Source organism: Dipodomys merriami, unplaced genomic scaffold (genome assembly GCF_024711535.1).
Source record: "Dipodomys merriami isolate MVZ:Mamm:240054 unplaced genomic scaffold, mDipMer1.0.p SCAF_9, whole genome shotgun sequence".
Taxonomy (NCBI): domain Eukaryota; kingdom Metazoa; phylum Chordata; class Mammalia; order Rodentia; family Heteromyidae; genus Dipodomys; species Dipodomys merriami.
In genome coordinates, this window is record NW_027206512.1 from 18,184,571 (window position 1) to 18,472,928 (window position 288,358).

The 288,358-nt window shown below is 36.9% G+C and overlaps 2 protein-coding genes across 6 annotated transcripts; one reads left to right on the forward strand and one right to left on the reverse strand.

The window, feature by feature from the left end:
- Window positions 1–113,761: 113,761 nt before the first annotated feature.
- Paqr3 (progestin and adipoQ receptor family member 3) lies at window positions 113,762–147,197 on the forward strand. Of its 5 annotated transcripts, none has more exons than XM_070012355.1 (9): window positions 113,762–114,091; window positions 117,061–117,223; window positions 121,686–121,841; window positions 124,878–125,075; window positions 134,042–134,132; window positions 139,040–139,188; window positions 141,635–141,754; window positions 142,706–142,851; window positions 147,111–147,154. In XM_070012355.1, exons 1-6 carry the CDS (start codon window positions 113,907–113,909, stop codon window positions 139,180–139,182), a joined length of 936 nt encoding a protein of 311 aa, XP_069868456.1. In that variant the 5' UTR covers window positions 113,762–113,906; the 3' UTR covers window positions 139,183–139,188; window positions 141,635–141,754; window positions 142,706–142,851; window positions 147,111–147,154. The 5 variants fall into 5 exon arrangements, with proteins under 5 accessions (XP_069868456.1, XP_069868458.1, XP_069868457.1 ...); XM_070012357.1 differs by having other exon boundaries at window positions 142,740–142,851; XM_070012359.1 differs by lacking the exon at window positions 142,706–142,851 and having other exon boundaries at window positions 113,797–114,091; window positions 147,111–147,197.
- Bmp2k (BMP2 inducible kinase) lies at window positions 146,615–237,324 on the reverse strand. Its single transcript, XM_070012353.1, has 16 exons — window positions 237,117–237,324; window positions 204,143–204,261; window positions 202,272–202,377; window positions 196,316–196,458; window positions 192,872–192,993; window positions 190,454–190,535; window positions 187,195–187,327; window positions 182,254–182,357; window positions 181,004–181,083; window positions 175,726–175,877; window positions 173,129–173,328; window positions 172,374–172,472; window positions 171,356–171,537; window positions 169,921–170,078; window positions 162,613–162,723; window positions 146,615–148,573 (listed from the first exon to the last, which is right to left on the reverse strand). Exons 1-16 carry the CDS (start codon window positions 237,307–237,309, stop codon window positions 147,141–147,143), a joined length of 3,417 nt encoding a protein of 1,138 aa, XP_069868454.1. The 5' UTR covers window positions 237,310–237,324; the 3' UTR covers window positions 146,615–147,140.
- Between the last annotated feature and the right edge of the window lie 51,034 nt (window positions 237,325–288,358).

Here is a 288,358-nt window from a genome sequence, read left to right on the forward strand (position 1 = left end):
TGATATTCCTGTATAAACTTCTGGGATGCCTCCTCTCTCTCCCTATCACGCTCATACAGAGTCCTTTGTAAGTTGTCAAACTTCTCATTTATCATGTTTGCCACCAGTGTTTGTAGAGCTATTTGGGAACTCTCCTCTGGATTATTCTTTATCTGTTCTAATCCCTGATTATCAAGATTGGGAATTGAGATACCTGAATTTGCCATTTTTCTTGTGCTTTTCCGGCTTACTCGGCCCATTTGAGATGAAGATTGCACCAGTTTTGTGCTAGAACACTATCTTAAGGCAACCATCAACCAAAGTTTGCGTTTGTACAGTCAATAGTCTACAGATACAATCTAGTTCAACAGATACATCTATTCAACATCAAACAACTATATGTTAAAGGACTTCGAACCGCAGAAAAGAATTTGGAAAACCAGAAATTATTAGGATTAGGGAGAGATGTGGGTAAAAAATAGGAATAGATTGGTGTGGGGAGGCACAGGGAGAGTTAACTATGTCCTAATCACAATGCAGGAAATGGGTTGGGTAGGATGCAAGTAGAGAGAGAGAGAAAAAGAAGAGACGGAAAGGGGAATGAAGAGAGACCAGAAAAAAAATAGAAACATAAAAATTAATGTTATTATAGAGGTTAAAAGACCGTCTATTTAGAGAGGAATGTGAATATGTTCAGAGAAGGGGAGGGACATAGAGGAGATGTGAAAAACTTTAAGGATGGGAAAGGGAGAAGAAAAGATCAGAAGTTCAGTAGAGCTAGACAAAAAAACAAAAAGATAATTAAGAAAGAAAGAAAAAGAGAAAGAAGACAAGAAAAGAAAGGAAAACGCTCATTCACATATTCCTAAAATAAAAATTATAAGATGAGAAAAAAAAATGTTACTGGAAAACAATTATTTTTTCAGAAGAGGCAAAAATTAAAGATTAATAAAAGTTTTAGAAGGGAAAAAATTTATATATATATATATATATATATATATATATATATATAAGGTAACAAAAAACAAAAAACAAGCAAAAAAAAAGAAAAGAAGAAGAAGAAAAAAAAAAGAAAAAAAGTCTTTTGATTTTTTTTTGGGGGGGGGAGGAGTGGGAAGAATCCTGTATCTCCCTTTTGTCTGTAACCAGTCTCTTGTTGGAGTCTCTGGTCAGCTTGAGGTCCTGTGGCTTGATTGGTTGGAAGAGGCAGAAAAATGCTCTGCTTTACCCAAGATTTTGAGATCCCCCTCCCAGGTTAGTTTTCTGGGAGGGTGATCTGCTTTGAGAATCACAAAAGAGGGGGATGTGGTGATGAGGCTAGGTTCTGGGTAGAGTTGAGGCCTTTCAACAAACAGTAGCTTTTCCCTGGGGCTATTTTGTGATAAAGCTCACAGCGCCCAGCCTGGAGCCATTCTCAGGGTTTCTGTTTTTCAATTGATTGTGGTGGCTGCTAGAGGGAGGGGCAGCCTCTGGCTCTGGTTACCCAGTGAGGCAAGGCACTCCAATGGCTGGCGCCTGAGCTGGGTGACTTTTCCCTGGATGGAGCTGAGTCTGGCAGGTCACTTCACCGTTAAGTTCTTGTGACCTGCTAAATGACTCGTTTTATTCCAAGGTCTGAGCTGGAGCTAGCAGCTCCTCCGAGCTTTGTCGGTATCCAAGATGGAGATCACCGGTGCTGGGGGGGGAGGGGTGGCCTTCCCTCCTCTGCTCCCTGAGAAGGAGTGAGGACGTCGGGCTTGTACTCACACCGAGTCTTGGATCCTGGGTCGTCTCTGGTCTGCAAACAGCAGGATGAAGATGTCCGCTCCTTGTCGGTTCTTGTTGGTGTTGAGTAGAATCCACTCGTCCGCTGCGTCTGGCTCCTTCGTCCCGGACTCTCTGTGTCTCAGGTATGACCCCGCGGCGGTGGTCGCCGCCGCGACCCTGCCGCCGCAGTGGCAGCTGATGTGTTTCCTTGGCTTCCCCTCTCTTGACTAACTCTCTGTCCTGTGATGGCACACTTGGTGTGATTCTCTGGCTTAGGACTGTTCACTGGAACTCTAAAACTGCTTTCTATGCGAGAGCTTGTTCAGATTCCAGCTTCTCCTCCGCCATCTTCCCGGAACTCCCCTCAGAACTAGAGTTTTTCCTATTCCTCCCTGTAATGTTTTCAGGGTGTCTGCTTTTACTTTGGGATCTTCAATCCATTGAAGTTGATTCTGGTGCAGGGTCATCTACAAGGATCTAATTTTAGTTTTCTACAGGTGTTTAAACAATTTTACCAACATCATTTACTGTCTTCTTCCATTCTATTTTTTTTGGCTCCCTTATCAAAGATAAAGTGGCTATAGGTCTGTGGGTTCATTTCTGGATCTTCAGTTCTATTCCATTGGTCCTTAGGTCTGTTCTTGTGCCAGTACCAAGTTATTTTGACTACTATGGCTTTGTAGTAGTGTTTAAAGTCTTATATTGATATTACTCCAGCACTGTTCTTTCTACTAAGGATTGTTTTTGCTATTCTGGGTCTTTTAGTGTTCCATATGAATTTTTGGGTTGCTTCTTCTATTTCCTTGAAGAATGAGGTTGGAATATTGATGGGTATCACATTGAATTTGTAGATAGTCTTTGGCAGTATTGCCATTTTCACGATGTTAATCCTCCCAATCCAGGTGCAGGTTCTTGCACTTCTGAGGTTATGCTTTGATTTCCTTTTTCAGTTTTTTACAGTTTTTCACCATAGAGGTCCTTCACTTCTTTAGTTAATTCCTAAGTATTTTATTTTTTAATGGGGCTATTATAAAAGGAGCTACTTTCCTGATTTCAGCTGTGCTCTACTCATTATTGGCGTACAGGAAAGCCACTAATTATTGAGAATATGTGGTGTGTGTGTGTGTGTGTGTGTGTGTGTGTGTGTGTGTGTGTGTGTGTGTGTGTGCATGTGTGTGTGTGTGTGTGTGTGTATAAAATGGAATTCTATGCTTCTATCACAAAGAATGGCACTGCCCCATTTGTTAGGAAATGGAAAGACTTGTGGGAAAAAATCATATTAAGTGAAGTAAGCCAGACCCAAAGAAATACAGGTCCCATGGTTTCCCTCATTTTCAATAATTAGTATACATTTAGGTTAATTTTATCAGATGAGCAGAAAGCTCAAAAGCTATGTACATTTGACAGTATAAGATGGTGCTAAATGATATGGTTTAACCCCTGTTGTCACTGCACTTGATTTTGATACCCTGCATCTTGTATATACATTTGTCTAATTTGGGGAGGAAAGGGGAATAACATTGAATAACACTGAAACAAGGACACAGGATGACTCATTGCAGCAATGATACCCACAAGACAGTATATTGGAAATGAGCTTTACAACTTCAGGGACAGGAGGAGACAAGGAGGTAGGGAGGAAAGGGAGAGTGGGAGAACAAGGGAAGGGGTAACAATGCTCAATAGGAAATGCACTCATTGCCTTACTCATGTAGCTGTAACCCCTCTGGACAGCTTCTTTACAATAACATAAAAGACTGTCAACAAAACTAATTAAAATATTTCTTTCTAGAGCTGGGTGCCAGTGGTTCACACCTGTGATCCTCACTCCTCAGGAGGCTGAGATCTGAGGGCTGAGGTTCAAAGTCTGCCTGGACAGGGAAGTCCGTGAGACTCTTATTTTCAATTATCCACAAGAAAAACAAAAGTGGAGCTATGGTTAAAGTGGTAGACAGCAGGGTCTGGGTGTCGGGAGCCAAAAGTTGAGTCTCTCAACATGATTGGCTTGACTATCTCACTGGAACATCTTGAGGCTGAGTTTACAGAATCTGACCCTCATCCTGCCCTAAGTAAACATCCTGCAACTGCTAATGACCACCCTTTCCCCCTGCCCTAAGCAAACATCCTTCACTGCTATGGCCAATGAAAAAGCTTCCTTAACGGCCAATGAAAAAGCTTCCTTATTCCAAGCATATAAATACCCCTGTGTGAAAAATAAAAATTTGCAGCTTGATCAGAACCCTTGTCTTGCTGTCATTCTTCGTGTCTCTTGTCCTTTCATTCCTTCTAGCTTAGGTTCACTGCCCTCGTGACATCCTGCGGGTCGGGACATCTGGGCAAAGGAGCATCTGGCAACATGTCCGGCCACGAAAGTGGCAAGAAGAATCCCCTGAAGCAGCCCAAGAAGCAGGCCAAGAAGATGGATGAAGAAGACTATCCTTCAAGCAGAAATAGAAAGAGGAATAGAAGAAACTCGAAGAACTGAAAGCAAAGGCTGTGGGGAAGGGACCCTGGCCACAGGTGGAATTAAGAAATCTGGCAAAAAGTAAGCTGTTTCTTGTCCCTGAGATGATGGTGACCCTTGATTCCATTCCCATTCCCATTCAACATCTGGATTTCCTGTTATAACATTTCTGTCACCTATAGGTAGAAGGTAGTTTTGTCACAGACTTTGAACATTAAGAACAACCTTTAAAAATAAAAATCCTAGCTTTAGGCCATACTAAAGCTACCAGCACAATTATGTTTATCACAGCATTGTTCACAATAGCCAAGATATGGAACCAACCCAGATGCCCCTCAGTAGATGAATGGATCAAGAAAATGTGGTATATGTACACAATGGAATTCTATGCCTCCATCAGAAAGAATGACATCGCCCTGTTTGTTAGGAAATGGAAAGACTTGGAAAAAATTATATTAAGTAAAGTAATCCAGACTCAAAGAAACATAAGTCCCATGGTTTCCCTTATCTGCAATAACTAGTATATGTCCAGGACAAGCAGAAGTCAAAAGCTATGTACATATGATCATATAACCTGATGCTAAGCAAAATGAACCCCAGGATAGGGACACAAGAGATTTTATCTTTCTTCTTGTTCTTTTTAATGTACTATGTGACTTTTTTGTTTCTTTGTATGTTCCTCTCCCATAGTATAAACCCTGTTATCACTGTATTTGATTCTGGTGTCCTGCATCTTGTCTATACATTTTTCTAATTTGGGGAGGGGAAGGGAAATAACAAAATGCTGAAATAAGTATACAGGATGACCCATTGTAACAACGAGATGTACAAGACAGTATGTTGAAAATGAACTTTACAACACTGGGGGGGGGGGAGTTGTAGGGAGGGAGGAGTTGGGGAGGTGGGGAAAAATGATGGTAGGTAAAAAACAAAGGAGGGGATAACAATGCTCTATAGGAAATGGACTCATTATCTTGCTCATGTAACTCTAACCCCTCTCTACAGTACCTTTATAATATTTTTTAAAAAATCCTACAGTGGCTCAGTCTCTAGTTTGTCAGCCATTGTGTCAGTCATTCCTACCTTAGCTGTAAATTTCAAGTAACCCCAGCCTAGATTCCTGCCAGAGTCTGCTCTTTGTTCTACTCTTGCATTCTGTATCATCTTGAAATTAAACCAACTCATTTAAAAGGCAAAAAAAAAAAAAAAAAAGAGGTGGTAGAGAGCTAGCCTTGAGCACAAACAGTAAGGGATAGAGCCGTTGCTCTGAGTTCAATTCCCAGTACAGGCACGCAGACACATGAGCACAAACATACACACACACACACACACACACACACACACACACACACACACACACACACACACACACACACACACATACAAAGCCCACCTCTTTCTAGTTCTGTTTTTTGTGTCATGTATTTGCATATTCATAATCTGTAAACTAATTTAGTTATCAGATCAAGAAGAGAATATAGATTTCTTTATTTTAGGCTAGAAACTGCCCTCCCTCTGTGTGCATATGTGTGTGTTTATTTCTCACCACTTTGACTTAGAGAGAGCAATGAATAGTGAATAGTGTTTCAAGGAAAAGTCATGTGCAAACTGCATCAGAGGGACAAGTTGGCATGCTTACTGCAAGGCACAAGCTTGTTTTGCCTCATCTGCAAGATTTTGTTTTTTGTTGTTGTTGTTTTTTGTTTTCATTTTTTTATTGTGAAAATACTGTACAGAGGGGTTAAAATTACATGGGCAAGATAATGAGTGCATTTCTTATCAAGCATTGTAGCCTCCTCCTTTGTTTCCTCTTCCCATCCCCTCCTCCCCCAACCCCCTACCCAACCCTCCTCCCCCCATACCAAAGTTGTAAAATTCGTTTTCGACATAACGACTTGTATGTCTCATTGTTGCAATGGGTCCACCTGTATCCCTATTTAAACGATTTGTTTTTTCCCTTCCCCTCCACAAATTATAACAACATCAAATACAGTGAAAGCAGGGGTTATACCGTGGGGGAGGGACATACAAAGCAACAAAATAATCTTATAAATCACATGAAAGAAAAAGCAATGGAATTTTATGTCTCCATCAGAAAGAATGACATTGCCCCATTTGTTAGGAAATGGAAGGACTTGGAAAAAATTATATTAAGTGAAGTAAGCCAGACCCAAAGAAATATAGGTCCCATGGTTTCCCTTATTTGCAATAACTAGTATATGTCTGAGTCAAGCAGAAAAGGTCAGTTAAGTTGATGTTAGGGAAATGAACCCTAAGATATGTATTCAAATGATTTTGTTTATTTTGTCATTTTCAACCTCAGTGAAGTCTATATTTAATATTTAATGCCAAATAAGCACATGATGACATTCTGGGACCCTGGTTCTACTGTAAGAGTGACACAGTCAGTGACTTAGAAAAGCTCAAGTGAGGGAACTCATGACAGCTGTGATAGAAACAAAAGGTGGGGGAAAGGAAAGATACTTCCTTTTTCTGAGCTGTATATCAGGTGTATAAAACAGTTTTCTGTGGCTTGTTTTTTTTTAAAGTACAAAATAAAAATTAAAAAGTTACCTCACTAAGCTATAGAACTAAAGGGAGAAGTTTCCAGTACCACCTCTATTACTAAATCAAATATAATACAAAACCAGTAGTATGTATCTCAGTGTCAAATGAGTACTATTTACTCTGTGTGTTCAGTTAACTTTGAATCTAGTGTGCGTGTTGGGTTTTGTGTCTTCTAAGGAAAAACATGAGGTCAAAGAGTAACTGTCTCTGTAGAAGCATCTCTATAAAGAAGAGTATGTAAGAAATGCAAATGTCCAAGATTTCCAATTTGGTCATAAATATTGTCATTAAAGTAAAATGAACTGGGCAGACGTCAGTTGTAGTGAAGGTTTCCAGGAACATAATAAAATTTGATGTATGCCCCTACATATCAAAATAAGGTTTAAATAATTTGACAATCTTCTGAATATTCTTTCCTAAATTATCCAAATTATTATATTTCTTACCATATTGGTAACTCAAATTATGAACTGACCTATGCCTTTGTAATGAAAAAAAAGAAATGAAAATGAAAGTTTTCTACCATTACCTACCTCATTTCTACTTGTAACCATATAAAAACAAGAATAATTATACCAAGATTTGATAGCAATTAAATCGCAATATACTTAGAAAGGTCTAAACACGCTATGAATATCCATTAAATAAACTTAGCATGGCAGGAGATACATAGATTTGTGATTAGTTTCTCTGAAATGGTTACAAATTAGACCATTTCATTAAAAACATTATTGTATAATTACAATATTTCTTAATATCTTAGAAGAAATAGAGTTAAAGTTATTCATTATTCATATCCAGGTGCATTCTCTGCTTTTTAAAATAGTGAATTACCTAACCTATTATTAGATACACTTGGTCCTCCAAGGATATATATTATACCTTCATGAGCAGTGTCTCTGGGGCAGAAGCAAGGGCAAGAAGGTGACAAGATAATCAACACTAAAATTTTTTATTTGCAAATGATAATTTCTCCTTTCATAAATATCAGCAAATATGCTTCTCTCTTTCTCTCCCTCTCTCTCAGGATATCAGGCAGATAAGAGATATCAGTAAAGGTCATCCTCAATTTCTGTACAGAAATGATCTGTCTCCGGTATGTAATAAACATTTATCCATGCCTTTATTAGCTATATTGAAGCTGACAGTTCTGTTAAACCATTTTCTTTCATTTTGCTAGGTCATGACGGTTAATGCTGCTAAAAAATCTCATCACTGCTTTTGATCACTGTATTGTCTCTCCTGTATTATCAGAATTTTGTGAAGGTAAGCACTGACCTATTAAAGTTACAGCCCGTTGAATCTCCGGTGTTTTTTTTTTTAACTCTGTCATAATAAAAAGGCAAAGGTTTACAAAGGATTCATTTTCCTTAGAGAATATATTTAGCTGGGCAGTTGACATGTTCAGTTGATTGAATTAGCCACAACAACAACAGGAAAGACACAAAGCATCAAAAATAAATGCAAAGAACACAAAATCCCAAATCATTATTTTGGCCAAATCCTTTTTTTGCCAAATGTTTTAAGGCTTAAGGAGACAACTTCAAATTTTACTCAAATCACCTTGCTTATGTCCAGGGATCAGTTGTCAGTCTGTTACACAAGAACAAAAAATGAGAACCTCAAAGAATTAACTCAATTCAGTACAGGTGGTGAGGGAGTGGCATGTATCTCTCTCTTTCTGTCTTTCCTTAATCTAGACCACTTAACCTTTCTCTCAAATCATTTTTTAAGCATGTTTCCTTTTGTGAAAGGAAAAGAAACAAATCTGCCATACAAACAAAACCTTTGCCTTTAAAAAATATTGATTAACAATCTAAAACTTGTCAAGTAAAGATTACTCATCAACACAGCTCAACTCAACCAAGAAATGCATTGTGGGGACTGGGGATTGTAGGAATACAAATATGTGAAGGATTCATTTCTGCTCTCTAGCAGCTCATAAGCAAATAGGCACAACACAGATACTGATCATTCAGAATACACTAAGGAAAAGAAAGGAAACATCTTCCACCAGGGATATCACGAAGGACTTGTAAGAAAAGATGAGGTTTCTATCGAGCATTGTTACCCCCCTCCTTTGTTTTTCCCCTACCATCCCTTCCCTCCCTACCTCCCCCTCACCCAAAGTTGTAAAGTTTATTTTCAACATACTGTCTTCAAAATGGACTCATTACCTTACTCATGTAATGGTAACCCCTCTGTACAATTTTTTACAATAAAAATATTTTTTTAAAAGAAAAGATGAGGTTTAAACTGAATCTTGTACAAATAGCACAGTTACCTCAAGGCAAGAAGCAAGAATGGAGGAAAAGGAATCACAGAGAAAGACATGTGAAACAATTTTGTATTTGGAAAATCACTGGAATCTCCAAGTATCTGGCACAACAATCTTAAGAATGATGGGACAAGAAAGGGAAGGGAAACGTCATTTGTGGAAACACAAAGCTGGATAAAGTTCAAATCTTTGGAGGCTCTGTAAGGCACTATATTAGTACTTTTCACATCATCAGTATCCAACAGAGCAACAAGTATTATTACATTTAACTGTATTTTTTTGTCTTTTCTTTTTTGGAACTGGAGATCGAACCCAGGATGTTGTACTTGCTAGGACATTTAAACACCATTATCTATTCATTCTTCCCTATTCATTCAAAAACACATTTAAAGTGTCTCTAAAATTCCAGGAACTGTTCTAAAGGCCAGTGGTATCATAGTGAAATTACCAAGTCCTTGAGCTCATGATATCCCAGGAGCATGAGAAGGTAAGAACAAACAATGGATGATCAGCTCTCGTCTGTAAAAATAAACTAAGGCTGAATAAGTGGAACTGAATGTCAACTTTAGGATTGGGAACATACTGCACTGAGCGATCAGCACCAGGAATCCCTGGGAAAGTGTTATTTTCAAAAAGACCTATACAAAATAAGATAATAGTTATTTCAATATGTTGAAGAATTGCTTTTGATAGACCTATTCACATATATAAAGATCCTGTGAGGAAAATAGGGTTGGCAAGTTGAAAGCAAAGCAAAAGAGCTCACTGTGCAAAACTGCAAGTAGGAGACATGGGGTGGAGCACAGAGAGCTATACGCTACTTGTTGCAAGGTTGATCGAAAGTAATACATTTAATAGTGAGATATGCATTCCACAGATAGGTAATACGAGATTAAGAAAGATTGATGAAGTAATGCTACCTACACTTTACCAGCTCTTCTCAATTTCTCTGTAAATTTTGATCACTATCAAATATATTTTACAACCTAGGCTACAAACTAATATGTGGAAAACACCTTGGCTAGGACATGGAGATCAACTGAAAATAAAAAAGCACAGTGGTTTTTCTAAGGTACCAAACACCTAGCCAGTGCCAAGTACATGAGCATCCTATTATTTGTTGGCTGAATGAATAATATAGCTTCAATTATTCATAAGATATAATGAATGAAAACCTCAACTTGGGCATTTCTATCTATGCCAAAACAACCATAAATAACTGCATGATCTTCAAATCACAGCTTGCCTCCAGGTTCACTGGAATATATTGTTAACAGCAAATCAAGGGTCAGTCACTCCTCAAAGTGGACAAAAATTTCTGAGGACCATTTATTGGAGCTGGAAGAAGACGACTTCAAATTTATTTTTTAAAATTACAGGTTTTTGAATTCAAATGTTTTTAATGAATTAAATTGCCGCAGGATAAAATAAGTTGGGATTAGGTGGGTAATAGGTTCATTACTATTTTCATGGAAATAATCTTTTCTGATTTGCAAAAATTATAAAGTCTTCAGATACAAGTAAGATCTTATGTGAAAATGTCTAACTACAACATTTGATTTTTTAAAAATATTTGAAATGGAAGGAGCATCTTGTCAAATCAAGTTAGCTATATATTTTGTTTGCTTTTTTGTTTTGTTTTCTTTTGCTTGTACCTGGCCTTGAACTCAGAGCCCCCAGCTCTTGCTCAGCTTCCTTGTTGACAGCAAGCATTTCTCTTCAGCCATGCCTCAAATCTAACTTTTAGCAAGTTAACTGGAAATAAAATCTCAAGGACTTTTCTACCTTAGCTGTTTTCATACCACAATTTTATAGGTTTCAATGTCAGAACAGCTAGAATTTCAGTTATGAGTTATCAGTCCCAAGCTCTGAATATATTGTTTAAAAGAACTATATTACAGCTCAGAAAATCTGATCGGTAGTCTATAAAATGGAAAATAACTGCTAATATGTACACAATGCCAGGCACTGTTCTAAATACTTCATATGTAAAATATTAATCCATTAAATCTTACTAATAATCCAATGGTGAAAATACTAGCGTTATCTCTATAGACAAAGAAACCGAGGGATAGGGTGTTAAAACAATTTATGGTTGATCCTATGAATCTACAAGTTCCACACCCACAGATTCAATCAACTGTGGATCAACAATATTAGGGGGAAATATTATGCCTTTACTAAACATTTATAGCTTACCTTCCTTGTCATTATTTCCTGAGCAATACACTAAAATAACTACTAACATAAAGTCTTATAATTAACTGAGGGATGACTTCTTTTTTTGTTTTTCGTGGTCGGTCATGGGGCCTGAACTCTGGGCCTGGGCGCTGTCCCTCAGCTCTTTAACTCAAGGCTAGCGTTCTACCACTTCAGCCACAGCCCGACTTCTGGCTTTTTCTGTTTATGGGGTGCTAAGGAATCGAACTCAGGGCCTCCTGCATGCAAGGCAAGTGCTCTACCATGAGCCACCTTCCCAGCCCCAAGGGATGACTTTTAAAGGAGGATGTGTGTAGGTTTGATGCAACACATGACATTATTATTCAGGGACCTGAGTATCTGTGTATTTTGGTATCATCTAAGGGCCTGAACCTAATGGACAACTACTATATGACAAGCATTGCAAGACTGTCTATATTATAAATTATCTAATCTTTATAACAATCTCACTTTGTAAATAAGAAAAGAGAGGCAAAGTAAAATATAACGATGGAGCTGGAACTAAGTCCAGGACAATCAGCTCCAGAGACAATGCCCCTAAGCCTCTGCCTCTCCTTTAGCTATAATATCTATACCAAATAAGCACTGTAAAGCAAGATGACAATCTCCAAGTGAGACTTCAATGAAAACATGAACTCCCTGGCAGATTACAGTGACTTGGCCATGCATATTTTGTACCAGTCATTAAATGAGAATTTTCATATACTTACCAACAAGAGCTTTCCAGGAATAGGTTATGAACATTTTATTTCATAGCTCCCCAATGAAGTTTTCTACTAGAACTCTTAAATCATCTTGAACATAAATTAATTCAATTATTAAATCTGTTTTGTTTTGCTTTTTTCTTATTTTCCTTAGAACATTATGACATTGCACTGAAGCTGTAAATACTACAGGAAATGATCTATGTATTTCTTTCACATTTCATATTTTAAGAACTGATAGTTCAATATTTTGGGTGTTCAAAGAGATGCAGACATTTAGACACATATTCACCTCAGCATTTATGATTATGAAGAATTTCCTGCATGTCCTCCTTCATTTGCTGTTTTCCTGTCCAAAGGAAAAAAAATGTTAATCAGAAAAAAAGAAAATGTTAACCTCAATAGTCTGATTTTTCACCTGATTGACACTCTTTGTTATCACAATAGTGGTCATATTAATAGTCAGGACCCATTTCCTAAAGAGTTTTTGTTTTGCACAGGGGCCTGGCATAAATATACCAATAATAATAATTCATGCTCCAATGTTCTACACACACAACTTGGTCATGAAGGTTGGTCCCAGCAATGATAACTCTTTTCACTATTCTGAGTAGAGATTCAGACAATAGATAGAAACAAATTACCCAGTGACCTCTGACCTTCACACTGAAGGTCACTGAACTCCAAAACAGGAGACAAGACACCCATGGTCATGGGAACCATAAGAGAATATTTCAAATTCTAACCTGGACTCTACCCTGGCTTTTCTTAATAAGCTCCTATTTCTTAAACGATCAATAGATCTGCTCAAAACATATCTCTTCATAATAGGTGAATATTTCAAAATCTGGAAATAAATCCAACAGCTGAAAAGACAAAATAACTGAAAGTCCACTTTCTCATGGTGAAATGGTGTTTTAAGCCAGGCATTTTCTGTGAGAGCTTCCCACAGTTTAGATCAGAATGAATAAAAACAAAGGACCAAACGCTTAACAGCTCTACTAGTATTTCCTGTTCTTTTTTAAAGCATGTCTTGGAGACAACCTACAATAATCAAAACCGCATGGTCATCGGGGCACCCCAACTTCACACTTCACTTTGCTAACATCCAGAGCTTCATATATGCCATCATTTCTCAGTCAAATTCAGTTTTACAGACAAGAACTGAAACTGAATTAGGCAGTGCATTTTTCCCTTTTCTCTCTTAAAAATATCCTAGAACTCTGATTTTTTTTTATATTATGAGATTATGGTAAGCAATATAGAAAAAAATGTTCCTTTGAATTCAGTAATACAGACTAAGACAAATTCCATTCAGAGTATTGTCTATCCCCTAGTATGCCAAAATTAATTGAGCTCACAAATTTAATTTTTTAAATATTAATGCCTTAAAGACTTCAGAGAGATTAATCTTTTCAATGATACCAGGAAAAAAGAAAACACAAATAGGAACTGCCCTTATAGGAAAGAATAATCTGCCTCTCTTTAACATGAGAGCTTTAAATTTTATCTGATTCTGGGCAGAAATTTAGATGAAAGAGTTAGATCAGCTGGAAATAAACAATAGCAGCAGCAGTGATAACAGTAATAACAGTAGTAGTAGTAGTAGTAGTATCTAGCCATAAAGTACAAAACAAACAATAGCCTATGGCAATTCCAATATATGTAGTTGCTATCATTCTGAGGGTACGTTATCCCTATTTGGAGGGAGGGAACAAGTGGTCAATAAGGAGAAAAAAACATTGATCTACTAACAACTTGAATACAACCTTGAAATAAATTGTGTTCAAATCCCCCAAGCCTTCCTCTGTATAATAGTTAAATTACTGACTCCCAGGCAAAACAAAAATTGGACCTTTAGGCACTTATCAGCATGATCCTTTATTTGAAGTCTTACAGGCTGTTCAAGGGAGATTCTGGTAGTTTGGCCAAAGGGAAATAACACATTCAGTAGCTCAATACAGGCCAAACAAAATGGAGCCTCACACTATGAGAATATTAAATTATTATGGCTGCAACAGGGGGCACAATTGTTAGTGGCCTCCTCCCATTTATGGACCTGCTCCTTTCTTCCCTGCAGTGAGTGTTCATTGTCATACCTAATATTGAAACGCTTTGATAATAATAAGATTGTCAAGATAATAGCAGGAAACTTTCAGTAGAAACTCAATTTTCAAAAGCCAGCTGTGTTCAACCCTGATTGATCTTTCTAAGGAGTTATCTTCAAAAAGCAAAATGTTTCCTATTTGAAAACTAGAACAAAGCCCCTACTATATGTAAATACACATGGCCAGAGTCTAAGGGTAGGAGTACAGATGTACATTGGCAATTCAATACTGCAAATAATCAAGAGAATGAATGCTATACAACAGAGATCGAAAGGAAACTGGCTGCATAAAGCAGAATGAGAAAGCATCTTAATCTAACATTCTGTTTGGGTGGGTGTGTTTTCTGCCATCCAAAAGGCTTTAAGTGGATGCATAGAAGAAAACAAGGTCTTAAATCAGAGAATGATTGCCCGTGTGGGCATTATTGATGGCACCTTGTTAGAAAAAGCAGTTTGGGCTTCTTTCTTTCCTTTCATTTTACATGACATTCCACTCAATAGAAGCAGTGAGGTGGGGCATAATGTGGTTTTTTAGGAGTAACACTAGTATTGTTAACATGTTCAGTATCTGTACTTCTTAAGGTTGATTCCAAAAACCTTGCTCTTTTGTCTCAATAAAATAATGGTTTTAGGAGAAGCTCTACCCTTTGCTTTCCTTTCTTTCTCAGTGCTATTGAATATATAGCCATTTTAGAATTTTTTAGAGTGCCAATGGATGGGGGTGGGTTGTAGCAGCTGAAGACTAAAGCTCTGCAGGTGGCTGCTAATATAGTATTGTAACTTGCTGGCATGCGCCCTCTCAGATTGTTTCGAATATAGGTCAAAAGGCTCAACAAATTCAGAAGTCACTGTTAAATTACGCTCTACATACAAGTAAATCCTTATCTATGCCACCCAAAAGGATTTCTTTCCTTTTTCTTTTTTCTTTTTTCTTTTTTTTTTGGTTACAGAGTAATGAGCAGAATTTCATTTACCTTTCATACACAGACTCACATCAAGGTATCTATCAGTATTACTGAACTACAGAACTGTTTCAGGTATTTTCCAGTGTACACCAATGGTGGTCACTTCTTTAAGGAGAAATAACTTGTTTAAAATGTCATTATCCTACAAGAATACACAAGTAAACATTTTTTTATAGCTGGGGAGAAAAGCACTATAAAACTCAGTCCAGAGAGACAAAGACCACTTGTTTCCTCTCATATGTAGAAGCTAGAACTAATTTTTAAATTAGAAACATAAATGCATATGGGGTTATATATAAGTGTGCACCAATGTATTACCCAAAGCATATTTTCAGAGCATAATTTAACTGGTTAATTAATTAATTAATTAACTTACTGACCAACAAAATGAATACCCAGAAACTAACTCTTGTATGGCGTGGGGGGAGGTCAAGGGGAAGAGGGTAGATGAATGAAGTCAGAAGAGAATGCAGTCATAATATGCAATGTACATGCAATGAAACTAGCAAAACTGCCGGGCACCGGTGGCTCACGCCTGTCATCCTAGCTACTCTGGAGGCTGAGATCTGAGGATCGCAGTTCATAGCCAGCCACGGCAGAAAAGGCCGTGAGACTCTTATCTCCAATAAACCACTAGAAAACCGGGGCACATGGTAGAGCTCTCACCTTGAGCTGAAGAGCGCAGAGTTCAAGCCCCACCAACGACAAAAAATTTTAAAAACCTAGAAAAACTGAAGGGAGAGGTTGGCTTGAGAGGGATAGAGAGAAAGAGGAAAGGAGTGACATTGATCAAGATGCACTGTACTGTACAAACTGATTTGTACAATGACAAAAAGATACTAAAAATAGAATTTTTAAAAATCCAAAAGCTTTCTTTGCATCTTGTCCTCATATAATAGGAGTAGGTATGTTTCTTTGGGTCATCTCATTTGGCCACATCTTTTTCTTTTGCCTCTAGCAGTTCTTTTTCCTGTTTACACAAAATTAACGAGCAATTGCCATTTCTTCAAAAGCATTCTCGTTTTCATGTTTATACCTCTGTATGTGCCATATCCTTTAGTTTATTTTATTTTTACTTTTCCCCTAAGCAAGAATTCTTTAGCTCAATGGAAACATTGAGCGAAATTGTTGACAGTTATAAAAAAGTAAGAAACTATAGAACTTCCTGAGAGTGTTCGGTTTTGCAATTGTCGAATCAGAGGAGGAGAATATGTTATATAATCATAAACTGTTTTGTTTTAATTATGATAATATTTTACGATAAAAAGAAACCACATGGAATAACTCTTAAAGAAAAAAGGAGACTGAGCCTGGCTATACATGTCTGTAACCCATGCATCCAGAAAGCCCAAGGCAGGAGAGTCTCAAGCCCACGGTCAAATTAGATTACACTGAAAGACTGTGTTTTCAAGAAGCAAAAAGGAAAACCTGAAGAGGCATGTTAATACTTGTCAGGTCGCTAGAGGAAGTAGGCAGCCAGGAAAAAATGTCAGGCCGTGACAGGAAAAGAGGCTGCTGTGGAAAAGACCACATCCCTACCAAAAACACCATCTGAGTCAACCATTCTTCGAGTGCATGGCCTAAGACCGCTCAAACTGGCAAAACAAGCTACGTGCCACAAGTCCCAGCTCAGTAGAAGTGTTGCTTTTACCCTGCCTATAAATGCTCTGCTACAATTACACTCAGTGAGACCTCCCCCATTCTGACCAGGGAATTGGCCCAGGAGCGTACCCCAATAAACTTTTCTTTCTTCCCCTTTGCCTCTTCCTGCGTGTTCCTTCCTCACCTAAAACCTTACAAATACTCACTTTGAATAATCCAGTCCAAATATCCTTCTATCTTATTAATGACGTTTTAGGTAACCAGATAAGGTGAGGAGATTTGTTTCTAAAGTTATAGATTTTTTTTTATTTGTTTTTCGTTTGCTTGCTTTTTTTTTTTTTTTTGGTCAGGCATGGGGCCTAAACTCTGGGCCTGGGCACTGTCCCTCAGCTTTTCAGCTCAAGGCTAGCACCCTACTACTTGAGCCACAGCACCACTTCTAGCTTTTTTCTGCTTATGTGGTGCTGAGGAATCGAACCCAGGGTCTCATGCATGCAAGGCAAGCACTCTACCACTGAGCCACCTTCCCAGCCTGTTATAGAATTGTTAATGCAAAAACTTAAGTGCATAAACCTGCAGTCTGAACCTTGATTTAACCTGTGTAAGTAGAAGAAATAAATACTATTTTCTTAAAATTAAGTGGAAGAGCACTTCATCATAATCCATGTATTGATAACAGCATTGATTCATTCAACAGTCTTTTTGTGAATATCTACTCTATGCCAAGCATTTCTTTCCCTAGACATTGATGGTATAACAGTAAATAAAACAGGTTAATAAATCATTGGCACAAACTGAATTTCATTTAGTTGATAGAAATAGAAACTAAACACTAAAACAGTGAATAAAGCAAGACAAACTGATATGCACCGTACAAAATATCAAGGAAATGAAATTGGGAGTTTGGTGGGTACGAAAGTTGGTTGCAATAGGCAGCATTATGAATTCCAGGTCTTGTCTCCCTGTCCCTGTTTCAGCCCTAACAGGAGGAGGAGGAATAAATGCATTAGACAATAGAGTTATAAAGATGGAAGTACACAAACAAAATTTCTAATTGACCCCATTTCCGGGCAGAATTGGACTCCTGCCATCCATCTTCTTGTTCTTGCCATGGATTTACCTACTTTTCTAGATGCTGTCAAGTCTTTGATTGTGGAATAATAGCACTTTTAGAAAAACCTAGGTGCTTTTTATGTAAGAATATAACATTCATGGAATTACAGAATAGTAAGGGCTCCTCATGACTCCATTTCTTCCATATCCAAGATAGTCTTTAGTGAATCACATTGTAGCCTAAAAAATAGAATTGCATGACTTACCAGTAAGTGGATATGGATCCAGTATTTATGGAACCTGCACTTAATACAAAAGAAGGCCTTTTTTGAGAAAAGAAAGACTAAATTGTAAACAAAATTTAGATACAAAAATGGACATGTATGTTATGAAAAAATAATGTCCCATCTGGAATGGTCCAAGACAGCTTCTCACTCAATAGCTTCAAATCTGCTACTGCTTCACTACCTACATATTCCAAGCACAAGCACCACACAATACAGTCTCTGTCCTTATTCCTTTGTATCTCAATGAGAGATAAATCATATAGCATCAGACAATAAGTCAAGATAGAATCAGAAGATGCTTCTATACCAACATTTCCTAAGTTTAGAAGTGACTGCAACAATGTACCTACAGCCCACCAAATCCAAACACAATATATTTCCAAATTGACCTCCATGAGCCATGTCTTAAATATTTATCCCATGATCATTCAAATATATCCAACTTAGAAAGGAAGTAAAAAAAATATCACAAGGTTTTCATAACTTACAAATGAGAAACTGAAGCTCAGTTTGACATTTATCAAGGACAGTAAACCTTAGGTTTTTACTCCTTCTAGTGGTTAATTTTACTATAAGAGGATGTTTTCTTAATCAAAACTTCAAATAGGAGGAAGACAAAAATCAAAGAAGACTATCACTAATTGAAAGGTTTTGCTAAACAAAAGCTAAAAGCTAGGATGTACTAGTCAAGGTTAATACATAACCAAAGAAAGTTGTAGAATATTACTCTAGAAAAAAACACTGGGAAAATTTAATCCATCCTCAAATAGAAAAGACAAGAGTGAATTCAACTCACCTGGCATGTTTCTCTACTATAAGCTTCCAATCCTGAACTTCATAGAAAGGACAAACAGGCAAGGAGAAGATACTAGGGAGGTAGACGAGAGTGGCGTACATAGGAGTGTGTTTATTTTCTAAAAAAGAGATCCAAATCTTATTTTCCCTTTAGAAAAATCCTTCAGCTACATAAGAGAAGTGGTACAAAAATAGAGGGAGAAAGAGATAGGGCCAGAAATACAACTGTGAAAGACAGCATTTTTTTTAATATAGTTTTTTTTTTTTTTTTTTGTCGGTCATGGGGCTTGAACTCTGGGCCTGGACGTTGTCCCTCAGCTCTTCAACTCAAGGCGAGCGCTCTACCACTTGAGCTACAGCGCCACTTCCAGCATATTTTTTTAAGGTATAAAGTTATGAGATTGCCTGAGACTACTTAGAAAGAAAATGTTCATGGAGTACAAAAAAGGGATGGGAACAACACCTGCCAATATGTAAAGTTCTGAGAGAAAAGGTAACTTATTTGATGACAATGAGACAAATACCTTGGGTTTTAAATACCTACAGACTTGGAAATCAACTGTTTTAGCATATGTGCTGCCAAAGTAAGCAGCGGACATCACCTGAGAACTGAGCATAGCCCCTTTCTCAAATCTGCCTGAAGGTAGAGCAATAATGATGTGAATAATGCCTTATCGATGCTAGTATTTACACTGAGAGACATCATCCAGAGAGGGTACATGCTTTGTTTTTCTTTCTGTCCTTCTTTCTTTTTTTCTTTTGTTTTTGTTTTTCTCTACCTGTGTTTTTATTAGAAACATGCAAAACTCATACTTGTCAATTATATTTTTCACCTAAGTGAAACTTTTATATACCAAAACATTGATATTAAAACTAATACATGAGTTTATGAATACTGCAGAACAAAAAGTCAAACATCAAGAATCATACTTGGGTTAATGTAAGGGAGTCTAGTGATTCAATAATTCAGGGCAAAAGTCTGGATCAGATGTTACAATTGAGGAAAGAGTCTCAAAGGCCTTAGATCAAGAAGCTGGTGAAATGTAAGAGGAGGATAGGAAGGATAATTAAGAAGAAAAGGTAAGAGGTAGAGTAGGGAGGATAATTAAAAATCAGAAAAGAAAAATCAGAGCTCATTAAAGTATCCATAATAAATGCAATGTTAAGCTATAAAGTATAGAGTAGATGGTCTTTGGTAATATACAAAGATTTTTTTCAAATATTTATGCATTTGCTTTTACATCTATATTCTCTTTTGTCAAGCTGCTTTTGCTTTGTATTCCTAGGAATGATATTCAGCTTCATATTTGATAATATTTAAGAGGAAAAAATCAGGGAATAGAAACTTAAGGAAAAATTAAACACAGCAAGTACTTAATTTCCTTAGCCAAGGAAATACAATGGAATATACTCTACTGTCTCTGGTTGATATGATGATTAGTAATAAGGATTATAAAGAATCTAGAGTGATGACTAGTAGATCCTCAGGAAGTACCTATCATGTTCCTAGATTAGCAAAACTTATTAGTGGAAACAGAAAACCAATAGAGAATTTTAAATTGGCAAATAAAGACTTAATTACAGGAAACTAGGGAGATATGAATAAAATTGAGAGTCAGATAGAACAAGTAAAGGATGTTGACTCAGAGATAAAGCTAAAGGATCTGGTACCCAAATGGGGGTTTGCTCCATCAGGATTCTAAGCACTGCAAAACAAAATCAAGCATTTTTGTTCCCATTTGGGGACTCTCAGGGGGCTTCTGGAGACCCCCCACACTCAAACTGTGTGGGACAAGGTCACATATGCAAATATCGGCGCAAGGTTGCTTCCCTATAGGAGGGTTTACGTCCATGTCTTCCATAAAAATTTGTGCCCTAAGATGTTTAAGTCCAGCTGGCTGTGTGGGTCACCTCAGTTACCTGTAAGCATCTGAAAGGTGAGTCTATACATAGACAGTGTCCAATTGTATGAAAGGGAGTGAGGGTCCTCCTCCAACAGGGGCAGCCTTGCCAAAATGGGGTGTTTCTCTAGAGGAAATGAGGATGGACAGAAGGGAGCACTGAAATACAAAACCCTTGTACTCCCCGCTCAATGCCTCTTTCGCTACTTTTTCTAATTCATCAATGAACTGAAAGTACCAGCCACTTTAGACTTTATGGAAATTACCTTCATAGGAGACCTTCCTGAAGGAACAAGAGTCAGCAAGCCCCGGGCAACCATGCAGAATTATTTAGAGATATGATTCAACCTATTTTATCACAACTCAGTCCTCATAAATATTTCACAAGTGTTCAATTTCAAAAACAAATTTATTTTGCTTACACAAGATAAAGTTTAATTTAGTAACTGTAGATCATCCTGAAAAAGTACTGTCTTTGTTCACTTAATAAGTTACACAAAGAAAAGATGGATAGGGCTGGGGAAGGTGGCTCCGTGGTAGAGTGTTTGCCTAGCATGCATGAGGCCCTGGGTTCAATTCTTCAGTACCACATAAGCCTGGAAGTGGCACTGTGCTCATGTGGTAAGGTGCTAAGGGACAGCGCCCAGGCCCAGAGTTCAGCCCCCATGGTCGGCAAAAAAAAAAAAAAAAGGAAAAGAAAAGATAGATAAAGTACTCCCCATAAAAGAGGACAAATAGGGCGAAACATAGATTTCAGAAAATATGTTTAAGTGTCTATCTTTCCTAAATACTAATATTTTATAAATATTTTCCTAAATACTAACAAAACCTTTGTCATCTTCCATATAATAACTATTTTCTTGGCACCATGTCTAAAAAATAAAAAAAATGAAGAATGTGTTTGCCACAGTACAAGTTTTTTAAGATTCTCCATAGAAATAGCTAAATAACAATTTAGATTATTTTTTAATATTATAGAATAAAATATTTGATTTAAAATGTGTTCTAAGACCTGGTGCCCCATGCCTGTAATACTAGGATCATGATTCGAAGCCAGCCCAGGTAGGAAAGTCCATGAGATCTCCAATTAACCACCAAAAACCCAAAAGTGAAGCTATAGCTCAAGTAGTAGATCACTAGCCTTGAGCAAAAAAGATCAGGGACATCACCCAGGCCATGAGCTCAAGCCCCAGAACCAGTATGCACACACACACACACACACACACACACACACACACACACACACACACACACACACACACACACACACACACTGGTTCTCCAAATAAATGAACAGATAATTAAATGATGCAATCAACATTAATGACTTTCAATGTTGATTTTATAAAATGGCAGCTCAGCATCCATCACTAGTAAAAGATGAAGATTTCTTGGAAAATAAGAATAACAACAAAACATCAGAAACTACATTTGCTTGCAGGTCAGGATATCTAACTCTTAATGTTCAATGTTCTTGTCTCAAAAAGACAAGGCTCCTTACTTTAAAAACTAAGAAATAAAATCAGACATGATGAGCATTTTTATACAGAATAATTTTAGCTTTGAATATAAATATGAGTGTCTCATTTTGGAAAATATATTTTTCTCTCAACTTGTTCAGTTTATAGCAAAGAACAAAACAGGAGTTCTAGTATAGTAATGTGTAAGAAAAGTATGAAGGAATAGATTTAGCAGTGCCAATCACATAGATATAAAATCTTATGGGAAAACTAAAGTAATACTAATACTCGAAGTATGAAGGAATAGATTTAGCAGTGTCAATCACATACATGTAAAATCTTATGGGAATAATAAACTAACTAATGTCTCCCCTTCGGTGAAACAGTTAGGAATCTCTAGTTCCTAATAACCTAATTTCAAATCCACACTGGAAGAACTTCTGGAAGAGAGTTTCCTTTCTCTCTCTGAAGTTTTTCTTGCAGATAACCAAGGGGAGTCTCCAAGAGGTGTGGCATGGGACAGAGAAAGGGATAAAACCCTTTCTTCACACTCATGCTGCTCTGAATGTGGACCATCTGTGCCCCCAGCTGGAGCGCCAGCAATGGTCTGGCACTTGAACCACACCATATTTACAGATCTAAACACAAATGGCTACTGCCTGATTGTTTCATGATTCATTAGTCAGACAAGCTCTTCTCTCCCGCCAGCACAGCTGTTACAGAGTAAACCTTTGTCACTTAATAGGCCTGATTATTACTTTCCATCAAAGGTATTGATCTGTGTCACCTCTACTTAAGGGAATTGGGGAGAAGAAAACGGGGGAATAAAATGTATCAGGAAAACATGAACATGAAAAAGAAGATGGAGGGCAAGAGGGGGACATTAGGCCAGATCACAGACAGAGGCTTCCTCCTCTTCGCTCTCCTGCGTGCTCTGAATAGCTGAATGGCTTTGGTTCAGTGACTGAGTTTCTGGAAAGAGGAGCCATCCCTCACCTGTGCAAGCCCCAAGCCCAAGCCCGCTGCAGTCACACGCTCTGCCCAGGCAGACCATTGTTGCGGGGTGAACTGAACTAAAAATCTGTATCAATTAATAAACCAAGCCAATGTGCGGAGACAGTAACGGCTCTCTCTGGAGGGAATCTTTTTAAGCTCCTTTAATTATCTCCTTTTGTTTAACAAAAAATGCCAAGCTATAACCCTGGGATGTGTGGCTTTTCTTGTGGGGTGTTTCTATCTGTCAGCCAAGGTACCCAGTAAGACCCAGACTGGCCAAGGGGATGGACATCCACTCAGCACCCAGGCTGACACCCTCTGTGTGTGTGTGTGTGTGTGTGTGTGTGTGTGTGTGTGTGTGTGTGTGTGTGTCTGTACAGTATTAAAGATACTGTACAGAGGGGTTACAGTTATATAAACAAGGTAATGAGTCTATTTCCTATTGAGCATTGTTACCCCCTCCTTTGTTTTTCCCCTACCATCCCTTGTCTATTTTCTCTTTCCTCTCTTTTTCTTTTAGGAAAAAAAATAGGATTTCCTCAGAAGGGAAAGACAAAGAAACACCTTCAGAAATTAGACTACCTCAGTGAAAGCCTGGGTGAACATTGTCACCATCACCACCATAACAATTATTTGGGAACTGCAGATTTAAAAAAAAAAAAAAACAAAACAGAACAGGCTGGAGGTCATCAGTGTATCTCACAATTTACCCACTGGCAAAAGAAGCATAGGAAGATCAGAAAGCCTATTCCTGCCACATAGATTCCTGTTTGGTGTATTTAAAAGTTCCTTAGCTTCATGTAAACCAGTCCAGAGCTCTTTCTATCTATCATCTCCAAACCCTATATAATGATTCAGGTAGTCATGGCCCTAGTACTGAAGCTCCCATAGCCTTGTAAATGGTAAGACAGAAAGAAAGAGAGAAAGAGAGAAAGAGAGAAAGAAAGAAAGAAAGAAAGAAAGAAAGAAAGAAAGAAAGAAAGAAAGAAAGAAAGAAAGAAAGAAAGAAAGAAAGAAAAGAGAGAAAGAGAGAAAGAGAAAGAGAGAGAAAGAGAGAAAGAGAGAAGTAAATGAGTAAATAAGTAAAAATAAATATAAGGCCTTTGTTCCCAGCTTGTATAATTTGCTTCAGTATAGTCTTTCTTTTGAAACTATATTTATATAGAAAAACAAGATTCTGTGTCTGGGAAGGTGGCTTGGTGGTAGAGTGCTTGCCTTGCATGCCTGAGGCCCTGAGTTTGATTCCTCAGCACCACATAAGCAGAAAAAAAGCTGGAAGTGGTGCTGTGGCTCAAGTAGTGGAGTGCAAGCCTTAAGATGAAGAGCTGACAGCACCCAGGCCCAGAGTTCAGGCCCCACTACTGGCAAAAAAGAAAAAGAAAGAAAAAGAGAAAAGGAAAAACAAAATGCTACTTCATGTACCATGCATTTCTTGTGTGGTTATCACACAAGAAACTCCAGTGCACTGAAGCATACAAAACAAGACTTGCTCTAATCCTCTGAGATTTCAACATAGGCCAATTCCATTCTCTTTGTACTATAACCTACTCTGTAACTTTTACCAAATCTAGTATATTAATGAGATTTTTATTAATCTTTTTCCCTGGAGCTCCTCCTCCAATGGCAAGTATATAATCATTCTAGTTCACAAAGGTCAGTGGCATGGCTAAGCACATCACTGATTATTTTATGTTGCTGCTCATCACAGGTGATAGGTTGACAACTCAGACATGGATTTTCCATTTATGCAGCTGTCAACAAAACCAAGAAGTAAGACTAACCCCACCAACTCTGTCCATTCAGAATTAAAGGAATGGTCAGAACACACTTTGCCTAAATGTCTATCTCCAAAGATACTGTTAATGAGGATAACGTGGAGAAATTATCTGAATGGGCTATAACCCTTGGAAACTGGATAAGCTCATTTCATACTTATTCTTAGAAGGTCCTTTGCCAAGGAAAGGATACTAATAGCTTCAGATCACTTCAGACTGCATCCAGATTTTAAATAGTTATCTTACAATGAAAAGCTCCATGTCCCGAGTCCATAGTCCTCCAGGTGGTTCAATTCTGACACTTGATCCTCATGTTCAGAATAATCTAGGTTTCCCTGTTACTCTCTCCTCATTCCTATATCACCCTAAATTTTTGTTATTTGAAGCAGAATAGAAATAATGTATATAATGTTTTAGTACCCATCAAAAAAAATGTTAACCACTTATGTTAGTTATGTAGCTGAGGATGTCATTGTTAATCACCACACATTTGCACTATATTCAATCCATCTCACCCCTCTTTCACACTTCCTGCCCTGTGCCCCTACAAAACATCATCCCTAACAGATTCCCTTGTTTCATTCTCATAATTGCAACAGTATTAATGGAAATGGGACACTTATTTCTTTCATCAAAAACGGAATTCAGATTTGGAAGCAAATAAAATCTTACTAATAGCCAAATTTCAGCTTTTGAGCTTTCCAAACCAGAGGACTTTTTTGTAAGTTATGTCTATCAGTTGACAGGATCAATATAATTTTACATAGGCACAATTTGGCAAACAGGAATTTCACATAATATAGCATATAAAAGAAAGCTGTCAGCAAATGGAAACTGATTAAAATAAAGGGTATTTGTTCTTAACAGGAGAAAAATCCGTTTATAAACATAAAAAGGAAACTGATTGGCAAGAACTCATGTAAATATGCCAAAGTATTAAAAATACACTTTGATTTTTTACTCTGTTTATATACCACTTGATAATTTAATTTTGACTCTAAATATGCATTTCTCCAAGCATATCAACAAGAATTGGCCTTACCTAGGAGTCTGCATATGGTAACAAACAACATTTGGACATATCCCCTGTAGAAAAAAAAATCCTTAAAACATTTTTTGTATAGGAATTGGGACTCAGGGTCTCATGGGTGCTAGAATGGCGCTCTTCTAGTTAGGCCATACCTCCAGACCTGTTTCTCCTTCTGTTTTGTGTGTGTGTGTGTGTGTGTGTGTGTGTGTGTGTGTGTGTGTGTGTGTGTGTGTGTGTGTGTGTGTGTGCGTGTGTGTGTACAGGTCTCAGGACTTGAACTCAGGGCCTGGAAGTTACCCTGAGCTTTTTGCTCAAGACTAACTCTCTATCACTTGAGCCATAGCTTCACTTACCACATTTTTGGTGTTTAATTAGAAATAGTCTCATGGAGCTTCCTGCCGGGGCTGGCTTCAAATAATGATCCTCAGATCTCAGCCTGCTGAGTAGCTAGAATTACAGGTGTGAGCTACCAGCACCTGGTTTACCTTTTTTTTTAAAATGGGGTATTACTTCCTACATATCTGTGTAGCTGGGCCAAAAGCTGCCTACTCTGAGCTTCTTCTATGTCCACTCACCACTGCCATGGAAATAGTCTCATGGACTTGTCTCATCCGGCACCATACTATTTCCAATTTCATCCTCCTACATAGATTTGGATGATAGGCACTTAACAATGTGCCCAACTATGGGTTGAGAAGAGGTCTCATGATCTTTTCTACCCAGGCTAACCATGAACTGCAATCCTCCCATTCTTTGCTTCCTAACTATCTAGAATTACAGGTGTAGTAAGATGACAGGCATGAGCCACCAGCAGACAGCAGACTAAAAATCCTTAAAACTTAAAGACATCTGATTGACTGATGGCTTGTTATGTCACCAAATTTCAGTAAGACAGGAAGTATAGGCATGCTATTTCCACTGTAAAGTCGGGATCAAGAGGAGTCAAGAGGTAGCAATAGATAAATATCATCAAACAACATTTTGAAAATTCTAACATGTGGGGATCTACTTTTTGGAATGCAAAATAACTGCTCTTATAACTCCACGATGATGTTGTGATTACACACACACACACACACACACACACACACACACACACATTCACAGACATACTAGTAGTAAGGTGTTATAGAGGACTTGTCTTTTTTAAATGCTTACAAAGAAAATCTACTTCCAGACGTCCAGTGCACAAGGTTCTGGAGGCAGCCAGGCAGAATAAGCTTGAGAATCTGTCTCCAGACTAATTAAAACATACACGGTTTACAATGTGACATAGCAAGGCATGGTGTTCATGCCTATAATAGCCATATGCAGTAGGTTGAAGTAAAAGGATCATGAGTTCCAGGCCAGGCTGGGCTTCATAGCAAGACACTGTCTCCAAAAAAAAGCCTATATAAATAAGCATAACACTTATTCTTGCATAGCTACACTATTTAGCTAAATATACATTGAGCATCTGGGACTTAAACTGAAAAAAACTACACACAGCATATTGTGATACAAACTACAGTTGTATTTCATTACCTACACATTTTAATTTGATGCATACCAACAGTATTCAAATTCGGATAATTGTGCTTTCTTGCTCCTAGAAATGTCAATACCAATGTATGTTATAAAAATACCTTCTTCTTTAGCTATTTTTCTATTCTTTATGGGATAAATGTACACAGAAAAAGAATTTAAATATGTTGTATTCTTGTCGTTGCTTTAAAAAAATCATCCTAAAAACGTTTCTAGTCAATGTGACATTGACTAGATATTGGCATGGGTTTACATTATAAAATTACAAATTTATAAATAAGTGAATAACCAATAATAACCAAAACTATAACTTACTATATAATAGTCATCTATATATTAACCCAGTCATCACAGTGTCCAATAAGTTAAGTTCTATCATTATCCAGTTTTTGCCAATAAGTAAACTAGTCACCAAGACATTACATATAACTGCTAAGTGTAACTACTGGAATTCAAATTCAAGCTTTCTGGTCACAAAGTCCATGCTCTTAAATGACAAGCTATAAATAAAGCTGGGAGAAAGGAAGGGAAAGAGGGAGGAAGAGAGCAAAAGAGGAAGAGAAGGAAAGGGACGGGAGAGAGGAGAGAAAGAGGGAAAGAAGGGAAAAATTATTAAACCAAACAAAGGAGAAGGAAATAAAGGCAAGAATGATGAAAGAAAAGAAAAAAGAGAAAGAAGTTTCACCTTTCTAATGCAATTGACAAATATAAAAATACTCTTGACAAGGAGAAGGAAGTCTTTTATAACAACTAGAATTGATCTCTCACTTTTTTTAAAAGATGAGAAAAGAGGTAGGCTTGATGCCAATTAAACCCCACTAGGAGCTTAGTGGAGGAGAAAGGACCACAGATTCAGCCTGTCTGTGCCAGCTTTTAGGAACTCCCTTCCAGGAATGTATCCATCTGCCCCAACACCTCAAATATATCAAATACTGCTCCTCCCTGCTTAGGCTAAAGAAGATGTAGAGGGATAAGATGCCCAGAAATCTAAAACACAAGCATGGCAGCGCATGGCCACTTGGCCACAGTAAGGGTTCTCAGTTACATGCCAAGGAGTAGAGTTTGTCTTCTTGCCAGCAGCCCCAGCATTCAGCAAACAGACCACACAGCAGAAGCTGCAAGCACAGAAGCAGAAGGGATCTGTCCAGCAGAAGAGAAACCTTCCTCACATCCATGGAAAAACAAAGACAAGAACAGACTAGGACTGATGGTAGCAGCTGAGTGTTTGTGATGAGAAAAAGCCAATAACAACTCTGCAGAAGTGCAGCCCAGATTATCTGGGAACAGAAGTATCCTGGAGCTCACTAGGTGTATGCATGGAGGGGAAGCCTACAAATATAAACAAAGACAGGAGTTAATTTTTGGATTAGGGCAGACCAAGATATGAAGGCTACTAGAAAGTGCAAACACTTAAGGGCGGTTTAAAGGGGCTGGAAGTGTTCTTTGTTACATTGCTCAGCTCTGAGGCAGCCTTTTGGTTGTTTAATGTTGTCAAGGACTTGAACATTTTACATATATTTTAATACAGATGTGTTTTGTTTGTGTTTTTGCATTTTTATTCATTTTAAGTAATTTTACACAGAAGTATCAATTCAACATGTCAGTTCATCAGTGTAATGTATCTTGATCAAAAGTTTTCAAACAAAAGTTTCCAAGGAATTGTGGCATTCAATGTCTAGATAGAATAGTAGGAGTTTTTGGTTTTTGTTTTTTGGCTTTTTGTCAGTCATGGGCCTGAACTCTGGGCCTGGGCGCTGTCCCTCAACTCTTCAGCTCAAGGCTTGTACTCCACTACTTGAATCACAGTACCACTTTCAGCTTTTTTTCTGCTTATGTGGTGCTGAGGAATCAAACCCAGGGCCTCATTCATGCAAGGCAAACACTCTACCACTGAGCCACCTTTCCAACCCCAAGGGTTTTTGTTTTGTTCTGTTTTGTTTTAATGCAGTAGCTCTTCAGAATGTTAAGTATAGTATTAAGAATTAAGCTGAAGTCCAGCACCGGTGGCTCATGCCTGTAATCCTAGCTACTCAGAAGGCTGAGATCTGAGGATCACGGTTCAAAGCCAGCCCAAGCAGGAAAGTCCATGAGACTCATCTCCAATTCAACACCAGAAAATCAGATGTGGCGCTGTGGCTCAAGTGGTAGAGCACTAGCCTTGAGATAAAGAGCTGAGGGAAGGCGCCCAGGCCCAGAGTTCAAAGCCCACAACCAACAAAAGAAAAAAAAAAGGAATTATGCCAGGTGCCCATGCTCATGACTGCAATCTTAGCTTCTAAGGCTGCTGAGATCTGAGGATTATGGTTTGAAGCCAGCTGGGGCAAGAAAGTCCTTGAGACTCTTATCTCTGTTTAACCATTAGCAAACTGGAAGTGGCACTGCGGCTCAGGGACAGCACCCAAGCCCTGAATTCAAACCCCATGAACAACAACAACAAAAAAAAGAATTAAGAATTAATATGGTTACTATTCAGATAGCACTTAGTGGACATCTTTTAGATGTGATAACAAGTGCTTAATGTCCGTTAATATTCACAACAGTCCTCCGGAAGGTAGCATGACCCCATTTTACATAATGGAAAATTGAGATCTAGAGATTATAGAATCAATAAATGGCAGAACCAAGATTCTATCCTATTTCCCACAGACTTGCTTTTCAAAGATGCTACACATTGAGATTGACCCTCAGTATACCATTGACTTTTTCAAGTCTTCCACTTTATTTTTTTTAATATTATTTTATTTTATTTGAGAACATACTGTACAGAGGGGCTACAATTACATGGGCAGGATAATGCATACATTTCAAGTCTTCCACTTTAAACCCTGGAACTAACAAGAGCATGACCAGAGCACAGCAGTGAGAGTAATGCAAAGGACCCTGGGTAAGACTGATGAGAAACTGGGTGAGCAGAAGGTTCTCATTCTTTTTCATTTGTGCTTATCCTCACACCTTCAGAATGCTAGCTCTTAAATCTAAAAATGGTGATGAAGAAGCTTCACTGTTTAGCCTCACTATTAAGTAACTAAATATGAAGCATTTTTAAAAGTGAATGTTTGAAAAACCTACCCACACAATACTCTTGGATTATAACTCAGGTTTATCCAAGGTCAAACACTAAAACAAACATCGGTGCCTTCCTTTCTTCACTGCTTTCTCCCCTTTGCTGTTTGTAGTCATTAAAAAAAACATTTTCCAAATACTGGAAATTATAAGGAGGTCTTGATAAGATGAGCACAAATTGGGTGGAAGCCTAGCTTTAGGTAGAAAAGAATTCCATGATTCTTGAAAGAAGTGCTTGCTTTGTGTTACTTACAAAGAAAAAAAAAAAAGGGAAGGAATATTTCCCTACTTTCTGAGTGCAGGCTGTAGAGATTAGCACATGGCAAGGCAGGTATGCTAAATTCTGTGGCTGTCTATGTAACTAAATAGAAGTAAATATTGCTTATTTTCTATGAGGTATTCAAAAATGCCTAAGCCTATACAATTTCAATTTTTGCCTTCAATTTCAAAATTACATTCTTTTTTTCCTAGATAGATGAAAAGTTTGGAGGGTTAGTAGGCCTTGTGGCTTAATACTCTTTTCAACTGCATTAAAATGTAGCTTCAAATCCTCTGTTCTATACCAATGCAATTAGAATGTTTTCAAATTAAGGATTTCTTTTAAAAAGTTGATTAAAAATGTGGACTTTCCCCCCAAAGACAGTCCTCTCCACAGTCAAGCACACATTGTTATTTTCACAAGACATTGTAGATTTCATCCATAGGCTCTTAAAGGTTTACAGAGCTCAATGTTAAGAACAACCAGAGCTCAGATCTGCTTATACAAGTTAAAATCCTACACTACTATTCTCCATCCGACCCTGATGTGGGGACAGAAACATATCCCCATACCACTTACCACACCCTATGATATTCACACAGAAGAAGGTGTTATGTTCTAACTTATACAAAGGTTCCAAACCAGCCAGTATTAGTGTGCTATGGGTAGGTCACACTCACACTGAGTCCACTGTATGCGTCTCCTTCCCACCATGGGTCAACAACAGTCACCGTAGTAGCTTGAAATCAGAGAGAGACTATTTATGCCACAGAAACTGACAAACAGGCTACCCCCATCAAGAGAACCAACTGCTTGATTTTCCAGAACACTACTGCATACAATCCTGTACTGAGAAGTACTCCCTTCTATGATGTCAGATTTTTAAATGAAAAGCAGAAAGCAGTTTTTAAACCAACATCCCATTTTTTTTTCAGCTTGTCCTAATTGCTTTTTAGGTCAAGGGCACAGGAGTCCTCTTGTTTGGAGCACAGATTTAACAGTTAACAGATGCCAGAAGAGGTATACAGAGAGGACTGCTAGAAAAATTAGTTCTCATTGGATCTCAGATGGTCTAAAGATAGCATCCAGAGCTATAAATCTGTTTTAAAGCATCTGCAGCCTGATTGCAATAATTGCTACAAGAACCATTAAGAAAATGAAACAAATAATAACTACATATAATTTCACATATGGAGATTAGGAATCAGAACTTTAGAAAAGAAAATAATAAAAAGACACACCTTACACACATGTAAGAATAGCCCTGTCCACAGAAGATATAAATTGCTATGGACTGATGTCAGGTGTCTTCTGTGGGCTTTTTTGAAGAACTGCTCTTTACAACTGAACTATCAGGAGCCCCTTAGCAAGGGGGAAAGAGTCAAGTCTAACGATTGATTCCACTTTTGAATTACAGAGGGCGATTGATTTTTCATTAAGGCTCCTGTGCTGCTCTCAAGAGTAGGTACAGAAGAGGGAAAGTAATTCATTGATCAGAGCGGAGGGCCATGTTCATTTATTGGCTTTCTGCCACGTCCCATTATTCCTGCTTCTAAATGTACACTGAAGTCAGTTTATTTTCATCATTGCCTCCTGTCACCAGAAATCTCTCCCAGTAACTATTAGTTTAATCATTCTTTCTTCACAACGGTAATGAGTGATAATATCCCCAGCAATCTTACATTTGTGGATATTATTCATCAGATTACTCTGTTGCCCCTCATCAGGCTCTAGTTAAGGATCTGTCAACACTTTATAGTCTAAAAGACATGAGATGATTTGAATATTCATTAAAAATATATTTGGACTAAAAAAAATAACTATCGGTCTTACACTCTAGTTTTCTTTATTAAAAATAAAACTTCCCAGTGGAGACATATGATTTTTGACTAATCAACAATGATAACTTTAGAGAGTACAAGAAATCCACCCAAATCAGATTCACATATCTACCACGAGCTCCTGGAAAGAAAGCTAGAGATCCATCAAGCTCACTGAAAATAAATATGATATTCCACACAGTATCCTAATTTCATTTGCAGGAACAATCTACATGTTTTGACTCACAATGAAATCCTTGTTTTACATGTTAGTTAACCAAGAACCTGAGAACTGAATGGCTCAGGATCCCCAACAAAGGGAGACATTGCACACCACTACCCATACGTCTCTTCCTTATCACTATCTGTCTCAAAATTTCATGTTGCCCAATGAGAAGTACAAGTCTTTATGTCGAAAACGAACTTTACAACTTTGGTGGGGGTGTGGGGGGAGGATTGGGTGGGGAGCGGGGGGGGGGGGAGGATGGGAAGGGATGGGAAGGGGAAACAAAGGAGGAGGCTACAATGCTTGATAAGAGATGTACTCATTATCTTGCCCATGTAATTGTAACCCCTCTGTACAGTATTTTCACAATAAAAATTTTAAAAATTTACATGTTGCCAATCTAATAATCTATTGTTTCATTTTCTGTGATACTTTTAAATGCATGAAACCAGAAGCCGCTAGCAACTTTGATATAAATCTTTAGAATGCTGATGATGATTTTTCTCTTCCCCTATCTCCAGATGATAAAATGAATCCCACTAAATTCTGCCCCACACTGAGGTACATTCAATAATGCATGCCTATTGACCTCCAAACAGCTTCCAGTCACAAGCCCTCCAGACCATCTCTCAAGGTATCCATGAACATTAACTCTTTTGAAAGGATTGTTAACAACCTTCAATGGGAAGTGGGAAGAATTCTCCCATTTTATAGATGATTTGGCCAAGGCTACACTGAGAATCACTTGCAGAGTTTAGAATTAGACCTTCTGACCTAGGAGGCCTCTTTGCACTACACTACAGCTCCCTCTGGTGACAAAACTAACTTTAAAGATTCTGTACTAGTAAATAGAGCTAACAAATACAATAGAAAAAGAAAAAAAAATCAGAACTTCAATCAAACCTGTAAGAAATCAATTGATAACAATGAAAAATAATCATATGAATAATAATAGACAATTTTATTGAAAAATAAATGTGAAATAAGATCTATCTAAATAAAAAGATACAAATACTTTAAATGTGTCTATTCTTCCTAGGGGAGTATTTTGAGAAAAGGATGATAAAATTATTCCATAATTGCTCTGAAGGAACAGAAATTACAAGTATAAACACAGAAAGTCCTTTTAAAGCTGGACATGGTGGCATACATCTACCACTCCAGGTACTTGAGAAGCAGACACAGTTATGAATGTCGGGCCAGTCCAGCAAAAGAAGATTTTATTTCAAAAGCAAAAAATTTTTAAAGGGGAAGGTCATGGATCACTGATACTCAAAGTCTTGGGTTCAATGTCTTAAGGGCTGAATCTTTAAAAAAAAAAACCTATGTGAAAGCTACAGTATTAAAACTTAAAAAATGTATTTTGCAAAAGAACAACAATGGATCATTCATTATCAAATACCAATATGCAATTTAAAACCTTAATATTTAAACTGAGATCAGTGGCTGAGACCTGTAATCATAGTTATTTGGGAGTCAAATATAAGGAGTAGAATCTGAGTTTGGTTCAGGAAGAAAAACTGGAGGCCTTATCTAAAACATACTCTGAAACAAAAAAGACTGATAGTATGGCTCCAATGGTAAAGCACTTGCCTAGTAGGCTAAACTCTAGTATGGTACCCAAAAATAACTCAGTGGAAGAATCAAATAATTTGTCAATGGAATTAATCAGATGTCCATAAAACACAATATAATATATGCAATAAACAAAATATTGAATAACCAAAGGGAAAAGCATTGTATATTTTTTGAATTGTAGTTATACAATTTAATTTTAAATGCATAGTATACAAAGCATGCAAAATGCATTTCAGATGGATTAAAGACATACATATTTAGGAGTTTCAATGATATGAAACAGAAAGAAAACAAAAATAAATGTTTAGATGGCAGCCAGATCTTATCAGTATAAAACCAGGGACAACTTGGGACCGAAAACATATTTTTCTGTATCAAGATGTAAAATGTCTACTCAAAACATCGCAAATTATAAGTATTGTTCACATAATACAAGAAATTCCAATCTCATTAGCATTTCAAAATATCTTGAGCCAGTAATGGCAATGCACACCAATCCCAGCAATGGAGAAGCTGAGAAAAAAGCCTCCTCAGTTTGAATTTGAGGCCAGTGTGGGCAACATATTAAGACCTGACCTCAAAAAAAATAACTGATAATATCCAAGGTTTTGGTGACATAGATAAGTGATGGAGACTTAAATTGGTAAACCCCTCCAAAAGAAATTACCATTATATTTCTAATCTGTTTAAGATATACTGATATTAATTAGCACAGAAAATGCAATTCTAGAAACTTAACCAACACAAATGACATGTTTCTAAATATGAATGTGTAAGGAAATATTTATATTAACAAAAAACAAGAAATAAGCTAAGTACAAATAAAAAACAGTTCAATTGGGTACAACCTCATGCTAAAATAGCACATGAATATAAAAAACACTAGAGAAAATTAATTATATGGAGAAAATTTTATGCATAAAAATTTTATGCTCCAAATTTTTAACAACTGATATAGCAAAGAGAATGAGGAAACAGGAGTGAAGGAGGAAATCGTTCAAGAGTTAAAGCAATGAAAGAAGGTCCATTCACTAGAAGTGTATGTAGGAAGAGGGTTGGGAGAGGATGACTTCTAGGATCCTGGCCCAGATGTCTAGAGGAATAGGGAAATGCAATTGTCAAATAAGGTAATAGGAAAAGATCAGACTTGGCCTACTTGTCTAAAATGTGAACATAATGTGAAGGTGTGATTTTTTTAAAACCCGTCGTTTCAGTCATCACTCCCACAATAATAGAATTTCAAGCATTGTGGAAATGTTCACCTTCTTTCTGACATCACAGACCATGTACAACATGTTAGTACTAAAATTATGCTCAAGGTCAAACTGTAGCTAAGTAGATGTCAGATGGCAAGAAGGTATCAAACACAAAGCTCAAGGGGGAGTGTATTGAAATTGTTTAGGAATCATGAAAAATGTACAAAAGATAACTAACCCTCTATAATGCATTAAACTCGCAACTAGACAGCAAGAGGGTTAGGACTAAAAGAAACCACATTTCAATACCTTTTGCATCAAAGATTTTGAGTATGAGGAATAGCATGAAAGAAAGAAGTACTTAAATGGCAACTCCTTTGAACAACTACCTAGTGATAATTTTTGAAAGTTTAAAAAAGTACCTTTTCCTCGTTTCCATAGATTAAATAAAACAAATATTTGTATTAATAAGAATTTAAAGATATGCTGGAGTTAATATGTTGAATAGGTCATGTGTTTATAATTAAAACTGGCGTTAGTGTGTGACCGTCTATGATATCCATGTTCATAAAAGTGTAGCAAATTTCTTTAAGCTATGAAAAATTCCAGCTTACTCATACTGCATAACTTTTACACTTATGACTTGGTGATAATATTAATTCTCCTTCCCCAAAAGAACATATTTGTAAGCCAGGTAAGGCTTTTTCTACATACAATATGAGATCTTGTTTTATTATTTTTTTAAATCCTTGAAAAATTAGGTCTTAGGTATTCCTATAATGTTCCCTTTTTCAAGTTTCCCTTCAAAGGGAAGAATAGCAGTAATTTGAAGCATGAACATGAGTATGACGTATAACTTCTCTGAGACCTTTTTCTGCATTTATAATTTGAATAAAACAATAACCTATCTGGGTTATTGTAAAAACTAGAGATATAGGAAAACATCATCATATAAATAAGTTTATTCATTGTTGTTCTCTTTATTATCTCATTCAGCTCTCAAAACAATCATATTCTTTTCTCCATTGAAAAAATTCAGGCTACCGAGGCACAAAACAGTTAAGCTTAGAATCAATCCTGGGCACTCTGATTGCAGAGTTCGAGTCCTCAGTCCTAATTCAGAAAAGCATCCTTTTTGTGAAAGCAGTCAAAAATAGTAGCAGTCACCATTGTTGTTGCAGGAGTTACAATTTTCATTGAAAGTACTGCTTATAAAGGCTTTCTACCAGACCATATTCTCAAAAGCATACTATATATATATATATATATATATATATATATATATATATATATATATATTCAACGGAGATAGACCCAGAATATTATAAATATGTGTGCATTGGTTAAAAACAACTCTTTAAATGGTTAAAAATCTGACAAATATAAATCCAGAGTTATTGCGCCTTACAGCTCAAAGTAAAAAAAGAATGGCTGATGTAAATTTGTCAGTACACTATCAACATAAACCATCAGGGCATCATATATCACCAAACACCCTCTGCTCTGTACATATATCTTGATACAAGCAATACTTTTGACACCAGTCACTTCCCAAGATAAAATACAGTTTGTGAAGGTATAATTTCAACATCACATAAAATGGCATCCTCCCACAAAAGAAGCATTCATTTTCACTCAAAAAAAATATGCTGAGTGTTGACTAATACAGCCACCAAACACAAAACAGATGCAGACATATACTTCCTTCCAAATTGCTATATTTAGTCATATTTTTCAACTTAAATATACATTTCTTACCCAAATTGGAAAGTGAATATTGAGCACTAGCCAAATCATAAAGCTTTGATAATTCTATATTTCCTGTATGCATCCCCCCAATCCCTTGAGATTCAGTAGAAAAGTAAAACATTCTGCTCATTCTGCTTTTAAAAAGCAAATTATTTCAATATATAGTATATCACTCTCTTTCCCATTGTCTTTATCTAAAAGCCCTTTATGGGTAGTAGTATCTACTGTCTGTTATTCAATCTAGGTAGGCTTCCTGTCCAGTGCCTTTAACAACACATCCTATGAATAATACCAAGGATGACATGTTTTCATCTTGTACTGCATAAGACTCAGCATGTAGCATAATTCATATTTCCAAGAACTCCACAGTCATAAAGGCTAGTATGTTACCATACAATTACTAGCAAGAAAATAATACCTGACAATGAGAATTAGAAAGTGGTTTATAAAAATAGGAGATATTTTGTGCATGTTCTTAAATCTTAACATGGTTCCTTTAAGGTTAAAAAAATTTGCATGAGAAATTAAGACTTTGACATAGGCTCACAACATTCCCGCTTTTAATTTTCCTTCAAAATGGAACAGTGACAATATAGCTCTTATCTTAAGGCAACCACAACTTATCAAAATGGATTCGGGCAGGCCTAACTCAACCATAAAGTTTGTCATGAATTTCAGAAAAAAAATAAAAGAACACACACACACACACACACACACACACACACATATCCAAGGCTACAGGATGTAATTTTAGATAAAGGATGTAATTTTAGAATCTTACTTTAGGAGCTAGAACCAACCTAGAAGTCACTGGTTTTTATCATTCTGTTCCTCCCATGTCCTTTAAGATGAAAGTGTAAAAGTCTACTGTGTCCATAGCTCTCTTTTTTTTTAATTTAATTTAATTTTATTTGTGAACATACTGTACAGAGGGGTTACAATTACATGGGCAGGATAATGCGTACATTTCTTACCAAGCATTGCAGCCTCCTCCTTTGTTTTACCCTTCACATCCCTTCCCAGCCTCCCCCCTCCCCCCAATCCCAATCCTTCTCCTTCCCCCCCCCAGCTTCCCTCCCCCCCCCCCACCGACGTTGTAAAGCTCGTTTTGGACATGATAACTTGTACTTCTCATTGTTGCAACAGGTCCACCTGTATCCTTAAACAACTGGTTTTTCCCCATCTCCTCCACAAGTTATACTGACATCAAATATAGTGAAAGCAGGGGTTATACTGTGGGGGAGGGACATACAAAGCAACAAAGAGATAATCTTATAAATGCGTTAGAAACACATGCATGAAAGAAGAAAACATTAAAATACATATCTAAGGGTTCATTTTCCTGACATCACATTATCTGACCTTTTCCGCTTGACTCATACATATACTAGATATTGCAAATAAGGGAAACCATGGGACCTATGTTTCTTTGGGCCTGGCTTACTTCACTTAATATAATTTTTCCAAGTTTTTCCATTTCCTAACAAATGGGGCAATGTCATTCTTTCTGATGGAGGCATAGAATTCCATTGTGTATATATACCACATTTTCTTGATCCATTCATCTACTGAGGGGCATCTGGGTTGGTTCCATATCTTAGCTATGGTAAATAATGCTGCAATAAACATTGTTGTGCTGGTAGCTTTAGTGTGGTCTTGTTTGTAAACATTTGGCTAAATGCCCAAAAGTGGGATTGCTGGGTCATAGGGGAGTTCTATGTGAAGTCTTTTGAGGAACCTCCATACTGCTTTCCAAAGTGGTTGACCATAGCTCTCTTATTACAAGAACATGACAGATACAGCCAGCTCAAATCAATGCTGACCTCATCAGTTGCTATGATTTACAGTAGCACACACAATGATTGTGCATTGGAAATCTCTGACAATTAAGAGAAATGTGGAATCAACAAAAGGAGATATGGTTTTAATCTTCATTTAAAAATGTTTTAAGCAGTCCTTCAAGATTTCTCATGAAACTCCCCATACTGATTCATAGTTTAGTCAGGAAAAGAAAGTGATCAACATTAGGACGTCATTATGAATCCAACCAAATGTCTACTATAGTTGCATAGAGTTCTAGGTGACAGGCCCACCTCCAGGAGGTTCACATAGGCCCAATGTGTCAGAAAGAGATGAGTCATTTGGTAAAGAACAAAAAAATAGTTTATTGAGGGTGCACTGGTCACAACATGGAAAGACACAGGTAAGCAGTTCATCCCACCTTCAAGGTAAACATATTTTTAGGTTTCAATAGAGGAAATATTGGGAAAGGAGGTGAGTTAGTCCCAGGCAAAGTGTAGCTTAGTTCATCTTCATCTCAATTCTCTATCTGGGAAGGGTTCTGGAGAACTTTTATTGCTCTCATCACTTGAGAGCAATCTGGTTCCCACAAGATGATTACTAATACTCCAGAACATTGCCTCATCATTACAGGTAATTGAACTCACGTGATGTTAGTTTATCCTGACAAGATTTGCTGCTCCTTACCTTGGGTGGAGTTTTTCTATCACAACATTAAAATAAAATAAACATGGAAAGAGTTGGACATCCAGTGGGTCATATCTGTAGTCCTAGCTACTTAAAGAAGCAGAGATCTGAGCATCATGGTTTGAAACCAACCCAGGCAGGAAAGTCTATGAGACTCTTATTTCTAATTAACCACCAAAAGGCTGAAGTGGAGCTGTGACTCAAGTGGTGGAGAGCTAGCCTTGAGCAAAAAGCTCAGGACCCAGGCCCTGAATTCAAGACCTACTACTGGCACACACAACAGACATACCAAAAAAAAATGTGGCAAAATTCCTATCAAGTAGGAAAGTTGTGTTGGGAAATGGGGTAGCACTGATGTCTTCATCTTAGAGGTACTGCACAATTGGGATTTTTCCTAATTTTTATAATTGAATTAACTTTGAAACTCTAACACGGACTTGTTAAGAAAGTCTGGCTTTTAAGTCTGGTTTTCATGAAGCAAATCCTAAAGCCCAATTGTTTTACTTCTAGACAATCATAGAAACCAGTTCATATAAACTATTCTTTTTGCAGGCATAGTGAGTATATTTCTAGAGCAATATAACTGAATAGAAAACATCAGAGCAAACAAAGATATTTTTCCTTGCCCTTTCTGTTTGTTTGACTTTGGAGATTTTTAAAATACTTTTTGCATTTTTGTTGTTATTAAGTAGTTGTACACAGGGGTTACAATTCCATAAGTCAGGTTACACATACAATGTTTCTTGGTCAGTGTCACCATTTCCTTCATTCTCCCCCATTTTCCCCTCTCATTGCTACCCTGAAGTTACATCATTGATTTTTCTTACATAATGAACACCTGTTGCTCCCCTTTTGCCCACTTCCCAAACAGGCTTCTAATTCCTAACATTTGTTTTGATTTGTTGTTCAGAGGAGTTATGCCTTTGGATTCTTCCCCTAAATACACACTCCTTTAGTCAGTTGGTTAGGGTATGAATGCATTGAGCCCCTTATATATAAAAGTCTTTTTAAAGTCTCCAGAAATAGGGCATCAGCACACTGGATTCCTTAACTAAAATGCAAGCAAACATACTACTCAAAGCACACAAATCACAAAGTGATACATTAAGTGACCACAAATCTCTGCAAAAACAAAAGGAGTTTTAATAAAATAAGATACTCTTCAATACAGCTAGGAACAATGTAACCTATATTCCCAAGCTTAAAACATGTATGAGCATTTAAACCTAAGAAACAGGTCATACAAATTTACAGATAAATCTGTAACACCATATAAGAGGAGCTAACTACAAACTAAATTGATGCTCAGAGTTAAAATAATATGGCTCATGTCACTTTGAGGCCTTAAATACTTTTGAAAATAGGAAAAAGTACCGAAACAGAATACCATAGTACACATAAAATGTATACTTTCAACAAAATAACATGTTGGCAGAATAATATACAATAGGGTGTGGCTAGTCTGGTCACAAGATAGTTACAAGATTCAAATACAAATTATAAGGTCTGAAAGCAGGGCTCAAGTTGTAAACCTAGCACACCACAGTCCCTGAACTCAAACCTTAGTATCATTATTTTAAAGACATAAAAGGCTGATCTTTGTGATGACCATCCATCAGTCTTCCGGCATATCCTCCTGAAAGGATATAAACTTACCTTTGGAAATTCTAAGTTAAAGCCTTTCATGGATGTGAGATCTGGCCAAAAGTAAATGCTCCCTTCTCCTCCCTGCTGTGGTAGGATTAAGGTTGTATTTGCCCTCTTTAGGGGTTCATTGACCTCAATGAACTTCTCTTGGTGTTTGAGACAGAAGTTTAACCATGAATCAGAAATAGTTTAGTGTTTGCATTCTTGGATAAACTTAATTAGCCTAACACAAGTTCTTGAGGACCATACTGCAATGCTACAAATTCAATCCATAGTTCATCCGTCTATTTTGTGATAGAAATTTATTGATGTTAATACTAAAATACCCAGGGCAATCATTCTGATCTAGTGCATATAGTCAAGAACATCTTGGAAAGAGTCTCAACAGATAACTTGAAAGTGTAGATGAATGGCTACACATCTGAATTAAAGAGAAGAATAGAAAAGAGAGAAAGGAGAGACCAAAACAGTGAGCAGTGCATTTAAGTGATACAGGTAGTCTGGCTAGATAATTCATGCCTAAACCCATAGATTTCTATACCACAGTTTGTGAAGCGCACATTGCTTATGTACAATATGGCTTGGTAGAGAATAGGATTCCTTTAGTGTCAGAAGATCTGTCTCTAAGTAGCGGTTGACTTAAGATGAGTCACTTAACCTTGGCATTGGTTTCCTTTTCAACATAAAAGACTTAGATTAAGTTATCTTTATATTTCCTTCCAAGACTAATATAGTCTGATTCCAACCCTCTTTATGCTGTATAGCAATTATCATCAAATCAATGGAGAGAAAAGAAACTCTATAGATTATCAAATTAATAAAGATAAAATGGAAATGAAGACTTAAAAGCTCCTTAAAATGTATCACATGTTTTTAAAGGTTAGGTATTATTATTCCCATTACTAATACAAAGTATCTGATGTCGATTTCTTAAAATAGAAAGCTATAGGTAAAGTGTTCCAAATGTGTAGACACAAAGCCAATGTATTCAAGCAAGTGTCAAATTTGAAATATACTTATGTTGTTCATATCTCTATTTCAGGTCAGTTTGAGCTTACATAATGGAGTAATATGTTAATTATGCTTACCTGTTCAGTTTGATTATAAGCATCTTCAGAGTAGAGATAGCGTCATGCATTCATGAATTTATACAAGCAGTACCATGTGAGAAAGTATTAATGAAAATTACTTGTAAATTAATATATTAAATTTACATATCTAAATATGAGAAATTATATATTTCTAGGTGGGCACCGGTGGCTCTCGCCTGAATTCCTAGTTACTCAGGAGGCTGAGATCTGAGGATCACGGTTCAAAGCCAGTCCAGGCAGAAAAGTCCATCTTATCTCCAAATAACCACCAGAAAACCTGAAGTGACATTGTGGCTCAAGTGATAGAGTGCTCACCTTGAGCTGAAGAGCTCAGGGACAGCACCCAGGTCCACAGTTCAAGCCCCAGGACTGATAAAGAAAAATAAAAAGAAAGAAATTATTGATTTCTTATACTTTATATTCTTTTTTATTGTAAAAATGCTGTATAGAGAGAGGGGTTACAGTTACAGGAGCAAGGTAATGAGTGCATTTCCTATTGAGCATTGTTGCCTACTCCTTTGTTTTCTCCTACCATCCCTTCCCTCCCACCTCCACAACTACCACCCCACCCACTCACCCCTATTTCCCCAACCCCCGCAGAAGTTGTAAAGTTCATTTTCAACATAGTATTTTATACATCTCATTGTTACAATGGGTCAACCTGTATCCTTATTTAAGTATTTTGTTTTTTTTCCCTTCCCCTCCCCGAATTAGAGAAGTGTATATACAAGATGCAGAGCACTGACATCAAATACAGTGGAAACAGGGGTTATACCATGGGGGAGGAACATACAAAGTAACAACAAAATCACATGATACATTATAAATACATTAGAAACAATAGTAAGAAAGAGAAAAGATATTTGCGTCCCTATCTTAGGGCTCATTTCGCTTAACATCATCTTATATGGTCATAAGTACATCGCTTTTGGCTTTTTCTGCTTGTCCTCCACATGTACTAGTCTTCTTATTCTTTAGAGTTTACAAGGCAGTGTACAGAGCACTGTATATAACACTGTTTTGTGAACTATAAAGAATATGCTTACTGCCTTGTAAACTACAAAGAATAAGAAGAAAAGAAATAGCTAATCAATAAATGTTGGTTACATTTATAGTATAAGAGCCAAAGATCTGAGTCAGAAAGTGGTTCAGAACTAATGTGCCAACTATATAATAATAAATCTACTAAGGAGTCCCATAAGAAGGGCTTAGATAGTTGCAATTAATTTTTATACTTGCTGAAAGGAATATTAACTTACCAGAGACTTCTAGAGTATATAATCCTTGTGCTAATAATAGGAAGAACTATAAAGGGAGAATTCCACAAGAAAAATGAAAATAGGAAAAAAAAAGAAACTACACATTGTACACAATGAATAGCCACAGGATAGCTGTTCTTTACTGACTACTTCCTCAAGGTCTCTATAAAATGCTACCAGTAGAAACATCAAAATGTGATCTATTTATGTGCAGTATACTCCACAATCTCAGTTTTCTCATTGTATCAGTCTTAACAATGATGTAAGCCTGCGAGCAAAAAATTCAAACAGAAAAAGACTGCAACAGATTCAAGAATTTCAAAAATAAAATGAAACTTATTGCTGTTTTTACAGAAACTTGGTCTCCAGGCATTTTCTCACAATTATCTCTGATTATCCAATGAAGTGAAATTTAATCAAGACAATTTGAATTCCTTGCTATAGTATTTGTGCAAGTCTTTATAATGCTTTTACTTGAAAGCAGTCATTTCTTTGTTTTGCCTTATTTATCTCTTTTCGTTGTTAGCCTTGCTACCACCAAAATCTCTTTTCAAGAGTAAAGTGACAAAGCAAAGGCAAACGATTATAAGGAATTACTTTAAATAATTCAGAGTGGTCATGGTGGTACACCCTAGTAATCTTGGCTGTAGGGAGATGAGGCAGGAAGATCCCAAACTTTTGGAGAACCTCATCTACACAAGACCCTGTTACAAAACAAGTAAAAGCATTTAAATGAAATAATATGGTGGTAAAATTCAACACATTTAGCTATTTCACAATAATTCTGGTATTTTTCCATTCTCTTTGTAGGACATTGTTGGGTGCTCAAGCAACTTCCTATCAAAATGTCTGTTACAGTTAGACATAGTAAAAGTTATACTGTCATTAGGAAATACAGGATCTCACAAGGCTTAGTCAGGAACATCTGCATCTGATTGGTTTCCTAAATGAGAGAAAGCAATGTGAATTAGGGGAGTGGTTCAAAATATCAACTGGTACAATAATCACAACACTAATGCAATGGTGATAAATTCATCATCATCCATTTTCAGTAATGGCTTTGCCACTGTTCATCCATTAGGTTTTCAAGCACAAACACTGCAGACAGATACTAAGTCAAAATAAATGTCCAACTACCACAAGAGTGGAAGGGCAACATAAAGAGAACCTGAAAATAAAAAGAGGAATGTAAAATAAGTAGATCATGCCCAAATCTCGGCTTTCCTCTGTGATACATTTTCAGATCACACAATCCCAAATAACATTTCTTTTTCTTTCATTCACTTTTCTGCATATTTTATTTGCTACAAACATACAATTCTTCAACTATAGACTGTAAAACTCAATTTGCCAAAGTCCGCTACTATAAGGAGTACACACAAGCAGGAAGGATTCTTGTTATATGACTTTTTGCTAGTTAGTGGTAAATAAAGGACCTGTCATTTTACAGACCTGTCTGAAGCTTCTGGCTGTATTCACACAGCTCTTTTGAAGCAGCCCTGTTTGTCTCGAAATTGTTCAGAATCTGAGCTTCTACAAGCAGTGAGATCAACAGCTCATCTGGACTCTGTTTTTCTTTTTAAAAAATATTTTTTATTGTGAAAATACCGTACAGAGGGGTTACAATTACATGGGCAAGGTAATGAGTACATTTCTTATCAAGCATTTTTGCCTCCTCCTTTGTTTCCCCTTCCCATCCCTTCCCATTTCCCCACCGTCCCCTCGTCACCCCCCACCCCAAAGATGTAAAGTTCGTTTTTCAACATAGTGTCTTGTACATCTCATTGATGCAATGGGTCCACCTGTATCCCTATTTAAACAGTTTGCTTTTTCCCTTCCCCTCCACAAATTATACCAACATCAAATACAATGAAAACAAGGGTTATACCGTGGGGGAGGGACATACAAAGGAACAAAGAAATCATCTTATAAATATGTTAGAAACAATCGCAAGAAAGAAAAAACATTTGAATCCTTATTTTGGGGTTCATTTCATCTAACATCTATTTATCTGACCGTTTCTGCTTGTCTCGAACATATACTAGTAATTGCAAATAAGGGAAACCAAGGCACATTTGGTCTTGTGTTGCAGGATCAGGCTAGTCAGTAAAAATCTGTGTACTTGGAAATAGAAGAGTAAGTGGGTTGTTTCTTCTCTTTTAACATTTCTTCTTTAGAGAAAAAAGTGCAAGAGATTCACAGAAAATGAAAGAACAGGATTTTATTACTATACACATTTGGAAGTTTTGTTTTAAACTGATAGTAGAAGTAAATCCTTTGTTTTTTTTTTGTTTTGTTTTGTTTTTGGGGGGGGGTCCGGTTGTGGGGCCTGAACTCTGGGCCTGGGCGCTGTTGGCCCTTCAGCTCAAGGCTAGCGCTCTACCACTTGAGCCACAGTGCCACTTCCGGCTTTTTTCTTTTTTGCTTATGTGGTGCTGAGGAATCGAACCCAGGGCCTCAGGCATGCAAGGCAAGCGCTCTACCACTGAGCCACCTTCCCAGCCCCAGTAGGTGTAAATCCTTTTCTCCTACCCTGTTACCCTTCCATATAAGAAAGCTCTCTGGAGCCAGGCATGGTGGAGCTTGTCTGTAATCTCAGCTATTTGGGAGGCAGAGGTAGGAGCATCATGGCCCAAGGCTGGCCCTGGGCAATAAATGAAAAAAAAATTAAAAAACATTTCTTACGTCTACAACAAATTCTTCCTATAATTTGGTATTACTATCTTGCTACTGAGCTATGTATTAATACCCCTATTTCCATCATCATCATCATCATCATCATCATCAATCATCGTCATCATATTTATAGGACACTCCACTGGCAGTGCGATCAAGCCCAATCAATTAGCCCGGGTGCCAGTGGCTTATGCCTGTAATCCTAGCTACTTAGGAGACTGAGATCTGAAGATAACAATTCAAAGCCAGCCAGGGCAGGAAAGTCCATGGGACTCTTATCTCCAATACATCACCACAAAGCCGGAAGTGGCGCCCTGGCTATAGTGGTAGAGCGCTAGCCTTGAGCTGAAGAGCTGAGGGACAGCGCCCAAGCCCAGAGTTCAGGCCCCATGACCAACAAAAAAAAAAAAATCAATTTACAGAACTGATTTAGAGAATGTACTGTTAATATTACGATCGTTATAAACTAGTTTGGGGGACTCTTTTTTTGATGGAGCCTTGTTATGTAGCCCAGGCTGGGATCAAACTCACAACCCTCCAGCCTCCATCTCCTGGGTGTTGGGACTACAAGGTGTACCACCACATCTAGAATAAAGGGATTATTTTTTTTAATGGAAGGCACCCCAAAGGATTTAGTACAGGGTGTTTAGCTTTAAAAGTACTTCAAACTTTTAAGAAAACATTTGCTACTACTATAATGAACATTATAAAATTCATAATATAGTCAGATTTTCTGTGGTTTACTTTAGCCATGGGTCTGACCTAGCTAGGTATTCACCATGTCATTGTGCACTGTAGCATCCCTGTCTACAAGATAAAGGATGGGTCATTTGTGTTATTAAGTGTGTGTGTATACATGAGGTTTCATATATAAAGTGCTTGTTTCCAAACTCCAAAATCAAGAATTTCTCTTCCCTCAGCCTAGAGAATAGAGAAAAACATGGAATATTTTAATAAGCAAATTATCCCAAAATGTCTTTCAACCATGGATTATGATTTTTTTTCTCTTCCTGCTACTACCCTCAAACAAATAAGCTAAATGTATTTCTCTTTCCATGGTGAATAATCAGAAGTAAAAGTGACATATTCTAAATTCCAGAACACAGCTTAAAAAGAAACACTGGAAGCATGAATAATACAAAAATATTAAATATCTTTACTGGTGTCCACATTTTACTATACTCTAGAACTTCAGCTCTATTTTATTCACATCTTTCTTTCTAGGATGGAGAAACAGGATATATTTCCTCAATGGGAAGAAAAACAGATTTTGTTATCTAAAGCTAAAGGAAAAGGTTCTCACCTTCATGAGGTACTGTTTAAAATTAGGATCCACTTTTTGCACTGACTGATCTTCTAAACTGAAAATACAATGCCTCCTCCTACTTTTTCAGTATAATCCTTCTAATGATCAAACCTAAACTATGTCTTTTTCAGAGTCAATAAACACATTCCAGCTACCGTATATTATATAACTGAAAGTAAGTAACTTAAGCCAAGTAACTTAAAGTAAAATCTACATCTGAATTCATCTGAGCACTCTTAACAATAGGTTCAAGAATACAGACTTTAAGATTTAAAAAAAAACATGGAATTCTATGCCTCCATCAGAAAGAATGACATTGCCCCATTTGTTAGGAAATGGAAAGACTTGGAAAAAATTATATTAAGTGAAGTAAGCCAGGCCCAAAGAAACATAGGTCCCATGGTTTCCCTTATTTGCAATAACTAGTATATGTCAGAGTCAAGCAGAAAAGGTCAGATAAGCTGATGTTAGGGAAATGAACCCTAAGATAAGTATTCAAATGTTTTTTTTTCTTTCATGAGGTTGTTTCTAACACATTTATAAGATTATTTCTTCGTTGCTTTGTATCTCCCTTCCCCACAGTATAACCCCTGCTTTCACTGTATTTGATGTTGGTATAATTTGTGGAGGGGAAGGGAAAAACAAATCGTTTAAATAGGGATACTGGTGGACCCATTGCAACAATGAGATGTACAAGTCGTTATGTTGAAAACGAACTTTACAACTTTGGTGGGGGGAGAGAGCAGGGAGGATTGGGTGGGAGGGCAGGGGGAGGATGGGAAGGGATGGGAAGGGGAAACAAAGGAGGAGCCTACAATGCTTGATAAGAAATGTACTCACTATCTTGCCCATGTAATTGTAATCCCTCTGTACAGTATTTTCACAATAAAAAATAATATTAATAAAAAAAACAGTCTCCAAGCATACCCTGGCCTTTTACTAACTGTGTGAACAATCTACTAGTCAGTAGCTTGTCAGTAGCTTAAATATGTTTTCTTATATATAATAATACTATGATAAAAATTAGCATTGTAGAGATTAGATGGAATAATGTACAGAAGTTCTTAACATTTTGCTCTTAGCCTCTAGAATAAATTGTTACTGTCCACTACAGTAGCTTTTGTCCTACATTTATTTGCTAATAGTTGTTAAATGTAGAAATCTATTTAATTCTACTTTTTCTTTCCTCTTTCACTTTTCTCTTTCACTTGTCTACTCTTTTATTTTTCTTGGTGTATTCCCAATATACCCCTAAATCTTAATCTCCTAGGTGAAAGTAGATATAGGAAGATGATGGATGCAGGCAATGAGAAAAGTTGTAGAAAAGTGTTAAGACTTTAGGTTTAGTTTTGCTTAATTCCTCTGTGTGTGTGTGTGTGTGTGTGTGTGTGTGTGTGTGTGTGTGTGTGTGTGTTTTCCAATACTGGGTTCATAATCTCAGGGCCTAAATACTGTCCTCTAGCTCTTTTGCTCAGGGCTAGCACTCTACCACTTGAGTGACAGATTCACTTTCCAGCTTTCTAGTAGTTAATTGGAGATCATAGTCTCGAAACTTTTCCTGCCAAGGCCGGCTTTGGACCAGATCTCAGAGCCTCAGTTCTCAGACACCTGACTCAATTTTAGTCGTTGGCCACAAATGCCTGGCATGCTTAATTCCTTTTGTAACACCAAATACCATCATAGAAACTGGATATAAAAAGCACATAGTTTCTTCTTTAAGTTCCTTATATATGGATATTTTTGTTCTATCACCTAATAAGATCCATTCTATATGCACATACTCTTTAAAACTCATGTGGTAGCTGTGTTAGTAATCTTTTCTTTGTGGAAATAAAATACTGACATAAACAAAAGGAAGGAAGACTTATTTGGGCCCACAATATCAGAGGTTTTGATTGAAAGTTACTGTCTCCACTGCTATAGGCCTGAGACAAAACAGAATACAATAGCAACAGGAGCATAGCTCAAAGCTCCTTACCTCATGACAGGCAGAAGAGAGGCTAGGAGACAAGACATTCCTTCAAAGGCAAGCCCCCATGACTGACATTTACATAACTTCCAAATTATGTTAGAAAATAATGAACTCATCAATAAATCAATCCATTGGTTAGGTTGAAACTATCAAGATCCAATAACTTCCCAAAAGTTTTACCTCTCAACATTGGAGCTTTTTAACAAATGAGACTTTAATGGACATTTCACATTCAAACCTTAATAGTGCCTGAAATGTAAGAAGGAATAAAAAGAAAATTTTACTTGTGGGTTGAGAATGTAACTCAGTGGTAGAGCACTTGCTTAACATATGTGAAGCTTTAGGTTCGATACTTAGTACCACACAAAAAATTTTTCAGTTGTTCATTTATCAAGTATTTATGAGCACCTATTGTATGGCTTCCTGAGACACCTAGAATATAGCACCTTTGGAATTGACTAACAGGAAGAGAATTAAGTCATATACTTTTTAACATTCATTTTTCATATATTCTTCAAACAATGAAGCATCTGAATTTTTCTATATTTACCATTATGATCCTTGTTCTAAAGAAATTAAATAGTGTTCTACAAGTTCACATATGTGATGCACTTAGCTATCACAGGAAGGTCTATGAATTTACAAATTATCCATTGAACTTTAGTACTATAACAGATTTCCCGGACACATTGACTGGCCCTATCTTCCAAGTGAGATGTCACAATCATAAAACCAAAATTGACATATGCAAGTCAGGTGATGTATTCTTTTTCAAAGCTATTAAATTTTTGACTCACACATGGGACTTAGAAAATATCTCAAAGGTGGGACAACTCATCTTTTAATCTCCTCCTAGCCTATCCTTATTCAAATGAAGCAGCAAGGAAAATACAATTGTTTCCTGTATTTATTTTAAGAGATTTCTTGAGAGGTTATTCCACCAGCTTTGAGATATATCTAGTTTCTTGAAGGAAGAGGGTGGCGTGAGGGCAAGGCCCTACAGATATAAAACATGATTCTAAAGTGAGCTAAACTGCTGTAAAAAAAAAAAGGTTTCTATTAATAACTTTTCTGGCTTTGATGGATCACATCAGTGAGACAAATAAAAAGATGCTCTTGTGACTCAAAGGCAGTTAGTTGTTCTTTCTCAACAGGGACAGGCCCATTGTATTTGCCTCCCCAAACCCACTCACCAATGAGAAAGGCCTTTGGGGCCTCCAAAGCTATTGAAAATGGGTCTCGGGACAGAGGTCTGTATATGAATTCCTACAGCTATGGCCAATCCCTTTCCCCAGAAATGCTGGCAAAAGAGCTAAGCCAGGGGACTTTCTATGATGCTAAAGAACAACAATACCAAAAAGCGAAGTGAAGAAAAAAATTGAGCTATGCTCTCTCTATTCACCAATGCCTGGTCTCTAGTCTCCACTTCCAACTCCCAAATCATGAAAAACAAATATTAAACAGGAAGAGGCAAGCAATGAATGAGATCAGCCCACCATTGAATGAGCACATGAAGATGGGCCGGAAGGGTAGGTCGTTTCTTTGAGCTCATCTCACATGCAGCCAGCTGAATATAAATTTCCCTCTATCTCATCAAGCCCTCACTGTTTGGCCTCCTCTGACTGATATTGGCTCATCATACTTAATCTAGGGTGAAATTTCCTCGTCTGAGCTAAATTACTCGCAGCCATCAAGGGAAGCGATATTTATTTTTCGTGGGGCTAATGACCTGTCCCCCAGACCCACCCACTGATGGTTATTTACTGGGGCCCAGATGCTTGAGCTCAAAATGAGTGCTAATGTCAGCAGGTGCCATCCCTCATTCAGCTCAGTGATTGAATTGGAGCGATCCCATTGACATTGACTCTGTGACTTTTAAGGCCATTACCCTCAGCCAGAGATGAACCTCTCATCATGGCGATGACAGTGACAGCTGATTAGCGACAAATTACAAGCAGGAAGGTATAGAGGCTTTATTGGGCTGGGCAAGACCAGTAGTAAGGGTGAGAGGTGTGGGAAGAAAGAGCAGGAGGAAATGTGTTGTTTTAATGATTGTCAAGTATAGCTCCAATGAGTGTTTGTATTGCACCTGTTTCTTACATTTAAATATCATACATCTACCGACACTCATGACTCAATAGAGAAACCTTGACCCAGCAAAGTTATATATATATATATATATATATATATATATATATATATATATATATATATATGCAATATAACATTTTAGAAAATAATATATACAATATTTAGGTTCAAAGACTTTGATTAAATAAATCAAATAAGTATTTTCTCCATTTTATATCTGAAATCACATGGACCAAAAGACTTTCAGAATTTATTTTTAAAATTTTTTAAACTGAGAGATTACATAGGTAGAGTGAAATATGGATTGGTGCTTGACAACCATGAATTTAGAGTTCTAAACGTGATAAGAAATGTACTCATTATCTTGCTCATGTAACTGTAACCCTTCTGTACAGTATTTTCACAATAAAAAACTTATTTTAAAAAATAAATGAAAGCTTATTGTTAAAAGCCGAGTTCATTTTTCCATTTCCTCATTAGACTTTAATTCAAAGCCTTTCCAGAATCTTATAGCTGAAATATAAAAATTACTTTTCTGAGCATTATGTGGAATTATTTCCCAAACATTCTTTTAAATAGAAAGCAGTTTTTTCTTTGCTTTCTTTTAGTGGGTAATGGACTGGCTTGGAATGTCTATGTGTCGAAATGATTCAAAATCTTGATATGTAGAGTGTGAAAATCTGACTGAGAATTATAGGCAATTTGAGATTTTGAAAGACAAACCTAAAGGCTCCAAATGACTCTGACATTGATTTTTGAGGCCTGGATACTTGTTTCTAAGTAGCAGTTGGATAAAAGCCCCATGTTTCCAGCACACAAAAAAAAAACACTACTGAGAACTGGACTGCACAGCAGCAGAGCACTCCCCCAGCATGACAGCTTGGCTGTCTGCCTTGTTCTCAGACATGTGGCAGTTGACCAAATGGTGACAGAGACAATGAATTGTCTGTTGAGAAAACTACCAGCACCCATTCACCAGTGCAATTCAAGGTTGTATGAACAAAATCAAGCGGGGAAATGTTTAGTATGTTCAATGCCTCTTGATCTTTCATCTCTCCTCTTTCAAGTATCTTCTCCACAAGTGTTTTGCATGCCTTGATTTTCACATAATTCTTCTTTTAGATGTATTACCTGACTGGGATCCACTCCCAGCATATACCATCATTGTAGAAAAGGTGTCAAAAAATTGATCTAAAATAAGACAATTCTTACAACATCTCTTTAAGCACGGTTGATGTTTAAACATTGACATGACTGTGAAGAGAGTGTGGTATACTGGAACTACACAGTACCAGCAGCATGAGCTGGGTGTGTATATCTTTTTCCAGTTCTGTGTTCACTGAGGTCACATCAGAAGCCTTGGAAATACTAGCATCATCAAAAATGGCAAGTGCTACATGTCAAGACTTGCTTTATATTTTGGGTTTCTTCTGTGTTCCCAGAGAGCTCAGCATTTACTAGGACACCATTGTATATAATGCTGTCTGCCTGTTTAGAAACATGTGAATATTAGACAAGGCCAGCAATCTAGGTATTTAGGGACAGTATGTGGAGTGAAATATGAGCATACTATTTGCATTTCTATCTTCTTACTGATGAATCCTTATTGTGAGAATCCATAGCAGATGTGCCTATTTTGGGTTGGTAGTAAAAAGGGCAAGAAGCATGCTTTGTAATGAAATATTACTACATACCACCCACGAAAGGATCCATAGATTTAATAATCACTGCCTTATCATAATAAGACAGCTTATTTGCAGCAGTTTTTAATTCATCTGGTATTTGAAAGGAACTTTTTCTATGGGTATGGACATGTTTAGTATATTCTAATGAAAATGTGATTTCATGTATCCAGGTAAGAAAGGAAACCAACTGATCTACTGATTTTTTTTAACTTCATTAGTAAGTTTTTGCACCTGGTAAAACACGGAAAATCTTATAGATTTATTTCAAACAAGTGAATAATACTTTCATTTCTAAAGGCACCAATCTTGTCCACATATATATATACATATATATATATGTATATATATATATATATATATATATATGCTCTTTGTCTTATCCTTTCCAAAGGTGTCAACTACCACCTACATATGAACTGCATAGCCCCCTCCCAGTCATAGCCTGTTTCCCATTGGACAGGTCCATTTTAATACCCGACAGGAAACTCACTCAACATGTCTCAGAAGCTACTCTCAGTCATCACGGTCTCCTGAATTTTTCATTCTCCTCTCCCCTCATCCTTATTTCAGAGAATGACCAGATCCCATTCCTAGACCCAAGTACCCAAGTACCATCCAAGAGATCTTTTGTTTGTTTTATTTTAATTTCTTTCTTTCTTTTTTTAATGCTGCCCTGAAGGCTTGAATTCAGGGCCTGGGTACTGTTCCTGAGCTTTTTGGCTCAAGGATAGTGCTCTACCACAGTGAGCCACAATGCTATTTAGTTGAGATAAGAGTCTCACAGACTTTCCTACCTGGTTGGTTTTGAACCTCAATCCTCAGATCTAAGATTCATGAGTAACCAGGATTACAGGCATGAGCCACAAGCACCCTTCTTCACGCCTTTCTGTCCTTCCCATTTACCTTCCCTAGTCAATAAACAGCAAAATCTTGTAAGTATTATCTGTAACCCACACACTTTCCCACCCAGGAAGCTACTAATATAATTCAAAGCACGGTCACATCCCAACCTTGATCAATCCACAACCTGCCAGTTTCCAGCTTTCATATACTCTGCTTTCCATTCAGCAGCCATGTCTTTAGAACAAAACCCTGGCCAGTCATTCTTCTGCTCAAAATCCTTCAGTGCCTTCCAAAACCCTTAGTATGAGTGAAACCCTGGAGGACACTCTATTTTGGTGAGAAATCCACTTAGGTTTCTCCAACTAGCATATTAATTATGTCCACTATTTTATCTTCTATTCCTTCCAAGCATTATGCACACGATAATAAATACTCACTAATTGCTTAGATGAGCACAATGGACTAAAAGTAACCTACAAGATGGTTGTCTGATCCCATTAAAAAAAAACAAACCTATGCCTTCAACATAGTATGCGCCTCCTCACATTTTGTCCTCCCCACATATCCCTCTTCATGTTTTCTTGATATCTTTAATGTAATTTAAGCTTGCCCTCACATTTACCCATATAAAACATATTCTCCATTGGACTCAGCATAACAGTGTCTAACATACATCTTGAGTCGAGGTTTTTGCTTCCCATACATTGTCCTGGTTCAATTCTGCAGCCAGATATCTCAGCCTTAGCTGTACTGCTGCCTGTGCATGGCTGAGGTTTTTCTCCAGAAGACAAAACGATGTTGTTTTGTGGATAAAGAAAACATCAAACACCATTTGAGAAGAGTCATTCTTTCCTGACTACAGGAGCTTATACTATCTTGAACATTGCCTGCATAAGGGTTTATTGCCTAACCCCTTCCCTTCAATTCTTCTCAATCATATTCCACCCCTAAGGAAGTCAGAGAGATAAACGAAGTTCTGAAGAACCAAATTTGTATCTGATGTTTATGATCAAAGTAGTACGGAGTATGAAGGCAGGAACGTGAGCAAAATTGTATGGGAAACCCCAGTGCAAAAGGAAATAGGCTGAGTTCAAGGGATAGAGGAGGACCAAAACAGGTTGGATCAGAGGCATCTTTCTGAGTCCAGATACAGAATCAGAAAAAAAGATAAAAATCATATTCAAGAGAAGGAGGAGGAAGAATCAAACATTTTCAAAGGAGTATATTAGAGTGGACATTTTTGTCAGCAGGAAGCACTGAAAGTGTGAGTCAGCCCAGCCTAAAGAGACAGATGGGAATTCATGTGCATGGGGAACTGTGTGGTACTAATGACTCCTTATTAGCGATGTGACCCTGATTATCTATCTTTCCAAACTTCAGTTTCTTTACCTAAAAAACTAGAATTAATCCTCACACATACTTAATAGCTCTGTTGTAAGAACCGAAAAAAACATGCATAAGTACTAGATCCATGATCAAATTCAGATTAATTGATACCCATGATTGATATTATTCCTATTAGTATTTAGTTTTATATTCATAAAAAATCCCAGCTCACATCTATATAACATCTGTCTCCATCTTTTAATAGTAGTTTTAGCTACTATTAAAAGTCTAGTGAGTTCAGCCATGGCTTTGGCAAGTCAATAATGAAACCACCTCATCCTCTCTCTTGAGCTTAAGTCTAATAAACAAATACAAAATTCAGACAGGTGGAGATAAAAATAAATATCAGTTATCATGGATAGAGTTGAGCTAGCAATGTGTGAAGTTGACAAATGTGTGAAGGCGCAAAAGGGGCTGACATGACTCTGAATCAGACTCACGTGCCTGGGTACTGGCCTGAGGATAGGCATAGTCACAGCTAAGAAACGAAGTTCATGGCTGAGTAGAAGAGCGGACTTAGGTCTACACTCCCTATGCATGCATGGGAGGGGCCCAGTAGACCAGCTTCTCTATATGTTCCAAATATAGAGAGAGGCATGCAGTGCTTAGCTGACCAAGCTTCTTCCTTGGGACAAGAAGAATAGGGAGAAGCATTTCCTCTAAAATACCTGTAGCTATGGTGCCCCAAAATGCTTGGCTCATATCCCACCACAGAGTATGCATTCTTCACTCCACAAAAGCCCATGCAAGCATGAACTTCATTTAACTAGCTCTGCTTTCTTGAAAGGAATTATTATTGAAGTATTTGATTTTGTAGTTTATGAGAGACCCATGAAAGACAGTGCATTTTCTATAATGGCCCTTGTACACACCCTTATTCCTTCAACTTGTTACTGGCTATCTTCTCACACAATAGCTTAGACTTGAACTGCTCCTCTCTGGTATCTTAGTAAAACTCAGATTCTCAACAATGGTTTGTGGTTTTTTGGATGTAAAGAACAAGTCTTCTGAGAACCGTCCTTACTGAACCAAGTATTCACAAATTGACTGAACTCCTGCCAGCCTCCTCTTGCTACAATTGTATGTACTCTACAGTTTTGTCCAGATTGAAATGTTCCTTCAGAGTCCTCAAGCCCAATATTTTCAAACCAAAGCTTGAGCTAACGGCGCTGTGGGTTTTTTTGTTTGCGTTTTCTTCTCATTAGTATTCTATATGGGGTCATTTTACCAGATTGATGGGCTCAAACTGGTCCATGTTGAACAGTCATTGTAATGCATTTTAAACAAACACAGTACATGAAATCTATCAAAACAAGGCCATGCCGAAAATATAAAATGCTACAAACAAAGGGGGCTCTTGGTTTTACAAATAAACTGACTACCCTTAAATGGTCCTGATAGGCTGAAGCCATTGTCACCTACTAAGAAAGTTCTATGAACCTCAATGTGATTTTTTTCCCAACCCTAGGGCTTGAACTCAGGGTCTGGGTACTGTCCCTGTGTCCCTAAACTTTTTTGTTCACAAGGTTAGTGCTGTACCAATCAATCCATAGCTCCACTTCTGGCTTTGGGGTGGTTAATTATTGATAAGAGTCTCACAGAGTTTCCTGCCTGAGCTGGCTTCAAACCATGATCCTCAGATCTCAGTCTCCTGAGGTGCTAGGATTACAGGCATGAGGCATCAATGCCTGGTTTCATTATGATATCTTAAGTTTGACATAGCAAAATCATGAATGTTAAAGGATTCTCAAGAAAGAAAACATGAGGATACTGAATAGAAACTCACTTGATTTCTCAAATCAAAATGATGCACTTACAGTACTCACTTCTTCAACAAGTCAAATTATTACTTGCATACAACCACTTTTGTGACCTAAAAAGCAAATGATAAAAAATGACAATGATGATGCATTGTCATTTATTGATGCTTCAGATGATGATGCAGTTAATCAGTACCTTAGTCTCTGAGACTAGCCAGGTGAAATTTAAAATAGTGGTATTATGAGATTGAGTCTATGACCCTTAGAGAAGCCCATTCACCATGGTAAGTTAGTGAGACTGAGCATGCTAGCAAGAATTACCCTCCTCGCCATTCCGAATGGTCAATTTGGATGACATTTTTTGGGCATCTCTGCTGATTCCATGACTGTAACTTGTACACCGTCCACAAATCCCCATCTGCAGCTACAGATGGTCCACAATTTTTCCAGTGTTTATAACAGCTCCTGGGGTGGGGGTGGGGAATGAAGATTCCTTAGCCAAGCTGCCCTAGTCAGGTGAGTGCTTAGTTCCATTGACCTACAGTGCAGTCAAACAACAAGTTTACAGAACTATTCTTATTCAGTGCTGCCAAACCTTGTCTCAAAAATTATGCTGCAGATACACACAAACACTACATAGCAGAATATCATCTTTGGTTCATTACACACTATTGATCTTTAAAGATTATTGAATGAGAGAATGGTTTGATTTTAGAATAATTTATGCTTTCAGTTATGACTATAACTACAATCCAGTTGCCACTGGCTAGAGTAACTAACATTTTAACAATTAAAATTCACTTCCTCCATCACTCTAGGCCATAAAAAGTATTCAGTCGCCACGTATAACTAGTGACTACTATATTGAGTTGGTAAGAGATTGCTTCTCTTGCAGGAATTCTCTACAAGAAAAACACCTTTGCTAACAGTGGTTATTCTGTCTACAGTTTTTGTAGACTCTTAGCATTTGTACAAGTATACAGTTCCTTCTTTCCCTATCATATAATCAGATTACAAAACTTTTACAAGTATACCAGTAAGTCCTTTTTAGAAGACAAAAAGCAACTCTACAAACAAATATTTAAAAATCCAAGGACAATTAAGTAATATTATTAATTGTAAGACTCAATTCCTGTACATAATTGAGAAGAGATATAAATATAAGACGAACATTGCTCCATTAATTGTTTTATCTGCCCCACCCCTATTTGCAGTTAACTAGGATGGACTTTTTGATCTACCTTACTTCATGAATATAATACTCAAGGGCTGGGAAGGTGGCTCCGTGATAGAGCGCTTGCCTTGCATGCCTGAGGCCCTGGGTTCGATTCCTCAGCACCACATAAGCAAAAAGAAAAAAGCTGGAAGTGGCGCTGTGGCTCAAGTGGTAGAGCGCTAGCCTTGAGCTGAAGAGCTGAGGGACAGCGCCCAGGCCCAGAGTTCAGGCCCCACGACTGGACACAAAAAAAAAAAAAAAAAAAAAAAAAGATTATAATACTCAGTATAATGGTGAGAAATTCCTACTATAACCTTGAACTAGCTACACAATAGGTATATTGTTTTTTATCATAACCACATCATTTTAATCTTGAGAAAATTAGTGAGTAGAGAATGTTGACTTCAAAATAATTTAACAGAACCATGGTCTGGGCAAGATCTGTCTAACAACAACTATTTAACCCCAGTCATTAAGCTAGATCTCCTGTTGCTAAGTTAAGTGCTTTATGAAAGATCATGTAATTTATCCAAGGACCAGTAAACATACTTGAGTTTTAATCACTTAACCCTTCCATGTGTTCATGACATTAGCAAGAAATATGTGCCATTAGCTACACCAGACATTGGCTTCCCAAAGCTGATACTTTCAATAACTTAAAACTACCAATAATAAAGACAAACTTCTTGTTAATCCAGGAAAATTTTTACTTACTCATCAGACACTGTAAGTGGCAACTTAAAGTACATTCTTAAACACAAACAAAAAAGTTTGACAAACAACGCCTGTAACGTTCATTTATTGTCAATAGTTGTCATCTTACTTTGCAAGCAGAAAAGGTCAAAAGCTATGTACATATGACTATATAAGATGATGCTAAGCGAAAAGAACTCCAAGATAGGGACACAGAGGTTTTATCTTTGTTGCTGTTGTTTTTAATGTACTTATAATGTACTGTGCCTTTTTTTGTTTCTTTTGTATGTTCTTCCCCATGGTATAACCCCTGTTTTCACTGCATTTGATTCCATTGCCCTGCATCTTGTATATACATTTTTCTAATTTGGGGGGAAGGGAAATAACAAAATGCTGAAATAAGGAAGCAGGCTGACCATTGTAACAATGATGTTGAAAATAAACTTTACAGCTTGGGGGGGGGGAAGATTTGAGGAGGTGGGGAAGGAAAGGATAGTAGGGGAAAAACAAAGAAGGGTATAACAATGCTTGGTAGAAAATGTACTCATTACCTTACTCGTGTAACTGTAACCCCTTTGTACAGTGCATTTACAATAAAAAATGAAGTATTGATATTGCAATATTCAAAGGGTGGTCATGGATCAAGGTAAGTACAATGCTGTACTTATAAACTTATTTGTTAAATGGTAACTTTTACACAACTATTTAAAGATAATTTTTAAGATAATAAAAAATAAACCAGGTACCAATGGCCCATACCTTTAATCCTAGCTACTCAGGAGGCTGAGATCTAAGAATCAGTTTGAAGCCAGCTCCAATAGAGAATCATCTCCAATTAACCACAAAAAGCTGCAAGTGGTGCTGTGGCTTAAGTGGAAGAATGCTAGCCTTGAGCACAAAGGCTCAGGGACAATGCCCAGGCCCAGAGTCCAGGCTCAAGGACTGGCAATAATAATAATAATAATAATTTTTATATAGAAAATAATTAAAAAGTAACATATTATTACTACTACAACCTTACATGCAAGATGGACTGGCATGCATGCTAATAAATTAAATCCTCCATCAAGGATTCAATTGCGCAGATTTTCACAAGAAAACCGACTCAAGTTGTTAGTACCATTAACAAAATTACCTTTCTACCAACTGTTGTACTTCCTGTTAATGCGTCAACTGGTTATTATCTTCCATAGTTGAGCTGCACTTCAACAGTTAAAGAGGCATAAAGAGATTGGTAATTTTACAGGGATTTCATAAAAGTAAAAGGAACTGTATGCCTTTGCATGCATATAGAAGATGTAATAAACATTCTCTTGAAAAGACAGGATTATGTTACAAAAGACCATGTGCAGGGTAATAGAATCTTTACAGAGACAATATCTGAACAACTAGCCCACTTCTAGTAATTAGACTTCTAATCATCACATAGAAATCATACTTTTGTTAGTATTCATGTCATTACCCTATTTCAATTCTGTTTGAACACTACTGCACAAGGCATCCCTGTGTATGTTAAGCATGGCACAATTTTTAAAAGAAATATTCATAGAATACTACATATATTTGTACATTTATTTAAATAATATAGTCATTTTTGGGAGGGGGTTCCGGGTGTGGTACCTGAACTCTGGGCCTGGGCACTGTCCCTCAGCTCTTCAGCTCAAGGCTAGCGCTCTACCACTTGAGCCACAGCGCCACTTCTGGCTTTTTTCTTTTTGCTTATGTGGTGCTGAGGAGTCAAGCCAGGGCCTCAGGCATGCAAGGCAAGCACTCTACCACTGAGCCACCTTCCCAGCCCTAGTCATTTATTTTTCAAATAACCAGAATATGATGTTTTTCTGCCAAACAATAGTAAGATTTTTTTTGAAAAGGGACTTTGGAAAAATATATTCAGGGCAGGAAAAGATGGCAGACTAGAAGCATTTACTGACTTGGCTCCATAAATTAAAAGAGTCTGGTAACATAGGAGATTCTGAAAACAGAAAAATAAAAACTGTGACCAGGAAGCAAGAAGGGAGGAAGACAGAAAATCACAGAGAAACAGAGAGAAGCACAAAAAGCAGTAAGGGGTTTCAAGCCCACACTTGGCTTTCCTAGACAATGATCAGAACCTGAAGAATCTACGGAAGGTAAAATAAGTATACATGTACAAGTCATCGCTACATGGCTGTATGCAAGTGTACACCAATGTATCAACCAAAGTATGGTATCTTCAAGGGAGACTTCAAATTGTGTAAATTTTTAGAAAATTGGTACTCACAAACAGTTTTGGGTCTAGTGAAGATCTTCTCCCAATCTGTGGGCTTTCTATTAATCTTGCTAGCTATGTCCTTTGACATGCAGAAGCTCTGCAATTTCATGCAATCCCATTTGTCCAAACTTTCTTTGATGTCGTGAAGGGTTTCATATCTAAAATAAACCTGGAACTCAAAAAATTAAATCCCCCAACAACAAATCTTCAAAGAAACAACTGCCCAATAAATAAGTGGGCTAAAGACTTAAAGAGAAACTTCTCTGAACAGGAAAAAAGGATGGCCAATACACACAATAAGAAATGCTCAACCTCCCTAGCCATAAAAGAAATGCAAATCAAAACAACATTGAGATACCACCTCACCCCCAGTTAGAATGGCTATAATCAAGAACTCTAATAACAACAGATGCTGGAGGGGATGTGGACAGAAGGGAACCTTAATGCATTGTTGGTGAGAGTGTAAATTGTTCAACCATTTTGGAAAGCAGTATGGAGGTTCCTCAAAAGACTCCATATAAATGCCCACTTTGGGGCATTTACCCAAATGATCACAAACAAGGCCACACTAAAACTACCAGCACAACTATGTTTATTGCAGCATTATTTACTATAGCTAAGATATGGAACCAACCCAGATGCTCCTCAGTATATGAATGGATCAAGAAAATGTGGTATATATATACACAATGGAATTCTATGCCTCCATCAGAAAGAATGACATTGCCCCATTCGTTAGGAAATGGAAAGGCTTGGAAAAAATTATATTAAGTGAAGTAAGCCAGGCCCAAAGAAACTTAGGTCCCATGGTTTCCCTTATTTGCAATAACTAGTATATGTCTGAGTCAAGCAGTAAAGGTCAGATAAGTTGATGTTAGAGAAATGAACCCTAAGATATGTATTCAAATGTTTCTTTTTCTTTCAGGTGATTGTTTCCAGCACATTTATAAGATTATTTCTTTGTTGCTTTGTATGTCCCTCCCCCATGGTATAACCCCTGCTTTCACTGTATTTGATGTTGGTATAATTTGTGGAGGGGAAGGGAAAAAATCGTTTAAATAGGGATACAGGTGGATCCATTGCAACAAGGAGATGTACAAATCGTTATGTGGAAAAATGAACTTTACAACTTTGGCGGGGAGGAGGGTTGGGGGTGGCGGGGGGGGGGGGGGGAGATGGGATGGGAAGGGGAAACAAAGGAGGAGGCTACAATGCTTGATAAGAAATGTACTCATTATCTTGCCCATGTAATTGTAACCCCTCTGTACAGTATTTTCACAATTACAAAAAAGAAACTTGAAGAAAAAAAAAGAAAAAAAGAGTATGGGGGCAGTTTAAGGGAAAGTAGGAAAATGAAGAGAGGAAGAGGAGGGAAAATACAAACATAATATTCAATGTGAAACTAAGAAAATTGAGAAAAAAGGTTGAGTTGGGAGGGATGGGGGAGAAGGATGAAAGGGCTGACGTCAATCATGATGCATTGTACTTAAAAACTGATCTGTTGAATGCTAACTCCTTTATAAAACTACTTAAAGATAATAAAAACGGTAAAATAATCTGGGGCTCATGTTTATAATTCTAGCTACTCAGGAATCTGAGATCTGGAGGAATACAGTTCAAAGTTGGCCCATGCAGAAATGTCTGTGAGACTCTGTCTCCAAAATAACCAGTAAAATAGCAGGGCTGGAACTGTGATTCAGATGGCAGAGCCAAGTGAATGAGCATAAAGTCCAAGGTCAGATCCTAGAACTGCCGAAGGAAAAATAAAAGTAAAATGGTGCTCTTTACCACAAACCATCAGTTCTACCTGCAAGATAAATCTACACAACTCTCAGGCCTTAAGCTCAATGGAAGCCTTTGAGGGACAGTGAGTGATTGTCTCTGGATGTAGACTAGCATTGGTGAAGAAAGTCATTCTGTCGTTCATTTATTTTAGAGGACAAGAGCAAAGGCTACTTCTTGATGCCTATTGTTTAGAGCTAAGATATTGGGAGTTTAAGGGCAAGACACATACCTCGATGATTGTTCCTAGCAAAGATATACTTCATAACCAAAGGAGAAATAAAACTAAAACTACAACGTAGTAAACTAAAGGTAAAGTAATTCATGACCCAAACCCAAACAATATAAGGGATGTTTCATAGAATAATTTGCTCAAAAGAGGAAGAGAAATCCAATCTCTAAAGTACAAGGAAAAAATAAATCCCATTAGGCAAGTTAGACTAGCAAATGAGGATTAGGAAAGAAGCAGACATCACTGAAATAACAGAATGACAGGAAATTCTATATACTGCTCAAAATTAATACTGAATAATAATGGTTTTAGTTCTCCAATCAAAATACATAATGGCAGATTGAGTAAAAAGCAATACCCAGCCATTTGTTGAACATAAGAAACATAACTCACTAGGGCTGGGAAGGTGGCTCAGTGGTAGAGCCCCTTGCCTTGCATGCCTGAGGCCCTGGGTTCAATTCCTCAGCACCACATAAGCAAAAAGAAAAAAGCTGGAAGTGGTGTTGTGGCTCAAGTGGTAGAGCACTAGCCTTGAGCTGAAGAGCTGAGGGACAGCGACCAGGCCCAGAGTTCAGGCCCCACAACCGGACCCAAAAAACAATAATAATAAATAAATAATAAAAAAAAGAACCATAACTCACTAAAGCCAAACACTGGTTTAGGGTAAAAGGAAATGGGAAATATTTGCCAAGAAAATGGATGCTTTAGGTAAAAGTAGCTATAATCATAACATAAACTTTTTATACTTTGTCAGTAGACAAAGTAAACCATTTCATATTAATCAAGGGAACAATCCATCAAGAAGAAAGAACAATTATTAACTTATATACACACAATGGTACACCCAATATCATTAAATGCTACTAAGTACAGTACCTAACACAAGTATCAATGAATAACTTCAATACCACAGTCTCATCAATATAGATAGATCACCAAAACAAGCAAAAAAAAAATCAATCAAGAAAATTTAGAAATAACACCATAGACAAATGAACTTAACAAATATCTATACAATATTTTATTATAAATATTCACAGCATAAATTCTTCTTAGCAGCCCAAGGAATATTATTCATAGTTTAAGACATACTTTAAGACATAAAGCAAGTCTTAGCAAACATAATAAATTTGAAACTACTATAAGTATTTCCCCTAAAGTTAGGAGTGAAAGAAGGATGTACTCTCTTACTATTCTTATTTAATATAGAACTGAAATTCCTAGTCAGAGCAATAAGGCACAAGATATAAAGGGATATATACAGGGAAGAAGCAAGTCAAACTATCCTTCTTTGCAGGTGATATGATGTTATACTTTAAAAACACTAAACATTCCACCAAAAATTCCTAGATTTGTTGAACACTTTTGACAACATAAGAGCACATAAAATCAACATACAAAAATCAGTAACTTTCAAAATATTAACAATGAGTATGCTGAGAAAGAAATCAGAAAAATAATTTCACTCACAGTAGTCTAAAAATGCATAAGTATAAACTTATCTATTCAGATGAAAAACTTCTACAATAAAACTATAAACCAGAGAAAAAAGAAATTGAAGATTGTACCAGAATATAGGAAGACTTCTCATGTACATGGATCAGCACAATTAATATTGTAAAATAGCTGTACTACCAAAAGCAGTCTACAGAATTAATGTAATGCCCATTAAAATATCAACGTCATTCTTACAGAAATAGAAAAAAAATCAATGTTAAAATTCATATTGAAGCATAAAACCCAAATAGCAAAATCAGTCCTGAAAAAAAGAGTAATGATATATATGTGTATAAATAAGATATATAATATATGTATATATATCAAGGTAGCATAATAATCCCTGTTTGAAAAAGTGAAGAAAAGGGATTATGAGAATATGGTGAAGGACTGAATTTGTTCAAAATATACTCTATACAATTATGGAATTATCACAAAATACTCTTGTATTTTGGATAACATATATAAATTATAAATTATAATGTACTATAATTATGTATGTATGTATGTATTATTATAATGTTATTATAAATGTATGATTATAAATGTATGGTGATTCCAAAATTTAAAAAAATTTAAAATAAAAAAATATATTCAATGTTGCCCTTAGAGGTAGGTGGCATTTATTAATAATTTTTATGAATCACTGTGAAGGTAGAAAAATGTATTTGTTAACATTGAAATCATTTGTTTTACAAGAAGGAATTTAATACTTTTAATTAAAAAATTTATTTAAGGGGAAGGGGAAAAACAAATCGTTTAAATAGGGATACAGGTGGACCCATTGCAACAATGAGATGTACAAGTCCTTATGTTGAAAAGGAACTTTACAACTTTGGTGGGGGGAAGGGGGAGCGGGGAGGATTGAGTGGGGGGGGCAGGGGGAGGATGGGAAGCGATGGGAAAGGAAAACAAAGGAGGAGGGTACAATGCTTGATAAGAAATGTACTCAATATCTTGCCCATGTAATTGTAACCCCTCTGTACAGTATTTTCACAATTAAAAAATAAATAAATAAATTATTTATTTATTTATTTAAGGACATGACATTTTTGTAACATGTTATTAAAGATGTAACAAGTTATAAAAGATGTAAACTATGGAAGTATTTGTTTAATCATCTATTCATTCAGGAGATAGTTGTTAGATGTCTGTTTTGTGCCTGAGGGCTTAACAGTAATTAAAAGTCAGGATGGCCTTAATTTAACTTACAAATGCAAAACAATAGCAATAAAAATAACAAGAATTTTTGTGAATTGGATACATTTATACAAATTTCATATTTAAAATTAAACATAAAAATAATCATGAAAGAACTACAAAAGGACAGTAAACACAAGATAATAAACAGTCTATAAGTAAAACAAGCTCTGGAAATAAATAGACAAGAAAAATGAAAGAGAAAGCTAATAATAGACCCAAAACTATGTAATATGGATGACATTTCAAGTCTTTAAAGTAGAAAATGACCTAACAATTATTTCTGTACTACTAGATACCTAGGTGAAAATATACACAGAGCTACATCACATATTATGCACAAAATAAACTCAAAAGGACTCTAGCTACAAAGGTAAATAAAAAAATTTTAAGTCCAAAACACATATACTAGAAAATAGTATGTGAAAAAACATACAATGCTTCTCAGTGAGAGAACAGATAAAGAAAATGCAGCATATACATATTGTAGAATATTATTCAGTTTTAAAAAGTAAGAATATTCTTCCATATGAATAACTGGATGAACTTGGAAGATATGACATTAAGTGAATCACTAGAAACACATATTGTATAATCCTCCTTTATATAAGGTATCTAAGGCAGTCAGACATACATGCATACATACATACATACACTTACATAGATAGATACATAGATACATAGAAAGATGCAGGATAATGCATAGAGAGCAAAACAGCTGGTGTCAAATCAAGAGAAAATAAGGAGTTTCTGTTCATTGTGTCTAAAGTTTCAGTAATACAAGATGAATACGTTTTAGAGATCCTCTGTACCACATTGTACCTGGAGTTAACAGTAATATACTTAAGCTTTTGTTAAGGAACTAGACCTCATGTTAACTGTACTTTCTTTACTTTTTGACTGTACTGTGGTTTGGACTCAAGACTTTGCATTTGCTAGACAGGTTCCCAACCACTTGAGCTATGCCTCACCTTTTTTCTTTAGCTATTTTTTTTTCAAATAAAGTCTCAAATTTATGCCTCAGATAGCAATTCTCCTATCCATGCTCACCACCTGCCCTAGCTTTTACTGAATGAGAGAAGATTAGTTGAACTTGTTACCCCAGGATGCCCAAGCCATGATGTTCCCAATCTGACTTCTGATTATAAGTGTGAGCTACTATAGCAGGCCATGTTTTGGTGTAGAAAAGTTTGAATTTAAATTTCAAAGAAAAGAATATGCAAAGAAGTTTTCCTTCTCTCTCCAACATTATCTAACCACATTGCCCAGCCCAGGCTTTCCTCAGACTCGTGATCTTAGCAGTATTATTTTTAATGGTGGAAACTGAATCCTTTAATGGCCATCTAAAGGACAGTAGCTATGTAGGTTTATGAAACATTGTTACAATAGAGTACCCCTCATCATTAAAATGAACCACCTATAGATATGCATATTTACATGGCTTACACATACCAAAAAACTACTCTTCAGGATGCATACAATAATGTTAGCATTATGTCAGGTATTAAGTCTTATTAATAATACCATGGGAATATACACCTGGTAAAGATATGATGAATTGCATTGAAATAATAAGATTAAATTCAGACATTAACATGGAAAACTCCTGTATTTGAAGTATTTTATCTCTTAAAGTAGATGATAGTCATGAGCATATTTTTAAGTTGTATGTGTATAAATATATATATATGTAAAACTTTTCATCATCCATTTTATTTAAAAGAGTAAGATCAGCCTGGGAGTGATTTGAGTTTGTAGGCATATTACACCAGGTAAGCAGGTGACAGAGAATCACTGGATAGATAGATAGATAGATAGATAGATAGATAGATAGATAGATAGATAGATAGATAGATAGATAGATAGATGATAGATAGATAGATAGATAGATATGTATATATATAATATACATCTATATTATAACATGAGAAGGTTCCAGGGTGGCAACAATCAGAATACAGCAGAATACAGCAGACAGAGGAAAAGCCATAATTTGGATACTCTAGACCTCAGATAACAACTGTCTTACCTAAGATTTGGAAAATAAAAATTGCAACCCTTGGTATCCTTCTGCCCTTTTATACTTAAAAAGATATTACAAAGAAAACTCTATATTCAGGACACTAGATAAACTTCATGTGCCTGAATCATATACATCTGTGTCTCACATGATTAAAAAAAGTTTTCTCGAGATAACAACACCAACAAATAGGAAGCTCTTCTTATCCTTCCCACCTGGAAAAGCTCAAATTTCAGACTGCACCCTTTTCATTTGGGGTGACAAAAAAAGTTACGTTTTATTACTGTAATGCATGACTTTCTATTCTTCCAAGCATATAATATTTATTTATTTTAGATTTAACCAGTTGGCAGTGACTTCTGTTCTCAGCATGACTGACTAAAATTAAGAGTCCATGCAGAGTGTGTCTCTCCCACCCAGACTAGCCTCTAGCATTCCTGCTGTTACTTTGAATTCTCATCTATCAAGGAAACTGTCTGAGTTGTTGTTTTCTGCATGTCTAGAGTGTCTACATGCATACATGGTTACAATTATATTTGTCAATGTCTCCATTGATAATGAAAAAGCATTTCATTGAGAATTACATTTTTATGATATTTTTACAGTGATTATTTTTTATATAAATCTATGTTCTTAGTTATCAAAACAAGGGGAAAATTTTGTTATCTATGTAGTTTAAAAAAAAAACTTAAAGAGATGATAGGAGAGATGGGAGTTCACCTGTACTTTCCATTATACCAAACTGTCCTTGTTTGTAGTATGCTCAGGTTTCAGCAAACCAACTGATGAAACATTTCATACTATGTTTGTAACCAAATAGAAGTCTGTGCATTCGATTAGCTAGTTCAGGTAATAAAATCACTAAATATCTGAGTAATGCTGGTAACTGATAAAGAGATGGTACCTGAAAAAGCAGGTTGATCCAGTAGCTGGTATCTCTGCCTATAAACCTGGCTGTTTAGGATACTGGGATCTGGCAGTTCAAAGACAGCCCAGGCAGAAAAGTCTGTAAGACCCCATCTGTCAAATAATCAGCAAAAAGCCAAGACAGAGAGGTGTCTCAAATGGTGAAGTGCTAACCAAGCAAGCAAGCAGGACAAGTACAAGGCTCTTAGTTTGAACTCTGAGCTTAATACTGAAAAAAGAAAAGCAAAAAAACAAAACAACAAAACATAAAAGAACAGATTGACCTCAGGGATTATACTAAGTTATACTTACTTGGGAAAAAGTCACAAGACACTATCTAAAAGGAATATCCTAAAGCAAAGAGAAATACAGATCTGTCTCAAATGTAGAGTATGACAAAGGAAAAAGCAAAACAAAACCTTTTGTTTCCAAGTCTTGGAATTTATTTCAATAAATATCATTTTATATGATCATATGCACAAAGCTACTGATTCTTCTAAGTCCTCTCCTAAGAACAACCTCCTTTGGTTTTGGTGTGTAAATGTCTAGAGTCTTTTTTAATTTATCATGTCCAAGTGTATTTTTTGTCTTTTACTTTTTGTTTACTTGTAGATTTATAGTCACATTCTAGTTACAAATGAGGAAGACCATGCAACCTATGTTTTATGTACCTTTTGTCTTATATGTAAGTTCATCTCTGTTGGTAAGGGTAAGACAGAAAACGTGGGACAAAGAGTGAACAAACAAAGCAGAGATATTCTCTAGACACTGTGTTCAAAATGAGCTATACAACTTGTGGGGTTGGGAGTCAGGAAGGAAACACTGGGAGAAAATGAGGAAAGAGGTGGCACTGTTCAAAAAGAAATGTCCATATTACCTGACTTATGTAACAGTAATCCCTCTGTACATCACCTTTACAATAACAATTTTTAAAAATTGTAGAGTGCTTACCTAGCAAGTACAGGCCCTAAATTTAAGCCCCAATAGTGCCAGAATAAAAACAGAGGTCAGGTTCTATACAGTGTGGAAAATGAAACTGTATATGTATCCTACTCAGAAAACTACAAATTATTTTTTTGCAGAAGTTAATACCTAACATTAAATTTTTCATTATCCATTTTAGAAACATTTTCTAACACAACTTGTCCAATAATCTTATGCAATGGCAGGCATTTGCCAGACTTTTTAGGTTAAATTAAATATTATATGTAATTGAATATTATACTTCTTGTAAAGCGCCCACATCATAAGATACCTATAGCTTGAGGAATTTTTCACATTCTGAATGTACATATGTAAATTATGCCCCAGTCAAACTGAATTCCCAGCACTCAGAAATTGGAGCAAGAGGATCATGAGCCCTCACAGGAGAGCTATGTAAATGAGACCTGAGGGCTGGGGGAAGAGGAGGAAGAAGGATGTGGATGTCTACATAACACTTTTTATAAGGATATTATAGGGACAACACCCCTCCTGATTGTTGCCTTTCTACCTTTTGTTATAAAGAGAATTATGTTACAAAAAGCCAAAGTGATTTAATCAAGTGTAACAGTGAGAACAAAGGAGAATATTCTTAAGAGAGGATCACAAAGGCTCAGTAGCTATGTGGATATGATCACATAAAATGATGCTTATCAAAATGTACTCCAAGAAATGGAAACAAATGGTTTCTTATTGTACTGTATGCAGTTATTTCTTTCTTCCTTCAGTTTATTCCCTTTGTCACTGTTTTTGATTTCTGTACCCTTTGTCTTATATATGTTTATCTGATTTGACGAGGGGAAGAGGCAGCATAGAAATGGCAGGACAAAGGATGAACAAATTCAGCAGTGATACTCACTAGACACTATGTTGGAAATAAGCATAGGGAGTCAGGAGGGGAAAAACACAGAGAAAATGAAAGAGGAGGTGACACTGCTCAAAAAGAAATGTACTCATGACCTGACTTTTGTAACTGTATCCCCTTTTACATCACCTTTACAATAAAATTTAGATTAAAAAAAATCAAAGTTCTTGACAACTTCCTGTCCTTGTGTCACACAGACAAATAATTTCATCTACATCTTCTTTGAAATGCTAGCTTTTGAATCCTGGCAAAACAGTTGAAACATTCACTAAAGGAAAGAGACTTTTAAACCAATAGCTAGAAGAGAAATACTAATATAATTCTGATAACTTCCAGATAATAAAGTAGTTCTTATGAAGAAATGGTGAGCTTCTTAAGAAAAGTTAATGCAAGTGGAGTGTCTATCTATTTCTCTCAGATTAGCTTGTAAGGTGTATTAAGTAGGTAGGTTTTATTAGGGAGCCGATGAAGAGAACACCACGTGCTATTCAGGCAGGAAAAGAAGTTTATTTACCGAACTGCTGCCCCTGCATGGTGGAGAGACATGGCTGAAAAAGAGGCAACCCACCCCTGGGCCAGGACTTATCTAGGGCAGGGACCAGAAGAGGTATGGTCAGGTGGGGGGAAAGGTGTGGCCACACGGGAGCCCGATGTGACCTCAGAGTCTGGGACCCTCCTAAGGTCAGATGGGAGGCACGTGACCAGAAGCAGCCCAGGATGTGACCTAGCAGGAGGGGAAGGTGACTACTTCCAGGTGTTCCAGTTACTTTGGTAACACAGATACTGGGTGGAACTTAGCCAAGAGGTTGGGAGGGGTCTGCACAGGGCCTGCTTGGCCCAGGCAGACCTAACAAGCTGACATTTCCTGAGGTGTCTCTCCATTGACTCTTTTTATCTTAAGGGAGAAGAATCTGTCATATATGGCTGACTTTCAGAATTATTGCCTCACATCTTCCAAAGACTGTATATATAACAAGCATGGTCAAAGAAGTATCATAACACACAAAAGTTTCTCATGTAGAACAATTCAGTATTCTGACAGCAGTGCACCGATCAGAATTTATATAAGACAGAGGGCTTTTTAATGGTTGTATATTATGCCAAAGTATTTCATATAGCTAACTAACCTAAGATAGGGGAAGACTTACAATTATCTAGAAGGGAGAAAATAAACAACTCATATCCCAAACAGTAAGGAAGCAAAAGCTTCACTTCCTTTTAAAGGGCAGCATTAAAAGACAACTATAAAAAGATTTAAGTTGAATCAACTTCTGAATGTGGTAATATAGAAATACCATTCTATTACACTAGAATTATTCAAAAACATAATGAAATTCCAGCAAACATCAGATGCTGCAGGTACATGAAAATAATTTTGTTTTTATAACCAATTTCAGGCAGATAAATACTAGAATCCTTTCCAATTTCTCCCCTATGAAACTGAAGTGTCACCAAGATTTACAGCCCCCTCAAGTACCCTTCCCAAAGGAACATTCATTTACATAAACAGATAATCCTAGATAAAAATTTCCATTAGACAAAGGTGAAATGGATCAATTTTCTCTGCCAAGACAAATCTTAAATCTTGAACAGATAGGGTCATTATTACACCGGCCCCATTTCAGAAATAATGTATTTTTAAAAAATCAGCCGATAGCAGCCATTTCCAGCTTTCCAATTATCTTTAAGAAAAGCTTATTCTGTGGACAATAAAGCACATTACTGCACAATATGATACAGTCCATAAAGATCACAATGTTTTATGAAAGGTTAAAGAAAGCTCAGCACATTTAGGGGAATGTCATAACCCGCAAAGTCTTTCAAGACTTAGCTGAAACCGAGGGCAGACTGTGCAAATGTTCTGTGAGGTGATTCAGTCTCCTTTCAGTATCAAAGCAGTACAAGAGAGAGCATCCGCAGGATGAATCTATTGTGAATTCTAAGAATCCTAAAGATAAGAGGAGAGAGAACATCAAATGGGAAGAAATACCTCTCCTCATTGTGGAAGCAACCAACATTTACTCATATGACTTACAAGCGGGCAGGAAGGAAGTTTTATTTTCTTGGTACCCACTGACCTCGCTTTCTTGTTTTCTCTTCAAGAATTGTGGGGGTTTTGTTGTTGTTGTTGTTGTTGTTGTTGTTGTTTTGCCGGTCATGAACTCTGGGCCTGGGCGCTGTCACTCAGCTCTTTAGCTCAAGGCTGGTGCTCTACCACTTGAGCCACCTTCCCAGCCCCCAAGAAAAATTTTTGATGCAGTCTTATTAATATTAACAAAACTGTGGGCAATTAAGAAAAGGTTTTATCATCCCCACCCCAGTCTTTGTCAAATGCTCTTGTAGTTATAAATGACTAAAGAACAAGGTATGCAGTGGCACTCACTGTTATAATTAAGTGAAGAAAGTAAAAAGTCCTTGACTCCTGACACAAAATTGTTTTAGTATATGGTAGGTACAGGGACTTGGTAATCACCCTCTGTTTTCTTCCATACCAACAAACAATTCATGCAACAGTATCATAGGTGACAGCTCCTTTATCAGATTAAGAGAAAAAGAATTCATTCTGCATGATTCTGCAAATACAGAAAATTATAGTTGGAGGTAAATAAAAGCTTTCAAGAAGGTTAAGATAGTCACTAATTAGGCTACTTTTTCAGGCATAAGGCAAATACGTGTATCTTCTAAACAATAGATAGAGAAAAAAATGACAAGGAAGAATTGCCCCATAAAACTTATTTTTTAAACAAAATTTAGCTTCTTTGAATTAAGTCTTTGAAGTTATATCACTAAAATTGCTTTGGAATTACATTGGTTTTGACATAATCACAATCCAATCAATATTGTGCTATATTTGAATATTTTACTTAGAGGAATAGCAGAAGCTGACTCAGCGGCTTATTCTTCTAATAGGATAGATCCCTTAGAAGTAAGAAATGGATAAAAAAGGAGCAATTACTCTGTCCCATATTTCCAAAAGACAAAAGTTCCTATGAGATGAGCTAATATAAGCAAGAGAGAAAGAGTGCAAATGTTCAGTGATCATTTGAATGGTAGAAACTTACAGGTCAAAATGCCAGATGAGTTGGGTGCCAGAAGTTCACCCTTCTAATCACAAATGCTCCAGAGACTGAGACTCAAAGGATCATGATTCAAGGGCAACCTTAGCAAAAATGTCTGAAACACTCCATCTCCAAAATACAGAAAAAAACTGGGCTACAGGCATGGCTCAAATGGTAGAGAACCAGTCCATCAAGCAAGCTGAACAGAGTTTTGAGGTCCTGAGTTCAAACCCCAGTACTAGCAAAAAAAACAAACAAAATCAACTAGAACACCAGATGAAAGTGAAACTGCACTGCTCACATGTTCTAGGGCTGAGCCAGTTAGACTGGATATCTTTATTGAACATCTGTCATGGCATTGGAGAAAGGAAAGCAAAAGCATCAGCATTTCTCTCTCAAACAATTCATCTCCTGAGCTTTGCTAATGCTATTGTTTCCTTTCTTCCTTTCTCATTTACCCAGAAGAGAAGATGATCAGAAGAAAATTTAGAAAAACAATCCCTCCATGTCCATTTAACTGCAGCACTCCTGTGAACAAAATACTTAGTAGGAACAGAAAATAAGTCTCAGTCAGTCATATAAGGAGATGGAAAAATAATTATTTTACACTTAAAATTAACGCCAGACTATTGTCAGTAAGACACTTAAAGTATGTGGTAGCAAAAGGTGAGACTTCAGGAGGCCAGGCTACGCTATAAGTAAAACAAGGAGATATATATATTTGATGAAAGAAATATAGATAAAGAAGATGAAGCCAGAGAAATGGAAGATGTCTATAAAATCCACAAAACAATGTCTAAATTTTTAATCTCATAACAAACTCACCAAATGTCTTATGTAAGTGAATTTCACATAAAACTCAACAAAAAAAGAAAAATTATAAATTGAAATGAAAATAGTAACACCACCTGTAACAGAAGAGACAAGACATAAACATAGGAGCCAACAAAATCAGCCGAACTCTTCAGGAAGATTCTCTAAAGGGCAGTGAGATTCAAAACAGCAGGCCATCCTCCTGTACCATCAAGGTCAGAGAAGTGTTAGGCATCCATGTAGGACAAGTTTTCTAACCCATGTTTCTGTTTGCAAAGGACCTTTACAAGTCAGTAAGGAAATTGTGAATGAGGAACCTGTGGCATTGCTTTTCTAAGCACACTTTTCTAAGTGTAAGTACACTTTAAATGTCATTTTAACTTTTTATGTGCATGTAAATAGCTATTATTTCGGTTGCTGGAATATTAGTCATAACATCTAATGATGTGGAGATTGTTGCCTTATAAAACTCACAGCTGGGTAGCTACATGGCTCAAGGCAAAAGCCTATTTTAAAATCTATTGCTTTAGGAGGGGAATTGTTTATTAAAACATACATCTATTAAAAATATATGATGCATCATTGGGCATTCTCTGTGTTGTGGTGCCAGCCACAGTTTGTTGTGTTATTTTTTTCCAGTACGGCTATTTTTGAGTTGATACCTGAAAACCTAGCAAGGTCCAAAGCCTCGTAATTTACCAGTCCATCAAAAAATAAATGAATCCCAATAACCAGAAAGTAAATCACAAAGGTGCCTTCACAGCACCCCATAAACCCATGTTTACACGGGCTCCATGGGGGTAGCTGTTTCTGTCAAATATTTCTAAGCTGGTAGGGAAGAGAATGACCAAAAATGAATAAATGTTTGATCTCCTTGTAACAGAAGTTAAATGAATAAATAATAAAGATAAAGTAGGAGGGATTGATACTTGTAAAATATAGAAGTGAGATGAGAGGGAAAAGACAGATTAGCAACTGGGGTTTCAAGAGCTGAATAAATATGTAGAAAAACTATGAACTTCATATAATTAAGCCAGAATTCCCCTTTAGTAGTTCTTACACTGTCATTTAATATATAGAGGAAAGAATGTTTTTTAGCAACTTAACAATAACAAAGAATAACTTGTAGGAAAAAAGGACTTTCAAAGAATGACTCCTTCCATTTAAAAATGTACCTTTAGTCCAACCATGAATTCTCTTCATCTAAAAAATGGCTTTCTTAGCCACATGTGGTAGTACATACCTGTCATTCCAACTACTAGGAGGCTGAAGAGGTAGGAGAGCTACAAGTGTGAGTGTAACCTGAACAGCATAGTGAATCTCTCTCTCATAATAACAACAACAAAATATGATAACTGAGGGTGAAAGAGTAAAGGAAGGTGAATATGATCAAAGGTACTTGCACATGTATACAGATAGAATAATGAAACAATACATGGAGAATTATTAAAAATGAGGGGAGAAGAAGTAACAAAAAGTAATAGAGTTTGATCCAAGTACATTGTATGCATGACTTAAAACTTCTAATGAAACCCCTTTGTACAAATTAATAAATACCAATAAAATAATCAATGGGTTTTCAATCACCTAAAACAAATAATGAAGATTTATATTTGGTCTAGACAAAGGAGTTTCATAAACATATAACACTGAATCCAAGTGTTTTAATTGTGCTTACTTTTCTTTCAGCTACCCAACTTTATAATTTTTTTGCCTAATATTATTTCAATCAGAGTAAAAGGCAGAGATTAAAATGTTCAAAGAAAATGAATATAAGGTCAAAATTTGAGGTTTAAAATAAGGCTTATCACTGATTTTCAACTATTCCAATTCTCTGTTCTTTGTCATCATTGGGGATATGGAAGCAAAGGAGAGGGTCATTGGTGGAAAGGAAAATTAAGTAGTTAAGCAAATAACTTAACCCAAGTCCTAATGGCACAGAACGTTAGTATATCTTCCTGGAATACAACTGTGACTTCTACTTGGCATGAATCTCATGTTTCTGCATTCCTTTCTCTCTAAATTAATTCACTGGCCTAAAGCAGAATACACCTCTCAGCTTTCTGCTTAAGAACTCGTTATTTTTTATTGTCAGTCATGGGGCTTGAACTCTGGGTCTGGGCTCTGTCCTTGAGCTTTTCAACTCAAGGCAAACACTCTCCCACTTGAGCCACAGCACCACTTCCAGTTTTCTGGTGGTTAATTGGAGATAAGAGTCTCATGGACTTTCCTGCCCAGTCTGCCTTTGAACTGCAATCCTCAGATCTCAGCCTCCTGAGTAGCTAGGATTACAGGCCTGAGTCACCTGCACCCTGCAAGAACTGGTTCTTCAACTGCCTGCGTATATTGCCAGTGGCTGACAGCTCAGGCCTTCCTGGAGAGTGTCCTCAGCAGAAGGTAGCTGCCTTGCTCCAAATTAAGCAGTCTCACTCCTCTTCCCACCCCGCCCAGCAGCCCCACATTCAGTGGTTGGTATATATGGGGATACAGAGGCCATATCTCCTTGCCTCAGTTCAAGAGTGATTTTCAAGTTTTAGACCTTTGTATGGGATCAGTTGAAGGAACTGTGGCAACTCCCCTGCAAAATCCTGTTTTCCTAAAGAGGTGTTGTTCCTGAAAGTCTCCAATAAATATCCCATGTGTCAATACCTGGCTTCAAGTTAACTCTTAAGAACCTGAATGGCAGAAGAGGATCCTTTTAACTTATAGAAAAAAAAAAACAACTGAAACCTAGAGAGGAAAGCCTCATTGAGAAACACCACATATATCTATTTTCAGGTTTGCTTGGATTTTGTTTGTTTGTTTGGGTTGTTTTGCTTTGTTTTCTTTTCTGTACATCTCCCCACTCCTTATTGTTTCACTAGTAGCCATCTACCTTTAACAAATGAGGATGCATGTTAATTTATGAAAAAGTGGACCTGGGGAAAGGAGATATGGAATCGATAAGATGACAAACATCTCAATCACATCTCACCCAATATTCATTGGCTTTGATGGTTAATCCAGGATACTTGATAATAGTCCCATCTCAAAACCCTTAATGTCATCACATTTGAAAAGTTCATTTGGTCATGGAAATTATGCTCCATTTCCAAGTATTAAACAGAGGCTTTTTTTTTGGTCAATTTTGTGGGGTTTCCACTCAGGGCCTGGTCACTGTTCCTAAGGCTTATATTCAAGGCTAGGGCTCTACCACTTTGAATCACAGCACCACTTCCAACATAGGCAGTTTGGGGCAGAGTATATAGCTAGTCGTTTTTCCAAGGAAATGTAAAACAAGCATAGGAATTCTCCAGGAGAACTCATTCTAAAGTTAGGGTCAATCTCGCCTCATAAATACTGGTTTGGGATCTCCCCAGCACTGTAGCTGCATAATCAAAGATCATTGTACTAACAGAAACTCATCCATTCAGCTACCTGCATTGCACACTCGTCCTGGACCCTATACATTTAGTGAAACTGAAATCCTTTGCTAGGTTAAGAGGGGTAACCTATTTTTGCAGGCAAAACCCAAACAAATGTTATACTGGAAGTATAAATATTTTCATGCAGAATTCAGAAATCAAGGCAATAAAGTTTGTAGAACTTCAGGGCTTGCAATGCTATTGAGGTGTCTGTTTAAGAATTCCTTCTCAGTGAGAAAACTAGAAACAAATAAATTGGCAAGTTCACCAGCCTCTCATAGCTGACCTTTGTTCCTGAGCCAAGAAAAAGGAAGGAAGATAGAAAAGTTAGAGAAAGAGTAGGAGTGAAATGATTTGGGCACTCATTGTATAACAGCTTTATACAAATGACTTTACTGTGTATTATATCATATCAATCTTACAAATACTGTGCAATGAGTTATACAGATAGGTTGGATTAATTTCTTTAGACAAAAAAAACTGAGGATCAAAGACTTTGGGAAGGCCTACTAAAGTTCAGCAGCAGGCTCTTGATTAACAATAATAAAGGTGAAAAAGAATGAGAATCATGTTTAATTGAAAACATTGCTTAAAACAAAATTAGTCTAAAACCTAGCACCAAATAAACTTATACAAACACCTTTCCTGTGATTATATCTAATATTTAGGAACACATTTACCACCGCACAGATGTCCCAAAGTATAAAAATAACCCAAGTGCAACTCATTAGGAGCACTAAACACCACATGTGTCACTTGACGAGAAACTATTCTACACTTGCTAATAAATAATTTCATTTTTATTTGTTCCCTAGTTAATCGCTTATTTTTAAATATTAGAGGAGAACTTGAGCAAAAAATAGTCTCAAAGCTCCAATCATTCTCTTCCTCTTATTTCACTCAACTCCACTTCTATAGTCTCTAAATTCCATTTGCCTTTGCTCACAGTAAACTATAGCTTGATCTCTGAGGGTCTATTAGCTCAGGAATAGATGCAGAACCAACCTAATTATCAAGCTGAGTGCTGATTGGCAAGGCTCTGATCTTACTAGAGAGCTGCAAACAATGAAAGTCTTCAGGTATCGGAATATTTAAACTCACTTCAGGTAATTTTAAATTTTGCAAGCTTTTAATTCTTTTTTTTGGGGGGGGGGGCTTGAACTCTGGGCCTGGGCGCTGTCCCTCAGCTCTTCAGCTCAAGGCTAGCACTCCACCACTTGAGCCACAACGCCACTTCTGGCTTTTTCTGTTTATATGGTGCTGAGGAATCAAACCCAGGGCCTCATGCATGCGAGACAATCACTCTACCACTGAGCCACCTTCCCAGCCCTTAATTCACTTTCTATTTATAAAAAAAGTAGAAAAAAGAAACACAAGCCCAAATAACTGATCAATGGCCATGGTTAAAATGCTTTCCAGGACTCCCAAGCTGCTCCTTCTTACTGTACAGGCTCTACAAAACAGAATATGTACAAATGTGTGCTCCAAAGTTGGCTTCATCACACACAAACCTAGCATCACTTTGAATTACACTATACAACAGACCCTGATTTTTGTACATGAGATGAATTTTCATTAAAATAAATGAAGTATGCTAGGTGCCAGTGGCTCACATCTATAATCCTAGCTACTCAGGAGGCTGAGATATCAGGATTGTGGTTCAAAGCCAGCTAGGGCAGGAAAGTCCCTGAAACACTTATCTCCAATAAGCCATCAGAAATTGGAAGTGTGGCTCAAGTGGCGGAGTGCTCACCTTGAGCTGAAGAGCTCAGGGACAGCACCCAGGTCCAGAGTTCAAGCCCTATGACTGACTGAAAAAAAGGATATGCAAATAGACATTTACTATTTTACACATGTTCCATAAGTCCCCAAAATAAGCCTCAAAAATAAGTATGCATGAGTGTGGATGTGTACACATCCATGTACACACACATGCACACAAACATGCACACACCTGGCTGCCATGTTTCATTAATTCACATTAGTTCAAGCAAGTTTTCACCCAAACTCTTCAGATTAGGCTTAACTGTCTCATCTCTGTCATTATCTCTGAAGCTCTTACCATTGTTGTCAATCAACTCATTTTTGTTGGCAGAAAAGAATAATATTTAGGTTTCAGATTCCTGAACTAATTTTCCTCAGTTCAGATATCAGCTCAGTCACTAGTTTGGGAATAGTGAGCAAGTTTATTGACCATGCTGTACCTCAGTTTCCTCACCTGAAAAAGACTAGAACACCCTTCTAGGATTGTTGAATAGAATATGTGATATAATGCATGTAAACGATTTGGAAAAGTATCTGGCATGAAGGTAAATACAATATAAGCATTTATCTTGCCATTATCCTCCCTTTTCTATGGTTTTATTTTCTAGAGTTTCAGTTTACCATAGCCACCTGAAATCTAAAATATTAAATGGAGAATTCAAGAAATAAAAAATTCCTAAGTTTTAATTGCACACTGTTCTGAGCAGGGTAAAGTAGTCTTAGCTCATAATTCCCATGACACGAATCATCCCTTTATCATATCTAACTGTATATATTACAGCCTACTAGTCACTAGCCATCTCATTTATAAGATTGATTTTTGTGGTATCACAGAGCCTTGTTCCAGTAACTTCTTTTTTTAAAAAAAATTTATTGAAAACAAGTAACTTCTTTTGCTTAGAGAAACCTACACATAAAAATCATGATACATAGTAAGCACCAACACATAAAATATAAAAGGAAGGTCAGACATTTGTGATAAGGAGGGACATTCTATTTCTATATTTCTGCTACTCAACAAATATTAAAAACCAGAGCTCATAAAAATTAAAAAAATTATATCCCATTTTCCATTTAATATGTTTAATTGGTTCAACAACAATTTATTGAACACCTGGGTAGGTGTTAGATATGTTATTAAGCAAGGAAGATGACAACATATACCTGTACTTTGCCAAAATGGAGTTCAAATTCCACTTTGTAAAATATGTAGAAAAGATTTAGAACAGTAGTCTATCCAAGACTATGAGGACAGGAAAAGTAATACTCTCTACTGTATTCTGGCTTTAGTAAAATGCGTGCTTTTTATTTCTTAATTATTTGAGAATGTTAAATTTTTAAATCATGTAAATATTGTTCAAACCTAATTCCAAAGGGAAAAAGCTGAAACCAGGGCGCCAGAGGCTCATGCCTATAATCCTAGCTAGTCAGGAGGCTAAGATCTGAGGGCCACTGTTTGAAGCCAGGAAAGTCTGTTAGACTCCTCATCTCCAATTAAATCACAGAAAAAAACTGGAAGTGTTGCTATGGCTCAAGTGGTAGAGCACTAGCCCTGAGCAAAAGGAGCTCAGAGACAGTGTCCAGGCTCAGAGTTCAAGCAACAAGAAAAGATAGAGAAGGGGGCGGGCACAAAAGAAGGAAGGAAGGCAGGAAGGCAGGAAGACAGGAAGTAAGGAAGGCAGGCAGGCAGGGAGGGAAGGGAAAGGAAGGGAAGGGAAGGGAAGAGAAGGCAAGGGAAGGCAAGGGAAGGGAAGGGAAGGGAAGGGAAGGGAAGGGAAGGGAAGGGAAGGGAAGGGAAGGGAAGGGAAGGGAAGGGAAGGGAAGGGAAGGGAAGGGAAGGGAAAGAAAATAGAGCTGAAGATTCAAACTAATGCCAAATTAACCATAACTATATACAGTGTGATTCTGATCTAGGAGAAAAGAGAGCTTTCAACACACAACCTAAGCAGAGTGGCAAAGACAAAATCAAAGCAGAAGGGAAAAGAAGGAGGTATATGGATATTTTTAAAAATCAGTTAATGTGTGTGGATTAGTTTGACATATTGGTATACTCCAAGGGACCCTATCTACACAATGAGGCTGAATCTACTTACCAACCCTTCATTGAAGACCTCATTGAAGGTCTTCATCACATACACAAGAGTACTTCAATAAAGACTATGGCAAGTTAGGAAATCTACGTGGGATATCCCTGGGTCATTTGAGCACATCTATAAGTGCAATGAAGCCTTCATGTTAACAAAGGATATAATCAGGGCAGATGAGTTAAAGAAATGTGTCTGGAGAGAGTAGGTTTTCACCAATGCCATTGTAGGTACAACTAAAGCTGAAGTAAAGGAGAAGGACTGGGAAAGTTTCCTTCAGGCATTGAGGATGAAGGCAGAACAGCAGGAAGAAAAGAAACTTCCTGAGATGAGTGGTAACACAACAAGGACTCCCTCAGAATTACAATAGGCTAGGAACATAAAAGATCTCTCAAATCTTGCCAGTGCTCATATTATAAGCCATAGTCCATATTCTTTCCTCAAAATACTTAAGGCCAATAGTAAGATCTCATAACAAAAGCTCTAACAATACTCATACATCAGAGTCCCTTCAAGCTTCCCAAATAAAGGCTGACAAAATAAAAGCATTACTTATCTGGGAATGTCTCTGTTATTTCAATAGGCTCTTTTTTTTCTTTTGCCATATTGGGGTTTGACCTCAGGGCCTTACACATACTAGGCAGGTGATTTTCCACTTGATCACAATCCAATTTCTTTTTGCTTTAATTTTTAAATTTTTAAAAATGCTTGCTTGAAATTCTGTGTCAAATTCAACACAATATTCTAAATAGAATTATAAAAATATGTATATCACATAAAAATTAATGAAAGATAAAGATAGCTTAAATCATTCCCAAGAACAAAAAAGAATTATTCCCCAGAAGACCTAAACAATAAGACATATTAAAAGAAATTCTTCAACCTGCCAAGAAATCATGTCAGATGAGTGTTGAGTTCTACAAAAGAATAATAGACACACACAAACACAAAGACAGTTAAATAACTATTTTAAGGGATTAAAAACTAAAAACTACTATCTGCTGTAAGAATAATAACAGTTTATTATAGGATTGCAGCAAAATTAAAAATAGAATAAATAGCAATAGACAAACAAGAGGAAGTGTAGTTAACTACATTGTGTAATTTTCACACTCATGAAATGGTATAACATCACTAGACTACATTAAATATGCATACAGTAATCTTTTTTTTTTGCTTTTTGTTTTTTTATTTTGTTGGTCATGGGGCTTGAACTCAGGACCTGGGTTCTGTCCCTATGCTCTTTTGCTCAAGGCTAGTGCTCTACCACTTTGAGCCACAGCTCCACTTCTGCATACAGTAATCTTTAGGATGCCTGCTAAAACCATTTTAAGGACTATGGCTGAAAAGTCAATGAAGAAAACAAAATTCTAAAAATTACTTTCATCCCAATGGCCTGTACATCCCAATGTACAGATTTAATGGAATTCCAATCAAAATCCCATTGTCATTTTTCAGAGAAATAGAAACTCAATTCTAAAATTTATATAGAAACTTAAAAAACCATGAATAGCAAATGTAGTACTGAAAAAAAAGAACAAGAATTACCACAATACCAAATCTCAATTTATACTACAGAGTCTGAGTAACCAAAACAATGATAGTACAAAATAAAACAAAAAATTCTAATCCTATAAAAAAGTAAATATGGATTAGGAATACTATAAAACAAGTAAGAAGATGGAAGACATCATTATCCATACAAATGGACAACTATGTTAAATGAAAACTGAGGGCCTAAATACTCTAGTTAAAAAGGCAAGAATTTTCAGATTTAATTTTCAAAATCAAAATCCAATTAGATTGTTTAAAATAAACATTAAATCCTAAAAAGGTTAAAAGTAAAAGCAGCTAAAATCTATCATAAAGATGATAAATAAAGCATATTACAACAGATACCACTGAAACCTACAATAGTAAATATTTCAAAAACAAGTATTTCAAAAGACTGAAAAATCTAGAATAAATGGTTTGATTTTTAGGTGTGTCTGACCTTTGAACTGAGAGGACATAATGTAAACAGACTTGTAGCAAGCAATGAGATTGAACCAGTAATAAAGAATATAGCAACAAAGAAAACCCCAAATAGATTACCTCTTGAATTCTACCAGACCTTTAAAGAACTAACCCCAGTGCTCCTCAAAGTATTTCATAAGCTGTAAAGGAAAAGAATGCTACAAAACTCATTCTATAAATTCAGTATTACCCTGACATCAAAACTATATCGGTTCACATCCTAAAAGAAAACTTTAAACAATTTCCCTGATAAGTATAGGACACAAAAATCTTCAGTAAGTACTTATAAACTGAATTCAATAACATGTGAACACCACAATGAAGTTTGTTTCGTTCCAGGGATGCAAGGATGGCTCAGCATAGGATCACACCTCAGCAAAATAAAGACTATATATGTCGGTGTGTAGCCAACATTGTCCTAAATGGGGAAAAGTAAAAACAAATAACTTCCTTTAAAATCAGGAACAAGAGGAGGATGTCCACTCTCTCAACTCTTACTAAATATACTGCTTGAATACTTAGCCAGAGCAATAAAACAAGAGAAAAAGATATAAGATATACAAACAGAAAAGGAAGATATCAACTTATCTCTATTTGTAGATGATATGATCCTACAATTAAAATTTTCTAAAGATTCAAATAGAATACTCTTAAATCTGATATACTTTTAACAAGGTATCAGAAATAAAAATTAACATTTAAAAATATAGAGCTTTTTTCTGCACTAATAAGCAATATGTTGAGAAAGGGGGGAAGCAATCTCAGTCACAATAGCCTCAAAAACAAAAAATAACAACAACAAAAACCTAAAGATAAACCTAAGATTTAAGTTTGCTACAATGAAAACTATGAAACATTGAAAGATGAAATTGAAGCCACTAGAAGATGGAAAGACCTCCCATATTCACAGATTGGCAGACTTACTATTGAAAATGGTTACATTACACAAAGCTCTACACAGATCCAAAGCAATTTCAATCAAAATTCTAATGGCATCTTTCACATAAAGACAAGAAAAATATTAACTTGATGTAGATTTTTTTAAAGGTCCAAAACAGCCAAAGTAATCCTAAGCAAAAAGAGTAATGTTGGAGGTATGACAATTTTAGATTTCTAATTATACTACAAAACCATAGTAACAAAGCAGACACATGGACCAATGGGATACAATGGAGGACCCATGACGCAGCCATCTGATTCTTCACAAAGATGCCAAAAATGTTTTCTGGAGAAAAGACAGCCTCTTCAGCAAATGATGCTGGGGAAATGGAATATGCATGTGTCAACTGAAACTAGATTCCTAATTCTCACCTTGTACAAAATCAGTTCCATATAGATCAAACATATTAATATAAGACATGAAACTACTATAGGAAAACACCTCAGATCTAGTCCTTCTGATTAGGATTATAAATGCTTAGAAAATAAGAGCAACAATTGGCAAATGGAATTGTATCAAATTTATAAGGTTTTGCATACAAAGAAAAAAATAGTGAAGAAAACAATGCTCAAAGCGAAGAAATAACCTAAAGAATAGAAGGAAATATTTTCCAGTTATCAATCTGACAAAAGGTTAATAGTCAGAATATATAAATAGTTCAAAAATTAAACATCAAAAGAACAAATAATCCAATTAACAAATGAACAAATATATTGAACAAACAGTTCTCAAAATAAGTTCAATGGCCAATAAACTTATGAAAAAATATTCAACATGTTCAGCCATCAGAAAACTGTAAATTAAAAGTATATTGAGATTCCATGTTATCTCAATCAGAGTAATTACCAGAAAGAAAACAAAGCCAGCCACCAGTGGCTCTTGTTTATAATTGTAGCTACTCAGGAGCTGAGTAGCTAGTAGCTGAGTAGCAAAGCCAGCTAGGACAGAAAAGTTCTTTAGTCTCTTATCTCTAATTAAGTACTTGAAGTAGAGCTGGGCTCAAGTGGTGGAGGACTAACCTTAAGAAAATAAGCTTGGGACAGCATCTAGGCTCTGAGGTCAAGATCCAGAACTGGTACAAACTAGAGAGGGGTAGGAGGAGGGGAGGGAGGGAGGGAAGGAGGGAGGGAGTGAGGGAAGGAAGGAAGGAAGGAAGGAACGAACGAACAAACAAACGAACGAAGGAATAAAGGAACGAAGGAATGAAGGAAGGAGGGAGAGAGAGAGGGAGAGAGGGAGAGAGGAAGGGGAAAGGAGGGAAGGGAAGGAGGGAGGGAGGGAGGGAATAACAAATGGTGATAAGGATGGGAGGGAACCCTTATACATTATTCATAGAAACGTCAATTAGTACAACCACTATGGAAATCAGAATGGAGATTCCTCAAAAAACTAAAGATAAAACTATGAACATGATCCTGCTAAATCACTCCTATATACATACTAAAAAAAAATCAAAGTCAGCATGCAACAAAGTTATCTTCACACCAATATTTATTGCACCACTGTTTACAGTAGCCAAGTTTGGGACTCAGCCTAAGAGTCCATCAACTCTTGAATAAAGAAAATGTGATATATATACATAAACAGGAATGGAGTTACTTCAGCCATAAAGCAGAAATTGTCGTTTGTCAGAAAAATAGATAAACTGGAGATCAACATGACTTAAGCAAAGTAAGTCAGACTCAGAAAAACAAATGTTGCATGTTTTCTTTCATATAAGCAATGCAAACTTTTACAAGAACCTATGTATATAATTCTTAGAACCTAGGACAAGAAGTCATTTAGCTAAATATCAAGAAGTAACATTATCAATGATGCTGTTGCTATGGCTATTGTATGTTCTTTGCATGGCAGATGGAATGAATATCAGAATATCTTTTTCTCTCTTTTCTTTTAGCTGTTCTCTTCCCCTCCCCTTTTTTCCCCTTTCCCTTTGCATCTTTCCCCTCTCCCCTTCCTCCCCCACTCACTGGCATTGCAAAGTTGCAGTATCTCTGGAAGAACAAGCTGTTCTGCCTCTGTTATCAGCCTTCCTTGCTCAGTGTATCCAAACACAAAGAAGATACAGAAGAAATGCAACAACTCCTCAAAAATTGGAGATTTTCTTCCAAGGAAATCATCTACTTTAAACATCAGAAGAAAAGTCTCCTATTCAAATTCAAATGAGGACACAAGAAAGTATGGATTTAGACTGTTACTTGTCACTTCAAAATAATCTGTTGTGTAAGCCTGCAGGAATCAATGTCAAACGTCAAAGTTTTCTTACCAAAGAAACAATTTAAAATCATTGGGAAAGTTAAGTCCTAGATTTACTGAAAAATTAACAGGTCTAACAATCTAATTCAAATCTCCTTTTTCACTTAGTAAGACTTTCCATTTCAAAGTGATTGGTATTGCAAATAGTCGAGTGCTATCTGTGTATATACAACACAAAGAATCTACTTAAAGAAGTCTTAGAGAAAACAGTGATAATATAATCAAAGCTATTTCCTTTAAAGACCAACTTTGCCTTTAAAAACACAAAAAAATCAGTAAGAGAATGATTATGTGTTTACATTTGAATATATATAAACTTTAGTAGTTGATTTATAGTCTCTTACTTATGAGCTTATAATGAAATTAATATCTATCCAAATAAACTATTTCCATTTGCATAGTCAAAACAAATGACCCTGTATTTATTGTTTAAATAGGCCCTCGTTAGAACTAATCAAAATCTAAATCAATGCTTACTAATTAAGAATTAATATAATAATTTACAGTTGAGTAGCTATCATGATACAATAGTCAGAGAACATTTCCTTGAGAGAAAGTAGTCACTGGCTTTTAGCTTTTAGAATTTTGTTGTTGTTTCAGAGATGCCCTGTACCCTCAGAATTATCGCTTTCTCTGACTGCTCACACTAAAATGTGACTTAACCATTCTGTATTTCTTTGTTTTTTGCTGATAGCATTTTCTGCATGTTCTTATTGCTTTGTTGTACTATAGAGTAAGTGGCTATCTTCCCACATGCCTAAGCAAATTTTTCCCTTGCAGCCATTGGGGAAGCTTACTTGGAGAAAGACTTTCCTTTGGGCTATATTGAGGTAGGAGCAGTGGTAGTGGGAGATGATGGTTTCCATCATCCGGGCTTTATTGAAATAGCAGCAAATTCTTGCCAGAAGGGATGCAGTTTTTGTCATTATGTTAAAAAAAATATTAATTAGGACAAAAGGCTGAGCTGCAATAATAAGAACAAAGAACAGTTTGTATTCCTCAAATAGTTCTTAGATGAGTAATAAAATTTGGTGCCGCAGTTCCACTCCATTTCACCCTTGAAGGTTTCTTCCTACTATTGTCCATCCCTTCTGGCATCACGGTCACCTGATGGGTAAAATTGGAGCACCAGAGATTCTAGTTGGAGAAAATGAGAATGCATAAAAGAGCCTGTGTTGGTTAGCTTTCCCTGCTTTAACAAATACCCTGCTTTAACAGGAACAGGTTTGTTTTGGCTCATAGTTATAGAGGTATCAAGCAATGATTGGCTGGCTGCAATACTTTGGGATGGTGTATCAAGGAAGGAGCTACGGTTAGAACCCAGGTGCTCACTTCATCATGACCAGGAAACCAAAGAGGAAGACACTGAGGTCTCACAATCATGTTCATGGGTATACCCTGATGCCCTAAAATCCTCGCATTAGGCCCCATTTCCTAAGGACCCACCGCCTACAAGTAGTACCACTGTGGTAGAGACAGCCCTTACTGCATGGATCTGGTGGGACATAGCATTCAAACAATAGAAGAATGGTGACCAGAGTTTACACATCTCTCTTCTGTTCCCTGTTTGTTAATGAAACTTAATTGTACCCAAATACAAAGGAATCTGGACAGTGTGTTCTACCTTTATTTAGTTCTTTAGAGTCATTGTACTAGTGAATCTATGTAGCATCTTAGTCTCTTGCTCTAATGAAAGGCATTTGGAAGAAGACTATTGTGTTGGACAACAGATAATTCAAAAAATACTTCCAATGAGATAGCTTAGTATTAGTTCATTTGGAGTCTAAATATGAAAAAATATATATTCCTGTTCACAGTCTGATCCTATATCATGGGGGAAAACTCCATGATAATTTCACTGCAGAGAATCTACCATAAACTGCTGACAAAAACTAAAGCCCAGAAAAGTTGCCCACTCAGGCATCTGGTAAGAGATCCAGGACAACACTGGAATCCATTTTTGCACCTTTTCATCCCAGTGTTCTTTGCAGGCTCACATGATTTAGCTAAACCGTGCATTCAGCCAAATCATTTGTGCTCTTTAGACAGTCAAATCCAGAAAGTTTGGGCTGTAAAGGGCTTTTCCTCTCCCAGATTAGTTAGTTTGACTTTCTCACCAATTCAGAAATCTCAAATAACTGCTAGCGTTCCATTTCATTTTCTGATATAAAAAATTTCCTCATGTAAAAAGAGGGAGTTAGAAGGACTTTTAAATATCTTTTCCTAGGAGAGTCAGAACAATTTTATATAATAGCCAATTACTCAATATTTTCTTTTCACCATTAACTCTCCTCACTCAAAATCAGGACAGTGTTCATTGCCTCAAAAAAAAAAAAGAAATTAATGAAGACAGAAAGCTAAATGGGAACAACACATCTTTCCATCTTTTAAACCAAATTTTTTTTGTTATATGGTACTGTGCTGTCTTATGCATTGTAGGATATATACGTCCCTAGGGGGCATTGACCTGTATCCTCTAAATGCCTATAGCACCCTCCCATGCTTCAGAGACAACCAAAACTGTATCTAGAGATTATTAAGTTAAGGGCTGGAGGTGTGGCTCATTGGTACAACACTTGCCTAGCATGCACAAGGCCCTAAATTCAAACTCTGGTATCACGAAACAAAAGCAAATACAAAAAGGTATTTTGTTATATTACCTCCAACTGAGAGCCAACCTGGAACAGAAAAGAATCAAGAGTCAAGGCATCAATAAGATCTCAAGGAAATTATATGAGTAAGTACTAATATGCCTCTCCCCACCCTCCCTTCAAAGCAAAGCTAGACAAGACTTCCCTACTCTGTGTGATAAGAACAATGGGAGAGGATATGGTAAGAACATGTGTCAGTAACAAACCTTGAGTCACTCCTTGGGCCAAGTCCTAGAAAGGTGACAACATACCCAGATAGATTCATGGGACTCAAAAACAAAGGAAATTTGCAATCTGCTGTCCTAGAAAAGTGCTAGGAGATATGAACATGCCAGATAGGAAACAGTTACAGAATACATCTGCATAAACCACAGCATGACAAGACCTTGAGAGTGGTCTGGAATTTAGTTGGAGAAAAAGGCAGACCATGTGGATGGCTCTCCTACAGTCACCTTCCAGGAACATGGGTGGTGGTCAGGTAAGGGATTGCTTAGTGTAGCTGGTAGGTATTGATAGCTTGTGATGTTAATGATATGATTGACCTGTTCTTACATCACAGGTTACTGCTACCTGGCACGACTTCAGGGATTTCAAGTATACATGATGTGTTGGACCCTGACTTATACAGTGGTTAAAAATGGCTATCAAGAATGTCAGAGGGGGTGGGGGATGGTGAAATTTAGAGATAATCTGAAAGTCTAAAAAGGCACCGTGGCTGCATGCACCCCATCATGGCTGTCTTGTTGAGTTTGAGAAGAGAAGACTAGTATAAACGGAACTATCATTTCCATTCATCTTTCATTAGAAGTATTCTTCCTTTACTTCATTCCTGATTCTTCTAATCACATGCTACTTTCATCAAAGGGAGAAGAAACATTAAAAAATCTAAACTTTAAGGTCTGTAGAGATCATATCATTTGCTAAATCCTAGACATAATTCTGACAATATTTAAGATGAATGAATCCTTGAAAGCAGAATTACATAAAATTTCTCAATCATATTCACCATTTATTTTCTGTTAATCCATCAATGTAGTAGATTGCTTAAAATGTGACAAATTGAATCAGTTTTTAATACATCCAAACACAACATCTAGACCAGTTACCACAGTCTAGTTGATTACCCAGATGTGTCCTTAATACAGTGAAGTATTTACTAAATAGCAACTTAAGATAGCCTATTCATAAGGAGAATCATAATCACATGTTTATTCATTTATCCATGTATCCAGCAAGCGAGCCAGCCAACAATACTAACTACCTATCTATTACAGGCTAGTCATTATACTAAACAATTAGGATATCAGGAAGAAAAGAAATGGCCAGAGTCTTCAAGAAATTCATAATTTTGAATATACTGTTATGTATATCACTATCAAGGAGAACAACAGAATGGTGAGAAAAAGGACAATGGGGAACCAATGCAACAGAGATATACACAGATAAGGTGTTGGAAATGATCTGCACAAATTGTGAGAGAGTTGGGGGAGAGGGAAAGTAGAAGAAAATTGAGGGAAGGAGTAACAAGGTTGACAAGAAATGTACTCATTACCTTACTTATGTAACTGACACCTTGACAATTAAAAAAATAAATTACTAAAGTGAAAAAATAAAAATAAAATAACCAACCAAAAAAGAAAAGAAATTGGCATATATTCCAAGTATCTCAAATGTGTATTTCCTTAGTAACAAATTATATGAAGAAGTGATATCATACTAATAGAGTGTTTTCATATGTAATACACATAAAACAATGCTACTGTTTTCTTGTAGCATATCTCTATGTAGAGATGGCAGACAAAAGGCACACTAATAAAGAGGGGAACGTTTCAAATGAAAGAACCCTTAAATCAGCAGCTGGAGGACAAGAGCCATGACAAGTCACTGCCCTTTTGCTGGAAACTCCTAACGAAAGGTGTGCTGAGCCCACCAGGGCCTCTTCCATCTCCTTCCTACCTTGGAATGCCTCAACATATCATAGCGACTGAAACATATTGAAAGGTTAGGAGATTACATTAACTCATCGTACAAACCTTGAGGATACAGAAAGGTTTTGCTTTGCGACATACAAGATCCTCTTACTGTGAACATTTACAAGGGACTTCCGGAAACTGACTGAAGTTAACTAGAAAAAAAAACAAAAAACATGTTACCCATAAGTTCTCTTTCGTTGTCATTAATAACATATCAATGAAAAGCCAAATTTTGCCATGCTATTGGCAAGACCCTCATATAACTGAAAAGAATGATCTTATCATTGACAGATGCTAAGACTCAGTGGTTTGAATCACACCATGTGTTACAAATTAAAATGGCTAAAATCACAATAATGTTAATATAAAAAAATTAGAAGAAAAATGACTGTTAGGAGCTATAGGGCCAACATTTAAGTGGACCCCACATGTACTAGTCTAAAAGAACCGGTACCTAAAATACTAGTGCAGATAGTCACTGACAATCTGAATCCACTTGGCATAAAGCTTTTGGTGGGAAAACATCCACAATATGCTTTGATTTCTATTAGAGATATAAAGTTTACACATAGGTAAATAAATTTTAACCCATGATTTATATGGCAGAGGATTGGATATAAGGAGAACTTTACTTTCTTAAACATCTATGCCTCTGCATTTGAATTTTTGCAAAGATAATATGCTATTCTCATAATGGTGGAAAATGTGTATTTTGTACGTGTGTGTGTGTGTGTGTGTGTGTGTGTGTGTGTGTGTGTGTGTGTGTGTGTGTACCAGTACTGGAGTTTGAACTCGGCCTTGTGCTTAGGCTGGCATTCTATCATTTAAGGCATACATCCACTTCAGGCTTTTGCTGGTTAATTAGAGATTTGTCAGGCTGGCTTTGAACTTTATTCCTCAGATCTCAGCCACCTGAGTAGCTAGAATTACAGCCATGAGCCAACCAGAGCCTAGCAAAAAAGCTGTTCTTAACAAATAACAAACCCTAATAAATTAAATCACATTATGGTGAACCAGGAAGCATACTAATCTAAAAAATCAAAAGACTTGGGTTCCAAAAAAATGAATGCTGCCATAAAGTGGATGCCGATTAATATTGGTTTTGGTATTGGATATGAATACTGTGATTGCAACAAAGTTCATTCAATTGACTCCAAAGAGCTTTTAAGTTTGCCCTAATCACTTGTGTGGAAATCTGTTACATACTACATGCCAGCATTGCCCCCTAGCCATTATTATGTTTCATTACAGCATGCTCAGAAAATTTTTCTTTTTTGTTTTTTTTTTCTCTCTCTCTCTTTTGCTTTAGGATGATGCTTATAGATAGGAACCATCCTTATGTCTAATCTTGCATCTGCCTCTCAATAGCTGCTGCACACAGGACACGTCCTCTATTTGTAAGCACATGGCAGGCACATGTAGAAGAATGAAATTGTCTTTATTGCTGTACATGCAGTCACACAGAGTGATCCAAAGGTAGCTGCTTAAATTGTATTTCAGTCAACATTTATCCAGTGCTATTATGTGTTGACTACTATGCTCAGAGTTGGTGATATGCACATGAGTGAAAAATGGTCCTTACCTTTAATGTCTGCAGTATCCCAAACTCTTACAAGGAACAGAAGAGAAAGATGGGTATTCTTCTTCGCAGGTTTGCTAGTTTGTATTTACAGATGAAGAAGCCATGGGTGCTATCCTCAAGGAGCTCCCTTACTAATTGGATTCTAATTTGGTTTCTCCTTATGTACAGAAACAGAAATGAGGAGTGGTTTGGGGATTTGTTTGTTTAGTTTTTCAGTACTCAACACACATTTATTGAGCATTTACTCTCTCCTACACATACAGCTTGCTTCAGGGAATTCAAACAAAATGAAAACTATTCCCAAGAAGATAATAAGAAACAAAAGATGGGAGAACAGGCAGTAAGCATTCCATGTCTCCTCCTGGAGAGTTTCAGGAATTTTTTGCTTAAGGAAGGAAATTTGACTTTAAAAGACTTTTAAGATCGGACCTTAAGAGATCATTTACTGATAAATATGAAATGGAAGAAAAAGGAATGGTCAGCAGAAACTAGACATAATTTTTTTTGGTCCGTTGTAAGGCTTGAACTCAAGATCTGGGCTCTGTTCCTGAGCCTCTTTGTGCTCAAGGCTAGTCCTCAACACTTGAGCCACAGTACCATTTTCGGTTTTCAAGTGGTGAATTGGAGGTAAGAGTCTCATGGGGACTTATCTGCTAGGGCTGGCTTTGAACTGTGATCCACAGATCTCAGCCTCCTGAGTAGCTAGGATACAAGCACGAGCCACTGGCAAACACACACACACACACACACACACACACACACACACACACACACACACACACACACACACACACACACACACACACACACACTTCAGCAGAAGTTCCCACAGACAGCCAGGCTTAATTTAGGAGAAATGTGCTAGGGTTTAGAGTTCCTGGAAGCAAGCAATGAAGACTTTATTTAGTGCATTGAATTTTGAAGATTATCAGATTATTTTAGGGAATAAAGGGCTAAGGACAAATTTTAATTGAGAATAAAGAATGAGAAAGACAGACATAGGGACCCATACCTATAATCCCAACATCAGAGAGGCTGAGGTAGGATGAATCAGAATTTGGAGACAAGTATGGGCCACATAGCAAAATCCTGTCTCAAAATACATAAATAAATAACCCAGCAAACATCATGGGTGAACAATGCTGTCTCCAGTGAAAATTAAGAATAATGGAGGCCAGGACCAAAATCAGACTTTAAATTTGTGCTTCAAGGACTGCTAGGTCCTGAAATTACCATTGTTCTCATATCTTGGTGAGGGTAAAAATAGTTTCTTATAAATTCCACATCGAATCTGTTTCAGTAGTTGGTAAGAAAGGCAGGTCTAAGATTTTGTTTTGTTTTTCCTAACAAACATCTTAGTGATTCAGAAGCAGATGGCCAATGTACCATACTCTTACTAGCATTACTTTGCAGTTGTACCAAGCCTGATATAGGCTAAAAATTCCAGAACTCTGAGACCTGAAACTCTATATGTTTCATATAGACAAAATGGCTGCATAGGCTATGCTGATTCATCAGAGCATTAACACTTGAGCACAAAGAGGACTCAAGTGGTTTTTCTTGTGATTGTTCCCAAAATATTTATAAGATGATTTCTTTGTTGCTTTGTACGTCCCTCCCCCACGGTATAACCCCTGCTCTCACTGTATTTGATGTTGGTATACTTTGTGGAGGGGAAGGGAAAAACAAATTGTTTAAATAGGGATACAGGTGAACCCATTGCAACAATGAGATGTACAAGTGTTATGTCGAAAAACGAACAACTTTGGCTGGGGGACAGGGGAGGGATGGGGGGGCAGGGTGTTGGGAAGGGGAAACAAAGGAGGAGGCAACAATGCTTGATAAATGTACTCATTACCTTAACCATGTAATTGTAACCCCTCTGTACGGTATTTCCACAATTTAAAAAAAAAAAGAGGCTCAGAAACAGCACCCAAGCCCTGAGTTCAATACCCAGGACAGGCAAAACAAAAAACGAAGAACTAAAAAAGTTCTGCATGTTTATCCAGAAGCATAAAATGTACAATGCAAGCCTTAAGAAGTGGTTTTTAAAATATCATGGTTTAAGGGCTGGGAAGGTGGCTCAGTAGTAGAGTGTTTGCCTTGCATGCATAAGGCCCTGAGTTTGATTCCTCAGCACCACAAAAGCAGAGAAAGCCAGAAGTGTTGCTGTGGCTCAAGTGGTAGAGCACTAGCCTTGAGCTAAAAAGCTCAAGGCCCAGAGCCTGGAGTTCAGGCCCCATGACCAGCAAAATAAAATAAAATAAAATATCATGGTTTAAAGAACAAAAGGTTAAAAAATAAGAACAAAAGGTGAAACAATGCAACAGAAATACTCACAAGTCACTACATTGGAAATGAACTTTACAACTTGGAGTTAGGAAAACTGGTGGTTGGGGGGAGGAAGTGGGAAAAAATGAGAGAGGGGGTAACAATGTTTGACAAGAAATGTACTCTTGCCTTACTTATGTAACTGTAAACCCTCAGTATAACACCTTTACAATAAATTTAAAATTAAAGAAATGTACATATCACCCCACATGAAAGAAATAACTGCATTATCATAGCTCATAGAATTCATAAACCTTATAGACCACAATAAAGACAATTTGCCCCATGAAGGTTATAATGGGTTGTGACCTTAACTAAGCATCACTACCTCACAATACTGTGAAATTTATGTAATCACTTGACCACAATAAAAAATGCTATAAAATTATATACCATGGTTTCATAATGAAGAAGTTGCTATATTTAGGTGTCTTGTTAATTCTACTTTACTCTTCCATCCTATACCTGCAAGCTCCTGACGGCCTATACTCTCAGTACCAGCCAGGGCCTCATAGTGGAAGGAAAAGCTAATTGAGGCCCAGGTGGAAGTGCAGTCACCCCAAGATCCAGCTTTTTTAAAAAAAAAAAAAAAGATAATCATTTTCCTAAGCTCAAATAATACCCCTAAATTCTATGAAAGTAGAGAAATATGTCCAAAATGAAACCTGGGGGATGGTTCAAGATAAAGCATAGAAAGGAGGGGCTTGTTATCTACTTCTAGGTTGAATCTTTTCCTTGATAAAAGAAAATTCCTTGTAAAATAATTTTCTTTTTAAATGGTATACTTAACCTTTAAAACAATCACTTTTCTCCCTGTCTTAACATAAGGTAGTAACCAAGTGTTCTAGAGATAATGATTCTGTAGAATAGGAGTGCCATCTGCAGGAAGACTGTGTGACTACATGGTAAAATCCACGGGAATTCTCAAAAATAATGTTGGCACAGACTGCAGTGGTTTTTCATGCATTGTGCATGTTTTCCTAACTTCTAAAAGCTAACAGCCTGATGCTAATATCACCACTACTCTTTCTCAACGTTAACACTAACAAATTATATACAAAAGAGTCTTGTTCATTTTATGATTTCTCGTTTAAATTAAAATGATTTAATCATTTTATGATTTCTGTTTGTTAGGAGTAAGCTCTCCAAATAGCTCTTGTGGTTTTGGCCATTTTGTAAGTGGATATTTGTTTAGAAGTCTATAGTCTGCGGGTAAAGGTTGTGTTTTTTATATATTTAATTATTACAAGATATGTCAATCAAAATTAAGTGGATTTGAATTAGCTATCAATGAATAAGAAATAAAGAAACAGAAAGGCAAATCTTGTGTCTCAAAATGTCGACATTTTCATTGTTTCTCTTTGTACCAATAACTATCTCTAATCTTCAGAAAGCCTGCTGGCAGATTACACTAATTGCCCTTGTTATTCTGAACTGCTTTTTTGTGACTTACTCTTTCAAATTTCAAAGATAAAAAATGATCTGTAACAATTTATTATAGACATGAACAAGATTTATAAATAAGGCTCAAGAAGTTTATTCTTCATGTTCAAAATGCCATAAAAGAAATAAATTGAAGATCACTGATTCATTTGCTCAGCCAGATACTTTATATATGTCATTTCACTAGAGCTCTTGATAGCCCTGTCAAATCATTGAGGTTGTTCAAAATGATCCCTAACAGATGAGAAAAACAACACCAAGATAAATTCCACTAATTGCCAGTAAGGGATGTACGCCTGGCATGGATCTGTATGTACAGTACATGTTCCCTCCAAGATATTGGAAGATAGTTGTCAGTACTGGCTATAAGTTCATAATAAAAGATAAGTTTGGTATTGGCATAGGATGATGCCACCAAGACAAGCACCATAAAAACAGAAAAATATCTTCAAAATGTTGTAGCTACTTACTTAATATATAGTACTAATTAAAACTAATTAAATAATCATCACTTGTGGGGGTAATCCAATCTTCAAAATTCAGCCATTTGGAGATCAAATATTAGGGTGGAATATTGATGTATCATTTATCATTAATTATACCTCACCATGGCTATTATAAAAGGTTGCAACTAAATGTCTGATGTCCTAAACTATTGAAAAAAGTTACAAAATTTAAGCTTTATTAATTTCTGGTTTGTAATATGTTCAAGAATATTTAAAGTATCACCTCTGTGCTTGTAACCAATAAAATAGATTTATTTGATCCTAATCTATGTTGTGATGTAACACTATTTGGTCATTACTTGATTCATTGAAGTTTTATTATAAAATATTTAGGTGTCCAATATAAAACTATGCATGTAACAAACATATAACCATGACTAACCATGACACAACTATCACATTTTGGAGCATTCATCATAGAAAAATAAGAAATAAGGTTTTCACAAATACTGTATACTAGTATTTTTAATAACTACATTAGTAGTACTAGAAGAAACACCCATGTTCTTCAGTAGGTGAAAAGTTTTAGAAATATAATAGAGATAGAATCCAACAATACCTGACAATTATTCTCATTACATCTCTAATATGCTCCATATAAACCACTACTATTCATTAGTGTTAACAAGTTGTCATTTATTTTCTGCCTCTTATCTTAGATGATTGTTGAATTTCTGCATAGATAGTGGTATAATTCATGAAAAAGTATATGGACAAGGTCTGAAGAGAATATTTTCTTAATTTGATACCTTCCTGAGTCTGAACATTGGGGTAGGAATTCAAATGGAACTATCTCACAGAAAACTGTATACAGATATGTATATCAACATGGAAATTTCAAAACCAGTATTATATATGTGTATATATATATATATATATATAAATATTACATACACACACACAAGCCAAGAGAAGAAAAAAGATAACTGTCCAGGGTAAGACTGAGCTACATATATGAGTTATTGTAGATAAGGGAAACCATGGGACCTTTGTTTTTTTGGGTCTGGCTTACTTCACTTAATATAATTTTTTCCAGTTCTTTCCATTTCCTAACAAATGAGGCAATGTCATTCTTTCTGATGGAGGCATAGAATTCCATTGTATATATATACCACATTTTCTTGATCCATTCATCTACTGGGGGGCATTTGGGTTGGTTCCATATATTAGCTATGGTAAATAATGCTGCAATAAACATAGTCGTGCTGGTAGCTTTAGTGTAGTCTTGTTTGTGATCATTTGGGTAAATGCCAAAAAGTGGTTTGCTGGGTCATAGGGGAGCTCTATGTGGAGTCTTTTGAGGAACCTCCATACTGCTTTCCAACGTGGTTGAACAAGTTTACAGTCCCACCAACAATGCAATAGGGTTCCCTTTTGGCCACATCCCCTCCAGCATCTGTTGTTATTAGATTTCTTGATTATAGCCATTCTAAAGGATATAGGTTGACCCATTGTAACAATAAGATGTACAAGACACCATGTTGAAAACGAACTTTACAAGGGGGGGGGGAGTGTTGGGGAGATGGGGCAAGAAGGGATGGTAGGGGAAAAACAAAGGAGGGGGTAACAATGCTGGATAGGAAATGTACTCATTACCTTACTCATGTAACTGTAACCCCTCTGTACAGTATCTTTACAATAAAAAATATATACTAAAAAAAAAAGAAATAATACAAAAGTGAAAAAAAGACAGCTACACAGCAAAACTTAAATGTAGTCTAACTACTGTGTATAAAGGAGAAAAGAGGGGCTGGGAAGGTGGCTCAGTGGTAGAGTGCTTGCCTAGCATACATGAGGCCCAGGGTTCAATTCCTCAGCACCACATAAGCAGAAAAGCCGGAAGTCGCGCTGTGACTCAAGTGTAGAGAGCTAGCTTTGAGCTGAAGAACTGAGGAACAGCACCCAGGCCCAGAGTTCAGGCCCCACAACTAACAAAAATAAAAAATACAATAAAATAAAATAAAAAAGAAAAGAAAGAAAAAAGAATTAAGAGCAGAATACCGAGGAATATGGATATATATGAGACAGAAAAGAAATGATAATCACAAAAACAGCTAAGACAGTGGGTAAAGAGAAATAAAAAAGAATACCAAGAGGAAGTGGCGCTGTAGCTCAAGTGGTAGAGCGCTGGCCTTGAGCTGAAGAGCTGAGGGACAGTGCCCAGGCCCAGAGTTCAAGCCCCACGACCGACAAAAAAAAAAAAAAAAAGAATACCAAGAGAACAGAGTCATTGAAACTAAGAAAATTCATGCTGAAGATAGTCACTATTATAAGAATTTAAAAAGTACCACTAATGAGGACTCAGCCAAAAATAAGAGTAATCGCAGAATAACAGAGTTGGAATCTTCCTGAATGCTCACATAAACACATGAGACTTAAATGATGAAATTCAAGAATCAAGAACAAAAGTGACCCAAAACAGAACATCTAGATCACATACTTTCCAAAGGGATTCCAAAATAGAAACAAGTTGGGGTGGTGGTAGGTAGAACACAGTACTTCTGGTACACATGCAGGAGGAATTAACAGGGCAGCAGATGGATCTGAGAGTAGAACATCGGAGTAGCCAATAGATATTCACTGCAAATCTATAAAATAAATTGAGAAGTACAATTGAAATTGGGAGGGATTATGTTTAACTCAGTAGTCAGGAGAAGTAGTAAGGAGAAGAGTTCTGGGGTACAGAATGAAAGACCTAGAGCACTCTTGCTTTCACTAATATCTTTAGGAATACTCCAAGCTAGAGCCCATATCCCTGATAAGGAGAAAATACTGTGAATAATAAAGTTAAGGAGAATTGAAGTAAAAAAGACACAGGAATGAGAAGAAAGAAATGAGTAAGGAAATCCACCGAGATTTCTTTCAGTCCCTTTTTAAAAATTTTTAATGGGGCTGGGAAGGTAGCTCAGTGGTAGAGTGCATGCCTTGCAAGCATGAGGCCCTGGGTTCGATTCCTCAGCACCACATAAACAGAAAAAGCCATAAGTGGCGCTGTGGCTCCAGTGATAGAGCACTAGCCTTGAGCTGAAGAGCTGAGGGACAGCACTCAGGCCCAGAATTCAGGCCCCATGACTGACAAAAAAATAAAAAATAAATGTTTTTAAATTTTTATTGTAGGGCTGGGAAGGTGGCTCAGTGGTAGAGAGCTTGCCTTGCATGCCTGAGGCCCTGGGTTCAATTCCTCAGCACCACATAAGCAAAAAGAAAAAAAAATTTTATTGTAAAGAGGGGTTACAGTTACATAAGTCAGATAATAAGTACATTTCTTTTTAAACAGTGTCACCCCTCCCTCGTTCTCTCCCAGTTATTTCCCTCCCAACTTCCTTCCCCCAAGTTGTATAGTTCAGTTCCAACATAGAATTGGTTCACCCTTTGTCCCACCGTTTTTGTGCTTCCATTTTTTGTATATTTTTATTGTAAAAATACTGTACAGAGGGGTTACAGTTCCATGAGCAAGGCAATGAGTGCATTTCCTATTGAGCATTGTTACCTCCTCCTGTGTTTTTCCCCTACCATCCCTTCCCTCCCCACCTCCCCAACTCCTCCCTCCCCACCCCCAGAAGTTGTAAAGTTCCTTTTCAATATAGTGTCTTATACATCTCGTTGTTACAATAGGTAAATCCATATCCTTATTTCAGCATTTTGTTATTTCCTTTTCCCTCCCCAAGTTAGAAAAATGTATATACAAGATGCAGGCCTTGGAGTTCTGTGCTCTTGGTACAATTCTGTGCTTCCATTTTTTTAAACACAAAACCAATAACAGAGTTTGAAGAAGTCCAGAAAACCATCTAAATTAAGTGCTCCTCTCAAGCTCATGTAAAAGAAAGTTGCATAAAATGAACAGTAGAAAGACATAGAAGTCGAATCACAATCAAAATTATTACAATGAAAAGATAAAGAATGAAAGCTGAGCATGGTAGCACATAATTATAATCCTAGCATTGAACAGGGTGAAACAAGAGGACTGTGAATTCAAAGACAGACCAGGCTACACAGCAAACTCTGTCTCAAAAATAAAATTTAAAAATCTATTAAGAAAAGAATAAGCAAAATAGTATTCCTTGTAAGAAAAATGAATATAAAAATACACTCTTAAAAACATAAAAATTATAATGTCCTTCAAAATAGGCTTAGGTGTTAAAAATGATATGAAATTATAAAGGATAAAGTACATAAGAATTTACTTTTCCATCATGGGACTTGAACTCTGGGCCTGGGTGCTGTCCCTCAGCTCTTCAGCTCAAGGCTAGCGCTCTACCACTTGAGCCACAGCACCACTTTTGGTTTTCTGGTGGTTTATTGAAGATAAGAATCTCATGGACTTCCTGCCCAGGATGGCTTTAAACTATGATGGTCATATCTCAGCCTCCTGAGTAGCTAAGATTACAGGCCTGAGCCACCAGTGTCTGGCCACATAAGAATTTAAAAACTCACAAATTAGTTGACAGATCTGAGGAAATAATGTGTGTAAAGGAAAAAATATTCTAGAAAAGAAGAATAAAAGAGCTAAAAAAGTAAAAAGGAAGAAACTCGCAGAAATATAAGAAAGAAAAGTTTTAAAGGTTTTGACAAGTAACAAATATTGAAGATAAACAAAGAAGAGCCAATGCATAGATATTAATAGTGCCTGAAGAAGAAATTCAGAAAATGGGAACAGAATAAATACAAAACCTATAATAAAAAGAAAACTTTCTGAAAACAAAACAAAAAAAAAAGATTTTAAAGGCATTCTAACAGAATGTGCTATATGCGTGAGATCAGGAGTCCAGACAGTTGACCTTAAAACAATCTAATGAAGATAATAACCTGTAAGTTTCTCAGTGTCTTTCTAGCATCTAATCAAAGAACACATAGATAGACTATGGAAAAGAAAATTACCACTATTATACTTTTGCTAATAAAGCTTTATATTACAGAAGCCAGGTTAACTAAGGGAAAGCACATGAATCAAGGATATTATATCCACAAAACTCACCTTCAAGTCTCAGAATCAGCTGTGATGTCTCACAATTGCAATCCAATCACTCAGGAGTAAGAGGTAGAAGAATCTCAAGTTTGAGAGAACTATACAGAGAGAGACCTTTTTTTGTCCCCCAATTTTTTTGAAGATAGAGAAGAAAGTGAAAATTTTTAAAAAGGAGAATGAGAAAGGAAAGGAAAAAGACAATGAAAAACAAGAAGATGGTCCCAGAAAAACTTTTCATACCTTGAAAGAGCTCAGAGGACATTTTTTAGAGAATTTCCTAAAGAAAAAACTGCAAAGAATTAAAATAACTAGATGTTAACAGAAGAATTCGTGATATTTAAAATATAGTACATGAGTATGAAAAGAATACAGTATGTAAATGGCTATAGATTCTGAATGCATAGATATAATACAACCAAAAAAATTAAAAGAAAACAGGGGTTAGGCATAGGATATGCAAAAAATGAATCATTTTCACTAATCATGATTGGTATAATTATGTCACTATTATAATTTGATAATGAATGTATAATGTAAAATAAAACAAGTTTGTGAAAGTTCTGTGGTACTAAATTTTTAGGCTGTACTGAGGACTGACTCAGAGCCCTATGCTTATTAAGATAGTGCTCCATCACTTGAGCAGTATTGTGAGCTTCATGAAGTACTAAATTTTGAAGGAAATATTACTATAAACTCACATAATGCCAAATATAAATACAAATGCTTGAATAAATATCCATTTAATCTGGATTGTGGTTTTGAACTCTTATTTTGCATTCAAAAGAAGCCAAGACTTTATTGCCTTCCTGTTCTCTCACAATTCATGTCTGCTCAACATTCAAAGTATGTTCAGTCAATAGCCATATCCCCAAAAGTCCAAGTCCAAAATCTTTCTATATATCAACTAAAAATTCCATAGTCTCATCTAAGACTCTGGATATGATTTGTGAAACTAGAATACAAGTTATCTATTTCCAAAATACAATGGGGTGACAGGCCCAGAGCATACATTCCCATTCGAAAAGAATAAAAAAAAATGAAGAGGTCAGTAGGACCAAGCAGTTTCCAAATCCAGAAGAGAAAATATGTACAGGTTTCAAGGCCTGAAATTCTCTGGGGGCTGAGCCCTGCCCTTCGGGCCTGTGATGGAACTCCACTAGCCCATCTAAGGGTCAGCCCTGGAGTCATTCTCTCTTTTTCTTATGACCATAAAATCCCAGAAGTCTAGTTCTCCTTCATTTCTTTCGGTCTCTACCTCTTAGGTTCAAGCTATTAGCATTTCTATGCCAAAACATTCCCTGAAACATTTTTGCCTCCTGTATATGTCATAGAGGTCTACACCCATTGATAAGAGGCTTTCCTTGGATCTTTCCTGGATTAGGTCCATTTCTAGTCTTGGGATCCGTTGAGAGGGCTGCTTAAAATCATGAGTGATATGACTATACCCTGAAGCAAAATGTTGCTGAGTCACCCACTGACCATTGCAACAGCGATTCTCCCAATTTTAGAATCCTCTCTGATCTGGGTAGTTTAAGAACTTCACAGTCACTGTGAATTAATGGATCCAGATGTTAAAAATCAGTGAGTGGTAATATCAGGGGAAAAAAGCAGACCATATAGCAGGAGAAAGCAGAAACAATTTGCCAAATATTGTTTTGCCAAATGGATTGACTAAGAACATCATCAAGGATTTAGGTCAATTAAAAAACATGTGAAAACAGGGATTATACTGTGGGGGAGGGACATACAAAGCAACAAAGAAATCATCTTATAAATATATTAGAAACAATAGCAAGAAAGAAAAACCATTTGAGTCCCTATCTTGGGGTTCATTTCGCCTAACATCAACTTATCTGATCATCTCAGATGTCTGCTTGTCTCAGATATATACTAGTTATTGCAAATCCGAAACCATGGGACCTATGTTTCTTTGGGCCTGGCTTACTTCACTCAATTTGTGGAGGGGAAGGGAAAAAATAACTTGTTTAGACAGGGATACATGTGGACCCATTGCAACAATGAGATGTACAAGACATTATGCCGAAAAACAAACTTTACAAATTTAGGGGGGATGGGGGGGGGGAGATAGGAAGGGATGGGAAGGGGAAACAAAGGAGGAGGCAACAATGCTTGATAAGAAATGTACTCATTACCTTGCTCATGTAATTGTAACCCCTCTGTAAGGTATTTTCACAATTTAAAAAAAATGTGTACTATGCTGCATCATAGCTCTGCAAACAGCAGAATTCCGACTGTGAGAAATTCTATGAGCTATCTTATAAATAATTTGTAAGACAGGAAAAAAATAGATGAGAATCTTTAGGCCCCCAAATGACTTAAACAACGCATCAAAGAGCCAAGTGCTAGTGACTCAGCTTTAATTCTAGTTGCTTGGGAGGCTGAGACTAGGAAGATCTCATTTTGAGGCAACTGTAGCCAAAAAAGTTCATGAGCCCCCCCCAACCCCCCTCATCGCCCCACCCCCTACCCCCTCCCTAAGTGAGTTGGAGAGCTTTCTTTCTAGTTGTGACAGGAAGCTTAAAATAACCAGATTGTGGTCAAGGCACACACTTGAGCAGGAAGAGAGACCCCATTTTAGCCATAATCAGCACAACAGTCAGCACAGTGGTGGTAATAATCAGCACAACAGTGGTACAGTGCTAGCAAGTACAAGTTCCAAAGTTCAAAGCCCAGTACTTTCAAAAGATTTTTAAAAACTTATTTTAAAAAACGTTCAAGACTAAAAACTAGAATGCCTAGAATTTACAGCTAAATAATAAGATAGCCATCAAGAGACCCAACAATGTTTCCTTTGGACAAAGCTGTAGGCTATGAGAATATGAAGAATGTGAAGTGAATATTGGGGTGGCTAGGCAAATTCTACTTTGCTATGATTTATTCATTTGTAGCTTGTTTTCATATTATAGTAAAAGACTTTTTTTAAATAAAAGAGGTCCATTGACTATAAAATTTTGGGAAAAGAGGTTTTAATAGAGCTGTAAGAATAGAAGTTAGATTTCCATGAAGTAAATGAAAGGGAATTTAGAAATAGACACAATAAATGTAGACCACTGTCTCTTGAAGTGTGATTGAGGATAAAATGAGAATGATGCTTCGTGTAAGAACAGGCCAAAAGAAAGAGGTTTGCTCTCTTTTATTTTATTTGCTTTCAAATAAATGAAGCTTGACTATATATATATACCTATATATGCATATATGTATGTGTGTATGTATACATGTCTATATGTATGTATTTATGCATATTCACTAGGAAAAACAAACAGCTAGGGAAACAGTTGGAGATACATCTGAGAGAAAGATAACTGAAGGTAACTGACAGAACAAGGCCAATGAGCAGACTAAAAGGAACATCATCTAAAAAAAATACAGTAACAGGACTGACTTGAAGTATGAAACTTAAAAAGTGATCATTTCTACTGAGGTAAGACAAAATAAACAAAGATGGGCTTTGATTATGGGCAGCCTTTGAAATATAGGGCTAATAGCAGAAAGGTGATCACATGTCCAGTCTTGACCTCTATTTTCTCCGTGAAATCGTTGAGAGGTAAGCTGCTAATGGAGACAGGAGGCAGGGAGGTAGGGAGCAGAAGGTAACAGGTAAACATTTAACATATTCATGTGTAGTAAAAGTCTCCACAGAAATTGTAAACTGAATTTGTAGATACAAGTTCATGCTATGTTTTTATTCCCTTTAACAAAGTTGGGTGTAAAATTAAAGAAACAGCTAAACTGATTAACTACTTGCTTGATTTTAATTAGGCAAAGAAGTTGAAATCATTGACAAGGAACTGATTGAGCTGATGAGGAAAGAAGCCAAAGAAGGTACTAATGAAATGGGACCAAGGAAGAATTACAAGAGTTTTGGCTTAAGAGACTGAATAAATGTGGATTAAGAGACCAGAAAATAGATTGCAGACAAAAGAGACCAAGTTCTTCCTTTTTTTAATATTTCATGTATCTATGTCCAGTTGTGTATATAAATTCAGATGCACAGAGAGGAGATTGGGCCAGAAAAATTTGTGAGTCATCACCTCAATAACAGTAAGTGAGGTCATAAACAAATGGAGGGTAAAAATAGCATTTTAAAGAAAGAACCCTGCAAAATACCTTGGTATAGGGGCCAGGTAGAGAAATAGCACCTTCCAAAAGCGTTCATATCCAGGTCAGAGTGATCCCAAAACTTCAGAGCAATTGTAATGGGAGCGTGATTGAGATGCAAGCCATTGCGGAAATTCATAAAGATGACTGTCTAAAAGATATTCTATTCACTGCCTTTGTTTTCTATGTGCTTAAGAAAGCAAGTAGCACAAGCCAAGCATGGTGGCTTATGCCTGTAAATCCTACCTGTTCAGAAGGCTGAGATTGGAGAATCACAGTTCAAATCCAGCCCAGGCAGAAAAGTCCCTGTGAGTCTCTTATCTCCAATTAACCACTCAAAATCCAGAAAGTGGCACTGTGGCTCGAGTGGTAGAGCATTAGCCTTGAGTACAAAGAGGTTCAGGGGCAGTGCCCAGGCCCTGAATTCAAGTGCCTCAACTGACAAAAAAAAAAAAGAGAAAGAAAGAAAGAGAAGGAAGGAAGGAAGGAAGGAAAGAAGAAAGAAAGAAAGAAAGAAAGAAAGAAAGAAAGAAAGAAAGAAAGAAAGAAAGAAAGAAAGAAAGAAAGAAAGAAAGAAAGAAAGAAAGAAGGGGAAAGGAAGGGAGGAGGGAGAGAGGTGGAAGGAAGGGAGGAGGGAGAAAGGAAGAGGGGGAAGGAAGGAAGGGGGAAAGGAAGGAAGGGAGGAAGGAAGGAAGGGAGGAAGGGAGGAAGGGAAGGAGGGAAGGAGGGAGGGAGGGAGGGAGAGAGGAAAACAAATGGTACAGGGTCAGAACTGAAGAAATACAAAGTTCTATGATGGCCATTCCAATACCTGCAAATCTCACTCTAACGTTTTTTTTAGTTAAATAAAAGAAAGGTTATGTGAGGGGGAAGGAAGATAAAAGGAAGGAAAATAAACTCTCCTACCTCAAATACTTCCTGCAGCCCATTACTTTCACCCCAGTCTCAGTGAAAAGCATCCTACAAAACAAGGCATCCTTCTCACTTGCTTAGTGATACAGATTATTCACACCCGAAGTAAAAACCCAAATTTCCATGGTTCTATTCCCACGTGGTAATAGAGGACATCCAGCTCCTCGAGAATGTTCTCCTCAGCCCGTACAATCACCCCAAGCACATTTGAAATCCATGTTGCTCCCATTTTTCACATGACCTCTAACTTGGCCATTTGTCTCTCTCTCCGGCCACTTCATGAGACACCATGGTCTCCTGCTGGATGTTGCTGTTAATCATCTACCTATCAACAAGTTCTGGTGTTCCTACAGATACCACACCAGGTATTTTTCTCCCACCAGATATGCCACTAAAGATTTTTGTTGAGGACTATGAAAAAAAAAAAAAAGCTAGAACCCTCTAAGTACTACAATTACATGGTTATGCATGGGGAACTATGTCATAATGCTATTATCTGTAGAAGTTATCCAAAGCAGTGCTGTTCTTACTTCTCCTGTCATACAGGCCTGAGTGCAAAGGCTTTTTTTCTTTACATAGTTATTTACTTTTAGGTCTCTTTCTCACTTGAAAATTCAGACATTAATTGTGGCTGTATCTCTTTTCATATACACTCATTCATTTCGTAAGTGGCTTTTGTAAGTGCCTGGGGTTAAACAATACTTAATTTAAATGTTAAGTGGTCTAGGTAGAACTAAGTGAATTATGCAGAAGTCAAGTTGTAACAAGCTTTATGGGTACATTAATAAAGATCAAACTGTTTTCATTTATAGCTGTCTAGTGTGCAACCATTAACATTACTCTGCTACTTTCTCTACATCAAATAATCTCAGAGCTAAATACTTCTATATTTGAATTTTTACTTTGTTTCTGTTTCAAAGACTAGTCTACACATTTTCTTCCCATATCAATTTCCAAAGAAATTAGTTAAACTAATTACCATTGTTCTTGTATAAATGTTTGCGTCAGACTATCTCATGGGCTACTGATCCTCTTTTGGGTCAGTGATAGCCACAAGGTAGTTATGCATTATTCATTAAGAATGCATGCAAGCTGGGCACCTGTGGGTCACACCTATAATCCTAGCTACTCAGCAGGCTGAGATCTGAGGATTGTGGTTCAAAGCCAGCCTGGGCAGGAAAGTCCCTATGAGATTCTTATCTCCAGTTAAACATTCAAAAACTAGAAGTGGTACTGTGACTCAAGTGGTAGAGCACAGAGATCCTTGAGCACAGAGAGGCTCAGGGACAGCGCCCAGGCCCTGAGTTCAAGCCCACAACAGACAAAAAAAAAAAAAAAAAAAAAAAGATTGCTTGTTCAAGACTCAATCCATGGGCCAATACATATCAGAACTCTTTTATATAGCAGCTATCTTTTATTCTGTTGGTAAGACCAGGAACCAGAGGCTCATGCCTGTAATCCTAACTACTCAGGAGGCTGAGATCTGAGGATCATAGTTCAAAGCCAGCCCAGGCAGGAAAGTCCATGACACTCTCATTTTCAATTAACTACCAGAAAACTGGAAGTGGTCCTATGGTTCAAAGTGGTAGATCACTAGCCTTGAGCAAAAGAGCTCAAGGACAGTGCCCACGCCCTGAGTTCAAGCCCCACCACTGACAAGAAACAAAAGAAAACAACACACAACAAAAAAACAATGCATGCAGATATTAACATTACAAATCAATAAGAATAGCAGGCATTTTTCAGGCATTTTTATCCACTAAAATGAGAATTCGTATATGTATTAGCTTTCAGCAGAAATGACATATGTAAATTAGTAAATACTATTTTAGCTGCATGGCTATATAGTATTTAAATTAAGTTTAGAATATATTGGGGGGGGCTTGAACTCAGAGTTTGGGTGTTGTCCAAGAGCTTTATTGTTCAAGACTAGCACTCTACCACTTGAACCACAACTCCACTTCCAGGAATATATCTTTAATTTATCTTTCTTTCCAGTTTTGTCTACTACTGTTTCATTGAGCTATGTATAATTAACATTTGTTGGGTGCTTGATAGTTTGCCTGGTGCATTTCTAAGCACATAACATGGGTTTATTCATTTAATCTTCAAAAATAATACACAAAACATAAAGTACTATTTTCATTATACATTTAATCTTCAAAAATAACACACAAATATTATGTTTATTCCTATTTATAGAGTTTAGATAATTTGCATAAGAATATATCAACTAGCAAATGATTAAATAGGAATCCAAATTCAGGTAGCTTGCCTTCAAAGTCCAAGATCTTAACATTAGCCATAATTTCTCTCAAAGTTAACTATCACTAATCTTCCAAAAATAAATAATAAGTGTCATGAATGATTATTGTGTGCTGTTCGGGATCTGCATACAACATCTCAAACTATGATGTGTGGCATGGTGTGTACTTCCAACTGAAGGAGACTGAGAAGAAAGCTTTCAGAAACAAGATCTGTCTAGTCTTCCTTTTCTGTGCTCCCTATTTTGGTTTCAGAATTCCCAGCCAGGAATAGTGGGTCTTGGCTATAGTCTCAGTCTCTAGAGGCAAAACTGAGGTGAGATGGAGGATGGGAATTTCAAAGTCAGCCTCTGTTATGAAACAAGATCTTGTCTTTAACTTAAAGAGAAACTTCTCTGAAGAGGAAAGAAGGATGGCCAATAGACACATGAAGAAATGCTCAACCTCCCTAGCCATAAAAGAAATGCAAATCAGGGCTGGGAAGGTGGCTCAGTGGTAGAGCGCTTGCCTTGCGTGCCTGAGGCCCTGGGTTCGATTCCTCAGCACCACATAAACAAAAAGAAAAAAGCCGGAAGTGGTGCTGTGGCTCAAGTGGTAGAGCACTAGCCTTGAGCTGAAGAGCTGAGGGACAGCGCCCAGGCCCAGAGTTCAGGCCCCATGACCGGACCTAAAAAAAAAAAAAGAAATGCAAATCAAAACAACATTGAGATACCACCTCACCCCAGTTAGAATGGCTATAATCAAGAACTCTAATAACAATAGATGCTGGAGGGGATGTAGATAGAAGGGAACCTTACTGCATTGTTGGTGGGAGTGTAAACTTGTTCAACCACTTTGGAAAGCAGTATGGAGGTGCCTCAAAAGACTCCACATAGAGCTCCACTATGACCCAGCAAACCACTGTTAGGCATTTACCCAAATGCTCACAAACAAGACCACACTAAAACTATGTTTATTGCAGCATTATTTACCATAGCTAAGATATGGACCAACCAAGATGCCCCTCAGTAGATGAATGGATCAAGAAAATGTGGTATATATACACAATGGAATTCTATGCCTCCATCAGAAAGAATGACCCATTTGTTAGGAATGCCCCATTTGTTAGGAAATGGAAAGACTTGGAAAAAATTATATTAAGTGAAGTAAGCCAGGCCCAAAGAAACATAGGTCCCATGGTTTCCCTTATTTGCAATAACTAGTACATGTCTGAGTCAAGCAGAAAAGGTCAGATAAGTTGATGTTAGAGAAATGAACCCTAAGATATGTATTCAAATGTTTTTTTTCTTTCTTGTGATTGTTTCTAACATATTTATAAGATCATTTCTTTGTTGCTTTGTATGTCCCTCCCCCAAGGTATAACCCCTGCTTTCACTGTATTTGATGTCAGTATAATTTGTGGAGGTGAAGGGCAAAAACAAATCGTTTAAATAGGGATACAGGTGGCCCCATTGTAACAATGAGATGTACAAGTCATTATGTTGAAAATGAACTATGGGAAGGGATGGGAAAGGATGGGAAGGGGAAATAAAGGAGGAGGCTACAATGCTTGATAAGAAATGTACTCATTATCTTGCCCATGTAATTGTACCCCCTCTGTGCAGTATTTTCACACACACACACACAAAGATCTTGTCTTTATCTTTCCAAATTCCTTGGGGAGAGGTGAGGGGAAAGAGGGTTGGGGAGAAGAAAGAAGGGAGGAAGGGAGAGAGGGATAAAGAGAGATTTCATTCTTAAATCACACAGTGTTGAGTGCTGTAGCTCATAGTTGCAATCCTAGCCACTCAGGAGGCTGACATCTAAGGATTAATATTCTAAGGAAGAGATTCTTTTCTCCAATTAATCACCAAAGGAGGAGAAAAAACTAGAAGTGGTAGTGATGTGGGTCAAGTGGTAGAGCTCTGGTCTTGAGTAAGACAAGCTCAGGGACAGTGCTCAGGCCCTCAGTTCAAGCCCCAGGACCTACATGCGCACGCACACACACACACACACACACACACACACACACACACACACACACACACACACACACACATCATATCATATCACATAGCCGAAAAAGACAGCTGTCCATCCAAGGGTCTTTGGATCTTCATTTCAGAAAATTGCTTGTCATGGAAAAGCTTGTTAAATAAATGTATGTGTTTTCTTTTTTTATCCTTTCAAAATTAGGTCACCAACCATGAATCTTGCAATGGGCTATGGACCTTTCAGAGCTGAACACAAAGCTGCAACTTCCCCCTATGCACTGCCATAGCTACATCCCATAGGCTTGGCTTGGATTTTTGAGATAGGACCCTTTGTAATCCAGGCTGGCCTGACAAACTTTTGGTATATTCTACTCTTATTTTCGTTTAGTTAAATAGACTTCTTTATCGTCCTTATGATTTCATCAGCCTATATCCTTGGCATATTGTTTTTATTGTAAACATGGAAATGTCTAGTTTTCATGTTTCTTGTGCATAGAATGTACTGTGAGTGGTGCCCATGTTCCAAGTATGAGGGGCTTTTGCTCTCTAAAAGTAACATGTGCTCCACAGGGTTCAACAGGAGCGCCACATGGTTCATGGTTCATTATAAACACTCAATTCTTATTGTATGAAGATTGATGTTGATCAGATTCTCTGAGTTTCCACTAGCTCCTGAGTGCTGGTTGAATCTAAACCCCCAAGGTCACTCACTTCCCCATGATAAACCAACGGGTGGTGAGTTAGTTCCAATTATTTCTTCTTTTCTGCTACCTCTTTCCTCTTCGTATTTTAAAATGTAACAACACCTGACTAGTTAAAAACAGAAAAAGAGAATTAAGTCTGGCCTAGAGAGATAAAGGATGCTTGCTCTCTCTAATACATGGAAGCTAAACCTAATTTATAAACGTACAAGCAAACACATACATAGGGGTTGTATGCAAGTGTACACCACTGTATTGACGGGAGTATGGTATTTGAAGAGAACACAAACCGTGTAATTCCTTAGAAAAACTAACAGTCAACAAAATGAAGACCAGGAAACTGACCAGGAAAGGTGTGTGGAGGAGGCGACGTGGCGGTGATAGAGAATGAAGGGAGGAAGGGATGAAATGAAGTTATAGTAATGAAGAGGAAAGAGGGAGAACGCAGGCAGACTAGGCCATGCATATCCTATGAAACTGAAAACCTGCGGGGTGGAGTTGGGAGGGCTGGGAGAGAAGGATGGAATGGGTAAACATCAAGATGCATGGCTCTTCCATAAACGGCTCTGTTGCATGACAATTCCTTAGGACAACTAGCCCGAGAAAGGCTGGGCCCAGGATCCCCCACAGTACCAGCGCAGCGCGCCCTCCGCCGGACGCACGCCGCAGGCGTGGCAGAGCAGGGGGCGGGGCCGCGCAGGGGGGCGGGGCCGCGCGGCGTGCTGGCGTCAGAGAGGCCCGCGACGCCGGCGGGGACTGAGGGCTTGGGGCGCGGGTTCTGTGAGGTGAGCCGGGGCCTGGGCGGCGGCGGCGGCGGCGGCGGCGGCGGCGGCGGGGCCACAGCAGGACCTGGCGCGGCGTCCGCGGTCTCCGGGGCGGGGGCTGTGGTCGCGAGGCCCCCTCCCCGGGGAGGCGGAGCCGGGTCGAGCCTGGGCGGCGGCGGCGCCGGCCGGGAACCATGCATCAGAAGCTGCTGAAGAGCGCGCATTACATCGAGCTGGGCAGCTACCAGTACTGGCCGGTCCTGGTGCCCCGCGGCATCCGCCTCTACACCTACGAGCAGATCCCCGTGTCCCTCAAGGACAACCCGTACATCACCGACGGCTACCGGGCCTACCTGCCCTCCAGGCTCTGTATCAAAAGGTAAGGGCGGCCCGCCGCGCCCGGCACCCCCGCCCGGCGGGTCCGGTCCCCCCCGCTCCTCACCACCTTATCCTTTCATCTCCTCCCTGCCCGGTCCTGCCCCGCCGGGGCATTTGATCCCCCGGAATGATGATGATGATGATGATGATGATGGTGATGATGGTAACCGCGATTGCCCAACTCTCCCGCGGCGCTTGGGTGTTCCCCCGCGCGCCTATGGTTCCTGGATTTCCCTGCGGTGCGTATTCGGGATGCGCCCCCCGTGGACGACGAAGCCGCTCTGGACCCAGTGCATCGCTGAACGCGGTGCTGCTTTTTAGAACGTAACAGCCGTGGGGGGAAATGCAGATATTCGGGACCGATGCCTGGATAAAGAGGAAACAACTTCACCCTGCAGCCCACATGTATAGCAAACCCCGATTCATTTCCTTTAGCAGATAACTGACGGATTTCCCTGCTAGGGGCTAGGGCACTGTGTCAGATCCCCCCGCAGAGAACAGCAGTCAGTCCTGATCCCTGTTCCCATAAAGCTGCTCAGGACTAGCCCGGGCGACAGGCACTCCAGAGATAATGACATTATTACATAATCGCTATTGTGGAAAATAATGTGTAAGAAAAGCCCTATAGCAAAGAGCATGATCACAGGGCACACCCAATCTCCACGAGTGCACCTGAGAAGCACCTCTTAGAATCTGTTTCATGATCATTCCAACCTGTAAAACCAGAGTCTCTTAAAAGCCTGTGCTAAAAGGAAACTAAAAAAAAAGTGTTCTAGTCTTTTTTTAAAAAATAGCTTTCTGTCAAAATTCATTGAATGTACTTAAGTCTCCACTTTCACAAATATCAGATAGCTCTAGTTGTTTGTAGTGGCAAACTCCAATTCTGGAATGCAAGTTCTTGAACTGCTTACGCAGTACATGTCTTTTTCTTGATTTTTGCCATGGTGGTTCTTATCATCCTCAATAATTTTGAAGATCTTATGATGATAACGATTCTTGATTTTTGAAGTTGAACAGTTTGGGGATGCCTAACTCTTTACACAATAAAAATAGGTCTTCTGTTGAGGAGATTGTTTCACCTGATCTTCCTTAATCTCTTCCAGATTCAGCCTTTGCTCTTTTGAAGCTTTCAACAATGACCAAGTTCTGTATGTCCCAACAGGTCTAGTTGTCTTCCGCTACAGAAGGAACATAGAAAGAATGGTCAGTTAGTCACATTACACAGGTCTTCACAAAATGCAATAGTGACAATAGGCAAGATGCAGTGTTGTCAGTTGCATATTTTTTTTGAATATTCCTGCATCCTGTCCCCAGTTATATAAAGTCTTTATGTTTGATGCTGTACAAGATAAAAATCTTTGGCTTCATGAGACAATATTCACTTTTTTTTTTTGGTGGGTGACTGAAATCTTGCCATTTTTTTAAATCACTTATAAAAATGGAAAAATGACAACTATTCTGACAGCCATTCAGTAAGTTAGTCATATACTAATGCTTACTCCTGAGGATTCCTGGATCCATAACAGTCAAGGCTTAATTTAAGCAAAAAGGTTGTACTTTGCTAGAGAAATGGGAGAATATTTTAATCTTTAGTCATGATACTGCCTTTCAATAAACCAGAAGAGGCACATCCGAAGAGCATGTTATACAATCACCAAAGGAGCTGGAAGTAAGAGCAGCAGCATCTCATGTGTTCTTTTATTTTATAGTTAAGGAAACTGGAGTTCAGCAGTAGTATTCCTAGTTACTCTAGAGACTGAGATCTGAGGATTGGTGTTGGAAGCCAGCCCTGGCAGGAGAGTCCATGAGACTTTTATCTCAAATAAACCACCAAAAGGCCAGAAGTGGAACTTTGGCTTCATTGGTAGATCTCCAGCCTTGAGCGAAAATGCTAAGGGACTGAGGCAGGCTCTGAATTCAAGCTTCAGTACTGGCACCAAAAACAACAACAACAATAACAACAACAAAACCTTAAGCTCAGAATATAAAAGTTTATATGCTTACCATTGCTGAACTAATTGTGATTAATTGTGGCAGGGATGAGCAGGAGACTAATTGTGGCAAAGAGTGAGCAACAGTCTTGACTCCTGGTGTGGGTAGTACATTCTTGCACCAACCTGTGCTGCCAAAGTCAATGGTCAAGACATTTCAAAAGAGGACAAATAGTGCCCATATTAAAAGTAACCTCTTCTTGGTCTTAAGAAATATAAATTCATGCCACCTGGAAACAAGAACCTTCCAGTGCGTTAGTGTGTTTATTCTGCTTCTCTTAAATTCATTTAACTTTGTATTTAATGAGTACTTACAAAGGTATTTTAAATTTCTGACCAAGCTTGCAGTGAGCACCTTTTCATGTATCTATTACTGACAGTGTTTTTTTTTTGTTTTTTTTTTTTGGGTCCGGTCATGGGGCTTGAACTCTGGGCCTGGGCGCTGTCCCTCAGCTCTTCAGCTCAAGGCTAGCACTCTACCACTTGAGCCACAGCGCCACTTCCGGCTTTTTGCTTTTTGCTTATGTGGTGCTGAGGAATCGAACCCAGGGCCTCATGCATGCAAGGCAAGCGCTCTACCACTGAGCCACCTTCCCAGCCCTATTGACAGTGTTATAGCTCACATCCAGTTTTTATCTGCATACTTATTTTTCTAGAGTGAATAATCTGAGCAAGTCAACTTTTCTTAGAAAAATGGTGTCATGTAGATGAATAGAAGAGTGCTGGTGTCAGGAGGTTGATAGGCTGGAGGATTCACAAAAAGAAATTGTAAGTATGAGAAGAATTGAACATCAGAAAGCTCTAAGGTCCTAGGATTAGTAGAGATAGATTAAAACTCAGATTAATTGAATTGATTGATAGTTCAACTTTAGACGGTCACAGCTAAGGATAAAGGGCTTAAAGTAACAAATACTAAGTCACTTCTTTAAATTGTCTTCAACCAGTATGAATCTGAGCTACATGTTTGTTTACTTTGCAGTTTATTTATTTTATCTAACGAAACAGTAAACATCTGGAGTCATTTGCTGGGTTTCTTTCTCTTCTTCACCCTGGGAATATATGACATGACATCTGTGTTACCTTCTGCAAGTGCATCCAGAGAAGATTTTGTAATTTGTTCTATTTGTCTTTTCTGCTTCCAGGTGAGTCATTTCACAACCACTGTTATTACTAAAGAGAACGTTTTTTTATTATAACACAACCCACACAAAAGTCTGTTGTTCTGTATTTAGATGTTATTAAGTATATTTGAAATCCATTAGATTTCAAAATTGAAAAAATATTTCCTTATGATTATTATTATTATTATTTTGGCAACAATATTGAGGCTTGAACCCAGGGCCTCATGCTCTTGCTGGCTTGCTTAGTTACAGCTGGTGCTTTACAACTGCACCTACAGTCCAGCTTTATTTGCTGGTTAATTAGATATATGAGATATATGAGTCTCTTGGACTTTTTTAAATTATTGTTGTTGTTGGTCATGGGGCTTGAACTCAGGGCCTGGGCTCTGTCCCTGAGCTCTTTTTACACAAGGCTAGCACACTACTACTTGAGTCACAGTTCCACTTCTGGTTTTCTGGTGGTTAATTGGAGATAGGAGTGTCACGTACTTTCCTGCCAGGGCTGGTTTTGAACTGTTATCCTCAAATCTCAGCCTCCTGAGTAGCTAGGATTACAGGCATAAGCCACCAGAACCAGACCACCTTTATTTACTTTTTGTTGGGGGAGGGAGGCAAAGTTTCACTATGTAGCCTAAGTTGTCCTTGAACACAAGACTCAAGATCATCCTGCCTCCTACTAAGTGCTGACATTAGTCAACATACTCTGCTCTTTATCTTTGGCCTCTCTATTTAAAAATTAACATTTAAAATTGGATATGAATATCCAATTGTACTCTATTAATCTGGCTGAAGATCACTAGAATCTGCAAAACCTATTTGGAATGATTTATAGTATATCTGTTTTTTGTATTTGCTTTTTCTATATTGCCTTTAAAAAAACTATCTGGTTTTTACTGGTATTAATCTTTTGTTCTATTGCTATTGCTTTAGTGTTAACGTTTTTGATCCTTTCATAGTTCCTTGGTTTCAGATACTTTCAGTTCCTACTCTTCTCTGAGTCTTGGAGTTGCTAGTTGTACTGTATTTTTTTTCAAACATCTATAGAAACGCCTTTAAATATATTCAATATTTTAAAATATAGATCCTTCTAATGCAAAAACAAATATGGGGCATAATCACTTAACATTTTAATAAATGTACAAAATGCAGAGAATAGAAAAACACCACTCTCCAAGACTCCTTATCCTTAACCTGTTACAGGTCAGTTTTGAGATAGGAACCCGTAAGTCATCCACATAGATGTTGTTTTTATTTTATCAATTTTAGACCAACATTTTCTATAAAACTTTGGACCTAAAGGACCAAGAAACACATCTATACTCCCCTCTTTCTTTCTAATTCTAATTTCAGTTTAGCAAGTATTTCTTGAATGCCTACTTCTAGGCCCCGTGCTAGGCAGCAATGATTAATGCTGAATGGCACCAACAATTTATAAAGATCAGATTACCTGTGTCAGAAGACTGGAGAAAGTGAAGCAGAGCATTTAAGCAGAGAAGATGATTGTATAAAGATTCAGAAGCAAGAGGAAACTTACCACTTTCTGGACTTGTAGATGTTAGTCTTTATGGTTGATTCCTAGGAGAACAGAGAAAGGAATGGTTGGAAAAATAAGCAAGGGCCAGATCCAGAGATATTTAGGTTATCATGCCAATGAGCTTAGATGTAAAGGGTATAATGATATAATTATCTTTCCACATTGGTAAATAAGAGATTCCATAGAAAGAAGTTTTCTATTATAACTGAAACATACCCAATTTGCCAGAGTTGCCAGAGTATTCTTTTTTTTTTTTTTTTAGCTCTTAAGGAACATTGAATCTTTTTGAACAGAGCATACTAAATATAGATTAACTTTTTCAAAACTTGGGCTTCTATGCTAGCATTATTTTCTTTTCCCTTTGATACCATAGCTTTTTCCTATTCACAATGAAGTGAGTTGCATCATTTCTTATTACTGTAAGTATACGATATACTTATGTAGAAATTTAAACAAAACAAGTTTATGGAAAAAAGTAAAAGTCACTTAAAGTCAACTTTATACAGATATGATATGCAAGACTATCTCACACCAGGTTGCTTATTTGCTTACCATTCTACCTAACTTCTAAGTTAATATCATGTCTAACTGTTATTTTGTTCTGGCTCTTTTATTATCCATTACTGTGACAATGAGGTCTTTCCCTGTCATTGAAAATATATATCATGATACTCTTCAGATTTATGGCTCATAATCACAAGGGTAATCTGAGAAAACAACAAAACTTCTTTGTTTGTTTGTTTGTTTGTTTTTTGGTTCGGTCGTGGGGCCTGAACTCTGGGCCTGGGCGCTGTCCCTCAGCTCTTCAGCTCAAGGCTAGCGCTCTACCACTTGAGCCACAGCGCTACTTCCGGCTTTTTTCTTTTTGCTTATGTGGTGCTGAGGAATCAAACCCAGGGCCTCTGGCATGCAAGGCAAGCGCTCTACCACTGAGCCACCTTCCCAGCCCACAACAAAACTTCTTAAGACATGTTTATTTGGGCCATTAAACTAATTAATAGCTTAGTAGCCCAAAGACACAGACCAGTTAGGATTTCAGATAGTGGATAAAGAAATGAAGTCCTGGCTAACTGCGTTGTTATTTAATATTGACATTGAGTCTGAAGGAACTGGTTGAACTTGTTTCATGACTAGAATATAAAAGTATACTCGAGATCTTTAGTAGTATAATACCTAACCTGTATTGAAATTTCAGGATCATGATGTGAAAACAGCTACATGACATTTTTTAATGAATCTATATTTTTCATTATGCTACTTTACTTTGTGAACCTCCTCACCAAAATGTACGTTTGTATAATATGTATGTTTAACGTACCTCATGAGTACCAGCCAAACTTTAAAATCCAGGTCAGCTGATGACACTTTTGTGACCTTTTTTTCCTCTCCTAGATGAACACACACCCCTCCCCCACAGAGCTGGCACCCTTCCTCCTTAATTTTCTAGTTGTGCTCATCATTGACATTTAAGACTTAATAGAACACTACTTGTTTACTACCCCTTCCCCCCCCTCCCCCAATATCCTTTTGAGAGTAGCGGATTCGTCTTTGCATCCCTTATCCCTTTCCAAAGTGAGGTACACAACAGGTATTTATAATGGCTAGAGGGCATTCTGCCATAGAAACTGTTGATCATCAGAGCTTCTGACTGAATCATACCTGCTTTATAATCCTTTGGCAACCATATAAAATCTAGTCACTATTATTTTCCTTGGAGACAACAAAGCCAGATTTACTTAAGACCTAGTAAACTCTACACAATCTATTTCATAACACACAAGGTCTTAAAATTGCAGTGAGCTGGTATGATTGCTTACATTATCATCCTAGCTATCTAGGAGGCTGAGATAAGAGGATTATAATTTGAGGCCAACCCAGGAAAAAAAAAAGTCGTGAGACCCTATCTCAGCAAGTTAGCCCAGGTCTGTAATCCCAGCTATAAAGAAGGCATATGTTGGAGAATTGAGAACTTAGGTGGCCCGGGCAACAGTATGAAACTCTATCTGAAATTTAAGAGAAAATAAACAAGACTGAGAGCCTAGTTCAATTGGTAGAGCACTTGACTAGCAAATATAAGCCTCTGAGTTCAAGCCCCAGTACTGCCACACACACACACACACACACACACACACACACACACACACACACACACACACACACACACACACACACACACACACACACACACACACACGAAAAAAGAAAATTGTGAAACAAAATTATAGTGAGTTATTTGAGTAATTTTGAAAAATATTGTATGTTTGAAGACCTGAGCATCACATACATGCTCTTGGGAATAGACAGTAGTAAAGGCTTATATTTTTACACCATAGACTACAATTTTAAGGACATCTGTTACTTTGGTAACTTTGTTTTTTAAAGTAAACTTACCAGATCCTAGTGAATCACACCTGTCATCCTAGCTACTTAGGAGGCTGAGAACTGGAAGATCACAGCTCGTAGCGAAGCCCAGCAGAATAGTCTGAGAGGCTTCATCTTCAATGTAACAAGCAGAAAGCCAGGTCGGAGATATGGCAGCCAAACATGCAAGCCAAGCAGGCGAGAAGCTCAGAGTTAAAAACCCGGGTCCCAGGCAAAAAGAAAAGTAAACTCATTGATAGATTAAAATAATCAAATAAATCATTTATGATATTTTAAAACAACATTTGTGTCATATACTTTCCCCAACTTGGTGCTTTTCATTTACAATTTTATATTACGAAAATAGCTAAATTTCGTTTCTTTTTGAATGGTGTCCCACTGATGGGCTTGAGGCAGAGAAATGACATCATAGCTTGCCCGACTATTGGCACAGAGCCAGAATCTAGGCCAGGGTGTATAACTAAGGAGCCTAGACACTTAAAAACACCTTCATGAATGTCGTGATGATTTGCTTTATTTATTTTTCCTTTGTTACATAGTTGTTGTTGTTTTTTTAAATTTTCTTAGGTCTGTATGCTTTGTTCTGTGGGCTATCATCTTTTTTCCTGCCATCGGTCAGAAAAAACCTGTCGAAGATGGATGGCATTAGATTATGCCGGAATTTCTATTGGAATACTGGGCTGCTATGTCTCAGGAGTGTTTTATGCATTTTATTGTAATAATGTAAGTAGTTCAAAGTTTTGCACATTCTGTCTTTTCTATAGATCTTGGATTTTCTTGCAGTGGTTCCTTTGAATTTCTGAGTACATAATTAGTACATCTAATATCACTTCTGTACTTTAATATATTACTAATTTTCCATTGGAATAAAAAAGTACATAGTTATTTATAAAACTTACTGTGAATATTGAATTACCATGTTTCCACTAAATCCACATAGCTACAGTTGCTCAGACACTCACATTGGATTAACTTCTTAGTGAAGAAAATAAAGGTTAATGTATGTATGTGCGGACCCCTGATCTATAAGACCACATAAGGCATCATGTGTTGTTCTGAGTTCTGGTCAACTCTTTCTGTCCCTGTGATCCCAAAAGTCATTTTTTTTTTTTACCTTGTACAAAGCAGTATTTGTAACTGTGATCAGATAATACAACATCTGACCTAAAATGTCAGCCAACCAAGCATTGTGGAATATAACTAATTCATTACCTCATGTTCAACCAGTGAGCAAACTCAGTCTTCCCTTGCAGAAAATGCTGTAAATCTGGAGATATGATACTTGCCTATAACCTAGCACTCAGGAGGTTGAGGTAGGAGAATTGTGAGTTCAAGGCTGGCCTAGGCTGTATAGAATGACTACATCTCAAAAGAAAAATAAAAGTCCCACTGACTCTACTGTAGTTTTTTCCTCCTGTTCTTCTACTATACTTTTTGTTTTTTGTTTTTTGTTTTCTCTTTTTCTCTTACCTACTTTTCAGAGCCAAAACTGTGTTTCTTCTTTGGGAGTAGTCACCTACTATCTAGTCCTTTTCACAAGGAATGTAACATGACCTGCCCAAGACTCCTTTTCTAAGGTGCTCTAAGCCACAGTCCCCAGCAGTCATTTATTGTGAAGATTGGCTCAGCACAGATTCTTCTTTTTGGGATTCTGAAACAGATCCTTTGTATCCTTTCTGTGATGACAGAACTGTCAGCATAACTGGTATAGAAAAACAATGAATTAGTTTTGAATACCTTAGCGAATTATTAGTTGTAACCACTTAAATGTGAGCCATTTGTTTCTTAAGCTTGACTACTTTGGAATATACTCATAAAATTAAATATATATGCGATTAAACTTTGTTGTAAATTGATTTGATCTATCAAACTCTGCCTGCCCCAAATGAATAATTTTTTTTGGGGGGTGGGGGTCTGCCATGGGGCTTGAACTCTAGGCCTGGGCACTGTCCCTGAGCTCTTCAGCTCAAGGGGAGCACTCTACCATTTAAGCCATAGCGCCACTTCCGGTTTTCTGGTGGTTAATTGGAGATAGTCTCATGGACTTTCCTGCCTGGACTGGCTTTGAACCATGATCCTCAGATCTCAGCCTCCTGAGTAGTTATTATTAGAGACGTGAGCCACTAGCGCCCGATAAAACTGTGTATATCTTTTTTGTAAAAAAAAAAAAATTAGAAGGAACATGCTAATTACTGGCTTAAAATTGTTGTGATGTAATTTAATTATTTCCTCATTCTGTATTTCCCTGGTTTGTTTTCTATTAACTTTTTCCTAAACATCAAAGTGGGACACTAGGAAAAAAGAAGGAATTACTCTAGTTAATACATGCCATGTTTGTGTAAAGGAAAAATTGCATTCTTCCTTCTAGTGCCAAACTATTTCCAACTATTCAGTTGCTTTTGTTCTGTTCTTTACCTTTTAAGGAACACAAACTGCTTTCAGAATGAGACTAAAAACTATGGACCCTTCATTCAGGAGAATATATATTTGGGCACACACCTAAACAATCTGACATGAGATTTCAGGAAGTGAAGAGCTCTGTAGAAGTTCTAGGAGTGCAGGTTAAGAACCTTTGTTCTGTGCGATGTTAACTTTTGAGCTTCTAGATCAGCTTGTCAATGACTCACATAGAGCTCTTCATAGTTTAAAATGAATATTCTTTCACACTCCCTGTCCTTTTCCCCAGGACACTCTACTTATGGATCATCTATGATCATTTATTCCATTACTGGAGACCATTAATATGGCCTTTTAAGCTAGAAAGACTCAAGCCTTATCCTGCTATTCTCTCACATTTAGCCAGCCATTGAGACTTTATTAGGCCTTCAGAGGCATTCAGAAATGCTCTGAATCTGGTACTCACTTCTCAGACCCATTCTCTCTTTAGTAAACTCCCAGTGTCTTTCTGACTGGATTTTTCTCACCTTTTTTACCCCAGTAATCTTTTTATAAATAAAGCAGTTTGAAACTGCTATATCATCCCCTTCTTAAACAATACCTAGTGTCAGCAAAGTAAAGTTTAGAATCTTTAGCCTGACCTCAATGATCTTCAGTCGGCCCTCTCCAAATGTCTGTCTGCATTTGCTGCTCCTTTTCCTTGAAAGCTCCTTCCCACACAGTCTTAGGGTCCCTCCAGACCTAGCTTGTCTCCTCTGTATTTATTGCACTCTCAGGTAATATTCATTGTTCTCTCTCCAGTGGTTCTAACAGCATGATTTGGAACCCAATTATAATATCATTTGATATGATCATTTATTTACATATCTGTCCCTCCCTGAGTCTATTAACTCACTCACTGAGAGAGTCCTTGTTATATCAGCCTTGAAGCTGGGCTCTGGTGGCCATACCCATGTTCCTAGCTATTCAGGAGGTGAGGATATGAGGATCACAGTTTGAAGCCTAGGCAGGAAAGTCCATGAGACTTTTATCTTAAATTAACCACCAAAAAACTAGAAGTAGAGCCATGGCCCAAGTGAGAGAGTGCTGCTTGTTTCTACATAGCTATGTGTTTGACATATAACAGAATAGGTACACAGAAAGTGTATATGTAGGAATAATATTCTTTTACCAGCTCCCTTTGACGTTTGGTTTGTCAGCCTTGAGAAACTTACAATTACATGGAACATAACCTTTTTTTAAAGAAGGGGAATAATCTTGTTTCGGAATGAAAATACCAGGAAAATATTTGTGCCATATATAATAATAGAAGCTAAAAATACTAACTTCCTTCAATTACAAGTTTATTTTCTTTTGTTTTAGTATTGGCGCCAAGTGTATTTGATCACCGTGCTTGCTATGATCCTGGCAGTGTTCTTTGCACAGATCCATCCCAATTATCTTACACAGCAGTGGCAGAGACTCCGCTCTATCATTTTTTGCTCTGTTTCGGGATATGGCGTGATCCCTACTCTTCACTGGGTTTGGCTTAATGGAGGAATTGGTGCACCTATTGTTCAGGTAGGTTGAATGAAGTTGGTATTTCTCTTAATTTTTTTTGTCCTTCTTGTTTATTTCTTTTTATAGAGTAATATAATTAGACCTTGTGAGTGGCATTGTGACATTTAAGAGCATATCTTTAATGGCATATTGACATCATAATTTTCACTTCTCTCAGCAGTAATGTTAAAAGGTAGACTATATGCAGTGCCTCTAAAATTCACAGAAAAATTTAACCCAGAATTATTTTCTGAGCTGAATTATACATGTCATTTTTGGGAAATTACACTTTTAGGTAGCAAAATGTAAAGCTTTACACAGCTCTATTAGTTAAATACACCTTTCAGAATTAAGGTAAAGTCTAATTACTCTTGGTTCGGAGATGTCATTTCTGTTGAACAATACATTCTTAGTTCTTTCTCTGTTACCATTACTATGTATCTAAATCCTTACCTTGGGAGAACTTCAGAGTTTCTAGCTTCTCTGCTGTGCTAGAAGTAATGCGAAAGATAACCAACAGGAGCAATTGATTTTTTTTACCTGGGGATGGGGTTGGAATTGGGAAGGACGTTTTTGGTTTGAGGTTCCTATAGCATATAAAGACAGACATAGGGTCTAAACTTTAGGCCAGAGTTTGAGATAGGGATAAAGATTTGGATCATCAGGTAGCTGGAACCAGGAAAACAGAGTTAACCCACCAAGGAAAATATACTAAGAATAAAAGAAGAGTTATTAAATTCAGGTACAATAGGGGAAGTGTGTGTGCATTACGAAGAACCTCGGTGACAGCTAAGTATTTATACAAAGAGGATTAGAAATAAAGACATTCCTTATAGGCCCTTATTAAAATGTTCTAAATATGAGCTAGAAAGCAAAACTAAAAAAATTTTTTTTTAATTTAATTTTATTTTATTTGAGAACATACTGTACAGAGGTGCTACAATTACATGGGCAGGATAATGCATACATTTCTTACCAAGCATTGCAGCCTCCTCCTTTGTTTACCCTTCACCTCCCTTCCCCGCCTCCCCCCTCCCCCCACCCAATTATACCCCCCTCCCCCCACCCAATTTTACCCCCCTCCCCCCCCACACCGACATTGTAAAGCTGGTTTTGACATGACATTTTGTACTTCTCATTGTTGCAACAGGTCCACCTGAATCCTTAAACGACTTGTTTGTCCCCATCTCCTCCACATGTTATACTGACATCAAATATAGTGAAAGCGGGGGTTACACTGTGGGGGAGGGACATACAAGCAACAAAGAAATAATCTTATAAATGCGTTAGAAACACATGCATGAAAGAAACGAAAACATTAAAATACATATTTAAGGGTTCATTTTCCTAACATCACATTATCTGACCTTTCCCGCTTGACTCATACCTATACTAGATATTGCAAATAAGGGAAACCATGGGACCTATGCTTCTTTGGGCCTGGCTTACTTCACTTAATATAATTTTTTCCAAACCTTTCCATTTCCTAACAAATGGGGAAATGTCATTCTTTCTGATGGAGGCATAGAATTCCATTGTGTATATATACCACATTTTCTTGATCCATTCATCTACTGAGGGGCATCTGGGTTGGTTCCATATCTTAGCTATGGTAAATAATGCTGCAATAAACATAGTTGTGCTGGTAGCTTTAGTGTGGTCTTGTTTGTAAACATTTGGGTAAATGCCCAAAAGTGGGATTGCTGGATCATAGGGGAGATCTATGTGAAGTCTTTTGAGGAACCTCCATACTGCTTTCCAAAGTGGTTGAACAAGTTTGCATTCCCACCAACAATGAAGTAAGGTTCCTTTCTGTCCACATCCCCTCCAGCATCTGTTGTTGTTAGAGTTCTTGATTTTTGCTGTTCTAACTGGAGTGAGGTGATATCTCAATGTTGTTTTGATTTGCATTTCTTTTATGGCTAGGGATGTTGAACATTTCTTCATGTGTCTATTGGCCATCCTTCTTTCTTCTTCAGAGAAGCTTCTCTTTAAGTCTTTCACCCACTTATTTATTGGGCAGTTGTTTCTTTGGGGATTTGTTGTTGGGTGGTTTAATTTTTTGAGTTCCAAGTATATTTTAGATATGAGACCCTTGTCCGTTGTATGGCTAGTAAAGATCTTCTCCCAATCGGTGGGCTTTCTATTGATCTTGCTAGCTATGTCATTTGCCCTGCAGAAGCTCTGCAACCTTATGCAATCCCATTTGTCCAACCTTTCTTTGATTTGTTGTTCTTCCGGGTCTCTATTCAGAAAATTTCGGCCTGAGCCAAGGAGACCTAGGGTTTCTCCTATTCCATCCTGTAATGTTTTCAGAGTATCTGCTTTGAGTTCAAGGTCTTTGATCCATTTGGAGTTGATTCTGGTGCAGGGTGATATATAAGGATCTAGCTTTAGTTTTCTACATGTAGTTAACCAATTTTGCCAGCACCATTTACTGAAGAGGCTGTCTTTCTTCCATTCTATTGTTTTAGCTTCCTTATCGAAGATTAGATGGCTATAGGTCTGTAGGTTCATTTCTGGGTTTTCAATTCTATTCCATTGGTCCTGAGGTCTGTTCTTATGCCAATACCAAGCTGTTTTGATTACTATGGCTTTATAGTAGAGTTTGAAATTTGGTATTGATATTCCTCCAGCAGTGTTCTTTCCGTTGAGGAGTGTTTTTGCTATTCGGGGTCTTTTATTGTTCCATATGAATTTTTGGATTGCCTCTTCTATTTCCTTGAAGAATGAGGGTGGAATTTTGATAGGTATCGCGTTGAATTTGTAGATAGCCTTGGGAAGTATTGCCATTTTCACGATGTTAATCTTGCCAATCCAGGAGCATGGGAGGTTTTGCCATTTTTTATGTTCTGTGTTGATTTCCTTTTTCAATATTTTAAAGTTTTCATCTTAGAGGACCTTCACTTCTTTGGTTAAGTTAATTCCTAGGTATTTTATTTTTTGTGGGGCTATTACAAATGGAGTTGCTTTCCTAATTTCAGCCACACTTTTCTCATTGTTGGCATATAGAAAAGCCATTGATTTTTGGGGGTTAATTTTATAACCTGCTACTTTGCCAAAGTTTTGAATCAGCTTGAGTAATTTGGGAGTGGAGTCTATGGGATTCTTTAAATACAAGATCATGTCATCTGCAAAGAGGGAGAGTTTTATTTCTTCTTTCCCTATTTGGATCCCCTTTATGTCTGCATCTTGTCTTATTGCTGTAGCTAGGCATTCTAATACTAGATTGAAGAGAAGTGGAGAGAGTGGGCATCCTTGTCTTGTTCCTGAGTTAAGAGGAAATGGCTTTAGTTTTTCACCATTGAGTATAATGCTGGCTGTAGGTTTGTCATATACAGCCTTTATTGTATTGAGGAATGTTCCATGGATTCCTAATTTTTCCAGAACCTTCATCATAAAGGGGTGTTGGATCTTGTCAAATGCTTTTTCTGCATCTATTGAGATAACCATGTGGTTCTTATTCTTGCTCCTGTTGATGTGATGAATAATATTAATTGATTTGCGTATATTGAACCAGCTTTGCATCCCTGAAATGAATCCTGTTTGATCATGGTGTATGATTTTTTGGATGAATTGTTGAAGTCGATTGGCCAAAATTTTGTTGAGAAGTTTTGCATCAATGTTCATCAAAGAAATGGGTCTATAGTTCTCTTTCTTTGATGAGTCCCTGCCTGGTTTTGGGATGAGGGTTATGATGGCTTCATAGAATGTGTTCGGTAGTGAGCTTTCTCTTTCAATTTCATTGAAGAGTTGGAGGAGTATTGGTGTGAGCTCTGCTTTGAAGGCCTTGTAAAATTCCGCTGTAAAACCATCTGGTCCTGGACTTTTCTTAGCTGGGAGGTCTCTTATTGCTGTTTCTATTTCAATGCTTGATATGGGCCTGTTAAGCTGGTTTAACTCATCTTGGTTTAGTTTTGGCATGTCAATATTTGCTAGGAAAAGGTCCATTTCTGTCAAGTTCTCAAACTTATTAGCATAAAGTTTTGAGAAGTATTCCCTTATAATGTTCTGAATCTTGGTTGTTTCCGTGGTGATGTTTCCATTCTTCTCTGAGTTTATTAATTTGGGTGTGTTCTCTCCTTTTTCTGATAAGGTTTGCTAAGGGTCTGTCAATTTTGTTAAGTTTTTCGTAGAACCAACTCTTTGTTTTGTTGATTCTTTCTATAGTTTTTTTGGATTCTAATTCATTTAATTCTGATTTAATTTTGATTATTTCTTTCCGTCTACTGGATTGGGGTTTATCTTGCTGCTCTTTTTCAAGGAGGTTTAGATGTGTCATTAAATTGGTAGTTTCAGATCTCTCCAATTTGTTGATGTAGGAGCTCAGAGCTATAAACTTGCCTCTGAGTACTGCCTTTGCTGTGTCCCAGAGGAGCTGGTAATTTGTGTGTTCATTTTTGTTGAATAGCATGAACATTTGAATTTCCTTTCTAATCTCTTCCATGACCCACTCATGATTCAGCAGTGTGTTGTTCAGCCTCCATGTGATACCGGACTTTCTTTGGTGGCTTTTGGTGTTGAGTTCTAATTTTATTCCCTTGTGGTCAGAGAGAATGCAAGGTATAACTTCAATGTTTCTGAATTTAGACAAGTTTGCTTTGTGGCCTAAAATGTGGTCTATTTTAGAAAACGTTCCATGTGCTGCTGAGAAGAACGTGTATTCTGATGCTGCTGGGTGAAATGTTCGGTAAATGTCTGTTAAGTCTAGTTGATCTATGCAGCTGTTTAGATCTGCAGTTTCTCTGTTGAGTTTTTGCCGAGTTGATCTATCTAGTGGGGAGAGTGGTGTGTTAAAATCCCCAACAATTAATGTCTTTGGATCTATATGGGATTTGAGGGAAAGTAGTGTTTCTTTGATAAATTTGGGTGCTCCATTGTTTGGCGAATAGATATTTAGAATTGTAATATCCTCCTGAAGGAGAGATCCTTTAATTAGTATGTAGCGACCTTCTTTATCTCTTCTCACGAATTTTAATTTGAAGTCTATTTTATCTGATATTAGGATTGCAACTCCCGCCTGTTTATGAGGGCCGTTTGCTTGGTAGATTTTGTTCCAGCCTTTAACCTTGAAAATGTGTTTGTTTTTACGGGCAAGATGTGACTCCTGCAGGCAGCAGATAGAAGGGTCTTGTTTTTTAATCCAACTAGACAGTCTATGTCGCTTAATTGGAGAGTTCAGTCCGTTAACGTTAAGAGATAGGACTGAGAGGTATTTGGGAGTTCCTGCCATGTTATCCACCTTCTTGGGGGCTGCGAAAACTGGGTTCTTCCTAAGGTTCTTGGATTCTCAGTTTGGGTGCAGTTTCTTGGCCTTTGTTGCGTTCTTGTTGGTTTTCTATGTGTAGGACATCTTTAAGAATCTTTTGCAGGGCTGGTTTGGTGGAGATGTATTGTTTCAATTTTTCTTTGCTATGGAAGGTTTTTATTTGGCCTTCAGTTATGAAGGAGAGTTTAGCTGGGTACAGTATTCTTGGTTGATAGTTGTTTGTTTTTAGGGCATGGCATAGGTCATTCCAGGCTCTTCTTGCTTTGATTGTCTCTGCTGAGAAATCTGAGGTGATTCTAATTGGTTTCCCTTTATAGGTGATTACCCTTTTCTCCTTGACAGCTTTAAGGATCTTTTCCTTGGTCTGGGTTGATCCTGTGTGGATTATAATGTGACAGTGGGATGTCCTATTCTGGTCTGGTCTATTTGGGGTTCTAAAAGCTTCTTGTATCTGAATAGGCCTATCTTTTTGTATGTTTGGGAAGTTCTCTGCTAGGATCCTGTTAAACAAATTTCCTAGACCATTAACTTCTGTTTCTAGGTGCTCCTCTACACCCATTATCCTTAGATTGGGCCTTCTGATGGTGTCTTCCAGGTGTTGGATAGACCTGTCATATTTCTTGGACTTGTCTTGGATGGTTGTATGTTCTTTCTCTATAATATCTAGGCTGTCTTCAATCCCTGAGATTCGATCTTCTGCATGTTCTAACCTGCTGTCAAGACTCTCTACTTTGTTTTTTATCTCTTTTCCTTCTAATTGGTCAGCTTTGATGGCTTCAAGTTCTTTGTTGAAGCTCTGTTTTAGGTCTTGTATGAATTTCTTTACTTCCTTAATTTGGTGTTCAGTGTTTGTTCTCAAATCACTTAGTTGATTGGTTATGGTTTCTTTGGACTTCCATTCCTTCTGTTGGGTTCCATTCAGCATTCCCTTTGTGGTCTCCCTGACTTCCTTCAGCTCTTTATTAATGGATTCCATGAATGCCTTTAGTTATCTTTGTGTATTCTCTACCTGGTCTCTCAATTCCTGAATTTCTCTTTGATTAGCTTCCTCCCGTCTGTGGGATTCCTGCAGTTCTCTTTCTTCCCGTTTGTGGGATTCCTGCAGTTCTCTTTGAGTGTTCTCTGCCTGCTCACGCCATTCCTCCCTTTCTCTTTGAGTATTCTCAAGTTGTTCACGCAAATCCTGTATCAGTTTTTGAGTAGCTTCCTCACGCTTATGATATTCCTGTATAAACTTCTGGGATGCCTCCTCTCTCTCCCTATCACGCTCATACAGAGTCCTTTGTACATTTTCAAACTTCTCATTTATCATGTTTGCTAGTAGTGTTTGTAGAGCTATTTGGGAACTCTCCTCTGGATTATTCTTTGTCTGTTCTAATCCCTGATTATCAAGGTTGGGAATTGAGATACCCGAATTTGCCATTTTTCTTGTGTTTTTCCGGCTTACTCGGCCCATTTGAGATGAAGATTGCACCAGTTTTGTGCTAGAACACTATCTTAAGGCAACCATCAACCAAAGTTTGCATTTGTACAGTCAATAGTCTACAGATACAATCTAGTTCAACAGATACATCTATTCAACATCAAACAACTATATGTTAAAGGACTTCGAACCGCAGAAAAGAATTTGGAAAACCAGAAATTATTAGGATTAGGGAGAGATGTGGGTAAAAAATAGGAATAGATTGGTGTGGGGAGGCACAGGGAGAGTTAACTATGTCCTAATCACAATGCAGGAAATGGGTTGGGTAGGATGCAAGTAGAGAGAGAGAGAAAAAGAAGAGACGGAAAGGGGAATAAAGAGAGACCAGAAAAAAAATAGAAACGTAAAAATTAATATTATAGAGGTTAAAAGACCGTCTATTTAGAGAGGAATGTGAATATGTTCAGAGAAGGGGAGGGACATAGAGGAGATAAACTAAAAATGTTTAAATTAACATAACTAAATATGCCAGGAAAGCTGGCAGAAATCACACTTGTTCGCTGGGACCTATGTATGGAAAGTGAGAGTTTAAAGGCAGGGTTGTTCCAAAAGCATCAGTTTAGTACAATTGGAAGGACTACTGGGCTTACATGCAATCACAAGAAGCTGGCAGGATGATAGAGAAAAGTGTGAGTAAACCACTGAAAGAAAAAGGAAGTTACATGACAGTGAATTGAGTGCAGTGATCTGGCTAATCGAAAGACAAAGGTAGTGATTGTCTGGATAATTAAGAAATTGAGAAAATTAGTAGCAGTTATGAGAAGCACAGGTGATTCTGCAATTTGTAAAAACATCATTTCTCAGACAATTTGATCCCCCAAGAATAAGAAATTACAAGGGGAAACTACCACCCTTGGTTTAATTCTAACCAGAAGTGATTCATTGCTAATGTGGAAGTGATTAAATTCCTATATATAGACAATAAATTTCTATTAAGCTTATAATGATAAAGAAAAAGAAAAAGACCTATTAAGCCAATAGATTTTAGAGAAATTCAGAAAAAAATGAGACTATTTCCATATCTGCAAATCTTAAGATATATGACTAGATAGTGATTCTCAAAGATGAAATTCCTGTATGATTACAGGTTAACATTAGAGTGAGAGCAAAGAGAAGCTTTCAGAGATTAATCTCATTTTGGAAGGAGAAAAGCTAGAAGGGCCAAAGAGCATATATGTACACATACACACACACACACACACACACACACACACACACACACACACACACACATATGCACAATCTGAAGTTCTCCATTATTACCCTGCCCCCCAGGTATCCACAGCTGTAGTTGAGCTCTACATGAAGGCATGATTGTGCCTTCATGGTGGACAACGAGTCCATCTATGACAGCTGTCATAGAAATCTGTATATTAAGCATCCAACCTACACTAACCTTAACCACCTATTAGCCAGATTGTGTTTTCCACAGAATAATGAAACCCATCAAACACTGTTTTAGAAAGTTGAGGAGGAGTGAGAAGTATAAAGGAATGATGGAAGTGGTAAATTTATTCAAAGTCCTCTGTAGTCACCCCTGGACATATGAAATCCTGTTATACTATAATGTGTGCTAATGAAATATTCACAGAATAACAAAGAAAAGTATAGAAATTAGACCACTAAAGAAGATAAAGAGTTCTGGGAGTGTTGAGTAGAAGTTTGAAGCATTGACTGGAAATTTTGTTTTAGAGAGTGTTAAAGAATTCTGAGGCTGATTAATCAGAAGGCTCTGAGTTAGGGAGAGTAATAATTCTCAGAAATTTGAGGAGGAAAGAGAAATAGATTGTCTTTATTTCTTGAATGAACTTGAGGTACAGTCGGTTTGTAATCAGAATTAGAAACGTACATATTATGGCTGAAAAATCATATTTAAGAGTCATTGATCTGGGATCTTGGAAGAGATTCTGTTATGGGCAATACTGTTTAGTCCTTTTCCTGCATGCAGCATTTCACCCCTATACTTACATTGTAGGGTTGTTGAATATCCTCAGGATCTTAAACAGTGTGGAAGCTCCAGTTCCTTTCATAGCCTAACTTTTACAACATCACTGTGTTCTGTTCCTGTGCCCTGCTTCCTACAGCAGGAAAGCAAGAGATTTAGCTACTGGAGATTTTCTCAGAATAATTCAGGTTTAGCAACCCTAAATTTCACTGCTGTGCTCATAATGAATTGAGAATTCAGTAACAATACGAAAATGTGTAAAACATACAAACAACTTTTTCCTCCCCCAGGACTTTGCACCCCGTGTAATTGTGATGTATGTGATTGCTCTTCTTGCTTTCCTATTCTACATTTCCAAAGTCCCAGAAAGGTATTTTCCAGGTAGGTGTTTATTTTTTCATGGTTTTGTAGCTTAATATATCAGGAGTAAATGCTTTAGAGAATAAAAACTTAGATGTATATTTTTTAATGTTTTGATTATGAAGTAATTGGTTTTTTCCCCCAGGTATTACCTGTAACGTTACCTTTCCAGATGCATTCACAGACTTTCCCTTTGGTTGGCAGAGTTTCTACCGTCTTACAGTTAAAAACCAATAACAAAATTAACTCAGTCTCCATTCGTTTTTTTTTAAGAAAATTCAGATATTAATCATGTAATATTTTCGGAATTAATTTTTATGTGTGAGCTATATAAAGCAAGAAGTAAGGAAAGTAGAGACAAAAAGAAGTCAAAGAAGGATGATGAAAAGAGGCCAGGTTTAAGCTCATTTTACAGTACAGTAGTGCCCCCCTTATCTGTAATTAGGTACCTGTGCTTTACCACAGTTCATTATATTAATACCTGTTTAGAGTCTTTGAAGGGAGATCATATGCATAGAACTTTTACTACAGTATATTGTTTTGCTTATGTTTTACTATTCATTGTTAATCTCTTACTATGTCCAATTTATAAATTAAACTTTTATCGTTAAGTGTATAGGAAAAAATTGTTTATGTAGAATTTCATATTGTCAACAGTTTCACTCATCTACTGAGGAGTATTGAAATGTATTCTTCATGGATGAGAAGGGACTATTGGATATACATCTTAAGGTTCTATAAAATAGGTAAAGACAAAAGTAAGGTGTTCAGCTACTTAATGTTTCGATTTGGAGGACTATAAGTCAGGGAGAAGTCTAAATATAAATTGCAAAGTTGCCCCACCTCTTTCTCTGTGGGTTAAGAGTTATTTCCATAGTGAGCTGGAGATGGCCTTGTATCACTCCTTACATGTGCTGAGGAAGTGGCTGAGGAACCTTGGTCTCAAGAATGAGTTCTCCCACTATGCTCAGATGTTCCTCTCTGTGCTTTAAATACTGAGCTTTAAATAAGAATGGGAACACAGTGTACAGAAGAACCTAAGTGTATAGAATTTGAATTTGGATACATAGCTAGATATATCCCCAAGTTGATTTTTTTAAATTATTTTATTACATGTTAGTCTTCAAATTCTGGATCTAGAAAAATAGCTCTAGTGCTAGATCCACCTTCAAGCTCTGAGTACTGGGTTTAGTCACCAACACTGCAAAAAATAATAATTTAAGAAAATACATAGATCCAAAAATAATAATTTAAGAAAACATACACATATATGCATTAAAATTCTGGTTTTTCAGCACAGTCAAGTAAAAATTTGAATTATGAAAATGTTTTTACACCATGTAATTATGGCCATGTTTTTCACCCTTAAAATATTTAGATCAGAGGTTAAGAATTGTGGAATATAGGGTACTTCTAAAAGATCAATATGTACCATTCCTCCAAGATGAGCTTGATGTGCATGTAGCTGACTGTGTGGTTGTATGCAGGTACATGAGAGCCTGGAAGACAGTGCAACTATAAACAACTTAGTCTTAAGTGATAGTATTAAGTTTTCACTTATATGACACCTTTCATGCATGAAAGTGTGGGAAGTACAAAAACAGTGGATATTAAGAAATTATTAAAATTAATCCTGAAAACTTAAATTCAGCTTAGGTGTTTTTGTTCCACAGTGGTCTTTGATGGGTTCAAGGAACTCCAACCTGAAAGAATTGAGTGGTTTTCTGATGTATAAGATAGTCTATTTTCTTTGTAATCTTTTGTATTTTTAAGAATGTGTCTGTAGACTTAACTCTATAGTACAGTGGACTTGGGTCATCAGAGAAAGACTTTAGACCCACACAGAAAGAATCCCATTTCAGATACATTTTTTCTATTATCAGTTAGTTGTACACGGAATTTCCATTTTAACCTGTTCAGTTTTGTATTCAGTGCATCCTGATCATCCACTCCCTCCATCACTCCCCTCTTTTCCCCCTTTCTTCCCAAATCAGTTTCATTTTCATGCTCCATTATTCTTTAAAATCTATGTTCTGTTCTGATTACTCCTATTAAGAATAAGAAGAAGGTAAGTACCAGTGGTTCATGCCTGTAGTCCTAACTATTCAGCAGGCTGAGAGCTAAGTATCAAGCTTTGAAGCCAGAAACTTTTAACCTCCAATTAACCAACAAAAAGCCAAAAGTATAGATGTGGCTCAAGTGGTAGAAGCACCATGTTCAAGCCTCAGTACTGGTGCACATGCATGTTCACACTCAAAGGAAAAAGAAAGAGGAAACAAATGAAGAAAAAGTTTACAGAATGCTAACAATGGAGAAGAGTGCAGCTGAAATCAGGAGAGCAACTCTATTCGTCATAGCTCCACAAAAAATAAAATATTTAGGAATTAACTTAACCAAAGAAGTGAAGGACCTCTATGATGAAAACTTTAAAAACCTGAAAAAGGAAATCAAAACAGAACATAGAAAGTGGCAAAAACTCCCATGCTCCTGGATTAGAAAGATCAACATCGTAAAAATGGCAATACTTCCAAAGGCTATCTACAAATTCAATGCAATACCTATCAATATTCCAACCTCATTCTTTAAGGAAATAGAAGAGGCAATCCAAAAATTCATATGGAAAAATAAAGGACCTGAATAGCAAAAACTATCCTTAACAGAAAGAACAGAGCAGGAGGAATATCAATACCAAATTTCAAACTCTACTACACAGCCATAGTAATCAAAACACCTTGGTACTGGCACCACAACAGACCTCAGGACCAATGGAATAGAATTGAAAACCCAGAAATGAACCCACAGACCTATAGCCACCTAATCTTTGATAAGGAAGCTAAAAAAAATGGAAGAAAGATAGCCTCTTCAGTAAATGGTGCTGGCAAAATTGATTAATCACTTGTAGAAAACTAAAGCTAGATCCTTATATATTGCCAGAATCAATTCCAAATGGATCAAAGACCTCGGAGTCAAAGCAGACATCCTGAAAACATTGCAGGAAGGAATAGGAGAAACCCTAGGTCTTGGCACAGGCCGAAATTTTCTCAATAGAGACCCAGAAACACAACAAATCAAAGAAAGGTTAGACAAATGGGATTGCATGATAAAGGACATAGCTAGCAAGATCAATAGAAAGCCCATTGATTGGGAGATCTTCACTAGCCATACAACAGAGAAGGGTCTCATATCTAAAATATACCTGTAACTAAAAAAATTAAATCCCCCAACAACAAATCCTCAAAGAAACAATTGCCCAATAAATAAGTGGACTAAACACTTAAAGAGAAACTTCTCTGAAGAAATGCTCAACCTCTCTAGCCATAAAAGAAATGCAGATCAAAACCTCATTGAGATACCACCTCACCCCACTTAGAATGGCTATAATCAAGAACTCTAATAACAACAGATTCTGGAGGGGATGTGGACAGAAGGGAATCCTACTGCATTGTTGGTGGGAGTGTAAACTTGTTCAACCATTTCGTAAAATAGTATGGAGGTTCCTCAAAAGACTCCACATAGAACTCCCCTGTGACCCAGCAATCCCACTTTCGGGCTTTTACCCGAATGATCACAAACAAGACCATACTAAAGCTACCACCACAACTCTGTTTATTTACCATAGCTAAGATATAAAACCAACCCAGATGCCTGTCAGTAGATGAATGGATCAAGAAAATGTGGTATATATACACAATGAAATTCTATGCCTCCATTAGAAAGAATGACACTGCCCCATTTGTTAGGAAATGGAAAGACTTGGAAAAAGTTACATTAAGTGAAATAAGTCAGGCACAAAGGTCCCATAGGTTTCCCTTATTTGCAGTAACTAGTATATATCTGACACAAGCAGAAAAAGTCAGATAAGATAATGTTAAGTGAAATGAACTCCAAGATAAGGACACAAGTGTTTTTTTGTTCTTGCTTGCTATTGTTTCTAACATATTTATAAGGTACCACATGATTTTTTATGTCCCTCCCCCAATGTTTTCACTGTATTTGATGTTGGTATAATTTGGGGAGCAGAAGGGAAAAATAAACTTGTTTAGGGATACAGGTTGACCCATTGCAACAATGAAATGTACAAGAGGCTATGTAGAAAAATGAACTTTACACTTTAGGGTGGGGGGGGAGAGGATGTAGGTGTGGAGGTAGGAAGGAAGGGATGGTAGGGGAAAAACAGAGGAGGCAACAATGCTTGATAAGAAATGTACTCATTACCTTGTTCATGTAATTGTAACCCCTCTGTACAGTATTTTCATAATAAACATTTAATGAGAAAAAGTTTACAGAATATTTACTTAAATTTCATGACCCATAGAAGCAGTATGAGGAAGAAAAAGTTTAGAATTAGTTATTGAAACTTTACATTTTGTTATTTATTGAAAAAGATCAAATTCCCAGGGAAAATGGAATTTAGCATTTCACTATTTAACCCATTCATAATTGCAGAATATTGCAATTATTGCATTTGTTGGCAGAAGATTAAGGTTTGTGATTTCTTCTTGCATATCTGTTCACAAAGTGCTTTTAGCAGGTTTTTATCTAAACATAGCAGTGCATCTACTGCTTTCAAATTCATACCTGAGTCACTCCATGATTTGTAACATGGATTTATTTCTTTTGCCTCTCTCATGTAATAATTTTTCCCATTGTAAGTCATAGGAGGCAAAAAATAAGTCAGATTCTAAAACACTAGGAACAGCATTTCTAAACTTCACCTGTGTGCTTACTGAATGAATCCTTCAAGTTCGACCTACATATGTTTTTTGCCTTTTTAAAAAGGACTTGATTTGAAATACTAGTCTCCCAAGCCTTTAAGCTATCAAAATGCTTTCTACTTCTAAGCTGTATTTTCAAAGTCAATGATAGAAATACATCTTTAACATTGAAATAGTGCAGTGAACACTGATTTCTTTTACTTTCTCTTCCAGGACAACTAAACTACCTCGGATCAAGCCACCAAATATGGCATATCCTTGCAGTAGTGATGTTATATTGGTGGCACCAGTCAACTGTGTATGTCATGCAGTACAGACATAGCAAGCCTTGTCCTGACTATATTTCTCATTTGTGAATTCAGGTATGGCTACCTGGCAAATTCAGTTGTTGAGCAATATTCAGTGGGGGAGTTGTAGACCCCACTATTTCTAAGGTTTCCATTAGTTTTTTTTTTCTCTTTCCTCTTGCTTTATGTATCATGAGTAAGGATTTATGAACATATGAAAATATACTTAGGCTCTGAAGTAATAATTGCTTTACAGACCCTTAATACTACAAATTTGCTGCTTACACGAAAAGTGAAAATTAGTGGGCCATCTTAAGATATATCTGGATGGCAACACTGAATGTTAAATTAAACCTATTTTACTTTACACCAGCTTAATTTCCTTAGGAAGGGCTCATCTCCAATGAATGACAGATTACATAGAGTCAGTCATCTTGAGTGATGACTTTAATAGAAGATATTTTCATTAAATTATCAAACTTAAGTGCCTAATCAAGGCAACGATTGTTATAGCCTATGCTTATTACAAGTGAAAATAGTAATTTTGAATAATCACAGCCTTTAAATGAATGGTTATGAAAAACTGGCACTTAAGGTACTTCTTTAGGTATAGATTCTCTTCTCCTTAGAAATACGCTGAGCTTTGGGGGTTTTGCCAAGACAAAAACTTGAAACTTCTCCTTGGAGAGATTTTCACATGCATTGCTATTTCTTTATCATGTAATAGTCACACAGGAAAGGAAGGACATGGTCTACTTAGTAACAAAGTAATTATCCACTTAAATCTTTTAATCCCAGGTATTGTTTAACTCTATATTATAATTGAATTCTTGAGAGTGGATTTGAGGAGATCTCAGAAGAACTTTCAGCTCTTAATTTATAGTCCTAAATTTCATAATGAAGGTTTCAGCTATCTGGGTGCTACTTTCAAGGCCATAGGATCTTGACCCTGAAATGAACCTTAAGCCTTAGAACAGTCATGCAAATACCCCATTCAATGATATTCTCTTATACTTTAGTGTTCTGTTTGTGCATGTGTTAGCATTACAGTCATAGATAACTCGAAAGTATAAATGCAATCTAAAATTTGGACTTGAAGCATTAACCTTGCTCTTGTTTATACATACTTCACTGCCCGATTATACAGTGTAACTCCTTTGTTCTTTGCTCTTCCCATATGCATAAAATTAAATCCTTTATTGAATTTATAAAAATATACCTTGTTTATTATAAAGTACCATCAGAACTTCTTAGTGAGTTGGCAAGTTCTTTTAAATACTGCTGTTTTAAGACAGTGAAAGTTAAGTGAGTATCATAAAAAACTTACTTTGAAGTTTATCCTAAAATGTTTCCTGTACATCCAGCATTTGGAAAGTTATAATGTACCTCAGTTTATGCTTCTGTACAACCTTGTTTCTTTCTAGTGTAGTGTTTCTGGATTATAAATTCCCAATGCTAGCACTGCACAAGGGGAATTTTCTCAGAGTAGGCTCAGTGCAGACACACTACAACATAACCATTATGGTGGAATGCTACTTTGAAAATGGCTATTATACCTCATTAAGGCCACCAATTTGTGAGCTAAGTATTAGATTTTGATGTAACAACAGTAGGATAAAATGCTTGTAAATACGTACTGAGTCATTTCGGCCATGTGAAATACACTGATTATTAATCAAAAAGTGAGAAGAAAGTTATTCTAGGTGTAGGACCATTTTTATTGTAAGATCTCAAAGATTAAAAGCACTGATTCTTAAGTTTTACTTTGTTTTATTAATTCTTGGGGATTTTTGGTCATAGTGTAGGAGTTATGTAATATTAACCTGAGTTAATACATAAAAAAGAGCATATTGTATTTTTAAACAATAATTTGAAATTTGAAATACATACTGTTGTGACTGTAGGGAAAATTATGCCATGTAAACATTTCAATGCTTTATGAAAATGTTAAATGTAAGAAAAGCGATTTTTATCTTTTTATCTTTAGTCTGATGTATTTATTATAAGGAATGAATATGGACTGTCGCGATGGATACTTACGTATTTCAGCATTTATTGACCAATCTACTGTGTGCATAGCACTACTGGTAAAATTTAAGACATTGTTAACATTAAAGAATATTTAAAAATTGCCTACATATCTGAGCCTTGTAATAATGTATTTTTTAGCTTATTAAAATGATTAAACATATATTATTGGAGCTACAGTATTAAAAAGACTGGTTTTAATTTTACTTATGTGGAAACTAAAGTTTTTACCCATAGACTTTGCAAGGATTTTTCAGTTATCTATAGCTGTTTTAAATTATATAGAGTTTTATTTCTCACTTAAGAAAGTCATCTTTATATATAAAGCCATTTTCAAATAGCAAGAGTTTTGTCGTTTTTTTTTATTATATTGAGTACAATTCAGTAAGCTGCATGGCAAAATGTATTAATGTAAATAAACTGGGTTTACTAAATATATTAAGTGCTGCTTGTCATTTTTATAATACATAAAGGCTTTAACATCATATTCTAGAGTCAGGAATGAAGAATCAGGGATTATCTCTCACCTCTTATGGCATCCCACATGGACAAAGTATCCAATGTGAAGATTGTGATTGACTGGCATAGAGCTGTACAACTCTCCATTTGGCAGGTACCTACTAGAGATACACTTTACACTCTAGTAAATGTACAAGAGCAAAGCCTGAATTTCTGGATTCCTGCTGGTTGCTTAAATGAGTAGATTCACACCAACCCAAACAATCCTTCCTGGTAAAATGTGAGGGCTTTTTTTTTTTTTTTTTTTTTAAATCAGCTCAGCTGTTGGAGGGAAGAGCGGAGGTACCTTCTCTTATCACAATAATAGTGTTCATATTGAAATATCTAGGTGCTCTTGAATACCATACCTTTGATACTTTGATACTCTGATACCTTAACAAAATCCCAAAGGGAGAAATAGTATTCAGCACTTCTATGAAACTGAACCTGCTCAGGCTTAAATGCACAGCTACCAAGGGCCTCGGCCTGCTCTCCAAATATCCCAGCAAAACATTAGTTAGCGTGGGTATAATTTCAGTTGTGCCAACCATGTCAACTATCTTCTTTAACATTCAAAAAAAGACTACAAAAGTTTTTTTTTTTTTTAATTTTTTTCTTTTGGGTCCGGTCGTGGGGCCTGAACTCTGGGCCTGGGCACTGTCCCTCAGCTCTTCAGCTCAAGGCTAGCACTCTACCACTTGAGCCACAGTGCCACTTCCAGCTTTTTTCTTTTTGCTTATGTGGTGCTGAGGAATCGAACCCAGGGCCTCAGGCATGCAAGGCAAGCGCTCTACCACTGAGCCACCTTCCCAGCCCCAAGACTACAAAAGTTTTGAAAAATACATTTAAATATTAACTATGTTACACATCTGCTTGAACTAAGCTTCCTTAAGAAGGAAGGCCAAGACAAGTAGCTCAATTTGTACCATGTATTATTTTCTAAAGGTTAGCTATAACTGAATTCCAACAGTTGCTACATTGCAAATTGTTCTAATAGGCTGTAATAATTTATGGTATTTTGCTGTGTTGTACTATATAATATCCTTATTTTTCTGTATAACTTTAGGCAAATGTTACTACTTTAAAATGTTCATTTGTAGTAAGATGAATCATGTCCATGACAGAAACTGTCACAAGCCACCAACCTATAGCCTCCAGTTTGTGGAATGTAAACTACTACAACCCTGACAGCAAGCTTATTCCATCAGCCAGGTATATAGGTTTCTCTTTAACGTACAGTCTCTTTTCTGACAACAGTCATAAGACTACTATTTCATTTGACTGAAGATTTTTTAAGTTAAGAATGTTAATAGTCTTTTAAGAATTCAAAAAATACCTTATAAATGATGTGAAAGCTATGTCAAATTATTCAAAACAAAGTATCAGTAATGATAGTGACTAAAATATTGGTCCTGTATTAAGTGGTATTCTTTCAAAAAAAAATTAGGTCAAAATATGTTTTCTTAAATCCTGCACCACGAATCTTAAAACAGGAGTCTAACTTTAATTTTTTTATGCCACTAGCTGGTAAAAAATAGAAAGAAGGAAGGAAATGAAAGAACTGAATAGATTATATCCACAACATTTAATAAGATAATGAAAAACTCCACAGTCACTGATTATAAAGAATAGACAATCCTTTTGGGATTTATTGCATTTAAAGAAAGCAGATTACTAAAACAGTAGGTATGATAAATACAGTAAGAAAATAAACTTCAAACAAGCTGAATCAGGAACAGAATTCAATAATAATCAATGTAAAGGCAATAAAGTAATAAAATTAGTGCTTAGATATATAGGGGGGAAAGCAACTGATTCAGACCAGTTTCCCAGCAATATTTGAAGACTGAAGTTACTTTAGCACATATACTTCATAACAATTAGGAATATAACAAAGATGTAAATCTGGTTTATTTAAAGGGTAAAGTTATTTGCTTAGTGGTACATAAAAGGCTTCAGAAAATTCAAGTTTAACACAAAATGGAAGTGTAATCAAAAAAAGTGCACTTAAAGCTGTTTTCCAGCAATTAAAAAAGTAGCTTCTATACTGCTATTAGATGACTTTTCAATCACAAAAAAATAGCAGAAACAATTCTTTCAAAATCAGCACTATAAATTTTAAAATAAAAATAACCAAAAATAACAATCCTTTACATTTTCATCAACTTTCTTTTAGTGGTTTTTATAAACCCTCTCCAGGAGTGAATGTTATTTTAGATATGATTGTGATTGCAAGTCCATTAAAAAAATTCACATTAACTCCACAGTAGAGAGATGTGATGTGCATGCATGTGTCTATTATAGAGTTGTGTCTTAATATATAAAACACCACTGAGTATAAAAGTTTTCAAATAAACTATCATTTATGTTAATTCTCACAGTAGATATATCATCTCATTCTCACAGTAATTGGACCTAACATAATAAGTAGAGTTACTAAAAAAGAAAAAGTTCACTGCACATTCTACACATATTAAAACAAATGTACCCAAACTCTTCAGAATACTAGTGATTTTAACATACTTGTACCTTCTAACAGTGCTTATGTGAAGTACCAAAACCTAAAAGAAACCCAGCCAGGCAGCTGAGTGGTCAGAAAACTGCTCTGCATAAGGATCAGAAGCATAGAAGAGTGGGCCCCACCTTAGTATTTTCCACCAGCAAGAACAAGTCTATAAACAATAGGATCAAAAGGTGCATATACCTGCGGATCAGATGTCATAACTATGCCCAAATACACACATACCCAGGGTTGGCAAAGGTTACACTTCTGAATAAATACTAGTCAGTTACAACTTTTCTTCCTTGACCTATTATATATACACCAAGCAATTTTTGTGTCCTAGCATATACATTCTTTGATGCTATGAAAGCTGATCTTTTAAATACTAACATTTTACTAAAGTAATGAAAGTTGAGCAAATGGTCCACTTTTTAAAAAAAAAGATAATTCAAAATGAATACTATTAAAGCTGTTAGAAAACAACTTTGGCCTCAAGAGTTTTACTAGGTTCATTGTTACTTCCTTAGTGATGTTCAAGTATAGCAGGTTTAGAGTTATGACTACATCCCACCCTTAGAAGTACAGAGCACACCCAAATAATGATAGAAATTAATTTTTTCACATTTCTTCTTAAACCAGAATTGGACCATTCCATAACAGAACCACGGAGTGCTCTGTGTGGGATATACTTTCTTCACTTGCCATGGGAATTTAATTCTCATAAGGAAATTAAAAGGCAACAGTTGTAGGGAGTGGCCTACATCTGACTGTGCTAGTGTGGAGGTGATGAATAAAAATGAAAAGTAAAATCTCTACACCTTGACAAGATGCCTATAACTTTTACCACAAGGAATTTTCCCAATTTTTGTCCCATTGGATCTCCAGTTAACTCCTAAAACTTTGGGCTACCATCTTGAGAGGAAATGGTATGCTATCATAAAAAAAAAAAATGTTTTAAGCTGAGAATACTTTGTTTATCCAATATTTTGTCTGAAGTATTTAAAATTATTCAGTGTGTTGAAGAGCAAGTAAAATAATGTATTTCATATTTAGATTCCAAGAAGTTCACAATTTAGATTCCAAGAAGTTCACATTAATTCATCTATCTAAAAGATGAAATCATGAAGCTTAGCAAGAACTATAATTCTGATGTGTACTTCTTAACCAACAGATTCCCATTTTTTTAAGTTCTATTTGATAGAATCCTATTGTAGGTCATCAGTTTACTATGTGTAATCAACTCTTCACTTAAACCTATTTTAAAAGAAAAACTACTTAGGCATTTGCATTAGCAGTATTAATCAACCTGAGAATAAATAAAAAGGTGCAAACTTATTTCCCTTTGGCATAAGGACAGTTATTGGTGTAGTCCACTCTAAAGCACAGCTGTAAGTAGTGATAATGCTTGATCTGCCTCTGATACATTGTGATTCACACAGTTTAGCTATCCTGTACTATCTGACATAGCATACAGAAAAAAAATAAAAAACATGAGTATGTAGTCAGTTACATATATTTTGCAAAAACCCAACTAGGGCACTATAATTAAGAGATACTATTACTCATAAAATATACTTTAATTGGGTGTAAAGAATTAAAAATGTAGCAATCAGGAGAATGCCAGACTATAGTTTCCACTCCTGTTTGTAAATAGCTTTAACAGTTCAAGAAACTTCAAATATTAGTCTACAGGGAAAAACTATAACTTAGAGCAGGAAGCACAAGATACTGTAGTCACATTAATTCATTACACACAATTTCTATAAAACCTCAAGTTTATACTTAGGATTTGTGATACTTTAAAAAAGGCAATTTGGTAGCTGGATTTTTTTCCCTAAAGACACAGTCAGCTAGCAGATGCTAGTCCCTCATGCAACCCTTGAATCCATTGGCAGATGTGGTATTAGTGCAGAGGTACATGAGCAGGATGTGTGATTCCTGCCTATAAGGCTTTATGGGTGTCACTGTTGTGTGTACTATTAAAACTACTCCACCCTCTAAACCAAAGTAAAATGACTGTTGCTCAAAATGGAGAATATATGGCGAAGGTAGAAATTAATAAAGTACATTATTAAATGCAAAATGACGCTACATTGTAAACATTTTAAAAATTCAAGGTTTCAGCTACATTTTTTCCTGAAATAAAAGTTTTATATAATATAATCCTTGTCCTAACTCCCAATTTTTTCAGTACTTTGCTTCATTAAGGACATGATAATAAAACAATATAAAATGTTTCTAAAGTATTGAATTCTGAATTCTTTTCTTTCCTATCATTATTTTTCAAATGCCAGGTATTTTTCTAGATGTCCATTAGCTATTCCAGGTTTTGGAGATGTCAATGACAAAAATTGTATGTATTTATGTCATTTTGTATGTATTTATGTCATTTATGTATACACTGTAGAGGTCTAAACTGAGCTAATATATACATTATTTCACATATTATTAGATATTCCATATTAATGGCACTTGTTTTTTTTTTAATGCAATAGTTTTAGGCACAATAGTTCTGGCTCTGCTTTGTAGAGAAAGGTACTAAAATCTATGCGCTTTCCAGATACCTTGCTAATTTTTTGAGAGAAGTAGATTTTTTTTAATTGTATGGGAATTAGAAGAAACCTTAAATGCAACCTATATATGTACAAATCAGCCTAATATCAAAACTAGTGCTATCCATCTCTCCTGTCCCTTCTCCTGACTACACTAGACAGGTGCCATGGGCTTCCACTGAAGTATTACACCGTGGCATGGTGTCAGAAACAGAAACCCATAGTTTTCAGGTTAGCGCTCCTCTCCTTATATGTGGCATCAAAAGTTACTACCCTGTAGAGATACTTCCTTTTTCTATTTGGTTTATTTAAAAATCACCTATCCTGATTAACCTGTAAGAATGAATGATACAAAGAGCTATACAAATAAATTTTCTTTTAAATTCACAAAACTATCTCATACTCTTTTGAAACAGGAGTTAATGCAGAGCATCCATCAGAAGTATCTACTGTTTAGAAGGAAATGGAGCAGCACCAAATGGGTCTAATTCGACTGTTGGGGCCTGTTGGGACTGATGTGGCGTGATGCTTTGCACCACAAGTTCTGTAAAGGGCACGGCACCAAAGTCATCCATTTTCAACGCTTCGGCACTGTGGAATGACCCATGTAGTGAATTCTGTCTTGGCCGCCCAGGCAGGACAGTATTGTGATCAGCACGAATGTCGCTCAGGCCCTGGTGTGACTGGTGCCAAGACAGGTCTGGAGGATGGAAAGGCTTGGCACCAAAGGGATCCAACAGACTCTCCTCAGGTTGTAGGACATTCCCCCTGTCTTTGCCCTCAGTCAGTGCGACGCTAATGTTCTCCTTGGAGTCTGAGATGGTTAAAAACTCATTGCTGCTCTGAGAGTCTCGGCGGCCCACTTTTTTGTGCCTGCGAGCCCTCTCTGGAGTGCGGTAGGTAGGCTTCAAAGTCTTCTTAGAGCTAGTTGGTGTGCCATGATGCCGCTTCCCGTTACTTTTGGACATATCCTGCTTGGTGCGCCTCTGGCGAGAGGACAGTTTCTGTAAGCTGCGCTGCTTGGCTTTGTGCTGCTGACTCCCAGTTATTTCCTCAAAGGGCACGAGTCCAAAAAGGTCCTCCCTGCTTTCACTTTTACTTGCTGACATGGAAAAGGGTTGAAAGGGAGTGGAGCCAAATATATCTACACTTTGGGAGCGACTAAGGAGAGGACGTGCCTCAGGCCCCACCAAGGAGCAGTCCTGTACACTCATCTTCTTGCTGAAAGGCGCCTTTGTGAACACATCGAATTCCTCTTGCTCTAGTCCCACAGTAGGAAACAACTGGTGAGAGAGATTCCTTTCACGTTCTTGCTGGGGCTGCTGAGTACGTACTGCAAAGAAAGGGACTGCGCCAAAAACATCGAACTCCTGTGTCCGAGGCTCTACCCCAACATTGGAGGGTAGATGGATTGGGGTGCAGAGCCCTGTATTAGGATCTTGGGGTGGTCTGCTGCCAGGCTTTTCTCTGTACTCAGTGCTCATGTCACTATACTTTGCTTTAGCCTGCTCATACTCCTCAGAATCAGAGCTGTGTTTCTCCTCTTCCTCCTCATCTTCAGAATCCATGAGGAGAGGCCTATGACCCAGATTTTCTGGTTCAGTATCATCATCATTAAAATCTCCTTGTTCTCCTGGACCCTCTTCATCCTCTTGCTCTTCCTCCTCGCTGCTCTTTGGAGAAGGTGGATCTGATTCGAAATCACTTTCCGAGTCATCATTCCCCTTTTGCCCTTGGCCTCGTACAGATGAGTGCTCTGAAGTTTTCTTTCCAGTCCTCTGCTCTTTAGATACTGGACCTGCTTTTCCATTTTTGACAGGGCTTGCAGTGCTGTTTGCTTCGTTCATGGATGAAAGTTCAACTTTCTTTTCAGGAGAACCTGTAGGTTCAAAGAAAAATTATTTCAGCATTCCTATACGTTGCAAAATCCAGTTGTACTAAACAAGCATGACATTACAAGCCCTCACACCACTTCCTGCAGAGGAAAAGGAATGTCAATTCTTTGTCATTGTCCTCAATTGAAGGATTAGAGAAATTCAGGCACATACTTTCTCTGCATTTTACATACTCCCAACTTTCAACTCATATTAGTTATCAATAGGTATGCTGAGTTACATGTAATGCTAATTTTAATTAGCATTTTGGTATTTGTAAGACAGTACCTTCTGAGTTAGCATGAATATGTAATTCAAGGCAGGAAACAGACTGTATCAAGGGTGCATACATCCTCCTTAAGTAGCATCTATCCTAGTTTACAATGACAGTATGTCTTTAAAGAAAAATATAAATGATCAGTAAGCAAATGATGCTAGTAAGCTAAAGACAGTAATCACACCAAATACAGTGCTCTGCAATTTAACTGTGTGATATGTAGTACATGTAGTATATTTAAATATTGGGATACTAAATTGATCTTTCCAGAAGCAGGAGTGCATTTGTATTGATCCATGTCTTCTCTTGCTTTTGACTAATTCTGTAGGGTTGGAGGTACAACCTGTAGCTGTAAAAAATAATTATCTCATGGTGAAGGGATCATTATTTTCCCATTACTAGTAAAGGCTCTGTAAAGTAGCACTGCCATATTGCTACAACTCCATAGATCCTTTTTCCCCACTAACATGATAAAAGTATGTGCATTCCAGTGTTTATCCTTGGCTGTTTTTTCTTCTGCATTCTTTCACCAGTATCTTAACTACTCATATTTGCTGCCAAGTACAGCAAAATTAGTGGTTGAGTTGTGTGCAGTGGCTCAAGCCTGTAATCTCAGCTACTTGGGAGGCAGAGATCAAGGTACTATGGTTCAAGGCCAACAACCCAAGCAAAAAGTAAGTTCCCAAAACTCCATCAAGACCAAGAGCTGGACACAATACAATGGTGTATACTTGTTATCTTAGGAATACAGGACACATGCACACGCACACACACACACCTGGTGAGTTGTTCAATGTTGGAGTACTTTCCTAGCGAGTGCAGGGCCCTGCCACTATTCTCCTCCCCCACTAAACTGACTGGCTGAAATCTTTTAACCCAGATCTTGTTCTAATATTTACCATGAATACTTACCTCTTAAGAATATGTAAATTCAAAAGTTTTAAGTTCTCTTAAGATATGCTCCTCATCATTTCCTTCTAAATCAGTGAACACAATCTCTACCTTCAAAGGTCCTTAGACAAGTAGAAATCTTATGATCATCTCCTTCCACATCTCCACATCTATTTATTCCTTCATTTTCTCTCACCGACAGATTCAGTCTCCAAACCGCCTCTCTACCACTTTTATAACCCTTCCCTTTATATTGATACCAGAAAAGTTCTTCAGAAATCTTAATTACATTCGCTGTTTAAATTCTAAATAGTAAATCATAATTCTAACTTCATAAACACAAAATCATAATTACTAAAGTCGCAATAATAGGGTTCCTGTTTAAAATCTTGCAATAGCTGCTCTGTGAAGTCCCAGCCCTCAATGCTGTCCCAGCACAGAATGTTGTTCTCTATCTGGCTTCTGTTCTGCCCCATCTTTAGACATTATACCATGATGCCCCCAACAGTATTCTTTATAACTGACACATCCCAACTATGCCTACAAGAACTAAGAAACTATACCTATCCAGGCTCTTAAAACTTGCTATCAGAGATTCAGGAACGTAACAGACTCAGCTGAAACTGTGCTGTCTCATCATGTCTCTCAACCCATCCTAAACACAATACCCATTTTTGTCCTTGATGCTCCTTGATGAAACTTAGTACTTCTCTGCTACATTGTGACTTCTTGTTTAATTCTCATCATTATTGCTGTATTTCATTCATCTTGTTTGTCATGTCCTAGCATTTTTCAAAATATTTATTAAAATGAAACAACGACTACTCACCTCTATTTGAAAACATAATGGAAGTTACAATAAGTACAGAACAATATAGTAAGAAATAAAATTAATATGTGGACATATTTTCAGCTCCAAAGTAATCAAAATTCTATTCAACAAGAAAGCATTGTATAAGACAGTTTAATAGATGCAATACATGGGTGATATACTAGTAAGTAGACATGGTCTACACTCAGAGTGTAAGTGAAATAACAGGGTAGAGAGAATGAGAACAAACCCACAGGGAGAACTCAGAGTAGGTCTCCTAAGATGATGAGAGAAAGCCAGCCATGCAAAGGAAGCTGGAAACTGGTGCAGATGGAAGGAGTGACAAAAGGCCAGTATAGTTGCTGCCTGCCAACAAGGGCACACTGTACAAGGTGAGGTAGGGAAGACTAAACAGGCTAGACTACAAAGAGCATGAAAGGAGATGTTGATACTCTATATACGGCCAAAAGCCATCATAAGGTCTAAAATGGTCATTATGGTCAGATTATATTCCAAAAAAAGTGAAAAGACTAAAGAGGAGTGCGCAATAATGTCTGTGTGGAAGGAAAATTGTTGAAAAGAAGATAATTCAAGTTAAAACATTATTTGGCCTCAAAGATAGTGGTGGCAGGGTTGATGAAATTGGGAAGAATGAGAGGCTGAAGAGGAAAATTGAGTGATAGTACCAACAGAAAGAGAGATAATTTATGAAGTAAAGATTAACAGTGTAGCTTTGGACACTTAAGCTTGATGTGTATGAGGGACAGCAGATAAATAGAAAGCAGTTAGATATCTGTGGCTTTAGCACAATGCTTTCTAAGGCTGAAGAAAATAATTTGGGGAGTGATCACCAGGGAGACAAAATGTAGCAACAGCCACAAAACAAAAGGACATTGCCCTGAAGAGAGTATAAAAGAAAAAGAAGTCCAAAAGAGCCCTCAGACATAAAAAAAGTCACAAGTCAACCCAAGAACATGAAATTACAAAGCAAATAGCCCAGAAGCATCAAACTAAGGTGTTGCTACTTCTTGGAAGCCAAGAGGAGATAATCTCCAGAGGAGGAGGTAAAATACAACTGAGCTGGGTGGCGCAGAGATCCAGTACTAGTACTCAGGATTTGATCATTTTTTGCTGTTTGTTGGCAAACGTTGACCCAAGTAGTGATGCCAGAGTAGAATTTAAATACATAATCTGCTAGCTCTAACAGATTAGAGCTCTAACAGATTAGAAATAAACCAAATACCAATCTTACATGTAACCAATCAGCATGCTTTGCTATAAAAAAAAAATGGTGTTTAGATTAGGTTCCAGGAAATTTTCAGTCATCTGTCACTGTATACCATTTCCTCTAAGGAATATTTTAGATTACCTTCCTTAAGAAACGCTCCCCCAGGAAGCCACATGTGCAGGCCCACACACCTGCTCATGTACATCTCCAATAACATCACAGGGTCTCCTAGTTCATTTTGCACTATTCCTATAACAAGAACCAAATCAACCTCTTCTGTGGTTTCAGACAACCAAGTCTAAGAAGTGATGCACCCCACCTTCTGCCACTATCTCTTCTCCCCTGGAACACACTCATCAGAAGCCAAACACTAAAGAAGAATATTTAATTTTATAAAACCTAGGAATTCCCAACACCTGTAAACTTTGGTAAACAACTGTGCAACAGCATTCTAGGAAAATGCTGCCCCCTAATTTCTCTATGAAATTCTATTTCTTGGGAACTTAAATTTATTCTGGGGGGGATGTTAATATTTTCCCATCTTGGAGAGTATTCTTCAATTCATTTTCTTATTATGTGCTTTCCAGAAGATACCTGTCACTCTAGATATTCTGACTGCCCTACCCAATATTACAGTAACAGAGATACACATTTCTTTGTGTGAAAGTGCCATTAAGGTCTACTTTGTAATTTAATTTATTTAACATGGATATAAATCTGTCTTAATTACCAGTTTAATGGATATTTCCAAGTACCAACATAGCCCACAATTCATTATAACAGGAACATGATAAAAAAAATATTCTGTATACAACTTTTAGCTCTCACTGGAATCTCTATATTGATCATAGATATTCAGCAAATGTAAATTCTATGAAAAGCTGTACTATTTAGGGAATCATGTCAAGAAAAAAAACTATGTGTTTAGTACAGACTAATTAATACTTTAAAACTATAAGTGATTAAATCCTAGGATGCAAAGGACTATCTGTATTATAAGGCTTTTAAGTCCTATTCCATAGCAAAAATAAGTATTACAAGCTCCAAAGTTGGTTATTAATGTACAATGTACAATACTTTCAAATGCAACCTCTGGCTAAAAGTGCCATGAACATTTATAATTCATCTCTTTGCTAAACATAATTATAATTTAAAAAATAATCAGATATCCACATTATTTTCTTCTGAGGACAAAAATGTTTCTTTGCAGTTGTTAAATTAAAAAATACACATTTGACTTATTGTGATATTTAATTAGGATTATCTTACTGCTAAAGTTAATTTCCCCAAAGTATAGCCTAAATGTATTGCATTATTAACAAATCTTAAATCCTAATTAATCTCCATATTTACTGAGATTTGTACTATTAACATAAAACCAGCTGTTTTCAGAGGGCTAGAAAAGGAGCTCACCTCCCCAAATGAATGCAAGAACATAAACTCATTAAATGAGTAAAAGAACATGAATTCATCCATTCTGTACTTTTGAGTTTTCATAAAAAGCAATTTGAGAGTGGCCAAATTTCAATGGCATCATAGTTTGAATACTCCAAAGGAAGGCTCCAACTTAAAAACCAAATCTGCCAGGCACCAGTGGCTTATACCTGTCAGGCTGATATCTGAGGATTGTGGTTTGAAACCAGCTCCAGCAGTAAAGTCTGTGGGATTCTTTATCTCTAATTAACCACCAGAAAACCAGAAGTGGTGCTGTGGCACAAAATGGTAGAGTGCTAGCCTTGAGAGAGAAGGCTTAGGGACAGCACCTATATATCCCACATCCAACAACAGTAACAAAAACAAAAAAGCCAAATCTATACAGTCAATACCTAAAATCTCATTTAGTTAGATTTTTATATATTTGTTACAGTATTATGTTAAATACTTCATCAAAAATAGTTAGATCTTACTTAATGCTACACCATTTTACAGAAGTTCTGTGATGTCCTGTTTGTATGTGTGCCTCTCCTGGTGCTTGAAATCAAGGCCTGAGTGCTGTCCCAGAGCTTTTTTGCTGTATCACCTGATCCACAGCTCCACTTTTGGCTGGTTTCAGGTGGTTAATTTGAGATGACAGTCTCACAGACGTGGCTTCAAACCTCAGCCTCCTGAATAGGTAGGATTATATGTATCTCAGAGCCACCAGTGGCCCCCGTACCCCAAAGTAGGTATTCTTAATTTGAATAGTCTTCATAACTATACCAAAAAGCTTTAAAACATTTAAAAAATGTTTTAAAAAATTCATTTGACCATCCTTCTATGCAGGTTTCTGTTGAATGGACAGTTACCCTAAAGCTATAAAACAAGGTGGTACAATCTTAATCATGTAAGAAGCCTTCAGGGCCCAGGAAATTTTGATGTTCTTTTCTTTGCTATCAGATCCAACATAAATGGCTTAAAATGCTATTGTAGTTGCATGCCTTCTCTTGTTCTCATAGTTTAGGCAAAAGTGAGGGGCTGAGTCTTCAAAGCTCACTTTGAATTGTTAGCATACTGCCTGTGATCATTTCCCAATAATTTACCACGTTAGGCCCAAAGATAAGAGGACTGGGAAACACCTGTATCATATTATTTATCAAAACCTGTATTATTTCTCTGAAAGCAGGGCAAGTAACAAGAATAAGAAACGATTCATACTAGCTGTCAACAGTATTTCCCAGGCAGAATAAAAATGCAATAAAACTGACATTTCTTTTAAATGATTCGTATTATTCTTATTTAAAACAAAATACTTTTGTTTTGCTACTATTTAAAAGTACAAAACTTAGAATCAGAGATGGATTATAAACTATGTGACCTTAACCAAATCATTGACACCCTCCCAATAAAGGTATTCAGTAGAATTATTATTGCTAACATCTGTAAATAGAAAACTTCTTGGCCTTGAAGAATTATATACTAGAATCAAAAGGAATAAATTCAACACCTCATCATGGCTTATAAGACATGTTGGCATTTGGGCCTAAATCTCATTACAGCTGCCAAATAAAAAAATTAAGTATAATAAAAGAAATTTAAAACTTTGATTCAAAAATCTAATTACTATGACCTACATGAACCAAAACACATAAAATACAATTTTAGAATTTCATAAAAGCATTATAAGAGAAGCTTTGGGCTTTATTAAAAGTAGGGTGTCTGTGCTGAATTCACAAAGCCATACAACTTTTGTTGGTATACAAACTATCCAAATAAAAAATGCCCTGGGAGGCAGAAGAGAATGTGGGCTTCTAGAAAGGGAATGATAAAATGGATACTCAGGGTTTTTTTGTTGTTGTTGTTTTGTTTTATATTTGGAAACAGGGTCACACTTCATTGTATAATTCGATCTCAAACTTTCAATTTTTCTCCCTCAGTCTCCTGAGTATTCTTAGATATTGGAATTTTATACTTACATACCTCTCAGCTGAATATAATGCTTTTAATTAACTTTTAACTTTAAATATTTGTTCAAAGAGGTTTCAATTTAGCATGTAATTTATGAGTATAATGCACCTTGATCATTCTCTCCTATCCCATCTCCACCCATTCCTTCAAGGTAACCAGTTCCACTTTGCCATAGGTACATTGACTATTACTGTGTTTGGAGGCTGGGTATTTATTGTGCTTGGTAATCCAAATACAAGATTGCACATCTAATAGTTAGCCTTCTAAGTTATAAGGAAAATAAATGACATAAATTTGACTGCAAAAAAAAAAACCTTAGGTTACAGATAAGAGAAAGGGGGGAAATGAAAGCATACTACGATTGTAACTAATTAAAACTTATACGTACATAAACTTAATATATTAAAATATAATATATTAAAAATACTCAAAGAAACAATAAACGGGCTAAAGACTTAAAAAGAGACTTCACTGAAGAGGAAATAACAATGGCCAATAAACACATGAAGAAATATTCAACATCACTGGCCATAAAAGAAATGCAAATCAAAACAACATTGAGATTCCACCTTATCCCAGTTAGAATGGCCATTATCAAGAAAACAATAACAGATGCTGGCAAAGATGTGGCCAAAAGGGAACGCTACAACACCATTGGTGAGAATATAAACTTGTTCAAGCACTCTGGAAAGCAGTATGGAGGTTCCTCAAAAGGCTAAACAGAGATCCCCTATGAACCAGCAATCCCACTCATGGGCATTTGGCCAAATGACCACAAATAAGGCCCCACTATAAGCTACCAGCACAACTATGTTCACTTCAGCATTATTTACCATAGCTAAGATATGGAATCAACCCAGATGTTCCTCAGTATAAGAATGGATTGAGAAAATGTGGCACACACACACACACACACACACACACACACACACACACACACACACACACACACACACACACACACACACACACACACACACACACACACACACACACACACACACACACACACACACGAATTCTATGCTTCCATCAGGAAGAATGGCATTGCCCCACTCAATGGAAAGATTTGGAAAAAATCATATTAAATGAAGTAAGCCAGATCCAAAGAAACACAGGCTCCATGGTTTCCCTCATTTGTAATAATTAGTATATGTCTAGGATAGTCCTAGCAGAGGATCACAATAGCTCAATAGCTATGTACATATGACCATATAAAATGATGCTAATCAAAATGAACTCCAAGATATGGAAACAAGAGAGTTTTTGTCATTTGTGGTTGGTTTCTTTAGTGTACTGTTTGCAGTTATTTCTTTCTTTTTTTTTCCTTTGGCTTATCTCATTTTTTATTTTGATACCTTTTGTATATAAGTTTATCTGATTTGGGGAAAGGAAGGGAAATCACAGAAATGGTGAGACAAAGGACAAAGGGTGAACCAATGCAACAGGGATACTCACAAGACACTATGTTGGAAATGAACTTTATAACTTGGTGGAGGGGAGTGAGGGGAGCGGAAGCAGGAGAAAAAGAGGAAGGAGGTCACAATGTTTGACAAGAATTGTCCTCATTTCCTTACTTATGTAACTGTAACCTCTCTATATATCACCTTTACAACAAAAAAATATTAAAACTCAAAAATAATTGAAACCAGCAGTAATTTATTTTTTGTAAGGCCTCATGACCAAAGTGGATCCAGAAACTCAAGGTCTGACATTCCTAGTCACCCCTTCTTGCATTTCCTATCATATTTTGCACAGTTCTAACGGAAGCAAGTTAAAAGACTTCTTATGCCTACAGAACAACAAAAGTATCAAAATCCAAGCTTCAGTTTGAGTGCTTGCTTCTCTGTGAAGCAAAGACTGACATTATTAATTCGTTGAAATTATTCTTAAAGTGAAAGAAAAAAGAAAACTTATGACTTAAAATGTGGGAAACTGAAGTATTCTCAGAGAAATGAAAACTTCAAAGAAATTTATAACATAAAAATCAAAGGAAATATAAAGAGAAAAATGAACACAAAATGGGAAATATTTTTAATTAAAGGTTCATAGGAAGCCAGGCGCCAGTGGGCTCACACCTGTAATCCTAGCTACTCAGGAGGCTGAGATCTGAGGATCGTGGTTCAAAGCCAGCCCAGGCAGGAAAAGTCTGTGAGACTCTCATCTCCAATAAACCACTAGAAAACCGGAAGTGGCCCTGTAGCTCAAGCAGTACAGCGCTCGCCTTGAGCTGAAGAGCTGAGGGACAGCGCCCAAGCCCAGAGTTCAAGCCCCACGACCGACCAAAAAAAAAAAAGGTTCATGGTTATTTAAAAAAATTAAAATTATTCAAAGATATAAGAAATGTATTATCAGACTGAAAAAAGACTTAAAGTAAGTCAATATCCTGAATATTTCGTTAATAAAAGTGCTTAAAATGCCCACATGCTGAAAAACAAAGAGGAAAAACATCCCAGGTTCAGAGGAAACACTGTGACCAGAATTCTATCAGTTCTTTCAATAGCAATGTTCAAAGATAATAACAATGCAATGCCTCTACAATTTACAGAAAAAAATACCTAACCTAGAATTATTTTCTCAAATGAATTATATGTGTCATTGTGGGGCAAAAATATACTTTTAAGTAGCACAATTTAAAATACCATGAATTTACCAGAATTTATCATACCATGTTGTTAGACCATGTTGATCTAACAAACCATGAAGGAAGGACAGATGAAGAAGGACAGTACAAGAATTTCTGAAATACTAAAGGGTAAATAAGATACTACAATTAGAGGCATATGCCAGACCTAAAAAACAGTTAATTCAAATTACAGTTTCATTAAAATAATGGCTACTCTAATCTGGAAGGAAATTTACACTTCCAAATATAGATGAATCAATAAAGGAACATAAAAAAACTAAGAAAACAAAAATTTTGTAATTACAAATATAGTACTCTACTACTCCAGGAATTATAGAAGGAAAGAAATGTGAACATCATATACAAAACCTGAGGAGTTAGAAATAGTTATGAATTTGAAAATGTTGCCAAGTGTCAGTGGCTCACACTTGTAATCCTAGCTTCTCAGGAGGCTGAGATCTGAGGATCATAAGCTGAACCAAGCTCAGTCAGGAAAGTCCATGATACTCTTACCTACAATTAACTACCAAAAAAGGCCAGAAATGGAGATATGGTTCAAGTCGTAACATACTAGTCTTGACCACAAAGACTCAGAGACAGCACCCAAACCTTGAATTCAAGCCCAAGGACTGGTACACATGTGCATGCGTGCATACACACACGTGTGCACATGCACACACATGTACACTGGCTACAAAGGTAACCAAACAGTGTGTGTACATTGTGCTGAAGGACAGGAAAGACAGCCTTGCATTTAGTGACCAGGATATGCTCTGAGAAATACATCAGCATGTAAACATCAGAGGGTACATTAATAAAAATTAAGACAGCATCAGCAGGAAATACAAGCTTTTTTGTAAGCGCTAGGAATCAAGTCCAGCGCTTTATACACATGCTCTACAACTAAGCTCCATGTCTAGCACTAATAAAATATAATCTCTAGGACTGTGGTGTATATGTAGTCCCTCATCAAACAAAATTCTATTATATGTTATATTATTATATATGTATGGTTGATTGCATGTATGATATAGGAAAACAGTCCAATTAACCCATATTCTCATTTCTGATACTAGGAAGTCTGCACATGTCTAAAACTGGGTGAGATGAGCTTTTAAAAAAAAGAGTAAGAATTACATATTAAAATGCCAGAAAAGAAAAATAACCCTTACAAGTTTTGGGGTTTGTTTTGTTTTGTTTTGTTTGTTGGTCGTGGGGCCTGAACTCTGGGCCTGAGCACTGTCCCTCAGCTCTTCAGCTCAAGGCTATCACTCTACCACTTGAGCCACAGCATCACTTCTGGTTTTCTAGTGGTTTATTAGAGATAAGAGTTTCATGGGTTTTCCTGCCCAGGTTGGCTTTGAATCATAAGTAGCTAGGATTAAAGGCGTGAGCCACCAGCGCCTGGCTCTCTACAAGTTTTTAAGGAAAGGAAACTAATAAGTCATGGAGATTTTTTAAATTTCATTATTAACCTTGCTAAATTTCACTTTTAGAATTATTTCAGTAAAATTTTAACTTAAAATTATTTTATAAAATGATAACTGAAGACAAAATTAAAATAAAATGTTAAGGTTAAGCTTTAAAGTTCTTAGCTGGGCACCAATAGCTCACACCTGTAATCCTAGCTACTCAGGAGGCTGAGATCTCAGGATCGCAATTAGAAGCCAGCCTGGGCAAGAAAGTACATGAGACTCATACCTCTAATTCACTACCAAAAAGCCAGAAGTGGAGCTGTAGCTCAAGTGGTAAAGCACTAGCCTTGAGAGAAAAAGCTAAGAGACAACACCCCCAGCCAGGGGTTAAAGCCCCAGAACTGGGGTGTGTACACTTACGTGTACACACACACACACACACACACACACACACACACACACATGAAGAGTTAACTTAGTATAATTTCTAAATAAAATCAGTATAAAAAACACTAGATTCCAGACAGTGGTTCTTAAATGCCCCATTAGCATTACACTTAAAATTTGCTAAATTCTTATAGCATGTTGATATATAATTAAATTTATTTTATTCAAGCATTTCTACATGGTTTAACTGAAATGAAATTGTTTAGTAACTTCAAAATCCCAACTTCAACTAAGATGGTTTATCCTATATACTTATTCTGTATGATATTTACACACATTCTTAGGAGTTTTTCTTAAACATTTTTTCTGTCCCAGTCATAGAAATCTCCAGGAAATAGTCTAATAGTGCTAGGTGGAATATATTTTCTTTTACTTTACTTTTGTTTTTTAAAGAAAAACCTTCCTGTTTCCATTTCTTGAGAATTCATTTCAATAAGTATTATTTTATATGATCAGAAGTATGTAGGCATTGTACCTTTTGTTCCTAAGAATATCTTCCTTTAGTCTCACTATGTGTGAATGCCTAAAGTCCTGTATAATTTATCATATCCCAGTATATTTTAGATTTAACATCCATATATGAGAGAAAGCACGTGTTATCTGTGTTTCTGAACTTGGCTTACTTCACATAACGTAATTTATGGTGGAGTATATTTTCACTGGGTAAAATGTGTTTTCCTCAACTTTACCCTAAAGCTTATGAATACCCCTAATGCCCTATTTTTACCTAAAATTTTATAACAAAATACTTCTAAGCTTTATAATATATAGGCCAATACAATTTTACAATTTTATTTCATTACATTTTGGCTATGATAGGATCAATTTAACAATATTAATCACTTTTTCTTCCCTCTCTAAGATATATTTCTCCTATGACCATTCATTCCTTCTTTTATTTTAGTCTGTGTACTTACTTTTTAATAATCAGACCATTTTATCTGTTTGACTATAAAGCAGTGTGCATGTTCACACTATAAAAAGTTGGCAGAGAGTGCATTTATATTAAATAGTATTTGTTAGGATCACTGCATAAGAAGTATATAGAGGGGGGAGGGGTAAAAAAAAGAAGTATATAGAGTATTTTGGATAATTATGTTTTCATATATTCAATGACTATTAAGTCACTGGGTTTGACTACTGGGCTGGATGATCAAACACAAGCAAATCATATTTCCAACTTTCAAAAATCTTTAAATCGGGCTGGGAAGGTGGCTCAGTGGTAGAGCGCTTGCCTTGCATGCATGAGGCCCTGGGTTCGATTCCTCAGCACCACATAAGCAAAAAGAAAAAAAGCCGGAAGTGGCGCTGTGCCTCAAGTGGTAGAGCGCTAGCCTTGAGCTGAAGAGCTGAGGGACAGCGCCCAGGCCCAGAGTTCAGGCCCCACAACCAGACCCACCCCCCAAAAAAGTATTTAAATCTACCAGACAACTATATAAACAAAGTTAAACAAAATAATAGCAGCAATCAAGCTCAAATTTGCAAGCATATTGCTAATTAATTACAAAATCCCGAAGTAAACCTAAAAATAAAAGTGTCCAGATAAAATATCATTTGAGTTCACTCCAGTTCCTGACTCTACTGTTGCATTTTTCCAGGGAACTGTCATAAGTCACTGAATAACAGAGGAGTAGCTGCATAGACACATGCAAACCTGAAAAACTAATGCAACTCCTTTCATAGTACACAATAGAGGTAGTCCTGAAATTGCTCTCTGCAAACCTTCATCATTGAGTTATATTCTTGCAAAGTGTAAAAGATACTTTAAGGTATTATAATTAAAGAAAAAGAACACCCTTTTGACAGGATATTAGGAATGAAATGGACAACATTTATACAGATTAAATAAATACACTGTTACTCATCATTCCCAGTTAAGAATGTCATGTATGCATGAAAAAGACAACATGAAGGCAGAAAACAGAATACCAAGAATAAAGACTATTTTCAGCAACATCAATGATTAACCCATGGACTGTTACAACAATTAGAATCAATTTTGATTAATGTACTAACTGCTCCAGATAACCAAGTCTAACTGGTAAAAAAAAAATAAAACTGGCAGAATCCAAATCCAATTTCCATCTGAAATTCTAAACACACACTTCATATTTTGGCTGTACATTCTAAGTTTTTCTTTTATTGTTACTTGTGCATGTGTTTTTTAAATAACAGTGAGTACTATGGAACTTGCTTAAAAGAAATAAATAGAAGTGAACCAAAGAAAACCAAAAACCAAAATCTTGACAATTCAAACTAAAAACAAATCTCAAAATTTGCTTCTAACAAAGCATTTTCTAATATATTTCACAATATAAAGATTAAGACTTGTTTGTCCTATGATCATACAGACACATACATTCAATTTATGCCAAAGAATCTTTCAAGTGTTAATGGGACAATTACTTTGGAATTATTACTTAAATATATACACATATATACATTTATTTATTGATGATATTAGGGTTTGAATTCAGGCCTTCAGGCTTGCTAGGAAAGTGTTCTACTATCTGAGCCAATTAAAAAACTATTTTTAAATAGTAGGTAATATCAATATTTAAATTCTGAGTTAAAATCCAAAGGCTACTAAGAAGAGTAGGAAAACAACTATAAGAGAACTTAAGATTTTTAAGCAAAAGCTAAGGATTAAAGTATTTTTAAAGGTACATTAAATACATAAAGGAATAAAATTATTTATATGCATGCAGTTTTAAGGTATCCCATAATAAAAGTAAAAAGTAAGAGTAATTATTTCTATCATGTAAATCAGCATTTTTCTATTTTGACAAAGGTACAATTAACCCAAAAGGTGGAACACTTGGAACACCAGGTTGGCTACAGGTTAAAGTAATTTTCTACTGCACTTTCTGGAACACCTGATTCTTACTCCTGCTTTCCAATAATAAGGTTTTGTTGTGTAATTCTTGAACTTTTTAATGGTAGGGATGTTACATTTGTAACTTGCCTGAGTGAGCAATGAAAGGAACAGAACCAAAAGGATCTTCTGGAGGATGGTTAAGTGGAGCAGAAAGTGGGTCTACATTCTTATCTGAGGATGCTCTCTCCTTGAGCCTGTCTGCAAAAATAAGATGGAACAAAAAAATAAAATAAAATAAAAATGATACTTAAAGCAAAAGTAATATGCAGTAACAAATCAAAGTGAAAATGAAAATAACATTCTTTTAGAGCACTACTGAGATTCCAAATTTAAGTATTAAGGCATAGTCCTGAAATCAGTGCTAGGTTTACTAAATAGTTAACAAAATTCAAAGGTTAAGCTAGTTCATAAAATATTAGCTGTTTACAACTTGAAACACATTGGACTGAATGAATTTTAAACCCTGCTTACTAAGCAAAGTCAAATTTGGCAGACTTTTTCCAAAAATGCACTGGAAAAAATATTTCAATGGTCATTCATCCATTAAATAGGTATCTATTGTTCATTTCCAATAGCAATAAATAATATTCATTATACTTCATTATTCATTTCTCAGCAATTTCATGTTATATCAAAGAAAAAAACTATATATGCTCATGGGGGAGAGGAAGCAATAGTATAGTAAGAAATGTAAACAAAACAGGTGGTTGGGAACCACAACTCAAGTGGTAGAGCACTTGTCTAGCACCTGTAATACCCAGGAACAATCCCCAGCTCTACACACACATATGCAAATATACACAGTATATTAAAAATAACCTATAGAAAAAATGGGGTAATGGGTACCAGCAAAGATAGTGATTCTTAGAATTACTAGGTGCAAAAAATATGTGAAGTAGGCTATGTATGGATATCTAGAGAAGAACCCAGAGGAGGAGAAGGAACAGAGTCAAAAGACTAGGTGGGGTAAACCTAGGGTATTTAATGAAGAGGTGACATATCTTAACTCCCAGTAATGACCATAGTTCCCAGTTCTGAAACTAGCCACATGGTAAGTAAACCAACTGAAAACTGCCTACTGTTTTTATAGGATCTCATTAACCTTTCATTCTTAGCAACCAAAATTATACTACTTGAGATTAATTCTTCAAGATTCTAGTCATTCCCATGATTAGACCTTGGTCCACAGCCATTCAAAGGAATTCAATTTATATTTGGCTATTTTCATGAATTCTTTAGGTAAATAATTTTGTATTTTGTAAAGTTCTACAGGGCTTCAGGGTGAAGAGGAGGAATCCAAATAAAACTGAATTCCTAAGAATGACTTGTAACTTCAGAACAAATAAGAGGCCCAAGGTAAAGTAGCATCCCCTAAAACAATTCTTGTCAAATTTACTGTGCATTCTAATCAGTATGGAATTAAAATATGGATTCTGGTTCCATGTATGTGAAGTGCATCTTGAGATTCTGCACTTCAACATGCTAATTGTGTGAGTCCAACACTCTAGAGAAGGGAAGGTCCTGGAATAACTAATAACCTTAAGGTGCTTAATTATTCATATGACAAGTTTTTAAAAAGCATGTTTAAATAGATACAATTATTTATTTTTAAGACAAACTCTACATGCACCAACATCATGGAATTTTGGTTATGCACATTTTACTTAATCAACAGTTGGGTGCCAGTGGCTCACACCTTTAATCCTAGGTACTCCGGAGGCTGAGTTCAAAGGACAAAGTTTGAAGCCAGCCTTAACTGGAAAGTCTTAACTCCAATGAACCTCCAAAAAGCCAAAAGTAGAGCTGTCTTCAAGTTGTAGAGCACTAGCCTTAAGCAAAAAAACTAAAGGGCAATACACCCAGGCCCTGAGTTCAATCCCCAATACTGGCATGCGCGCGGGCACACACACAGAAAATTTTCTTAACTTTTGTTGAAATGCTAATATTGAATTGTAGGCTCTGATTTTTGAGTTATCAAAAACAATCTGCCAATTGATTTTGGAACAAATACGTTTCTAATGTTAAGTTCCACTTTTCAAACCCAAAACTGAAAATAAAATGAAAAACTTATTTTAAATATTATTGTTTTTGTCGGTTTGGGGGGCTGAACTCTAGGCCTAGGCACTGTCCCCTCAGCTCTTCAGCTCAAGACTAGTGCCCTACCACTTGAGCCACAGCACCACTTCCAGCTTTTTTCTGCTTATGTGGTGCTGAGGAATCAAACTCAGGACCTCAGGTATGAGGAGCAAGCACTCTACCACTGAGCCAACTTCCCAATCCCTTAAGTATTGTTCTTAAGTATCTTAAAAGATAGCAACTGTGTAACTTAATTCAGGAAATCAGCAAAAAAAAATTCACTGCACCATGGGAGACTCAGAGTGAAACCACACACAACAATACAGAACATACTTCATGGTCAAAGAAGTTAGTCTCATATCATCTTTCTTTAAAAAAAAAAAAGTCATTGAAATTACATGTCAGTAATTATTTTGTCAGGCTCTGAATAAAATTACAAAGTAATTACAAGCCAGAAACTAATTTGCCTTGTTCTGAGTCTTCCTATGCTAGCCTTCTACATCCTTAGATTCAGAGTGATAACCCCACACAACAATATAGAAGAACCCTCATTTTCCAAAATCATGACTTAGAATATTGGTACCGAAGCCTTAAGGAAGGAATTTGGTCCTAAACATCTGTATCAAAATTTCAAGGAGGCCTGAACAAAATACTTTTACCTATCCCAACCACAGACCTAATGAGTAAGATTACCTAGGTAGGAACTTGAGAATTTGCACCTTAATACATACACTGGCCAAACTTATAAACCACTACTAGACCAATGGTTCCTAGTATATAAAATCACAAAATTTCTACTAAGGTGCTTTGAATACTTATGTACTTGGTATATTTTCTTCATCAAGCTATAGTAAATTAATGGTAAATATGTAAGTAGCACTGTGCAGTTATATCAAGCACCAACATTATGATATAATGGTAAATAAGAGTCACCATAAATAAAATACGGAAGACACTGTTCTATGGAAAGTTCATTTATCCAATTATATCAGAAATCAGATAAATTTATAATAAAATGATGAATATTCTCAGTGTCATATATAATAAGAAATCAATTTTATTGCACTTCTAAAAATCAGATTTCTAATGTCTACATAATAATCTGGGTCCCTGGACACTAATGACACATAATGACTACACAAGAATTTTGAAACACCTATAAATAAAAAGAAATTAAAATGGTTAAGTGCTATATTTCAAATACATAGTCACCCCTAAAGGGAAGTTAAGTACCTTTTTCAAAAGAGTAGTTCTCCTTAGAGGAGATCCAAGCTTGAGCTTATAAACAACTTACCTTCTCCTGTCTTTCCAAAAGAATTCTGTCCACAAATAAAGGCTCTTTTAATCAATTTTAATTGATATAGATATTAAAAACACAGGACTTAGAAATCCTAGATTAAAAACATATCTCACAATAAAATACTCTAAATTTTCTTCTATTTAGTCAAAAAAATGGCCTAATGGTTATATAGATAAAAGATTTATCAGATACTAGTGAAAACATTTTTATAGATTAAAAAAAAGTGTCACTCTGCACTGAAGGCCCAGTAGCATGTCTGAGCTACAAGAAGATATCAGTTCATGTTTTACAATGAACTATAAATTCCAAAGTTTATATGTACTTTATTCTGTGGCTTCATAACTAAAACAATATTCAGTAGAAATGCGAATCAACCAGTCTTTGGCATCTACTATTGCTCTTTTTAGTTATTTTGTTGAAATTTTAAATAGCCTCAAATGAATCCATCATCAAAAAAATTTCATCATTATTAACATTTAGAAATATATAACTATTTGAACAAATGCAAGTTGAAAATTTCCCCAAAAAACTATTACACAACGTGACAACGACAAGCTTATATTTAACTGTGTTTTTTTTTTTTTTGTCTTTTCTTTTTTTTGGTACTGGGGATCGAACCCAGGACGTTGCACTTGCTAAGCAAGCGCTTTGCCACTGAGCTACATCCCAGCCCCAAGCTTATATTTAAAAAAAAAAAAAAAAATCACTGAGACAAGCTTTTGATTTAATGTGTTCATCTTAAGAATCATTAAAAAAAAGAATCTTTAAATTACAAATAGCATTCATTTATACTGAAATTAAAAGCAAGACTAACTCACATGTTAAATCTCTTCCACATAATATATAGAATCAACTGTTTTCATAAAGGTCACTACAGAAATAATATTTACCAACTATGAAATATTTAGCAACTACTAAAATAAGATTTCTGGATAATACACTCAAAGTAATATATTTCTTCCTAGGCTGCAATTCCTTGTTCTTTAAAAAAAAAATAACTACGTATCATTTTAAAAGTAAATCTCATATAGCAGTGTATTATTCTATGATCACTTTGAAACTATTACACCATTACACAGACAATGTCTATATTCTTAAGGTATACATTAAGGTCTTTAGTCTGTTAAAAAACACTTAATAAACCAAATATAAAAATTTTAACTTTTTTTTTTTTGGGGGGGGGATCCGGTCGTGAGGCCTGAACTCTGGGCCTGGGCACTGTCCCTCAGCTCTTCAGCGCAAGGCTCGCGCTCTACCACTTGAGCCACAGTGCCACTTCCGGCTTTTTTTGCTTATGTGGTGCTGAGGAATCGAACCCAGGGCCTCATGCATGCAAGGCAAGAGCTCTACCACTGAGCTACCTTCCCAGTCCCAATTTTAACATTTTCGAACATTCTTAATAAATATGTGCCAAGAAGAAATGTAAACATTTTGGGCATTTTAAATGCAATAACAATTTTATTCATTTTGGAAAATAGTTGTTGGGGAGAGAGGAACCAACCTGTAATGACCAACCATCAATTTTTACTAAACTGTTAGTCTTCTACTAAAATTCTTAAGGTTCTACAAGAGGATTTTTGCCAATTTTAATTTAAACTCTATCAAATAGATCAAATAGATCTAAAGAGATACTAAAGATGACTAAATATTTCAATTACTAACGGGAAATGGTTTCTCAACTACGTTCTATACCTTATCAATTCTTCATAAATTTTATTAAACATATTATGCTTTCTTTGAAGCCTATTACAACAGCTACTTAATATTAGGAAATAAAGACACTTTTCCACCTGCTTCCTCACTTTAATTTGTCTCTTCTGCTGTTGTTGTTTAACAAAAAGCCAATTTGTTTTTAACTTACCAGCTGAGAAACCTGATACAGAACTTTTGTATGTCAACTAACCACCAAAGACCTCCTATATCAGAGTCTAAAAGCTTAACATTAAGAAATAAGAAACTGGACACTATGTTGAAAATGAACTTTACAAACGGGGGGGGGGGGGGGGAGACAGATATAGTAGGGGAAAAACACAGGAGAAGGTAACAATGCTCCATAAGAAATGTACTCATTACCTTACTCATGTAACTGTAACACCTCTGTACAATATTTTTACAATAAAAAACATTTTTAAGTGGATTTTTTTTCTGACTGAAGACATCATTTATTGCTTTCCTTAAACTTTGAGATATGCATCATCTGTATCTATCTCAATGTTTGCACAAGATAAAGATTAACAGCAGCTGAGTGACTGAGATTACTACCCAGTTAAATGCTATTATTGGGATAGAATTCATGTTTTCTGGTACTGAATGCAGTACAAAAAATTGAAGTAATAATTTCAGTAACTAAATTTCAGTCATTTCAGTAGCCATTAAGATGATATTTCCAAATAGCAGAGGTTTCCAATGTTGCAAGTCTGACATTCACATAAAGTTGTTCTTACACTTTCATCGGGAACCTAATAGCATCTTATAATTAATAATGGCATGAAATATACATAATCTGTGGAACACACATGTGTACAACACATGAGAGAACTACATTCTATCTAACCTTGAAGTTTGAAAATAAATCGTTGGTTCAAAATTTTACAAGCTAAACTCGAATTTTTATGAATTTATACATGCAGACATATATACATGCCATTCTCATCTATGCCAAATAAATAAAACTTATATATTCTAAATGTTTAGAATAGCACTTTTTATAAGGTACAAAATAATGAGAATCATTTGCCTATCCTAAGTTTATTTTTCTTAAAGAAAAAAAAGATTTGATATTTTTGTTGTTTGGTTTTACTATAGAAGGACAAATACTGATTTACCAAAACCTTGAAAGTACACATTAAAAGTAATACTTTTGCTTTTAAAATAATCGTATAAATTGTTATAATTTGGATACTCCTTTCTGTCCTTTCAAAAGAAAGACAAACTTTATTTCCTTTCTTAAAATCTGTTTTTAGGACTATTTCATGTAAATTCTAGGAAAAAAGCCAAACAAAAGTTGTGGTTTAGAAAAATATCTTTTTAATAGGATGTAATCGGTCTTACCAAAGTTAACAAAGCTTTATTAAAGGCTCAAAACTCATTTCTATACAAATTTAAACTATTCTTAACGTGAATGTCGGCCATTTATAAATTTCACATAAAATATATACCAATTCAGAACAAAGTATTTCAACCACTAAAGGCATTCATAAGGCCAGTAACCTAAATAAAATCAAAATTAGAAAATGGGGGCTACTGATATTTTCTTTTCACATACAGAAAGGTGTGTGTGCACACACCTGCACATTCACACATACACACTAAACCTCAGAAACCTGAACACTGCCTCACTTCAAAAGTGAGCTTTTGCTCCTATTTTACAAACTATCTTCCTAAAGAGAACATTTCCAAAATAGGTATGGTGAGGTTTGACATATATAGTAAGTAGTTTGAGAAAAGGCAATGAAGTAAAAACATTGAGATATCTGATTTAAAGTGGAAAAGAATTTATTTAACTTTTGCCATAGCAGAAAACAAAGCAGCCCTTTTATATTACCACTCATTAAAAGGACATTACAATGCATTAACATAATGTAGTAACCCACATTTTTTTCCAGGCATTTTCAAAGGGCAACTCAGACCCACAATCTTTTCTATCAAGTGTGCAAGAAAATAGCTGCAAAGTGATTAGTAAGGCAATATACTACAGTCTCTCTTTTTGCTTGGACATTAATTTTCCATGTTTCAGAGATATTCTGAATTTAACATTCATAGAAATGCAGTATTTAAGTGTTAAGATATCAGTAAACTATCAGGAATCTTGAGGTTAAGAGCTACTACCAAGCAACTAATTTCTACTATACACAACCTGTGTGTATAGTATATATATGAAAAAAGATGGCCTGAATTTTGCCCTCAAATGTACAAAGAGCATTTTCTATATACCCCTCAAGACAGTCTTTGGCCTTGCTGAATAATTATAAAGTTGCTATTTTACTGTGAAGCAAAATAAGCCTTCAAGTGTCCCTTACTTGATCTTAGAAGGTCAAATTCTCTGTCCAAAAGTTCCTCTTCTGTTAAATTGGAAAAATTATCTTCTCCAAAAGGATTCCACCCTGACATATCAGGTGGGTTACTGATGTTCTTCTGATCTGTAAAAGTTGCCACTGCTTCTTTTTCAGCAATTGATCTACTAGAATAATTGAGGAGGAAAAAAGAAAGAAAAACCACATTACAATTAAGGAAACCTCAGCTTCCCAGTTCACATTTAGAAAACCACATTTTATTATAGTGGAGATGGCTGGGATGGAGAGACAGAAACCTTGGGATCTGAGTATAAAAGCACACTACTAGCTCTGTAACCGTCTAACTAAAATATATTGGTGTGTTCCTTAACTCCTTTCTATGCCTCAGCTCATCGCCTCTAATAAAGGGGTGACAGTATCTATATTATAAAGCTACAGAAGTGTTTAAATGATTTAATACATGGTTTAAAAAAAAAGCAAGCACTCCACATATATTATTTAACATTCTCAAGAGGACAAGTCTTAAAGTGACCATCAGTTACCATACTCCACAGTCCCTATTAATACTGTACAGAGATTATACATCATACATCCTGGTTATATGAAAATGTCTTACAAAAAAGATATTCCTTCCTTCATGGAACTAAGTAAATGAAGCGTATCTGGTATGTATGTTATAAAATTACTCACAGTATCTATGATCTGAAGCCTTAGACTACTTGCTCTATGAGAGTTATCTTAGATAAGCCTCTTAGCTTCTGAGGTAAGACGTGAGCCTAAAAACTTAGCTCAGGAGTTCTAGTTGTCTCTCCCTCAACTCACTCTGAAAACACAGTACAGAAATGAGGTGAAGAAACAAAGCTGTCAACTTCTTCTCATATTGAAATCCAGATATACTCTCCATCGACAATGGAAGAAGAATCTCCATGTTCAAAGAAAGATCTCAATTTTACAAGCCTTAACTCCTTTAAATTCACTTTCCCCTTGGCAGCACTATATTATTGTCACTATACATATTTTACTATATATTTTTAAAAGCCCTTGTTTAAACCAAATTACAGAAACTTTACAAGTAGTCAAATCAATTAAAATGATTAGCATATAGCTAGAAATAATTAACCTTTGACAAGGTTACTTCTTTTTAACTATTAAAGTAGCTCATTAAGATTCTGTTTATAGTAAGTTACTAAAAATGTCTTTTCATATATGCTAATAATTCCCTTAATTATAAATGCTGCTAGAAGATGCTAAGCCTTGTCAGCAAAGAGTAATTAGCAGAACTAACAAATGGGAATGGAATGAAGGGTAAGGAAACATAGAGAGGACTAGGGGGGAAAAGGTGGCTCTATAGCAAAATAACAAAATTTATTCAAGAACCATTTCATGATTCCACTCATCAATTACATCCACGTCCACTTGCATTCACTGGAAAAATACTTGCCTACTGGTACTGTAAGAGGAGTCCATGGTTCCAACCTGACCTGGAAGTGATGAGGCATAGGAGACTAAGGCTGGTGAGAAGTCTTGAGGGGATGTAAGATATTCAGGAGATGCTTGGTGTTGAGACTGCTGGCGCTGAGTTAGCATCTGTTGTTGTAAAAAAGCCTGCTGATACTGCTGCATCTGAAATAAGAAACAGCAATATACACATCAATAATCCAATCACTGAAGTACTGACAGCACTGTATCTATTTATACTATGCTCCTTCCTTTTCACATTCATTGGGGACAAAACCAGAAGCAGAAAAAAAAATGCATACTTGAAGGAACAGGTTGTTACTAGAAAATTATAACAGGACGAATTTTGTCCACTAATGATACAAAACAGACTCACTTGATCAGATAAAAATTCCTCCTTTATGTGGGCTGGGAAGGTGGCTCAGTGGTAGAGTGTTTGCCTTGCATGCTTGAGGCCCTGGGTTCGATTCCTCAGCACCACATAAGCAAAAAGAAAAAAGCCGCTAGTGGCGCTGTGGCTCAAGTGGTAGAGTGCTAGCCTTGAGCTGAAGAGCAGAGGGACAGCACCCAGGCTCAGAGTTCAGGCCCACGACTGGACCCAAAAAAAAAAAAATTCCTCCTTTAAGTATTTTACGGAAAGAAAAGAGAGTACCTTAAACACACTAATATGATGGTCTGAAGCAAATATACTCTCTCTTGGGATTTCACTGTTACTCAACAGGTATTTGCTGAATGAAAGAGATATACAGTTCAGCAAAACATCGCTGGTACAGATCACTTTCCATATCTATTATCTATAAATTACCATGTGCCATATTTAGATGCCATAGTTCAGCACAAACTAAAGCTGCTTGAGAATATACACTGGCTTCAATAAAATACATGTATATTAACTAACTTAAATTGATTTTGAATTACTCAATTCTAATTAGTACTATTCATACTTGCAACCCTATACTGCACACCTTGAAAGCAATCTTTAGAAATTACACTCTACATACCATTGTGGTATACTGTGATGCAGGAGGTTGTGGCTGATATACTGAATGCATTAAAAACTGTTGCTGCAGTATCTGTTGCTGCTGCACTGCATGTTGATACTATATTGAGAGGGGAAAAGAACTAATCAGTATTATTCACAGTTTTTTAATGCCTACCAATTTTAAGTATTGATCATGCAGTTATAAAATGATAATATTAATTCAATTTAATTCACTAAGTTGAATGAAACCAGAAGGCAAAGGCCAGCACAGAACTTAAGGTCACTTTTATTCTGTGTTCTTTCCAACTCTGAATGTTTCTCTTCTTACCCCAAGGCCAATCCAGTCAAAACAATTAAAAAAATCTATCTAGCAAATATCAAAGACAAAGTTATTTCTGAAAAGATTTTTTTTACAAAAGTATTATTAATCTGTGAACTCAAGTTATAACATAAAATAGGTAATATTCATCATAAACTGCAGTACTTCATGCTGGATATCAAATAATTAGATGAACATTCTTTGCTTCATAAGGCTATGATGTAACCTATTTTAACACTGTGTTTAACTGTCTCATCAAATCACAATTAACTACATTCTCTTTAATAATCAAGAAACTAGGGGAAATGTTTAGTTGAAGTCAGTTCAAGGTGCACATGAATAGAAAGCAAATTCAATTGTCTCATGAATTTACCATATTGCTTCCATTTGTACAGTAACAAAAGAACCACCTGCTACATACATGCATTGTGAAGTAGAGGATACAAAAGAACTACCTGCTGCATATAAGCATCCTGAAGTAGCTGCTGTTGCTGCTGCTGCTGCTGGTGGTGAGGTTGGGGATGCTCCAACTGAAGTTGCTGTAATCTCCAATCTCCCTGTTGTAGTTGTTGAAGTACTCTATGCTGCTGTGGAGGCTGCTGAGGGAGCCCCTGACCCAGTAACATTTCAGGACTATTTCCAGGTCTCATTGCTCCTGTGATAGATTTCCAAAAACTTAATACTAACACACTAAAGATTTCAATAAAATGACTAAGCTTCAACATTTATCCAACTAAGGCATCTATATTCATACTTTAACACAACTTCATCACCTTATCACATATCCTATGTGCATATACCCTAAAGGAATTATTTATCTTAATTACAAGTGTCTAGGAAACTAAATCTTATCATTACTGCAGTTGGGGGAGAGGTTCAAGTTCACACAGATGTTGCTGTAAAAGCACATCCCTAATTTGTGTATGAATGTGTGTGTGTTTATCATCTACAATTGTGAACAAATCCATGAACACACAAGCCACAAGAGTGTGTTCTATACCTGTCCACTATTATCAAGTACCCTTAAGAACAGAACTCAGTCTAGAATGCCACTTTGCACCTGCTGAACTCTTTCCTATTCTTTCATCTAAGAATCACTCAATTTATTACATTGCATTAAATCCTATGTGTATCATTGACTTAGATAGCTATTTCCTAACCAGGAATCCTGAGGTGATGTCTTATATATCTTATATATCTAGGACAACCACAAAGAGCCTTTTATATCAAAGATGCTAACTAAATGCTTTCCTCTAAATACACATTTACTTCAAGCTCTACAAATTTTAACCCTAGGAAAATTCTATTAAAACTTCTGAAATCAGCTAAAACAGCTATACAACATCAAAAAAGAGGAAGAGCAATACACTAAAACATTAAAATATCTTTGTTCACTTCCAATAATTTAAGCTCAATTTAAACACAACTGCTATAGTTTGGATGTTTAAGGTACTCCACTCAGGTACTCTGGGTGGGAGTACAAAGAGGTCCCCAAGGAAATTGTGGGACCATGGCCCATCCCTCTTCCACTTTCCTGGCACTCCCTGCCCTTCCTCTACTACAGACCTAAACAACATGGGTCTACCCAATCATGGACTAGAACCTCTAAAACTGTGAGCCAAAATAAAGCTTTTCCTCCTATTACTGTCTTAGACATTTTGTTATATTGATGGAAAATCCACTGAAATACAAGTCTCTTTAATCCTAAAGAGCGAAGAGAAAAAGGAAGAGCATGCAAAGAGGAAAGGATTCTTTTTTCCATCAAAATGTTAGTATTTCCAAACCTCCTCAAGTACAATGACTATGAAAAGTTTTCTATTTTTAACTCTTCAAGTTATAAGAAAAAGGTATGTCCATTTTAATGGTTCTTTAAAATATCTATAAAAATGTAAGGATGAAACTAAAACTCATAGTCCCATAACACAGGCATAATCAACATTAGCTTTTTAATTTCTTTTCAGTTGGAAGCATATCTACAAATTAGATTCCTCAGATACACATCTATGTGTCATAGCCTTAGTAACTACCTGAATGCTAGAGCCTAAACATAACCCAAATATAATCATAGAATAACTAATACTGTCAGGCAGGAGAGCTCCTTGACCTTCAAACCAAAGCAATAGAATACCAGAGAACTTCAAACATAACCATACAATTTACCTAAAAATAATGAGTCATAAATATTCATATCATTATTCCCCATTTGCAAATGATAAAACTGAGACTTGTAGAAATTAAGTGAATTCATCAACAAGTCAAGTAAGTACAGATAGAGAGGATCAGACAAACGATTAGAGCTTAACTAATCTATAATCCACATACCCACTGAGAATCACATTCTCTACAAAGATAAGATAGTATATGTGTTTAAACCTTGAGGATTTATATTGAAAGAAATTTATTGTCAAATGTAAGAGTCTTCTCTTACTATATTCCCAACTTTCACAATATACAGATTTCAGTAGGGAGGTCAAGGTTGTCAGTATTTTGACCATAACTTTGTAACTACCACACAGTACATTTTCATTATATATCCGTTGATTTAATTATTTAAAAAAAACCTGCCAAAATCTTGGCTACAAAGCAACCAATTCAAAACTAAACAACTTGATTAGACATCAGTAAACTGTAACTTGAAGCTTTATCTGCTTTACAATATTAAGTTTGCTAAACTGACTTGTGTGGCTCACACCTGTAAATCTAGTTACTTGGGAGGCTGGGGGAAAAGTTCACAATACCCCTTTTACTGCCAATTGTTGGGCATGGTGACATGCACATCCCAACTCTAGCAGGAAGTGAAAAATAGGATAATCTCAGGTGCACACCAGGTGCATATCAGGGCAGGAAGCAAGACACCATCTCAAAAATAACCAGTGCTAAAAAGGGCTGAAGGCAAGTATTTGCATTAAGAGTGTTGGCCTAGCAAGTTGTGGCCCTGAATGTCAAACTCCAGTATTAAAACAAAATTGATTTGCTGGTAATCTGTGCTCCTAAGAAATCAAACCATAAAGAGATTATTATAATGAGGATGGGATTGAAATGTCTGTATTACCTTTTGGTCTGTGGTTACTGAATTCACCAGGAACAGGGACTTTAACAGGTGTTGAACTCTGTATGGTCAACACACTAGTAGTAGTAGAGTAGGCCTTTGGTCTTTGTCTTGGTGCAATTGAGGTTTCTGTTGGTCCAATGGTATCTGTTATTCTACAATAGAAGAATACATCTCATTCTAAATATTGGGATTATTTCTAATGTACTATTATAAAGTATGTATTTCAACAGATGAATTTAATAATTACAGACAATCAGATTAGTCCTCTTGACTCCCTCCTACATCTCACTCTAAAGGTAAATATGTAATGAAGATAGAAAAGTCAAAAAACAGTATTAAAACTAATATTTCTTAAAACAGTACGTTACCATTCACAGTCTGCCATAATACTAAATATTGCTGCTAGGCAATAAAATGAGATCGGAAGGAAATAAACAAATTTTCTCATAAGCCTTCGGACAAAATCAAGACTCAGGTCACTAAAGAAAAACAAGGCATGAGAAGGAAAATACTGTGCCCTAAAGAATAAAAACAAAACATATTTTTAGCAGATGGAGCCATTTGCTCATGTTAAACTTCTTGAATCTTTGTTTAACTTACAACACTGAATAGAAATTATATAAAATCTTTCCCACAAGGACTTAGTGTAGGCAACATGAATACACATTTTTGGAAGCAAGGGACAGCTTATGTAATTCAAGAAGACACAGACTTTTGCTTTTCTTTTAAATAAAAAAGAGACAAGGAAAATCTTTAACATACATTTATCACATTTGGTTTCTAAAAATTCAGTTAAAAAAACACAAATTTTTTAATAGGGTCAAATGTTCAATGTAGAGAGAATTTACCATAAAATCACTTTAAATAAATTCCTTTGAAAATTTTTCAAGTGATTTAATATGTAAAGTTATTGTACTTGGAAAAAAAAAACAACCTACAACTGCATATAGCCAGTTCTTTTCTTATAAGTAACACAAGAGGGAGCTCTGCTAACAATTAAAAAAAACAGTTAACTTTTCTAAAAGGAAAGAAAAAGAAAAACGAATCAAACACTTTCAAATTGTGGCAATATATTGTACATGTGTTACCTCCTAAAAAGAATACATGTTTGGAATGAGAGGGATATGGTATGAGTCATAAAATTTGAATTAAGATCATAAGGGACCATTTATACATATACTCAATTAGATCTTATTTTAATGAAAATTAAGTATTTGTACATTCAAATTATGAAATATGGTATTAAAACCAATCACTTACCCCCTAAGCCTAAGTAATCAGGAAGATATATTATAATCTTTCTGTTTATCCTTTTTATTAGAGTAATAAAAGTCAGAAATGACCTTGCCATGTTCTAACACACACACTACAAAAGCTCTAAAATGCATATTAAAATTCTAAAAGACTAATTTATTTTACCAAAGTAATAGTATCTCTTATACAACGCAATATCTAGTAAAATAGTGTGTGACACTCTATTATCAAAAAATGTATGGTATACTTAATTAGGAAAACATGGCACATGTTGGCAAAAATACAACAAAATATGTAACAGTAAAATTAATTAGTGCCAAGCTAACACCTTCACAAATTTCATGGATTCTACTTTAACGTGACTTAAGAATGATTCAGATAAAAACTAGAGATAGAAAATTTTACTTTGGTGAGGAGGATTGGGTGGGGGGTGGGGAGGCTGGGAAAGGATGTGAAGGGTAAACAAAGGAGGAGGCTGCAATGCTTGATAAGAAATGTACGCATTAACCTGCCCATGTAATTGTAACCCCTCTGTACAGTGTGTTCACAAAAAAGAAAAAGAAAAAAAGAAAAAAAAGAAACAAGAAATCACATAATACATTAAAAACAAAAACACAAAACCAAAAAATACAAAGAAAATCCTCTTGTGTCCATGTCTTGGAGTTCATTTCACTTAGCATCATTTTATATGGTCATATATACATAGCTATTGAGCTATTCTGTTCATCTGCTAGTATTATCCTAGACATATACTAATTATTACAAACGAGGAAAACATGGAGCCTATTTTTGGGGGTCTGGCGCACTTCACTTAATACGATTATTTCTTTTGTTTTTTTGTTTGTTTTTTGTTTGTCATGGGGTTTGAACTCTGGTCTTTGGGCACTGTCCCTGCACTCTTTAGTTCAAGGCAAGGGCTAATAAAAAAATTAAAATAAAATAAAAAATTTTACTTTGGTGGGGGGGGAGGGGGGTAGAGCGGGGAGGATTGGGTGGGGGCGGGGGCAGGGAGAGAATGGGAAGGGATGGGAAGGGGAAACAAAGGAGGAGGCTACAATGCTTGATAAGAAATGTACTCATTATCTTGCCCATGTAATTGTAACCCCTCTGTACAGTATTTTCACAATAAAAAAAATATTGATACAAAATAAAAAAATAAACTTCTGGACAAAAAAAAAATAAAAAATAAAAATAATAAATTTTTCAGACAGTAAATAGTTGGTTATATGTATGTTACCACAATAAAACAAAATTGAAAAAATCTTCCCCTCCAAAACACTTAAATTAATCCTGAGTTACTACAAACTAACTCAGAGAAGAGACAGTGAAACGTTAATTATGTAATGTGGAAGAATAATGGAAAGAATAAAACTTGAAGTCTAAAGAAAAAAAAGAAAATTTTAAAGATTATCTCATTATAATAATATAAAATATAAAAATAATAAAACCAAGCATTTTTCATATAAATAACTGGAAGAAAATGGCTAGACAAAGTGATGACACAAAATTGCCTAAATCAGCCAACTGTAACAGTTGCATGGACACAGCTGCACTGCCTTACCTTCACCACCATGATCCACAGTACGGGGTAGAGCTTCCCTCCCATCACCTGAATAATCTTCCTAAGACTCAGATTCCGGCTTAAAATCCTTCAACACTTCCCTATGTCAGGGGCAGCGATTCACAACATTTCCATCTTTTTGGTGCGTGCGTGCGTGTGTGCGTGCGTGCGTGCGTGCGTGCATGCGTGCGTGCGTGTGTGTGTGTTGGTGTTATTTTTTGTTTTTTGTCAGTTGTGGAGCTTGAACTATGGGCCTGGATGCTGTCCCTCAGCAATTCAGCTCAAGGCTTGAGCCACAGCACCACTTCCAGTTTTCTGGTGGTTAATTGGAGATAAGAGTCTCACAAACTTTCCTGCCTGGGCTGGCTATGAACCATGATCCTCAGATATCAGCCTCCTGAGTAGCTAGGTTTACAGGTGTGAGCCACCAGCACCCAGCTTCAACAATTTCCATCTTTAAAGCAGCTAAGTCAGTTAACTAACACATATTTGAGTTTTGTTGTTGTTGTTGTTGTTAGGGGGAGGGACTTGGGGGTGACACTGGGGTTTACACTAGGGGCTTCATGCTTGTTAAGCAGGTACTCTACCATTTGAGCCATCCTCCAAGTTCTTTTTGATTTAGTTTTTTGGGAAAAAGGGTCTAGCCTTATGCTCAAGCTAACCAAGACTACAATCCTCCAATTTTAGGTTTCCTATATAACTGGGATGACATAAGCCACCATGCTCAGCTATTAGTTGAGATGGAGTCTCACTCACTTTAATCAGGCTAGCTTTAAAGTGTAACTCTCCAAATAGCTGTCTCCCAAATAGCTAGGATTATAATTATGAGCCATCATGCCTAGCTTAAAATATTAACAGTCCAAGAACACAGGCAAATTTGAGGAGGCAGAGTAGGTTTTGAGATGTAAAGCAAATAGTGTCAAAGACAGCTAGGAAGCACCCATAAAGGCCTTTTCTGAGTGATGAAACTAGCTATTAGAGATTTATCTGCCTTTTACATGAAAAAAAAAAACCTTTAATTGAAATACTAAAGTTTGTAATTTAAATATACAATAAATTTATCTTAATGGCCAGTAAGTACCAACCAATCTTATATTTTCATATATAACAGATTTTACATATTACAGAAATGCATTGAAATTCTACAAAATTGGCACGTAAAAATTGTACATATTAATGAAGTACTATGTATGCTTTGATAAATATATATTGTATGTTTTTGTGTTTTGTTTTCTTACACCTGTCTTGAGATTTGAACTCAGACCCTGGGAGTTGTCCCTGAGCTTTTTCCCTCAAGGTTATGTTCTATCCCACAGCTCTACTTCTGGCTCTTTGATAGTTAATTGGAGATCAGAGTTTCACAGACTTTCCTGTCAAGGCTGGCTCCAAACCACAATCCTCCTGAGGAGCAAAAATTACAGGAGTGAGCCTGTAATATGTTTATAAAAACATACTGTTTTTATAAAGAGGTAAGCACTGCACATTTTGATGGCACTATTTCATTTCTTATAACTGCATCACTATAACATTATAATTATAACAAGTTATAACTATAAAATAGTGAAGATACTCAAATCATTCCTTTTGCTCAGTTGATTAATTTTTATATCAGCATCTATTTCTAAAGAATTGACAAACTGAAAAAAGTAAAATTCAACGATTAAGTCTTATAATAATTTATAACTACCGCACAACCCTAACAGCTGCTTCTAATTAAAGCTCATCATAGATGAGACACATTAGTGGTCATGCTGAATTCCTAAACATTAGATACAACTATTTTCATCCACCTCTTTCACAACAAAACAGTCTGAAATTCAAGTGAATAAAGATACTTTTAGAGGTGCTGTGTTTTTATTTTCTTCAAAAGTCACTCACAATATTTGAACAAAAAATGTAACAGCTGATCATTTATAACACACATCTTAACTGAATCCCAAACAGCAGAGCTGTTGGAAAATTCACTGACATATAGATCAATATCCTGGACTGGGAAGGTGGCTTAGTGGTAGAGTGCATGCTAGCATTCATGAAGCCCTGGGTTCTATTCTCAGTACCACATAAACAGAAAAAGCCAGAAGTGACTGTGGCTCAAGTGGTAGAGCTCTAGCATTGAGCATAGAGAGCCTCAGGGACAGAGCCCAGGCCCTGAGTTCAAGGCCCAGGACTGGGGGGGAAAAATGATCAATATCCAAATTTGTCAACATGATATTGCTTGAGACACATTTACCTATCATTCAGGCTTCATTCCTCACCACTCACTCCTGTCTTATGCTCTAGCTCTTAAGTTTCACAAAGGTCACTTTCCCTGTCTGAATATCTGATTTACACAATCTATAACCAACACATTCACTAAGCCACACACAATTTTTGGCAGTGAGGATGATATTTTACCAATGAGGATGTCACCTGGGTTTTTTTTTTGTTGTTTTTTTTAAAATACATTTTCAATTTAAAGCCTACCTGGCTTTCATTTGGCTTTTCCTAGCAGCTGCTTCACTAGCAGTCATCGGTTCAGGAAGAGCTGAAGGAATAGAGGAATTCTTGGAAGAAAACAAAACTTTTCACTTAGTTTTTATTTTAATTGCATTGTTTTTAAATTATATGCATCTTTGTAAAATAAACAGAAGAATATCATTGTATACAATTAATAAAAGAGTTAAACCTTGGGAAAACAAAATAAATTAAATATTATAAGGGTTTAAAAAAGAGAAAACACATTCCTTTCTTTTCTTTTTTTTTTTTTTGGTCCATCGTGGGGCTTGAACTCTGGGCTTGGGCGCTGTCCCTGCCTTCTTCAGCTCAAGGCTAGCGCTCTACCACTTAAGCCATAGCACCATTTCCAGTTTTCTAGTGGTTTATTGGAGATAAAGAGTCTCATGGACTTTCCTGCCTGGGCTGGCTTTGAACCGTGATCCTCAGATCTCAGCCTCTTAAGTACCTAGGATTACAGGCGTGAGCCACCAGTGCCCGGCTTCCTTCCTTTTCTAAGTATGCATATTAAGATATAAAGAAAACATGTAAGAACAAGTGAGGTTAGAATGAGTCTTACAAAGTGGAAAATAGCTTGACCAATGATAATTCTAGCCATCTTTATTAGAATTAGCAAATATTTGCCATACACAGTTTATCTGAAGTAGTTCATGTACACTGTAGAAAGTGAATGGAATTCAAAGTCTTTGAATGAACATCTTTCTGGTCCACAGAAGATTACATTACTTGCAATTTTTATAATTATTATCCTTATTTTCCTAGGAAAATGGACATTAACCTTCTAAAAAATAGAAAATCAGTTACCAGTAAAGGTGGAAATTGAACTCGGGTATCTCCATTTACATCATTACACTAGTTACACCAAAAAAAACCCAATTTTCTCATTGAACTTAATGCCTTTTGTCTGTCTCAGGAATTTTTCACCATACCTCCAGAGTTTAAAAAAAATTCCCCAAATTAATTATCTTGCTTATTAAATGGTTAGGCCTAAACACTTAATAAAAATATCATATGCCTTAACAGATACATGTCACTATATTTCTGTCAAAATTTCCAGCAGGAGCCCTGAGTTTATTGTAGCTCTCCAGAGCACCCTGAGGAACAGTTTGGAAAATGTGTCTTTACACCAAAACTACAGTCACAAAAACAATATGAGATTACTCTAACTGCATGTTATAAAATGGGTTTTACATTCATATAGTACTTTCAAAAATACTTACATTGATATTGGAGACTGGACAATCCTTTTTGGCAAACTTAAATGCAAAATAAGACACCTGAAATATATCAGGTCTATGCTCTGGATCTGGTTCAAGCATGAATCCTGCAATAACAGATCAAAATGTGAAGATGTGTCCATATCTTGGGGTTCATTTCATTTAGCATCATCTTTTTTTTTTTATTGCGAGAATACCATACAGAGGAGTTACAATTACATGGACAAGATAACGAGTACATTTCTTATCAAGCATTGTTGCCTCCTCTTTGTTTCCCCTTCCTATCCCTTCCCATACTCCCCTCCTCCCCCCACCTGATCCTCCCACCACCCCCCACCAAAGCCGTAAAGTTCGTTTTTCGACATAATGACTTGTACATCTCATTGTTGCAATGGGTCCACCTGTATCCCTAGTTAAATGATGTTTTTTCCCTTCCCCTCCACAAATTATACCAACATCAAATACAGTGAAAGCATGGTTATACCGTGGGGGAGGGACATACAAAGCAACAAAGAAATCATCTTATAAATATGTTAGAAACAATTGCATGAAAGGAAAAACAAAAACAAAAAAAATTTGAATACATATCTTAGGGTTCATTTCCCTAACATCAACTTATCTGACCTTTTCTGCTTGACTCAGACATATACTAGTTATTGCAAATAAGGGAAACCATGGGACCTATGTTTCTTTGGGCCTGGCTTACTTCACTTAATATATTTTTTTCCAAGTCTTTCCATTTCCTAACAAAGCATCATCTTATATGATCATTTGTACATGGGTTTTGAGCTTTTCAGCTCATCTGATAAAAATTATCCTATATGTATACTAATTATTGCAAATAAGGGAAACCATGAGACCTAAATTTCTGAGTTACTTCACTTAATAGGATTTTTTTCCAAGTCTTTCCATTTCCTAACAAATGAGGTGGTGTCGTTCTTCCTGATGGAAGCATAGAATTCCATTGTATATATATCACACAAGAGGTCTGTCTTTGCCGGGCGCTGGTGGCTCACGCCTGTAATCCTAGCTACTCAGGAGGCTGAGATCTGAGGATCGCGGTTCAAAGCCAGCCCGGGCAGAAGAGACCGTGAGACTCCTATCTCCAATAAACCACCAGAAAACCGGAAGTGGCACTGTAACTCAAGTGGTAGAGCACTCGCCTTGAGCTGAAGAGCTGAGGGACAGCGCCCAGACACAGAGTTCAAGCCCCACGACCGACAAAAAAAAAAAAAAAAAAGAGGTCTGTCTTTATTGTTCTTGTTTTAAATGTACCATGTGACTATTTTTTTGTTGTTCTTGTTTCTTTTGCATGTTCTTTCTCCTATGGAATATCCCCTGTTGTCACTGTACTTGATTTTGGTACCCTGCATCTTGTATATACGTATGTCTAGTCTGGGGAGGGGAAGGGGAATAACAAAACGCTGAAACAAGGACACAGGATAACCCATTGCAACAAAGATACGCACAGGACAATATATTAGAAATGAACTTTACAACTTTGGGCGGGGGTTAGGGGGAATGGGGGAGAAGAGGAATGTGGGGAGGGAAGGGGTAACAATGATCAACAAGTAATGTACTCATTGCCTTACTCATGTAACTGTAACCCCTCTGTATAGCATCTTTACAATAAAAGAAAAAAAAAAAAGAAAGAAAATGTACCGTAGAGAAATAACATAATGGTAACACCAATTTCTAGCGTATTACTTTTTATACCCAAAAAGATTTTCTAGAAAAAATAAAACATTACCTAAAGCTCTGAAAAAAAAAAAAGTGAAGATGTTTCATTGAAAAAAAAAGTTTTGTTTTGTTTTTCAGTTCTATCCTAACATCAGGGCTGTTTCTAACAAACCTCATTAAAGTTTACTGGAAATGGAATAAATTAATTCCAACCACTAAACTAAAAGGCAGATCAGTCAAAGGTGTAGTACAGCCTAAATATGAATGGCAAATATGATCATTTCAAGAAAGTAACACAATGTGAATTTAACAACACGGGACAAAAATGAATTAAAAGCAATAAAGAATTATTTAGCTGGGTGCTGATGGCTCACACCTCACTAACCAGGAGGCTGAGATATGAGGATCATGTGTCAAACCCAGCCCACGCAACAAGTCCCTAAGACTCTTATCTCTAATTACTACCAGAAAACCAGAAGTGGAGCTGTGGCTCAGAGAACATCAGTCTCATCATGCTCTCAAGAGAGCATACAGGCTGAGTTCAAGCCCTACAATCAACAAAAAGAAAAAAAATAAGGAATTATTCAAGAAAGCCCCAAGGGTACAAAGTCCCTCAAAATAATTCCATTGAAATAACTGGATTATCTACCTATAATGTATCTATTTTTAAATGATTCCAAATCACCAAGCTACTTATGACTAAGTCTAAGTCATAATTATCCACATTATAACTACTTAACAAAGCAGTAAAGGATTGGCACTAAAATTTTCCAAAAACATGCTTTTTTTCTCATAGTAATAATATTCTCAATAGTTCAACCTTTGGAGAGGGTGCTAATACTGTAGGGTTTGGAGTCGGGGCTTCAGGGCCTGCTGGACCAATACTCTACCACTTGAGCCACACCTTTAGCTCTTAAGGTTTGGTTATTTTTGAGACAGGATCTCACTTTTAGGGCTACTCTGAATATCAGTAGTCCTGTAATGACAGTTATTACAGTAGTGAAGACAGCAGTGTGAGAGGCTATCTAATTATTACATAATTTTACAGGCTAAGAAGAATTTTTCATAATTTAACTCATAATTCTTAAGGTTTGCCATTTTCAATATGTCCATTTTCAAAACAGAAAGTCTAAGATAAATGAAGATACTCAAGTATCTATATCAACTGAATGATAAAGCAGATGCAAACAGCTGTTAGGTTCTACATACCTTGCTGTTAATCTCTGTAGGGTATGGAGGGAGAGGGACGGGGGAATAAGGGGAGAAACTAGAGAGGAAGTAACCATGTTCCACAAGAATGGTACTCATTTCCTTATATAACTGTAACCCCTCTGTATATCACCTTTATAATAAAAAAAAAAACAATCAGCCATACACATAAGACACTATGTTGGAAATTAACTTTACAACTTGGGGAGGGAGGGACTGAGAAGAGAAAGTGGGAGAAAAATGAGATGGAGGTAAAAATGTTCAACAAGAAACGTACTCCCTCTGTCCAACTCCTTTACAATAAAATTAAAAATATTTTAAAGCACTTTCTTAAGCTTTTACTGTAAAACACTATAAAGTCTGGAAGTGATGCTATGGCTCAAGTAGTAAAGTGCTAGCTTGAGCTGAAGAATTGAGGGACAGCATCCAGGCCGAGTTCAAGCTCCACAATCGAAAAAAAAATTTTAATAAAATAGATTTAACTTATAATAGGAAGTAAAATATTTGAATGCTTTTATTTTACTCAAAAATTTTTATGTGAGGCATAAATTTACACCAAGAATGATGAAAACTAAAATCTTTAGAAATACTGACAAAGGAAGGATCTGATGCACTGCATCATTAAAGCATAATTAATTAAATATCAATCACGTCCTAAAATTATCAATAGTGTTTATCTTGTGCATAGACATTCATGGAAAGACAGATGGACAGAAACACAAACACAGGGAAATTAGATTTTATTACTATTTACTAATCATATTACACATCTGTGTATAAATTGTCCAGTCTCTCATGCAGTATTCAATAAAAACATTCAGAGACTTCAAGACATTTCAAGAAACTCCCCATTCAAAATCCTACTTTGTTACTAAAATACTGTACACTTAGCAGCAAAATAGCATTATAGCTACAATAATTTGCAAAAAGGGCTATGATAAAAGGTTAAAATTCATTTATCTAGATTATATAATCATTAAGCTCCTCAATCATTTCTTTGAACAATAAAAGTAAGGAAGTTTTTATTGTCCTAAATTCTGAACAATCAGGGATAATACTGAAAACAAGACAAGGTAGAATTGATTATAACATTTATTCCATTAGAGATGAAAGTATGTTTTGCTCTTTTCAAAAATTCACATCTTGCAATGGGGCACACCAAATGTGTCAGGGCCCATGAGAAAAGTAGAGCTGTGGTGGGCCATTCTGAATCTCTAAGATTCTGCCTATACAAGGCACTTGAGCTGCATAGCAAGATTGTCTCAAAAAATAACACCAAGCAGAAGACAAGTGGTAGAACACTTGCTTAATGTAGTTTAATTTCTATGGTTCTCTCTCCTCAAAACATCTTTTTCCAAAATTTTTAACTGTACATATATGAAGTGTTAAATTACAGCATATATCAAAAATCTTACAGGAGGATGGAAGGCACTTAGGTATTCTTTTGGAATAAGGGCATTGCCTAATGATGGTTCAAAGCAAGCCCAGGCAGGAGAGTCTGTGAGACTCTTATCTCCAATAAACCACTAGAAACCTGGAAGTGGCACTGTGACTCAAGTGGTAGAGTGCTAACCTTGAGCTGAAGAGCGCAGGGACAGCATCCAAGCCCAGAGTTCAAGCCCCACGACCAACCAAAAATAAAACAAACTTAAAAGGCCTTGCCAAAGAGATTGCTATGTCTTAGCTCCTTCATATTTACCTATATATTGACATTTATAGGTATTTTTAATGGTGATTTCATGTTTTGCAATGTTTTCATCTAAAAAGGCAACAACTCAATATTTGTTTACAAATGAAAAAAATGAATAATTAAATTCCAGTTGCTTTAATAATCTCTGTTGCATGTTATTAAATCTTACCTAGGAATTTAAAAATACCCTTGTACTAATCAGAATCAGACTGCTTTCATTCCCATACAAATCACATGTGCCTATTTTTAAACGCTTCTCTTTATTATAGTTTTTTTAATAGACTAGACTCAAGTAAAAGAATATAAGCAGGCCCTAAGTAAACTGTCATACAATTTTTTTACAGATAGTTTCCCCAGGTACTTACTTATCAAACAATGTATGTCATGAGAATACCGAGAATTGTCTGGGATGGTGAAGCTGCCATCACAGATAGCAACCTGACTCTCACCAAAAGGAAGAGTGAAGAAACAAAGTTTATACAGTAAACATCCCAAGGCCTGTAAAACAAAGAAACATGGTCATTAGAGCTCAGTAACCACAAAATATTAAAATGGCCCCAAACCAAAAACTAAATAGGTTATTTTTTTAAAAATCTAATGCTCCTATATCGGATTAAACTTTTCACAACTATTGCTTCACAACTTAATATACTAATTTTTCAAGACATTTAACTTTTTATGCATGAGCTTAAAAGCATGAGCTTTACTATCACATTTATGACTAGAGTTGGCTACATTGCTCTAGATTATATCGCTAACATCAGGCTAGTTAAGAGTCTTGGCTCCTTTGTTATTGTTATTTTTAAAACAAAGAAAAAAGTCTTAGTACATAACTAGTATATAACCTATAAAGTAAGGATGGGCATTAAGTAGTATTTGGAATTTATTAAAAACCATGTTTTAAAATCAAATCATTCAAGCCTGGCTCAAGTGGATGATGCCTATAATCCTAGCTACTCAGGAGGCTGAGGATTGAGGATCACAGTTACAAGGCAGCCCAGGCAGGAATGTCCATGATACAAGTGGAGTTTTGGCTTAAATGGTAGTCTTGAGCAAAAAATCTCGGACAGCAACCAGGCCTTGAGTGCAAGCCCCAGAACTGGCACAAACTAATATATGTATGAAAAGGAAAGGTGTGTGTGTGTGCATGTATGTGTGTGTGTGTGTGTGTGTACATATCTCCTATCTTTTCTCCAATGTCCATATGAAAAGGCAAATGAAATCTATATTTCAACTAGCTTTATATTGTCAATCAAACCTTTAATAATTCATTTTTATATTAAGAGTAAATTTTAAAGTTTCCATGTTAAGTCCAGCAATGCCAGACAACTTTTAAAATATGAATCTAAGGGCTGAGGAAGCAGTTCAGTGGTAAACCTGACAAGCCCTAGTTTGATCCCCATCACCTCTCACACACATACAAAAAGTGAATCTAAATAGTCTGCTATACATACAATGAATCTAATTATTTCACACAATTAAGCATTTCCACCTTTATCTATTTGATACAATGAAAATTATACAAGAAGCAGAGAGAACAAGTGATTTGACTTTGAAGGCTATCATCACCTTCAATTTCCATTAAGAGTGAACCTAAGGATCTCATATTGAATTTTACAATACTTAATAAAAATCAGCATTCTAGCTCTAAGAATAAAATAACCTATAAAGAAAACTTTCATGGAATTTTTTGCCAAAATATGATGCGCTATATGAATACTTTCACATGTAACTATAATCTCCTGAATTTTGTATTAATCTGAAGTATAATCAAAACTGTCTTTTGTGACCAAATTAAACTCAGTACTTTTTCTGAATCCTGAACTCATTTCTAAAATATCTCTCCTCTTCCACCTGAATTTAACAAAGGGAACATAAAAATGAGTCATCAGAGAAATTTAAATTCTACCTTTTTAAGTATGTAAACATAAATGTTTTCTGATTACTTTTGTTTTTATCTTTCTGCATGTATACTAAATCCTACGGAAAATAAATACAGCAGCAAATAATCATGTCCTTTTTGTTAACATACTGGATAATACTTGTGTGCTTCAGGAACAGACTCTTTGAAATCAACACTTGATGACTTCACAACTATAATGAACTACGATTTTTATGTTTATGTTTATGTGTTGCTATGTTTTTGTCAGAAGATATGGGTTGAACAGCTATCCCAAAATTAAGCTATGAAGGAATTTCACAATTGCTTCTTCTAATACTTTCCTTTCATAAATTAAGATCCAACTCAATTTACTGTCTATGTTGAACATAACCCTCGATCTAATGAATTGAATGTTAATGCTAAGTAAAGGAAATTAAATTTAAATTATACAAGTTGGTGCAGCTTCAAATTAACTAAATCATACTTTTTTGCAATTTGTTTTACTCATGTTTTTCTACCAAAAACAGTTGAAAATGTATATGTTATGTAAACAAATGTCAAATATTTTTATTACTTTGCAAGAAAAATTATTTGTCTCTCATGATTTTACTTGGCACTCTAACTCCAACAGGGAGGAAGCCAGGAGAGAAAAACCTACCAGCTATCATTATGCTTGGGGATGAACCTAGAGCCTTGCCCTTACTAAGTCAGCAAGCCATCCCTGAGCTACATCCTCAGCCCTGAACACTATGCTTTTAAAACGAAGTATATCTGATGGATTTTGTAAGCCTTAGAACTATCTCAATGAATTTTATTCCTCTATCAATAATCTGCTCACTAGCAGTAAATATGGTAAATTTAAAGTTATTTAAATGATTTCACTTGAAATAGTTTCCTGTTAGCTTTATTAAATACAATCCAAAACATAGTTTATGAGTAAGTTCTAAAGAGATTTTGAGATTGTAACATAAAAATCAACTATAAAAAATAAGATCTATTGATAATTTATTCAGATTATATATATAGCATATATATTACATACATAACATATGTATGTTATATATACACTAAATGATTTTTAAAAACTTCAATATACTTAATGATATGTTTAGAATTAGAAAAAAGGTTTTCTCATGTCAGTTTCTATTTAGAAGATCCTAAAGTACCATGCAAAGTTGCCTGTAATTAAGAGTTACCTTTAGCCAGAGGGGGTGACTCATGCCTGTAATCCTACTCAGAAGGCTGAGATGTGAGGATCGTGGTTCAAAGCCAGCCTGGCAGGAAACGCTGTGAGACTCTTATCTCCAATAAACCACCAGAAACCTGAAAGTGGAGCTGTGGCTCAAGTGATAGAGCGCTCTCCTTGAGCTGAAGAGCGGAGGGTGCCCAGGCCCACAGTTCGAACCCCACAACCAACAAAAAAAACAGTTACATTCAACTTCTCTGCACTGTGATTGACCTTGATTCTACTCAATCAAAAAAATAATTTCAACACTCATCTTATAGTTCCAGTATTATATGGATGTGCTGTGTTTCTTTGATATATAAGCTTTTCGTCTCAGGATTGAGAAGGTAAAGAATCTTAGTTGTTTTTTTTTTTTTTCTCCTGAATAAACAGCTCTACTATCATTCTCTTTTACTTAGAAAGAAAGAAATACCTTTCAGAAACCAGGAGTAAAATACCCAAATTAACTCAGGTTTTCCTAAATTTGGTTACAAGTATCAGTTTTTCTTGGCCTTACCCAGATATCAGCCTTGGTGGTGATGGGTTTCCCTCCATAAAGGTTAATCATTTCAGGTGCTCTGTATGACAGAGTCGTATACCTAGCAGTAAGTAAGTGAATGAAGTAGAGATATTAAAATAATAAAAGATTAATATACTGTTTCTCTACAAAATGCAATAAAAATCCCTCTTAGGTTCCAAACATTACATAGAAACAAAAGCTATTTCTAAAGGTTCATTAAAAATCTAGTGAAGATTAAACAATGCAAAGCATCCACGTACACTTTTATTCAATAAGTATAATAGCAGCTCCCATGATATAAAAGCTAAATTTCCTTTATTAAAAACGTTATTATATTAGAAATAAGTTTTCTTGAATTTCTTTATATGAAATAATACAACTTGAATTGTCTCCTTACAAATTATTTTAGTCTACTAAAAGTAAAACTCTACCTTCTCAAAAACTTATGTTTACTAAATAATATTTTGATAGATGTTAATATAGTTATTTATACATAATAGTAAATATACTTAAAAATTTTTATAACTGTTATTCTCAAAATAACTTAGTTATCCTAAGTCTAACTACACACACTAAGGTATACTTCTAATACTGACTGCCAATGTAAGCCACTTGGAATCAAAATATACTATAAATCAATATTTACTAATATAAAAGCCCCAAAAGCATTAACAGAACATTCAATGAAGCAGTGCTCAAATATCATAGCAGAAAATAGCAGAATATAAATGGACTCTCTGTATCATAGCAATATTCATTTATATCTTAGTTTAAAACATTCATTATATATTTTTGTTTAAACCACAATATTCTACCACCTTTCTTTTCCCAAAAAGCTTTGTTGATAAGATGTCTGAAAAATGCTGGAGAAATGATCTAAGATATTAGAATATAAAATGCATAATGGCAAGATTTTTGTTCACCAAAACAAAAAATGGAGTTGGTCCTGAATAATAGTTGCTAATTGAATGAATTAGTACATTAGCTCCTCGGTTGAGCTACAAAGCAAACTGAACAGAACCACAATAACTAATGAGCTTTCATTCACAAAATTTCAATCCAGGAAAATTCACCAAGATCTTATCTATACATTAGAATGCAACAGCAAAGATTAAAATGTTAGAGATAACTGAGTAGAATTCAATAATACCCACTAAGTTTTGATCCAAACTATTTTAAAATTATGTAGATATAAATATTATTCCAAGAAGCCAGTTGAAAATTGTATTATTCCTGTGTTCTTCAGAACATTAGTATGTTTAATAAGGTCTTTGTTTTTATGGAATCTAACACAAACATTCTAAGTTGTTTCCTGAATAGAAAGATGTAGTTTAGATAGCTTTATCTTATAAAAAATATAACAGATCCATTTGAACTATTTCAAAATGTTGTAATATAAATGACAGCTCTTGAACAAGTGAGAACTTTGAGGAATTAATGAATGGAGACTTAGAAATGACAACTACTTTCACATTTGTATTCTGATAAATGTTTTGCCTTGTGTGTCATTTTATTAAGATGATCTAAAATGAACAGGCACTCTACTAACAATAGAAACTATGGAATTAAGAAAACATCAAGTACAGGAAGTGGCGCTGTAGCTCAAGTGGTAGAGCACTAGCCTTGAGCTGAAGAGCGCAGGGACAGCGGTCAGGCCAGAGTTCAAGCCCACGACCAACAACAAAAAAAAAAGAAAGAAAGAAAGAAAGAAAACATCAAGTATGTATGACATATTTCACCAGTTTTCCAACATACAATTATAAAGTAACAGTGACTTCATAATAGTGTTTTTGTTTGTTTAGCAGTACTAAAAGTTCAAACTTGCAGCTCTACCACAAAACCACCTTTCCATCCCTTTTTGCTTTGTTTTTTAGATAATGTCTGATGGGTTTTGTGGGGTGTTGGCCTCAGGCCACAATACTTCTATTTCAGGCTCCTGTAACTAGGATGACAGGCATGTACCATTACTTTGGCTTATTTGCAGATAGGGTCTTCCTAACATTTTACCTAGACTGACCTAGAAACTCCAATTCCCTATCTCTGCCTCTCAAGTAGTTGGGATTAGTCATAGGCTAAATGTGCCTGCACATTAATACAGTCCTAACGCTTTCCATATAGTTTTCAATACACACAAATGGCAGTTCTGTAACCTTAAAACTTACATGTTAACAAATTGACCAAAATTCTCTTTAGTGAGCCATTAATCATTAAAGCCTACTTCAAAAGTTTCTTTATAAATCTGTTTACATGTTTATATATTATGTAAACAAAATTTTGCACCCATGGCAAAACCTCTAACTACATTTGGAGATACTATAAATAGAACAATGTAAAATCTGTATTAACAAAACTGGTCACAGACTCAAGGTAACTAAAATTCTCATGAAACAAAATACAACAAAAACAAATACTTACTTTTTAATTTCATCTTCTACTACATTAACTCCATCTTTTTGAGGATTGAGAAATTTATTAGTGGCACTGCCAAAGTCACAAAGTACATAATTTCCACGATCATTTAACAAAATATTTTCTACCTTAAGAAAAAAATATCAATGATCAGTATTTTCAATGTGAAAGTTATCTTTTGCAACTCATTTACATTATCTTTACCCCACGAATATATACACATGTACATATATGCATATATAAACATAAATACTTCAAATTGTGAGAGCAAATTAACTACATAAAAAGACTATTTTACAGCGGGCGCTAGTGATTCACACCTGTAATCCTAGCTACTAAGGAGGCTGAGATCTCAGGATCACAGTTCAAATCCAGCATGTAAAGGAAAGTCTGTGTTACTCTTATCTCCAATAAAGCACCAGAAAACCGGAAGTGGCACTGTGGCTCAAGTGGTAGAGCTCTAGCTTGGAGCTGAAGAGCTGAGGGACAATGCCCAGGCCCAGAACCCCCCACCCCAAAAAAAGTTTATTTTAACAGCTTGAGACAGTGGTGCACAATGTAATCCTGTAATCCCAGTACTCAAAAGCTAAAGCAGATAGAGAACTTCTCTGACTCCAAGAAAGTCTGTATATATCAAATAATCCTAAAATTTCTGTAAAATTGCCTATATAAATGAGAATAGTAGCAAAGTCAAGTTTCTCTTTTACTGAATCTCAATTTTTCTCCATTTCTGATATTTTATCCTGTCTGCAGACAAAAAATAATGACAACTTATGTTCTATCTCAGACTGACTTCTATAGGTTGAAAAGCCCTTATACAAAATGTCTGGTACCACACTTGTCTTTTAATTATGGATTCTTTATTATCTTGATGGGACTGTGTTTTGTATACATTTTATGCATATAGTCTAATTTTTATGGTATTTTCTGCAGCTGCATTTTCACTCTGTCAGGCACAGTTTTCCACTTGTAGCATCGTATCAGCACTCAAAATAATTCAGAACAGACATTCCAAACTTTGGATTTCTCATTGCAGATGCTTTTCCTATAGTGTTATTTCTATTGAAATATGACACTGAATGGCAGTGTACACCTTAATCTGGAGATCAGAGTTGTTGCAGTAACTAAAATAGACAAATTATATACACAGTTTCTGGAATACTAAAACGTGGGTGCTACTTATTGGCATGCATACCCTTGGACAATTTGCCTAACCACTCTTGTATACTTATGAAGAAAACAGAGAAGACTATAAGTTCTACCTGAGATTGTTGTTAAAATTGGGCAAGTTAAATATATGCAAAGTACTTGGAACAGTGTTTGGCATATAGCAAGCACCCAAAAAAGTCATTATTATTACTTTTGTCACAGTATGTTTATTTTTGATATTCTTATATGTGTAATGTGCATCTTTCTACTCTGTCAAAATACTCATATCACAGTTTCTTTATAACTTCCCTTCCATATATTATACTTAAATCTTTCCTTCAGTATTTCATTTGAACAAAATATTCATGGTAAGAAATCTATTTAAAACAAACATGTTTGCACAAATTTACACATGCAAGAGCCTGCATATAAAATATGGGCTACACAAAAATTATGCACTCTAATATCTTTTCTAAATTTTAAAACAAGAAGACTAAGTTGAAAATAGAAAATTTGCATGCAAAAGTTAATGAGCTATAACAGCACAAGAAAATCATTCCAAATTATTAGAGGAAATTAAAGAGTTGCACATCCTAAAATACTAAGATGAGCCATACTATTTTCCAAATTAAGGGACTGATGTGTGAGGTGATGAATTTTAACACTATCCTCATTCCTATTACCACATATTTCCACCAAGGATATCTTTCATGATTAGCAACCTATATTCTTAAGTGACATCTATTCATCTTAAATGTACTTTGTAAGCATATTTCAGAATCTTGTATAATCAGCCAGAATAGGGATTTACTTATTTCATTAAATAATGAGTCACTTCTATATACCAGGCATTGATCTGAAAGCTTAGAACTGCACTGTTCTAAATACATCACCAGAAAAGAAAAAAAAAATCTATGAATGTGTATGTAATTCATTGAATCTTAAAATCAATGAATACTTTTTATATTTAGTTTATAAAGTAAAAAAACTATTGACATACATTCCCGCCTTCATGAAGTTTACATTTGACTGAGAGAGGACCCATACATGTAACAGGTATAACATAGCCAATTACACAACATCTTAGAACGTGACAAATACTTTTTTTAAAAAATAGGCAAAAGAGATAAGCAACTCAAGTATCAGCCTTTAGATTTTAAAAGATAACACAGGATAGGACTTACTGAGAAAACAAATCTGACGGACAAAGTGGAGAAAAAGTAAGCAAGGGAATATCTAGGCAGAAAATATTTCAGTGTCACAAGCAAGCAAGATTCTATCACTAAGCCAAGAAGAATGAGTTTTGTAATCTCAGTAATTGTGGGCATCAAAGAAGACACTTATGGATAAATGATTTCTCTAGCAATATGATACTAGGAATTTTCAATTTCTTTGGAAGGATATTTCAATGTAACAAGCAGATACAAAATATAAGAAGTCAAAATCCCATAAGAAAGTATGATAAAGCCAACGCCAGTGGCTCACACCTGTAATCCTAACTACACAGGAGACTGAAATTTGAGGATTGCATTTCAAAGCTAGATATGGTAGGAAAGTATCTGAGACTAAAATCTCCAATTAACAGCCAAAAAGCTGAAGGACTATGGCTCAAGTGGCAGAGCACCAGCTATTAGCCCAAAACATAAGGTACAATGCCCAGGCACTGAGTTCAAACCCCAGTACTGACACCAAAAAGAGAAGGTAAGATAACCATAATTAAATTATAGCAAGTAAAAAATAACAGCTAATTACAAAAATGCAAAAAGAGACCCAGTAGCAGTCTCTTCTGGTATCTTTTCTGTTCCTCCAGGATATCTTGAAAATACTCTGAAATTTAATGTGATCTACAAAAAAAAACAAAAAAACAAAAAACAAAAAGAAGGATGAACTGGTAGAGAATATTGTGAAAAAGAAGCCTACTATGAGAAACAGAGATGCGGAACGGGGCAAAAAAATCCACCTGTAGGGTCATATTAAAAATTCTCAGTCAAGTAAAGCACAAGTGAGTAGACTAGAATCTGAAACCTCAGGAAACGTAGAAGGTGGTAGAGAAATCAACCTCCATGCTAGTAAGCAAACCTATTTCTGGGTTAGGAATGTAGCTCAGTGATATAGTATTTGCCTAGCATGCATGCACAGGGCCCTGAGTTAGAGCCCTAAAACAAACACTCTCTCTCTCTCTCTCTCTCTCTCTCTCTCTCTCTCTCTCTCTCTCTCTCTCTCTCTCTCAAATAGTCCAAAAACATTTTAAATTTTAAGTCTAGAACACAGTACTCAATTCTGTGTAAGTATTATACTTACCTTCAGATCCCGGTGAATTATTGGAGTCTTACACTGGTGTAATCTTGCAACTGCTTCACAGGTATCACAGAAGATCTGTAATACTTCAGGTTCTGTAAAACCTGTCTGCAGCTTCTTATTCATCTGATTTACGACCTGCCCCGCTGAACAAAACAGTAATTTTCAGAGGTCATATTTTTAATACAGGTTTCTAGGCCTACTGCAGCCCCAGGAAGAAGCTTGAGGGGATAGAATACCCTGTAATACCCTTTTTAGGTACTGTACCTGTTCATTATAATAATAGTAGCTGAGATTTGGGGACAAACTTGGGCTTCAATCAACCTACAATACCAAAACAATCAGCAGACTCACAACAACCTGCTTGTAGGATACCATCTAGTACTAAACAGTGAAGGGACTACAGGAAAAGAATCAGTCTGTAATAAATACTTAAAACAGATGACATTGTTCACCAAGCATCAAGAGCTTGGATTAAACCATGAGCACACATAATGATAAAATAAGATATAACAAACCAACCACACAGTTCTCCAAAGAACTCTGTGAGACTTAAGTACCTGTGAGGATACTCAAGCTTCAGGACAACACAGAGAAAAGACTCAATACTCTCACAAGGAAAATTAACAGAAATGGAAGCAATCTTAAAAACTCAAACCTTTGAACTGAAAACCACAATAAGTAAAATTAAAAATGTAGCAGAAAAGATCAAATAGAAGATAGGTTCTTTGAAAAGAAAAAAGAAAAAAAGAATTAAAAGGAAAGAGACACTGGGCGCCGGTGGCTCACGCCTATAATCCTAGCTACTCAGAAGGCAGAGATCTGAGGATCACGGTTCAAAGCCAGCCCAGGCAGGAAAGTCCATAAGACTCATCTCCAAGAAAGCCAGAAGTGGCACTGTGGCTCAAGCGGTAGAGTGCTCTCCTGAGCTGAAGAGTGCAGGGACAGCGCCCAAGCCCAGATTTCAAGCCCTATGACCAACCAAAAAAAAAAAAAAAATGAGGAAAGAGAAGACAGCCTTCTGAAACTTTAAGATAGTATGCAAGAGCAAATATTCAAGCCATAACTGTTCAAGAGAGACTTAAGAATTCCAAAAGCTTATTAAAAGACATAATACCAGAAATTTTCCTAAACTAAAAGAAAGATACAAATAATTAGGTACTGAAAGATCAAAAAAGTCACCATTAGATTTAACTAAACCAAATCTACCCAAGATATACTAAAGCTCTCAAATGAAAATGAAAAGATTCTCAAGGGAAGCCAGAGAAAAGAAACAATATAAAGGGAATTTCAATTCGCCTACATTTCTCATATATGATTTTCACTACACTGCAGGAAAAAGAAATAACCTGCCAACCAAAAATAATGTACTCAGCAAAACTATTGTTTAGAAATGGAACACATTCAAGACAAACATTGACAAACTATGGCTCTTCCAGAATCTATCCTAAAATAAATACTAATGGATGTTATTTAAAAGGAAAAACAGAGACATTACAAGTAAAAACAAAGTATCAGAAGTTTAAAAGGTCTAAATAAAAATAATGCCAATGAATTCAGAATGCTCTAAATATTGTAAATACGATATGAAAAACATTCCAACTACAGTGTAAATATCAAAAGCAAAAGCAATTAAAAGTAATAACTGAAGGTGGGTATAGTTTGTACACACTTGTAATATCAATAACCAGGCAGGAGGATCTTGAGTTTGAAGCTAACCTGGACTACAGAGCAAGACTTGTCTCAAAAAAATTAAATTAAATAAGCTATGCATCACTACCTCATACCTGTAATCCTAACTTCTTAGGAGGTTGAGAACATTAGGATCCCAGTGTGAGAGGCCCACAAAGGTGCTGGAGGAGGGATCTCACCTGTTAAGACACAGATGGATCATACCTAGGGGCAGGAAGCGAGAGAGCCCCTATCTAAAACATAATGAGTCAAACCCAAGGCTTGAGGAAAGCCTCAGAGGAAAGAATGGTTCCTTGGCAAACTTAAAGCCCTGAGTTGAAACTCCAGGATTGTTAAAATAAAAATAAAAATAAAACAAATAAATAAAACTGAAATACTACATTAAGATAGACAATATAGAAAAGATATAGGATTTAAAATTTCTAACTGTGGGAAAGTATGAAATCCAAGTGGAAAGTTTTCTTATTAATACTTTTTTTGGTTTTGTTCAGTGCTGGGTACTAGATCCAGGATTTATGCATGCTAGACAATGCTCTACTTCTGAGCTTCTCCCCAGGCTACTTTTCTTATCTTTATGATCATGTTATGTTGCTAGCATTTGAAAATAGCTTGTTAAAATCAAAAGGGGTCTTTGTAAGTCCAATGATAACCCCCCAAAAAGAAACCTACAAAGCATAAAAATGAGAAAAGAATTAAAATACAGCAGAATAAACACAAAGGAAGATTATAAGAGAAGAGTTGGGAGGAAAAAAACTAGAAAACAAGTTACATAATGGCTGGAGTAAGACCTTATTTATCATTACCTTAAGTATAAATAGATTAAATAGTATAAATAGATTAAATTAAGTATAAATAGATTAAATTCTCCAATTAAGAGTGACAATGGATTAAAAAATAACCATGTCAGGGGCTGGGAAGGTGGCTCAGTGGTAGAACGCTTGCCTTGCATGCATGAGGCCCTGGGTTCAATTCCTCAGCACCACATAAGCAGAAAAAGCCCGAAGTGGCGCTGTGGCTCAAGTGGTAGAGCGCGAGCCTTGAGCTGAAGAGCTGAGGGACAGCGCCCAGGCCCAGAGTTCAAGCCCCATGACCAGACCCCCCCCCAAAAAAAAATAAATAAATAACCATGTCACAAAGGGCACATATAAACTAAAGGTGAACAGATAAAATAAATATTCTATGTAAATGAAGCCCAAGAGAAAGTAGGACTAGCCATATTTACATCAAATAAAATGGGCTTTAAATCAGAAGTAATAAAAGGAGACAAGTCATTAAATAATGATAAAGGAGTCTATTTTCCAAGGAAATAGCCCAATTATTAGCACATGTAAATGTGTAAAGCAAATATTAAAAGACATAGAGATTGACAAGCTCCAATAATAATAATAGCAGGAGATGTTAGTACTAGAATTTCAGCAATGAAATTTGACAAATAGGAGAGATCAAGCCCAAGACTACATGGACCTAGCAGACACCTACAGAATATTCCATCCAGCCATTGATGAATACACTGTCTTCTTATTCAGCATATAGAAAATTCTCCAGGATAGATTATAAGATAGGCTACAAAATCAGGCTCAACAGTTTGTTTTAAACTGAAATCCTAAGTCTCTTTTCTGAATATAAGGCAATAAAATTAGAAACTAATAATAAGAAAAACTTAGAAGTATATAAATATATACAAAGTAAACAATTTATTCTTTCAACAACCAATAAATCAAGGAAGAAATATAAAAAGGATATTTAAATTCTTCCTTAAAACAAGTGAAAATGTAGATACAATATATCAAAATTTATGGGATATAGAAACAGCCAAGAAGAAAAAAACTATCACTGTAGCTCAAGAACTATGAAATTTAGAACAAAGCAGATCCAAATCAGTAAAAGCAAGGGTAATTAAGTAAGAGCACAAACAAATGGAAAAAAAAAAAAAGGGGGGGGGGAGAGAGAAAAATGGCTCTGGTATGGTGGCACCACATGCCTATAATGTCTATAATCCCAGCTAATCAGGAGACTTAGTAAAGGCAAAAGGAAGTAAATAAATAAATAAAAGCACACAACCCCTATCTGAAAAATAATCAAGTCAGAAGACATGAAGGCATGGATCAAATGGTAGTGTATACATATAACAATCACAAAGCCTTAACTCTTAACTTCAAACCCCAAATACTGACTAAATGATAAACAGAAAGATTACTCAATGTCTAAAATCATCCATTTCATCTTATACAATATGGTAGCACACACCTTTAATCCCAGTACTTGAAGGGAGATATAAGAAAATTATAAATTCAAGCCTGTCTGGGCTATATACCTAGACTGTCTAAATTCAGATTTGTCAACAAAATTAAGTGGGATTCATCTCATGTATACAGCAATGTCTTAACACATGCAACTCGTGATCCATACACCACATCAACAGAAATTTTAAAAAGATCATTTCCACAGATAGAGAAAAATCATTTGACAAAATTTAGCATGCCTTCATGAAGACAACCCTGAACAATAAAGGCCATGTGTAAAAAGCCAACAACTAACACTATACTGAAGAGGAGAAACATTAAAGTTTTCCATTATCTGGAACAAGACAAGAATATCCATTTTCACCACTTCTATTTAATGTAGTTACACAAATCATGGCCATGGATATCAAGAAAAAGAAAAAGAAGTACATTCAAGCTGGAAAAGATGAAGTCAAATTGTTACTGTGTACAGATGAAATGATCTTACACAAAGAAAACCCCAAATGCTACACCACTCTCCAATAAACCTATTACAAGTAATAAATGAATTCAACAAAGATGCAAGATGTTTTAAAAATCAGCTTAAAAGAAGAAAGCAATGCTACAATAACTACCAGAAAAATATATCTTAACAAATGAAGCACCTACGATGAAAACTTAAAAAAAATCATGAGACAAAAAAAATAAGAGACCAAAAAAATCCGAGGATTAGAAGAATCAACAATCTATGAAATGTCCATCCTATCACAATCAAAAGCAATCTACAGACTCAATGTAATAAAAATACCATAACGATTCTTCATAGAACCAGGAAAAAATTCTAATCTTTGTGTGAAGCCACAAAAACAAAAATCCACAGAGACAAAACAATTTTGAGCAAAAGAAACAAAGGAGACTGTATTACATTATCTTTGAATGTTATATATAGAGAAATAAGTTACAAATACATCATGATATTACGATATTGGCTCATTTTATTCTCATCTGTCCTCATCTTACAACACTAATGTGAATAAAATATTTTCATCACAATCATTACTATAATTTTTCTCCTTTCTTTCAGCAAATTGCAGGAATGTTTGAAAATTTAATCAACAATCATTACTGCCTTCTAGAATCTACATTGATGCTTAGAAATCAAACTGCCTAATACTAGCTAAAAAAAAAAATAGAAAAGTCTGTAGCAAGTTGATTGTACTCGCCCCCACACAAACCCACATACTAAAATTCTTAACACTAGCAATGATTTTTAATGACATTACCATTAAGGTATGCTATACAAAACAAAGATTTCTTTAAAATACCACAGTAGGCCTAAATAAAGCAGAATTCTCTATCTTCTTACATTTATACATGAACCCAAAAAAATGACCTAAAAGCTAATAAAGATCATACGTAAGTCAAAATGCAACCTAAAATTTTATTAAATTTAGTATGTTTACAGTAACATGGAGGCTATCAGAAAATTTTACAACACTAATGTTGACACATTACACATTTTTTTTTTTTGTTTTTGTCGGTCGTGGTGCCTGAACTTTGGGCCTGGGCAGTCCCTCAGCTCTTCAGCTCAAGGCTAGCACTCTACCACTTGAGCAACAGCACCATTTCTGGCTTTTTCTGTTTATGTGGTGCTGAGGAATCGAACACAGGGCCTCATGCATGCAAGGCAAGCAGTCTACCACTGAGCCCCCTTCCCAGCCGCACATTATACAATTTTTAACTATAAAAGAATTTCAGTGAGCTGAGATTCCTTGTTCCTGTTTTAAACCAAACATTTTATAATTTCCCATGCACATAATCATATCCTAACTATAACAACTGTGTAGTTGTTATAGCTTTGTGATTACAACAACTGTAATTGTAATCTATGAGTAGACTTTAGGTGACTTTTTAATAGACTTTCTAATTAAGACAATAAAAATTGAGATTGCAATTTTCAGTGTCTGCCTTGGGAGAAACCAGTTCTTTGTTGTAACCAATTTTAAGAAGACTATTTTTACTATAAGACAAATGCAGATACTTACCTCGACAGTATTCCATTAAGATAAGAACTTCCCATACATTATCACTAAATGAATTAACAGCACAATCCAGATAACCCACAATATTTTTGTGACCAGATAGTTCTTTCTGTGAAAAAGAAAAAGAAAACAAGTTAAATGGTAAAATATACATTTGGACCCTGTATTAGTAATTAATTGAAGCCTAAACTGATATTATTTAATGAACTTGAATATTCAGCCACATTTCAACCAAAGAGAGGCATCTATGGTTTACTGTGAAGTTTGTCTGCATATGACATCCATTTCCTAACAAATAATCAATGAATATATGTTCTTAAATTCAACCAGGAAAATGATTCATTCAAAAGTAATATTTTAGAAAACTAAAAAAACCATTCTTGATGATTCAAGAATAAAATGTTACAACTACTATACTTTCTTAGAAACAGAATTAAGTTCTTTAGTACTATTCTCATTTGTTTTCCCTGTAACACTGAAATTCAAGTGTAGTTATTTAAAATTTTCTAACGACATAACCTAAAAAACAGCAAATGGCTAGTAAAGATTTGTGAAAAGAAACCAGAGATTATAGATTAACACTAATGAGTTTAAGGAAATAATAACCAAATGACAAATTTGAAACTTTTACTCCTTGTACAAAACAGTCATCAGAATATAATGAGACTAAAAAGACTAAAACTGGGGATATAGCTCAGTTGCCTGGTACATGAGAGATCCTGTATAGAGAAACAAAAATTATACCAATTCTACTGAAAGGACGAATAATGGAAGAACTCACTTTAATATAGTTGCTATTTTATGTAAACTTCAATAAAGCAAGGGCTTAGACACATATGTGTATAGGATAAACAGTGAAGGATAAGGAGGAAAAAGAGAAGATGGAGAAGGCAGAATAAAAACAAGAAGTCATTCCATAGCACTGATACAACACTAGAAGAAAAGGAAATTTTTGCTGTGCTCCTCAGCTCAAGGCTAGAGTTCTAATGCTTGAGTCACAGCACCACTTCCGGTTTTCTATTGGAAATAAGAGTCTCACGACTTTCCTGCAGGGCTGGCTTTGAACCATGATCCTCAGATCTCAGCCTCCTGAGTAATTAGGATTGCAGGTGTGAGCCACAGGTGCCTAGCTGCTTTATTATTTTTAACTACTTAATTAGCCCTCTGAAGACTAGCTCTGTACCTCTTGAGCCACAGCTCCACTCTAGCTTTTTTGAGGATGGTTAATTGGAGATTCAAAGATTTTACTGGCTGACTGGATTCAAACTATGATCCTCAGATTTCAGCCTCCTGAGTAGCTACAATTTACAGGCAAAAAGGAATTTTTCCTTGCTAAATGATGCTCTGTCATAAAATGCATACTTCAGAAGAAAACATTTCATATTTCATATTGACAGCATGATTTTCTAATGGAAAACCGCTGTTTGTAAGTATAAATACATAAAGTGAATATATAAAACATACATAGAAATGGTAACACTAAACACAGGACAGATGTTTCTTTGGGCATGAGAACATAGTACAGGGATACAATTAGGGAAGAACACAGAGAGGTTTCAACAGTATCTGTAAGGTTTTATTTGTTAAATTAGATGGTGATTAAACATAGTATTTATTATGTAATTCATTAAAAAGAAAAAGAAGAATCACTTGCCTGTTCAATCTAGCAGGAAAGAAGAGAAGAACAGTTGACCATTCAGACTTAAGGACTAACATAAGGAATGAACTATGAATTTCTCTGATAATCTGATTAAATCTGATCTTCAAGTTTTCTATAGTGTATAAACAAGTAAGAAGCTTGACTAAAAGCTTGTGAATATGAGATTCAAACAGAATACACCAAATTTCTAAAACAAAGTTACTCTTTCACTTACCATAATTGTAATTTCCCTTTTACAAATGTTGAGGTCTGTCATGTTATTGACATACATTCGCTTCAATGCACATCGGATTCCACCATGAGTCCGCACCAAGAAAACTGTGGAGAATCCGCCTGAAAGAAGTAATAATCAACATAAATAAATCGGAAACTGTCAAAAATCATTAAATAAATCGGAAACTGTCAAAAATCATTAAATATCAACAAACATGGACTGTGCCCAAGATAAATAGTAAGCAGTTGATTAAAATCTAAATGTTAGCTTTCTATGACAATCATCAAGTAGTCCTTACAGGATCACATGGTCCTCTTTTAAGACCAATATATTGCACTTTTGCTATTTACACAGGAGTACTCATTAAATTTATACAAAAATTGTCCCACTAGAACTACATAACAATGTTTGGTAACCAGGTACTCACCAGACTCTGTCTTATAACAAACCCTGATGTGACTTAACTGGAGACATCATTGAGCTATCTTGATAGTGCAGTCCCTACTCCAGTTCTAGATGAATCTAAATTTCTAAGTTAATCAGAGGACTCCCATTCCTCGTATCAGTGACTGACTTACAATTAAGTATGGAACCAGTTTTGATTAATGGAGAATAACAATTTTGCTGGGATTACAGGGAAAGGTTTAACCCAGATAAAAGAAAGCAAAGATAGAAAAGGTCCTATTCTTCCTTTCTGCTTTTGGATTTTGTTGTATAAAAATATAATGCTTATACAGAGCAGGCAGCCTGTCAGTGGCCATGATGATAAGAAGGAAAATGACCCAGAACACTGACCACTGGGGTTACTGAGCCAACCTCCACCATCCACATCACATGTGAGATAGTAAATGTCATTAAGCCACAGTTATTTGGACATATTCTTTTTTTTTTTAAATTTTATTGTTAAGATGCTATTCAGAGGGGTTACAGTTACATGAGTAAGGCAATGAGAATATTACTTGTCGATCATTGTTACCCCTTCCCTTCCTTCTTGTTGTCCCACTATCCCTTCCCTCCCTGACCTCCCTCACTCTTATTCCCTCCTCCCCCCTCTAGCCGCCTGAAGTTGTAAAGTTCATTTCCATATACTGTCCTGTGGGTATCTTTGTTGCAATGGGTCATCCTGTGTCCTTGTTTCAGTGATCTGTTATACCCCTTCCCCTCCCCAGATCAGACTTACAAGATGCAGGGTTTCAAATTCAAATACAGTGACAACAGGGGATATGCTTTAGGGGAAAGAACATACAAAGGAAACAACAATAACAAAAGAAAATCACATGGTACATTTAAAACAATAACAATAAAGACAGACTTCGTGTTCATATCTTGGGGTACATTTCGCTTAGCATCATCTTATATGGTCACTTGTACATTTTGAGGTTTTCAGCAAATAAGTGAAACCATGGGACCTAAATTTCTTTGGAACTGGGTAACTTCACTTAATATGATTTTTAATAAGTTTTTTATTGTGAAAATACTGTACAGCAGGATCAGTTACATGGGCAAGGTAATGAGTACATTTCATATCCAGCATTGTTGCCTCCTCCTTTGTTCTTCTCCTACCATCCCTTCTCTCCCACCTCCTCAACCATACCCCCCCACCTAAATTGTAAAGTTCATTTTTCGACAGAGAGTCTTGTACATCTCATTGCTGCAATGCGTCAACCTGTATCCTTATTTAAACAATTTGTTGTTTCCCCTCCTCTCCACAAATTATACCAACATCAAATACAGTGAAAACAGGGCTTATACCATGGGGGAGGGACATACAAGCAACAAAAAAATCACATGGTACCTTAAAAATACGTTAGAAACAATAGCAAGAAAGAAAAAACCACTTGTGTCCCTATCTTGGGGTTCATTTCGCTTAACATCATCTTATCTGACCTTTTCTGCTTGTCCCAGACATATACTAGTTATTGCAAATAAGGGAAACCAGGGGACCTATGTTTCTTTGGGTCAGGCTTACTTCACTTAATATAATTTTTTCCAAGTCTTTCCATTTCCTAGCAAATGGGGTCGTGCCATTCTTTCTGATGGAGGCATACAATTCCATTGTATAATACACACACAGACACAGACACACATACACACACACACACACATACAACCACATTTTCTTAATCCATTCATCTACTGTGGGGCATCTGGGTTGGTTCCATATCTGAGCTATGGTAAATAATGCTGCAATAAATATAGTTGTGCTGGAGCTTTAGTATGGCCTTGTTTGTGATTGTTTGGGTAAATGTCCAAAAGTGGGATTGCTGGGTCATAGGGGAGCTCTATGTGGAGTCTTTTGAGGAACCTCCATACTACTTTCCAAAGTGGGTGAACAAGTTTACACTCCCACCAACAATGCAGTAGGGTTCCCTTTTGGCCACATTCCCTCCAGTATCTGTTGTTATTAGATTTCTTGATTATAGCCATTCTAACTGGGGTGAGGTGGAATCTCAATGTTGCATTTCTTTTATGGCTAGAGAAGTTGAGCATTTCTTCATGTGTCTATTGGCCATTCTTATTTCCTCTTCAGAGAAGTCTCTCTTTAGCCCACTTATTTATCAGGCAGTTGTTTCTTTGAGGATTTGTTGATGGAGGATTTATTTAGTTTTAAGTATATTTTAGATATGAGGGCCTTGTCTGTTGTATGGCTAGTGAAGATCTACCAATCTGTGGGCTTTCTACTGACCTCGCTAGCTATGTTGGACATATTCTTAACTATATCTGAGAAAACAGCACATAAAAATATACTTAGATACGTATTTTTTTCCTTTTGGTGAAAAAGCATTTAATATGGGTTTTATTTCAAGTTCATCAAATTTTTATTTATTTTTAATAATTATTTTAATTATCTTAAAAGATGTTAAAAAAAAACTCCTTAGTGGCCAGATTTCTCCATCTTTTCCTCAGTGGTCTGTTTCTTCTTTTTTTTTTAATTTTATTGTCAAGGTGATGTACAGAGGGGTTACAGTTACATATGTAAGGTAATGAGTACATTTCTTGTCGAACATTGTTACCCCTCCCCTCGTTTTCCTCTCCCTTCCCCCCAACCCCCCCCCCCCCGCCTACTTACCCTCCACTTCCAACATAGTGTCTTATAAGTATTGCTGTTTCACTGGTTCACTCTTTCTCCTTTGTCTCACCATCTTAAAGAACTATTTCTGTCACATATAAACAAATATTTCCACCTGAAGTTTCCCAAATCTATATTGATATTGAACATTTTTTAGCTTACAAATGGTGCCACTTTTTGTTAATTTGATAATTCTTCTAAAGCAGCCACTTGAACAGTAAGTCACCTATATTACGATCCAATACAAAGCAAAGCACTATAAATTACAAGGGATACACAATAGGGGGAAAGAGGTCCTAGGATTTTCTAGAATCAGTTATTTCAGATTCTACTCCTACAACTGGAGTAACAAGAACATACAATGTCCATCTTGTGAAGCTGGATATCTATGCATGTAACATAAGGTCAATTATGTCACAAGGCAGTTAGTTGCCAGAAATAACACAAGATCATAATCTTTTGAGAAGATTAGGTGATAGCCCTTAATGATGTAAGCATCACTTTAAAAGAAGTTCATTTTTGTATTGATTTTAATACCTACTAATAGTGTAAGCTCCAGTAGAATAAAACAAATTTTAATCTGTTACAAAATTTTTTAAAATGAAAATACTTAAAAGTTACAATATATCTAGATAAGGATACCGTGTCAATAGAAATCATTTAAATAGCATTTGTTGTTAAAGTTACAGCTCAGCTATTTCCTATAATAACAATTTGACCAAACATAGTTAATAGCAGAATTGGTTAGTTCATATATTAATTCACCTCACATAGGTTTGAAATTGTCCTCAATTTTGAACTGGCAGGTCTAATGGAGCTTTACTGTACATACATTGCTTAAAATCCTCTTACTCATTACTCTATTTTTGCCTATACTTAAGTTAAGGAGGGGTAAAGTTTTCCCCATGTTCTAATGAACAACCAAATTATGTAGCCAACTACATAGAGAAAACAATGGAGAAACCATGGATGGAGGTACATACTTGCATACATACATACAGAGGCGCACGTACGCATATATGCACTTCTTGCATCCTCAGAATAATGAATTCTTTTAATGATTTTTATAATGAATTAGGAAAATGAAGAAAAAGTACTAACTAGATTTTCTTTGGAAAACCTACCCTGAACTAAAAGTTTTCTCTTTCTACTAATCTTAATGTAAACAGAGATCTAGCCAAACATTTAAGCTTCCTATACAGAGATAATATATTTATACATGTCAAGATTATAACTAAACATTGTAAATTATTATAGTACCTGCTATTTATTCATATTTATTCATATTTCCCTAAACACTGTATTTTCTAGAATCATTTGTTAGCTCATACTATTTGCTTGAAGAATGCATTTAGTGGGAAGAATATAGTTAAGACATTAGAAGATCCCAAGAGAACAGTTAATCTGTCATTATATCCCATCTACCAAATTCTTCAGTATTATCTTTCCCCACAGAAATTGTACACGATCAACTCAATTTCATGTTCATCACCAGCTCAGACATCTATATCTAGAAAGTTGACAATATTATCATGGGCTTCACTTGTCAACTCATTCCAAACATAAAAAAGGCTATTGGCAGTAAATACATATTTCTTATAAGTCTCTGTCCAACTTAAAACTATAAAGTCACAGTTTGTATACTAATAGTAAATGTATAGTTCTAAAATATAAGATTTATGATAAAGCACTCAAAATCCCATGAATACATAACAAAAACAAACACTAAAGATAATAAGGTGGTAAATAAATGTGTTTAAGAAAGTAAACATGAGCTGGGCGCTTGGTGGCTCACGCCTGTAATCCTAGATACTCAGGAGGCTGAGATCTGAGGATCGCGGTTCAAAGCCAGCCCCGGCAGGAGAGACCGTGAGACTCCTATCTCCAATAAACCACCAGAAAACCGGGAGTGTAGCTGTAGCTCAAGTGGTAGAGCGCTCGCCTTGAGCCGAAGAGCTGAGGAACGGCGCCCAGGCCCAGAGTTCAAGCCCCACGACCGACAAAAAAAAAAAAGTAAACATGAAAGAAAAATGACTAGTATCTTCAAGTGTTTGTAAATGCTGCAACTAAGCAGATATTTATGCAAATGTCTTTTTTAAAGGTATTTCTATATAGGGGCCACTCTCTTTTAATCGTTTTTAAATCAAACTTGACTTATACTGTGCAAATTACAATAATTTATCAACACTTATACTGTCATTCTTTTAATATGTACTATGTCATACACACACACACACACACACACACACACACACACAGTTTAATCATTTCCATACAAGTGGTCATTCAGGTTGGTCTGTTTTCCCACAGAATGAAAATCCAAATCAGAAGAAGTCAAATAAAACTCGATACTAAATGTTTCCTGTAAAATAGTTTTAACTCATTTTCTTGTCCATCTAACTGAAGGACACTACTCATTTCCCAATGTGACAGACTGTTAATAATATTAGGAAGTGTTGGGTCTTCGTCCATCTGGACGGGGTCGGAGAGGTAAGTGTGAAGTGAAGTGCGGCTGCTCTCCCGTTCCCCAGACTCCCTTAGCGCACGCACGAGACAATCAGACGCAGCCAGGAGTCAAACCAAGCAGGAACTATTAACAGGGAGCATCCCCTTTTTAAAGCAAAAGACTGCGTGGGAGGAGAGGAAATGGAACCAACCAATCACTGAAAGACCACACCTTAACATGCACCTAAGCTTCCATGAGTTGTTTACACACTGAACCTGAACAAATCCAGCTCTGCCCACTCAACTTCCTCTCAGGGCCATCTTTGCTACCTGTGTTCCCCACAGATTTCCCCACAAGGAAGAAAAAACTAAATCAAACCAAGCTTGGAACATTGACATTGGGGGGAAAACACTGAGGAAGAGAATATCAAAAGCATGTTTCACTAAGGATTATCAATGTATACCAAAAGCCTCATTAACAGGCTGATGAGAGCTGGGAAGGTGCTTCAGTAATAGAGCGCTTGCCTCACATGCATGAGGCCCTGGGTTGGATTCCTGAGCACCACATAAGTAGAAAAAGCCAGAAGTGGTGCTTTGACTATAGTGGTAGAGTGCTAGCCTTGAACTGAAGAGCTGAGGGACAGAACCCAGGCCCAGAGTTCAGGCCCCACGACCGACAAAAAAAAACAAACAGGTTGATGACAAATAAGAGTTGCTAGAGTGCTGATATAAATGGCAGGGGCTATTGTATCTAGACAGAGAAGAAATATGTTCCTTTTTTTTATGAGGAATAAAAGTATGGCTAATTAAAGGCTATTCTATGTTGAAAAAATAAAAGGTTGATAACAATTAGACTATGGTAACCAAGTATCAAATGAAAAACATAACTTTAAAAGGATTATCTGAATACAAGTTGTAGACATCTTGTCACTTTGTTCACTAATAATATGTAAACACATTTATATTCTAAGAATGCATGTACTATACTATATAATCATAGGTCTCTCTAAGAACAAATGAACAATTCATCTAAAGCAACCCTCATTCAAATTTACCCACATTACAAAAACGTATAAAGAAAATAACAAAATGTTCACCTACATGAAATGATGGGCATGTGGTTATTTACTATCCTATTCTGGGCTTTTTTGTTTGCTTTGAAATTTTTGATAATACAGTTTGAAAAAAATAGTAACTATGCTTTCCCCAGCTGTTTCTTCTCTTGCCACACCACCTTACCACCACCACCACTGAGAATTATTTCTTAAGACACTGCTGCAGATTATCCACACTCAAAACTTCCCCAGAGACACCATAAGTCTCTTGGCACAGAATATGTTTAAGGTATCCTGGATACCTTCGTTCCAACATATCAACACAAACAAGCACTGCATGTTTGTGAAAGACTGGGCTTTTAGTCATATTTACTCCTGTCAAATATATTACTAAGGAGTGGAAAAGAGATAGGAGGGAGGTATAATATCGTAAGTGGTTTTTTGTCTTGTATTATATACATCATCACTAAAACAAAGGAAATAGTAACCTGTTAGCAAATTCTAGCTTCAAACATTTTTTAAGTGATTTGAAAAGTATCTCCAGAGTAAGTGGCAAATGCACTCACATATCTGTGATTTAAGACAGAGAAAATGTCTTTCTACCCATTGACCATTCTCCTGTGATTCAACAATGATATGCCACTGCATTGGTTCACTACACTTATATTAGCTGCACGGTCTTTGTAGACATCTGAGTTTGCAGCATTTAACAATTGTTAACTACTAAAATTCTATCCAACACATTTATATTTGTAATACTTACCCACTACGTCTCTTCTTTAAAGGATTCTAAATTTTATAAATTGAGTACAGCTCACATCACAGTATCACCAATGCTACCACCTGGCCTAGCACTCAAGTGAATAACAACCTTACCTAACTGGTTCTGAAGGGGAAAGTAGTCCTAACTGATACGCTGTAATTGGTACCTTGATCGTAGATAAATAGCAATTATTTAATCTGCAGTTCCTTGTTGTCTTGATGTTAACTACATATATTTCTAGAACATAATATAAACACTGAAAATAAAATTTCATTTCTTCATCATGAATCTTTATTTAACTATATGTTTAATTATAATATTTAATTTTAAGTATATGATAAATTATACTAAGAGCCTTCTAACTTCACCCTAGAAAATCTACATTAAATTTGCCAATTAATTATTAATGTTATTTCAAATACAGTCAATTTTCTTTTTTTCCTCCTAGGGGAAAAAATAAGTTAACATATTTTGTGAGGTTTTAAATGTTGAACTCCTGTTTTCACATATAATGCTCATTTAATAATTAAACCATCTTAGTATTAATCTCATTCCTCTTCTTTTTAAAAATACAAATTAAAATAACTTCTCTCAAATCAATATAAAAGTAGGTAAGTTCTACTGTCCTTTAATATAGCTCAGTAACTACAGCCAACAATAACTAATAATCAAAATACAGGACTAGAATAGAGAAGTTTGGATATTCCCAACATAAAGAGTGGATACACCATTTACCTTGACTTGGTAAGTATATATTATATACATATTTTTAAATATCACATTATATACTCTAAGCATCAATTAAAAATAAAATTTTTAATCTAAACATAGTGGTACACACCTATTATCCCAGCACTAAGGAAAAAGAGGCAGAGGATCCCAAATCTGAGGCCATAGTAGACAAACAAGAAGTTCAAGGACAATCTGGCTGAGCACAACATTCTGTCCATCTCCACCACCCCACATGAAAAATAGCAATAAGACCAGGCACTGGAGCTCATGCTTATCCTAGCTACTCAGGAGTTGAGAATTGGAAGAAAGGTTTGAAGTCAGACCAGGCAGAAAAGTCTGAGAATCAAGATTAAAGGTGTATTACTACTGACATCACAGAGAATGTAAAGAATTACAAGATAAAGGTACAGTACGCAATTCAAGTAAAGAACTGTAAACAATTCTTAAAATTGTTATAATTATACAATTCTTAAAATCACAAATAATTATTAGGTTGGGTAAATAATTTCATGTTAAAAATATAATTTACATAAAACTGATAAATTCTTAGAAAGATACAATTACAAAAGTAACACCCAAAGAAATACAACTTTTAAACAGACTTATAACAAATAAAGAAGATTGAGTTAATGGGAGAACTTACAGCAAAGAAAGATTAAGACCACGTGGCTTCCCCAGTAATTCTATCAAATGTTTAAAAACAGAAATTTAAACTAATCTTAAAAATTCATCCAAAACATTGAGTAATATTTCCTCATTTATGAAGTCAAAAACATTTATCACGAGAAGTGTACAGACAAATATCCTTTATGAGATATGAAAATCCTCAAGAAAATACTAGCAAACCTATTTTTTAAACATATATTACATCCCATGACCAGGAAGAATTTATCTCATAAAGGTAAATACAAAATTCAATCCATAAAATAAAACAGATTAACAGAATAAAGGGGAGAAAAAAAAAGAAATCACTGAACATTCAATCAACCACAATGAGGCAAAAGAAGAAACAGCCAACTGTAAAATGAGACTTTAAAATACTATGAATATCAATTATAACACAGAATATTAAGCAATTATAGTCTATGTATTTAAAAGAAATGAAATAGGTTAGAGTAGTGATCCATGTTGCATGTCTGTAAACCCAGCACTCAGGAGGCTGAAGAAAGAGGATTGCAAGTTTGAGGTCAATCTCAGCTACAGCACAAGACCCTGTTTCAACAAGAATAAGAGAAAAAGAGAGAGAAAACAAAAGAGGAAGAAAAGAAGGAGGTGGAGAAAGAGCAGCAGAATTAACAAGTTGAGGAAATAAAGAGAAAATATGAAATTGACAGTATAATAAAGGAATAAAAGTATATCAAAATTGACAGAACCAATAAATAATATAACAACACTAAAGAATCATGGAAAGTAAACTCATTTTAGAATATCAAGAAATTAAGCTAACTTGATATTAAACATCTTCCACACACATCTACCAATGTATAGTTCATTAAAGCACAACTATAATTATACACAACTGTCTTAAGGTTAGAAAAAAAAATTGTATTGCTGAATACCAGATACATTAGGCCACATGGTAATTTCACATCATCCATCCATGAAAGTATAAGCATTTGTTTAAAAGTCACAGAAAATGCAGAGCGTACTGTACAAAATAGGTTAACTCCTCCTGGCACTATCATTTATCACTGTGCTAGTCCTAACATGTCCATGCTTATGCTTGCAGTTTGTTTAACAATCTCAAGTGTACCAAGTAAACACAGGGCCTTCTGTAATTATTTCAGAAGAGGGAGGATACTTAGCAGACTCACCACAGAGCCAAAGTATCAGCAGAGAACCACTATCTGTTACTTCAAGGCTTGATACTGAAACAGTGGCTCAGAAAACAAGATACATATTTACACATTCTACCTAAGCCCAAGGGAAAGTACAATCTACAATGCTTCAAACAGATTTACCTCTGTGTCACTAAACCCAAACAAGACATTCAAATTGAAAGAGCAGTTTGTATAGTTCCTCCCTTTCAAAGAGAGCTCAAGCCTGTTTCCTGACTTATGAGGCCTGTCAGTCAAGAAAGGCAGGCTGATCCTTCTCACCAACTTCCATCATTCCCTGTGCTTAATAATCTATTGACTAAATCTGTATTTCACCTGCTAACAGAAAACTCCAGATTTATTGTTGTTTTCTACAACCTGGACAGGCCAATGGATAAGTGAAAAAGTCTGCTCTCAGACTGAGTTCACAGGCAGAGGCCTCCAACAACCAGGCCACTTTCAGGATGGTGGAGGGGAAAAAAACATCATCATCTTGGTATCTATGTAGTCCATTTGTGGCACACCAGTTTCGCCAAAGTACAACAGTAAGGAAGATACCCCCAACTCTTCTAACCGTTATAAACCTATGTACAGCCTTACAACCACTTAATGCACTTCTGATTAAAAAAAGCCAGTCATACTGAGATAAAACTTGTACATAAAACTCATTACACAACCAGCATTTACATCAAAATCTCCACAAATGAAACAAGCAGGGATACATAGGTCAGAAACATAATTTCTCAATATACCTTGACTTTCCCAAAATTTTCATGCTAATTATAAACACCTACAAAAATTATGAAAATATCTCAGCTATATAATTACCAAATTCTGAATACCATTTTTAAATTATAAACTTTATTAGAAATAAGAGTATAATGCAAGAGTTATTTCTATTTATTATAAGTGCAAGAAACAGAAATTTATAAAATTTTGGTCCTATATGTCTAACCCCTTTCTCAAATTGTCCGTGTAACTTTTTTCAGAGTACATGACCTTGGTTGGCCTTAGATACCTTATACCTTCTCTGTAAAACTGGTAATGGCAGTGTTGCCCTATTTTGGAACTGTTGAGCACATCAAATGAACAAAAAAAAAATCTTAACTATTACAAATTTCTATCAAAATATGTCAATATAAAACAATTTGATAATGTTATCATAATTTTATCTGTGTCAGCATGGTCTATAAAGACATTTAACACTACTGACAGGCTAAGGAGTAGAGCTCAGGGGTTAAGTCCTTGCCTAACACATGCACAAGACCCTGAGTTCAATCCCTAACACCATAAAAATAATGGTAACAATAAATTTTTTTAAGAATAAAAGATCAAAGCAGGACATAGTAGGTGGCTGAAGCAGAAGGATCACACATTCAAGGAGAGCCTGAGCTATATATACTGAGACCTTGTCTTAAAAACCTGATAAGTAAAATCTCAAACAAAGCAAGTATAACAAAAGGAGAACATCGTGGCTGGATGTGGTAACTCACACTTGTAATTCTAGCTTACAAGTGGTAAAACAGCTCTCATACTCAAGAGGATTTAAGACCAGCACAGGCCAAGGTTTTCAAGATCCCATCTCAACCAATCCTGGGCATGATGGTACATGCCTGTTATACCAGCTCTAAGGGGACAGAGGAGCCCAGGCAAAAAAAGTTCAAAAGCCCTTCCTTTCAACAGAAAAAGCTGGGTGTGTTGGCACATGCATGTCATCCCACCTATAGTGATAACCAACAACAGGAGGACTGTAATCTAGGCTGGCCCAAGCAAGAAACAATAGCCTTTCTCAAAAATAACCAAAGGAATGGAAGTATGGCTCAAGTAACAGATCACCTGCTTAGAAAGCAAAAGACTGAATTCAAGCACTAGTGAGGGGGGGAGGGAGAGAAGAGGGAAAGAGAGAGAGAGAGGGGAGGGAGGAAGGCCCAAGTCCTGAGTTCAAACTCTAATAGTGCTCCCCTCCCCCCCCAAAAAAAAAAACTATGCAAGTTTAAAATCTGACACTTGCAAGCAAATTCTACCAAATTTTCCAACTGCTTATGCTTTGCTCATGGTATCTGATTTCTCAAGACTGGTTTCAATGCTCCCTTCTCCCAAGTACCATGCTCAGTTATTTGACCAAAAAAGCAAATAACTATATTAATAGTTTAGAGTTCTATGTTAATTTTTTCAACAAATTTGTAACAAATGTCTTCACTAACCACTGGAATAGACTTTAAGTAGGGCACGACACCATATGTATTAAAATATAGTCAATTGACAAGTTATTGCAGTGCATTGTAATGAACTCTATAGGGAATATACATTAGTACCAAGGGTTGTAATGAAATAATTGTTTGGAATAACCTCAATCCAGCTATTTTCTTCATTTAAACAGGCCCTGTGCTTACTGCTTTAGGAAGCCTTTCTTAAGAACCAACCAAATGAGCCAAGAATCTATAATCTCATACAGTTTCATGGGCCTTTATTCTCAAACTAAACATGAAACAACTTAGTTGAGTGACTTATTTATATGACATCACTTATGATTACACATAAATAGTAAGCACCCAAAACTTTTTTTCTTTTTTTGTTTTTTGGGTGGGGGGGTCCTGTCGTGGGGCCTGAACTCTGGGCCTGGGCGCTGTCCCTCAGCTCTTCAGCTCAACGCTAGCACTCTACCACTTGAGCTACAGCGCCACTTCCAGATTTTTCTTATGTGGTGCTGAGGAATCGAACCCAGGGCCTTGAGCATGCAAGGCAAGTGCTCTACCACACTGAGCCACCTTCTCAGCCCGAGTATATATTTTTTTTTTTTGCCGGTCGTGGACCTAAACTCTGGACCTAGGCGCTGCCCTCAGCTCTTCAGCTCAAGGCTAGTGCTCTACCACTTGAGCCACAGCGCCACTTCCGGCTTTTTCTGTTTATGTGGTGCTGAGGAATCGAGCCCAGGGCCTCAGGCATGCAAGGCAAGCACTCTACCACTTCCCACTCTAGCCACCTTCCCAGCCCCAATTTTATATTTAGTATTCAAACTCTAGTTTAAAATTCATTCCTGGGGCTGGGAAGGTGGCTCAGTAGTAGAGCACTTGCCTTGCATGCATGAAGCCCTGGGTTCGATTCCTCAGCACCACATAAGCAAAAAGAAAAATGCCAGAAGTGGCGCTGTGGCTGAAGTGGTAGAGCACTAGCCTTGAGCTGACGAGCTGAGGGACAGCGCCCAGACTCAGAATTCAGGCCCCACGATCGGACCCCCCCCCAAAAAAATTCATTCATTAGCCAGGCAATGGTGGCTCACATCTGTAATCCTAACTGCTCAAGAGGCTGATATCTGAGGACTGAGGTTTGAAGTCAGCCCAAGCAGGAAAGCCTGTCAGATTCCAACCAAACCAGCAAAAATAAACTGTAAGTTGAGAGGTGGTTGAAGTGGTAGAATGTCATTCTTAAGGAAAGAAGTCAAACAAGGGGTCAAGACCCTATATTCAAGCCCTAATACCAGCAATAATAACAATAATAATAATAATAATAATAATAATCTCATTTGTCAGGTTCCCAATATGGAAGCACATGAAATCTCCAATTTAGCAGTGGGTTTTACATATTCTGACAATTTCTAAGTCTATTTTGAGCATTTAGAATTTTTTCCTACAGAAACAACTTTACATGTGATTAGGTTCTCAGATTAACTTGAAAATTTAGTACCAATAGTGCTTTAGTACATAATGTCTCTATTAAAAGAAAAAATTCTAGAAAGGAACTGGTGGCTCATGCCTATAAACCCCAGCTACTTAGGAGGTGAGATCTGAGGATTGCAGATTCAAAGCCAGCGCAGGCAGGAAAGTCATGAGACTCTTATCTCCAATTAACCACCAAAAAAAAAAAAAAAAAAAAAGCAAGAAAAGAAAAAGTAGAGATGTGGGCTCAAGTGGTAGAGTGCCAGCCTAAAGAACAGTACTAGGCCCTGAGTTCATGCCCCATGACCAGCACAAAAAATAAAATTGAAAAATGAAAAAAATTCTGTAGGAACATTCACTCATATTTCAACTTGAGAATAAAACATATCTTACTACGGTCCCTACTGACTGCATCCAACAACACAGATTTTAATCTAGTCTAGCAATCATGGAGAAAGGATTCTGTGTACCAGCTGTATACTCCCAAGTGGTTACAAGCAACAGCTTGGACAAAAAAAAAAATCTACAAGTTTTACAGTAGTTCTTAAATTTTCTTTGGTCACACTTACAAACACGATGAAAACTACAAACCCTTCCCAAGAAAAAGCTACATCAGTGAACACTAGATGAACCACCTCAACTTCAACTGCAAAGTATAAGGTGAATGTAATAGACTACACACTAGAAAAGACTGTAAAATACATGCCCAACACAATGTAAGCCTTGTTTTAAATTTTCTAGTACCTACATTTTAAAAGTAAACAAAAGTGGAATTTCAACAACACATCTTATTTGAGTATTGACAATTAGTATTTCAATATGTAATCAACATTATAAAAATATTAGGTGCTGGAATGTGGTTCAGTGGAAGAAAGCATGTTCAGCAGATGGAAGATGCTGAGTTCAATTCCTAGCAATAAACTGTGTATGTGTGTGTGTTCTTCACATTCTTTTTCATATTAAGGTTTGACATCTTGTTTTTCTATATATTATATGAATCTCACATGCTCAACTGCTGTATGTGTCTCCCAGATACTAAATTAACATAGATTTGCTAGACTATACAGCGTGGACCAATAGATTTGTACAAGCCTTTATTAGCATTGGGATCCCATTACATTCTCAAAATTACTCAGGAGCAGGGCATCAATGGCTCATGCCTATAATTCTAGCTACTCAAGAGACTCAGACATGAGGATCAAGGCCTGCCAGCCCAAGCAGACAAATCCAAGAAACTCTTTACATACAATTAGCCAGCAAAAAGATAGAACTGGAGGTGTGGATCAAGTAGTAGAATGTCAAGGGTGAGTGAAAAGGCCAAGCAAGAGCTTAAATCCCTCAGTTCAAGCATCAGTATTAGCACAAAGACTCCAGAGAAGCCGGGCACCGCTGGCTCATGCCTGTAACCTAGCTACTCAGGAGGCTGAGATCTGAGGATTGCAGTTCAAAGCCAGCCAGGGCAGGAAAGTCTGTGAGACTCTTATCTCTAATAAACCACCAGAAAACCGGAAGTGGTGCTGTGGCTCAAGTGGTAGAGCACTCGCCTTGAGATGAAGAGCTGAGGGACAGCACCCAAGCCCAGAGTTCAAGCCCCACGACCAACAAAAAAAAAAAAAAAAGACTCCAGAGAGCTTCTGTTTACATGAGCCATACTGATCCATATTTACTATATTAGAAATAAAAACTGAAGAGCTGGTGGCACGATTCAAGCACAGGGGACCAGCCTAACAAGAATCAAGTTTAAATCCCACTATTTAAAGATAAACGTTTTTAATGAATAAAAATTGAGAATTTTATCTCCTTTATCATTTTAAATAAACTCATTATATATTGATGTACTATTTATGGAAAATTGTAATGCTAGAAATCAACCCCTGGGCCTTGCATATTCTTGGTAACTGTTCTAACACTGAGATCCTACAAATTGTTCTAACACTGAAGTCCTACAATTTTTCAAACAAAAATGTAAGAGTAGCACTTTTCACAGAGACCTTTTTCTATTTGGCTTAAATTAAAACTGCTGGATTCTTACACCTACTTCTACAGGAAATCTGTAATATATTATTCTGGCTGAGTGAAGCATACTGAAGAGAATTTTGCTCACACATTTATAGACAGAAGGTGAAGATGGTGTTTAATAGTCTTTTCAGATAACTGGATATTCTGGTCTCCGCTGCTATACAAAAAATAATATGGTATCTATAACCATATCACTGAAGTTTTTGCATTGCTACAATCTTTAAATTAATCCTATATTCTGTATCTGCATCATTATACAATGGAAAATCTCAGTTCACTGAAATAATGTAATCTTTCATTACACAATTTTTTATTTTAAAAAATCACATTTACTATCAACTACCTCTTCAAAAAAAAAAAAAACTTTAAAGAAATGGGAGGCACTAATGGCTCATGCCTATAATCCTAGCTACTCAGGATACTGAGATCTGAGGATCCCAGTTTAAAGCTAGCCCAGGTAGGAAAGCCCATAAGGCTCTTATCTCCAATTAACCACCAAAAAGCCAGAAGTGGCTCAAATAGTTGAGTGCTAACCTTGAGGACAAAAATACTAAGGGCCAGCACGTAGGCCCTGAGTTGAAGCTCAACACAGCCGAAAAGAAAAGAAAATGGAGGCTTGTCAAGCTCACAATGGCAGATACAACTTTCCCAAAATCATCATCTCTTTTGAAAGTTCAAATTCCAACATTAATAATACCTGTCAGTTGTCTTCCTTGAAGTAACAAACTCACCTCATCATTTGAGAAAATGTCTGTCAAATACTGAAATCTAAATGAAAAATCAGTCAGTGATTCTTTCAAATAAAAAAATGACATTAGATGAAATAGAATTCTAAGTGTTTTCCCTCAATTATTCATTATGCCTCATTATGCAGTAAGAGCACTATGCAGTAAAATATATTTCCCATTTTCTTACTCAAGATGTGACAAAGAAAGCCAGGCATCAGTGGCTCATGCCTGTAATCCTAGCTACTCAGCAGGCTGCTCTGAGGATCAAGATTCAAACCAGCCCAGGCAGGAAAATCTATGAGACCCTTATCTCCAATTAACCAGCAAAAGGCCAGAAATGGCACTACGATTCAAAGTTGTAGAGCACTAGCCTTAAGCACAAAAGCTGAGGGACAGTGCCCAGGTTCTGAGTTCAAGTTCCAGGACAGGCACAGGAACATGAGCGCGCATGCGCGCACACACACACACACACACACACACACACACACACACACACACACACACACACACGGGAGAAGGGAGACAGGCACAGGAACATGAGCGTACACACACACACACGGGATAAGGGAGACAGGCACAGGAACATGAGCGTGCGCGCACACACACACACACACACAGGAGAAGGGAGACAGGCACAGGAACACGAGCGTGCGCGCACACACACAGGAGAAGGGAGACAGGCACAGGAACATGAGCGTGCGCGCGCACACACACACAGGAGAAGGGAGACAGGCACAGGAACATGAGCGTGCACGCACACACACACACACACACAGGAGAAGGGAGACAGGCACAGGAACATGCACACACACACACACACACACACACACACACACACACACACACACACACACACACACACACACACACACACACACACACACACACACGGGAGAACGGAGAGTGGCTTAAGAGACAGAGCACCTGTGTGGCAAGTACAAAGCCCTGAGCCCTGAGTTCAAACTCCAGTTCAAGGTAAGAGGGGAGAGAAGAATTGGAGAAAATAGAGGAGGAAAAAGGAGAGGAGAAGAAAAACACAAGCCAAATGGAGTCATGTACATTAAGTTCTTAAGTAGAAAATGGTAATTAACTGGCACACAAAAGAATGGGAAAGAAAAAAATGACCCAAAAGATAGCCTTTAAAGTTGAAGGTAAACAGAGACAAATATTAAGACATTCAAGGTAGATGAGGAATGTATCTAATTTTTTGTGTTTTTTTTTTTAAAGAACTCCCTTTGGGAGAGGGAGGGGGGAGAGAGAGAGACAGAGACAGAGAGAGAGAGAGAGAGAGAGAGAGAGAGAGAGAGAGAGAGAGAGAGAGAGAGAAAGAAAGAGAGAAAAAGAGAGAGGGAGAGGGTTACATTGTCCAAAAGGAAATGTACTCTTTTTTTTTTTGTCGGTTGTGGGGCTTGAACTCTGGGCCTGGGCGCTGTCCCTGCGCTCTTCAGCTCAAGGCGAGCGCCCTACCACTTGAGCCACAGCACCACTTCCAAAAATGTACTCCTTACCTGACTTATGTAACTGTAACTCTTCTGTACACCACCTTTATAATTACAATTTAAAAAAAAATTTAAACGAACCTTACAACTTTCGGGTGGGGGGGGAGGGAGATTTGGGGGGAGGATGGGAAGGGATGGGAAGGGGAAACAAAGGAGGAGGCTATAATGCTTGATAAGAAATGTACTCATTATCTTGCCCATATAATTGTAACCCCTCTGTACAGTATTTTCATAATAAAAAAAAAATTAACCCATTTACTTAGAAGAACTGACCCTAGACAAAATCTTCTTTGGTGGGAACTCCATAGATAAAGCACTATTCTTTTTACTTTCATTAATATAAAAATATGCCAAACCATCAAAGAATACATGTTGTTTGTTTTTACTTTTGGAACAGCATCTTGGTATGTTGGTCTAGCTGGTCTTAACCTGCTTAGCTCAAGTGATCCTCCTACCTTAGCCTCCTAAGCAGCTGGGAAGACAGGTGCAAACTAAATTATTTCATGATATCGTAATTTATTGCACTGCAAAGACCTTAATGTTTCATATTCCAAGTATATATCAAATATATTTGTGTTGTAATGTAATAAAAGATACTTTTTAAAGATCTATTTTCTTTTTACTTTGAACACCTGTAGCATATTGTTATTCAATGCAGAAAGCAACTGATATTGCAGCAAATGGGCTTCAAACCTTACAGTTCCTATAACCCTGAAACAAGACCATAACAAAGTATGAGATACAAACTATTTCTCTCCCTTGATTTCCTTTCCTTCTACTTTACAGGATATGTCCTAATTCTTGCTATGCTAGATTCAACTGAAGAAACTAAAGTAAGGCAATTTTATTTACTTTACAGTGTACAAATACATTATTTTATGTAAGACCAGGCCACACTAGAATGAGACAACATTCAGAAGAAGCTAAAATTTAGAAGAAGTTAAAATTTAAATCTAAAATGTAGTAGCTAAGATTTTAAACTTTTTAAATTATTCCTAGTATCTTAACTCAATAGTTTTAAGCAAACAAGTTGATGGCCCTCAGAAAGAACATGTAAGTTTTAACTTTGAAGCTAAAAAAAAAAAAAAAAAAAAAAAAAGGATGTTTGGGAGTCCCTTACCACCTCATGCTCCTCAGACATCACCCATTAATGCTTCATCTTGGTCCTCTAGCTCCTTTACACCTACTCCAAGCCCACATTCTCAATCAGAGATGTACATAGAGCCAATTATAGAATTCCTATGTAAATTTTAAAAATGCTAGAGTAAAACCATGAGACCAAAATTCTACCTTCCACAACCAACAGTAACACTGTAGCTTTGAGTGCAACAAGTATTCCAATCCCTCTTTCCCTAGTTAAGTGAAGGAACTAAAATTAGATAATCACTATAGTTATGGGAAATTTAATGAATCATTGCCTTTTTTAATTCCAATTAATATTCAGGATATTTTTTTAAAGAAGACTGAAAAGTTCTTACCCTTAACTTCAAGTTCTTGTATTCTATCCACCATCCCCTATTCTCATAATTAGTCTTCCACAAAGCAAAATCAAAGAATTGGTTTTTACATTATTAATAATGACTGTTACTGGTGGGAGTATAAAATGTCCCATAGAGGCTCATATGTTAAAAGCTTAGTCTCCAGATAGTGGCATTTTCTGGAAAAGATGGCAGATGTTTTAGGAGGTAGGCCCCAGGAGAAGGAAATAGGGGTCACTCAAGGTATGGTTGGGAAGATTATATCTGATCTACTATGTCTTTTCTCTCTACCTGCTCTCCACTATGAGAGCTGACTTGCTTTGTCACAAAGCTTCCGCCAGGATGTTTTGCCTCACCAAAGGCCCTCAAAAATTGTGAGCCAAAATAAATCCTCTCGAGTTGTTTCCTCAGGTATTTTGTTGCAGCGATTTAAAAGTAACTGATAAAGAGGTATGCCATAGTTTTGAAAATACCTGCAGCATCTGTTAAGAAAAACAGCCAATGTTCTAAGGCAAGAATGAAATCAAACACTGAGCTTCTAGGGCTAGAAATCTATAAGGCATAAGTAGCACTCAATTCTGAACACTAAGGACACAGTTAGCCTTTACAATTTCACTTCCAATATTCCCTTTTGATAAACAAATAACATACAAACATATTTAAAGAAATAAAATTCAAGGACCCACAAAATTTCTAAAATTTCAACTTCAATGAAATGCAAAACAACTACATACTATAGGTTGATTATGAATTGCCCCCCCCCCCCAAGAGCTCATGCATTGAAGGTTTGGACTGTACTGGTGGGTCCAGTTACTGAGAAGTGATTAAATTGTGAGGGCTCTAACTTTATCTGTGGATAAAAACCTTTGGTAAATTCAAAATGTGATTATATTAGGGGGAAGTGATAAAAAGTAGGAGGTAAATCCTGCCTGGACTCTTCTTCTGCTTCCTAGCCACCAAGAGATGGGTAGCTCTGCTTCACCATGCCATTCTGCCATGATGATCTGCCTCACCGCGCACAGAGACAATGGAGTCAGCTCCAGTTCAGAACATAATGTCTGAAACCATGAGCCACAATAAATCCTTCCTCCTTTGAAATTGTTTCTCTCCGCTATTTGGTCACAGCAATAAAATACCTGACTAAAACAACAATAAAATATGTATCACTACCTTCACTGAGTAAAAATCAAAACTATCAATAAAGGTTGAGTTCTTAAAAGTTTCTCCTTGGGATTATATAAATATTTCACTAAAAATGAAAACTGTAAAAATTACCAAACATTTAGTCGACTTTTCACTAGGACTTACACAAGGCTGACTGGATGAATTAAACATCATGTTGTGCTAAGATTTATCCCAGTTCTAAATTTGTCCCATCAGATATATCATGCATACACACACAAAAAAAAAATTAGAAAAGCCACGTTACAAAAAAAAAAAAAAAAGCCATGTTACTGCAGACACAGTGAACTATCTTACAAGCGTCTCTTATTGATCACGGTAGATACCATCATAGGCTATGCACAAATGAGCACATATATACCTTACTTTCAAAAAACCTTCAAAGCACATATTCTACTAATTATGAATCGGTAACATTAATTTTGTTGTTGCCATTATTATTGTTTATTCTATACAAAGAATAGAGCATTAACATTCAACAGGGGAGATTGCATGATGCAAGCCAGAGAATGAAAAGTAGGTCACAGCTAGTGATGCAGATTTCTTTTTCCTAGAAAAACAATCCTAATGAAATATTTCACTATTGTAAGTGATGTCAATACTAATGACTAAAGAGTAAATCTACATTACCACTTCATTCAAAAGAAAATACTTGAGTATGTAAAACGTTCCAGTCAGCCCTAATTACTATTTGGGCAACCTAACCACCGAAACTTAAGGAAAATAAGTAAATACAGCATTTAGGTATGGAAGTGGTATTTTGGAACTCTTTTGTCCAGAGAAGCAAATAAGGAATAGAAAAATATCAAGGTAATGATTTTCAGCTGGCAAATCTGTATAAAGACTTGGTTTGCAACCCTGTGACCTTTGTGCCAAGCTTACAAGTTTGCTAATCTAAAAGCAAACTCATTATCTCTCTACTTAGAAAATAAGTAGCTCTAGGACTGGGAAGGTGGCTCCGTGGTAGAGCGCTTGCCTTGCATGCCTGAGGCCCTGGGTTCGATTCCTCAGCACCACATAAGCAAAAAGAAAAAAGCCGGAAGTGGCGCTGTGGCTCAAGTGGTAGAGCGCTAGCCTTGAGCTGAAGAAATGAGGGACAGCGCCCAGGCCCAGAGTTCAGGCCCCACAACCGGACCAAAAAAAAAAAAAAAAAAAGAAAAGAAGTAGCTCTAATATCATGCAGACCAGTTGGAGGGGTCCTTGTCATTTGTTTTATTTCCAGTCTTCAAAAGATGAGTTCCCATTCTTTTTAATCCCACACCTTCTTAAGACATTCATGGACCCATTAAGCCTTAGTACTATCTACCAGTCAAGACAAAGCCATACACACTCGATCATTCCCCTAACTGTCCCTCCCTTAAGATCAGTCATCTAGAACACACAAACTAGATGCATCCAGCTTGTCCCACAATGTGATGACATGGCTTAAGGGAAGTTAAGCAAGAACATAACTGATAATCATATTATAATAAGCCAAAAGTCCAAAAATAAATCTGATTGTACTTTTTTCATACATGTAAAAAATGCTGCACCTATACAAATATCTCTATGTCTATATTTTAATTACTATCATGGAACATAATAAACAGAGTTAAGGTTGTAGATGTAGCTCAGTGGTGGAACATGTTCTCAGCATGTGTGAGGTCATGGCTCAATTTCAAGAACAACAAAAAACAGGAAAGAAGCCAATATCAACCCTAAAAATCAATTATCAATATTATTGCTATCCAATTCTTTTACAGTAATTGTGTCCTCTGTAAATTATATAAGTTAATATGCCCTTCGACCAATTTAACCTCTTACACATGTACTAAAAAATAGCTACCACAAATACAATCCTGCAAGAGAGAAAAAAAATGCAAATCAAACCTTAAAGGGGCTAATTTTTGTTTTTTTAATGCCAGTGTTGAAGCTTGAACTCAGGGTATCACACCTAGCTTTTTCACTCAAGGCTGGCATTCTTACCACCTCAGCCACAGCTCCACTTGGGGCGGTGGGGGGGTAGGGGGTTGAGAAAGAGAGAGAGAGAGAGAGAGAGAGAGAGAGAGAGAGAGAGAGAGAGAGAGAGAGAGAGAGAGAATGTGTGTGTATGTAACTGGAGATAAAAGTCTCACAGGCTTTTCTGCCCTCAGCCATTGTGTGTGTGTGTGTGTGTGTGTGTGTGTGTGTGTGTGTGTGTGTGTGTGTGTGTGTGTGTGTGTGTGTGTGTGTGTGTGTGTGTGTGTGTGTTTGGTTAACTGGAGATAAGTCTTCTGTTTGTCTATGTCTGTGTATCTATGTGTCTGTGTGTCTGTGTGTGGTTAACTAGAGATAAGAGTTTCACAAACTTTTCTGCCCAGGCTGACTTCAAACCTCTATCCTCAGATCTCAGCCTCCTAAGTAGCTAGAATTACATGTGTGAACCAGCTTACAAGAACTAAAATTTAAAGAAAGACATTATATTTTATTGAAATAAAACAAAGCTGTGTAAGCTATATGACTAACCCTTGCTACACAGGATGCTAAATGAAGGCATTAATACTCATCCAATTGCAGACAGTTTCATAAGTAGATAAAAGATTGCAGAAAAGTAACTTCTATGTACAAAAGAAGCAAGTATCTGTATTCTAGACAAATGAAAAATGCAAAATAAATGGATTTGGAAAGTATCTTAATCTGCTCTGAATGCTATAACAAAATACTACAAATTAAATGACATATGGATAATAAATCTATTTTTCACAGTTCTAGAGGCCAAGATCATGGTGCTAAAGATTCAGAGTCTGGTGAGAATCTCACCAGGCCCTCACAGATGTCTTCTCACTGTAATTTCACATAGTAGAAAACAAACAAAGTCTCTCTAAGACCTTCCCTACCAAGGCACAAATCACAATCTTGCTCTCATGACCTTAATCACCTCCCTATGCCCTACATCCTAATTCTATCACCATGCTGGGTGGAATCCCAACATGTAAGGCAGGGATTAGGGATGTCACAAACATTCAGACCTTTGCAAAAAGCTTGTGAGAAGTAGCACAGTATTTTACACAGAGTAAGAATGAGATTAAAACTACTGTGAGCAGGCTGGAAAGACTTGGCAGAGGGCCTTGAATCAGAGTAATCAGTCAGTTGGTTAAGGCAAAAGACAGTGAGATGAAAAGTCCATTTCAGGAAGAATAAACTGGAAGGAACTCAAGAACTGATTTGGCAAGGAAAGGGCCGAAAGAACAGGGGGAATGCTAACGTATTTATCAAAGTGAGAGATATAAAGGAACTAAACTAGGGTTGACAGCCCTGGGCCTGGGGGGGGGGGGGGGGTCAAATTCTTGGTTAAAAAAGTTCTAACATTATTTCACACTCTTCCTCATATATTCTTCTCAAATAAAAACCTGAACAGCACAAAGCCTTTTACATCTTCATCTCTACCAGTTACCTAAGTAAATACAAAGTATAAAAAGAATAAGTAATTAAGGTAACACATTCCTTTTGGAACTATATATTCTGAAATGTCATACAATAAAGGATATCATATACAGCACCTTCTTGGAAAATACTTTTATACCAAATATTAAGGAATAATTTTACACTGCTGGATAAATAATAAGTTGCTGATTCACTGTAAACCCAAATGTATAATAAAACATCCTTTATTAGTCTTAATTTTAAAAATTATTTGTTGCTACCCTTCCCAAGTCCATGCTCCTCCCTCTTTCCCTTTCTCTCTTTCTCTCTCTTTCTCTCTCTTTCTCTCTCTCTCTCTCTCTCTCTCTCACACACACACACACACACACACACACACATATTAGAAGGAATAAAATTTATTTAGACAGAATTAAAGAATACTAGAATGGAAAATATGCTAAAAATTTATCTTTATCCACTTCATTTTTAATCTAAAGGAAACAGGGGTCAAAATCTCACAATGTAACTTAAGGACAGACTTAGATTAAAAGCTTGGCCTGATGTCAAGTTTTGCTTTTTTTTCTTCCCAGATAGTTGCAATTAACAATGTGTTGTTTCAAAAATAATAAGAAATGTTAGGATAAACCAGGAACAACAACTATTTCATATTTTAAAATAACATCCATCACAAATGCCTCTCTAAAGATTATGGCCCAAATTATGCACTATTAGAAGTGGAATTCTACAAATCTAGAATAAACTAAAAATTTCAAAAGGCCGTATAACCATTTTCCTGCAAAGAGATTTCTGAAACTATTAGCAGACGTGTGCTGACTGATATAATTTGTAAAGATGATACACAGACAAATCTCCACATTAACTAAGGGTCCAAATAGTTTTAAAGCTCAGTCAAAAACTACTCAGCTTCCCAATTCAGTCCCCTAAAAATAGCATGCTTGTGGATCACTAGATGCATGCAAGATACAATCGGGAAATAAACAAGTCTCAACACCTTGGAGATGAAACCTTATGTCCAGACCACAAAAGAAAAACCTTTAAAGTATTAAAAACTTTGAAATTGCTACACAGGACTCTAATTTCTGAATTCTAAGTCAAGGCTTTAATTATTTTGATAAATACCAAACATTTTCTAACATATCTACATGTTCAAGTTCTGATCAAAATAAATAATAGTAATATGTGGGAAATAGAAAAAGGAAATAAGATTCGTGAAGAACACTAGATGAAGACCCTGAATCAATGTAAAAAAAATCAATATTCCCTAATATTAACATCAAGAAACTTTTTGGTGTTTCAATTTTCCCTCCTACAGACTCCATGGTACAATATGTATTATTTTCATTACTCTTAATCACTGCTTTGCCTGGAAATGTCAATATTAACTACAACACATTATTACAGTTAAAAACTAAGAAATTTAACATTATGCAAAACTTAATGGAGATAAAAGCACAATTGCCACTAAACTATTTCAAATGCTGAAAACTGGGAATAACTGTTTTGTGTCAGCAGCTTGTCTGTGAATAAAATTGCACCCTGTAGAGAAAATAGAACAGTGGCCCATGAAAACTGCATCCTAGGAGATTTCCCTATAGTGAAAACATACATAACCCAAAAGGGAATCATGTGTTAATAATATGCTATAGAGCTGATGTCATGGCTCAGGTGATAAGAATGCCTTCCTAGAAAACCAAATATTGGGGAGAAAAAAAAATTAGCCAGGTGCCAATGGTTCACACCTATAATCCTACCTATCCCAGGCAAAGATCATGACAATTGGGGTTGAAAGTCAACCCAGACAAAAACTTCACAAGACTCCATCTCAACAGAAAAGCTTGTCATCTTGGCTACAGAGGATACACTGAAGAATTCCAAGATCAGCCCAGGAAAAAAGAGACACTATCTCAAAAACCACAGCAAGAAGGACTCAAGCAGGACTCAACTGATAAAGTGGTAGAGTGCCTGATTAGCAAGCTCAAAGCCCTGAGTTTAAACCCCAGTACCACCTAAAAATAATAGAAATATTCTATGTAGTGTCCTTTCACATTTTATGGTGGAAGTACATGCTATTAATGAAAATCAAAACTCTATGTATCAAATTGATACTAAAAAACTATATATGATTATATAATTGTCTAATTAAAGAATCAGATTTTGTGCAAACATAAATGTGATACCTTCCAGGATAAATGTGATACCTAATGCAAAAGCAATTTACTATAACTATAAAACCAAATTTCAGTAAAAGCTTATAACCATATCTCAATCTAAAATTCACCTTTATTTATTTAATGATTTGGTATGTACCTATTGGGTATTTTCACACACTTCCTTCTTTCATCTTCACAGAAGCTATTAACTGCACATTTCAAAATATGTTTCCCAAGAACTTAAGTCAACATACACAAGAAATTCCTGGATATGCACTACAGCAAAGGAACTAAAGATTCAGGGTGACATATGTCTAGCCTCTGGTTCTGCCCTCAAAAGGCTCTTTATCAAAAAAAGCTGTCAACATCGATGGTAAAAGTAATTTTACAGCTGCATGTAATACCTTTTCTCTTTAAAAAACTAAAACTGCTTTTGTAGAATAAAGAAAAATATACCAATAGAGAAAGATGACTACCCAGAGACATCCAGTTATTCTTTCTTTATTGTTCCAAGGAGATTAAGTGAAATGGCACTTTACCTCAACTGTTGTCTGCCTTCACTAAACTGCAAATTCAGTGTCCCCTGGCCTATGTAAAAGACCTTTGAAAGTCCCATAAAGTGCCCTCCATTGGTACTTTTCAATTTGCAAATTAGGACTTTAATTCTATTGAAGCACAATATGTGGTTTCACAAAGTCACACATCATTTCCTTTGAGAAGTATGTGAAATGTCCAAGGTATAGAAAGGCAGCTTGTAAACACAAAGCAATTAAGTCTTTCTAGCTTCAAAACCTTTACTATCTAGTAGAAAAGGTGACAGAGGAACAATAATTAACCAACCACCTCAGTGTTTCTAAGTACTTACACAATTGTGTCTCAGGAGAAAAGATTATATGTGTTAAGAAGGAAAAAAGCAAATAGCTACAAGTGTCTACAGGAAGGAGGAAGTGATCATAACCAGTAGTTAGGGAGCACAGATTACACCCACAGTGACAGTCAAGTACAAAAAATAGTCACAGAATAATAGGAAGTAGAGCACATTGAAGCTGGAGCAAAGAACACTCACCCAGCAAATAACCAGACGTTAGATTTAAAAGAGAGATTAAGGACAAAGGATAACTATCAACATCAAGCCAAAACATGTGATCAAGTACAATGATTTATCAGCAATATAACTGCTCCATTCCTAAAATAATAGTCTATAGAGTTCTCAATAGGAAATCCTCACACCACTCTGGTAGCTCTTTTCTTTAGTCTTGAGTCCTCTATTTCATTGGTTCTTAAAGTGTGCTTGGTTCACTGAGGAAGCTGGCAGAAATGCTAATGCAGAGACTTAACCAGCATTTACCATACCTGATCAAATTTTGGGTTTAATGTTTTGGATTTTACCAAGTCCTTCCAATTATTCTGATGAATACAAAACATTTAAGATCAGTTCTCCACAGCTTCAGTGAATACCTTTTCATTCTACACTGACTCCTTATATCCTTCCCCTACCTGGGTTTTAAATAATACACAGATGCTCACTGTCCCTTGTGCTGAGCTTCAGATCATTTATTAAATTCCCCACACAATATCCCTCCCAATACCTCAACTAAGTAAGTATGCCCCGCAAAATTCAGTTCATTACTTATCCTAGCAAATGGTAGGCATATCCATCCAAAAGGTATATAAGCAAGTCATTTTTAAAACTTCCTATTACCCATACCTATCCAATTCACCAGTTGACTATGACCGTTTTAATCATCTTAACTTCTACAATCTCAACCATTTTCAATTTAGCAATCTGTATATGAAAATATCAGAGTATGTTACTGTTCCAATTTTAATCCTTCAATATCTTCAAAGTACATTTTAGAAAAACTAAACACCTCAATATAAACAGGAGGGCATACAAAGCCCTGGACCCTGTCATCTCAAATCCCTTCTACATGTAATTCACTCATTGTGGTCCATGATTCTGAGCATATTTCACTTAGTGAAACTCTTCTTCTTGTGGGACTTGTCTTCATGACCTGCTCCAAAGCATTCTGCCTTCAAATCTCAGCTTTCACCTAACTTTTCCCGTCCTTCAGGTGTCTGCTAAAATTTCAAAAGGCTTTCCTTGGTCCTCTATTTCAAACTCTGTTATTCTCTCACAAAATCTTGAGCTAAGTAACCATGTTAATTAATTATTCTTGTCTGTTTAATATCTGCTCCCTCTCCTTAAGGCCAAAGAAATGCTACACTATACAAGTAGCACCAAGTGCTACCTGAAACATAAAGAGATATTTAATAAATATCAATTGGTGATACTTTTGTTACACTCCTTTTTTTCTTTCTCTTAGAAACATTAACTTAGAAGTTCTTCAGTAGCCACAGATAATTTCTGCAAATGAAAAATCATACTTAAATCGAACATTTCCCGACTGATTTCCATTGCAAAATGTTACATATCTTACTACCTTCCTGAAAAATTAACAATGAGAAATGGTTTATGTACAGTCTATATGGATTCAATTTAAACAACTAACTCTGAAAGAACTACAGCTACTTTTACAGAACTCTAGTAAATTCCTGCCTCAAATTACTAACAGGCCAATAACCCACATTTCATCAGTTAAATTTTACCCATCTCTTCATATTCATAATCTAATTCCTATCCAGCCTTACGGTCTCATGATTAGATTATTTCAACACATTAGCACAGGTCTCCCAGTCTGACATTCCTTTTATTTAAGTCCATTTTCTGCCATGAACATTTAGGGGGGAAAAGTCCCCCACTCAACAATCACTTTGTACTACCAATTTCTATTAAATTCCTCAAACTAGCAACCATGGCTTTGTTTTGAAAAGTGCATGATACTACCCTATGTTTTAATAAAACATGAAGGTCACATTGAGTTACATATGCTTGACAGTGTAACATAGTTTCAAGCTAAAACTGACATAATTCTATCTTTCTGAAGCCCAAAACTGGGGGTTTGTAGAGACTCCTAAAACTGAACCAATTTTGAGAAAATACAAATGCCATTTTTGAGAAAATACAAGTGCCTATGATATCAGTCCTCTAAACTTTGAGCAGAAACTAAAAAAATACCAGGTGCCAACATTGTCAAACATACAGTGTAAGCGCTTGACTAGAAAGATAGTATAATACAAATATTTGTTTCAGAGAAATACCCCAGGAATTCAGTCATCTAAATGGACCCCTGAAATGTTTTCTCAATTACAGATTTTAAATAGTACATATATACATCTATATACATTTGATGATAGGTGATCTTTATTTGGGGATACCATATTTGTCAATTAACCTATTTCCTAAAGTTTAATCCCTCAAATTTGTGGCAGTTTCCTGATTATTTTTATAGACATGTATACACTGGTTTAAAAAAAAATCTTAAGTCACTTGACTCATACCCTGTTATCACACTCTAGAAAAGTGGCCTTTTCATGATCAATTTGGTGCACTGACCATGTTTCTCTCACTTTTTTGCTTCTAATTGGTGATTTCACTGTTTAAAATGGACCTTGGCAATAATGTATAAGTTCTGCCTAGTATTTCTAAGTAAAGAAGCATGTGACATTCCTTAGCAAGAAAATATATGTACTTGATAATCTTCACTTAGTGTGAGTTACAGTGACACTAGTCATGATTTCAATTAAAATATATTAAATAAAATACAGTAAGTACAATGTCTTTAAACACAAACACACATTAAACAATGCTGAATACTGAGTTGACAAAAAATGTTGTATACAAAGTCTTCCAGGAACCTAATTCTGTTACTTCCCCTAGAAGCAATGATTTAGTATTTGCTAATTCAGTCAGTGTTCACAGTAACTACTGGGACATAAGAGACAAAGAAAGAGACAAAGACAGACATGGACTGTTTTACTGAAAAGACAGTGAAGAGGTCACACTAAATAAGTTTCCTGTGTTTATAGCAACATAACAATAACTGCTCAAGACATGGCATCTAGAAGATCCTGGTGTGGCTTAAACATTGATCCAAAGCAAAACTGTAAAATTTACCATTTGTTTTTTGGTCTATGGTAGCTTTTAATTATTTTTTTCTTCACTCAGTAGTATAGCTTTCTCTGATTAAAATGGTTCTTACGCTTTTTTACAAGAACTCACTCCAATAATAGACAAACATGTGCTTAAACATCTTGTTTAACTTACAACATTACTTATTTGGAAAGGAAGGAAGACTGTCAGCATCTGAAATAAGAATAAAAAAATCGGGGCTGGGAAGGTGGCTCAGTGGTAGAGCGTTTGCCTTGCATGCCTGAGGCCCTGGGTTTGATTCCTCAGCACCACATAAGCGAAAGAAGTGGCGCTGTGGCTCAAGTGGTAGAGCGCTAGCCTGGAGCTGAAGAGCTGAGGGACAGCACCCAGGCCCAGAGTTCAGGCCCCACGACCGGACCCAAAAAAAAAAAAAAGAATAAAAAAATCATCAAGATCAAAAAAAGCGAATTGAGCTGAGCACTAGTGGTTCATACCTATAATCCTAGCTACTCAAGAGGCTGAAATCTGAGGATCTCAAAAGCCACCCCAGGGCAGGAAAGCCTAATCTCCAAAGAACTACCAAAAAGCTGGTTGGTAATGGAGCTGTGGCTCAAAGTGGTAGAGCACTATCCTTGAGCAAAAAAGCTGGGGGGGGGGGGGGGGGTTGTTAGGGGGATTGGAGTGTGGGAGCTGGGGAAGTGGGACAACAACAAGGAAGGGAAGGGGTAATAATGATCAACAAGTAATGTACTCATTGCCTTACTCATGTAACTGTAACCCCTCTGTACAACATCTTAACAATAAAATAAAAAATAAAAAAGCTCAGGCAGCTGGACACTGGTGGCTGGCTCAGGCTCACAATCATAACTACTCAGGAGACTGAGATCTGGAGATGGCATTTCCAAGCCAGTCCCAGCAGAAATGTCCATGAGACTATTATCTCCCAATTAACCACCAGAAAACCAGAAGTGGCCCTGTGGCTCAAAGTGACTGGCCTTGAGTTAAAGAGTTCAGGGACAGTACCCTGGACCTGAGTTTAGCCCCCCACCCCCCCCCAAAAAAAAAGAAAGAAAAAAGAAAAAGAAAGAAACAACACTCAGGCAAAGACAGCACCCAGGCCTTGAGTTCAAGACTCAGGACTGACACAAATAGACAGACAGAAAGATACACAGACAGACAGATTTAAATGTCAGTTGTATGTATTAGAGAGAAAATCAACACACAAGTGTAGGTAGGCCTTGTCCTCTAGGAAGGAATAAAGCCTGGTCCCAAGAGCTGGAATGTAAGATCAGGAAACTCCATCTTCCAAGAGTTTCTTCAACCTTTGTTTCCTCCTAGCACTTACTCATTTTTCAAAACAAGTGACAAACTTCTGGTAAAAGCCAATGGGAAATTCAAACAGTAACATCAGTACTTAAAAAGGTATTTGTTTTTATGCTTGAATGAAGGCTGTCACTTTGAAATTCAATTTTATTTTCACACTTCAAAATTATTTTTCATGAGTAAAATATGTTTTTTATAAGTAAGATATGCTTTGGGCCCTGATGAAAGTTACAAATTCAAAATCTACTTTATAAATAGATTTAATTTACAATAACAAAATAACTTGCTCAAAGTAATTTCAATTAAATACTAACACAACTCAAAGGCAGAGGAATAATCTGTGAGTTAATATCCATGTGAGCTTGAAGTCTACAACCCAATCTAACCCAACACCTGAAATAATAAATGCCTGTAATAAATTCATCAGCACAGTAAATCTATCAAAACTAATCACCATAATTCAGTCTTTTGAAAATTATGGTATTCCCCTCCACATCTCCAACTCACAGCAAGTTTCATTAAGCTGGAAAGTAGTTAACAAAACAAGGACATCGACCCCCAGATAATTGAAGATTTCTTTCTCTTTATTTCATACAGAAAATTCAGGGTTTCCTTGCATTAATTTACTATTATTACTGTCATTCCCAAAAGCGCAAGCGGAATCTCAGTCTTCTGCTTTCAAACCATATCACTAACTTTCCTAACTTGGCAAACCAAAAACTTCACTCTTGGATTTCTTTTCTAGTAATGTTAGAACTTAGGATTACCATTTACCAAAAAAAAAAAAAAAATCATGAATTCTTAGTTTGTAATAAATAATACGGATGTCATCATATCAGTTGCAAGTAAAAAAAAAAAAAAAACGGTATTTTTCCACCAGCCAGTTTTACCAAGAATATAAAAACTGAAAGTCTAGAGATCTGGTTCTGTCAAATGCTGAGTAAACTTTTTTTTGTCTGGTTACTAGACGTCTTCCTACCTGTTTCGGACAAGGAGAAGATCCAACACGAGTGGAGCCTAGAGAGGCACGTTAACCAGCTTCACCTCACCTTTTAAAAGTTCGGTCGGGGGGCGAGGGGGAGAGGGGGACAAGAACAGTATCTGGTCCCGCGGGTGAGACTTCGGGAGTACCAGACACAAGCGGGCTTCAGGGGTTCGCGGTCCTCCCAAGTCCACACCGGCTGAATTCGGGGCGCCAGGCTCAACACACAGACACACACGCTGTGTTGGTGTGCGTCCGTGTGTGGATGCCCATGCTAATAAACTAGAGAGCGCGCGCGATCGTAAACCTATCATCTACGGGGTGAGCTCCCTCCGCCGAAGCAAACCCCGGCTCCCCGCCGAGGGCGGTGGGATCCGGCGCCCGGCGTCGCCCGACACCCGCCTGAGCCGCGGCTGGCACCGCGGAGCCTCCATCCGGCTCCGGCTCTGACCCTCTCCTGACTCACCGCTCCGAGCGTGACACCACGCATCGGCTCGCCCCGAGGACGTCTTGGGGCTTATTTGATCGAAGCTCCCGGGGAGAGCGGACGGCCCGGAGACGCCTCGGTCCCGGCCCCACACGGGGAAGAGTGGGGTCGACTCCGAGGAACGACCCCGGGGAAACGCCACGGCCACACCCCAGCGCCCTCCCTCACCTGCCAGCCCCGGCCTCCCCGTACCTTCGGCCAGCGACTCCTCCAGGGTGACCTGGTAGCGGCCGACGGCGAACACGCGGACCCCCACGGAGGAGCCGCCCGAGCCCCCGCCGCCGCAGCCGGCCCCCGCCCCGGCGGCCCCGCCACCGGCCCCGCCGCCGCCGCCGCCGCCGCCGCCGCTGCCCTCCGACTTGGGCATCCGCGAGAACTTCTTCATGGTCCCGCCGGCGCGCCGCGGGGCACCAGGGAGCCTCCCAAGGGCGAGCGGGGAGGGCGAGTCCCCCGGGCCGGGCGCGCGGCCCGGCGTCCGCGAGGGGGGTCGTCGGCCGGGGCCGGGTCCGAGCGTCCGCGCGCGCGCGCTGCGGCCCGCCCCGCCTCACATTCCGCGCGCCTCAGCCCACAGCCTCGGACCCGCCGCCCGCTCCGCCGGCCCCGCTGCAGCTGCGGGAATCCCGCAGAGGGCGGCGGGGAGGGGCGGGGCCGGGACGGGGCGGGGCGGGGCGCGAGGGGGCGGGCCCGGGCGCGACCCGGAGGAGCGAGCGGGAGCGGGAGGTGGCTGCGGGGCGGGGCCGGCCGCGCTCCCAGCGGTCGGCCGGACTCTCGGGCTTCCGCCCTCGGGACCTCGCCCCCCCCCCCACACCCCGGCTCCAGCTCGACCCGCCGCTCGCCGCCGTGGGAGGCTCGGAGCTGGTGCCAACGGCTCCCCGCGCACGCGCGCTGTCCGCACCGCCGGAAGTGACGGTTCCGGCTTTTGTCACGTGGAGGAGCAGCGGAGAGACGTGATTGTGGGGGTTGGGGGGGGTGAGCGCTGGGACCCCGGTCTGCAGCCGTCCCGGGGCGGGGTGTGGCCGGGTCTGCGCTGGCTGGCGGGGGACGGGCCGGTGTGTGCACCGCCCCTGCCCTCGGGTCTGTCTTCGTGGCTGGGAGTCGGTGTGTCACCGGGGCGTGGGGGGCTTCCAGCGCCGCCGACAACTTTACTCCCTCTGGGGAACTTCTGTGCTCACCGCCCAGCCAGTGTTCGCGGCCTTTTGCCTCCCGGGCCTGGGGGTCCTGGCCCGGCGCGCCCTCCACCCGGGACGCGGGACGCGGGACGGGGGATCCCAGCGACGGTCGGCGGCTCCCGCCGGCGCGGGGCAGACCGCCGCCGCTCCCGAGTCACTTTGAAGGTGGCCAGGTGTCCTGTGCAGACTGTCCTCAGAACAGGTATCGCCCAGCTGTACACACCACTCATCACCTTCAGCTGGCGAGGCGCCCCAAGTCAGGCCAGCTGCCTGGTGGTGGCCTTTGATTTAGTGTCATGTATTTGGACGTGGAGAGGGGAGGTAGTAATAATAAGATTGAAGCAAGTGTGACCACTGCTGTCCTTTCTACACCTCACTAAAAGATTTCAAAAGAAGAAAGGAAAACACAGTGGCATCGGTGTGGACAGCTGCAGATGTCTGCCTGCGGCAGCGTTGAATAGGGGTGGAACTGTAGCCAGGAGTGGCAAGTCGCAAAGATTCTCAGCTCTGGCCTACTTTTGTACATAGAAAGCGCACCCACTATGTCCAGAGGTTCCAGTTCCCTCAAGACAATACGACTCGGGTCTATTGTTTTCCTGATAGTTACATTTCCTATTTTTTTTTTTTTGGTGTAAGTTTAATGATGTCTGCAAGTCTCTAGTATAAACCTTTTATGAAAGCAGATAACTATGGGGGGGGGGGTTCCTCCATTTCTTTGTGTGTGTGTGTGTGTGTGTGTGTGTGTCGGTCCTGGGGCTTCAACTCTGGGCCTGGACATTGTCCCTCAGCTCTCCAGCTCAAGGCTAGCGCTCTACCACTTGAGCCACAGCGCCACTTCCGGTTTTTTTCTGCTTATGTGGTGCTGAGGAATCGCACCCAGGGCCTCATGCATGCAAGGCCAGCGCTCTACCACTGAGCCCTTTCCCAACATCCTCTATTTCTTTTTTTTTTTTTTATTGTGAAAATACTGTACAGAGGGGTTACAATTACATGGGCAAGGTAATGAGTACATTTCTTATCAAGCATTGTAGTCTCCTCCTTTGTTTCCCTTTCCCAGTCCTTCCCATCGTCCCCCCGCCCCCCCCCCAATCCAACATCCTCTATTTCTTTTCCAACTTTTTAATGACATACAGTCAGAAACATTAGAAAATGTGCTTAAGCAAAAGAGTGAACTTAAAATCTGTCATTTCCCCCCCATCCCATCCTCCATATTGTTTGATTTGTTTGTTTTTGTTTTTTGTTTTATGTTGTGGTTTTTGTTTTGAGGAGAAGCTATTTCTACCAATGAGAGAGCATTACTCCCGATTTAGGCAATTCTACTGCATAACCTACTAAACTAAAATTCTTCATCCAAAGTCCTGACCTTTAAAGTCCATTCCAACCAAGTGGAAGTCAGATTATATGTCAGATGATTGATGTGGTGTGGCACTTGGGGATTTCCATTTAGAAATAAACAGCATTTTTCCTACTGCAAGATTCACTGTGGTGTCTCAGTCCAACATTTAAATGATGTTTTTCAAGCAAAATTCCAGAGGAATATAGCCCTTTCATCCAAATCAAAACTAGTGAGCCTAAATGAGCCTCATTGGGGCCTAATCTGAATAGTTCACCTGATCACATACAAAAATAAATCCTTTTATAATCAGTTTTAAAGTCAATTTACTACAGTTGTGGTTAAAAATAATATTAAAAAATTTATTCGAACTCACATAACCTATCTTGTGATTTTGAAGTTTGTTATAGGCCCCTATTGAAAACTTTCAAAAATACCAAACTATCATTTGTTTTTTACCAAATATGCAATGAAATTCATTCTCTGATCGTCACAGAATATTCTGAAACAGTCAGTGTTCTAGAACAATGTTACTTAAATGTACAACAGCACTGCATTGTTGATAACAAGAATGTCCAACATTACAAATGCTTTTCCTACCAAAAAACATATCTACAGGCTGGTCATAAAAGAAGCCAATCGGAATGGTTCAGTAATTCTAATTACCAAGCTTGGGAGACCTGGAGCTTTCCAGCCTGAATTGGGTTTAGGAGAGTGGGAAATGCCTGTCATCCCAGCAAGCAGGGAAGCATAAATAGGAAGAATCAGTTCCAAGCTGGAACATGTAATAACCATGATACCATATTTAAAAAGAAATAAGAAAGCGGTTAATAAAGTGCCTTTTTAGCAAACAGAGACTCTGAATTCAAATCCCCAGTACTACCAAAAGAAAAAAGTATTCTGAAACCTATTTGTAACAGAAATTGTGATACTAAGGCACACTCTAATCAACAGGGGAAAGTATTAAAATTTCTAATTTTGAATTTGTGTGCATGCACGCACACATGTGTGGGTGCATGTGCTAGTCCACGGGCTTGAACTTAGGGCCTGGGCACTGTGAGCTTTTTGCTCAAGGCTAGGTCCCTACCACAGCTCCACTTCCAGCATTTTTGGTGGTTAATTGGAAAAAAGAATCTCATGGACTTTCTTAGACATACTGGCTTCACACCATAAGCCTCAGATCTCAGCCTCCTGAATAGCTAGAATTACAGGCATGAAGCACCAGCACCCAGCAGCTTTCTTCAAAAAAAAATTATAGGAATATATTATTTTTTCAATCCTAAAGATAATTTTTTCTGGCTTAATATAGGTTATTTTAGCAACTTTCCCTTTGTTGGATTATGCACTTCTTATGTAAAATGAAATATTGTTCCTGAGCTGAAGCCAAGGTATGGGTTATGCCTGGAACTACTCCCATCTACTTGAGAAGCTAAGACAGAAGAATTGCTTGAGCTCAATCAAGCATTTGGGGCCAGCCAGGCAATATAACTACACTCTGTTTCTTAAAAAAAAGAAAATGCTAGAAATTTAGTTTAGTGGCAAGAGTACTTGTCTAACATATGCAAGGCCCTGATTTCAATCCCTGGCATCACAGACATAAATACATAAAATTCTAAAGCCTTTAAAACCGTTCAAAATATACATGTTGTTCTTGAGTTAAAGTTTATCTAATACACTAGATAGTCCTTAGGAAAAACTAAATGCTCTCATAATCTGAAAGCCCAATGGATACAGATACAGAAATCAAATCCCAAGCCACATAGTGTTTATTGAATAGAATATTAAACATATGTGGCTTATTTTGTATTAGATTATCAGGTCTATGTTTATAATTTATAAAACACTCCATACATTTTTGTCTTATGGTATTTTATGTGTCAATATAGAGAATTGCCGGATGCCGGTGGCTCACACTATAATCCTGGGTACTCAGGAGGCTGAGATCTTTGAATCAAGATTCAAAAAGCCAGCCCCAGAAGGAAGTCCATGAGATTCTTATCTCCAGTTAACCACTTCCAGAAAACTGGAAGTGGTGCTATGGCTCAAAGTGGTAGAGTACTAGCCTTGAGCTGAAGAGCTCAGGGGACAGCACCCAGGCCCAGAGTTCTAGCCCCACGACCAACAAAAAAAAAAAAAAAATCAATATAGGTAATACTTACCATAAATCCTATCACTTTTTCCAAGTGTGCATGTTTGTATGGGTATGTGGTAGTAGATTTTTATATTGGAGAGATTATTTAACTTGCTTTCCATCATGGGACACTGACTCTGAGTGTCCTAATTACCATCATTTGAATTTGAAGGTGAAAAGTCCAGGTATAGTGGTACATACCTATATTCCCAGGTATTCAGGATGTTGAAGAAGCTGAAAGAGGAGAACCACTTGAGCCAAGGGGTTTCAGGACAGCCTTGGCAACATAGCAAATCTGTCTAAGAAGAAAGTGAAGGAGAGGAAGGAGGGAGGAGGGAAAAATTAAAAAAGGAGACAGCAAAAACATGGATTTAAATAGTTACACAGAAGAAATATTAATGAATATAAAAGTGTGGGTCCATTTCTAATACTGAAAAGCCAGATATTTCCACACTGTGCATATTTAGGAAAAGCTTCATTATATGTATTACAGATTATTAAGAAAACAGTCTGGGCATGGTAATGGTAAAGAAATGGCTTTTTCTTTAACTTACAGCCTTTCTTACAGTTTCTCTTACTAGCAATCCATATTTCAAGTTCCCAAATTCATTTTTTTTAATGCTCAGATTCCATTACCACCACTGGAAGTTGTTTCTAGAGGTAAACCAGTAAGAAGCCAACACACACATACATAGATGAATCTTTCCATTTGAGCTTTGGTTTGATACTTCGACAATGGACATTCTTCAGAACATTCATCAAAAATGGTAAGAGATTGTTAGCTGTGTCAACACTCAGGGTCACATCCAGCTTACCAGTTGATTGTAAAAGGATACACCTCGAGAACCAGCCACATGAAAGAGATGCACAGAAGACATGAGCTGAGGATGCTTGGAGCTTCCAGGACCTCTCAAGGAATACCAATCTTCCAGTGCCTCAACTGTTCACCAACCAGAAAACTCCAGTGTGGTTAGACCAATGACTATGGAAAAACACCCAGTTTCCTTTTAGAAACCTAAGTCTCACCTGGTGTTGATGTCTCTTATCTGTAATCCTTGCTACTCAGGAGGCTGAGGACCATAGTTCAAAGCCAGCAGGGGTAGGAAAGTCTGTGAGACTCTTATTTCCAATTAAGCACCACAAAAGCTGGAGGTGGAGCTGTGTCTCAACTGGTAGAGTGCTAGTCTTGCGGTCACAGAGGTCAAGGACAGTACCCAGGCCCTGTGTTCAAACCCCAGGATCTACATCAAAGAAAGAAAAGAATAAAAGAAAATAAATCTCTGAGAAAAACGTGCAGAAAGTGTACATTTTTGACCATTTTAGGTGATGTTATTGAAATGACTTGCACTTAAAACACAAGCAATAATCGTAAATCATAATTTTTAACAGCTGCCTAATCTTTCATATATTTAAGCTGTATTCTTATAAATGGCTGGGAAGTAGCCACCTAAGATTTTTTAAAAAAATAGGTTTTACTTTGTAACGTTTCACATTACAGTATTCTGATAAAGTCAACAGATAAGTCACTGTAGCTAACTAAAGGGTTTTTTTAGATCCTTACACAGGAAGGATTTTGACAATGAGGCAGAAGAGAATAGTTATTTTTGTCTACTATGGGAAAGCTATAACCCTTCTTGTCACTTGACCCTCATCTACTTTGCATTAGGCTGCTTCTCAACAATAAATGTGAAGTGAGAAAGACTGAAAGTTCAAATAAAATACACTTGACAAAGGTTTACTCCAGTGCCCCAATTACCTTCATAAGTCATCATTTCCAATACTTATTTTGCCTCTCAAAGTCAACATTTTCTTTTGATGATGTAGCTGCAATCATTAATAGTTATATCTTTTACTATTAAGAATACTTTTTATGTCTAGCATTATTTATATTTAGTTAAGTGCTCATAGCTTTACTTTCCAAAAAATGAAATATCTAAAATCCATAAAAAATGTATATATAGGGCTGGGAAGGTGGCTCAGTGGTAGAGTGCTTGCCTTGCATGCCTGAGGCCCTGGGTTTGATTCCTCAGCACCACATAAGCAAAAAGAAAAAAAAAGCCAGAAGTGGCGCTATGGCTCAAGTGGTAGAGCACTAGCCTTGAGCTGAAGAGCTGAGGGACAGTGCCCAGACCCAGAGTTCAGGCCCCATGACTGGACCCAAAAAAAAAAAAAAAAAGTATATATACAGTATAAGTAGACAAATGAAGGGGAGAGAGGGCAATCATAATATTCAATGAGTATCTTATGGGTTCAGAGGGAAGAAGGAGAATGGTGAAAGGGATGGCATTGATCAAGATACATTATATTCATAAATTTATGGTACAACTACGTAAAAATAATTTTTAAATATATTTTTTTTATTTTTATTTTTTGTCAGTTGTGGACCCGGACTCTTGGCCTGGGCACTGTCCCTCAGCTCTTCAGCTTAAGGCTAGCGTTCTACCACTTGAGCCACAGCGCCACTGTTGGCTTTTTCTGCTTATGTGGTGCTGAGGAATTGAATCCAGGGCCTCATGCGTGCAAGGCAAGCGCTCTACCACTGGGCCACCTTCCCAGCCCTAAAAATATAGTTTTTAAGAAAGAATACATTCATGTTTCTGTTATTGAGGCAAAAGTCCTTTGCATGTCAAGGGTATTTAAATCATCACCACTCAAATCACTATACCTTGTAAAATTTTATATACACCTGAAAAATAAGTCTGATAGTATTGTTTATAATACCAAAAACTCACAAATATTCTTCAGAGGAAAAATTGCTTATTTGACATGAAATACATTTCTATGATAATATTTTTTTCTGCAACTTGACCATACTTTTAAGGACAGCTACAGGAGATAGGCAACCTCACCACCAAAGAAAGGTACTTTGACCACTGCATATCTGAGTGGGATGGGATTGGGAGGTCTGCCACCAAGTATAAGGCAGGCACCTTGTCTTGTCCTTCATGGCAAGGACCACTTCCTCCTTATAAAGTATTTGTCCTAGAGTCGGATTATAGTCACATCCCTGGATGTGTCTCTGTTTCCTTTTCCCCGTGTTTTCCTCCTACATCCACACTAATACCTTGCTATTGCTTAACATTTATATAAAATTTTAACAGGATGTAAATTTAAAACAAATCTTATTGGGCTCTGATGAGAGGCCAGCAATATTCTAAAATGTTTTATGTGTATTAACTAAGTAAATCTTTATGATGGTATAAGATAGAGTCTATTGTTCCTGTTTCATTGTTGAGAATACTAATATATGAAGAGATTAGACAGGCCTAATAGCTAATGGTTTGAAAACATGAGGTTATGGTTTTATGGCTTATTATCTTAACCATAATACCAATACACTCCTTAAAAACATGAACTGTGTCCTAGCTACTCAGGAGGCTGAGATCTGAGGATCGCGGTTCAAAGCCAGCCCAGGCAGGAAAGACCGTGAGACTCCTATCTCCAATAAACCACCAGAAAACCGGAAGTGGCGCTGTGGCTCAAATGGTAGAGCACTAGCCTTGAGCTGAAGAGCTGAGGGACAGCGCCCAGGCCCAGAGTTCAAGCCCCACGACTGACAAAAAAAAACAAAAACAAAAACAAAACATGAACTGTGTGGCTGGGAAGGTGGCTTAGTGGTAGTAGTGCATGCCTAGCATGCACGAAGCCCTGGGTTCAATTCTTCAGTACCACATAAACAGAAAAAGCCAGAAGTGGCACTTTGGCTCAAGTGGTAGAGTGCTAGCCTTGAGCAAAAGAAGCTCAAGGACAGTACCTGGGCCCTGAGTTCAAGCCCCAGGACTGGCAAAAAACAAAAACAAAAACACCTATGGAGTGGCTGCAGGTATCGCTCATTGCTATACTACTTAATTAGCAAGTACAAGGCCCTGGATTCCATCTGCAGTAATGTCTGTGCTCACACGCATGCACGCACAAGAGCACACACACACAGACACACACACAGAGAGACACATATACACATAAGGAATTTCAAAGTTGGAAGATAATATAATCTAATGGTGAGAATAGAACAATTGAAAGACAAAGGGGTGTGCTTTGCATACTCTGCATAGTACTCTTCCACCGACCTAACATGGGAGGTGTATATCGCCACCATCTCCCTCACCTTTCAGCTCCCTCACGCCAGCCAGCACTTTTCTTACCAAGACTTTTCAGTCCCTGGTTTCATTCCCTTATCACCTGACTCTATGGAACTCCAGGACCTCTGACATTGCCACTCCCAGATTAGAATGGACTGGCTTCTCATTTTTCCCCATACCATAGTTTATAGACTTCCAGAACTATAGCTGCTGATTACAAGGCTTTCCTTGTAATTGCATGTCTATCTCTGTTATCCTGTTAGAGCTATATTAACGAAAGAGAGCATCCCACTCTACTAGCTTAAAATGCAGTGCACAACAACGTGCTTCACGTATACTGGGTAAATTGAATAAATGAATGACCTTCCCCGCTCCCCAATCTAGGAAGTGGTATAGCTGAGGGATGAGTAGGCTTAATACGATGCTTCAATCAATCTGCAATTCGAGGTTGATCCTATCTGTACCTCAGTTCTGGACATCTTTAAAACAGGATGGATTTTTTTTTATTTTTAGTGGGTCATTGGGGTTTTATGTTTTACTTTGTTTTTAAAGTTGGGGCTTGGAAGTAGGCTGAACTATGTTAAATGATATATAAAAAAAAACCACCACGCACAGGACTAGACACACAGTAGACGATCAAAAATCAATAATTCCCCCTTTCCCCCATACATCGTCTTGTTAAAAAGCTTACTTGAAACGGCAACATTAAGACTCAAACCACTCTACAATCATACCCTTTTGTCACAGCTATAATCTGTTCATACTTATTTTTGATGACTCTTAGTGTCCTTAGCATTTGTTGTTTTAATTTAGTTTTTCTTACTTTGGAAACTGCAATTGTAGCTGAGTACAATATAGGAGGATGTGAGGCAGGAAGGAGTCTTTACCCTGAATAAAAGCTGCTGGGGTTAAGAACCTTGGCTGTGGGACTGGGAAGGTGGCTCAGTGGTAGAGCGTATGCCTTGCATGCATGAGGCCCTGGGTTCGATTCCTCAGCAACACATAAGCAAAAAGAAAAAAGCCAGAAGTGGCACTGTGGCTCAAGTGGTAGAGTGCTAGCCTTGAGCTGAAGAGCTAAGGGAGAGTGCCCAAGCCCAGAGTTCAGGCCCACGACTGGACCCAAAAAAAAAAAGAAAAAAAAAGGAACCTTGGCTGTACCATTCCTTGACACCTGCACTCTACTGAGTATGTAATAAACATTTGTAAACTCAAGTGTTCTAGCCAGCCTAAACCTAGGAGGTTTTCTGGCATAGCCTTAAGAAATGTACAGTAATGGGGACAATTGGGAGGTAGGGATAGTGGGAGAAAAACGAATAAGTGGGTAACTTATGTAACTGTAACCCCTCTGTACAGCACGTTTACAACAAAATTAAATATTTTTTAAATGCAGGTAGAGGATAAAACTAGGAAATAAGAAACTGGTCCATGTATGGAACTATAAGAAAGAGTTTTCCAATTCTGGAATGAAAAAAAAAAACTCAGCAGAGGGGTGAAATCAGGACAGCAGGACCAAGAAAAGACTGCAAGAAATATAATCAACAAGATAAAAATAGCTGAGAAACTCTGAAAGTTGAAGTCGATCTGAGAGCAAAGCCTGGGGATATCATGAAAACCCAGTCCCCATAGCTCAAAACCTACAAATCTGCTCTAGGAAACCAATTAATTTTCCACTCTCTGAAACATCTCACCTTTTCACTTTCATTTTCTTTTTTTCTTCCCCTAACACTAAACATTATGTTTCCCAATTCACCATTCATTTCCTGTATGTGACAGGCCCAACTTCATGTACCTCCTCCAGAAAGCTTTCCCCAACTTTCCCACTTGATACCAATACATCATTTCTCAGAATTACCATGGTGCATTGTCTGCACACAAAACCTAGCATAGTGTGTGTGTAACTGAACAAAAAAATACACAATGTATGGTTTTCTTTCTTTGTCTCTCCCTCCCTCTCTTCTTTCGTCCCTTCCTCCATTTCCTTCTCCCATCTTCCTTCCTTCTATCCTTCCTTTCTTTCTTTGGTTTGTTGTATTTTTTGCTTCTGGAGCTCAAATCCAGGGCCTCATTAACACTAGGCAAACACCGTGCCACTGAATTAAATCCTCTGCCCTGTTTTCAATTTTAGCAATTCCATTGCACACAAGCTCAAAACTAGATACAATAGGGCTAGGAAGGTGGCTCAGTGGTAGAGCGCTTGCCTTGCATGCCTGAGGCTCTGGGTTCGATTCCTTAGCACAACATAAGCAAAAAGAAAAAAGCCGGAAGTGGCGCTATGGCTCAAGTGGTAGAGCGCTAGCCTTGAGCTGAAGAGCTGAGGAACAGCGCCCAGGCCCCAAGAGCGGGACCCCCCCAAAAAAAAAACAAAAAACTAGATACAATAAAGGCATTACATACTTGTTAAGTTAAAAAAAAGCCTGGATAAAAATTGTCATGTTGTATAGACATTTTTATTTTTGTCTCTTATTTGGATTTGGATTCACAGAAAAGAGATAAGAATTAAATATAAATGTTTTGAGGGGACAATTAAAATTGCTCAGTCTTTCTCAGCAAATTAAATTTGATTATACTGTTGGGTATAGACACAAAACAGTTTCAATTATAGATCTCCATTTGGAAGAATCTGTGTGAAGAATACTTTCTAAAACGTGTTTTTTAAAAATTATCTTTAAATAGTTGTATAAAAGTTTCCAATTCCTAAACATGTCAGCTTATGAGTACAATGCACCTTGACTGATGTCACCTCCGCCATCTTTCTCCTTCTTCCCTCCCAACATCACCCATCTCAAGTTACTTACTTGGTTCAGTTTTCACATACGTTCATTGACTACTCTGAATTTTTACCCACCTTTCCTCTTCCAACTGGTCTGCCTCCCCTTCCCTTGACATTCACCCCATGAGATAAAACGTGATTATTCAGTTGTTTCATTTTGATAAACATCAGACACTTCTTCAGTGCATATTTTCAGCTACAATGGAAATTATATTTATGTACCCACTTCTTAAATTGTACTCTTTGAAAATTGCCTTTTATTGAACTTCTTCAATTATGTTATTTGCATGTTGCTCTAAAAATAGTATTCACAGTAATCCTTATTTAAAAGGTAAGTATGCTGTTTTTAAAAAAGAGGTTTTGTTTTCTTATTTCACTATACTTTATTTCTGTTCTTTAATCAGCTAGCAGCAGAAGACCTACTTAGAATGACAGATAACATTTTTCCACTTACTATGACAACACCCACATAATGTTTACTGATAGAACTAGCAGCAACTCAGGGCAACTAGGAGATGCCAGAGGAGTTTTGCCCTCCTCATTTCAGTTTGGAATTAAAAGGAATTGTGTAGGTGAAAGGAATTCATATGTGTTCACATTTTATTAAAATTATTATTTAATGAAAATACAATTTTCTTTGTTGAATTACCACATTAGACCCATGTTGTAAACAAGCATGTCTACTAGATCTCTAAAATTATAAATTTAATATATGTGTACAGATGTATGTGTATGTGTATATGTTCATTCAGGCAGCTGTGCTCAAAAATCCCATTTCGGCCTTTAAAGAAATAAAATTCAAATGTTGAATAAACTTATAAACACAGTTGGTCTTTCAGTATGTATCTAACAAGTCATTTATATCAAAACAAGAAATTTTCATGCTCATGTTTTCCACCAGAGAGAATTAATCAGGTGTAAATTTTACCACTTAAGCTTTGAGGTTTAAGGGATAGGAATGTAAGTCAGTGGATGATTTTAAAAAAAAATTTTTTAAGTTTTGTTGTTCTTTTGACCTAGAGATTGAACCCAGGGCTTTATGTTCTACCACTGAACTCTATTCACAGCCTCTAAAAAAGCAAATAAAAAACTTTTGAATTTTCTTATAACAGAACAAAAATAGATGACAAAACATTTGAAAAGTAAGACAATTGTTGCTAATAATCTCATTCAACCACTTTTATTTTGGTTGAATTTGTCCCTTGTTTTGGAAGCCTTCACACACACAGCCTCTTAAGGATTAAAGTAACTAGTAACTTAGCCAAATCTACGTAGGTTATTTAGTTAAATAAGCACTTTTGCAAGCCTACATATATGCACACATATACAGAATTTTACAAGTTACAGTGGGAAAACACATATAAGACAGTATCCACCCTCTGCCTATGACGAATCCAGCAAGATAGGCATCATTTCTTTTGCTTGTGATCACCCTGGGTTTGTTGTTGTTGTTCTGTTGGCTCTGCATCTGACCATCAGTCTCTCTTACACTCATCACTGTTATCTATTCACTTACAACCCTGAAAAGCATCCCTATAATTAGTATGTTTCTGTAATGATGAGAAATCTAAACTAGCAACATCATTCCTCCTGAGTATGGTAATTCCCTGCACACCAGGGGTAAAATTAGTACAAGTATGTACTTGGGATGTATTTTTGGATACATCAAGTACCTTTTAGACAAACTAGAATGTTATATTTAATAAAAAAAATTTAATCTAGATTTGGTGGCTCATGCCTGTAATCCTAACTACTTAAGAGGCTGAGATCTGAGAATTACAGTTCAAAGCTAGCCCAGGCAGGGAGGTCCATAAGACTCTTGTGTCAGATTAATTCAAGTGGAAGTAGACCTGTGACTTATAGATAGTATGCTACCCTGGAGCAAAAAAGCTCAGGGACAGAGCCCAGGCCCTGAGTTCAAGCCCCATGATGATAGACAAAAGAAAGAAATATTAATATGAGGAGTTTGGTATATGGCTTAGTTATAGAGCTTTTGCCTTGCATACTCAAGGCTTTAGGTCAAATCCTCAGTGCTGCAAAAAGTAAAAATAAAAACATATTTCCTTATTGGTTAAACATTTGTGTAAATTCTTCTTCATCTAGTAGCAGGGCATGGTGTCACATACCTTTAGTCCCAGAGATATGGAATGACCGCCTGAGCCCAGGATTTGGAGATCAACCTTGGTAATATTGAAAACACTGTACATATCACCCAATGTAGAAGAAATAACTGTATTGCAAAGCTCATAGAACTCATAAATGTTATAGACCAGGATAGACAATTTGTTCCATGAAAGTTAGAATGTGTTTATGACTCTAACTAAGCAACACTATCTCACAATACTGTGAAGTTTGAGAAATTATGTAACCACTTAATCACAATAAAGAATTTGAAAAAAAAACACTGTCTCAATCAATCAATGTCCTTCATCAGATGAATATATCGTTAGCAATTCCAGTAGAATATTCATATTTCATGTCACATCTCTATTTGAAAAGTCACAATAATCACTAATTCAACCAATTCAATCCAATTTTGCTAAAGATGTATCTAAACAGACTTGAACTATACACTGATTAAAATTTTAAATTCTAAAAAATTTTTTGAATTTTAATATTTTATTAGATTCAATGAACAGTATGCCACATTTGTCACTTGAAAAATTCATAAGTGAAAACTTGAGATGCTTGATATTCTCACTATAGATATTCTATAATTATATATATTATTCAGAATTACATTTCTGCACTTCCTTGGGGGTGTTTTTCCATTACAGGATACCTCCAGTTCTATTAATATTTTTTTTCAACTTGTCGGGTTTAATAACCATTTCTTCTTTTCCACAATTTGTACTGTTTTTTTTCATCTTATCTTACTACCATGGTAATATATTAAAATACAAACAAGAAAACTCAGTGTTACTGGTGCAGAGTACAATTTTTTTGAATGCATGAATGCATCAACATATAAACTTAAATAATAAAATTACTCATACGAAGAAATACCATAAAATTTCCCTTTGAAAAAAATCTGAAGAATTGCCAGGCACCGGTGGCTTATGCCTGTAATCCTAGCTACTCAGGAGTCTGAGATATGAGGATCATGGTTCCAAGCCAGCCCCGGCAGGAAAGTCTATGAAACTCTTATTTCCAATAAACTATCAGAAAACCTGAAGTGGTGCTGTGGCTCAAGTGATAGAGTGCTTGTCTTGAGCTGAAGAGTTGAGCGCCACTGCCCAGGCCCAGAGTTCAAGCTCCACAACCGACCAAAAAAAAAAACAAAAACAAAAAACAAAAACGAAATCTGAAGAATTACAAAATCTACTCCATAAATCAGCATGAAAATGACAGAAAAATAATATGAGTATGCTAGTATGGAAGTAATTGATAAGTAGCATCACTAATTCAATATGCTAATGGAAAATTATGCTTCCACTTGTCATCTTTGTAAAGAATTTACTCTGTAATAACCACCATGGGGGCCCCTTCCCTGGCAACCAATAGACTATTAAATGTTCCTAGTCTGGGCCTCCTCCTAACAGCCTCTGCCCTATCTGGCCCTCGGTTCCCCCTCCCAATCACCCATTTTTAACAAGGCCTGAGAGAATGCCACCCAATTGCCATCCAAGTCCCAAAGTACAGGCAAGGGGACTGGATCCCACTTCTCTAGGTGGTGGTGCCCCGTCTATAGATAGTAATTATCTCGAACTCATCACTTGCATCAGTCCAGAGATGAAAGGGAAGGAGGACTCGTTGCCCAAGACTGCAAGCTCTTGGTGGCCCTGCATCTCAGGTAGCAGCAGCACGATCTGCTCTGTGGTGGGGTTCTCCAGGGGGCAAGGCCCCCCAGCCTTTTGTTGGGCAGGCTCCGGGTTGTCTTCAAGTTGCACCTCTTCAAAACTTTGCTGCTCCTCCATAACTTCCATGTTCATGGGGCCAGACAGATGTGAGGTGTCCTCAGCAGCAGGGGTCCGGCTCGCTGCCGGTATCCTGTTCTGGAACGCTGTGCAAAGGTGCAGCAGCAGCTCCTGCAGCTCCTCCTTCTTATTCCTCATCGCCTGGGACAGCTGGCTGACACACTTGTCTTTCTCCTGATACAGCTCATCCAGGTCTGCCCTCTGTTCTTTATAGAAAAATAGGGATTCTTCAATGACACTGATGTGTTCCCACATCAGGATACATTGATGCTGGAGGTCATCCACTTGATTCTGGTAGTCTACCTTGTCCGGCAGATCATGGGTGAAGCAGATTTTCAACTTCTTTTGGGGCACCTGTGTCTCCTGCTTCCTCTCCCCAGACATGCTGTGCTTCCAGCTCTTGAGGAAGAGGGCCTGGCACTCCAGCTTACCTATCACAGTGTGCCCAGGCTAGCCAGATGCCCACAGTGGGCCTGTTACTCTCGCAGCAGCTCCTGCAGCTGATGACTGAGATTCATCTTCCTTGATCCATCAAGTGATAGTGCTTCCAGATAAAAATCCTGTATGGTTTGTGGGTTGTCTACTTCCTCTGGGAAGTCATGTCTGGCGGAGTCACCTCCTCATTCTTTTCTTCTTCAGTGCTCACTCCTTCACCAAGGAAAATCCAGAAAGCCCACCTAGGCCTGCACCTGTTCCTTCTCATGTTTTGTTGCTTCCTGGCACCTTAGTGAGGCACTGTCTGAGCAGATGCTACTACCAAGCCTCCTCTGAGGTCAGCTGCTCATTGGAAATGGTCAGGTACTGTTTACAGGTGCCTCTGAGCTCCCACAGCTGGACCAGTACTGGTCAGGCAGCTCCTACAGATTCTGGGCGCTTGGCTCTTTAACTCAGCTACTTCTTTCCATTCTTCCAACTTCTCTAGCTGGTCTGCTTCTCCTGCAGATGTTTCTCCACCTGCTGTTCTGAATGCAGGATGTTAGAGAGCTCCTCCTTCTCACTGTTCAGCCTCCAGAAGGTTGAGGGACCTGCAGAATCCAAGGAAAAGAAGCAAACTAAAAAGGGAGGTAACCCTATGACAAACACCACTGGGGACTGTAATTCAATGGAGGATGCAGCCAAAGATCATGCTGATCCTGAGCCCCACCCCCACCTCTTTGAGTACAGTCAGAGCTGCCAGGGTCCAGTGTCCCAGGTCCCAATAACACTGAGGATGTGGAAAGATGCTTGCCCTGGACTCCAGCAAAATACAAAACCAGAAGCTCTGCAGTGACACTGAACAAGGAAGCAGGAAAAGAAAGATCTGCAGGGTCAGTAGGGGAAAGAGAATGAGAAGATGACCTGTGTGCAGGAAGCTCTGAAAACAGAGCTGGAGCTCCACAACCTATCAGAAAGATTCAATTTACAATCTGCCCTGGCCCACATGCAGCAGGGGGCCAATGAAAGAGAACTGGAGCAGGAAGATCTTGCCAGCTGCCTGCAGGCTGCACAGTAGCACGCCACAGAGCGGCGATGACATTGTCTGCAGTCTCTACGTGCAGAATGAGACCAACAAGAACAACCTAGAGCTCATTAAAGCCCTGAATGACATGAAGCTTCCGCTACAAGAAAAGACCGAAAGCTATGATCACCTGGAGGAAGAGACCATCAAGCTTCAGAAGAGGCTGGAAGTGCTCCCTTTTGAGTTTTCTTCTTTTTCTTCGATTCTGCAGGTCCCTCTGGGTACTTCCTCTGCTGGTATTCTTGCAGTAGTTTCTTTTATGCAGCTAATTTTTGGGGGGGAGGGGGTAGGTTCTGGGGCCTGAACTCTGGGCCTGGGTGCTGTCCCTCAGCTCTTTAGCACAAGGCTAGCGCTCTACCATTTAAGCTACAATGCCATTTCTGGCTTTTTCTGCTTATGTGGTGCTGAGGAATCGAACCCAGGGTCTCATTCATGCAAGGCAAGCACTCTACCACTGAGCCACCTTCCCAGCCCAAGTTTTTGGTCTGGTTTGTTCACACATCCCAGAGCTGGGAAGGTGGGGTAGGGGTATGTTCCCAGACTCTCTAAAATCACCTCTATTCTCACAGTTACCACCAACTGCATCTACTTCCTACTTTATGTCCAAAATCACCTCTATGTTCTAATTTACTACCCAACACCTCCACTTCCCTAAACTGCTGGTAGTGGTGTAAGCCAATGGAGAGAATACCAATGTTACTAGGCAGCAGGGCATCAAGAAACTTAGCTATTGGGGGGAGCGGGGCTTGGGGAGATGCGTAGTTGTGGAGGTGGGAAGGGATGGTAAGGGGAAAACAAAGGAGGTGGCAACAATGCTCAATAGGAAATGTACTCATTACTCATATAACTGTAAACCCTCTGTACAGTATTTTCACAATAAAAAAGTACAAAAATTAAAAAAAAATTTTAAAAAGAAACTTAGCTATCTACCCACATCCAATGTCTTCAGGTCTTCACTCCATACAGAATTCTCTCTCTAGTTCTGATCATATTTGCTGACACTTTAATTCTAATCATGTAGCCACTGAGGTTCATAATGGCCTTGATATAATCTGTTCTTCCAGTCACTCTGGGACTGATAAGTGCAGGCACATCACTGGTCCAGGGCTCCTCTCCATAAGTACCGGTCATGCTGCTCATCTAGGCCATTCATAGCACAGCACGTGTTCCATACACTTTGGCTGGTGATCTCAGAGGGTTTAGAAACACAATAGCGGGGGGAATGAGAATGTCTGAGAATTCTATGTTTCACATACTCTAAGAGTATGTGAAATCTGTACCAGCACAGAAAGAAGAATGATAACTGGCAGATGACTGAAAGCAAATCTGTAGGCCACAAAGTCAACTAAGCAGCCACATCCAAATGCTCTCCAGTGATGTACAATCCCAGTTCTAAGGCAGCCTTTTACCACACCAGAGCCCTTGAACATCTACCTCAGCAATGGAGTGATTGGCTGTCCTCCGGGAATTGGCGGAAGTGAATGATGAGTTCATGTTGTGTGACCACTTTTCCTTCCAATGAAAACTTTGTGCAGGTTGTGGTGGTACACACCTTAAGTTCTCTCTGCTCAAGTCCCACCTTTGATTAAGGCATTGTCTGCAGATGGCCACTGCGAAATGCATGTTACTGGGACTTGGGGCAGCAGTGACTCCTCAGTCCCTTGACTAACACGGCTAAAACTGAGTGTTAAAAGAGTAAAGTGTACATTTATGTTGATTTATTTAGAGGAAATCATTTATTATACCCACTCTTTAGAACACCAACAGAATATGTCACCAGACTCAATATGTGTTTTGAGAAAAGAAGGGAAAAGAGGTTTGATGATTTCTGTGGTTTTTAATCCTTGGACAAAGAAAACAATGAAGATTGGTCATTCCACATAAAGCATGTTTTCTAAGGTAAAAGCACAATACTATGTAAAAACGACAATTTCAGGTAAGCCGATTAAACTCTAATGAATAGTGGTTAATTTTGTAGGCTATTTGAATTTAGAGCTGAAGAGAAATTTAAGTTCTTAATGATGCTATTGTTCTACTTGATTTGTTGGGCAAGTGTGTGTGTGTGTGTGTGTGTGTGTGTGTGTGTGTGTATGTGTGTGTGTATTTAATTAGGATCAAGCAAAAGCAGAAAATATTTTTTTCTAAAAAGTATTTTCATTTAGTATCTATGTGCTATATTTATATTTTTGAATCCTAATATCAGGATTATCTTTTATGAACAATCCATCACTTTCTCAACTCATGTTCAATTTAGAATTCATTAATCAACAAAGACTAATTAAGCCAGCTGCTGTGCATGACTCTGCAAGACATAAAATGATTAATTAGTCACATTGTCCTTATTAAAGAGTTATGCTGTTGTGAAAAGGCAAATACAGTCCCATCTACCACAAGGCAGACTGCTAAGCACTGGAACAGAGATAGAAAATAGATAGTTGGAGATATTAACTCTAGCCAACGTATTGAGAAGTGTACCATAGATGACGTGGCAGATGAGATGAAGACTGGAGAAGAGCTGAGATTTCAGCAGATACTGATGATGGATCACAAGAGTGACTGAATTGGACCTATACCTCCCATTGGATACCCCTTTAACCTGTTTAGGTATTTTTTCCATAGTACTCATCTTCTAACATATCTTACACTTGTCATATTTATTGTCATATTTATTTAGCTACTTCTGCTAAAATGTAAGTGTTCTGGGAGTGTTTTGTATACTAATATATGTACTTGAGGCCAAGAAATCCCTGTCATTGAAGGGTTTTGGTAGAACCATGTAGAATGAATTAATGAGAAGAAAAACTTAAGTTAACATTGCAGATGGGAGGGTCAAGATATTATTTTCCGTAATTTTGGCTTTACCACATTGAACAACACAAGCATAAATATTGTTCTTTTGGAAGGCTCAGTAAACCTATCTATTCATTTGACACTTTTACAGAATAAAAGATATTTCATGAGCTTCTACATCCAGGAAGACAAAATAGAGATGTTTTTTATATATTTTCCAATTTTGTGGTTTCTTCCAGGACTTACACAAAACAAATGTAAGACTCCAAAAGACTGAGTAAAGATGGACTGGGTAGAGACCTGGAGCCCCAGCTAACATGGTAATGAGTCCTCTGAGTTTTCTTTTTCCCTCATATATCCTATACTTGAAGCTGACAAAGCAAAAAAGTGAACTTAGGTGCCAATGGATAAGGCAAGAGAGACTCAGAGAACACTAACTCTCTCCAACTTAAAGTCTTCATAAAGTAACCAAAGCATTAACTCTAACTCTTGCGATGCACTTCAGAGGCAAAATAATAATAATAATAACATTAATTGCTGTATTTTTCTCAAACATCACAGAAATAAAACTGGTCTCAATGAAAGATTCTCATGCTTCAGCCTTCTAAGTAGTGGCAGTTACAGGTATGTGCTACTATGCCAAGCAGAATCAATTGTTTAATAGGGAAAATTAAGGAAGATACAATAATCAACATAAGAAAAGTTCAGTAGATGAGCTCAAACTCAGAATGTCTAGGAAAGCGAGAAGAATCAGTCAAATGAAAGGAAGATAGAATGTTAGAAATTACTTCAGCCCAACAAACAAGGAAAGATGGAAAGAACTTCAAGGACAAGTGGGACAACAAACACTTGTAAAACGTTTTAAGTCATTCATTAAGGAGGATTTGAAGCAACGGCAGATAATTGAAGAAGCTGAACAGAACTCAAGCAGAATTAATCCAAAGAAATACACACTAAGAAACATCAAAATTGTACTTCTGAAAACTAATGGCAAATTTTTTAAATGTAAAAAATAAAACAGTATACACACACACACACACACACACATACACACACACACACACACACACACACACACACACACACACACACATGCACAAAACCTTAATCACCTGTAGAGGGAAAACAGTTTAAATGACTGCAGATTTCTCAGAGGACAGAGAAAGTAACATAAAATCTTTCAACTGCTAAAATGAAACAAAGTACACTTCAGGAATTAATGAAAAATTTTGAGAGCCAAAACTTTCAGGGATATAACTCAGAAATGGAGCATTTGCTTAGCATGCATAAAGCTCTCGGTTTGATCCTCAGAATTACAAATAGAAATATAGAAAATTATATGCATGGGAAGTTGGCTCAGTGGTAGAGAACTTGCCTTGCATGTATGAGGCCCTGGGTCAATTCCTCAGCACCACATAAGCAGAAAAAAAGCCGGCAGTGGCGCTGTGGCTCAAGTGGTAGGGCAATAGCCTTGAGCCCAGAGTTCAGCCCCCACAACCGACCAAAAAAAAAAAAAAAAAGAAAATTATATACATATATTATATACACATATATATATACATATATATTTATGGCAGCTTTATTTGTAATTGCTCCCAAACTAAAAACAATGTCACTAAATGGCTTGTTTAGCTATTAACAAATATTTACATTTTGGAAGATGATTTAATAAAAAGAAAAGAATTATTGATACCCTTAATAATCTATATTAAACTCCAGAGAAATATGCTGAGGAAAAAGTCAATCCTAAACAGTTATACACTGTACAATTTCACTTATATAACATTTTTGAAATGTCAAAACTATAGAAATAGAGAAGACATTTGTGGCTCTGAGAAATAAATAGGGAATTCATTCAGGAGGACAATATTCTATATGCTAACTATCAGCATCATTATCCTTACTATGATATTGTTCTGTGAGTTGTCTCTACACTGGATGGAATTATGTAGACTGTCTCATTATTATTACTACTGTTATTATAGTGTGTGTGTGTGTGTGTGTGTGTGTGTGTGTGTGTGTGTGTGTGGTGACACTGGAGCTTGCACTCAGGGCTTAGATACTATCCCTTAGTGTTTTTGCTCAAGGCTAGCACTTCACCACTTGAGCTATACCTCCACTGATCTCTTTGCTGGTTAATTGGAGATAAGATAAGAGTCTCACGGACTTTCCTGCCCACAGTGGCTTCAAACCAAGATTCTCAGATCTCAGCTTCCTGAGTAACTAGAACTGTAGTTGTGAGCCACCAAGCACCAGACATTTATTATTTCTCACAACTGCCTGAATACTGACATTCATCTCCAAATTAAAAGTTTAATTAAAAATTAAGGAAAGGCAAGGTTAAGGCCCAGTATTATACAAATAAATAAATAAATAAATAAATAGCTGGAGTTGGAGGAGGTATGATTCAAGTGGTAAAGTGTCAGCCTTGAGCAAAAAAAAAAAAGCAAGTATATGAGGTTCTGAGTTCAAACTCCAGTACCAACATGTACAGATCAACATAAAAATCATCCAATAAACTTCATGAATCAATTCATATTAAGTATTAGAAGTTTAGAATTTTGGTTTATTTTTTAGGTAACTACATTGAAACTTCCATAATCTTTGCACTTTTGTCTACAAATTAAAGATTCATTTATCCTTACTTGCATTCTCAATACTATAATTCCAAAAGAATTATTTTGTGACTCTGCATTAGAAGCACTTGTAAACTATTGTTCAGAAATACTGCTTCCTAATCTAAAAGTTCAGAAACACTTGAAATTTCAGTGATCTGAACACTTGAAAATTACATTTTGTCTCTAACTTGTCAAACAGAGAACAGACCCATACTACATTGTTTTTACTTTGGGAATGTGTTTTGAATTGTTGGAGGATTTTACCTTATTAATCATCCAAATTTTGCTTTAATATAGACAACCGATAGCCTAAATAGAAAAAAATTACTAAGGTTTGTTCACAAGAGCTGGTTAGAAGAGCAAATCATCTTTTTTTGAAAATATTTATTGAATGTCTATTATGTACCATGCACAGTCCAGAAATTTGGAAAACAGTAGATAACAAAACAAATATCTCTCTTTTCATGAAGTGCTTCTACTCTAGAATTAAATAAAAATTATATACATTAATATTGCATATGCAATATTAGGTGCTAAAAGATAGGTGCTAAAAGAAAATGACAGAAAACAGTATCAAGAATTTAGATGGGGCTGGGAATATAGCTCAGTGGTAGAGTGCTTGTCTAGCATGCATGAAGCCCTGAGTTCAGTTCCTCAGTACTACATAAACAGAAAAAACAAAAAACAAAACAAAACAAAAAAAACGGAAGTGGAGCTGTCAAGTGGTAGAGTGCTCAAGGACAGTGCCCAGGCCCTGAGTTCAAGCTCCACGACTGGCAAAAAAAAAAAAAAAAAAAAAAAAAAAAAAGAAGAAGAAGAAGTTTAGGAGCTGGGAAGGTGGCTCAGTAGTAGAGTGCTTGCCTTGCATGCATGAGGGCCTGCGTTTGAGTCCTCAGCACCACATAAGCAGAAAAAGCTGGAAGTGGCGCTGTGGCTCAAGTGGTAGATCACTAGCCTTGAGCTGAAGAGCTGAGGGACAGCGCCCAGGCCCCATGACTGACAAAAAAAAAAAAGAGTTTAGATGACAGATACATTGTTAAACAGTGTAGTCAGTGAAACTCTTATTTCTACCATGGCATGTTTAAATGTAAATTGTCCAAAGAGAATTATAATTTTCATTCAACAATAATGATTACAGACCAAGACTTCACAAACTTTTTCTCTAAGTGACTGATAATAGTTACAAACCACATAATCCCCAGGTGGAGTGATGATAACTACTTATGTTAATTATTATATGTTAATTACCACATGTAATTCTTGGTATCTGGCTATAATTCACCTTATTCTCTCTTACTCAGAAAGATATTTTGTACTTCATCATTACTTAAAACAATATCCTGGATTTTTTGAATAAACAGTATGTATTTCTTGAATATAGATGTGGGTGAAATCCAAAAAAATGATAAGTGGGAAGCTTCACAAGTAGAGTTCTAAGAAAAAGAAATTGGAGTTAGGCATTGTTTATGTTACTTGAGTCCTGCTTTTAATTCAACTCATTGAATTGTATCTAGTGCCTTTATTAGCTACTAAACAAAACATTTCAGTAAAAAAAATCAGTTGAACACAAATCAGAGAGGGCTGGCGTAGTATAGCTCAGTGGTAGAACACTTGCTTATTCTAGTTTCAATCCCCAGTGCCATAAAAAAATAGAAAAAAAAAGTCATGAGTAATAATGTGCATTAATTTGGTCATTAAATCTGAATGTGTTTCAATCTATTGTTTTTTAACATTCAGTACTTTATTTATTGAAATATACAATTTATTTCAATATATATGTATACTGAGTCATTGATGTCGAAAAATAGTGATTTTAACTGTATAGTAATATCAAAGTGGTAGCTCATTTACAGTCATATATCTCATATCTGAGAAAGTTGAGACATAGAATAAAAATTATAGGTGCCACTTTACAATAGCTTCCAATTAGCACTCTTGTCAACAGGAACTGAAATTTTGCCATTAAAGTAAGTACATAATCAGAGGACTAGAAAACTCAGTTTTGCTACCTGACTAGGCAAATTTCTTACTGTGGTAGGAAAAGTAAAACAAATGGTTATTTATTTATTTATTTATTTAGTGTAAAAATACCGTACAGAGGGGTTACAATTACATGGGCAAGATAATAAGTACATTTCTTATCAAGCATTGTTGCCTCCTTTTTTTCCCCTTCCCATCCCTTTCCATACCCCCTCCTCACCCCCCCACCCGATCTTCCTCCCCCCCACCAAAGTTATAAAGTTCATTTTTTGACATAACGACTTGTGCATCTCATTGTTTCAATGGGTCCACCTGTATCCCTATGTTCTTTTCCCTTCCCCTCCACAAATTATAACAACATCAAATACAGTGAAAGCAGGGGTTATACCGTGGGGGAGGGACATACAAAGCAACAAAGAAATCATCTTATAAATACGTTAGAAACAATCGCATGAAAGAAAAAAAAACATTTGAATACTTATCTTGGGGTTCATTCCCCTAACATCAACTTATCTGACCTTTTCTGCTTGACTCAGACATATACTAGATATTGCAAATAAGGGAAACCATGGGACCTATGTTTCTTTGGGCCTGGCTTACTTCACTTAATATAATTTTTTCCAAGTCTTTCCATTTCCTAACAAATGGGGCAATGTCATTCTTTCTGATGGAGGCATAGAATTCCATTGTGTATATATACCATATTTTCTTGATCCCAATGGTTATTTAAAAGTAAATGACCAATGGTCATTTTAAAGTAAAACCAATAGTTATCCTATTGGTGTTTGATATTAGTATTAAAAGGTTAAAAAAATTTCAAATGAGAAAATACCAACCAAATAATTGCATCAAATCAAATGAAGACCCAGATAAAATACTCTTAACCATAGGATTTCTCTTTTTTCCCCAATGCAACAAACACATAAGAACTGGCTGTGTTAGGCAAAATGAACCCCAAGATAAGGATTCAAATGTTTTTTTCTTTCTTGTAATTGTTTCCAACATATTTATAAGATGATTTCTTTGTTGCTTTGCATGTACCTCCCCCATGATATAAGCCCTGCTTTCACTGTATTTGATGTTGGTATAATTTGTGGAGGGGAAAGGAAAAAAACAAATTGTTTAAATAGGGATACAGGTGGACCCATTAAAACAATGAGATGTACAAGACATTATGTCAAAAAACGAACTTTACAACTTTGAAGGGGGGAAGGAATGGAGAGGGGAAACAAAGGAGGAGGCAACAATGCTTGATAAGAAATGTACTCACTATCTTGCCCATGTAATTGTAACCCCTCTCTATGGTATTTTCACAATTAAAAAAAAAAAAAAGAAATGGCCACTGTACACTAAGCATTGTGGATAATTAAGACAAGATTTTTTGTTGTTGTTGTTGGTCGTGGGGCCTAAATTCTGGGACTGGGTGCTATCCCTCTGCTCTTCAACTCAAGGCAAGTGCTCTACCACTTGAGCCACAGTGGCACTTCTGGCTTTTTCTGCTCATGTGGTGCTGAGGAATCGAACGCAGGCCCTCATGCATTCAAGGCAAGAACTCTACCACTGAGCCACCTTCCCAGCCCCGACAAGATTTTTTAAGTATATCTTGAGTTCATTTTTAAATGTATCTTAATTTCATTTTTTGGATTAATAAACAGCTGAATAGTGTTGTTTTTAATATCCCCAGTATGGTAGATCTACTGTGAGATTATCTAATCAAGTCTTAGTGTATAATTTTTTTTCATCTGTTGTCGGGCTTGAACTCAGGGCCTGGGCACTATCCTTGAGCCTCTTTGTGCTCAAAGCTAGTACTCTACCACTTGAGCCATAGTACCACTTCTGGTTTTTGAGTGGTTCATTGGAGATAAGAGTCTTTTCTGCCTGGGCTGGCTTTGAAGTATGATCCTCAGATCCAGCTTCTTGAGTAGCATGAGGCACAGGTGCCTGGCTGAATTATTATTATTATTATTAAAATTTTGTTATAAAGGTGATGTACAGAGGAGTTACAGTTACATACATCAAGTAATGAGTACAGACATTTTAAGGAGAAAAAAAAATCTGTAAAAGAAAAGAATGATGGGGGCTTGGATGTAGCTCAGTGGTAAAGAACTTGGTATAGCTTTATTTCCCAGCAAAGAAAAACAAGAAGGAATGAGGGAAGTAGAGAAGGAAGAAGGGAAAGAATGAAGGAGGGAGGGAGGGAGGGAGGAAAAAAGGAAAGAAAGGAAAGTAATGGTGGCAAAATAGATCATGTTCATTTGATGGTATGAGTGAAGTATGCGACAAAGGCTTAAGAGAAGAATCACTTAACTCCATGCTTAGTACTGATATCTTCAGCACTTCAAATCTTCTGCAAAATGATCCTCAAAACTGTTATATATCCTGATATACTTTGTGTCACAAAATCAATGCCTACTACATTTTTGCTGGGAAAAATAATGAAGAAATGAGTACAGCTTCTCTGCTGGAGGAGAGTCCTTTAAGATCATGAAACAGAAGTTCAAAGTTAGACTCAGCACCTTCAGAGCCTCCTGCCATGGCTGCTGCCCCCACTCAGCTATCAACAGGAGCTCCCGTTCAGACCAGTGGCCCTCCATGGTCAGCCACTTCTGTGTAGAAGACATGAAACCTCCATTGCAGTGGCATCTCACGCTTCCAAAAGCTGGGCCCCAAACTGGTAATTAGAGCTTGGAAACAGCTAGAACTTCTGCAAATGACAGAGCTGCTTGTCAGAGATGCATTATTAAACACTAGAAATTAAACCACAATTAAATTAATGGGCAAGTCTATACAGAATAAAAAGTCTGGGAAAGTAGTTCAACAGTAAAGCACTTGTATAACATTCACAAGGCCTTGGATTCAAGCCCCAACACCACAAAAGAGAGAGAGAGAGAGAGAGAGAGAGAGAGAGAGAGAGAAAGCAAGCAAGCAAGCAAGCAAGAAAGAAAGAAAGAAAGAAAGAAAGAAAGAAAGAAAGAAAGAAAGAAAGAAAGAAAGAAAGAAAGAAAGAAAGAAAGGAAGGAAGAAAGAAAGAAAGAAAGAGGGGGGGAAGGAGGGGGGGAAAGAGGGAGGGAGGGAGGGAGGGAGGGAGGAAGGGAGGGAAAATGAAAGCTTTAACCCACCATCATCTTTTTTAGGCTCAAGAATACAAATTCATGAGTGAAACTTGTTCTGAAAGTCAATAGTAGGCTTGAACATTGTGTTCAGAACAATCAAATTCTCTGCACTATGAGGGATGGCCAGCAGTGATTTGGATCCGTGAGTATGGAGGAAACATCTTGAAAGTTATGTGTCCCTTCATTTATTTTCATGAATCAAACTGCTAGAGTTTGTTTCTTGTGCCAAATCCTCAGTGGGGCTCCTGAGCTTCTGGGTTTATAGGGCAAGGAAAAGGCTCTTAGCAGTTCCCACAGCCACCTCACAATGCCTGCCTAGCAGAAGCAATAGGTAGACTGCTACCTACTATTTTTTAGCTCTTTGGCTTAGAGATAGGAGTGACAATGAGATTTCCTGAAGTTTGGAGCGGAGGCCACAAATTACTATGCTATTTATGTCCTCCCAATCCTCCAAAAATAATTTAATTGACTGTTCATTCACTTTCCTTTTAGCCAACAGTAGATACCAATTAGAGGTAAAGGAAGATTTGGAAATGTTAAACATATCCTTCAATTTTTATTCTAATTCTTGGGTATGTGTTCCAGAGCAAACACAGAGAGCTTCTGCCAAGGTTGCTGTGGCTAATAAGAATGCCTCCTCCTTCTTCTCTGAGCAAAGTACAACTCCATACGTGGTTGGTATCCCAGATAGCAAAGAGATTCCATAATGAAGAAACTTTTTAAATGTTGAAAGTTAGGAAAAATGTTAAATGAATAATACTGTTTGTTAAGTCTTCATTAAATATCTATGTCTGTGTTAGCCATATGTTCATTTCATATTTGTGTTTAATGACAAACACACTCAGTAAATCAAATTGTAGCCATGTAAAACTTATTTCATGATTAAGTATTTTAACAGATCTTTGCTTGTTTACTTCTAGAACAAGAAAAGATGTACACTGATCATGTTATGATGAGTATTATAAAATTAGGGATATAGTCATTCTTTTGGTAATCAATGTTTTGCTAAATGCTTACTGTATAGAAAGCACTGAATAGAAATTAATGTTTTATTCATGATTATAGATGCAGAGAAAGGATTTGACAAGATCCAACACCCATTTATGATGAAAGCTCTGGAGAAGCTAGGAAAAACCTATAGCAGCATTATACTTAATGGCAAAAAGCTAAAGCTGTTTCCTCTAAACTCAGAAACAAGACAAGGATTTCCACTCTCTTCACTTCTCTTCAATTTGGTATTAGAATGCCTACCTAGAGCAATAAGACAAGATACAAACATAAAAGGGATCCAAATAGGGAAAGATGAAGTAAAACTCTCCCTCTTTGCAGATGACATGATCTTGTATTTAAAGAATCCCACAGACGCCACTCCCAAGTTACTCGAGCTGATTTGAAATTTTGGCAAAGTATAAGGGTATAAAATTTACACTCAAAAATCAATGGCTTTCCTGTATGCCAATAATGAAAAGAGCACAGCTGAAATCAGTAAAGCAACTCCTTTTGTAATAGCCCCACAAAAAAAAATACCTAGAAGTTAACTAAGTAAGTGAAAGACCTCTATAATGAAAAATTTAAAAACCTAGAACAGGAAATTAAAGAAAAACTAAGAAAGTGGAAAAATCTCCCATGCTCCTGGATAGGGAGGATTAACATCATGAAAATGGCAATACTGCCAAGGGCTATCTACAAATTCAATGCAATACCCATCAATATCCCAACCTCATTCTTCAATGAAATAGAAGAAACAATCTTAAAATTCATAAAAGACTGAATCATAAAAATAAAAATAATCCTTAGCAAAAAGAAAAGTGCTGGAGGAATATCAATACCAAATTTCAAACTCTGCTACAAAGCCATAGTGATCAAAACAGCTGGGTACTGGAAAACAGACCTGAAGGCCAATGGAATAGAAATGAAGACCCAGAAATGAACCCACAGACCTATAGCCACCTAATCTTCAAAAAGGGAACTAAGAAAATAGAATGGAAGAAAGACAGCCTCTTCAGTAAATGGGGCAGGCAAAATTGGTTAATCACCTGTAGAAAACTAAAGCTAGATCCTTATATGTCACCCTGCACCAGAATCAACTCCAAATGGATCAAAGACCTCAGAGTCAAAGCAGAAACCCTGAAAACATTACAGGAAGGAATTGGAGACATTCTAGGGCTCCTTGGTACAGGCCAAAATCTTTTCTTAATAAAGACCCAGAAACACAACAGATCAAAGAAAGGTTGGACAAATGGGACTGCATCAAACTGCAGAGCTTCTGCATGGCAAAGGATATAGCTAGTAAGATTGATAGAAAGTCCACAACTGACAAGGGCCTCATATCTAAAATATACTTGGAGCTCAAAAAATTAAATCCCCCAACAATAAATACTCAAAGAAACAACAGCCTGATAAATAAGTGGGCTAAAGACTTAAAAGAAACACTTCTCTGAAGAGGAAATAAGAATGGCCAATAGATACATGAAGAAATACTCTAGCCATAAAAGAAATGCAGATCAAAACAACATTGAGATTCTACCTCACCCCAGTTAGAATGGCTATAATCAAGAAATCTAATAACAACAGATACTGGAGGGAATGTGGCCAAAAGGGAATCCTACTGTATTGTTGGTGGGAGTGTAAACTTGTTCAACCACTCTGGAAAGCAATATGGAGGTTCCTCAAAGGACTCCACATAGAGCTCCCCTATGACCCATTAATCCCACTTTTGGGCATTTACCTAATCACAAACAAGGCCATACTAAAGCTACCAGCACAACTATGTTTATTGCAGCATTATTCACCATAGCAAAGATATGGAACCAACCCAGATGACCCTCAGTAGATGAATGGATCAAGAAAATGTGGTGTGTGTGTGTGTGTGTGTGTGTGTGTGTGTGTGTGTGTGTGTGTGTAAATGAATTTTATGCTTCCATCAGATAGAATGACACCACCTCATTTGTTAGGAAATGGAAAGACTTGGGAAAAAAATCATAATAAGAGAAGTAAGCCAGTCCCATAGAAATTTAGGTCCCATGGTTTCCCTTACTTGCAATAATTAGTATACATATGGGATAATCTTATCAAATGAGCTGAAAAACTCAAAAGCTATGTACATATATCCATAGAAGATGATACTAAGTAAACCGGCGCCAGAAGCTCACGCCTATAATTCTAGTTATTCAGGAGGCTGACATCTGAGGATCGCGGTTCAAAGCCAGCCCGGGCAGGAAAGTCCATGAAACTCTTATCTCCAATAAACCACTAGAAAACCGGAAGTGGTGCTGTAGCTCAAGTGGTAGAGTGCTCACCTTGAGCTGAAGAGCTGAGGGACAGCGCTCAGGCCCAGAGTTCAAGCCCCATGACCAAAAAAAAAAAAAGATGATGCTAAGTGAATGAACCCCAACATATGGACACAAGGACACAAGAGGTCTTTCTTGTTATTGTTTTAAATTTACTATGTGATTTTTTTTTGTTTGTTTCCTTGGTATGTTCTTCCCCCTATGGTAATCCCCTGTTGTCTCTGTGCTTGATTTTGGTACCCTGACTCTTGTATATACATTTGTCACCCACAGGATAGTATATTGGAAACCAACTTTACAACTTCGGGTGGGGGTGGAGGGGTGGGAAGGAGTGTGGAAGGTGGGGGAGGGAAGGGATAGGGAAACAACAACCAGGGAAGGGGTAACAATGATCGACAAGTAATGTTCTCATTGCCTTACTCATGTGACTGTAACCCCTCTGTACAGCAGCTTTACAATAAAGTAAAAAAAAGAAACTTTAAAAAATATCTCCTTGATTTCAAACCCATGTAAATAAAGATGAGATGTTGAAATTAAGAAAAAGAAATTCAGGTTTTGGAAATTTCCTATGTTTTTATGGATGATCGATTGGCTGAACTAGATTTTGTCTTGTGCTATTGAACTGGTCTTATCAGATTGTGTTTTCCTTTGCTATTTTCCTTCCATACTGTACCAATAATAGCTATGTTATGTCTTTTGCTTTAAGTAAATATTTCTGAATGCTATTGATATAGAGAATTTTAAGTTAGTACCTATATATGTCCTTATTTGTTAAAATAGAAGGATGAGCTTGAAGATAACTTTTTAGCCATAGCCTTCTAGGATTTTACGATGCTACTTTTTCAAATTGCTGACTCTGAAAATATATATATATTTTTTTTTTGGGGTCTGGTTGTGGGGCCTGAAATCTGGGCCTGGGTGCTATCCCTCAGCTTTTCTGAGCCATGGCACCACTTCTGGCTTTTCTCTTTTTGCATATGTGGTGCTGAGGAATCTAACCCAGGGCCTCATGCATGCAAGGCAAACGCTCTACCACTGAGCCACCTTCCCAGCCCTCTAAGGGAAAATATTTTTTACAAGTTAAGTTTTAGGGCATCTGACAATATTAAGGAGATGGCATTTATGTCCTCTCCCTGCATTGGTCTAACATTTGTTTCTGGTTTTAGTATGAATTTTCTCCCACAAAGTTCTTGATACTGGTCCCAAAAGGAAGCAATAGGAGGACAAATCAGAGTTTTGCTACCTAATAGCTGTATCATTTTAGGTAAGTTATTTATCTTGTAAACCTGACATTCCTCACATATGGAATACTGTATGGATTATCATATTACACTTCTCATATAGTTGTTGTAAAGAGTAAATATACTGAATTCAATAAAGCTCTTGGCACTTGTATATGTACCAGTTAAAGGTGAACAAATATGACTAACTTTTGACTTTGCCATACAAAGACATTAGATAAAAAACCACAATCTCCATCCACTTTCAGTGTAATTTCATAAAAAGAAATGACATGATATCATCAAAAAGGTCATGATCTCTAAATTTTTCCTTCCTTCTCCTTAGGAACTTATATAGCAAGGTCTTATGTTGATGAAAAATTTCACAATATGTAGATGAGTATTTCATCTTGGATGGTGATCTGTAGACTTGTTGTATTGACCTCTACAATGTTTGTTTTCTATCAAAATTTACCTACCTCATCTCATTTTCTAAAAGCCCAGTTCCTTTTCTAACAGTAAAGCTCCTAATGAATACTTACAGCATTCATCTTTTCAAAACTAGGTTTCTACTCATTCTAATAAGTGGTAGTGATGAGAATAATAAGCAAAGATAACAATATAAGTGATATATAAGTGATGAGAATCTGAGGAAAGTTGGTGACTCTGAGGGAGAACAAATTGAATATAAGTGCCCCTTTAGAACACTGAATGTCCACTAGCTTTATCTCTGTGTACAGGTAACTGGGCATCCTCACTTGCCGAAGGAAGGAAATTTAGGAGATAGATATAGATATGTAGACATTGATGTAGGTGATTTTAAAACCTTCCACAGATATACTGTGACTGAATAGTTTCTTCAGCAGCACCCATAGCCTACACTCAACATAGAGCATCACCATAAATGAAATCAGGGTCAGAAGCCTTTCTAGCTTATATTTAAATTGATGCTACTTGGTCTGTTTGTACCTACTATATCAAGTAAAGGGTTATCTCTACCTTTACAGATCTTTGATCCTCATGGCAAAGGAAAATTTAGGGAGGTTTCTTTAAGAATTTGCATGGAAGAGTTAGTCATGTCCTAAAGGTTAGCGTGCAGATCGCTGGGCTTCTTGTGGGACAATATATCAATACAATAAAAATGAATTTCATGTCAGATATTTCAAAGGTATGGAAACAAGAATGTATGGTAGACTACAGAACAACAGTCACAAATACAGGTCTGGAGTCAGAAGATCTTGAATTAAATCTGAAGTTTGACGCTATAGGAAATAGTCCATCTGTTTAAGCTTCAGTTTACTGAAAGCAGAGTTAACAATAGTGCAAACATCACAGGCTCATTAAAGAACTAAACAAGTTAACTCATGTAAAACATCTTAGTTACATTGCCTGTCCATGACAAGCACTAAATAATACTAGCTCTATTATTTTTATGTGCACTTAACAGGATGTAACTACCCTATCTCGAGCTTCATTAATTAAGTAAGAATACATGCTATTTTAGTTACAGCATACTCTGATCATAAAATATGCAAACTCAGGTCCAGATCTGCACAAATGCAGGGCATATCTTGGAGTTCTGCTTTCAGTAGGCTTCTCAGAAACATCCTAGCCTTTGCTGGGCTTTATTTTACTTCCTCAAATCACTTCTCAGTTCTCTTTTGTTGCTAATGTCAGTCCTGTCTCAGTAAGGTGTTTTTGGTTTTGGTTTTTTTTTTTTTCCCCTGAGACAAGGTTTGTTTGGTCTTGGTTTGTTGGTTGGTTTTGGTTTGTTGGTTATTTTGGGGGATGGGGGTGGGAGAGGGCATTTTGATCCATAGCACATTCTCTAGGCCCAAGAAAACAGTACTTGAGCTGTCTAGTAGGAGAAACATCTCAATATACATTGTTTCTAAAGGGTGATGCTGGACAAATTTGTCTTGAGGTTGTTAGATTTCCTAATTACAGTCACTTTTCAATTAAATATAAATAAGTATATATATACATATAAGTAAATCTGAATAAAATAGGCTGTTCATACAGATAAGAGAAAATTACAGATTCTAAAATTGCGGCTAACCATACAACAGAATTCAGGAAAACTGCTATATCATATCCATAGGCAATGCCAACTGAATTAAAAGAATTTAGTTCTCTACCATCTCCTTCAAACCCTACTCTTGACATGGATACTTGAATTGTTTTCCTCAGTGTCGTGTGCACTAAGAAAAGACAACTTTAAGTTTTTTCTTCCAATGAGAATGTGTCTCTGCATTCCTATAAAATACACAGTTCTCTGTAGTTGACTTTCTCATATATCGGGGCTTCTCTCAGGCAGTGTGCCAACTACATGGTGAAGCCATCATGCTGATGGTTAGTTTCCAATGAATCCAATCCTGAGAGAGAGCACTGTACATGAGGCCTGCTTCATCTCCCTGAAGCCACCTCCATCAGTATACAAACTGGGGGAACCTGCAGCCTTAGGACAATTTGTCTATTCAAAAGTGTCACTCTGACATTGCGAGACAGATTGTCTTCACATGGTTTTCTCTAGCTCCTATCACCTATTTTTAACATTTGTTTATATAGGATAACTCTACTTTCTCTCTTTGAATATTTGGAGGAAACTATTCTATCCTCGCTGGCACTTCGAAGTGCATGACAACCAAATTCCTAATATGCTCAGAGCTCTTGATTCTTCTTCTTCTGTTTTTAACTGTAGAAAAGGAGGGAAGTGGTCTGTGTGCTCTATAATAAATCCTATAATTTTAATATTATATAGTTATATGAAAAAATCCCTTTGATGATAGTCAAAAGAATGATAATGGGTGGTACATTCTGTAATCTCAGCACTCATGAGACTGAGGCAGGAGAATTGTGTGTTGTTGTACAAAGTCAATCATTCTTCTTGTATTCAGTCACTAGAGCCTGTCACCTTTACCTAAACTTTCTCATCTACTTTTTTATAAACGCTTTGAAGGTAGCAGCCTATGTATGGGGTTAGTGATCACGTCAGATGAGAGGATCTTGACATAAATAGAATGACTTGCACAGGCAATATGTGGCAGATCAGGATTAGAACTGTGGCTTTGGGGCTCAAGTTCTACTCTTCTCACTTTTTTATACTTCCTCAAGTGTGTTTCAGTCCACACTCATTCCATAAAATGCTTGTTCAAAACAAATACCACGGTCAACTCTGATTCTGCACACTGAGGGAATCTCTTAGAGGGCCATAGAATTTTAGCATACTCAAGGTTCTCAGAAAATTCTAGGGAGGGAGGGAGGGAGCATATTTAACAATTTTCTTCCTAAATTTTTCTAAACTTACTTGCAAAGATCTTTTAATGCAATTATCATATACTAATATCCTAAGAACTGCAATTTTCCCCCTTACAGTCATGGGGCTTGAACTCAAGGCCTGGGTGCTGAGTGCTTGACCACTTGAGCCACAGCTCTAGATTTGGTGATTACATTGGAGATCAGAATCTCACAAACTTCTCTGCCTGGTCTGGTTTCAAACTGTGAGGCTCAGATTTCAAGTTCCTGAGTAGCTAGAATTATAGGCATGAGCCATTGGGTCCCAGCTGCAGAACTCTTTTTGAGAAATACTGTACCATGCCAGACTATATTGAAAACTAATCTTTATAGACAATTTTTATAGAACTGAGTTTTTTTGCATTACAAAAAAAAACATTTTTTTCCCATGAGTTAACTAGTGGATCTCATGAGCTCATAACCATGATGTTTATAGAGATTCAATAAATGCCTTGGCTCTGAGCTTGGGGAATTACCAGACAGGAAAGCCAAGAAAGTGTATGAATAAATATTACCTGTTCTTATGGTATATATGTATATATATATATATGTATATATATAAAGTATAATTTACCCATCCTCCAAATTCCTGATATACAGTCTTATAAATGATAGAAAAGTCTTTCAAGATTGGAAGGGTTATGGTTTGAGGCAAAAAAAAAGTGATATTCTATTTCAACAAATAAGCAGGATGTAGTAGTGCCCCTGTGATTCAAGCAACATGAGGTAGAGGATAACTGTCAGAAGTCAGTCCCAGACAGAAGTGTTGGATCCTATACAAAAAACAACTATAGCAAAAAAGAACTGGAGGTATGGCGCAAGTGGCAGAGTGCCTGACTAGCAAGCATGAAACCCTGAGTTCAAATATCAGTACTACCTTGTGGTGGTGGAAGGGAAGGGATGGTAGGGGAAAAACAAAGGAGGAGGCAACAATGCTTGATAAGAAATGTACTCATTACCTTGTTCGTGTAACTGTAACCTCTCTGTATGGTATTTTCACATTAAAAACTTATTAAAAATATCAGTACTACCAAAGATATTTTATTGGAAAATATTTAATTGACAATCATGAGTTGACGTGAGCCTAGAACTCTTTTGGCAAAGGTCAGTGTTCAAAAACTGAACTAGAGGGTGGGGAGGATGGGAAGGGATGGGAAGGGAAAACAAAGGAGGAGGCTACAATGCTTGATAAGAAATGTACTCATTATCTTGCCCATGTAATTGTAACCCCTCTGTACAGTATTTTCACAATAAAAAAAGGAAAAAAAAACTGAACTAGAATGACTTTAAGATGGTCATACCTACAGAGTAGCAAAGAATGGATTTTTGGGGGTTTTTTTGTTGTTGTTATTTTGTTTTGTTTTGTTTTTTGGTCAGTCGTGGGGTTTGAACTGTAGGCCTGGGCACTGTCCCTCAACTTTTCAGCTCAAGGCTAGCACTCCACCACTTGAGCCACAGTGCCACTTCTTTTTGTTGTTGTTGTTGTTGTTGTTGTTGTTTTGTTTTGTTTTGTTTTTGGTGGTTTATTGGAGATAAGAGTCTCATGGGCTTTACAGCCTTGGCTGGCTTTGAACCACAATTCTCAAATTTCAGCCTCCGGAGTAGCTAGGATTATAGGAGTGAGCCATCAGCCCCAAGCTTGGATTTGTATTTTATTAAAAGCATATGGATAGATACACAAAGCAATTACTTGGTATTGAATGCATAAAAAGGGCTGGAAGTTTAGTTAAGTAATTAAAGTGGTTAGAAGCTCAAGGACTGGAATTCAAATCCCAGTCTCTCTCTCTCTCTCTTTCTCTCTCTCTCTCTCTGTCTCTCTCTCTCTGTCTCTCTCTCTCTCTCTCTCTCTCTCTCTCTCTCTCTCTCTCTCTCACCACACAAACACACACACACACACACATCTACTGCTTTAAATTTATGCATGCTGTTGAAATTAGCTAATGCAGATTAAAATTTAGTGTATTATAACAACAGACCTTTTATTGTATTTCATAATTTTGTGAGTTAGGAATCTGAGAAGAGTTTAGGTGATAGATTCTCCTGCCCAATATGCTGGCAACTGAGCTGTACTTGGAGGACCAAGATAGTTCTACCTATACTCCTTGATGAGTGCTTTAAAACAGTCTTGATGAGATGGCTAAAAGAGTCACCTCATTCTTCATACGACCTCCAGGCCTCTCTGTGGGCCCTTTTTCAGCAAACTCAAGTCCTGCTTATTGGGTATTTTTTTAAAATCTTTTTTCTCAAGGAGCTAAGTGCTTCAAAGACAAGCTTTACAAGACTAGGGAAGTGGAGATCGTTTCCAAGCCTGGGGCTAGCAACCCACACATCGCTTCCACTGAATTCGATTAGTCAGAGAATCTGAGGGAGAAGAGAACCCGTTTCTCAGTGGGACTATCAAAGAATCTGTGGTCACCATTAATCACAGGCCAAAATTCTTTGGCAGAAAGGCTTGTGTCCTGAAGGAAGACTACAAAAGCTCTTCTGAACTCTTGGATGAGTTCACCATTAATCCTGTTATTCATAAAGTCTAAGTGACACTGCAGAAGTGGGCCCAATAGACATCCATACAAAACTGCTTAATAAAGAACTCCATGCTGGTTCTGACTTTCCATCACTCTTGTCATCTTTCCTTTTTCATTTTCTAGCCAGGATAACTAATGTCTGGGAAAATGTCTCCAAAACAAGAACCACAGTAAGCAAGGAAACAGGACAAACCTCCCAGTGACTGTGATTACCTGGCTTGGCTCTGCTTTGTAGCTCGTCTACCCTGCTGTACTTGAATGTCTTCATTTCAGGAGTGTTTTTGCTACTATGTATGAAGATCTTTGAGTTTTAAAGTACTTTGGTAAAAGGGTGCAGTGCTCAATTTTATTTGGGTGAAACAAAGGGAGCCTTTCAATTACTTTATGTCTGTCTGTCTGTCTGTCTGTCTGTCTGTCTCAGACTAAGTATTTAGACCCTGGCTGCCTCCTTAATTTCCCTTTCCTCCATATTCAGTGCCTTAATGTTTAATGCTGTTTTGTGGGGTTTTTTTTTGCAATGCTAGGACTGGAACTTATTGTCTCCAGCATGCTAAGCTAATGCTCTACCATTGAGCTAAAACTCAAGCTCACCAATATCTCAACACCTTAGCTGCTTTCCTTTAGTCTTGGAACTCATAGACACGACCCTCTCTCTGTACCCTTTCTGCAAAAGTAATCACTTTCCTCAGAAAGCCAGTGGCCTCATAGGTGATTACTCTCATTGAAGAGATCCTTAGTAGAAATCATATCTTAAGGTAAATAATGATTTCATTCCAGGTGAAAAAAGTGAGTTCATTTCAGAAGAATAATTATACAAATATTCCCCAGTGTATTTTTTTCTGTATAGTCAAGCTGTATGATAGAGCAGGGGTTGGTAAACTCTAGCATGGGTTGGTAAACTCTAGCCTGCAGGTCAAGAACAGTTAGGTGGCTGATTTTGTAAATAAAGTTTTTTTTTTCTTTTCTTTTTCTTTTTTTTTGTAGGTTGTGGGGCCTGAACTCTGGGCCTGGGCACTGTCCTTCAGCTCTTCAGCTGTAGACTAGCACTCTACCACTTGAGCCTCAGCCCCACTTCCAGCTTTTTCTGCTTATGTGGTGCTGAGGAATCAAACCCAGGGCCTCATGCATGCAAGGCAAGCACTCTACCACTGAGCCACCTTCCCAGCCCTGTAAATAAAGTTTTATCAGAACATAGCTACACTTATTTGCTTACACGCATTATCTTATTGTATATAATAGAGAAGTAAATTCTAGCAAAGACTATGTGGCCTGGAGGGCCCCAAATATTTATTATCTGGATGATACCCATGATACAATTACTTTGGAATGTTCCAAAAAATTAATTTGTGTTTGTTTATTTTAAAGGTACTTTTTAGTCTCATGCATGCACAAATATACCTTAACAAACTGTTGAATTCATATAGATAAATGGACCTCCCATTGACTGTATTCCAATGCACTCTTCCTGTTGCTGGTCTGACTTTGTAATTTTTACTGAGTAAATTGAAATAAAAATAATTCAAGCTAAGACATATGTGAGGACAAGGAACAAATGAGTCAAGCAAGGAAATTATGGGTCATGGTAACCAAAATTATGATGTCAATTTAATCTCTTTGTCCCTACTTTAAAGATTTGTTTAACTTACATGATATGAGAGTATCAAGGAAACCCAAGAAAACTCTAGCCTATTTATTTAGTAGAAGGTATATGTACAACTCTACTATATGCCTCAGTAGATTATGCTGGGCCTACACGTGAAAACAGGTGGCCAATAATGCCAAATAGTCGCTAGATGAGAAAACTATCATATGAGAATATAAAGTCTAATATTTCAAATATCTTAGAATTCCAGTGACTTTAAAAACCTAATGAAATAATCTAAAGGAGATTGCAAATTCATTTCCAATGACCACTATTGAAATTTTACTTATAGCATATACTGCTGATAATACATATATATATATATATATCAATTATAAGTAAGATAAATGAAAACTAATCATGCATAGGGTTGAGAGAAAGCATACTAAAGATAATATGTATAGCTTTAGCTCAATTTTATTGAAAAACATATGTAAATTTTTATAAACATATGTTTAATAAGTAAATACATTACACATACAGAAATCTGGAAAAACATACAATATAAATGATGAATTTATGGGTGGTTTTATTTTGTTCTTTGAGCGTTTTGTTTTTATTTTTTAGTTTTTTATAGTAAGCATATATTACTTATGTAATTGGGATAGAGCTGATGTTATTTGATTTTATAAATTAATCTTCAACTAAGCAAATATTTCATGTATGTGACTGAAATCATAAAAGAAGCGTTTATTGATTTTCATGGAATTTCCATTTTTGGTTGAATTCATATAGTTTAATTAAATTAAATTCAGTCATGGGTCTGAATTTTATTATTCTCCTAGAAGTTAGTATAGATTCTAAAATGATCTATTTTTATAGCCTTTCCTAAATGCACTTTTTTCAACTAACATACAAAAGACTTTTCTAGAATTCAAATTTAAGCAGGTTATTTTATTTTCTAATAAGAATTCACACTTAATATTGGCTTTAAGTTATTATGTTTAACTATATTTGTGGAAAGCATGATATTAAAACATACATATAAAAAACAGCTTTTCAAAAGTTACTATAGTTGAGTACTAGTGGCTCACATTTGTAATTCTAGCTACTCAGAAGGCTGAGATCTGAGGATTGAGGTTTAGCACTAGCAGCAGGAGGAAAATCCAGGGGACTCTTCTCTCCAAATAACCAACAAAAAGCCAAAAATGGAGGTGTGGCTCAATTGGTAGAGCATCGGTGTAGGGCAAAAAAGCTGAGGGATCAAACCCAGCACATACTCTCTCTCTCTCTCTCTCTCTCTCTCTCTCTCTCTCTTATATTGTCCTTATGAAAGACATTGCCACAGCAAAATGTATCTTTACACCTAGAGTAGAGCCAGTTTCAATGTAGTTTTGTTCTATACCTTCTGTTGCTCCCTGTCTTATGCCTAACTTTGTCAAAACTGAAGAAAAGTGACAGGATTTGAGACAAAAACCACCTGCCTGCCCTCTATACTTAGAATCATGATCAATTAATCTAGCAGAGTGGCTTGGGATAGATTCGGTTTTGAATCAGGAACATTAACTATTCAGAAGCTTCATCTTCTAGTTTCTTCTTTTGAGTTATTCAGCCCTCTGTTCATCTACTACTGATTAGATGGTTTAGAACAGAAACAAAGATTTTCTATGATCTAACTACAGAATTGATTTCCTTCCAGTAGAAGGCTCACAAAAGTTGTGTTCAATTAAAATGTAAATACATGAATCTTCTAGCAACTGGGAAAGAAAGGGAATATTTTCAGCAACAGTTGGTACAGCAGATTGCATTACAGGAAGTATTAATATTCATTAGGAAAAGAATAATCTTAACTCTGACCCAAAAGGCAACCAGAAACATTGTGCATTGTTGGCAAATTGTCTATGTTCTGAATCTTGCTAAAAGTCCAGACAAAGCTTTTAGGCTATGTACTGAAACTTGTCGAAGTTATGAGAATCTCAAATTTTTGCCTATGTGACTTGAATGGAAGTCTTTGACTTCATTTGCACTGAGAAAAAAAAAAATCAGTAAATGTAACACATGTTGGTTGTACTGGAAAAAGTTCAAAATGAATATGGATGGACCAAATTCCTAAAATATGTATATGCTTCAAACACTTCATTTCAAAGCTTTTTCCAAATGTGAATTGACCTTGAGAGATTCTCTTGTATATCAAGACATTTTTATTTTCATAACTTGTACTATGAATTCAGAAAGAAAATATTACCATAACTGTTTAAAGTGCAAGAGAAAGCATTTGGCATTCCATTTCAACATTAGTATTTATTAATTCTTATGAATAATGTGATTGGGCCTTTTAACTTATCTTGATTATCTTGTGCTAATATATTGACAATACATTGGAGAGTTTCGGGAAATTGTGATTATCTAAAGAGATGTGATCTTTGGGTATCAAACTGAATACTCCAAATCACTTTAATTCTTTATATGTAACAGTCAGTATGTCTTCACCAGTTCTTCAATCAATAAGAATTGATTGGCAGGGATCATATGGACATGTGACTTCTCTGTGTAGAATGTCATATTTGCAATTCAGAAGTATTATCTGATGTTGACACTTGTGTAATAATATCTGTACCTTGATTAATGTGATCTTCAGCTTTTGCTCACACACTTTTTTATTAGATGGTGAGCCTCTAACAAGCTAGACCAACCTACCTTTGAGTTATATCCTCAGCATCAAGCACAGAAATTTCAAGGTTACCATAAGAATTAGGACATCTTTTTAAATCCTAAGCATGTCTTCTTTCCAGAAGATTCTAAACCCATCCCTCTGTCTCACTTTTCATGTCATGGAAATCTGATCCTATTAAAAAGTGTCTGATATTGGAAGAAATGCAGACTACATTTGAAGTTAGATCTCTAAAGAGAGAGAGAGAGAGAGAGAGAGAGAGAGAGAGAGAGAGAGAGAGAGAGAGAGAGAGAGAGAGAGAGAGAGAGAGAGAGAGAGAGAGAGTATGTGTTGATTGTACTCAGGGCTTTGCATTCTCACTTTTTCATTGAAGGCTGGAACTCTACCACTTTACTTCAACCACACCTCTACTTACAGGTTTTTTATTTTTTCTGGTTAATTGAAGATAAGAGCCATTCAGATTGGTCTTCCTAGGCTGACTTTGAATTCTCAGATCTCAGTCTCCTGAGTAGCTAGGATTATGAGCGTGAGCCACTGGTTAGATACCTAAAGCTTAAATTCTTATCCTTCCTTCCTTCCTTCCTTCCATCCTTCCTTCCTTCCTTCCTTCTTTTTGACAATCTCTCCCTATGTAGTCGATGATTATCTCAAACTCAAAATCTTCCTGCCTCAGCCTCCAGAGGCAACCTCTTCAGTCTCCTTATCACTTGCTCAAGGCAAGAGTCCTATGAATGGGATTTGTTCCCTTAGAAAGAAATTCAAGGGAGCTTCTTCATGCCTGCTACCATGTGAGGAAACACACAACAAGAAAGGCACATCTTGGAGAAAGCTAGCCCTTTACTAAGGTAAATTGGAGAAAGCTAGCTTACCTTTACTAAAGGTAAATTTCTATTGTTTATACATCATTCCGTTTATGGCATTTTGTTATAGCAGTTTGATCAGACTAAGATAATCTGGTGAGAATGTACCCCGACTCTTAGCACTGTGATAATAGTGTACCAGTCTTAAAACAACATCCAGGTTAGCCCTGATGAGATCACACACTGGGTACTGTATTCCTAAAGAGAATATAAATAAAATATAAATAAATATAAATAAAAGAGAGGTATCCCTCTTTTAGGCTAGTAGACAAACTGGGTCCTATTCAGAGGGGAATGACCAAAATAGTCAATGAAACCAAACTTTTATATAGTTGAAAAAATGGGTAATACATTGCCTGAAGAAAAACAGATTTGAAAGGAAATAATGCTTCTTTTATATATTTTCAGGCTGTGCTATTAAAAATGAAGAAGATATTCTATAAATCCCTTGAGGATCATTCTTAAACTGTCAACAAAGCAAAAGTACCTGGGGTGGGGGAAGGGCAAGAAAAATAGGGAGACCTTTTTCCCCCAAGACAAAATAGGAATAATTTACTGGAATAAGGAGGCAGTGGCCTTCTCTTTAGAAGCCAATTAGCTGGCTTAAATCATAAAGGAAAAACTGTATATGGAACAAGAGAATTAGTGTCTGATGACCAAGAGAATAGAGAATAGGTTGAGGGAAAGCCCTATTCTAAATGTGGAAGAAAATATGGTTGCTTAATGCAGTTGAAGTCTGAAAGATAATGCAAATCAGGGAGAGCAAGAATTCTAATATTAGGTGAAAACTGTTAGAATATAGATTTTATGACCTTATGTCCTCTATATCTAGAGATAGATATGTGTATTTATATATAATGCATACTCATTATTATAAAAAGTTCAAATAACAGATTTTGGCAGGGATATGGCCAAAAGGGAGCCCTGCTGCACTATTGGTAGGAATGTAAACTTGTTCAACCACTTTGGGAAGCAGTATGGAGGTGCCTCAAAAGATGAAACATAGAGCTCCACTATGACCCATAAATCCCACTCCTGGGCATTTACCCAAATGTTTACAAACAAGACCACACTAAAGCTACCAGCACAACTATGTTCACTGCAGCATTACTTACCATAGCTAAGATATGGAGCCACCCCAGATATCCCTCAGTAGATGAAGAGATCAAGAAAATATTGTATACATACACAATGGAATTCTATGCTTTCATCAGAAAGAATGATATCATCCCATTCATAAGGAAATGGAAAGACTTGAAAAAAATCATATTAAGTGAGGTAAGCCAGACCCAAAGAAACATAGGCTCCATGGTTTCCCTCAACTGTAATAATTAGTGTATGTCTAGGATAGTCCTAGCAGAGGTTCACAATAGCCCAATAGCTATGTATACATGACCATATAAAAATGATGCTAATTGAAATTATCTCCATGATGTGAAAATAAGAGGGTTTTTTTGTCCCTGTTGGGTTTTTTTTGTTTTGCTTTTAGTGTACAGCTTGCAGTATTTTGTCTTTTGGTTTCTTCTCCTCTGGTTTCTTCTCCATGGTCACTGTGCCTAATTTTTGGTACCTTTTGTCTTATATATAAATTTATCTGATTAAGGGCAGGGAAGGGGAATCACAGAAACAGTGGGACAAAGGATGAACCAAGGGTCGGACAAAGCTATACTCATTCAACACTATGTTGGAAATGAATTTTACAATTTGGGGGGCAGGGGATTGAGGGAGAGGGAAAGCAGGAAAAAATGATGGAGGGTGTAACACTGTTGGAAGAGAAATATACTCCTTACCTTATGTAACTATAATCCCTGTGTACATCACCTTTACAACAAAATAAAGTTTAAAAAAAATTTAAAGTTCAAATAGTCAAGAAGCATAAAATGAAAAGAAAGAGCTGGGATGTAACTCATTGGTAGCTCACTAAATTGACTTAAGTTGTGTATACCTAAGGATAAGAATATTTTCTTATAAGCACAGTACAGGTTAGTGTTGTAATCAATGTGAACAATGCTTTTCTCCTCCACATAATTTAATAAAGAGTAAGATTAAATCCATGTTTCTGGTTCTTACCTTTCAATCTCCAGAACAGTATTTAAATATTTTCACAAGCATTCAGCTTTTACACTGAATTCTGTCCTCCAAACTTGGAAGATCTTTTTATATTTGCTCAAATTTTCTTTTAAAAAGGAGACTGGGGTAAAACTTAAGTGTAAAGAGTTTGAGCTACAGGGAGGGGCAGGAAGAAATGAGTCTGAGGAAGGGGGAAATTATGAAGGAGTGCAGTATCAAGGCTGCTGTTGAGGGCAATGCTCTCAGAACTGACCAGGTAAATGACTAGATGCTGGAAGGTCTTTCCAAATTCTCCTATGGTGGTAAAGGGGAGGTTGGGTTTAATGTCAGCCCAACAAAAACACTTGACATATCCTCTTCTGAAACTAGAAAATGTTGATATTCAATAAAGTTCCTAAAGAAATATAAATATTCTAGAATATCTAGGAAAACAGGGCAAAGTAAATGCTACAAGAAAGGCCTAACTATATGGACTTTCAAAATATACTGCAAGACCTCTATGATTAAAACCATATGATGCTGTGCATGTGTAATCAAACAAAAATAGATCCAAGCACATATGGAGATCATATATGAACTCAAACAGAAATGGACTCGACTACATGTGTATATCTCATATATGATAACAGTGGATTTCCAACCCCTGAGGCCAGGATAGGCTTTTTAATAAATAGTATTGAAACAACTGAGAAGCCACTTGGAAAATAATAGAATTAGATTCTTCCCTCATAATGTACATATATATGAATGAATTCCAGGGACTGAGAGTATAGCTCAGTAATAGAGCAAATCTAGGTTCAGGTCTCTAGCCCAAAAGAAACAGAAGGACAGGGAGAGGGAGAAGGAGAGAAAGAAGAAGAGAAAGAGGAAGAGAGAGAGATCGCAAATGATTCAAAGGCCAAGTTGTAAGAAATGAAACATTCATTAAGTACGAAAAGGAAGTATGGGAAAATTCAAGGCAAACTCTAGAAAAGTTTCTTCCTATGACTCAAAATCAACATGCAAATGCATTAATAATTTTCATTATATTAAAAGTACTGTTGAGCATCAGTGGCTCAGCCTGTAATCCTAGCCACTCAGAAGGATGAGATCTGAGAATTGTAGCTCGAAGTCAGCCCAGGCAGAAAAGTCCAAGAGACTCTCACTTCCAATTAACCAGCAAAAATCTGGAAATGGAAGTGTAGCTCAAGTAATAGAAGCTAGCCTTAAGCAAAAAGCCAAACAAGAATACAAGGTCCTGGACTAGGATGTAGCTCAATGGCAAAGTGCTTGCCTAGCACACACAGGCCCTAGATTTCATCCCTAACAACATCATGAAAACAAAACAGCAAAGTGAAACAAAACAAAACCAGATCCAAGAAATGAATGCTGAATATTACAACTACTAATGGTAAATTATTAATGGTAATGAGCATTAATGTTTATTAATATTAACAACTAATAATAGATTAATATTAAAATAAAACAAAAGCAGGTGGCAAGATTTACCCTTCCCCCTCAAATGAGTGTCCTCTTACTTTCAGAAGAGAAGAACAATCACTAGGAAAATTAAGTTTTGTCACAAGTACTTAGAACAGTGCCTGATGTTCAAGGCCTCACTAAGCAGTCAATACTGTGTTTTACAATCACAAATAGATCTTTTTTTTTAGAATTTACTTTATTGTTGTTTTAGAGGTGATTTATAGTGGGGTTACCTTTACATACATGCAGAAGTAAGTACATTTCCTTTGGCATAGTGTCATCTGTTCCCTTGTTTTCTCCCATTCCTTCTCTCCCATCTCCATCCACGAGTTGCATAGTTCACTTTTATCAATGTTCAGTGCAGCCAATATGCTAGGCTGCTGCACTTTTCTACCCTTTTTCCTTACAAATAGATCTTTAAAAAAACAAAACATAAGTTCTTACTTGCAAACTAAATTTATAGAAAATGAAAAGTGCATCTAGATAATATACATATAGCTGATAGTCAAATTCAAGTTTAAACATTTAGCCTCATTGATTATACTCTTTTTCTCTCTTGTTGAATATAGTCCAAGTGACTACATACTAGTCAATGAGATGCGTGCTTACCAATGATGCCCTTGAAGGGAAAACGCACATTCACCACCATTCACCCCTTATGCAGGCTCAAGTTATGTACACAATAGTGAGCCATCTTGGACAAGGTAGACAAAGGCAATATCATTGCAAAGAAGAGAATATAGAATATAGGCAGTGAGGTCCCAACTTGAATGCTTACAGTTAGTTGAGAAAGCAAGACAAAAATTAAACAACAACAAAAGACCCTCAAAGTATATCATTTAACTCATTAACATTTTAGAAACTAAAGCCCTATTTCTATTAGAAACTGAAAGCAAGCTCCATGATAAGTGATACTTTAATTTATAATCATTATTAGTTTTCTCTGGTGGTGAAGCAAAGGAATTCCAGGTACAGTCTATCTGCATATAAATCTTGGCTTAGGTACTTATTAGTTGTGCAATTTAGAGAAGTTGTTCTGTTCGCTAGCTTTCTCCCCGTTTTGACAGGATACACATGCCTAAGTTGTTTTGATGATTGAATGGATATATCTGAAGTGCTTTCAAATAGACTTTGGTGTTTAGCAAACACTACATAAATGCAGACTAGGGCTGGAGAAATAGCTCAGAGGGAAAGCTTTGTCTTAGTATGTATAAGGCTCCATCCTCAGCACTGCAAAAACCAAAAGCTTTTTTTTTTTTAAAGTATTGAAGACTGAAGCAGGAAGATGTCAATTTTGAGGCCAGCATGAATGATATAGTGATCCTCTGTCTCAAAAACAGCAACAAAAAAGCTGTGTTATAAAAGGTCAGATAATGTGATGTCAGGAAAATGAACCCTTAGATGTGTATTTTAATGTTTTTTTCTTTCATGCATGTGTTTCTAACGCATTTATAAGATTATCTCTTTGTTGCTTTGTATGTCCCTCCCCCACAATATAACCCCTGCTTTCACTATATTTGATGTCAGTATAACTTGTGGAGGAGATGGGGAAAAACCAGTTGTTTAAGGATAAGGACCTGTTGCAACAATGAGAAGCACAAGTTGTCATGTCCAAAACGAGCTTTACAACGTGGGGGGGGGGGGGGGGGAGGGCGGGGAAGGAGAAGGATTGGGATTGGGGGGGGAGGGGGGAGGCTGGGAAGGGATGTGAAGGGTAAACAAAGGAGGAGGCTGCAATGCTTGGTAAGAAATGTACGCATTATCCTGCCCATGTAATTGTAACTCCTCTGTACAGTATGTTCACAAATAAAATAAAATTTAAAAAAAAAAAAGCTGTGTTATTTTTGCTCCTAGTTAATTTCCAAAGCCCTTCTCTTCATAGAAGAAGACCTCCAGGTGGTTCAGGTAGAAAAGAGTTTGGGGGGGAGGGGGAAGGAGAGAGCAAAGTGCCTGTCCCCAGGAGATGGAAGCCTGAAGAAAGCCAGAACTAAAAGCAGAGAGATTATGTAGGGGAAGGTCGGGAGGAGGTGTGGTAGGGAAGTGAGCTCAGAGCCTGAACCGCTCTCTGTCTGAAGGAGGCTTGACCCGGGGCAGTTCAGAACCTCAGAGGAGAAGGAAGTGACCTCAGAGCCCCAGGTCCATGCTGACTCACAGTTAGGTGATTAACAATTACAGGTAATTACTGGTTTCAGGCAAGTGCTTTCTGGTTAAGGCTAGTGCTGTCTTTCACGAAAAGAGGGGAAAGGGCTATTCTCTGGGGTAGACCTAACCATTACACAGAAGATGGAAGATTAGAATTCAACATCTTAACTATATTATATCTAAAGAACCTGTCTTTTTTTCTTCAGGTAGAAGATTTGCAACAATTGTTTCTAAGTTTATAGAATGCCTCTCAGGATTCTACTAATACGGAAGGGAAATTCTTAGTAGATACAGCTACTATAAAACTGGAACTCTCCAGATGTCCACTAAGAGAATGAGAGGCAGGTTACATTCTAAGGGCCTAACTTCTCTTTCCCTCCCCTCTCATTCTCTCCATCCTTCTTTCCCTCTTTTTCTTTTACAGTATTCCCTTCTTCCCTTTCTCTCCCTTTTTCCCTTTCCCGCCTTCCTCCTTCCCCTTCCCCTTCTCCCCTTCCTTCCCCTCTCCTCTCCTCTCCTCTCCTCTCCTCTCCTATCTCTACTCAGGATAGAGTATATACTAGGCAAGCTTTCAAGCTTTCTTTTACGGAACTATATCTCCAGCCCTTTGTTTTTATTTATTCTTTATTTTTTGTTTTTGTTTTTAAACTTTTATTTTCTTGTAAAGATGCTGTACGGAGAGATTACAGTTACATCAGTAAGGTAATGAGTACATTTTTTGTCAGGCATTGTTACCCCCTCCTTTTTCTCTTACTATCCCTTCCCTCCCCTACCTCCTCCCCCCTCTCCCCCACCAAAGTTGTAAGGTTCATTTCCAACATAGTATCTTGTGAGTAGCATTGTTGCAATGGGTCATCCTGTGTCCTTGTTTCAACATTTTGTTATTCCCCTTCCTCTACCCAAATTGGATAAATGTATATACAAGATGCAAGGTACCAAAATCAAATAGAGTGACATAGAGGAAGAATATACAAAAGAAACAAAAAAAAATCATATGGTACACTAAAAAACAACAAAACCCTCTTGTGTCCATATCTTGGAGTTCATTTCATTTAGCATCATCTTATTGTAAGGTCCCCTCCTGGATGGCGAGCAGCCTCCTTGCAGCAACTAGTACCTGCGTTACCTAAGCAACTGGCACACCTGGAAGAGGTTATTTCTGAATTTGATGTGGCCACACCTTTCTCCACCCATACCCTAGATAAGGCCTAGCCCAGGCCCAGATGCCCTCTTTTTCCCAGGTCTTTCCCAGGCCTTTCCCAGCCTCGTGGAGGACTAACATGGCCTGGGGCCAGCCAGAATGATGAATAAACCTACCTCTTACCTGAATACCATGTGCGTGGTGCTGTTCTTACTTGGCTACCTCTTTTTAAAAAACTAACACTTTTTTTTTTTTTGTGAACACACTGTACAGAGGGGTTACAATTACATGGGCAGGTTAATGCGTACATTTCTTATCAAGCATTGCAGCCTCCTTCTTTGTTTACCCTTCACATCCCTTCCCAGCCTCCCCCCCCCCACCGCCCCACCCAGTCCTCCCCGCCTCCCCCCCCCCACCAACATTGTAAAGCTCCTTTTCGACATGACAACTTGTACTTCTCATTGTTGCAACAGGTCCACCTGTATCCTTAAACGACTTGTTTTCCCCCATCTCCTCTACAAGTTATACTGACATCAAATATAGTGAAAGCAGGGGTTATACTGTGGGGGAGGGACATACAAAGCTACAAAGAGATAATCTTATAAATGCGAAAAACCTAACACTTATATAGTCATATGTGCATAGTTTTTTTTTTATTTTTCTGCTCATCTTATAAGATTATTCTAGACATATACTAATTATTGCAATTAAGGGAAAACATGGGACCTATATTTCTTTGGGTCTGGCTTACTTCACTTAATATAATTTTTTCCAAGTCTTTCCATTTCCTAACAAATGGGATGGTGTCATTCTTTCTGATGGAAGCATAGAATTCAAATATATAAATAAATATATATAATGTATGTATATATCACATTTCCTTTTTCTTGTTTTTGTTTTTGTCGGTTATGGGGCTTGAACTCTGGACTTAGGCATTGTCCCTCAACAGAGTGCTAGCCTTGAGCTGAAGAGCCACAGTGCCACTTCTGGGTTTCTGGTGGTTAATGGAGATTAGAGTCTCAAGGACATTCCTTCTCAGGCTTTCTTTGAACCTCCCGTCTCAGATCTCAGCCTCCTGAGTAGCTGGGATTACAGGCGTGAGCCACGGCCACCAGGCTTCTTGAAGTACTTTTTAAAGAGGTTTCAGCTGGCAGGTGACAATAGTTTTTGCTCCTTTTGAAAAAGAGAGTCTTACTTCATTAAAATCTCTGTGGGAGGGAAATCTCCTTTAGTAAAACAAATACTGGAATTGGTAGAATTGGTTGCTGCCCCAGAAATGAATGCTAATGAAGATAGAACACTAGAATGTGGAAATCAAGCAGTTTCCCTAATCTGGATTATTCTCTAGTTCCCTAACACCCGCTGGGGCCTTTTGCCATTCAGTTGTCTCAAAAAAAAAAAAAAAAAAAAAAAAACCTACACTCACACCTAAAACAGTAGTGCCTTAAGTGTCTAGAACTTTGTCCTACCACAGACCTACAGAATCAAAGTTTGTTATTTTAAAAGCTCTCCAGGTGATTCTTCCCTGAAGATGTTTGATAAGAACTGATACTATCTCAGTAGAATTGCAACTTAAGTGGACTTCAAACAATGGTTTTGCACTTTGCCCTCAGGCAACCCTGTCCTAAAGTCTCTTACTCTCTATCAGCTGAGCTCTCTTGTAGAATATAAAGGCTAAGCTAAGTAATTATCCTAGATCAAAGTTCACATGTCTAGAAGCCTTTCAGCCAGGAAGGAAAGATTAAATTGTAAATATTCACTAGCAAGAAATATCTTGAGT

Bases quoted from the DNA above. Each gene is read 5' to 3' on its own strand.
- Paqr3 (XM_070012355.1), top strand. From the start codon at position 113,907: ATGCATCAGAAGCTGCTGAAGAGCGCGCATTACATCGAGCTGGGCAGC. The intron at 121,842-124,877 runs GTAAGTAGTTCA...CTTTTGTTTTAG, and splicing joins ATGCATTTTATTGTAATAAT to TATTGGCGCCAAGTGTATTT. The intron at 134,133-139,039 runs GTAGGTGTTTAT...TTTCTCTTCCAG, and splicing joins CCCAGAAAGGTATTTTCCAG to GACAACTAAACTACCTCGGA.
- Bmp2k (XM_070012353.1), bottom strand. From the start codon at position 237,309: ATGAAGAAGTTCTCGCGGATGCCCAAGTCGGAGGGCAGCGGCGGCGGC. The intron at 192,994-196,315 runs GTAAGTATAATA...TTTTTTCTTAAG, and splicing joins TAATTCACCGGGATCTGAAG to GTAGAAAATATTTTGTTAAA. The intron at 171,538-172,373 runs GTATGTAGAGTG...TTCTTATTTCAG, and splicing joins CATCACAGTATACCACAATG to ATGCAGCAGTATCAGCAGGC.